The sequence below is a fragment of the Schistosoma haematobium genome, chromosome ZW, assembly GCF_000699445.3.
Source record: "Schistosoma haematobium chromosome ZW, whole genome shotgun sequence".
Taxonomy (NCBI): domain Eukaryota; kingdom Metazoa; phylum Platyhelminthes; class Trematoda; order Strigeidida; family Schistosomatidae; genus Schistosoma; species Schistosoma haematobium.
Window position 1 is genome coordinate 66645546 of NC_067195.1, and position 288358 is coordinate 66933903.

Below are 288358 nucleotides of genomic sequence, written 5' to 3' on the forward strand. Positions count from 1 at the left end.
CCTGGGTTCGAATCTCGCGAGGGGCGGGATCGTGGATGAGAACTTCTGAGGAGTCCCATACTAGGACGAAACGGCCGTCCAGTGCTTACATGTTTTCCATGGTGGTCTAGCTTCAATTGACTCATGATTTCAACCAGTGAAATCCTACATTTCTTTTACAAATCTTTAAGACTGACAGCAAACAGTCACCTCACTTTGTTTTTCATTTTTAACGTACTTTACGATTATTTATGACCATATAATGGATATCACTAAAATTTGTTATTGTGCCATTATTGGTTAGATAAGCATCTTTTGTTTATTTTAATTTATTTACAAACGCTACATAGTCTTACATAATATTTCTTTAACATTCACCTGTATGAATCAAGGATTTTAATTAGCAAACATTCAACAGCTAAGTCTGTAGTGATATTTACAAAAAAACAATTTTTAATTTAATGAACTACATTATCGTCAAGTTCTATTGTTCAATATATAACGCTTATCAGTAAAAAAAAGGATTCGATTAAACTATTCAGAATAAATTGTTTACATGATTTGAGATTTATCCATAGATTTGTTATGACAACAACACATTTATTAAAAATAAAATTTCATTATTAACGTACTTTAAGTTCACTAGTATTCTAAAACACCACAGAGTAAATTTTTCAATAAATACAACTTATATAAACTGTAAACAATTTTTTTTCCTTCTAGGCATTTAAATTCTTCCCCAGTTTTACTGTCCTACCTAACTTGTAATATAATGAGAGGGAGGAAGTAGGTGTAAAAATCATGCCTCATGGTGGATACATAACAAAATGATTTTTTATTGATCAATCGGATAAGATTACTATTACATACGTGAAATTTTCCTTTAAATGAATATAGTCTAGAACATTAGTCGTATCTGTTATTTATACCATATAACAGGAAATCACCAATAAAAAAAGTTTCATTTAATGTATTGCATAAATAGAAATCTACCATAACAACATCATTAATGAAATAAATTTAGTCTGATGTAATACTTTTTAGTAAAAATATTTATAGAATAAATGCGGATGTTTTTCTATAGAATCGAAAAAAAAAACATGAATAATGATGAGTTTATGAAAAACGTTTCTTTCAAATATGTAGTATCTTCGTTAGTAGATAGTCCATGGTCACATAATGATCTTATAATTAAAAGTCAATAATGATCTTATAAACAATAGTTAAAGAGAGCAAAAATGAAGACTGGTGTAGAATAATATGAATTCATTTTATTTCGTTAGGTTCTCATCAGCTACTTGCAACATATAATATTTAAAATCAAAGTTATTAAAGATATTCACATATTTATGAATACGAAGATGATTAGAGATGAATATGTGTATCACGATGCAGCGAAGATTCCAATAGAGTTAATAAGGTCACAAATCTTTTCTGTTTTGTTTCGAATAAATGGATAAAGTTTGAGAGGGAACATTCCAGAACATTGACATAATGATTAGAACCCGTGGAGTTAACAAACATTAGATAATTGTGCAATGAAGTAAGTGAAAACAAATTAATGGTAATAAAGCAAAATATGAACCAAAATCAGTCAGTTATGAATTAAAGAAAAATGAAAATAATGTAATCAAACTTCAGAAAGAGTTGAAATAATGAATGTTGCAATAAAAAGTGTGCAATGTTACGAGAGCAAAGAAAGGTTTATTACTGCTTCTTTTTGGACACAGGTTTGGTTTTAAACTTTTGATCTCTATCGCTTCGGGAAATTTCAGAAGATTGGGGTTCGACTGTCTATAATTCACCTTAAAAGATTCTTAATCCGCTTGACGTTAGACGTTTCGGAATATGTTCTTTGAATTGAACGTAGGTTCTCCTTTCTGTCCCACCAATGTAACTGCTTTGGCTGATATATGTGAATTTGTATACACAGTTGGTGGTAACATCAAAGGGATTCCTATCGATCTTTGATTGTGTTAAAGAACGTGTTTTGAACCTGACAATTAGTTAAGCGGGAGGATAAGTTCTAGTCAATGCAGTTTTTAGTCTCATGCTGATTGACCCTGTCACATTGCTGTGACGTGTGGTGTCCGAAATCTGATATTGATATACGGTGAGCTACGCGCTGACCCCCATATGACTACTTGAGCGAGAACACAAGGGTGAACGAAAAAGTGTATTGGACTACCGAATGAAATGCTCAAATGCTCATTCATATATATACCAGTCTATCATTAGAAAATTGACCCACTGACCCAAATGAAATGCACTTGACATTTAGTTCACTTGTGACTGCCATCGATTGGTCATTTGCTACTTCTGATTGGCCCTCCATATCACACATCATCACCTTTGACTTTTAGTTTAATAAAAACAGGTTTTTTGTCTATTGTAGTTTCTTCAGGTTTTTTAACTTCACGTTTTGCATATTTCTCAACAAATTTCAGTGGGTATCCGTTGCTTTTAAACTCTTTTTCACATTCATTAGTTCCAATTTTTGTGTAGCGGCTGTGTACATTTTTTCGGTTCTGTAAAATAGTGTTTTAACAACTGCCTTTTTATAATTGATTGGATAAAAGCTATTGAATTTGAGAGATAAATCCCATTCCATGTGTATTTTCTATAAACTGAACGTGAGACGTGCTATTCTTCCTTCGTTTTATTGTAATATCGAGAAAATGGAACTTGTTTTCATTTTCGTGTTCCCTAGTAAACTGGATATTTTATTGAACTTCGTTGAAAAGTTTCATAGATTTATTGTTGTTGATCATTACATACGATGAAGGTGTTGCCACAAACCTCGAATAATACACCATTTCACCAATCGCTCATTTGAGCTTGGTTCTTTCGAAATTAGCCATGAAAATATCTGCTAATACAGAACCTAATGGACTTCCTATTGCTACACCAGCAGTTTGTCGGTATATGACATTATTGAACTGGAAGTAAACATCGTTTTTGCACATGATTAACAGGCGTTTGAATACTGATGCTGGTAAAGGTAGGATATCAGAATGCTGGCAAATTATGTCTATGGTTTTAAGGAGTAGTTTTTTTGCAGATAGTGATGTCATAATCAAAGGAAACCATAAAATTACCAGCAATATTTATTTGGTTCATACTGTCGGAAAATGTATGTGTGGCCGATCGTTGACGGACTTGTTATAGGTTATCCGCTAGCCATAGTGTAACTTTGTGGCTTAAGTAAAAAACCTTGTTTATGTATCATTGGTAAATCATACACGTGGGGCAAAAGAGTCCTATGAGGTTGTGGCTGTAAATAAATCCCCAAAATAAATAGCTCTGTAAGTTTTCGACATTGGATGCTGACCACATGTTTTAATGGACTCACCTAGCTGAAGCCACTCGGTCATGCATCCGCACCAAATCACGTGTCCTCAACATCTACTGCAATCGCTAGCCAGACTAGATCAGAAAACTCCGATATATTGGCAATCGTCAAATACAACTTCTGATCTCTTCGATTCTGTCTTTTGATTTCTCTTGGGGGGTACGAGTTATATTAGATGTTACTGGTAAAAGCGTTGTCAAACACTGAATACTTGTGCCATCTTCAAGGTCGTAGGTTATTGTAAGTGAAGTTATCGATCATCATCTTTACTTATGGTTTCTCAAAATTATGTAGCATCATTTTCATTGTGATAAAATAAAAAAGATCTGTTATACACATGAACATTACTTTAACTGAAACTATCATTTGTAAGAAATTTATTGGTGAACTTTCATATCTTCCTAATCTTGAATGATTTGTGTATGTAAATATTTATTAGAAGCACCATCCATTCACACGTGAATTATTTGGTAAGCGTTTCTTAAGCAGGATAAGATATATCTTAAAAAGGCTTTATTTCTTAGGACAACAAGTTCTTTAATTAAACTTTTTGATTAGCTAAACTACAAATTTCATGAATCTTAGTACGGTTCATTTTTTGCTGAAATCAACAGTATTACGGCTAACTTTACTACACCTCAAATCACTGTCTATACATGAAGTAACAGCTTTCGAATATAACTGCATCGATAATATGATGCACTTAACCGGCAGTTACAAAAATATTACATCTTCAAAAGGATGAAACTACTTAAACGATACATCGACTGAGTTTTGCACAATATTTACTGATCTAATGATGTATGATCACGTGCAATATTTAAACTCATGTTATCAAAGATTAATCTAAAGATAGCAGTGACATTCAGGGTCTGCTAGTGCTTTGGTACACAACACCTTTATAATTGAAAGAAACCAACGCAGCCAGATCAAAAGTCAGAAATGAATGTAATCGAAGATATATTTTGAAAGTTGTCGATGTGTTGAGAAGCGTTTGATTTATACTGGCTAGTAGATGCGATGTATACATAACAAGGCACACCCCACGTGATCTGGTATGGATGCGAGACCGAGTGTTTTCATCTGGGATGTTTCCAGCAAAACTAGTGAGGTGAGCATCGATGCGAATGACTTAAAGAACATTTTATTTTTGGTTTAAAGCCAGTGAATTGTCACTGAGCCCTAGCCAAATTACCCGGCAGTTGAGTCACTGAATATCGAACAGATCATCGATCCCTATCAAGGTCAAGTACAATCAACGCGCATTAGTTAATCGTACGCCATGGACTGGCCCATGCGGTGGTGGTCTTACTTTCTCTTGTGTCTACTTCAACCAATATATTTCCGTAATAAGATCCTCTGTGTTGTACAGTCTTCAAAGCATCTATGGTACCTTGATACGTCAACGAGGTAGTCCACGTAAGGTGTTGAACACAAGGTGTGACTCGACGTCAGCTGGTTCGTTACACCATTCCCGTCTGACTCCAGTAGGCCTCCAATCGTTTCGACACAGATCATCTACGTTGGTGATCTACACTGTGGTGTTTTTACCTCTGATAATCGGTTTCGCAATTGCAAACAATGATAGCAAACTAATTTTCAACACTTGTCTGAAAAACGGGTATTTATTTTACATTATATCTCGAGACCATAGTGTGAAATTAATATCTATTCATTTCTGATAGTGGACGAAAACGACTTATGATCACTCCCACTAATTCAATGGATGGATGGTGTAATAATATCCAAAAACGGCTGCAATTAAACGCAACTCAATTTCGTAAATGTTCCTTTCAGCTTAGCAACCAATCAGAATGAGGTGGAGATTATTATATCCGCTATCTTTGTAAGCATTGGCGGTCGGCTTTCTTCGTTCTGTGCTTCTTTCAGCTATTTCTTTTGTGTAGCTATGTAATTTAATGTTTCGGTGTGCTAAAATGCCGCAGTTAGTGTAATGTTCTATATGTTAGTGTGAAATTTACTTCGAATGAGCGATTTTCTCTGGGTTTTTGCTGCTTCTACTCAAGTCAATGTATTTCTTCAGGCACTCTGGCTAGTCTTGTGTTATAAAATGTTAATGCGTTTTGTTCTGAGTTCCTTTTTCAGATATCGGAAGCCAAGGTTAGTTTCGTTAGCTTAAATAAGTGTTGCGGCTGTATGGAACTCGAAATGTCGGCATAATCGTTCCTAACTGGCAGGCAAGCTCTTTTTTTCTTATGTCATAAAATCTTAATCCGTTATATTTTGAGCATTGTTTTTTAGATATGGAGAACGGAAGTTAGTTTTCTTTAGCTAAAATAATTGTTGCTGCTGCATGTGACCGTAACTGGCCCCATATTCGTTCCTAACTGTTATTTATTGTTATCAGGCAGAATGAAAGATTTATTTTCTGCAGTATTATGGATCACGCTACTCCATCAACCAGTCAAATTAATACTGGGTGTCCAATGGCTGTGGATACCAGTGATGTCTTCGAAATGATTATGAGACCCATGCACCTGACAAGCTGGGACCAAGTCAGAGAACCTATCGATCTGTTGCAAAAGGTGTGTTACTGATAATAAACCATCTAAAAAGTAATAGATGACTTGGACTTATTATGTTGTACGTGAAAGCAGGCTGAACAAAGAAAAGCCGGAAATTCGCTATGAGTACGTAGTGTATGTATGTTCTTTTGGCCATAAAAAGAAACCGGAGGGCTACGGTCAGAGAGTAAAAGAGTAAATGATTATTATTATTGTTTTCAATTTTCATAGATCAAAGTTTGGTGGTTGCAATGCCATGTTTCGTTTACGGTATACTGTGAACCGGTTCGTCATATCGTCGTCGAGGATGATACATAACCATCCTTGTGATGAAAAGTGCTTAAAAATGATCCTTGGTTCAGAAGACTAAGTGGAGATCAGTTGAAGGTTGTTCTACCGATGGTTGAGACTGGAAGTAGTGCTGAATCTATTGTTAAGTATGCAGAAGAAGATTTCGAAAAGACAATAACAGTGCATTATGTCAATAATTTAAGATATAAATTTGTCGGACGTAAGCTTATCCCATATATCTACGGTTTCTTAGGTTGTGGAAGTTTAAACGATGTAATTGCAACCTTACGGAACAATGGAAAATTGTTCGTTTCTTATGGGGGGTGGCTAACCAGGTCACAAAGATAGCATTTAGCACATACGAGCAAATTGTAACGTACAAACGGTTCCCTGAAGTTGTGTGTTTAGATTCAAAATACAACACGAACAGGGGAAAGTAAGTAAAATTTTCCTGCGCACTAATTGTCTTTTGTTATAGACTCTTTCAGTTGGTTTGTACAGATAACTGCGGGCATGGAGTCCCAGTTATGTTTGCTTGAACCAAGGAAGAGAAGAGGGTTGATGTAATATGGATACCGGATCATTTTAAAAAGATCATGAATAGAACCAGTCAAACGGAAACAATTGTGATGGTTGTGCAAGACCCATCATATCCGCTGTTGAATCAACGCACCGTACTGCTCACATAGCTCTATGCTCTTTTCACATGTGTAGAGCTATGTGTGGACTTATGTACATCAAGAATAGCCAGTCACCCTTTGTGTTCTTCGTAGACGGCCATCAGTGTCCGGTAGTGGATGGACTTGGCAGGCTGTCCAAGATGTGGATGAAAATATACCAGCTATTCTGTCTCCAGATTATAATGAAACGAACAGACTTTATCGCACTCTACGCAGTAAAATCCACACACTCAGTACACTTTTCGGACAAACGACAGTGCAGGACACACTAAGTCAATTGATAGATCAATTTGATGAATTAATACACATGAGGCGTCTGGCTACAGTTTCCGAACATGGTAGGTCCACTGGTTCTTTGGAAACCAAAATCTAAGTATTAATAAATGCATCTATTAAGCTGATACTCGTACTCTCTATTTCAGATAATCAATGAACACAAATTTCGTCATGTGCATCTGCTGCGTTACCAGTTTTTGTTAATACCTTATTAAATAGAAGTCTTGTATTCACTAAATACAGAGTTTCTTGCTATATTTGGTATAAGGGGGTGAAAACATTGAATTGGCCTGTAGTTGTGTTTTGACGAGCGCGTACCCTCACGATACTAGTGACCCGTCAGTGTAGCTAAGGTATTGATTGGAAATCCGACGGGATCCCAATAAACAACTATGGCTTAAACGCGTACCCATCAACGTACTACTGCAACACATCATGGCGGCTGAAATAGGTTATAAGGAGGCCCGGACTTAGAGGTTTCCCGTTGCTTGTTTATCATATGGTATTTTAATCAGAAACTAAGATTACAGATAGGGACTGTTGGGATGTGTAACTGAGTCAACTGTCTTAACTTGAAATTACTACATATCAACTAGGTTCTGACAGGCTCGCGTTTCACCAGTTTCTTGCAACGATTAACTAGATAAAACGAAATAGCATCAAGTCTATGAATTTATTCACAAACTTTAATTAACAGTGGAATATGAAACAAATATTTATACCAGGTTCCAAATTACATTGTAGCATTGGTAAAGTGAAGCCGCGGTAATTGTTTCTTTTCAAACTACAGGGTATAAGAAGTAACTCCAAAACACTGGAAGTGGTTGTGAGACTAAAGTGAACGTCCGATATGCTTTTAATAATCTGCTGTCACTTGAGTCTCCTATAAAGTTTCATAGGGCCATAGTTAGGAAGCCGAATGACTTTGTAAGATCTGTGACGGCTCATTCTTGTTACATTCTAAATAAAAGATAGTAATGGATTTAGTCAAGAATGTTGAAAAGGTAAATAAACAAATTACATGTTTCTAAGGAAAGAATTTATGCAGCTGTGATTTACCTCGACTTCATAAATATCAAATCACGCCAGCTACTAAAACTTGTGTAACGTACAGCATCAGACAGCTTTTATTATTTTGCTCCCACTTAAGTATTCCCATGCATCTGCGTCTGGTTTTACAGGAAGATATACAAGTTGATTTAGTATCTGGTAAACTAAAAGTTCCAGTTGTCAAAAAGACTCTTAGCATTTGTCCACAGCCAATAGCATTTAATTAAGACAGAACACTCTTCATCTAAGACTGTATACTGCTGTTTTGCAGGCAAATAAAAGCTCAAACACTTAGCTATCCTGCTACCGATGTTATTGCCGGGGAAATCATTCAGTGACAGTGGTCTTGAAACATGAACAGTGTTAGACGTACTGTCTACAAATAAACACCAAACGTACTTAAAGCTACCTTATAATGTATGACAGCAACAGTACCAAAGGCATTTTTTCCTATTTTTAATCAGACTGATTTGAATCAGATTACTCATTAAAAACAGGCAGCTCTACTTACTAAACTGATCTGTTTCGTTACAGGCTTCAAGCACTATACTTAAGTATACTATAATTCTATAGACTAAACCAAATTATACGACAATCAGGAATACTAAACTAAGCAAGTATCATAATTATTGTTCCATTTGCACAGACATGTTGCTCAACGGAGTCAAATGAACATATTTCAGCCGATAGGCCAGTCAAACTTACCTAAGAGAAAAAGAAGGATACATATATACTGCTTTCACACTGAAGACAACAGGCAGTTGTTCATAAAAACATAGTTTACAGTACAAAAAAACTTTCTTCATTAAAATCATGCACTGACAGTCTATCTGGAAACAATCAGCTATGTGAATAAACTCACTATGACTTGAGATATCATCCCAGTGTGCAATGGACGTTCAGTGTAATGCAGTACGACGTGACGAATAAATATTAAAAACAGAGGAAAATTAACTACATAATCTAGTTATTTAATTAAATGACAAAATCTGTGGTTACTTGAACCCACAGATGACTCTGGGCGATACATTAAGTTTACATGGTTGCGTTGCGGATAAATTCAGCCCCAAAAACATATACATGTGCACTAGCTATAAGTAAATATTCTTACCACCAGTTTTTTTAAAATGAATTTGATGTCATAAGCTGTCAAGACCTACTTACCACCGAATGAACCGAAACTGTCGCAGCCAAAATTTCAAGAAAAGCGTCGTACTTTCAAAGGTACGCGAACTACGTTCACTATGCTCCACAAAAAGGATAAAACAGGTGTTAAAATGAAAATATTTGTGTCATGGAGTATTTTTAAATCTTTAAAAAGGAGTTGAGGTGACTTAAACTCCGCCGACTCCAGAGACCCCCAGATTGGTTTACATAAACGGCCTGGGAACCTCAATCTCACCGCAGTACTATGGGCTAGGTTAAGGTATTACTTAATCATAGCGTTGATGATACTGAAGAAAGCACTTTGATGCTGATTTTTATTTTATTTTCGTCCGACTACTCTATAACAAGTTAATGACACAAAAGGTTAGCATTATATAACAGTGACGATCCATATTACACTAAGACGCAGCCTTACCTGCAAAGTAAACAGCTTTTAAAACATTTTGTTAGAATACGTTTGCTTTCGTCTACTATCTGATCTTAAAATTGACTGATAGTTAAGCAAATGTTTATATCTTGAAGGTACTATAAAGTCTCATGGTTCCTCTACTTACAACAAAATTCCGGAACTACGATGCTCCAAGCGTATGCATTTTATTTATGAAGATATTTTTTAATAAAACTAAAATAAAAATCAGATTAGCAGACCTTGAAACGCGGCTGGAAAATAACCTTAAAAGGCGGCTAAATTACATTCGAAATTGTTTTACCCGTTTCAACTGACGCTCTGTAATTGAATCCTAGTTATACGATATGGGGGACTATGCTGAGGCAGAGGGTATCGCCCTGAAACGCTTAGCAGAGGAACGGAAAGCATGGCGAAAAGATCATCCCTTTGTATGTTAACTAACTAATTATATCATGTCTTAAGGGTTTTGTAGCCAAGCCCATGAAGAACCCTGATGGCTCGTTAGACCTGATGACTTGGAATTGTAGTATACCTGGAAAAAAAGGCGTAAGATTCATGTTATATTCTTTCTAAAACTATTTAGACATTGTGGGAGGGAGGATTGTTCAGTCTTAGAATGTATTTCAAGCCAGAATATCCAACAACACCACCCAAATGCAAGTTTGAGCCACCATTGTTCCATCCCAATGTATTTCCGTCTGGTACCGTATGTCTTTCCCTCTTGGATGAAGAAAAGCACTGGAGACCAGCAGTTACAATCAAACAGGTATCTAAAAACCTCCTTTTTAACATACTCTAAGATTCTCTTAGGTATTCAAGATTTATTAGATCATCCAAATCCTAAAGATCCTGCTCAAGCTGATGCTTATACGTTATATATACAAAACAGAAAGGAATACGATACACGAGTTAAAAAGCAGGCCGAGTCTTTTCGAAACCCCAACTTGTAACTTTCTATATTTCACTGCAAGATATAAGATAACCATATAAGTGTAAATACAAGACAAATCTTATGCTTCAACATAGTTGTTATTCTGTTTCATGCCCCGATGGGCTTTTCTTTACTATTTTCAACCTACTCATACTTTGAAATTGCAACTATCTACTAGGTAATTGCTTCTAGATGCGGTGAAATCCATAATAGAACTGGATCACAATCATTACCAACAGTTTTTGTCTGTTGTTAGACCTGTCATTTGTTCTATTCCTAAGTAACACTTATTAGTTAAGTTCTTTATAAGTATTTAAGTGCCGAACGTGGTGTGTTAAGAATAGAAACTATACCAAAAGATGGTGATGTAAACTGTTCGCCTGAATTTCATCAATCAGTTCCCTTGGCAGTTCTCTTTTCAAAAGCTGTCGGGTAATGTTGGCATGTCTGAAGATGCAAATGTTTCTTTGTTGATTTCTGTCCAAGTCAGTTCCCTAACTTCGTGAGATGTGGATGTCTAAAGTATTCAGTGACAAATATTCTTTTACGAGCTGATTGACAATCTAGTCTGCTAGGATACGGCATCTAACTGCTGTCTAAATGTTGGGATTCACATGACACTTATGATCACTAATCGCCTACAATTTCTAAGCATGAGTCTCTGCAAATTCGTCGGTATATGTTTTCAAGTCATGTCTTTCGTTTCATACATCATGATCAGGTACATAAATTCCTCGTTGGCAGTAATTGTATTTGGAGTCGAAGGGAATTAAGTAGGTTAACATAAAGTATGGCAACTGTTGTTAGTTCTTTACGTCGGACAAAACTTGTTTGGAGAAGTCAGCACCCTGTCCAGAGATGTTCGTTCCAAAATACCATCCATAGTGGTTTGAGTTAGTTCATTTCTCTTTGCCGTAGTTGCTAGGGTCCTCAGACAACCTATACCACTCACAATTCGAACTTCTTGATGGAGGTTGTAGCTGCTGCGGTTTATTTGGTCTTTTCATTTGATCACAATAAATAACTACTAGTGGTTCCTCCCTCCATTTCCTTGCGATTCAGAGGTTGGACTTTTAGTCAGTTTGCATTCGTCCTCTTTCCGTGATTTTCTGGACTTATCGGGATTGGATTCTACTGGGAAAGAAGTATCAGTACAGCCGTTTGTAGCGTAGCACATGAAACTAAATTGACTCTACTCTCCAAGTCTTCAGGTTCGTATCAAACCAGGATGGGTTGTTCTGCATCCATTCGGGAATTTAAAACATGACTCCCTGTCGCACCATAGTGCATTGAAATTCAGCTGGAGTATCGTCACCGTTGCATCATATGTTATAATCCCTAACTTTCGCTAGGCGAATATGAGTGTTGTCTGTTATATTATCTGGCATACACAAATAACTTAATATTACAAACTCAACTGACTATAACGCCTCGCTGCAAAGGACATATGCAGATATATGTTCCTCCAAAATTTGTAGAAATCTTCCGCTTGATAGTGTGCAAAAATACATGTTAGCCTTGTATGCATTTGAGTGATTTTTATGTAATCAAACAATAAGAATAATTGTTTATTCGAGGTTTAAAGGTTTCTCTTCATAATTTAGACCCACTCCCTCACGTTTCCTCGACAGAAGCTGAAACCTTGTGTTTAAAGGAATCTGCTTACAAACAATATGTCACAGGTTCCAGTCCCTCGCTACCCACTTCGTGTTGGGTATCTGGTTAATATTGTCAGTCCTCACGCAAACTATGCCCAAAGCCAAGTACATAGTTATGTACATGGCAAGTGGGTTATATCTTTACACCTTTACATCTACAAAATGCCATCGATGGAACCATTGAGAGGGGTAGTGACGTGACCAGTACATCCACGATTTGAAAGGAACCCGGCTAGTTGTTTACGAGTCAGTCATCCACGTGTTAAGCACAAATCCTTGTATAAAGATTGCTACTACCGGCTAGTCGCTTGTAACACTGTAGCCAACTTCTATTATAACGTGTACTTTTACAAATTGGCAGGGCACACATAACCGATGCAGATGCTTTTTCACTCTCTGAATGCCTACAAACCATCGTTTAATTTCTGCGAGAGCGAAACTGGTAATCTGTGATGTACTTTTATACACTAGTATTCCAAATGATAGATGTCTAGACATTATTGGTTGTCTGCTAGAGAATAACAATATTCTCCAGTAAATGTCTACTAAGCATCAGTTCAATCATGAAATATTTCAAGCTGCTTGAATTCGACGCTGTTCACCTCCAGAGGGACTTTATATGAACAACAACAGGTCTTAAGAACATACGAAATTAAACCTTTCTATAAAACAACCAACACTACGAAACGCCTTGGTTAGAACTAAAGGTCGCGTTTACATTTACGCAAAATCCCGTCTACGGATTAGTTTATGTCGATTGTGATACGTTTTACATTGAAGAATCTCGACTCGTGCCAAGGTACACAAAAAGTCCTAATAATCCTGTAGAATTGGAAAATCTACAACTAAAACCGGGAATAGCAGTACATGTTATTTTCAATAATCACCGATTTGATACTAAAAATCTCAAAATAATTCATAAAAACCTTTCCAACTATAAAAAGAGCGAGTAGCCGAAGGGTCTCACATAATGCTAAATCCCTCTGCCATCAACAGGTGAGAAGGCCTGAATATTCATTCAACTTTGACCGTTTCCCCAAACAGCCACATTTGACTCTATTCCCACAATCTATGCACACACTCACTACAAATTATGCATTTTTAACAACCACCATCATGGACACAGATGGAAACAGTGATGTCTCATACAGAATCACCTTGACGAAAAATAACACTACATTGTTATATTCAAACCTATTATGATTTTGATTGTACTAAAAATACTCTGCATTTAAATATGTTATTTATAACAATCTACCCAATGCTCAATTTACTCGAAATTATCAAATCAAGCCTTGATAATGATACCTACAATTCTGCTTTGTTTCCTTCGTACTATTTAAACACGTTAATTTTATTTCCATTATTTATTTGCTTACTCTGAAGAAGTGAGTGACATTGAGTCACGAGACGTCAGGAATGCAGATTTCTACTAGTCGAGATATCACAAGAATATTTATTGTCATCGTTTAAATAAGCCCGTTTCTCTTCAAATCGGTCCCTCCCATTTAAAACTAAAAACACCAATAGTCCTAACGTATTTTAGTTACTAAACACATCCTACTAACACAAAGAATAAGTAGAGTAGAATGTGAACGAGAAATATGCGAAGAGATATTTTTGAAAATATGGTTATTTTCTCAGTATTAAAAGTAATGAATACATTATTTCTAACAATTTTGGAAACTTGGATCTATATGTGACTTCATAGTATTGATAGAGTTTGAGATGTTTTGGGTGACCATACTTTGAATATTTAGTATACAAGAATATTCACTAAACTATTAGGATATCCCCTACTTGCCACTAGAAAGAGATTTCGATTCAGAACATTAAGATGTAACAAACCTCTGAAGTTAGTGCCACAACAGTCAATAGTCCACATTTAAACAGTTCCTATAAAAGACCCAGAATCACAGATAGCATGTAGTGTCCAGCACTGTATCATGCTTACGTTACTCTGGATTGTGGATAGAACAATTAATCCACCCTTTTTGAGTCGGTACCAACATTCATCTTGACCTTGTCAACCATTCCCCCATATCCTTATTTGTTTTTTGAGTTTTTGTATGTGCTTATCACTTACCCTATTCATCACATCTCTTTAGTTTATTTTCATGTCTGAACATAAATAGTGAGTCACGCCTTATGAAATTGAGTTTATACGACTACCGTTTCGGCTTCCTTTCACTTATCGTCTGTTTGTGGTGACGAGTGTATGAAATATACGTATCCAAAAGCCAATCTCGCATTCGATTTAATCTTTACTGTTAATCACTAACGTGAATGAAGTCGATAAATATATACGAGGGCAGGCGGGATATCTATTTTTTTACCATCATCATACGATCAAATTCGAGTCAGATAAAGGGACATGATAAGCGACAAAAACCACAATTATAAGCTTAAATGATAGAATATAGCACACGATTCTTCTTTAATTAAAGCTGCAGTGAGTGACACTGATTTTATTTAACGATGTAGAATTATAGCTTTTAACAACTAGTCGCCATAACTGTGAATATGAAAATAAAGGATTAAAAACTCATATTCGACGAAATCTGAGCAGGATGTGTTCAAGGTAGAATAAAATAACAAGAACTACTCAGTTGTTTAAAGTTAACACATTCAACTAAAGTTTTAGAACAACTTAAAAAATGTACGGAGTTCCGGAAAAATCAAAACTAATCTTGGAAAATATATTCTTAGTGAATTTCGATTTCTTGAAATGTACAGAAATTTTTCGCTTGTGACAAATGAATAATCAATGAGTTGTTAGAGCGATTCAAACGACAGTTACAGGGTAGCAACCAGAAATTAGTTAAATTACTAAGCCATTAAAAATTTACTTTTTTGCTACAAAATAACTAAAATATCTACATATTTGTGATTTGAATTTGTCTATTTGTTTAGTGGATATCCAGCATACTCATCTCCGTCATCTTGAGGTATTCTTTCTTCTTGTAAACATGTTTCATCAGTAGGAACTGCTAGATAATGAGGCTCACGCTGTAAATGTTCATGCTTTTCAAGTAATGATTTTGTGGCATTGAATTGGTAACAGACCGTCATAATAGGTAAACTAGGATTAGCTAAATGAATATAGGAACACTGAATGGATTTCTTCACACTAGATGTCTCACTGTGAGTCATAATATTACCGAAAACAGGGAGAGGGGACATAAAAACTCCACGTTCATATTGTGGACACTTTTGATAAGCTTTAAGACTGCAAATATCAAAAGCCACGCCTACTTGGCATATTCCGCAGTTGTTCATTACCGAGCTGACACATTGCTTTGGGAAATTCTGTCTGTACATTGAATGAAAGGCTAAAAGCCTCAAAAACTGACGAATCCAACCGCCATGACCTACCTAAAGAGAAAAATGCACACTCATAATTAAGAAAATTATAATAAATTACAATAAAACACAAGAACAAAGTAAAACTTTCTACACCCGTCTACGCGACACAATAATAAAAATAGACAGAACACAATAATATAAGTAGACTTAAAATTCTCTCTACACTAGACCGTTTGGTGTTAACAAAACGAGAAAACAGTGAAGTTTTGCTTCCGTACACTTTGTCCACTCGTGAGAAAAGAGGATTAGAAAGTGACTTGACTATCTTGTCTGTCCGTGTAATACAACTGCTATTTTAACGCTAAATAAGCTTGTATACATTTAGAGAAGAGGTGAGCCCAAACAAACCTTATTTATTTAATAAATTCAGAATTTTTACTTCAGCTATATTCGCAGTTTTATACTATGGTTACATCTATTGATGACTATCGTAACCAGTGGTTGGAGACTCTGGGTGACATGGATCAGGATCGATCACAATGGCGTAGGTATATACACTCTTTGTCTTCCCTTAAACCGTGAGATTAAAATCGCTTCATATTTTTCTTTCTACGAACTGATTCTTTCTTCCTGTACTATGTCCATGTATGTAATCTTTCTTTTATATATTACCACCATGGAATTAACTACTTCTATAAATTCAGTGTTCATCTTGTTGTGCTAATGAGGTATGGCAACTCGGACCGATGCACGTATGTCCCTGATCCTACGTTGTAGGTGACTGACATCTATTGACATTTATAAATAATAAATTTGGACTATCTGTATAAACTATTACGTCGTTCACATATTGTCAGTTAAATTCACATCACATCAGTCAATGTAGAGTCTGATACAGATGTGCGCTGCCCCAATTCGCCATACCATGTTAACACAATAAAATGAAATTAATAAAATGAATAGCAAAAGAAATTGATATAATATAGTCACAATGATAATGAAAAATACTGAGCAATAAGAATACAGTTTAAAAGATAGAGTGGAAAATTATGCATGACGGAATACTAAGTTCAAGATGGTATTAATTTAATGTCATTTCAATGAAAGAATTAACTGCACCAAATCACTTTCTTTCTGAATTATATGTCTGAAACTCTCCCACAAACCCTAAATGGCTTCAGATGATCGAGTTAGCCATCCCAGATGCAGTTTTCTTATCTCTGACTTACGAACAACACATTTGCGACTAAGTAAAAGTCAGTCAATCACACTACAGAGATCTGCATTTATGCACCTAGTGCCTAATAAAGATATGTCTATGTATGAATAAACTGGACAACAGTAAGTACTGAACCCATTAATAGACTGATTGATTCTGATGCCTACTACATGAATTTACATCAATTTGATATGCAGAAAACCCCGTATGAATTAAATCTATTGAATGAGATACAATAAAACATGCTAAAATCAACTAAAAGATAATCAAAAATCTACCTAAAACAAAAGATACATACAAGTTCAAACTGATTAATAATAATAAATTAAGTGAGATCATGAACAGATTAATATTGGACCACCATTGAAAACCTGAAAGCAGTGGAAGGTCGTTTCGTCGTAGAGCACCCACGATCCCGTACACAGGACTCGAATCCAGAACCCCCTGCCTCAAGCGCGAAAGATCAACCTCTAGACCACTGAGCCGGGCATCCAACCTTTGGTCTCAATTAAAACTCAACAATCTCCACAACCCTATACTGATAATTATCACATGTTCGCTAGTGACCAGCCTTGAGAGGTAATTCTTGGAGTTCTAGTGAGAAGCCGTGACCAGTGGAGTTCAGCCGTGTCGGGTGTGCGGTATTCACTCATCGAAGACAATGGAAGATGGCTACTCAATATCGTGGACTGGTTGTATTTCGACAAAAACAGCGTCGGATCCCGGCTGAGTGGTCTGGAAGTCAGGCGTTCGCGCGCCAGACCGGGTCCCGAGCTCGAGTCCCGCGCGCGGGATAGTGGATGCGCTTTGCTAAGGAGTCCCATACAAGGAAGAAGCGGCCAATGTTGGTCTAATATTGATCTGTTCATGATCTCAATTAAAACTCAACAATCTTCACAACCCTGTACCGATAAATTAAATGATAAATACTGCTAATATCCCTTAATTATGAGTGGATAAATGAAATCGTATGACTCGTGTACTATTCATAATTCCATTGTAAGAATCATATCCGATTTCAATTGTCCTATTATACGTTTTTCTTATGATCTTTCCTAGTTTCCGCATTTTTTGTTACTGTGCGAGGATTTTCTTTGTTTGACTTGTTATACAAAAAAGATGTTTTTAGCATAAGCAAGAATTAACTTTAGCGCTTTGTCAGTCGCTGTATATTTTTTATTACCTTATCTTGTTCCTAATTCTTTACCCTGGACTTTTGAGAAAAGGATGAGATGTTGTATGTGGATCAGTGAAAGCTTTTATTAGGGTCAGTATTTAAGCTTTCAACTGTTAGGAACACGGTTGTGGATAGACACTTAAAATCTTGCAAACAGACTAAATAAAAACCAATCACTTTCCTCTTATCTATTCTCTGGAAAATCGAGATGGGAATACGTTGAAATCAATCCATTTGAATCAACACACAAAAGCACTACAATCCTTTTTTAGGACATATATTAAGTGAGCAAAAGTGGCAGAGAACAGAAACTTTTGCGTTTGGAGACAAGTAGTTATTAATCACAGTTGTGAAGACATCCTGAAATATGTTCAGTATAAAATCAATTTAAGAACTTATAGGACTATTTTACTCTAAGAATTCTCTAACATACCAAATATATAATACTTAATAGAGCAATTATGAATAAGCAATTAACATTTAATTATTTTCTTCACTTTAATAAACAAGCGTTTTTCAAATACAAGCACTCGAAGATACTCTAGATACGACAAAATCGTACAACGCTTTTGTCAGGGAACTTCAAGTACTATATTCAGCAGTCAAATAGGAAACAGGACGATAAGAGTTGGAAGTTACGACATCACGATGATTGACCAAGCGCCTACATCTCAGTCCTCGTTAGAACTAACAGTATAAACACCAATGTACAATCTACAAAATTATTTATTTTTCCCGGTTATTTACTGATACGAACGAATTTAAGTAAATTACTAATAGACAACATTGTGAATAGACAGTGCGAAAACTACCGTTAGATAAGTTATTACATCAATTTGTATGCACTACTGTTCCTTGGTGATCATTCTTTGTTATTGTAGTTCCCGTTACCAAAATAAATAACACAGAAATCAATAAGATTCAACACGTAAAAATTTAACATAGTATCTTTTATAACCTTTTGAGCGAAGACTCCATTACAATATGGTATCGTAATATGTAAAAGAATTGATGATACATTGGACTTACAATAAGAACATGTCCTGCATAAGTGGATATAGGCGATTCTGCAGCTTTGGCATTTACATTTGGAAAGACATCAAAATTCTTACAAATTAGCTTCCCCATCGGTAGCAAATCACTAGACCCTATGATTGGAAAAGGATCTTGACAAGAAACGTTGGTATGCTTCACCCTTGTTTCTACAAGACGAGAACACAGATCCAGAAGGAAGTCATGTGTCCGACTTGCCATCTATAACCATTATAGGAAGTAAAATACAAATAATCACACTTGGTGGAGCCTATACAACCGAAAACAAGTTCAAACTAGTGAAATCATTCGATAATTAACAATTTGAAAATAAATAATAACATTTTTACTCCAACTAACTTTAAAATTATCACATCTATTCAGTGAAAAGAAGTTGCATTAGATTCGTTGATAATAAATCTCAGATAAACTAAAAGTTCGACTGTATGGAGAATACTATGATATAAAGACAATATGATGTATGACAAAGATCTTAAACGAAATAACAGTATCATTAGAGATTAGATAGTCACAACCTTTGGCATCTATTTCCATATAACTCAAACAAATGGATGACCAACCAAGAAACACTTGGTTTTAGAATAAAATATAAAGAATAATGATATGTTTAGAATGTTGCCAAATATCCCATTGTTGTATAAGTGGTTGCAACTGCAGGTCTAGCAATATGAATACCGTACAGTATTGATAATTTATTGAATTCTGAATAATTAATAACTAAATATAAGTTTATGTATGAGAACCCGATTTACATATATCGTGCGAAGGACCACCCAAATAAAAATAGACAGAGGTTCGATTCTGCAAACAAACATTAAGTTTAATCCAGCAACTAACTGCACTTCCGCATTGTGCAATCGGAAAGGGAATACAATACCGATTGCTACGAAGTTAGGCAAAAGATATTAGTTTAAGAGACATCCAAAATAATTAAAAGTAAAAACCTATTTCATATTTGGCCTCAGTTTACCAAGTAGTTGTTGCTCACTAACATTTGGTGATAATATTTCGAAGTTTTCACTCAGTCACCTAAAACGTAGGACCAGACACATATATGGATCGGTTCAAGTTGCCACACCTCATTAGCACAGCACGATGAACACCGAATTCATAAAGTAGTTACTTCAATAAAAGTAATTTGTAAAAGATTGTGTATAAGGATATAATCCAGGAAGAAAGAATCAGTTCATAGAAAGAAAAGTATAGAGCAATTTTAATCTCACAATCTAAGGGAAGACAAAGAGTGCATACATCTATGCCGTTGTGACCGATTCTGATCCATGTCACCTAGAGTCCCCAACAGTAGTCAGCATTGCGCGCCGTGGTAATCGGTGTTCAGACATACATAACGACGTGACCCAACCCACTCAGTCGATGAAGATTTACAACCTCACCAACTGATTTACCATCATTCAGGTTTTCACTAAGACATCCAAAAACCACTACATTGCGAAAATTGTAAATTTTTGACAATGGTGATTACAAATAAAAGTGTTACGCTTAGTTTATTGTATTTTTGCCGATCCTTGAAGTAATATAAGCAAATTTATGACGTACACCAAAGGTAGGATATAAGGTCTTCATTTAGAAAAATAAGTTGAAACAGATTACATTTCATTCAGTAAGCAAAAAGTACTGAAAATATAACTGTAATATCACCTCCACAGATAACAAAACACGTATAACTGTTTAAACAATATTTTAAAAAATCAATAACCTCATGAGTACATTCTCCACCAATGTTGCGCCAGCCATCACATTCAAATCCAGTCTTGAAATTTGTTTCTGTGAATTGCTGAACTTCAGATCTTGGGCGACCAGTAAGAGATCCAAAGTTCTGTCGTACTAATCAGTTAATAAATTGAATCTAAACATACTCTTTCACGTATTCGTGATTCCAGTTCAATAACAGACGGGTCGGTTATCTCATATGCCGTCTAAGAAAATACACACAAATTTAAATGCAAGTATCAATGAAATACTACAACACTACATAATATACACGTCGCCAGCACCACTACCAAATTTACTACAGAATTAACAGCAATCTTTGACTTCATCGTCCTATTGATTTAATTTCAACTGGATCGATCATAAAACTTCTACGTCCACAAGTATAACACATGTACATAATAAGTTATCAAATATTGGAAAAAACAAATAGGAAACCTACCATCAATGCACGGAACACTGTTTGAATTAAGAATGCATTAAAACTCTGACAACGATACTACTTTCAACTGTCAAGCTACACGCTTAGGACCTGATTTAACAACTTTGCCTTGAGAATTCAGGTAGCATTACTCTTTCTCACACTAAGGTTTCCGCAATTTAAAATCTTAAGGTAGCTGTTTTACTGAGTATTTACCTTTACAAGGTGTTTCTGTACCTATGATTCGATTTAAAGTCTACATACAAAATAATGGTTGGGTGAATTACATCATATAGATAGCCGACCAGTCATAACTGACACGCATTAGTCACCTTATTCTAAAAGCAGCTACTTCTCAGTACAGTTTTTTACAATAATCATATCGAAAAACTGGTCCAAGTAAATTATGATTTCCAAAGGCTGATTCCTAACCACAAAATGAAGATAATTGTTCTTATTGATTGGGTAAAATAAAGAAGCAAATCTTAATTATGCCTTATTTTGATTTTGCTATATAAAACAAGTTGAGCAAGAAGAAAATCCTTTCAGTCTTATTTTATTATTACACAGTGAGTATAAGAATCATTCATTGATAACACTAAACTGTAAGTATAAAAACTAAAATAACTGCCTCATCACGATTCCTGTTGACCAATAACAGACTTATGACTATTTACTGAGAACGTAAACAGGTATACTTCTCGCCTTGAAAAATATGTTTGTTCTGAAGAAAACTTTCATGACAAAAACCCAAAATCATAAAAATGTAAAATTTGCCCAAGTGGTTCAAATGGTATTGGATGAAATTGAAGCTCTCGCCTAACGGGTTTTCGTATCTAGTAGCAATGGATCAGTCTTCAGTAATAAGGATAGTAGGTTGGTGAACCTGCGTTAATCCTGACAGATTGCCTTTCAGTGAAGGTCCAGCTTCTCCTTGAACTTATTTACTGATGGGGCTGATACCACTTGTTCGGGTAAGGCGTTCCAGTCACTGACTACTCGATGAGAAAAACGGGACCCTACTTTAAGCTTATTAGATCGTGGTTTGTGAACCTTCTTGCTATGGCCTCGGAGATTATTAGTGCTGGAGGGAGCAAAAAGATAAGACATATTAACACCCAAATCATAACTACGAAATGCCAGTACAAGGTCACCTTGCGTTCTACGATACGACAAGGGGAAAAGGATTAGGCGTTCTAAACGCTCATCGTAAGGGAGTTTTGAAGGACCCTTCACTAATTTCGTTCCCACACGCTGGACACGCTCAAGTGAGTTAGTATCCTCTACCAGAAATGGGCTAGCTGCTTGGATACAGTAATCTAAATGTAGTCTTACATAGGTGGGATATAAAATTCGAAACATTACCGACGCCTTTAAGTAGTAGCTTAGATATATTTAACGATAGCTCCCAAATGCCCTAGTACGGCGGGGAGAGTCCGCTCTCCCTCTCGAAATGCTCTCACATGGCTACGCGTATATAGCTTCTGTCAGGGAAGTCCTACTCACTGCCTTCTCGTGGCGGGGATGTCGTTTACGAAATTGAGAGGACGAAAAGCGAATGTCCGGCGCTTTAACCGGATTCCAAACCAATGGTGCACATGAGCTCCAATATCCTGAGGGAACAAATGGCGTATGAACCAATCGTTGGTCACCGGCTACCATGGGACTATATCTCACGATGCCCCATTGTCTTGTGGGTCAGACCTATAGGTCAAAGGCTCGGGGTGTGGCCCCCTAAGATAACCACCTGCTTTGGTCTGGGCACCCTGGCAGTATCACAGCTCTCACACATATCAAATGAAATCTGTGTGGCGCATATGTATTTGGTGCCTTCTTGTACCAATACCTATGTGTTAAAATATGTATAAAAAATAAATGAGAAATATCAGTAAAGTATAGTGAAATACTGTTCTGCGTTCTTAAGAATATGTCAGGTTTCCTCTTGAAGTGATCCCGGGAAGTCGCTTGAACCACTTCAGCCCACAGAGCGTTCCAGAATCTGACTGCTTATAAGGAACAGGTATACCTAGTCCACTATGTTGTTGTGCCTCGAATTTCTGAGTGTCACTACAAAGATTTTTACTGAGACTGAGCTTAGGTAGGTGTTTTAGGGGGTGACCAGGAGTGATTATTATGCCAGAAGTCATTTGGAAGTCAGTGACCTCTTTATTTAGGCTTTCGTTCCCTTTATTTCCCCTTTTTCGCCTTTATTTCCCCTTTATTGGTTGCTTGGGACCTCTGAGACACTATACTAAGCATGTAGTAAGCAGCTGTGGGGTTTTTGGATGCTTCGTGAAACCAACATCTGCATTTGCCACACTGCATACCACAGGTGACAGCGAGACGGCATCCAGTAACCTTATAAGATCACTAAGTGATCGTGACGAAATACAAGTTGTTAAATAAATTTTAGTAAAAGTTAACAATCGTGAAAAAATCTCTATTAAGATAATCAAACTAGAGAAATTGTCTTGGCCATTTAAAGTAGTCAAAACGAAAATAACAAGTTCACCAAATCAGATTTTTCGCCGTCTCAGGAAAATCAGTAACTTACATATCTAGCTCTTTTTAGATCACTTGAAATAATAATATCTGGTTTGCTTTGGTTAATGAGGGTCCGAATATCCCTAGCTTGTTCCAGCCCAATTGCTGATAGATCGGTATCCAAGTGACCTAAAACGCCAAAATCTAAACCAAAAATAAAAGTAACCTTGAATCACTTGATTTTTATTTTCAGCTGTTTCTCCACTGCAAGATATTTCATTATTAGACTGATTCTTACTGTCTTAATAGCGTCAAGTAGAAATATAGGATTTCTCGTTTCATATTTTAGAAGGAAAGATAATTTGTAAACACAGTGAACCATAAATCGTAGGTTTGAAGGTTTGGTACTACAAATTATCTCACTACCAGTTTCTGACAAAATATCTACCGACATATAACACAAAAAAATTATTAGGAAAATTAAATAGGCATAGGGGACGTGTCATTAAAAGTTACGAAACAAAACAGTTATTTGTACATAAGCACAAATATATTTAAGCAAACATGTACATAGAAATTACCGTCATACTGACCGCGCCATTTGAAAATAGTTGTAACGGGGTTGAAATCATCATGTATGGTGTTATTAATCGGTTCTATTTTCTTTCTGTTGCAGGGCAAACAAGAATAAATGCTTCAGAAGAAGAGCAAGCTCTACATGCACTGGACCTACAGGATGACTCATAAGAGTGTTTTGTAAACTAGCTCTTCCTTCTGTACATAACCCGCGAATTTTCAATTTCAAATAAACGACTGGTGGCTTCATTCTGTGTTCTCTCTCGGTGTAAAGTGCTCGATTAGCATGGCGTGTTGTGGTTTCGGGACTTCCCCGCCTGTCAGTGACTCCTGATTACACGTATTACGACTGATAATGGAGTTGTCTACGAAAAAACGCGACGAAAATTTAGACGAACCCCCTGTGATCCCAATAAAGGCTGCACCTGGTCCAACCAATCGCCATCCAACACTGCTCGAGACTTCGTCAAATTACTCTGTTTGGAAATTTAAAGTCACAGCGTATCTACAGAGAGTTCCAATGGCCGAACATTTCAACTACCTGGTATCCTATTCGAGTTGTGCAGCAGTACGAAAGGCTACAGCCAATGGTTTCGCAGCAAGTAACACGCTTCCACAAAATTGGAGAACCTTGGATGACTGTTTCTCCGTACCCGTGGACACTCAACAGGTGACGATCCAGTTCTTATCACGTCACCAAAGCAAGCGAGAACACAATCGACTGCCTTAATTCCTTGCAGCAAATTGCGGTGCAGGCATTACCTCGTCTAGGTGTCATGGGACGAGAGGAATTAGTACGTTCACTTTTTGTCGAAGGGCTGGTGCCGGGTCCACTAAGAGAACATTTTCTTCGAAGTCCACAAATCGATACACCTGACTTAGAAAAAACACTCCACTTCTTGGCTGCAGACAAACTAGCGAATTTATCAGATGCACATCAACCATCAGTGATGACTGTGAAACGAACCACAGTATCAACTGGTGGTTACGGTAAGGCTCAGATATTCTCAAATTACTTCAACAATGTATATGCCGTAGAGACGCTCTTCCCCTCAGTTCATACAAGCCCCCCACACATACACTGGACACTGCGACCTTTAAATGACCTGATGTCTTAGATCTGTTAAATATGCCTGATATAGGCAAACCCACGGGACCTGATGAAATGCATCTTAGGTTACTAAAGGAACTAGCTAACTTCATTGAGAACCCCTTAAGTCTATGTTCTAATCTATCCGTAACCCAGGGTCGATTACCAAAAGACTAGAAGAACGTCATAGTAATTCCTATCTTCAAAACAGGCACGAAACATAAAAACCTGAGAACTACCGACCCAATAACCTAATCAGTGTGGTTGCTAGAAGTCTGAAAAATATTATTCGGAAGCTGTATAAGTATCTCGACGAAAACCGGATTCTTTCTGAAAAGCAGAATGGCTTTGGAACAGGTTATTACTGTCTCACTAACTTATTAGATGACCACCGGGATCCGCGACACTGATGTTAGTTCCGTCAGTTCAAAGCGTCAAGCGACAGAAGATAACACTATGGATCTCTTTCATACTTTACCTTCATACTCACACTTGTTTTCCCAATGTTCATCCTAATCGAAGACATTATAAAGCTCTCCAAAGAAGCACGTTACTAAGCTATTTGTTTCTAGATCACGAGAAACAGCAAACTCCGATTGGTTTTTGGTAAGACAGTAAGCATGGCGAGTCTTCTAGACATTGCAGGGAACCTCGCAGTTTCCCCAGTTCTAAGCCTGCCATCACGACAAACCTCTCGGGAAATCCCGTCGTCCGGCACTCTTTAGCAGCAACCGTAGCCAGTGAACGTAGCAGTCTGTTATGCATCACTGGTATGGTTGTGAAAATTCTCTATCTCTTTGACATTGACGCAGAAGTTATCGTCCTTCCCGCAACTACCAGTCACCGTCCATATGATCAGATATTCAACTGACGGGCGGTGATTGGAAACCCAACTCCCCTCTTTTCCTCACTGTTTTTTTACATGATCGGAGCATTCTAGATGACAGATTACGATTGATTTTCGAAAAATGCGTCCATATTTTGACAATATGATCAGTTACTGGTTGGCTATATGGCTGTTAATTGCTGTTTCAATAACTTTCTCTACAGTGAAGTTAGTCAAGCAACAGTTATTTACATGCAACCTGTAGACTTTACAAAGTACAGGACAATATATTTGGAAGCGCCCATCTGAGTTCACGTCAAATATTTCGATACTCAGAACGGGAGAATCTGAGCTACCACATTTAAAGAAATTAACAGGTATCCCAAAAATGTATAATATACCGTGAGCTCATGTGACTAGGAGGACACCTAAATCAATTACAAGACGGATAATTTGAAGTAATGTTGACACCTCGATTGATCCGTATCTTACTATAATATTTCCGTATACCCACTAGACTTGTGCCGAGCGCCCGAGGATTATCTTTCATTACCACGTGACTCGCTTATAAATATAAATATATCTTATCCTACACAGTAGCTTAACATCCATTGTTACTGTTTGCTACACATCCATAGCCTACCCCTGTTGATAGCATTTCGGAAATCATATCTGACCACAGACGCCCAGATGGACTCACAAGCACATGCCCCGCACAGTGGCTACTTGACCTTGAGGTTACCTGTAGTGATGTAGGTTTCAATTATTGACCTAAATACATGTCCCTCTCTTCAACTAAGTATGCACGGGCTGATCACCAAATACACAACAGGAACAAGTCTGTACTCGATTACGTCGACTACAACTATCCATGATTTATTACCAAACAAATATGTGGTCAGCGTCCCAGAGAGTTCTGATCTCAAACACTAAAAATGTAATTGAACATTAACATTTAAAAAAGCTTGAAAGACTTCAGTGTGTACAGAGTGTCATATTGTTTGGTATGCCTGACAGTGAAAACCTAAGGTCTGTTAAAAAATACTTCAATACAAGGTTGTGGCATATCGTATTATTAGGGTGCAACGCGAAGATTACGTAAAATCCAGACTAAAACCTACTGTTCAATTCACTCTCAGTTTTGTAGTACCACAGAAGCAAATTAATTCACAAATAATCAATCTTCATTTGAGAGTATTCTAACGTTCTGACACCGCTGATCACATTCCGTTTACTCAATACAGCAGCTTTGATGGTTACAGACAATCTTTTAACAACAGTGATAGAACCTTTTGGAATCCTCTTTAAACGTATGGTGTGCCTGGAAAGATCTACTCCATCACTTAGAACTCCTGCAAGTGACTAAATTTCAAAGTTTATGTATGGAGGACTGTCGTTAGGTTAACTCCAGATGAAGGCCAGTATCAGACGAGAATATCTACTTCCGTTTTTTCCTTTTATTCTGGTTGTTGACTAGATCATAAATATCCCCACATCTCAGGAGAATTACAGAATAAAGTGGATACACTGGACGGAAATGCATTATTTTAAATTTATGGAAGGCTAAGCAACGAACACAGACGAAGAAGGCTATTTTAGAAGTAGTCCTTACGACAGCAGGCCACAAGATGCACAACGGGAGAAGCAAAATACTGACATATAGCACCAAGAACACCGACTAAATCTCACTTAAGGAAGCTCTAGAAGAGATAGAAAAATTTCCATACTTGCGGAGTATCGCTGATAAATAAAAGGGATCTGGCGCATATATGAAGGCATGGATTATCAAAAGAAGTCTATATTTCTGCAGTTCGAGAGTGTCAGAAACTCAAAGCAAATGTCAGCGGACACCAAATCTAGAATTTTTGTGATATGTTAATACAATTCTATGATATGAAGCTACAATCCAAACTAACACAGCCACTAGAAAAATTGTACAGGCATTCGCGTGTGAATATATAAAATAAATTTCGAATCCATTGGCCAGAGACCGTCAGTAATAACCTTTCCTAGTAAAGGATAAACCAACTAGAGTCTCTTTCCATTGACGTATGCTGTGTCTCCGAAACACGCATACAGGATTCCAGTGTGGTCATTCACTTGACCTCACCTCGGCAAAACGGAGAGCCAACGAGATACACCCTCCGTGTATCTGGTGACCCGATGGCCAGTTCACGTGGACTGGCAGGTGTAGGCATAGCACTAAGCATGAGGGCGGAACAAGCACTGCTAGAGTGGATCCCCGTCAACAGTCGTCTATGTGCTGTTCGGCTAAACGGCTCCGTAAGAACTCGGAAGGATAGGGACACACGTCGTTGCCTTTTCGTCGTTTCTGCCTACGCTCCCACTGACTGCAGCTCAGATGATGTGAAAGATGAATTTTACAGAAAGCTTTCTGAACTTCTTCAGAAAGCTAAACGCTCAGACATAGTACTCGTAGGGGGTGACTTTAATGCTCAGATAGGTAGCTTAAACCAAACAGAAAGGCATTTAGGTGGATATTTTAGCATTCCGGCACAGCGAACAGATAATGGTGACCGTCTGCTGCAACTGTGCTCAGACAATCGTTTATTTTTAGCAAACACAAATTTTAAGCATAAGGAGAGACATCGTCTAACATGGCGACCGCCTGCACCAAACCAACGATGGACTCAAATAGACCATATTGCCATCAGTCATCGTTGGAGAGGGTCGATAGAAGATTGTCGCTCATTATGGTATACCTTCTTGGACTCCGACCACGCCCTAATACGGGCACGCATCTGCTTGCGCCTCACTGGACGCAAAAAAGCCACATTAAAAAGACCCATTAGAACTGAGTTGAGTAACGAGAAAACCAAAAATAGGTTCCAAGAACAACTGAGTTCACAATTAGGTAGTTCTGAAGACGAGGCTGACCCAGATGTTACTTGGAAAGGCATACAATCAGCTGTGGAATCAGCAGTGACATCTATTAGTGACTTAAACCACAGAGTTACAAAGAACCAGTGGATTTCTTCAAGGTCTATCACACTGATGGATTCTCGCAAACTCGTCCCATCAGGTTCCGAACATGATGAAGAGTGTAAACAAATAAGATCTAGGTTAAGAAAAAGTTGGCAATGAAAGCAAAAGAGATGGAAAAGGCGGCGACTATAGGGAACACAAGACAGCTTTACAGACTAATAAAAGAAACTGGAATTAATAAATCAAGTGTAAGTGAGATTATTTCGGAAAAAGACAATACTCTCATCTGCTCCCAGTCCAGACGTTTAGAACGATGGGGGGGGAACATTTCAGAGAGCAGTTCAACTGGCCTTCAGCTACTCTACAACTACCCTCCATTTCCAGACAGTGTGAATGGAACATTGAAGTAGGTCCCCCAACTCTAGCAGACGTTCAAAAGGCTATAGCTAATCTGAAACGAGGAAGGGCAGCTGGTCCAATTTTAGCGATTAGGTTGACTAATATTTTAGCTAAGATCTGGAAGTTAGACGTTATCCCATCTAACTGGTCACAATCACTTATCGTCTCAATATATAAGAAAGGGTCAAAATCATCCTGTGACAACTATAGAGGGGTTAGTTTAACTAATATAGTATATAAAATACTAGCCTCGATAATTATCAGACGCCTAACTAAGACTCGTGAACTGCAAACACGAGAGTATCAAGATGGCTTCAGGCCTGGTCGTGGCTGCATCGACCACATATTCACCATTCTTCAGATTCTAGAACACAGGCATACTTATCGGCGTCCGACAATGGTGGTCTTTCTTGACTTAAAAGCAGCATTTGACTCTGTAGACCGCGAGATTCTGTGGTAGTATCTGTCATTGAAAGGCGTACCCCAGAAATACATAAACCTTGTGAAGGCTCTTTACTCGAACACTACTAGTCGAGTCAGAGCTTATGGCGAACTGTCATCTGCTTTTGCAACCTCAAGTGGTGTCCGTCAAGGTTGTCCACTTTCTCCATTTCTGTTTAACTTGATCATAGATCTACTGATGGAAATAACTTTCTCGTCGACTGAGTTCTCGGGTATTGATCTCCTTCCAGGAGGTCCACTTATCGACTTAGAATACGCAGATGACATAGTCCTGTTTGGTGAAGACGCTGACAAAATGCAGAGTCTTCTGGTAGCACTGAGCAACAATGCCAGAATGTTTGAAATGCGCTTCTCTCCCTCTAAATGCAAGTTGTTGCTTCAGGACTGGTCTGCGTTAACACCTGAACTATGGATAGGGAGTGAAGTAGTCGAACGCGTCGACAACTTCACTTATCTTGGAAGTCTGATCAGCCCTAATGGGTTGGTATCGGACGAAATCTCAGCACGGATTCGAAAAGCTCGATTGGCTTTTGCCAACTTGCGTCACCTATGGCGAAGGCGAGATATCCGTCTATCAACAAAAGGACGAGTATACTGCGCGGCAGTCCGTTTCGTTTTAATTTACGGCAGCGAAACATGGCCATTAAGAGTAGAAGACACTCGTAAGCTACTAGTATTTGACCACAGATGCTTTAGAAATATTGCTGGCATCTGCTGGGATCACCGGGTAAATAATAGTGAGGTCAGACGCAGGGTATTAGGGAATGATGGTAAATCTGTTGATGAGGTTGTGAATCTTCATCGACTGAGATGGTTGGGCCACGTGTTACGTATGCCTGAATACCGATTACCACGACGTGTAATGCTAACCGGTGTTGGAGATGGTTTGAAGAAAGTTAGGGGCGGCCAAACCAAAACGTGGCATCAGTGCTTGAAGTCACTAACTTCTAGTCTGGGCCATGTTGGTAGATGCAGACTACTCGGTTGGGGTCCGCGTGACTTTCGTAACCAATGGTTGGAGACTCTTGATGACATGGCTCAGAATCGATCACAATGGCGTCGGTGTATACACTCCCTGTCTTCCCTTAAACTAAGAGATTAAGATCGCGTCGTATCTTTCTTTCTACGAACCAATTCTTTCTTCTTGTATTATATCTTTATATGCAATCTTTCTCTTATATATTACCACCTTTGACATAACCACTGCTATGAATCCGGTGTTCATCTTGTTGTGCTGATGCGGTATGGCAACCTGGACCGATGCACATATGTGCCTGGTCCTACGTTGTAGCTGACTGACTGAACAGGCTTAAGCAAGTAGTTTATATAATTTTCTTCCGTAGAAGAAGTATAAAAATAAAAATTTTGTGTTCATAATATTGTCTTACATATGGGCATGGTTGTCCCTACCTTTTGGCTTTCTAGGTATGCTCATTTGCTTTAATAGATGTGTAACCTTATTTGACAGGCACTCACTGTAGAATTTAAACTAAGGTTTGGACTGAAGAGTAACTGTCTATGTAGTTAAGATATGCGGCATTGTCCAGTCGAAACCAAAACAAGGTGATCGAGTAAATGACAGTTCTAGGTTTCATCATAAATATAAATGTACATCCTTAGCTAAACAAATATTACCCCTCAGTTATTCAGCTAATATGTGTTCATTTGATCAAATCTAAATTACAATAAATAAATAAGTTGATAAAGGATGTAAGAAAACTACAAATCGCCACAATTAAATGTTATTCTATCCTTTCTGAATAGATCACGTACAGATTCGTTCGAAAGATAATATTTAGTTGCTTTATAACAGTGTTTCCAATTCTGGAAGAGTGTCTCGATTCACAATAAAAAAAATGCACAATGTGAGTATCACAATCAAAGGAGGAACAAATCAATGTAGCTACCGCTAAGAATATGTATCAACTAAAACAACACGAATACAGTTCAGGAAGAAACATGGAAACTCAGTGAAAACGTGGGAAAAATAAAAACTATGATAATGTAGCGGTAAATAAATCCCCAAAATAAATAACTCTGTAAGTCTTCTCCATTGGATGCTGACAATGTGTCTTAGTGGACTCATCTAACTGAAGGCGCTCGGTCATGCATCCGCATCAGATCACATGTGGTAACGCTGTGCTCAAGATCTAGCGCAATCGCTAGCCAGATTAGATCAGAGAATTCCGATATATTGGATATCGCCAAATATACTCTTCCGATCTCCTCGACTCTATCTTTTGATTTTTCTCGGTGGGTACAAATTATATAAGGTGTTGCTGGTAAAAGCATTGTCAAACACTGAATACCTGTGCCATCATCAATAAAATACAAATATTATCATTTCAGATGGAATCAAAAAGACTAATAAAATGTTCAACTGAACGAATCAATAAGAACAAATCACAAGTGCATACGTGTAGGGCTTTTGTACACACAAAACCTTCAAAATGGATCTTATACCTACATTTCTCATCCTTTATTTTCCGGCTCGACTGAAACAGATCAATAAGGCAATATTGGAGGTCCCAGTTTTTCGATGTGCTACATAATTATTGTTCATCCTACTTGTATTTGACGTATGAAATCGCGGTCATAATCGTCCAAACTTATTAAGTCATAAGAAGTATATTTACCACCAAAGGACCGTTGGGTTTAAACTTCCGTCTATTCACGTTTTAGGTTTCTCGCGACCCTTTCAAGAGGAGAGTGAGCTGTAGCAAAAAGCGAATCCACAAGCCTGTGTCAGTCTTTCTGGTTAATGCTGATTTTCTTGGTTCTACTAGATACCATCTAAGGGTGCTTGATCAGGCTACCTGATCAAATCACGTTTACATACCTCGTAGAATACCTTCCATAGCTATAAGGCCTAGACACTATAAGCCACTATATCTCTGGCTAAAATTCATTTACATCCTCTTTTTCACCAACACCAACTTCTGGCTTTACTAGCCTTGAGATCATTTCATTAAGAGAAATCTTTACCGTAACACTGTCAAATCATATGTGTCCATTACCTCTTCATGCATCGCTCGCATCCCACAAATCCACAAACTTATACGACAAAAGCTGTATAAGTCTTTGTTGTCATGATCTCAGCAATCAAAAAACAAACGGAATAACCAAGAATCTCCTTGATATTACTTTGAGAAATAGCCAAGCCCTGTTTACCATGTGGAAAAATTTATGATAATATTTATCAGAAATCTTTAGGTTTTTAAAGACTGTTTAGTTCTGAAGACCTTTGGGAAAGGAACGAGTAATCGGTGACCTAAGTTGGGAATCGAACCTTGTTTTTATGCAGATATTGAAACCTATTCAGAAAAAGAGTAAAGAAAAAGCCGTCAAATCATAGTAGGAAGGTTCAAAAACCGCGATCCCATAAATTTAGAGTAGGGTTTCATTTCTTCTCACAAGACGTCCTCTCTAGGAGTTTCATTTGCAAATGCTCGTAGTCTAAGTAATAAATTCTATAAATTAGAAGCACTAGTGAGCAAATCAAAGCCACTAATCGTATCTGAGACTGAAACGTGCTTAGACTATGACTTAGATGCTACTCCAAGATCATCTGGTACCACTGTCTAAGAAGCGATGGAAATAGATGCAGGAATACATAGCCAACAATATAAATATCCAATAAGTTACAAAAAAACTATTCGAAACCCCTTACGTAAAACTCGCTCAAAGGAGTGTCTGCATGATGAATTCGCTCTCATTACACATTGCATACATGAGAACGCATACCGAGAAAAGTTAATTGAAAGGTATGTTAAAACCAACCTTCGGGCTAAATACGATACAGTTGAAGAGAAAACTGGCTTCTTGTAATTGCGCTTCAAAGAAGATTTTTAGCGGCTGGTGATGTAACTCTATTTTGATCGCTTCTGCTTGCTGTCGAAATATACATATCGCCCTTCCTGGCATATATATATATATATATATATCAATTTAACTGACATTAGTAAATAACAGAATTAAATATGTCAAATTGTGGAGAAGATTTGTAACTCAGGTAGATGATTTTGATGGAGTTTTGTCCTCTGAGCTGGATGGTTTGGGCTTAGAGCTTTCCCCGTTCTTCTGAACAACATAATCAGCACAAACTTCAAACAGAAGTGAAGTGTTCGAATTTCTCCATATGTGTTTCACAGCTTGTTCTGCACACCTCGACGTTGAATGGTTCTTATTGATCTTAAATTTATCATTGTTTACTTCTTTGTTTCGGTTGTGTCCCCCATTGGTTTGATTTTTTTCCTATATTTGTGCATAATTTTCCTGATTGGTTGATAAATTGGATCGATTTCAATATGTTTGTTGATTGCTGATTGACCTGAGTGCCAGGTTTCTAAAAGTTCTCTGGTGTTTTTGGAATTTCCTCTGTCCAAGATTTCCACATTTTTCCAATCGAATGAATGTCTGCAGTTGTCCACGTGCATTGATATAAGTGAGGAAGCATCATGGCATTTGAATGCTAATTGATGTTCATGTAGGCGAAGGTGAAGGGGGCGTCCGCTTTGTCCGATGTAGTGTTTTTCGCAGTTGACACAATTTATTTTGTAGATGTTTGATTTGTCTTCCTTTCTTGTTTCATCCTTTGGTTTGCATAGGATTGATTGTAGTGATTTTGTCGGTTTGTGTGCTACACCTATCACGAAGGTTTTCAGCAGTCTCGTTGCTGTTTCTGATATGCCTTTTATGTATAGTAGGGCGATCCTTTTGTTGATTTCTGTGCTTGACTTAGGTTCTGATGCTGCGTGCTGTTGGTATTTTTTGATGAAGTTGATTGGGTAGCCATTCTTTTGAAATACGTCCTTCAGGTATTTCTCTTCATTTTTTCGTGCTGCCAGTGTGTTCCAGTGTGTCTTCGCCCTTTTGAACAAAGTATGTGCGCGGTTGATTTTGCAAGCTCTTGGGTTATTGTTATTGTAGTTGAGAATTTAATCTGTATGGGTCGGCTTCCTATACACTTGGATTTCCAGTTTTCCTGTGTCAGTTCTAGTGACTAATATATTCAAGAACGATAGTTTGTTGTTTAACTCCTGTTCCATTGTGAACTTGATGTCATCGAAGACGTTGTTGATCAGCTTGTGAGTGATTTCCGGCTCATTCTTTTTGATGATGACAAATGTGTCGTCTACATAGCGAATCCAAATTTTTGGCTTGATCACTGGTAATATTGCGGCTTCTGGTCTTTGCATCACTGCTTCTGCGATCAGTCCTGATATTATTAATCCCATTAGTGTCCCTTTCGTTTGTTCGTAGATTTTGTCGTTGAATTGAAAATATGTTGTTAGGCATAAATCGATGAGTTCTAGCAGACTTTGAATTTGAAGCTTCGTGTACTTAGTGAGATTTGGGTCGTTGGTGAGGAGCAGGGATATAGTTTTTTTGCTAACCTTGGTTCAGTTGAGGTGAATAACGCCATTACATCAAAGGATATCATCAATTCGTCGTTGTTGATTTGAATGTCCTTAATTTGATCCAGGAATTATGAAGAGGATTTGATGGAGTGGTTGGATGAATCTACTAAATGTTTCAATATTCGTGAAGTTACTTTTGACAAATTGTATGTTGGTGTTCCGGGGAGTGTCACAACTGGACGTAGTGGAATATTTGGTTTGTGTATTTTTGGTCTGCCGTAGAATCGAGGGAGTACTGGTCCGTTGGATTCCATTCTCCATCGGTCTTGTTTTGTAATTTCTCTTGCTTTGACTAGTTTGTTTAAGGTCTTTGAAATTCGGTTGTCTAATTTTTTGACGGGATTTATGTTCATCAGTTTGCATGCGTTCTATTCTTCGAGTAGTTCCCTGGCTTTTTGACGTATTCTTCCTTGTCCATAATTACTGTGGTGCGTCCTTCGTCTGCTGAAACTATAACAATATCCTTTCTAGTTCTGAGTTCCTTCAAAGCTTTTGGTTCTTGTGGGGTCAGTTGGTTGTTTCCCTTCACCTGTTGAGTTAGCGGTACTATCGTTTGCTTTATTTCCTGTTGTGTTTCCTCACTTAATCCGGGAGTTTTTAGTGATGACTCCAGTGCTGCGAAGAATCCTCGTTTTGAGGCGTCGCTTGTGTTGTAGTTTAATCTCTTCCGGAGTAGGTGTTGTTCCGTATTTGTTAGTGGTTGTTTTGACAGATTGATCATGCAGTTGTTTGTTTTCCTTCATAAGTGGTTTTGAGATCTTGATCAGTTTTTTTCCTAAGGTGTTTCTTCTTTGTTCTCTGTGTCGTTTGCATGATATCTCGATGACTGTTGTCGAGATTTCTAGATGTTCTGACGTGAGTGTCCTTTTTAGCTTCATCTTTTAGTCCTCTGTGACGTGTTGGTATTTGCGGATCCTGTAGTGTACATCTGTTATCATAAGAAGTGCCATTGTTCGTCCACTTTGCTCAGCTATTTTCCATCCTAATGGGCAGTTATTTGGAGGCCTATATCTTACACTTGTTGGTAGAACATGCTGGCGAAGACACTCGTGGAGAAAAGATAGTTGCTCTTGAGTGGAAGCCTGCCTTTTTGTCGAAATTCTCCCATTTTCGAACAACGAGAAGCGTATTACACTCATATGATTTTGAGATGGTGGAGAAGATTTGTAGCTCAGGTGGATGATTTCGATGGAGTTTTGTTCCCTGAGCTGGATGATTTGATCGTGAATGAATTTCGAATACACATATTTCGTACAATCGTTGATCTAGACTAATGATCGGATAAGCGAATTTATCATATCTGTCTTTGAACTTTACTTAATTAGCGAATCATCAGCTCCTTATGTTGTTTTGGATTTTGACACCAAATGACCTTCATATAGAAGAGTTATGACGCCTCATAGTGAAAGCCGAGTTCCTTCAAAAGTCACGAGGGCGATGCCCCTTCTGACAACCAGAGCAACAATTTTTATAGGTACATGGAACGTCCGAACAATGTGAGAGACCGGGAAGACCAATCAAATAGCTACGGAAATGAGGAGATACAACTTGGCAGTACTGGGAATCAGCGAAACCCATTGGACCCAAGCTGGACAACAAAGGCTAAATACGGGAGAGATGCTACTATACTCTGGTTATGAAGAGGAAAATGCTCCGCACACTCAGGGAGTTGCTCTAATGCTGTCCAAAGTAGCACAAAATGCATTTGTAGGATGGGAATCTCACTAACCCAGAATCATCAAAGCATCATTCAAAACAAAGAAGGAGGGGAGCACAATGAATATTATTCAATGTTATGCACCCACCAATGACAGTAACAACGACATTAAAGATCAATTCTATGAGCGGCTGCAATCAATCATAGAGAAGTGCCCAAGAAACGACCTCACCATTCTGATGGGAGATCTAAATGCCAAGGTCGGAATAGACAACACCGGATATGAAGATATTATGGGACGACATGGACTGGGACAGAGAAACGAAAATGGAGAAAGATTTGCGAATCTGTGTGCATTCAACAAATTGGTCATAGGAGGCACAATATCTCCACACAAATGTTTACACAAAGCCACATGGATCTTGTAGAACTATGGTCTACTATGATATTAGTACTGCTCTAATAATTGACCTAATCCTACATTTGTAGATTTGTCATGATATAACTACCTAATCTATAAGATCTTACGTGGAAGTCACACCATCGACTACACCAACTCACTGTATCGTATCAATTACCAATACATGATGTAGAACAAGGTTAGGCTAGAGAAAGAACAATATATTTAATATGAATAGAAGATATAAGGTAACATTCAGCAGAGACCACGCCTGCATGGCCGAGCCATGCCACTCGATCAACCCCAGTCCATTCAATTCATTGTTCGCGCCTTCTCCATTGTTAGGTATTTCTCCGTGTTGAATATTGAATATCTGCTTTCTGAGTAGTCTTGTGTTCAGCTTTAAAGATTGTGTGGTTATGGTCTAATGCCACTACACTACTCTCCCACCAGAATCAACGTGGTGTTGGTTCGATACCAAATTGGATGGGATCGTCGCGCGCCGGAGGTTACCAAGGTTAATAAGAATCCTCCGGGTATTGGTGAGCTGAAAGATAAATCAAAAAGAAGGCGGCAGCATCTGGTCGGGAAATACATGTAATAATTTTAAAATATCTGCCTTTATGCTTAACATGCTTGAAATAAAAATTTGGGTGAAGATTATTTGAGCTATAAAAAATGGGATTACAATAATAATAATAAAACGATGCGTGTTAATAGCCGTTGGTTAATAACTTAACGTATAGGTAGTAAGTATTTTGTGTTTAGAAATATTAAAGTAATGAATATTGTAGAAATGTTAATATTGTTATTAGTTTTGGTTTAAATTATGAAATCAATCTACAATTATGCCGGTATGTTGTGCATATGAGTTGATTTCCAATTGCATTTGTATTAGTAGGCTAACTGAATGAACAAAAATATTACCGTGGAGAATTCCAACTAGTGTTCCAGTTAGTTTGATACGGTTTATTTAGTTACGGGGAGATTTTCTCAACCTCATTTTTACTTGACCGTGATAGAATTTAGTAATACTACTGACACACATGAATGGTTATTAAAACAAAATTTAAATACGTGAGTGATAATTATATGAATTTTGGACAGACAGCTAGGAACAAATCGTTAAACATGAGTGTATTCGTAAGAGGCATACTCTAGACTCAATGTTCTGATCTGTGTCAGACTATTTATTTATATTTATACTTGCCGGCTGATTGGGCATACAAGTTAGTTGCAAGTATGCAGTTTATCATAAGGCGGAATACGATTTAATTGAGATATAGTGGTTATAAGTTATTAAAATCAGTTAAGCCTATGTGTCATATTACGAAGTGATGTGGTGCTGCAAGATATATTTGGCTAAATAAGTTTTTACAAGATGATTAATAGTGAGTGATGCTCATGTGATTATCAGGGAGAACATAAGTTGTAACCAAGGGGAGTACACTCCCAACTCATGTCTATGATAATGGCTTGAACCTTAGTCAGTGTTGGGGTAAATTCGACATTAATGTTTTCAGTTTGCAGGAGATTTGCTCGACTGCTTATACTGATTATTTGCATGCATGATTGTGTCGCTAAACCATCAATTAGACTGACAAGGTTTTGAGATATTTACTGAATGAGCAACTGATAAAGAAACATACTGTAATCATCTGTAGTGAATGAAGACAAAAGAAAAACAACACTAGTGATAATTATAAGTCAATTTGCTGACCGATTTTGTTAATGGTTTCATTAATTTTATCAATCATATTACGTGATTGTCAAGTCATGACAATGCTTTATGACGATATCCTGAAACTATTATGTTTAACTAGTTATAATGTTGAATGAGGATTAGTCAGTGGAAAAATAGGTATTGTTGCTTTAGGTGATTCGAAATTATCAGAAATTTGTAACGTTAAAGAATCCGAGACGCCTAATTTAATTATAAACTTCAATTCAGAAAGATTCGTTTAGTGTTAATTCCACCGGATCACACTACAGAGAACCAGATAGATCATAATTGCATCAACAAAAAATTCCGAAAGACAATGAAAGATGTGAGAACCAGGAGAGGTGCTGACGTAGCTTCAGATCACCATCTAGTTGTGGCCAATTTAAAACTGAAGCTAACAAAGAACTGGGCAACTGGACAAACAGCAATACAAAGGTTCAATACGGCCTTCCTTCGAGATACTGACAGACTCAATGAATTCAAGATAGCTCTCAACAACAGGTTCCAAGCCTTACAGGATCTACTGAAAGAAGAAGAAACTACTATGGAGAACAACTGGAAAGGTATCAAAGAAGCACTGACTTCAACGTGTCAAGAGGTTCTGGGTCTAAAGAAGCACCATCATAAGGAATGGATCTCTATAGAAACTGGATAAGACCAAACAAAGGAAGAACAAGAAGAGAGCAATTAACAACATCCGAACACGAACAGAGAAAGTCCAAGCACAAGCTGAATACATAGAAGCAAATAAGCAAGTGAAGAAAAACATTAGAGCCAACAAGAAGAAATACGTGGAAGAACTAGCAACGACGACGGAAAAAGCTGCAAGGGAAGGAAACCTGAAACAGCTTTACGATACAACGAAGAAACTAGCAGGGAAATACAGTAAATCAGAGAGACCGGTCAAGGATAAAGAAGGCAGGCCAATCACTGAAATTCAACAACAGCGGAACAGATGGGTAGAATACTTCGAGGAACTCCTGAATAGGCCGGCTCCAATGAATCCACTGGAAATCGAAGCAACACATACAGATCTTCCTGTAGATGTCAACCCACCAACGACGGAAGAAATTAGAATGGCCATCAGACAAATGAAGAACGGGAAAGCAGCAGGACCCGACAACACACCAGCAGAAGCACTGAAATCAGACATCGAAGTAACTACAAACATGCTTCACCTTCTATTCGAAAAGATTTGGGAGGAGGAACATGTGCCAAAGGACTGGAAAGAAGGACACCTCGTCAAGATTCCAAAGAAAGGAGATCTGAGCAAATGTGAAAACTACAGAGGCATTACACTACTGTCAGTACCAGGAAAAGTCTTTAACAGAGTTTTGCTGAACCGGATGAAAGATGCAGTAGACGCCCAACTTCGAGATCAACAGGCTGGATTCCGTAAGGATCGATCGTGCACAGACCAAATCACGACGCTACGCATCATCGTTGAACAATCAATTGAATGGAACTCGCCATTGCATATCAACTACCTTGACTGTGAGGAAGCACTTGACAGTGTGGATAATAAGACTTTATGGAAACTTCCTCGACACTATGGTGTATCTGAGAAGATTGTCAATATCATATGGAATTCTTTCGACGGACTATACTGCAAAACGTTGAATGGAGGACAGCTGATAGATGCATTCCAAGTGAAGAACGCAGTCAAAAAAAAATTAATTACCTTCCCCCTTTTTCTTCTGGCGGTTGACTGGATTATGAAGACCTCGACATTTGAGGGAAAACACGATTTGAACTTTGCGGATGACCTAGCCCTCGCATACACATGAACAAATGAAGATAAAGACAGTCAGTGTAACAGCAGTCTCTGCATCAGTAGGCCTCAACATACACAAGGGGAAAACCAAGGTCCTCAAATACAACACAAGGAACACCAATCCAATCACACTCTGGAAGATGTAGAATCCTTCACATACCTGGGAAGCATCATCGACGACAAGGAGGTTGAGATGCAGACGTAAAGGCAAAGCAAGGGTCGCATTCCTACAATTGAAGAAAATATGGAATTCAAAACAACTTTCAACCAATATCAAAGTGAGAATCTTCAATACGAATGTCAAGGAAGTTCCACTGTACGTAGCTGAGAATTGGCGAACTACTGCAAACATCATCAAGAAAGTACAAGTATTTCTAAACAATTGTCTACTCAAGATACTCAGTGTCCGTTGTTCACCGGATACGATCAGCAACAGCGTTTTGTGGGAGAGAACAAACCAGCTTCCAGCTGAAGAGGAAATTAAGAAAAGACGATGGAAATGGACAGGACATACACTACCCAAATCGTCAAACTGCATCACGAGACGCCCTAACTTGGAATCCTGAAGCAAGGAGGAAAAGAGGAAGGCCAAAGAACACATTACGTCGGGAAATAAAAGCAGATATGAAAAGGATGAATAAAAACTGGAATGAGTTGGAAAGGACAGGGTTGGATGGCGAATGCTGGTGAGCGGCCTATGCTCCTTCATGAGGAGTGACAGGCGTAAGTTGGTAAGTAAGTAAATGTGTGGGGAGCAAACAAGTCAGTCATTCAGGAGTGCGCTGCAGAAACAGACTGGGCGGTAGATACGAGCTCGTTAGTTAAAAAAGCGTCTGGAAAAACTAAATAACCAGTCCGGTGTATAGGGCGGAGAGCAGTGACTCAGTTGGTTACTATTGACTCGTTCATCTGACCAGTGTTGTGGTCAAATTGATGGAAAAGACCGCTTAGATAGTTATTTTAAACTGCGTGGAGGAGCATAATCTTCTATTCAGGGAACAACATTGCAAAAGTTAAGGACTATCATGCTTGATAAATCTGCAAGGGAGGATTGGGCTGCAGCAAAAATAGAGATCTCTCCGTAAATACAATTTTCATAGACCTAAGTAAGGTCTTTGATAAGGTCTCTCATTCCGCTCTTAAATTAAAACTGGAAATTTTTGAAACCCATTATGAAATCATAGACCGGATAAGTGGCTTTCTAAGCGATAGATGATGGGTAAGGGTATATTGTGCTTCTTCAGAGTAAAAATCTTTAAGAAGTGGAGTTGCCTTAGAATACATGATCCGCCAACCGTAATAAAGTCATTCATCCTACTCTTCGTCGATAACCTAAAGATTTGGAGACCCATACACAGTATATCAGATAGAACAGTATCACAGGAGGACCTTGATTCACTAGTCGTATGGATGGGCAGGTGGCCAACAGAAATGAGTTCCAACAAGTATGTAGTGGTGCAATTAAATAACCATGACGGTTCATATAACCACACAACATGTATAGTTGTGTTACCCAAAGTGATAGACCATAAGGATCTAGGAGTTATAATGATCAAAACTACGAGTTACTATAGGACTGATGCTTGGAATGGCTTCAAAGTCTTGTTGTGTGGCGTCGAGTCGCGTTTGACTATGATCACCACTACAGGAAGACTACGTGCCAGTCTACCGATCAGATCCCCTGTAAGCCAAATATCAGAATGCAGTTGACGGATGTAGTCGAGATGTATTTGTTAGCGATCTCGTGGTATTGAAAGAATACCGAGATTGTGCCAAAGGAGTACATGTGTGATTATTGAGCGTAACCGAATTTGTGCGGAATCACAATCAACAGAAGAAAGAATGTCTTTGGTACAGTCAAACAAACAAGTACAGTAAAACAATCACTGGTACGATTGGTTATAATAACAATTGTTTCCATTACACGAATCGCATTGTCTTGATAAAAGTAGGTCCCTATATTCTTATGAGCTATTTGTATGTCTTTTCAAAACTTAGGCGAAAAAATGTTTAGGGTGTTATACCTGAGTTTCGTGAGGCCGCACTTGAAATGTGGGATTTAAGCGGATATACTAGAGCGAGTCCAGTGACGAGGGACCAAAATGGTAAAAGGTCTCTCTGACACTTCAAATTATCTTACCGCAGACAACAGGGTGATCTAATATTGACCTGTCGCATACTGAACAATGACATTGGTATTAATGTGTCTCATAATTTCCTTCCGCCTAAGACTTATCATTTGGGAGGACATTCTAAGGAAGTTTAAAATCCGAGATCAAATCATTTACGTCCGAAGTTTTGTTTCTCGTACCGAGTAGTGAATAACTGGAATTCTCTACCAGTATGCATAACATCAGCACTTTCTGTCGATTCACTGGAAAAGAGATTGGACCAACAAAGTGCTACAAATTGCGGGAGTTAATATAGGTTGATAGACCTCCTATCCCTACTACTGAGAACTGAAGACTGAATAGTCAAAGACTAGAACACGCAACCCGAATAACCGATATCAGCCTCATAACTAAGCATTTTCAAGGAGAAGGTGAAAATTTGCTGGAAAACAAGCTGCGAAGATTAACACAGGTCCACCACCATCTTGTGGTGGACCAGACAGATATGAATGCGAAAAGTATAAACAAAGTTACTAAGGATCAATAGTAATATTAACATATACAGTTAATTGTTACAAATACAATAAAAATTAGGGACGTTACTTAAATTGACCAAACGTTGCGTGTTCTGATTAGGTCCAGTAATGTAAATCCACAAATATAAATGCTTGATGATTCTGAGCAGGTTGGTGAACTCTCTAGTGATATAATCCCACGTAGAATGTGATATATTCCAATTACAGTCTATAAATAATGATAATATTTGATTTAGACTTCAGCTAACTCAATCACAAACGTAAATAGAACGAGGGATGCGTGAGTAGTAATGTATTTGCGAAAAACCAAAAGTGTGTCACGCTAAGTAAGAAGCACAACAGAAAGTGTGTTCAAGGTCATTTACTAAAACAACAGTTACAGTCATTTAATGTTAAATATACATACAGGGAAGGTTGACAAAATAAATACAAATAACATTGAAAACTATTTACAACATAAGGTTGTCAGGCCTATCTCCACAATCTATCCTCATTATTGAAGAACTGTGCAGTTATTCAGCGCAATTTCCAAATTCCTACTGGCGTGTTGTTGTGGTATGGCTTTGCGTACTCATTTTGAGGGTGTTAGTGATATTGGTGTGTTTTCCAAACTTACAAATAACTACTGCTTGGTTTCTGTTGGAAGTTCCGAAAACTCCAACAGGTAAAATTGTCCAGTTCTTGCAGATCATATTTTCAGTGTATTCAGAGATGAACTTCCAGAAAACTTTCCTGTTATTGATACAACGATCGCTGGTATTCGAGCTGTTGGGAGAATGACTGTAGGTATGTTCTGCGGGGCAATTTACTTGACGTTTGCCGTTTTTGTTCTTATATTACTAAACAAGGTCGATGTTTACAGAATACGACCTAGTATAGGTTTGCAGGGTCTAAGTTTTCACAAATCACCAGATAATCTTACTATAATTTGTTTGTCTGTATAATATTCCTAACCTTTTGTCTACCTTATCAATGGCTGGCAGTATGTATCATGTTTAATAGTCCGAAAAGTGTCAATTTTTGTTACGTCTCATTAGTTTCATTTTGTAAAGGACAAGAGGCTAGGTGGCCTGTGTCAGTCCTGGCGGTGGTGGTCTCGCAGTTCATCTAACTCTTGAGAGTGTCGACAGATGAAGTGGTGAATTTCATCCGTTGGTGATTCGTTGGGAAAGTTGATAGTCAGCTGACAAGTGATTCGTTCTGGGCTTGCAAACTTGTTGAAAAGTAAATTGCCTATTTTGGAAGACAAGAAAAGTTAGGGCATGTAAGATGCAAATCTGGCAATGAGCAATTTAAGAACTGGTCAAGTCGCTTCTGGTTCTATATGACAATGGAAATAGGTTTAAATGAGCCAGTCGAGCTTTGATATTCTAGTAATCAGCTTAGTTGCTGTTCTTTGGATTTTCCACAACAACCTACTGTCTCTTTTTAATTAGGAGGTCGAGTTTACTACTAATGGATAATGTACAAAGTCTAAAAGGTTTCAGCATCAACATGGCTAAAGACCCTACGTATTAACCATAGGGTTCTAAAACCTCCGGCGACTATTGCAAGGCAGCGTGCAGTAGTTATTAAGTCTTGGCTAACAACGATTTTTTGGTAATTGTGTCTGGATAACGGGTAGCTCGATTTTATTCACGTGTATGTATCTGTACCTTGGTGACCAGTATACATAATGGCGGCCAGACCAAAACATGGCACGAATCCATGGAGTCACTGACAAGTGAACTGAGCTATGTTGGTAGATTTAGGCTACCTGGTTGGGATCTGTGAGACGGTAGGAACCGATGGTTAGAGACCTTGAATGACGTGGCTCAAAATCGTTTGCAATGGCGCAGATGCATCCACTCTTTGTGTTCTCCCAAATTTTAATCTCCTTATTCCTCTTTGTCTCTTTTTTCTCTCCCCAAATTTATTTCACTGTATTATACTCTTTAAATAACATCTCCAAACCCTAATCTTTCCGATTACTGCTTATACTCTTATTATCTATACCACTACGGAATTTGAATCGACCACTGCATCTCTGTGCTAATGTGGTGTGGCAACTCGAACTAATGTACATACGTACGAAGTTCTACGTTGTTAATGACTGACTGATACATAATGCACTTGTGGAAACCTGTAGGCTACTGCCAAGTTTGAGACCAGTCAGATAATTTCTCCAGGTTATTTTGAAGATGTAGGCTACCACCTTTACTTTTTATTACTCTACATATCTTGACATCGTCAGCATTCAACAAGATCGATGATGATGGGAGACTAGGAAGGTCATTTACATACAAGATGAACGATACGCCACAAACCTGTACCCTGAGGTGCTCTGCTAAGCACAGTTTTCCAGCTATAAATCTGTGCTCTTTTTTTGGCGCCCAACTAAAAGGTCTTTTATCCACGTTAATAGATTGCCTCCAATACCGACATTACTTAACTTATATAACGGTCGGTTGTAAGGAACTTGGTCAAAAACTTTGCTAAAGTCATGGTAGGCTACGTCTATAAGTACATTTTGGTATTTAAGAGCGCACCAACTTTCACGAGCCACTAATAAGTTAGTGAGACAGTAATAACCTGTTCCAAAGCCATTCTGCTTTTCAGAAAGAATCCGGTTTTCGTCGAGATACTTATACAGCTTCCGAATAATATTTTTCAGACTTCTAGCAACCACACTGATTAGGTTATTGGGTCGGTAGTTCTCAGGTTTTTATGTTTCGTGCCTGTTTTGAAGATAGGAATTACTATGACGTTCTTCTAGTCTTTTGGTAATCGACCCTGGGTTACGGATAGATTAGAACATAGACTTAAGGGGTTCTCAATGAAGTTAGCTAGTTCCTTTAGTAACCTAAGATGCATTTCATCAGGTCCCGTGGGTTTGCCTATATCAGGCATATTTAACAGATCTAAGACATCAGGTCATTTAAAGGTCGCAGTGTCCAGTGTATGTGTGGGGGGCTTGTATGAACTGAGGGGAAGAGCGTCTCTACGGCATATACATTGTTGAAGTAATTTGAGAATATCTGAGCTTTACCGTAATCGTCTCCCACTAATGATGCTGTACTACTGTCTTTCCATAATGCTGGAATACTTCTCTTAGTCCTTTAGTTTATATATACGTTTAAGCGTTTAGGGTATTTTATAAATTCCTTAACAAATATTTCTTTGTACAATCGTGTAGACTCGCTGAAGGTCGAGGCACGAATATTTCGAGATTCCCGATATTGAGATTTTGTCTCGTCAGTACTCAGTAACCTAAATTTCTTCCACGTTCATCTCTTACGGTGAAGGGTACGAACACTTTTGCTGAGCCACTGTGTGTGTGTGGGGTTCTCGACCCCTTGATGTATTTCAAGGGATGTGCGGGCAGTGACTTTTAAGTATAAATTTCTAAATACATCCCTGGTCGTTTCGACGGCGGACTGGTTCTATCGTTCAATCTATTAAGGGTGCTGAGTGTATAATATCTTGTATATTTGCTTTCAGGCGTCAGGTCTGGGTTGGGCTGACACATCCGCGTTATTGACAACTATGGAAATTGAAGACTAGAACTGCATCGCCACTTTTACCTAGGAGTAGAATATAATTGAGGTTTGTGACGCTATTCTCATAACGGGTCAATGTGAGATCTAATAAGGATGATCTGGAGTGCGATTCGTGCCTAGTTACCTCTCTAACATGTTGCACTAGGGAACATGTGATAACCGCAACGACTGTTTTCTGTTCGGAAGAATTTTCTGGAAATTCAGTCCTCAGATTTTTTCAGTCTACCGTAGGTGCATTAAAGTCTCCTAAGATTAAACATCGACCACTTGATAATCAAGTGTTGAAACCGTCTAGCCAGATCTCATTCACCTCACAGTTTGGACTGCGATAGATCAAACCAACCATCAGCTCTTGTCCTTTGCATTTGAAGCGGCAACTAACTAGATCGTATGTGCCACTTTCATGGGGTATGTTATCGATAACGATAAGTGTCATAGTATTTCTAATGAATAGAGCTACTCCCTTTTCACACTTCTGGATTCTGCTGGCTCTTACGAGTGTGAAACCATCCAAATCAAGTTCCCTACTGCGTCAACCAAGTTTCTGTAACCGGTTACATCCGGCTTGGTAGAGTCTATCTGTACACCTAGCTCCAATCGTTTGTTAAGTTAGCTCCGGGCATTCGTGTAACAGATCTGGAGACCATTTAAGTGGTTTCGTGCTGCACCCAAATTGACTTCGGCATCATTCTCTGTCGAAGCCTCACCTTCCAGAAATTAACAGTTTTAAGGTCCTCGCCAGCATCTAACCTTAGTTTTAGTTCTTTCTCAGCGTCTCGTGTTTTTATACTTGTCGCTCGCGGACAGTATTACGGACAAAATCTCCTGAGTCAGTCAGTCAGTCAGTCAGTCAGTAACAACGTAGAACCTCGTACGTACGTACATCAGTTCGAGTTGCCACACCACATTAGCACAGAGATGCAGTGGTCGATTCAAATTCCGTAGTGGTATAGATAATAAGAGTATAAGCAGTAATCGGAAAGATTAGGGTTTGGAGATGTTATTTAAAGAGTATAATACAGTGAAATAAATTTGGGGAGAGAAAAAAGAGACAAAGAGGAATAAGGAGATCAAAATTTGGGAGAACACAAAGAGTGGATGCATCTGCGCCATTGCAAACGATTTTGAGCCATGTCACTCAAGGTCTCTAACCATCGGTTGCTATCATCTCGCGGTCCTCAACCAGGTAGTCTACACCTACCGACATGACTCAGACCACTTGTCAGTGACTTCATGGACTTGTGCCATGTTTTGGTCTGGCCGCCCCTAGCTTTCTTCCAACCTACTCCTATACCACTAAACATCGCACGTCCAGGCAGTCGGTCGTTGGGCATACGTAACACGTGTCCAAGCCATCTCAACTGATGAATTTTCACTACTTCATCAATTGATTTTCCATCCTTACCTAGTACCCGTTTCCTAACAACTGCATTACTTACTCGATGGTCCCACGATATACGAGCAATATTTCGAAGACACCTATGATCAAATACTAGTAACCTACGAATATCCTCTACTCTTACCGGCCATGTTTCACTGCCATAAAGTAGGACGGAACGAACTGCTGCGCAGTAAACACATCCTTTGGTTGATAGACGGATATCTCACCTACGCCATAAATGACGCAAGTTGGTAAAAGCTAGTCGAGCCTTCTGTATCCGTGCTGAGATTTCGTCACACACCAGACCACAAGGGCTGATGAGACTACCAAGATAAGTGAAGCGATCGACACGCTCAATTACTTCACTCCCTGTCATTAGTTCGGGTGTCAATGCAACCTAATCTTGAAGTAACATTTTGCATTTCGAGGGGGAGAATCGCATCTCGAACATGCTTGCATTGTTGCTTAGAGTGGTCAGAAGACTCTGCATTTTGTCAGCGTCTTCACCAAATAAAACTATATCATCAGCATATTCTAAGTCAACAAGTGAACCTCCCGGTAGAAGTTCAACCCCTGGAAATTTAGATGAGGAGAGTGTTATCTCTAAAAGCACGTCAACGACAAAGTTGAACAAGAATGGAGAGAGTGGACAGCCCAGACGAACACCACTAGAGGTAATCAATTCTGATGACAGTTCGCCATAAGCTCTCACTCGACCAGTTGTGTTCGAGTAGAGAGCCTGTATAAGGTTAATGTACTTCTTTGTTACTCCTTTCAGTGACAAACACTGTCATAGAACCTTACGATCGACAGAGTCAAATGCCGCCTTAAGGTCGAGAAATACTACGATTGTGGGGCGTCTGAACGTGTGTCTGTGTCCTAGAACCTGACGTAGTGTGAATATCTGATCTATACAACCACGTCCAGGTCGAAAACCAGCCTGATTTTCTCTAGTCTGCTCTTCACGAGCTCCTGAACCTTTTAGTTTATGTCCATTCCGTTGTATTAAGTCCCTTTCATGGGGAGATTTGAACACCACTTTTAGCAGTCTAGTTTGATCCTGTTTCAAACTTATTTGGCTACCTAGTCCATAAACCTTTAGCGAGGTGACTCCAAATATATCCTTAGACATAAGTTGATTCAGTAGCTATCTTATCAACCCAATGTCATGCTCAAAAGGGTTTTAGGTTCTGATCTCTCACTTTCCTTGACTCTGTCGAAGATAACTGACCTGTCACTGTGATCAAATGGTTGTGGATGAAATAGAAGAAGCTTTCGCTTTACGGGTTTCCGTGTCTAGTAGCATTGAATCACCAATACCTCCAGGCAGGAACCTAGGTGTATTAACGATAATGGTTCAGTCTTTAAGTTCCCGTCTATTTTTTGGGGTGTTGGATTTTCTTTAATAGCGTTATGTTATTTCTTGTTCTCGACATGTATCCATTCATCAACTTTCATTGGAGTATGAATCACAGTCGCGTTACGCACACTACGATTATCGACGACTTGGGTAGTCGGGTTTTTGCTTTTCCTGACAGAAACAGACAGCCTTGTGATTAGGTTTTCTAGGCATTTCGTGCTCGCTACCATCTGGAAGACGAGGGACAGAAGAAACTTCCTTTCTCAAGTTTTTATTTCTAACAGACTTCTTTATAGACCGTCTTTCCTTCGTTGGCCCATGTAAGTCAATTGACCCTGAGCTTATTTGAGGTAACTCCACATCAACTTTTGCATCGACCGAGCGAGTACTGTGTGACGTGTCTCGACCTCGTTTTATAATACACTTTTTAGGATCATTTGCCATTGAAATGGCCTCAGTTAGCAAGCTGTTTGCGTCCGAATAGCATTGCTGACACAACCACACGCAAGTATTTTTACTAAACCGTTTGAAAGCCACAGATGTTAGATTCGTTCAAATTTCGTGGTATCATCCTTCGCACTCATCGCACTGCACGGCGCTTTCAACAGGGTATCGACAGCTCTGACGTTGGCAATTGCTTTTCTCACACTGTCCAGCCATCAAACAGGTTTTCGAAAAGAAACTAGATACAATAATGACTAGAAACAAAAGAAACTGATGATCAGACAAAAGTGGAAAATTGTAAGCTGTTAGAACCAGAAGTGCTAACATATTCAGAGATAAAGTACTCAAAAGTACCGTCCATAAACTACTTGAGAAAGAAAAACGACACTCTTAGCTGATAATTTAAGTGAAATATATTCAATTAAAGTGTAAACAGTAGTTTTGGTATGAAATAAATGGTCAAAACAATAAAATTAACTCAGCGCGGAAAAACACCACTGTCTGTTTTCAAATAGCACGCGTATCAATAATGAAATATATGTCGTGTATCATACGTTCTTGATCTGTAATTTGTATATACTGAGGGATTACAATTTAGTCAACATTTTTGGGCTGTCTAAAGTGAGTGAACTCATTTGGAAGCAAATTGTCAGACCTTGGAAGTTCTGTCGACGCGTAATTATTCAAATTGATGTATGTATTGATGTGATTCTGCTTACTATTGAGCGTACCGTTTCTCCAGATTTTTTGGGGTCATTGGATATAATATCCTTAAACTATTGACCATATCACTTTAGATCAATAATGTTCTATCAGTAAGCTATTTGAATTTGTTAGTCTCGACAAAATAGCTATCTACTTAATTTGCTATATGGTTTTTTTAAAGTATATTTTTACTTATTGTTTAAGGCAATACTCATGGTCTCCTTGTTCCACACTCAACAACTGATCAAGAACTGATGCATTTGACAAATTCCGTGCCAGACAAAGTAAAGGTAGTACGCGTTGAAGAACGCCTATCAGCTCTTGGGAATATAATTGCTTGCAATGATTACGTAGCCCTCGTTCGTCCAGACCTAGATAAAGTAATAAAACCAAACTTCATAAATTTTTAATGTTTTGAAATTAGTGACCTAACATAACGTTTACTAAGGTTTATCAAGTTCAGTTTTGTTGCCATCGACGAACTTAAATGTTTCAATGCTCATGTTCGATCTCATTCCCAAAATCATTAGTACTAATTAAGAAATTCGAAACTTTATCTGTTTGTTTGTAGTTCATTTACAGTACTGCTTCCACATTTTACAGCTCAAAATACAGAAATAACATTGCTATAAAGGGCATTCATATGTACACTTAGTAGTCTGTATCTGACAATTTAATTTCGCATTATCAGTTACTAATAACATGTCTTATTTATTTATTTATTTGAACATATATATTGGTACAGGAGTGCGCCGAATATATATGCGCCACACAAAACAATGAGAATCTAAGAAGAAAAAAAAGTGAGGAACGTAAAAAAAATAATAATAAATAAAAAACAATAACAAAGAGATTGGTGTAAGGTAGTATAATAATAATAATAGCAATAGTAGGGGAACAGAAGGGTACAATCAGAAGAAATCTTTCAGTTAAGGAAGATACAACCACATTTTATGAAGAAAGTAAAAGAAGGTTACAGCAGGATCGCAACTGGCTTCTATTCTGAGCCATATCTGATAACGTTTCTAGCCACTGTGTAGCATCATCTCTCGGACCCCAACCAGGGAGTCGTAAAGGACCGACACAAGCCAGCCCTTTGCAGCTTTCTTTCATATCACGACACCATGTCATGCACTGACCACCTCCGCTTCTTCCAACCAGTCCCAGAGTCGGCAACTAATGCACGACGTGGAATTCTCTGGGACGACATTCGTAGAGCATGTCCAAGCCACCGAAGTCGATGTTTCAAGATGGTGACACTAATTGCATTATCGTCTCAGTGCCCGAACACACGATGCCGAACCTCTGCATTACTAACATGGTGTTACCACTGGATGTCAGCAATCCTTCGGAGACAACGATGATCAAACATAGAGAGTCGTCTAACGTCCTCAACTCGGAGAGGCTAGGTTTCACAAGCGTAGAGCAAAACTGCTCTCACCGACGCGTTGTAAATCCGACATTTTACAGCCAGACTAACATCACGAAGGCGCCAAAGATGGCCCAGATTGGCATAAGCCACTCTGGCTTTCATTATACGTGCACTGGTCTCATCACTCACGCCACCACCAGCACTTACGCAGCTACCCAGATACACGAACTTCTCGACTATTTCTATCTGCTCACTATTCAGGGTGAGTACAGGATTAGAATCCTGCCAGTCTTGTAGAAGTACTTTGCACTTCGAAGGTGCAAAGCACATACCATACCTACGGACACTGATTGCCAACTGATTAAGAGCGGATTGCATGGCTTGGGCATTATCGCACAGTAAGACAATATCGTCCGCATACTCAAGGTCGAGAAGTCCTTCTCCAGACAACAGATCCACACCACCATTACTTACATCCATCAGAGCTGTTTCCAGAATGTCATCGATGGCAAAGTTGAAGAGGAATGGTGAGATTGGGCAACCCTGTCTAACCCCACTGCTCGAATAGAACAATGGAGAGAGGTGGTTGTATGCCCTCACTCTACCTGTAGTGTTTGTATATAGGGCCTTTAGGATGTCAATAAACTTCTCAGGCACACCCTTCTTCAATAGACAATCCCAGAGAACAGTCCTATCCAACGAATCGAAGGCAGCCCTGATGTTAAGAAACACTACGATTGTTGGCCTTTGATAAGTATGGCGGTGTTCCAACATTTGGCGGAGGGTGATCAATACATCCTCGACCAGAACGAAAACCAGCCTGCTCTTCACGAGTCAGTCTTTCTCGGGTTTTAAACAACCTACGAAGTATGACGGAAGCCAATAGCTTGGACGCAATCGGAAGTAGACTTATCCCCCGATAGTGGTTACAGGAACGACGTGAACCCTTCTTAAAGATAGGGACAACTATCGACTCATTCCATGACGTTGGTACATTCTCTAGCTCCCACACCTTTGTAAACAACGTCGTCAGTTCCTTAGTCAGAAAGTCACCACCATCTTTAAAAAGAGCCGGAGGTAAGTCATCTGGGCCAGGTGATTTGTAGCGCTTCAAGAGTTGGAGTTCCTTGCGGACTTCCGCCTCATTTGGTGGATCAGTCGTCACCAGCCATAGAGAGCAGGACAGTCTGACCGATGTTGCCGGAGCAGCAGGCCAGTTGAACTGCCCTTCAAAAAATTCTGCCCATCGTCCAAGACGTCGATGGATGTTAGTGATTGGCATCCCGTCATCCTCACAGATTGTTTCGCTCACACCAGACTTCTTGCTGCCAGTGGCTCGGATGAGTTGGAAGAGCTTCCGGTAATTACCAGATGCAGCTGCTGCTTCCATCTAATTAGCACGCTCCGACCACCAGGCTTCTCGGTCCTTACGCAAGCTTTGCCCAATTTCCTTACGTAACATCCTTCGTTTATGGTCAAACTCACGGTCACCCGGAGTAGACCGACGGGCTTCAATGAGTTGTAAGGAACCAGAAGAAACCCAGTGCTTATAAGCGGGACGTTTCGCAAACCCACAACTAACTGTACCCGCATTTTCATGGCGTCATTCAATTGCAACCAATGCTCATCTATACTTTTCGGTGGAATGGTAGCTAGCCTAGAAATGAGCTCGGTTCGATACTTACTAGCAACAGAAGTTGCAACCAGCTTGCTAACATCAATCCGTTGTCCACTGAAAAGTAAGGTAAGATTGGCGCAGACCAAGGCATAGTCAAAGTCCAAATAGGTACTCCAAAAGGAGCGGCAGTCTTGTACACAACCACGCCAGCGGTAGCTGATCGCGATGTGATCATTCTGAGTCCAGGCTTGATATGCAGAGGGAGGACGCCAGGTGGCACATCGGCGATGACTGTGCCGAAAGTTAGTGCTAGCCAGAAACAGGTTGTGGTTTGTGCACAGTTGCAGTAGACGGTCCCCGTTATCTGTCCTGCGACCAACAAGTCCGCATCGGCCACCTAAACGACTCTTCTGTGCCTAGACGCCCGACCTGAGCATTCAAGTCTCCGGCTAGTACTACAATATCTGTCGAACGCACTTTCTGGAGAAGAACAGATAACTGGTGGTAAAACTCATCCTTGTTTGCATCCGGGCTGCAATCTGTCAGGGCATAGGTGGAGATGACGAAAGACATCGTTTCTCACACCGATTTCTTCTCACTTTGATGGAACTCTCTAATCTAACAGCACATAACCGACTGTTAATGGGGATTCAATCGATTAGTGCTGCCTCAGCTCTAGCGCTTAGTGTGACACAAACGCCAGCAAGACCAGACGAAGATGACACAGGGTCCCCGGATGAGCGCACGTGAAACAAGCTTTTTGAAGCGACAGATGGAGAGCGAATTTGCAGTACTTCAGCAGTCTTGAATACGGGTCTCGGATAAACAACAAACATCAATATTAAGACTTTCCAAAGACATAGCCAGCCCTATCTGTTGTCCGACCTGCATAAGTGTGCAAACGTTGAAGGCAGCCAGTTTGAATGGTGCACGTGGTTTCAGAAAAACTGCTTCAGTACTCTTATTCAGTGGTAACATACAATTTTCAACCGGACAGTGACTCGAGAACGTTTAGATACAGTCGAATTTCCACCATAGACGAGCTGCTGTATAAGTCGAAAAAATAAGTATAAACAGAGTGGGAATAAAGGAGGGTGAGAATTAGTTTCCATGATCATAGACAGTTCAGTTCATTAATTGTGTATGGGCTGTGATACTGCCCGGGTGCCCAAACCGAAGCAGGTGGTTATCTTAGGGGGCCACACCCCGAGCCTTTGACCTAGTGGTCTAACCCACAAGGCAGTGGAGCATCGTGAGGAGATGCAGTCCTATGGTAGCCGGTGACCAACGATTGGTTCATACGCCATTTGTTCCCGCAGGATACTGGAGCCCATGTGCACCATTGATTTGGAATCCGGTTAAAGCGCCGGACATTCGCTTTTCGTCCTCTCATTTTCGTAAACACCCCCGCTACGAGAAGGCAGTGAGTAGGACTTCCTTGGCAGAGGCTGTATACGCGTAGCCATGTGAGAGCATTTCGAGAGGGAGAGCGGACTCTCCCCGCTCTCGGCCATACCAGGGCATTTAGGGGCAATAACATGTCTTAGTGTAGCAGGTTTTAATTTAGAGTACCTCCATAGTTAAAACTACACCAAGCTCATGTGTGCGAACTGGCACAAAACAAGCCCAGTGTTTTCTATCGGTTCCCTCCAACACTTAACGTCAAATATACTCCATCTTTTTTGTCGATCCATTAGTGGTCATTTGCCATGTTTCAACTTAATCGATGGCCATTTGAGTCTATATAATGTGGCATCACGCGGGACTTGATGTTAAAATATTTCAGTAGATTAGTCACTACCTGAATAGCTCATTGATGATCTCTTTGGGTGCAAAACGATTGTAGGTTTAAATCTCATGGGAAGCATTAATTACATTAAGACTAGAGATGTCTTGGTAGTTGGTGTCAACTTAAACAAAACTTGCACTCTCCAACCAACTAATGGTGTTTTATCTAATCAGACGACCGTTTGAACTGTCAATTAGTTTATTCATAATAATTTTACTCGAAAATTTGGCTACATTAGTATACGGGTTGGGAATACATCTTCGTTAAGCGGGGTCCGAGCTGTCAAACTACCAGTTGATAGTTTAGTGATGAAACCAATAACCATTGCAACTATTTCCAATAAACGCGTCTCAATTATTTACTACTTTATGCAAAAATGATTTCAGGTTAACTTTTCTCAAAATACGGATCTTTGGGTAACTAGTGAGAGTCAGGGAGGTGTAAGCAGACTTTTTAGCAATATTTACCCACGAATCCATTACATTATCGAGACCAGCAGTGGATATGTTCCCCACAGGTCACTGCGTTCAAGTCTAGCTATTTACCTTCTCAGTTTCAACCCATTCGTCATATATGACTACTCACCCAGTTTCGTCGATGGATTACTATTTCCTCTAACCTTGTTAACTCAATAGGTCACAGTTTATTACTAAAATTTAGTGGTCGTAAAGTACCATGTTACTGCATAACCTAAATGCTCTGTTGTCGATATGATTTCAAATCATGAATAAGCACTACAGTAGTCAAAATGGCCATGGAGTTTCCAATGACTGTCTTTGTCTTCTTGACTAAATCCTTAAGCGAACTATCGTAGTTAACCTTCAAGTAAAGTTCAGTCTTCATGTGAATTGGTTATTTTTTGACAACTGATGCGAAATAACTGCTTTTTACTTGTTTGATGAATAGGAGTTTACCATATGAAGCAATATAAGATCTTAATTTTACGTCCAGCGGAATTTAGGGTCAGGAAAAGTAGTAAGCAATCTCGTAGTAAATGCTCAATAGAAACACCTAATTTTTCCAATGTCTTCTGTAACATATGGATATTGCGAAGCTAGATGATAAATCGGTTTTTATATTTTCAAGTACAGATATAGAAGCAATGGTTTGCTATTGCTTGATTTATTGAAAATCTATGTAAAACTTACCAAGTTAACAGCAATTAATATTTTAGTCAAGTCAATGGTTAGCAGATGGACGAACTATTATTAGCTGCCATTTTTTCTTTTAATCATCAATTTATTGTCTATAATATTCTGTACATGAACTAACATTAATTCCTATAATAATTAGGAGACTGTGGAATTGGTCAGCGACGTGTTGAATGTTGAGGTTTTTTGTGAAGTCATTGCAAATCATCTTCTCGTCGGAACATATTGCGTGCTAACAAACCAGGGTGGACTTGTTCATCCTAAAGTTACAGTTGACGAATTAGATCAGTTGAGTAGTCTTCTTCATCTTCCACTAACTGCTGGGACCGTAAACCAAGGAAGTGCACTTATTGCAGCTGGACTTGTGGTCAACGATTGGGCAGGATTTTGTGGTCAGAAAACGACAAGCACAGAAATTCAGGTATGTTTATCCATTTTAACTTCTAAAACTTTTTACGTTAACAATGCGATATTCATTGTGTTGCAGCTAACTTAAAAGCTACTTATTTGCAGTCAATGAATACTTGTGATTTATATTATTTTGTCAACACATATGAATTATGACTTACTCTTATTCTCTGTCCATGTTTTCACAGGTGATTGAGTCCATATTTAAATTAGATGGTGAAATGAACGTCCTTGTCGCGGATTCAATGCACGATGCCTTGGTCGAAAGGTGAATAACCTTTTACAAATTTTTTATCAATCACTATACGAAAGAGCTATTTGTTAGAAATGTAAAATTTCTGAAACAATATTGTTGAGAACTTTTACAGTCACAATTAAGTCTCTTGTGATGTTATAATTTAGCGGTCAAATGAGTATCACTGTGAAATATTTACTGGTCATGATGGTGAAATACATTGGGTATTTTATTACCCACCGATGTTGTGTATTGATCCTTTTGATTGTTTGAAAATCTACTTTTGTATGTCATTACCCCATATCTTGCAGTATCTCATCAGCTTGTTGGTTCTCAGTTTCGAGTTTTAGACATTTGCGCCTAAACACAGATTAACATTTTCTTTAGTGATCATAGTTGTCTTCTTTGTTTAATGAACATTAGAAGGTTACTGTTTGAATCATGCATATGCGTATAGCTAACATGGATATTGTGGACTATGATAACGTTTATTTAGTTTGAAATTCGGTTGTTTTGTGGGGTAAACTGTTTTCAAGTAAAGAAGAGTTTTCGGTATAATAGGGGAAGTCGAATACAGTACAAAGAATATCTATAGTTATATGACTTCTACTACTTTTCTGTCACAGTCTACATTAAGGTCAATAGTGTAAACGAAGCTTGTGTTTTATCTCGTTAAACTCAAATTTGGGACACGTCTTTTTTGACTGAAAATGGTATTATCATTAACCCCTACACGAATAGTTTACCTAAAAGTTAATTATTTAGACATACTTTTGGTAAGTGATATAGATTATTCCTAAAGTGTAACCAGTTAACACTAACATTGCTTTTTGTTTGAATTAGAAAAGGTGATTGCATCATAAAGCTTCTACGTTGTGTTTTCCCTATATTAATTCACTATTAATTAGGAAAGTAAATCTGTAAATTATGGTCAGTTTTTGATTAGCACCAGTTAATTTCTTACACTGTTTTTTTCGCGTCATATCATTTTGATGTATTGTATAGTCTTTATCAGTCTGGAGTGCAGTTCGTTCTGTTTTACTCTACGGCTGCAAAACGTGGCCATTAAGATTAGAAGATACTCGTCAGGTACTAGAATTTGACCACAGATTCCTTAGAAATATTGCTCGCATCTGCAGGGATCACTAGATAAGTAATAGTGAGGTTAGACCCAGGGTATTAGAAAATGATGGCAAATCAGTTGGTGAGGTTGTAAATCTTCATTGACTGAGATGGTTGGGCCACGTGTTGCATATGTCTGAACACCGATTATCACGACGCGCAATGCTGACTGGTGTTGGAGATCGTTGGAAGAAAGTTAGGTGCGGCCAAACCAAAACGTGGCATCAGTGCTTGAAGTCACTAACTTCTAGTCTTAGCCATGTTGATAGATGCAGACTACTTGGTTGTGGTCCATGTGACTGTCATAACCAATGGTTGGAGACTCTTTATCGAATAAATTAAACATGTAATTGAACAGGAAAAAAAAACTCAATGCGCTTATCCAGCTCCTGTATTGTAATTATGCACAGGCAGAAATAGTGGTCGATTTTACGTATTAGCATTTCGTTTATTTGTGTGCATTGGTGTATATTTATATTATTGTTTTTGTTAACGTTTGTTTCTTTTCAGCCTTAGCTGATGCGCCTGTTGGATTCTATACAGATGCCTCATTTATTGTGAAGAATATTATCCTGTTGCGTATCCCTACATTCGTGTACATTTATTTCTGAACTTCAAAAATTGGCAACTTTACATCCCAAAATCTGTAAAATGAGCATATACTCTTTGTATAATCAATTTTACACAATTAGATTGATATGATTTCACTTTATTTGCGCGTATTCTGTTATAATTTTCCGTCTTTTGAAAAAAGTGACTTTCAAAACAAATAGTTATCGTTCTTTTAATCAAATTAGAAAAGGTGATTTATCAAAGAACAATAGGGGAGTCAAGACTTACTTAGGATTAAAGGCAAGAAATATCTCTTGCAGTTAGTTCTTCATTGTGCCTATATATATTACGTAATATCCAGTAAGAGAACTGACAAATATTTGACAACTTCATACGTCAATTGAGAAAAGGGACCTCAAGTATACACAACCCATACGGCCAAATTAGTGGAATCTGTTGGATAATTGGGAAGGCGTTCAAGTCCACCTGATGTCTCGTATTCGATGGGTGGGCAAGTACAAAACTTCTAGTTAAGTTTAACTGTTCTTTACCCAGATGGTATAGTGTTAGAATATTCAGTGATGAGCCTGCCATGGAGTTCATTCTGTCCTACTTTATGGCAGTGAAACATGGCCGGTAAGAGTAGAGGATATTCGTAGGTTACTAGTATTTGATCATAGGTGTCTTCGAAATATTGCTCGTATATCGTGGGACCATCGAGTAAGTAATGCAGTTGTTAGGAAACGGGTACTAGGTAAGGATGGAAAATCAATTGATGAAGTAGTGAAAATTCATCAGTTGAGATGGCTTGGACACGTGTTACGTATGCCCAACGACCGACTGCCTGGACGTGCGATGTTTAGTGGTATAGGAGTAGGTTGGAAGAAAGCTAGGGGCGGCCAGACCAAAACATGGCACATGGACGTATATGTGGTGCTTCATAAATTCATCGTGCGTGAGATTTGATTCTATCGCAGGTATCCCTTATCCCTGTCTGCATACTGACTTACAGTACTGGTCCCAGGATTATTTAGTTAATCATCTGAACTAAAAGGTTATTAAACTACTGTGCTTTCATGAGAATGTCTTTCACTCAGTATTGTCTCTTTATGCTGAAAGTATTTATTGTGCTGTTTGAGCTAGGTTCATATGTACAATGTACTCTATCTAGAGGCTGTTCAGATCCCAATTTAATTTCGAGGAGAAAGTACTCATCTTGTAATTTTCCATATATCAAAATGGTACTCTTGTCTTAGACGACTCGTAAGTTTTGATCTAAATAAACCGTTTAATGACGAGTTTCGAAAGATAAGGAATTTACTGAGAATCGTGGATAAATGCTTGTTAGTTTATAACCGTACCCAGCAAAACACTTGTTAACATTAACATTCACTCTAGCTTCTAGGTTTAGCAAGTTTTCAGACTAGTAATAGAGAGAAATTTGTGTTTGACATGTGATAGAGATTAGTTTTGATTAGAGTATTTGGGAAATTTCGTCTAACAGTATTCTTACTACTTATCTAATGTAAATCGATTATCCTTACGGTTGTGGAATGAAGCTTGTTTGAATTTAAGCATAATTATATCTAGATTTTTCAAAACGAAAGGATCTGACCGACAAAATCTCATGTAACAATTAGGTTCTCATTCCTAACATTTGTTCATCTGCAAGCATACAGCAAATATTTCACTAGACAAACATTTAATCAGAATGGTGGTTATCATTGACAGCAGCATCTACTAAACACCTGTAGAGTTCTTTGATTAGAACAGCAAATAAATCGTGTTAAGTCAAATCTACACTGCGAGTAAGTGTACCTAGCAATCACTTCAGCTGAATTGTTCACCAGCTTTAACAGCATATCTTATTCAGTGTTTAATGAATGTTTATAGTTGGTATGATAGGAATGAATGTATTCATAAAATTTTGCGTTAAAAATGAGTACTCATTCAATGATATTTTATCAATCGAGAATTTCGCATATTCAAAAGCATGAGCAACTGATGTTCACTAACATTACACTACCGATTGAGTCGAAATATACCTGTCATTGCGTGACAGTAATCAATGTAGGAAATTATTGACAGACAAATAGAAAAAGACAATAAAACAAGTAATTTTCTCAATAATTTAGAACATTGATTTGCATATAGTAGAAAACTTTCTAACGATTATGAGATACCACAAGGAATTCGCTAAACTTTAAATAACTATGCTTGATTATATTTTTGTGCTAATTTTTCTAAAAAAAATTGTACTCTGTTTAAAGTTTATTGTAAATTGGTAAATATTTATATTTAGCGTATGCGCCATATGAAGAGCGTATACTTCAAATTTTGAATAACAATTTATAGTGTTAACAAACTGAGTAATACATTGAAACTATGAATAGCAGAAAAATGAACACAATAAAAAGGATAAAAACCATATTGTAATAAAACTAAATGAATTTACTTTACTGACAAAAGAGTACACTGATGTCACGTATGTGTGAATAAATGACAGAAGTAGTAGAAGGAAAATAAGATATGAGATTATGTATACACACATACATATATTCTTAATTATAAAGTTAAGGATAGCAATTTACTCAATTGTTAACTCTTCAAATATCCTACAGGTTTATATTAGTGAACTAAACAAGCGAACATATATATATATAGTACTAAATTCTATGCATATTGTAGTGTTACGAAATAATACAAACGTTCATTATGAAGAATATTATTACAGAAGACGACAAAATTCAAGTGATGTTAAGAGGATTGTAGTTTATGTTTAACTGATTGAAACTGTGCACGACTAAAATAGAAGAAATGTGAGGTAGAATTATCAATAATCATTGGTATTAGATGTGAAGAGTTCTGTCCCCACCATAGGTTGTAATTACGATACACGTTAATTGTTTTTTATTTGTTACAAGATAATACAATGAATCTACAGAAGACGTTGGATAATTTTTGTAACAAATTGACTAAATAGATCAAAAGAGGAAGAAAAGGCGCGATCGAGGAAAGATGAAAGATAAGCCATGAAAAATAAATTTAAGGAAACAGCTGCCACCTTTAATCTCTCAACATGTAATTTCTCTTGCAAAATAGCTATTAAACCAATTCCGTAACGATTAGTTGATGTTTTCAAGAGGGCGGGTATACAAAATGAAAGATGGGAACCGAACAGATTATTTGAAGAAAATGATAGAACACAAAAGAAACAGTTTGTTGTTTCAATTTCATCTATTGTAGAATCTAAGCAAAATGAAACGGTTCACAAAGATAAACAGGTCAAACGGAGAATTAGAAGTAACGTTGAATTAGTTGTTACTATTATTATTATTATTTAGGATGAAAGGTAACAAGGATTAATCTTTAAGTTTCCACTTTATTAGTATTACACTTGAATTATGAACAATAATAATTTTCAGCAGTATGAAAGTGTGATTAGATTCAGCATGAAAACGTAAACATCTCACGAGAATACAATTACAATATCTATTGAATACAGGAGAAGAATGATTAGAAAATTAAAAATGAATAATCATTTATGTAACTAAAATTAAATTGAGTAATAGAGCTAATCAAAATAAACATTGAACAATGTAACAAACTATGACAGATTTAAAGGAACAGCAGTTTATGAATTTTAAAGATAAAATTAGTGAGAATAAACAGAATGATTTAATTGTGAGCAAAACAAATACTTGACACGTTTTACAACGAGATTATGTTTTTTGTTTCATGAAAATGTACTTTATATCATTAACATGAGGATAATCAGCATACATACACACAGAAAATTCAGTATTATTATTATTATTTATTCAGAAAATGCAGTGATTACTTCACGTCCTGTTCCACGTACCAATAATATACGTGATAAGCCATCTGTCAATGTTTCAATATAATCCATATAATAATATTCACTCCCTAAAGTACGTGATGGTCCAGGCATATTCACAATGACTAAGTCTGATTCACTTGAGTGAGTGCGTAATAATTCATTTAAACGTACAGCACAATGTAAGCGACGTTGAGTTCTAGTTCTGGGATAAAGAAAGATCATAAAGAGTATAAAGTTAGGATAAATAGTTTACAATAAATTAGCGGAATTTATTTATTCAAACAAGGTCGAAGGAAAACGAATGTTGATGTATAAAATTTCACATTATTACAAATATATGATTGTAAAAATGTATTGATTTATGTGTAAGTTGGTAAAATTATAAGAAATCCGTTTGTGAAGAACAGGGGACCCAAAAATTTACTCAACAGTTCCAAATGGAAAACGGAACTGTACAAAATAGAAAAGGCGAATGACTTTAATAAAATAATTTTCCTATATGGGAAAAGATAGCGACGTTCAGTTGTAAGATTATCGTTTAAAGTCGTATTCCGCAGTTTTTAATAATCAACACTGGTTGTGAATAGACATTGGGTCCATATCCATTTCTACCAATTCAGTTAGTTGGTAAAGTCTTTTCAATGCTGAAATTCTAGAGAGTATGGGTGCTTCGATAATACTGTGTTCTTTGAAGTAGACAGTTCAATTGTAAAGGGTTCATTGTCATTTTTGGGTAATATCGGCAACATCTTCCTCATGTAAATTTTCAATTAAACTATTTAACCCAGTAAACATAATACTAATGATACTTCGAATGCAGTGAAAAATCCTGGTCAGTTTGTACATACACACTGATGCTGCGTTAATATATTGCTGAAATAATGGTAGTTAAATGTCGGTAATTTATGACAAACAGTAAATGGAAATATACAAATCATTTTACATTATGAACAACTCTAGAATTCTTGTTGTTCTTCCGTAACTATTTTTAACTATTCTGTGTATTACATAATCCGAAGCTTACAATCTTTTGTAATGTGTAGCAACAACTGCATATTTACGAAAACAGAGGGTTTTTTTAAATGTTATGCAGGTAGTTTTCTTACATATGTTTATAAATAAAACTAACAGAACTGAACCTTTTTCGTCAGTACTAACAATCATTACGATCAATAGTCCATATATTGATAATTTTAAGGATTTTAATGTTCGTTGATTTAGCGAAATCGTACTTTTTTTTGAAAAATTGAAATCTCTTTGAAATAGATGGGAATAACAATCTATCATATAATTTATACGGAATTGTCTCAATGAACTATGGATCATATGATATAAAACAATTGAATATTATTGTGAATTTTAGGTATCAATGCCAAGGTTGGACTTGATAATTTCAAATAAATTGAGCATTGAGCAGAAAGTTAATAATAAATAAATTCAGAGGAAATAAATGGAAAAAAAGGAGTGGCTTATATTAAGTCACGAAACGTCAAAAATATAATTTTTCTACTCATTTGGATATAACAAAAATCTATTTATTATTGTAAATTTTAGTTAATAAAAAAGAACTTTATCAAGATGTTTAATACAACATGATTTACATAGTGATATAAAAAACTTACATTTTTCCTGGATGCGCTTTATTCAATAAATGCTCTTCTTTAGAACCTGCTTCTTTTGCAGCTTTTTGAACTAACTTAGTCAATGGATTTGAAGGTGAAAAAGTAAATTCATTAATACCACGATTCAATTCTGAATTTGTATCATTTTCTTTGGGATTAGTAGATTTGTCAGATTCACTAACTGCAACATTTGAACCAGTTGCAAATGATACAGTACAATGATGTGAATGATTTGAAATAGATTTGTTATTCGATTCAGTATCTGGTTTCATATTTGATGGTTTCGTATCTTCTTTGGAAGCAGAATCGCTACTACTGGTGTTTGTTACATTCTAAAATACGTTAGTTGTGAAATAATTAATTGTAATAATAAGCATGATAACAAAAAACAACAACATTTATCACCTAATAATATACTATATACTAGAAAATTTGTCCAGAGAAACTCATATTCATCTTTTAAACACTGTAGAAGTGAGCGAATACCAAACATCTAAAGATAAGTTCATTGTAATCTGGTCTAGTTTTCGTGAATTTTCAAATTATTTTACTTCTTTTTTATCACTGATCTAACTAAAATCTTGTTTATTATTGTTGTCATTATTATTATTACTATTATTACTGTTATTATTATCACTACAGTTCCATTATACTAATGTGGTGCGTGCTACTTATATTGATATAAGTAGTATATGACGCGAGTCAGGAATGTAATGTCTGGCAGCAGAAAATGGGGGAAGATCAAGAAAGCAAAAGTGGGAATAGAATGCAATTTGTATGAAAATGCAAGGACAATGAAGTTTGAGGCATTTTGAGACAATCGGTGGACATTTTACAAATTAACGATTTGATATATGGTTCTCAGATTTTATTGAGATGCTCTATAATTTTGTGTTAAATACATTTGATTATCCCCACCCGTGTTCTTGTTCACAACATTCATACTAACCTAGTTTTCATCAGTATGACAAATATTCTATTCTATTTGAAGCATTAGTGGAATATGAGAAGAAACATTTATTTATTTAGTTAGATTTGATTTGGTTTCTCTAAATAATCCAATCTTTCAAGTACTGGATTTCTAAACAATAATTTCCTATTTATAAGTCTTCTGGTGAACTTTCGATGTTCAGAATACAATTTTCCATCAAACAGTACGGTTAACAAAATGTGCAGTTACCCGAATGTACGGGAGCTCAGAATGAATAATGTGAGTTTGTTGTTTCCTATGACCCGTTAAATACCACGCGAGAAAACCGCCAATAAGAACACTGAATAATATGACCTTATCTGTGTGCTAAGACGATGACGAGTCAATCAGCACAAGCAGCATAAATTCAATTCTGAATCCTTATTAATCCTCTGTATAGCAACTTCTCGCCTAGTCCAACCCCTTCAGTTCAGAACACAGTATCAGCCTCCATTGTGTGAATCGTATATTACAGACATACGCAGTTCATATATAATCAGAAAATTCCCATTTTGCCATTTGGTAAATTAAGAAGGAACGAATTGAGCGAAGAAATTTCTTTTCAATTAGTTTTTCATCATGGCTCTACACTAATATATATACGTTTTACAATAATCATATAATACTCATCGAGTGGATACGTTACGTAATAATTACATAATGACCTTTAAATTAACATTCAGTAATTGGAAGAGAGAGGATTATTAATATTCAAAGTAATCAAGAAGTTGCTATGTTGCGTAATATAAGAAACAAAGAAGGAATAGAATTTTACCGGATGGTCAATAGGATAGTAGTTACGTAAGAATCAAGAGATGAATGTTGAGAAGTTATAAGGCTCAAAAGCGATAGAAACAAAATTACAAAAAATTTTAAAATAAAAATAAAAATGGAAGAAGTATGAAAAATAGTTCTTCTGACGGAAATGTTATACTGAAGGCCAGGGTAGAGAAAGTGGTTGTACGAATTTCTTTTGGATGCAAAGGTCAGGTTTGTGAACATGGATTGCGATGGCTTCCGCAATATGCAAAAGGCGCACTCGTAAACCATGTGGTAGATTTGATGGAATATTGTAGATAACCTTAAAAGCTTTATTCACTTCGACTTGATGACCTGTGTCAACCAAGTGAGAGAGAATAGAACTTTTAATCACTTTCACCTGTCCTTTGCTTAGCCATGTTGGATGATGTTCTGTAATGCGCTGACGGACCTGTCGAATTGTACGCCCAATATAACTGGCTCCACAGGAGCAGTTGAAACGATAGATACACATAGATTTGGCGAATTCTGGCAGTCTGTCTTTAATGGATGTTCTTATTTTTGGGTGGTTGTAGAAGATGACATTTAATTTGGCAGCATTGAATGTTTTTGTACCGCTCTTCTTAGTTTCTGAGTCATGACTTCTTCAATGGTGTCATTTATGAATTGAAGTTTTATGAATAATACCTTCTTGGGGACAGTGGGTATTTTTATCTTTGTTTTCTTCTCCGTCATATGTTTTTCGATGAATTTCATTGGGTACCCATTCAGACTGAGTAGGTTCCGAATATTGTTCAATTCATCTTCAATAGTGTCTTCAGAACAGATCATTCTAGCACGATGTGTCAAGATCTTTATTAAGTTCCTTTTGTATCTAATTGGAACTGCACTGTGGAAATGAGGAACTTAATAAAGATCTTGACACATCGTGCTAGAATGATCTGTTCTGAAGACACTATTGAAGATGAATTGAACAATATTCGGAACCTACTCAGTCTGAATGGGTACCCAATGAAATTCATCGAAAAACATATGACGGAGAAGAAAACAAAGATAAAAATACCCACTGTCCCCAAGAAGGTATTATTCATAAAACTTCAATTCATAAATGACACCATTGAAGAAGTCATGACTCAGAAACTAAGAAGAGCGGTACAAAAACATTCAATGCTGCCAAATTAAATGTCATCTTCTACAACCACCCAAAAATAAGAACATCCATTAAAGACAGACTGCCAGAATTCGCCAAATCTATGTGTATCTATCGTTTCAACTGCTCCTGTGGAGCCAGTTATATTGGGCGTACAATTCGACAGGTCCGTCAGCGCATTACAGAACATCATCCAACATGGCTAAGCAAAGGACAGGTGAAAGTGATTAAAAGTTCTATTCTCTCTCACTTGGTTGACACAGGTCATCAAGTCGAAGTGAATAAAGCTTTTAGGGTTATCTACAATATTCCATCAAATCTACCACATGGTTTACGAGTGCGCCTTTTGCATATTGCGGAAGCCATCGCAATCCATGTTCACAAACCTGACCTTTGCATCCAAAAGAAATTCGTACAACCACTTTCTCTACCCTGGCCTTCAGTATAACATTTCCGTCAGAAGAACTATTTTTCATACTTCTTCCATTTTTATTTTTATTTTAAAATTTTTTGTAATTTTGTTTCTATCGCTTTTGAGCCTTATAACTTCTCAACATTCATCTCTTGATTCTTACGTAACTACTATCCTATTGACCATCCGGTAAAATTCTATTCCTTCTTTGTTTCTTATATTACGCAACATAGCAACTTCTTGATTACTTTGAATATTAATAATCCTCTCTCTTCCAATTACTGAATGTTAATTTAAAGGTCATTATGTAATTATTACGTAACGTATCCACTCGATGAGTATTATATGATTATTGTAAAACGTATATATATTAGTGTAGAGCCATGATGATAATCAGAAAAGACAGCATCACACCATAAAATGCAAAATAATAATTATACAAGATTAAGACAGAAGTTGATCTGGGTATGAGATATTGTAACTAATAAATTGGGAATAAGTTAATGTTATATCCCGATGAGAATAATGAACGGTAACTTTTGGGATCCCTTTATGGACCAATACTACACGTATATTTTTATTGTATAATTGCTAAATAACTAAACTATTCATATTTGTGTTCCTCCTATCATAAGCTTTGTTTTGACCTAAGAACTATTATTATGCGACTTACCATTCTTGAGTTATGCCCAGTTCATCAATTACTATCTCCCTTATTCACAGCCACATTTGGCTAAATCTTGTAAAAATGTTATTTTCTATTTTATGGTATGATGTGGTCTGTTTGGTTTTTATATAAACCCAGTATGTTTGAAATAAATGATTCATATCGCAGAGGCTGAGATTGGTGTTCTGGACTTAAGAGGCTGGGCTAGGCGGGAAGCAGGACCAATCAGGACTCTAGACTGCTCGTACTTGAGTTATGCATGATTGGTCCGGTCGATAATTCACTGTTCTCTAATTTGCGGTATCATTGCACTATACATTAATAGAACACAGGACACAAATTATAACAGTTAACAATGGTAAATAGTATAAAAGCAGCTTGTAGGTGCATACTTGTAGAATGATCTGTGCCCATAGAGAGCAGGATGTGATTAAATCGATAGTTCTATCCACTTGAATGTTTACATTAATGATATCAAAACTCAACCATTTAATAGATGTATAAAAAGTGACTGATATTTGCTAAAGCATATGCTGGCGTGAGCTGTATATGGGCTCAACATAGGTTTCAATATTGAGTGATAGAAACATACTACAGATAATACTGACCAATATTTTTAGAGCACCACCTTTATGCGCTTGAATCTTAAATAGATAGTTTAAAGTACTATTGTATAATTTTAGGTTAAGAGGATAACTAATTGTTACTACTACAAACGTAACTCATGCATAATTTTTATGGTATTTACCTCTAACAACTAATGTGAGTTTACATGAATGAGATATGTTGTTTAGTAGAAAAGTGCCTTCGAATGTCTCATGCTAGTTAGATTAACTTATATAGTCAATAGCTTTCTGAGTGCATCAGAATAAATAGAGGACACAAATCGGATGAAAGTGTACGAAACGATGAAAACTGAAGTTTAAATTGTCTACATCAATTCCCGGTTATATAATATAATCTGTTTCAAGTTACTTACTGGTTTTTCGGCTTGGCATCAACATTGTTTATCTTATATATAAAGTACTTTCTTTTTTAAATAAAAAATAACTTTTGTCAGTCAATTATTCTTTATGATAATATTACTGTATAAACTGGTAATTGATGAAGCTCACTAGAAATAAAATTTGAATTGAATTATAAATATAACCCACTCTCATATACATTTAGATTATCAGAAGATTAAACTATAGAGGTGTGTTCAAGGACATGATAAATAAATAATAGTAATAATAGAACAAGATTACTTACTGTTGCATGATCAGGTGACTGATCTGAACTTTCAGTTGATGTAGCTGATATAGCCGGTAAAAGTTTATGAGAATCAATGGAACAATTCGATTTGATGATATCTGCTGGATTAATATCAACTGAACTAGGTTTACGATGTTGGTCAACAATAAGTTGAGGATCACAACGTGCTTCAACATTGGATATTTTCATTTGCATGAGAAGTGCACGACGTTGTTCAATACTAGCTGTTCTTTGAGTAACATAAGCTGATATATCAGCAGTACTCTAAGAAATTAGAACAAATAAATTTTTTGTATAAACAAAACTGAAAACTATGATGTATTATGAGAAAAAAAAGCTGAAACTGAAAGAGTATACTATGTATCAATAAACATAACTCAGATAAAAAAGTCTTTATCATGGAAACTCTATGCAAATATATTTATTCATAACTAGTAAATATCTGAGGTACCTTTTATTTGGTTTGTGCAAAGACATTCACATACATTTATTACAAATGTTAAAGGGAATTGACAAAGTATATGATTTCATCTCCCATATTCCTATCCTATGTAATTTTCTTTCAAAACAAAATGGTGTTCATTTAGTAGCGGCTAGCGAATTTCGAGTTCCTTTACTATTTACTACCCTGAAAACTGTTTGACAGAAGCCATCATACTTTTTAAACTCATTTGTTAACTTGATTTGGTACTCTCTAAAATATCTTTAATCATTAATTGATAAAAAGCCATAGATAGTCCCACAAAAATTGTGTTAACGTTCTCATGTTACTTAGTAATTTGTTAGTAGTGTAAAATATTCCTACAAAGGTTCATATGTTCGGATGTGAAATTAGTTTTGTGATATTTGGTTTGTTAACATGTCACAAAGAAGTTCGATAGATAGTTATCTAACCAAGTTAATAATACCATTAAGATGCGGAGTAATTAAGCGCGGAATTTTTAAAGACACTTTCTGTTTTGGTGCTAGAAACATAAGGTGTTTACAACAGTATCAACTGGAGATTTAAATTAAAAAAATTAATCACTAGTGTATAGTTTACTTTGTTTTTGAGGAACTTTCTAACGTTTTAAAAATACATATCAGGTGATAAAAAACAAGTGCTCAAGGTGATTTAAATTTCTTATACGTATTGAATGAATTGGAATTCCAGAACTACATTCCAAGCTACAAAAAATCAGCATAATTCATTTATAACTATTATTACAAAATATCACATATAAGTTAACTTACCATTGCTACTACTTCCACAGAAGCATTAATTCTCAAATCGTACATGAACTTGGTCATATCCTTCTTCAGATTCACAATATCGTCATCTTCAGTAGCCACCACAAAAATGCGTAAATGGCATTTACGCCATACACGATTACGCATTAACAAATATGACGTTAACAGTAGCAGACCACCATCATGTACAATGCACCAAACATCAACATTTCCAATCATTTGGTTTCCTTTGCTCAAAGGAAACGAATCTATTCCCTTAGGCACTAGCATTGCTATATCACATGCTTGTGCAGCTCTCAAAGTCGCTGCAAAATTTAGAAAAGATGATGAAATAAGAATAATATTGAAGTAGACAATAGAGATAAACACAATTAAAGGAAATGACAAGTCTATCTCAAAATAGACCTTTTGTAAGTTCTTCAACATTTCAATAGCTTAAACATTTGGGGCTGAATTTCTGATGTGATTCTGATGTAGTGCAGCTTCTATCATAGTAATGTACTTTAAACTAAAACTGATCTTTCTTGTTTAGTATGGTTCCTTGTACTCGAGTTAGATAAACTCATTTTATTTTTCAGATATAATTCTCAACAATCTTGATATAATGTAATAAATATATAACTAAATTTTGAGCTAGGTCATATATAAATAGTATAAATGTACAATGATAATAGCATAGAGCAATGACTCGTCATCATATTCATAATTATTAGTATTAGTAAAATGTAGACATCAGATATAAAACGTTACACTACATTGTCAATTTGATAAAATAGACTAGACAATCATTTACAATGGATATGTATCAAAAAAGAATAAAAATGTTGTTTTTTAGTTTATCTCGACATTCAGAAAGAACAGTTAAAAAATAATGCACACATAATCAGTAATTGTTCGATTGGGTGGCTTGTAAAGAATTGATGAATTTGACTAGGAAATTTCCATCATAGATGGACAGAAGCTGAAGAAAAATCGAAAATTAGGGGTTATTTGATAGCTACATTGCGCTGATTTGAGAACTCTCAAGAGTGTACATCCAAGATCATGCAAGCGATGTCACTCAGATCATCCGGTGAGCAAGGTACAACCATTAATTCAATATTCCATGGTTTACAATGTCACCTCAATAACAAGTTTTTCATTTCTATCGAATAAGACACTATCATTCATAAATGTTGTTGCGCTTATGAGGTTTATGAGCATTTTATTCTCTGAATTATAACATAGAACTAGGTGTTAATAAATATGGAATAGATACATAGTCAAACTGCAAAACTTACATATAAATTTCGACAATTTACTTCCGCTACTTTTACAATCGACTCGCCAATCTTCAGGATATGACACCATAAGTGTATTGTGACGTAAATTCCCAAGACCAGCACATTGTGCCCTTTGAATGATTAGATTTTAAAAAATAATTCAAAAAGAGTATAAATTTTGATAGGTTATAGTTAAAGCAAACAGATAAAAATGATTTACTGACAGTGAGGAGCACCAACAAAATCTGATGAAAATTAAAATAAATGACATTGGTAGACAAACATATTACATATACATGATCGTTTGCACGGTTTTTATTATCTATTAGTAATTTAATGGTTGAACTTATGAGTTAATTGACACTAAACCGCCATGGAAAACCTGGAAACACTGGACGGCCATTTCGTCCTAGTATGGGACTCCTCAATTGACTCATGAATTCAACTATCAAACTATTAATAATTTATCAGTCAGATAAGAAAAATTCTTACTGGTTGTTTTGAAGTTACTCAGATAGATATTTCAAATGCAGATTAAATTAAGCAGAATTTCAGCTGTAATTGTCAGTGTTTCATTTTAAATAATTTAATGTAACTTTTATGTAACGATTTGAGTTTTTTATTGTTGATATCAGGAACTGTATTTAGTTAATTTTATTTTGGAGTGTGTGAATCCTGAGCGGACAGCCTCGATAGGACCTTTATCTGGAAGTCTCAGCGAAATTAGATTATGGCTAAAAGTGGGTTATCAAGTAGGACTTGTTAAATGAGTGTGGTAAGATCTCAGTGTATCTATGTGTGAATCGCAACACTAGGAAACAAATATATCCTACAAAGATCAAAACGTGAGTTTTGAGTTCCGCAGTTAATCACAAACCAATTTTGTCAATATAAGCTTGTCTCAAAAATCTGACATGAAGTTCAATTTCATTCTTAATTACTGGAATATGAAGTAGATAATTTGTTCCGCGTATCTCAATAAATCAACAACTATTAACTCTTCATTAGATCCACCAACGTTTATTTTATTTGTTAAAAAGACTGCGATCGTTAATGAAAAGAAAAGCGATATCAATACAAGATATTACAATGAAAACAATTCACATGTATTCTTAAAAAATATAGGGTATTAGAAGAGCATCAACAGATTTCTTTAACTAAAAATTTGTAAGGGTATCCCTAAAGACCGGAATCTAGTTAATGATTCGAGATTATTCATAGAGTATGTCCCCTTAAATTTGACTGAAGTTTTCAATGGAATCAATAACTAAGTAGTTCATTAAGTTGGTCGAACTCAGTAACCGTTGGCTTGAATGTTGAAATAATGTATAGAAATTAGAATTGATCTGATTGAAATGAATTAGATAAACGCACTTGATGGAAGCACCTCCAGGCTAAAATATATTACTAACTTTCCGTGTAATTGGTATTGTATTATTCAGTATAATAGACATTTTCATAAGTAGTCCATTAGAAGTGCAATACTTTCAAGTTCAAAAGTATTTTAAATCTATTGAACTAAATCCTTGATATTAACAGTGAAAGCAATAAATTGTGTCAAGTAGTTAAACATTTTCACTTATTAGTTTTTATATAAGACATAAAGAGATAACTGACAATATAAAGAATCAATTAGAATTAACTTAAAAAATTTTAAAATCAGTTGTATAAAATGAATATACAAATCAAAGTTCAAGAAGGTTTAACATAATACTATCATTTACTTATATATTTTGTGAAGACAATTGCATAATCTATCTGAAAATATGCCCTAGACATATATTAACACTAGATAAATAATTCTTTTTTAAAAAAAACACAGGAAATTTCGATCAGGTGTTTCAATTTGTTTAAGGACTATTCAATAGTACATAGTGACATGGAATTAAACCCGATAATGAAAGTTACCATGATGTTATATATTTTCAAAACAATCCATAATGTAACATTTTCATAAATTTGATCTAAATGAACTGTCTAAAAATGATACGAACTCTAAAATTGCATGCAACTTAAATATACAAAGAATTGATATTCAATTTTATTTTCAATTTTTCCATTTTGTGGACATATTTCTTATTCAAATAATAACATTTCAGAAAACAACTTATTTTTCATGTCAATCAACTTGCGTTCTATGCATTTTCTGATATCATGATTCTGGTAATAATTTTAATCAGGAAATATAGTTATCTGATTTTAATTACAAAAAGATGGATTGTGAAGTGTACGGGGAAAAATAAGTCAGATAAAAAGAGATTGAACAACTATTTTTCTTCTTGTTGCTTATGATTTAAAAATAATAATAATAATAAAACCTATTCATTCTATAAAGATATGTGGATATCTGATTAGAACTTTATTTGTACTTGATAAAAATGTAAAGAATAACAATAAAATTTGAAGCGAATGTTACGAAGAAAAATGAGTCAATTAAAAAAAGAAGAAAAGAATTAACATTTTGTTTTTCCTAAAATTTATGTAATTTATGTTTAAAAAGTCAATGGTTTATAAATTAACAGGTTGTTGGCTAACTGGAACTAGTATCACAATGGATAATATGTTGACATTTAAAGAGAATTGTGTTAGGTTAGAGGGTCAATAAGAATATCAACACCAAAATGTAAGTATATACAACTGACTAAACGAATATATTAGATTCAACTCCTGGCCACAATCCATCTATTCTATAAAAATTAGAATGATGAAATAATTCGCCGATTGCATTGTATATTGAACAGCTGCTTACACTAATTTGGAGGAAAATAATGATTTCTAGTAATTTGTAACTAGTTTGATACACAACAACATTGAGTAAACAAATTAAACAAATAGTGTATATCATCACTATTATTGATTTACACACTTTGATTTCTACTGGTAATTACTTTGCAGTATTACTAGTGAGATGATAAATTTAGAAAACTATCACACAAAATGACTGTGAGACTGAAATTTATGGTATACAGCACTTGCAAGGCTAATGATTAGCAACTGTTTACATATAGAATGGCTTTAAATAGACATATTTCTTCTAACATAACACGTATATAATACATAGGCTTAGTTAATAAAATGGTAGGACATTTTTTATTTATTTAGTATTTTAATATTTGAGTTTACCAATGGGCGTTACCCAGTATTCATCACTTGGTTACCTAAAACCAGTACGTTTAATTGAAAAGCAATTCCCAACCGTCATTTACCCGTTATAAAATTAAGTAAAAGGCTGGAAATGTTTGATATTAGAAATGTCTTACTTTTATTAGGTTGGATGGATGCAATTCACAGTTAATAACTAAACAGTCCAGGATAAGCAAAATTAAAGAAGTTCGAAGAGTGGCAATGATTGATATTCATTCTTATATACCATCGGAACCATGTTTTATTTACTCCCGAAATGGATAGCAGTTAAAACTATTCACGTTAATCGACAGTATTAATTAGGCAGATTTAGTTGAATCCATCATTATTATAAGTAATCATTTTATTAAAGTAGAGCTGATAAGATATGCATCTGCGTTAGAAAGTTATCTAATTCATTTATTTTCAAACACACGTCGCTTATTGACATTTGTCTTACGACTAATTTTCGTGATTTTTTCAATTACATAAATGAGATATCACATTGTAGTTACAACTGGTTCCCATAAAGATACTTTATTGTTGTGTTTAAAACAGTTGTTCAAGTTTCAGAAAAAAAGAATATAAAAGTATTAGTAGTATGATAATGTTAACTTTAAATATTTTAGGGAATAAAAAAATAGTTTGAAAAAATGAGACAAATGAATAAATTAGTGAAAAAGAAAGCGTAATAGTATAATAATTGGTGTTATTTATAAATCTAACTTTCTTCTATTATATATTGTGTTATTGAATGAATTTTATAAAATACTAACTAATACATGAGCTGTTCAAACTTTTATTCATTTCATTATAATAGTTTATTTCCCACTATTATATTATTGTTTATATGAACAAGAGTATAATATCTAGGCTTTGTATTAATCCATTTTTTTTATTATGTCATAATCATCATATTTTCGCTAATCTTATTTGATATTCATTTTATATATCAAATATTCTTTATTACTAAATGTCTGTTTTGTTTTGATTATTTATTTAATTCATCTAAATATGTTTCTGGCTATAATCATTTGTTGTCTAATTATTGTTATATACATAAATATTTATGTCACTTCATGGGTACAAATATTATAATCATTGTATATATGTGACAAAAATTATAAACCATTTTTGTCTTCATAATAACAATAATAATGATGTTGTTGTTTTTTTTTATTATCTCAGCATCATTCTGTTAATTTATTCATCATATACAAAAGTTCACTTATATAATTATTAAGTGTTAAACTATATTCGTTCCCTTTATTCTTTCACTTCATTTATATCCTTAATATGATATCATTTTCATTGTTATGGTATTGTTCTCGAAATATTATAATAATCAAATTGAATAAATAAATAAATAAATAAATAAATAAATGTAATAGATGTTATTTATCTTCATTATGAACAAATCATTATTGGTTTAGCATAAAAAGTAATTACAGAATATAATAATTATGAATAATAATTATCATAATGAATAGAATAGTTGAATGATTTAACTATAAGTGGTTTAGAAAATTCTAATAAGTGTAAAACACTTAAATAATACAAAGAATAATAAGAATCATTTTGTCTATAACTGATATTTGAAAGCAAAAAAACAAACAAACAAACAAAAACAAAACAAGTTTTGTGTTAGATTATCAGAAATTCTGTTCATTTGGAATTTAGTCAACAAAAAAGTCAACTGAATCAGGTTAAGCAATCTTTCTTTTTTTTCCCTCTCTCTTTCTCTTAAAAGTTCATTTCATATATTATTTTATAAAATTTAAAGTTGATTCAACTACCTAATAATTAGTTATAAAGATTCATTTTTATGTAGTGTTATTACTGATTGAAATATTCAATGTAATCATTTCTGTTTACAAAATTAATCAATTAAATTTATATATACAAATTATTTAGTTTTAAATATATTAATCCCTAGTTACATTTAAAAACTTATTTAATCATGAATTCAGTATCTGAGAGGTAAATTCTAAGTAAATTATTATTGTTATTTAAAACAGGAAAAAAATTAACTAACACCAAAACTATTCATTAAATTTAAAAAAAAATTGTGCAAAAAAAGATTTCTCCTTGGTTTTTACATATTTTTAAAGTTAGTTTTTTTTTTAAAAAGTTTTAAAGTTTGAGTATTTCACTTAAAATTAATGGTTAAATCTTCTGAATTCACTCTGTCAAAGTTGAGTTTCCTTATTTAATAAACTATCAACAAACAATAACCATACCTTTAATAGTAAAATTGCTTTTCTTTAAAAAAAAAGATTGAAATGATTAGAGAAAAATGGCTTTGGTCACTTGCAAAGATTTTTGTGATAATCCAATGAACTAGATAACCAACATTGGTTTATAAGTTAATGTTTATTTAAAGAATATTATCAGTTTATACGTACCTAAAATTTCTAATTATAAGAGATAAAAATGGCAATTTAGCCAATATTAGTATGATTAAATAATGTAGAAACATTTATCTTAATAATATACTTGTAAAAATCTACACAAGTTGTACAATTAATACTGAAAATAATGTATAACCTTCAAACATGTACTTATAAATTTTATCGGGACAAAAAGCACGGTCAGTTAGTTATCAGCAAGCAAAGAACCTGACAGATGTACATCGGTCTAAGCTAGTATGGTGATTCATCACACTAGATTTGAATTATGAAAATTAACATTCGACAGATTGAAGTGGTAGTGGTATTAGTGGTTAGGCATATATATATATATATATATATATATATATATATATATACATATACATATATATATATATATATATATATATATATATATATAATCCTACAAAAATATAATTGCGGAATAAAATGTATAAATTAAATTCGGAATTGAGGATCTAGGGTTAGAAAAAAAGTAAGTACATCTACGTCATTACTAATGATTCTTAGCCATGTCATCCAAAATCTTCAAATACTGATCACGGTAATCGAGCTGGTTTCAATCGGATAATGTATTTCTACATAGTCGGTTTAGAATAAAAGTCAATGACTTCATGAACAAATACTGCGGTTTGGTTATATAGTAAATAAGTAGGATTTTGTAATTAATCTTTAATCTAAACACCATTAATTTGCTTTAAGTAACGAAATACTTAGTTATAAGCAATGAATAACACTTAATAAATATGCATATTTACAATTATTACAATAGGTAATTTTGAAATAACTCTCACTATGAACTACTGTCAATCAAATAATTATATAAAGCAATTAGTCCTTTTGATAGATATGGACAGTGTAATAAAAAGACGATTATGAGAATTACATGACATATTAGCAAATATATCACATAATATATCATACGGTTCTGATAATCATCTTCCTATTATACTAAAGAATTATAACTTAACAGTAATGATACTGAGTATAGCATGAAATTTAAAAGCAGTACATTTATCAAATTGGATATTAATACACACATCTGTCAACAATAATGAAAAGTAATCTTTCGTCAATGAAAAGTTAATTGAAGTTACATTCAAGTAAGTGAATCTATTTGTGATCTGATAATCAACAATCCGTGGAAGTTTAAAGTGCATAAAAAGGACAGTTGACAGTTAAATTTATTAAGAACTAAATAATTTTAATTAGATCACCATTATTATATGCACAACATAACTTTGAAAAATGCAACAATAACTAGCACAATAATTTATATGAAGTAAAACTTACATATTTTTCATGCCTTCATCAATAGTAGAAGCGACAAGTACTTCAGCTAAACCTTTAATACGATGCTGTTGAATAAGATCACTTAAATGAGATTTAACAGCAATCATATCATTACGTCTATCAATAATATCACCTTCTAAAATCGATGCCACCAATGTTAAACCTGTAAAAGTCACAACAACAGCAACAAAAACAGAATCTTTACTTCTAAGCTTAGAAAATAAGCATAATGACCATCATTAACATGACTACAATTTCCACAGATTTATAAGGAACATACACGTTTTGCTGATTTATTAATTCTATTATTATTATTCTTATTCTTATTATAGTTATCTTTTATTAAAAATATGTAAATTTAATCATTTGTATCATACTTTATTAAGTTTTCATCTTTGTAGGATGAAATATTTTGTTTGATTCTTAATGAATGTAGAGTAGGATACTTACGTGATACAATTAAGGAAATAATAATATGAATTTTCAATGAACAAACATGTTTACACAAGATAAACATAGGGGTAGACGCGTAGAACCACAAAAGATAGACAATCTAAACAGAAAAACTAATACACGTATATACGCACAAAACAAGAAGAGAAAAACTAAGAGATAGAAATTTGAGTTGTGACACTATTGTTCTTTCTATCTGATTGAGATCATGAATCGATCAATTTTAGACTACCATTGAAAACATGGAAGCAGTGGACGGCCGCTTCTATCCAGTATGGGACTCCTCAGCGGTGTGCATCCACGATCCCACACACAGGATTCTAACGTAGACCCTTTGGCCTTGTGCGCAAACGCTTAACCTCTAGACCAATCAGCCGACATCCAACAATGCCAATGCCTAACTTGAGAAGGAAGAGACCAGAAGATTAATTTTACAATTTTATGATTTTGGTGAAAAAGAATGAACTCGCATGGTAATGATCAACAACAAGTAGTATATTTATAGAAGTTTTTACAATCAAGAAAGTTATGTCAAATTTTATCTGTATAACAATTTTAGTGAGTGGATAAAAATTGTTACTAATTTCATTTAATTAATATTAAATTATGTGGGAAAGTTGCCGAAATGTAATAGATGAACAACATCATTCAACAGATTTTATTCTTGTAAAATAATACTCAATTTTCAGAATATGCATCAAACTAACGACCACCAAGTGATAACTTTTCCATAGATTTAGCATTATTGCTTCATAATTTAACAACTTAAAATAGTGATAACCGAGTATTTTAATTTATAACAAAATAACTAGGATAGTTTGTCAATTAAATCTTGAATTAATAAGACAAAGGTAAATGATAGATACATGAAACTAGGAGTAAATATTAGTGCGCGTTATACAAGATTTATAAGCTTTCTGTTTAAGGTAGTGTACTTAAAAGATGATGAAATTTTACAAAATAAATTTATTTAACATTTCAATATGATTTAAATCTCAGATAACTACATACATTAACTACTTACTAACTGGTACTTGTTGATTAAATTATACATAAAGAGTAATTTTTTAATATGCTTACCACGTTAACTAACTTGAATTAGCACTAGTAAATAAAGAACATGATATAGAGATTAGTTCGCTTAATTCAATACTAATAAAGCATAGTTACAGTCTGAATAGTTCTATTGTAAAGTTTTCAACCGTTTTGCACTGAGTGATATATGTTTGAATAATCCAAAAGATAAGGGTTTTTAAATGATTCAGATACATTTAATTAATGAGTATTAACAAGAGTGAAATATAAATTCAAGATATGTGGTTGATTTCCTTTAACAATTCAGTGGATTATGTAAGTATTTATCATGTTTCTTTTATTTCCTACGGATATATTTCTCTTGGTTTTTATTCTATTTATTTAGTAGTATATGAATAAAGTAATTTGGTGTAAATATTGTACGAAGTTGTGAAATTAGCATTTCAGTAAATGTTATGAAACCTATAAGATATTACTGTACACTGAAAGTAGATGGTCGAGACAAGTAACCTGACAAAACTATTTGTTTTTGATGAAGCTTATAGAATACTAACGATAGTCAGGTGAATAGAAACAACAAAAGCGCACCTTTGATGATTCAACTGTTATTATTTAAATCAATGGATTGCAGAAGTGAAATCGATCTCAATTCTTTTTACAATAGCCAAACAACATCATTACGCTATATAAAAAATGGGAAAACTACACGTTGAGTATAGAAACATACACCTAGCTACTTGGATAAATTCAAAGCCAACAAGAACTATAACATCAGTTAAATATAATTCGCGTGCCAAGTTCATGAGGATTGTATTAATATGCATCTGTAGATAGCTACCATACCAATAAGAGCACTTCTAAGTATAAAGTAATTTTGCACTTTTTCATGACATGAGTGAGACTTTATGTTTATAAGAATTTTTAATTTATTAACTCGTCAGTTTAATTTGCTTTGTAATGGAAAACTTTCTTTAAATAGAATCTCACTGATCTATTTCTATCGCAATACTATTTGTTATGAAAATCACTTTAATTAAATAAAATTAGTAAATTGGATTTATGTTAGGTGGTTAAAGGTAATCGACAAAAGACTCTGTACTGAAGTTTCATGCAATTTGTCACTTGTCAGCAAAACATTCTTGTAATCTTGAGGAAACTGAAGTTCCGTGGTGTTCATACCAGTGTCACCCAGCTTAACAGTCAGAGATATTACCACTGAGTTGTTCAGGTTGTAACTGGCTTCAGGTATGACTTGCATATTTACAAATGATTGATCACTGAGTAGTGACTAATGTAATGTTTCCCGCTAGAGCTTGATCACAACGAAGGGATTGCTTAAACATAATATTGACCACTAATCGGTCAGCAATCAATCGTAAATGAGGTTATGTATTGTAAATGAAACTTCAAAATTATTATAGCATTTCTATATGAATAATAGTCCATGGACAACAAATAGATCTTACAAATAATGAATAAGAAACGTTTTAGAGACCCATTAATTTTTGCGATTTCATGCCGAATATATGCTTATACTATTGAGAGTATTGACTGATCAGAAATACCTATTCACACATTTATAGTTTCACAAAAATATTTCAAAAGTATCATCCATTTCATTAAATTGTTTTTCTCCTAAACGAACATGATAAATTTATAATCCTACAAATAACAAGAAAAAGATTATGATGAAGTGACAAACGTGAAATTAGTAAAGATAATTTCAATGTTCATTAGTGTTATTTAAAGTTCGTCAGTAGATCAATAATTTCATAAAGGAGAAAACAAACTAAATTTAATGTTAATTTTCTTTTAATTTTGTAGGCTTTTTCTTTAAATACAAACACTTTTTTTCACCTAAGTCTTAGATAAAACTGAAGTTGACAAACAAATGTATAGTGAATAGAATGTATAAAAATGGTCCAATATAGAAGTTTCATTAGTATCGGTTCAATTAAGTAATCAAAACATATATGTGTGATTTAATTTGGATCAGTAAGATGATCTATCAAATGAAAAGTATATAACGGAACTTTTATTCAAATGATTTTCCAGAAAGATTTTAAGTATCAGTCTAGATTACATAAATTCAGCTTTAGTAGTATTAATAAAACAATGTTCATTTTCTTTTTCTATCCGCTTAAATAATGAATAAAATAAATTGGTTCAAATTTTAACTGGTTGCAAACAATAGATTGTTTTAAAAAATAGAATTCGGTATTACTGTGTTGTAATTCTAATGAAAGAATTACACATCTGAAAATAATATTCATGTATTCAATAAAAATAGCAGAATGTTCAATGAATAAGTTAAGATTTAGATGAAAAAAGAAAAGGAAATGAGTACATCTACATTATCTAGCTATTTAGGAGATACGCATTTCAGTGTAGACTTTAAACAATCAGTAAACGGAGTTCATGAGTATACATTTAATGTATAATAATGAATAATAACACAGAATATAATCAATGGGTATTACAGAAAGGCAATCTATTCTTGATAGCAAAAATATAGTGAGAGACTTAAAATTAGTAATTCATTATTATTACTATTATTGAGTAAAACTAATGGAATTTACTTTTCTTTTCAAATAAAAAAAATTTCCAACAATCAAACAATTTTAATCAACATTACTAAACTCTTACCATGTCCAGCTTTTAATTGATAAACTAAATCCAATAGACGATCATGACGTGCTTGAAAATTTTCATCCAATGGTAAATAAACTAAAATTTGTGGTCGCCAATTTTTTGTATGAATTGGTTTATTACCAAGTTTTAAAATAGCTTGTTTTGCTGTGGACATTTGTAAACCTCTTGTAGCATCACCCCATTCTTTAGAAGCACTAAAATAATAAAAAGAAGAACAATAGTAACAAAGTTATAAATTTATCCTCATTTCCTATTTAAAAAAGAGATAAATTTAGTAAAAATAATGATAATGAAAATGGAGCTCAATGAGAGTATAACTATTGTTATTATTATAATGATTCATGAGTAGAATAAATGTAAAAAAGTCAGAAAGTGTGTATTTGTCATTTTATGTAAGCAAAACAATAATTAATTTAGATGATGATAATAATATGTAAAAATTTAATGTCTTTTTTTGTATAATGAATAGAGGTTACTGTTTTCTTTTCCCAGAAATATTTATTCAAAGGGTAATAATGATAATTTACTGTACAATATGAATAATAGAACAAAGTGAAAGTATGATATAGAGATGAGCTTAAAATAAATATGAAAATTAAAAAAGACTAATTTTTGGTCAATCGGAAAGCAGGTTTTGTAAATGGATAGTTTCCGTCTGAGAAAACGTTTATGTTATAAAGTGTGAACAGGTTTAACAGAATTTGTAAATCTATTAACGTTTTCTACAAGTCTTTCTGCCTGTAAATCTAAAAACATAACAAAATATAAAGATATCCTTATGGAAATAAACTATCCATCATCTACAAACGTTATAAGGACTCAAAAACACTTTTAAAAGGCCCCACATTTTATATAGTTAGGGTATGGAGTTGGAGTTTTTTTTAGCGAATAGATATCAGCTGCAATGTAAAAGTGATCTATAGCTATATAGATAAATTAACTTCTCAGAAAAGTAGTGTTATGTGGTTAGTATAACCGTAAAATATGGGGCTAACAAGTTGGAGTTCATTTTGAGACTAAGGGTTTAGCATGAGTTTAGAGATATTATCAGCCTGCCGGTTATGTACAATGTAAAGTAACATAATTGAGCATTTGATACACTTAACACTATCATTTCTACTCTATGATGGCAAAAAGCGATGTTTCGCTATCATTTTTAATATTTGAAGCAGTAATACAAAGATTTTTCTACTACCCGTCATACGTGATATTTGAATTCCATGAACATCTAAAAGTCATGTTCTCGGTTCTGACTGGTTCACACTTATGCCTAGAAGCATATGGCTTGATTAAAAGGTTATTTTATTTGGTTAAAAACGTTCATTGAATATTATGAATTTTTATTTTATCCTACTCTTATTAAATAATATGAACAATTAGGTTAAGCATGAGATTGATGCTTCATCTTGAGACAGTATGATAAGTAATGGTAATCTGCAAAATGATAACTTAGTGAAGTACATATTTTGAGTATAGGAAGAATTTTCATAGTTTAAACCAAAAGTCGGTCTTAGTTAAACAACCGCTGCAGACCTTAAAACTCTGGACGGCTGTTTCGTTTCATTATAAGACTTCGTAGCAGTGCTCATTCACGACGTCACACAACTCAGTGATGCATAGGTTAAGAGACTTTGTGCGTGACCTATTATTCTGGGTTAAATCTATCTATCTATGGGCCCCAGAATGATATAAAACGACCGTTCAAAGCCTTCAGGTTTTAAATGGTGATGTAACTGGAACGGATCGTGATTTAAGCTTTGAAAACATCAAGTTATTAAAACTATTCATTTTATTTTAAAGTTGTTTATTAACTTAGAAGTGAGTTAGAGCGTTCTGTACAAACTTTCATTCGGTTGCTGAACTGTAAATAGACGATTTATTGAAATTAAGGCATGTAATAATTACTGTAGCGTGACTTTAGCCATGTTTTTGAGAACTCATTTTGTCACCCGCTAACTTATGAGCCTGATAATATGAAATTGCGGTGGCGTATATTTCGTAATATGCGTTTAAAATCAATATTTTTTTACATAGCTTAGTGTAAAAATTGCTTTTATGTTAGGATGATACAAATCGAGTACACAAATTAAGATGATGTGTACTTTCCTAAATAAGAAAATATAACAAACATTCCCAGTGCAGGGTGTTATCAAAAAAACGTTTCACCGTAAAGTTAAGAGTATGAAGATACAAAAACGTTATTTTATAGATTTGAATATTTCATTGCATTCAAAATATAAGTGTTATGTTCGGTACTTGAATAATGCAGAATACGGTATACAACTACTGCACTCGAACGTATAGAACCCCACAGTCGTAAAATTAGAAGACAAAAGAAAGTTGGAGAAGTGTTTGTTGGGTAAGAATCAAAATGTACAAAAAATCATGGGTATTTATAGATATTAGCATTTGTTATAACATCATTATAATTCAGTCAATCCACAAAAATGCAAGTTATGCTACTGTCCAATAGTAGCATGCCACGATATTCTGATTGGATGGAAACTCTTCGGCTCCTTTAGATCCTCTGAAGGATACGTCGTAGTTTTCGGCAGCCGTCCCAACAATAAGAAGGTTTAGAAACTTTAAAAGTAACAACTTCAGTAGCTGGGTAAAATAATAAAGAGTTATCACTGATGATAATGATGATAACGAAAAACCATTATGGAGCGTGTAATGATAGTGGTAAAATAATTCACCCTAGTTATTGCCTTTGTGGATGTAGGTGGGTTGATTTAGTTATGTGACTGTAAAACATGAAATATTTGGTGAAATTAAGTCATATTAAGTATTTTTGTCGAAGGTTTAAGGTTTCGGTTTTTTTATCCTTGAAAAATTCACAACTGGTACCAAAATGCCTAAAACAAGATGTTATGTGCTTTTTTTTCACTATTTACTAGAAAATAAAGAGTTATGGAGTTTCAATTGAAATATCCTTATAATTACAAGCCTACGTTTTTACACCTCCACTTCAAGAAAATTACTTGTACTGGAAAACTAACCTACAATAGACGATTTTTGGTTTGATAACGCTCAAAAGAATAAGATTTCCTAAGTGGTATATCCCATGTTGATAGTTCAATCTAGACTATCGTGTCAACCTAGAATTATAGGCCATCAAGAATAAAAAATTTGTACCGGAATTAGCAAAGAAGTTCTAATAATTTGAATTAGGGTATAATAGTGTGGACAATTCGTAAGAATTCATGTGTGATTTAATTTTTCCGATCTAAGTGATAAATTATCAATAATTCTAGCTACCAATTTAATGTACATATTCAGTTGGATGATTAAAAATCTATCATCAAAATCCAGATATAAGAAGAAAATCTCCATATGTATGGATTAGTCAAAAGTAGTTAACTGAAACTATCCTTCAATACAATTATGGATTTTCGAAAGTTTCCTAACAATGAGGTTATCAGTTCAAGTATCATATGAATGTATTGAAATAACTGATTGATAAAATTTGGCTAACCTCATTATTATTAAGGGCTGGATTAATATATGTATACATTCATTTTATCTTTCGAAAGAGCACTTTTGCATTTTTCTTCTAGTCGAAGTTATTCATACACCAGACGATAATATATATATATATATATATATATATATAGCATAATTTCACATAATGGTCAGTAGAAAAATACATACTTTAGAGAAATCAATAAAAAATCTGTACTAAAGATGAATGATAATATAGTTAATCCATCAGAATCATTAAAGTTCAAATAAATACCACATAACAAAATTGTACATAATTTTGACTTGACAAGTAATGAAAATTCTGCAAAACCAATTCACAAGATGAAGTTCAGAAATAGCTACAAAGTCAACAGATTATCTATTACCAAATGAATAATCTTTAAGACTTACAATGACTAGAAATATAAATTGGTGATATGTTTTTGTAAAAACCAAAACAAAATAATTATCTATTTAACAAATTATCTGAAAACAAATAAGTAGATACTTGTTGTAAAGTATTCATCAACACTTTTTTGACACGATGGCTTGCTTGAATACCTAGGTTACCTGTTTCTGCCATCTAGATGTTTCAACAAGTTATCTGGGTTTTTTTTGTTTTAACATATCACTACATCGATTAATCGCATAACCTATTCAGGTGCGTCTATGAAAAGTTTACAACATTTCACTGTGCTAGTTACAAAAACGTACAGTTAAAGACATCGTGGTTGCTGGCAATATACATTGAAAACAATGAGTATTATTCAGATATCGACTTCTGAAATGCTAACATTTAACTCGTGATCACTTAATATTTATTGTCAATATCGATCAAGAAATAAGAAACAGAAACTTGCTGAAACAATTTGTGCTGAGAATTCGACATTGTACCAAAAATTTAATGTTGAATAAAGCAAATAATAATAATAATAATGTGAAACAAAATAATATTTTGATTTGTATGGAAAAGAAAGAATTAAATAAACTATAGTTCATTTCAAAGAAACAATCTCTAAAGGGATTAGAATAGCAAATATGAAATAATTTCAAGCATAAGTAAGACCAGTCTAGCTGTGAGTAAATTCAGTTAAGTTTATGATCAAATGATTGATTTATCTATAAACTATTCGAAATGATCAAATATTAAGAGATTTCTGCTGATGTACCTGATCAATCTTCAACTACTGATTTCATTCAGTAGTCGAATTCAATTTCGTTAATTTTACAAAAATTTAACTAAATTATTCAGTGGATCCTAATGGTGCTGGTCTTCCTTCCAGAAAGGTTAGTCTTACACATCTTGTGTGTGTTCACATTAATTTTACATATTTCAGTTCAATTTCAGTCTATCATTTTTAAAACCATATTGCTTTCTTAGATTATAATCATTTTCAGTTCATGAATACTAATCAAATGGTAGATTCAGGGTTCAGTGGAGACATACATTTTCATTGGTATACAGCTATATCCAATGATATTATGAATTTAACAAACGGTATATCTCTGACTCAATCATTAACAAATATATTTAAACTACTTAACAAGTTCAACTTAGAGAAATTAAAATTGAAGTCAAACAATTACATTTATCGTAAAATCTACAAATAACAATTACCAAATCGATCCCTAAACAAAACAAAATAAAGTTCGTATGCAAATAGATGAAATAAACGTTATCTGTAATTACTTTCTGCTTTGTAGTTTATTATTTGAAGAGATATATTAACCAAGTAATAATAATAATAGTGGCAGTGTCGATACCATTTATAAGATTATACTGAGACTGAGAAATAAATGCTTAAAACGAGGAGAAAAATGAAAGAATAGATTGACAAAGAATCAGTAAATAAGCAAGCAGATATCAACAGTGATTAATGGGATGATAGTAATATTAGTGAGTAATAATTATAATCAAAGATGAATGGTGGCTAGCAGTGGATTTCAGGACGCGCGTTTGATCCCATCTGGGACTCGTCAGTTAGGTTTACCTGCATCCCAGAATTGATGTTCACTCTCAGACTCAAACCTAGTACCAGTCACTTCAAATGCTATCGCGTTATCCACTTAGCTACTGAGTCCTGGTAGCCGACTGATTGTGCAATGGAGTGAAGTTTAAGTCCAGCCGACGAGTGTTAAATAGAACGAAAAGGGCGTCCTGGATTCCACTGCTAGCCACCATCCATCCTTAACTATAAAGCTTGTGACTCAAGGCAATATCGAGGCAGTCCGCACATATGCCAGTAAGAGACTGATCAATTGCAGTCCTTACCAACAATGGGAAGATACAAGCAAGCGATACCGAGTGAATTTAAAAATTATAATGATTTAAAATTCATTTTTAAACGTTGCTTTAATGTTCTCATTGGTTATGTCGACTATCAGCCACCATCTAACTCTGATTATCGACAACTAGATTATTGATAGTGCAGTTGGAATATTTAGTTTACCATTTATCACACAGTTTTTCATATTGACTTGAATGGGTAATGCATATAATACTCAGTGATGAACAGATAAAGATAATAAATTCCTGTGCCAATCAGTGAGGTATATATTTTTTTATAAGTAATTCTAAAAATTATAAATCTATATCAAAGTTAGCAAAATAATTATATGACCTTGACACAACTCAAAAGTTCGTCGCATCAATGTAAAAATGAAATGTCTGCAGATATGAAACAGATAAGTTACAGTGATTACTATTAGTCATGGTGATGGTAGTATTACTAGTAGTAAATTAATTTGAAATTATGCGTTTGAACACAAAACAATAATGAGATTGATTGATTCATACATACATATAGTACTCTTGGTCAATTGACTTCTAAATAAGTGAGAAAAGCTAGTTTGTGTTCAGAAATTTCGAACTAAATGAACAACCGTAAATGACCTTAAGATTTCGCAAAGTTTAGAATACATAATAAAACAAGTTTGTTCAATTAGGTTGGGGAAGAATGTGTTAGTCAGAATTAAAAACTTAAAATCTTTTTAAGATACTGACTGTCTACAACGCATGACTTGAACATATTTTAGTTTTCATTAGGATTTGGAAGATCTTGTTAAAATTCAGCTGAATACATTGCATTTTGTTAAAGTATACATTCTGAAAGTGTATAAAAGTGAACTGTTTGGAAGTTTTAATTTTTTTTTTAAAAAAACATCGAATAATAATGATGTGTTATGAATACAATAATATCAGGCAAAAACCTCAGGTCTGAGACTATAATTAATTCCAAGTAAGAACGGGAGGGAAGTAAATATTCAGAATAAATGAATAATTCATTCAACAACAGTATTTAATCAGTCCTTTTATTGTACTTCGGGTGTAAAAAATGTTTATTGAAATTTCAAAGGTTAAATTCAATTTTATTAAGAAAACTGATCTTATAGTATTGGAGAAAATTTGCATTGTCAAAACATTACATGACTGTTTATAGTTCCGATGGAGTGTTCATCAGTAGTAATTTTCCGCTGGTAATATTGCCGTAAATAAAATCTTCATTGTTACAATATACCATTAACCAGAGCTCAAGTAAAACATAGACTATTAAAAATATCTTGTTTATACTATTTAATAAAAATAATCAGACCTAGTTTATTTTTATTCTAAGGACAAATAACTAGGAGCAGATATCGATTTCTAATTAACTTACAGTTGATTATTGATATAACAAAAAAGAATATGGTTTGTATCTTGCGCAGTTTTATATTCAAAGATCGATCTGAGCTGTGTAAATTCTTCTCCTGGAAGTCAAAGTATTTCTAACCTGTAGTAGCGCTTAACGGATATGTGGATAAATATTGCATAATAGTATGCTTTTTCCCTGTGACGTTTCTAATCGTTAACGTTCTTGACGTAATATCTGTCCAGGGAAGCAGTTGTGCAACATATATTCATTCAGTATTCCTATTGAGGGATATTTACTACCAATGATATAATTTCGATTAAAAAAAACACACGATCATCAGATAATTTCAGTGAACGCAAGCGTATCTGTAATCGTTCTGATCAACAAACATTAACTCTGTAGGTACTCAATTAATGTCAAAGTATGACCACTAAAGGTAAACGACATAATATTGAACTTTCATATTCATTATGACAATTAAAAATATCCTTTAAATTTTTTCCACAGAACATATAATTCATACTTTTGAAAGGATTCACATGAACAGAAATTAATGTGTTCTCTTCAACACTAAACGTATTAGGTAACTTTGAAGATAATCATCAGAAACACGTTTAATATCAAGTTAGTTTGAACTTGTAATTCAAATTTTATAAAATTTTCTAGACATTTAACGAATAATGGTTACGGAATTCAATTTCTACATGTCACCAAACTCGACTACTAATTGAGATCGGTATTCCAGGGAAGAAAACCAATTCCGAATTGGTGGCAAAAAGTCTAAACTGAATAAACACAACTTATCTAGGTTTATCTAGGCATACGAACCAATACAGAAAGCTACAAACACACAAAGGCACAAGAGTACAGAGCATATAAATAGGAAATTACAAAGAAATCAAAATGTAATAAATAAAATTCCCTCTTAAAACACAAGGATTGATCGATAGATAGATAAATTACAACTTACAATAGTGGAATAAAGACGAAAATAAATGAAAAATATACATTCATGCATGTATGCATGATATAGTATAAGAACTAAGAGAAGAAACAAAAACCATTGCGGTATTTAATCAAGTGGAAATAAGTCATACTGATGACGAAATACTTTAAATAATAGGTTTTCATAAAAAATAGAAGTAAAGCTTTAAATACAACCAAAAAAGATCTTTCAGTGTTATGACATGTAATAGCCTACAGGTTAAAGTGATATTCATAGATAATTGATAACACAGTAACAAAGACAAGTATTTTTGATGATTGTTAAAAATAGAATTTTAATGTAAATATGAAACATGTTGTAAACTTGCTGGATTCAGAAGTAAGCAATGACTAGTTACTAGTTACGTATTAGACTTCGAACTATAGAAATAAATTTTCATAACTGGAAGATTGAAAAATTAAATAATATTAGCATTGTAACTGAAATAAATACTAGGAGCGACTGTCACCCATTGAAGACGTATTTAAAACACATAATATAAAGGTGAGCATACCATAAGGTTGTGTGTACATGGTTTCTATGGTATAGTAATGATGATCATTATTACATCCAGAGCTGTGAAAAATTATAATAAGAAATTCAACGTTGTGTAGTGAGTAGTTTGTAGACTGGTTATTAAAATTTTACGTTTTTCTATCGAGTAATTTACATATTAGACAGATTTATCTATGGATTTAACTTCATCATACAAAATGAAATTTTTAAAGAATAATAGTAAATTACATAAATACTGATGCAAACATGAAAAACTATTTTATTTATATTAGTTTACCTTAATAAAAGTAATACAGTTCATTCACATGTAATTTACCCGTAGATACAAGCACTTAGAATAACTAAGAAAACAGCAAAGACAACGAGTACAGATGTTACATAAACTCAATGTTTTCACCTATAGTCATTGAATAACCGAATGTTCAAACTTTATAGGCAAAACTCTTAACTAGTGAAAACTGAATTGATTGGAAATAATTTAATCAATGAATCACAATGAAAATAAAAGTGTTAAAACGACTATAGTATATTGGAAATGATTAGAATAATTTTATTTCAATAAAGGAAATAAACTTACCCTCTAAATTCAATATATTTGTAAATAGCAAACGCTAACGCCCAAGCGACAATAGTGTAATACCAACTAGATATAAACATTAACGCAATACATAGACATAATCCGACAAATGAGAGGAACCTTGAAAAGAATATGCAAAAAAACAGTATATATTAGGTTGGATAATAATGCAGATGTATCAGAATTTAGTTGAATAAATAAAAATCGATCGATAGTTCTAGTAGGATTGAATAAAATAAAGTAAGTGAATTGAAGTATTATGGTAGAATTAATTGGCTTCCTAACTCGAACAGAAGAACATCATGAATAAACTGAAAGGTTTATACCTCCGTCTAAGGATGTTTTGTGTTTCAACATTATAGATCAAAAAAGCAAATGAAACTGGAAATAAAAAAATCAAATTGTAGGATTACTTTATCGTTCTTTATTTACTCAATTATAACGTCTATTTTTAACCTCAATGAACTTGTTAGTGTATACAAAGATAGGAAGCAGATTTGATGTAGAAACTGCTTTCAGTATAGTGTCATCTACTCATAGAACGTTTTTCATTCAATATAATCGATTAGTTACTGTTTTACTCTTGCTAACAGTTCTTTGCCTAAACATAGAATACGTTTTAAACTTATGGAGAGTAACTACTCAGTCGGGGTATTTGAAATTTATTTAATTTAATGATTTCTGTTATAAATCGTTCCAAGTAAATACCTATATCCTTCATTATATTAGAGGAAACTAACCAATTATAATTTAACTATAAACTTCAGTCACATGTCCACATGTACTGGAAAATCATTTTTGTAATGCAACCATAAAATACCTTAAGTTTTATTGATTGAATATTTGGAAGACTTAATAAATGACGGAATATATGTACGTATATAAATATACATGGAGAGAATTCTGACAATGCAGAAATATAAGGAAAGAAATGTAAAGTGAACACAATCAAATAAAGTGGAAATAAACCAACACAGAGAATTATTAAAAAAACGGTTGATTAATTAACTTCGACGAAATGATAAGTGCATTCATCTGTGTAAACATTATAAATGATGGATTTTAAGGGATGTAGCTCAGTGACCGCAACTATTAACTTCCGTTATCCTCATGACACGTTTAACCAGTCAAATTGGGTTAGTGACAAATAATAACTAACATGTTTCCTGAATTCTTCTGATCTTCAAATATATGACATATTTCCTGTTTTTTTTTTTCATTTTCGTCAAGATAACTATGAACATGATTTATATTATAGCGCATAAAAAAAGTAAAATAGATATGCATAACCGATTATGACATTTGTATATTCATATAGTCAAAAATAAATTTTAAACCAACAATTCCAACCTAAATACGGATATATGCCATAACCATAAAGTCTATGCCGAAAATGGCTAACATACGCACACACATACACCAATATATTACCTGTTAAAAGTTGATGATAACGTGTAAAGTAAAAGAAAGAAAAAAAAACACAAAATAATAGAATCAATAGTAATAATTTATCTGAATACTTAAACATATTTACTTCAAAAAATGAAATATATATAACAGGCTAAAAAATTTTGAAAGGTTATATGTACAAATATCATATTTTAATCCTGAAATCGATGATACAATTATGTACTTTCTGAATAATACAAAAAATATAAGTGAAAAATGAATTAAATTAAAATATCACACTGTTTATGGTGGGTTTTTGAATATCCACGTTGTTGATGTTGAGGAGGGTAATTAATCAGGCTCTTTCGGTATTTAGCATCCTATGAGGGTTCTCTCGATGATGTTATCAAGTCACAAGCAATTTAAGAAAAGATGTATGCTGTCTAGCTGCTAGGGTTAAAGCTATCACGAGTTCACTTAATCTGTGAACGAGAAACAAGACTCGGTGACCAAAGACCAGTAAACTAGCTATTGATGCGTCTTAGCTCCGCTAACTAGAGGAAGAAGTCCAAGCTTGGAACGAGGAAGTATATTGGCAAACAGCCAGAAACGAGCGATAACAATAAACACAATTCAAAACGTATATATACAGTACAAAACCGTCCTTAGAGAGAGTTACCAAATAGCATACTGAAAGACGCAACGGACCAATAGCATTTACGATATTTCCCAGTGAGAAATACGACATGAAGGTGACAAGAGCGCCTTTGGCGCGAAAACAAAGAAATTCAAACTTTCTAAATAAAATTACAAAATCAGGTCCTTTTCCAAGTGAGTTCTGAGGATCTAACGTCCCCAACACTAGCATTGCAATACAGAACGCACATATCTTCTTGTTTTGGACTCGTTAATCGAATATATCTGGATCCTAGAATTGATTTTCACTCCTGGACTCGAACCGAGCATCATTCGCTTCATACGCTCAACGCTTTATCCACATAGCTACTGGGTTCAAGCTCTATAGTAGATGTCAACTTTGGGATACAAGCACTTCCGGTTGATGAATCCTAAATAGGGATAAACGCGTGTCTTTAGTTCCACTGCTATAGTCATCATCCAACCCTGTTTAAAATGTTACGTGATTTAGAAAACTTCATTTTGTAGTGATAGATAAACTATCGAGTGACAATATGTAAAATAATTAGATTGTTAAGTATTTAATTAAAGAATAGTCAATACTCCGAGAATATGTTCAGTTATTCACAACAAAAAGTTTGGATTAAATTACGAAAGTCTTCAACACTGGAAATCAAGTTCAGTTTAGCAAAACACTCTGTGACTATTCAATCAAGAGAATTAGTAAAATTATGATGGATATCTTCGTGTTATCAAAGATCAACTAGGTTGACAAGGAAGCAAAATGCGTGCTGACAACATTGAATCAAAGTATTCTTATGGTTTGAATAATCAAACTTAGCAAAGCATGCCTAACATGTTTTCTCTATTTTTCTCAATATACCAACCGATTACACCATAGAATTATCACTTTAAAACGCTCCATACTGCTCAAATATTAGGTATAAGGTTCCGATGTATCTAAGTTGTTAACAGAGTATTTATCCGGGGGAAAACACATCATACTATTATACAGTTATAGGCCAGGTATATAGAGATCACTGATTACTAATCATATTGAATACAATGAAAGGCAATGTGAATGAACAATACAGTACGACTTAATATTCACGTGGTCTACTAAGGTATATTATCCCCATAACTACTGATTCAACAACTTAACTGTTGTGGGTCAATACATACACATACGTGAACCATGAATGTTTGTGTTTTTCATGTGTCAGAAACATAGAATTCGAATTTAGTATTATAATTTAGAGATTAATCTACCAGGTGTACAATTTAGATTCCATTCTAAACTAAATAATTACTGTATAACTAATAAATTCCATGAAAATAGAATAGTTTCTAATAACCGTTCTCAATTATGAACAATCTGTGTAAAATGAACCCCTTTAACTTAATGAAATAATTTCAAAAGACGTTTAATATAAAAATAACATAATGTTATGATCAACACGTAGTACACATCGTATAAATTTAAGTCCCTTGAATTATTAAATTAACCCTTTATAATTTGTGAGTGATTCAGCTTCACATATAGAATAGTACTTTTAAATTACTTTCTTTTCATAAATTTTCTACATTTAGTTTTGCATATACGTAACAAAAACAAACGTATATATATGACAAAACGGAATAATTATATACATTTATAGAAGACTAATTGAATAGTAATTAGATTTTATTTTATGCACGCATATATTTGCATGTAGACATATATAAAGCTAATTAAGACAAACGATAAAAAAACGTAAACATATTCTTTATAAAAATATGAATAATAAAAAGGCCAAGGTAAAATAGTTGTCACAGCGTACTTACCAGGAAAAAACAACCTACTATGATTTTCTTTGTATAATGTCTTAATAGTAAGATAATCATCAATTTAGATGGCATATTGTTAATGGAGTAATTCTAAATAAGTCCAAGTGGAAAGGAGTGCGCACAAGAGATGGATAACTTAGCTACACTAGCTTCATATTTTATAAAATAGAAATAGTTAACTATTTGTAACTTCTGACCACCGATTATTGCCATAATTATATTTTGATTCAACCATAACTTTCGATGTCTCATCCATGACGTTAAATTTGAAACAGCGAAATCACAATATATCGACAAACAGATCGGATTTAAGATAGCGAGTTTTAAATTTTGGCGTGAAATGTATTCATTCATATGATTAAATAGTATTTCGGTATCATAGCTGATGTCAGTTTGTGATGAAAACTCTTACTTTGATTCCTAACCCTAAATCCTATCTGTTCATCCTAATCCTACTTACACTAATTTATAATCTATTTTTGACTCTAAAAGTTAGGAGAATCTTCTCAAGGTCTCTTTGGCGTCGTTCTAAGGTCGTTTGTAAATTATAATCTCACCTTCAAAACATATTTTGCCTTGTATTTAGTGCCCTATACTGGATATAATAAGCAAGATACACTAAGCGATGAATAGTAGTTTTGTTTGCATTGACGAGAATATGGATCTAAGCACAAAAGTATATAGTTTAAAAATTTAGATATCTGTTTCAGAATAATCAATGATTATCTGTAATGTATCAAAGTCACATGGTAAATTTTACTAGATAAGAGATGTCCTAAGTACTTCAGAGGTATCCATTAGAAGTAACATCTTGTAGTATAATAATGTTTTATACGAGTTTCCAACAAGTGTTTTATCAGTCCTTTTCACTTTAGTGATACGTATCAGGAAATTAATCACAAGAAACATAACACTGGAAATCCTACGTTTACTAATTTGCACTAATATTCCCGTAATTAACTGAAACTGTATTGTGAAATGGCATGGGGTTAGCGTCCCCATCCCGTAGAAAACTAACTCGCTAAAAAAACGCTTACCAGAAAAAATTATTCAAACCATTTAAACTCTGCCCTGAAAGTTAGAAGGTCTTCATTTAGAAGAATTATGACGCTTCATGGTGAAAGCCGACTTCCTTCGGAAGCCACGAGGCCGATGCTCCTTCTAACAACCAGAGCAAAAATTTTTATAGGTACATGGAACGTCCGAACAATGTGAGAGACCGGGAAGACCAATCAAATAGCTACGGAAATGAGGAGATACAACCTGGCAGTACTGGGAATCAGCGAAACCCATTGGACCCAAGCTGGACAACAAAGGCCAAATACGGGAAAGATGCTACTATACTCTGGTTATGAAGAGGAAAATGCTCCGCACACTCAGGGAGTTGCTCTAACGCTGTCCAAAGTAGCACAAAATGCATTTGTAGGATGGGAATCTCACTAACCCAGAATCATCAAAGCATCATTCAAAACAAAGAAGGAGGGGAGCACAATGAATATTATTCAATGTTATGCACCCACCAATGATAGCAACGACGACATTAAAGATCAATTCTATGAGCGGCCGCAGTCAATCATAGAGAAGTGCCCAAGAAAGGACCTCACCATTCTGATGGGAGATCTAAATGCCAAAGTCGGAATAGACAACACCGAATATGAAGATATTATGGTACGACATGGACTGGGACAGAGAAACGAAAATGGAGAAAGATTTGCGAATCTGTGTGCATTCAACAAATTGGTCATAGGAGGCACAATATCTCCACACAAACGTATACACAAAGCTACATGGATCTCACCGGACCACACTACAGAGAACCAAATAGATCATATTCGCAACAATAAAAAATCTCCGAAGGACAATGGAAGATGTGAAAACTAGAAGAGGAGCTGACATAGCTTCAGATCACCACCTAGTTGTGGCCAATTTAAAACTGAAGCTAAAGAAGAACTGGACAACTGTACAAACAGCACTAAAAAGGTATAATACAGCCTTCCTTCGAGATACTAACAAAATCAACGGATTCGAGATAGCTCTCAACAACAGGTTCCAAAGCCTTACAGGATCTACTGAAGGAAGAAGAAACTACTATGGAGGACAACTGGAAAAGTATCAAAGAGGCACTAACTTCGACGTGTCAAGAGGTTCTGGGCCTAAAGAAACACCATCATAAGGAATGGATCTCTATAGAAACACTGGACAAGATCAAAGAAAGGAAGAACAAGGAGACAGCAATTAACAACAGCCGAACACAAGCAGAGAAAGTCCAAGCACAAGCTGAATACATAGAAGCAAACAAGCAAGTGAAGAGGAGCATTAGAGCCGACAAGAAGAAATACGTTGAAGAACTAGCAACGACGGCAGAAAAAGCTACAGGGGAAGGAAATCTGAAACAGCTTTACGATACAACGAAGAAACTAGCAGGGAAATACAGTAAACCAGAGAGACCGGTCAAGGATAAAGAAGGCAGGCCAATCACTGAAATTCAACAACAGCGGAACAGATGGGTAGAGTACTTCGAGGAACTCCTGAATAGGCCGGCTCCAATGAATCCACTGGAAATCGAAGCAGCACATACAGATCTTCCTATAGATGTCAACCCACCAACGATCAAAGAAATCAGGACGGCCATCAGACAAATCAAGAGCGGGAAAGCGGCAAGACCCGACAACATACCAGCAGAAGCACTGAAATCAGACATCGAAGTAACTACAAACATGCTTCACCTTCTATTCAAAAAGATTTGGGAGGAGGAACAAGTGCCAATGGACTGGAAAAAAGGACACCTCATCAAGATTCCAAAGAAAGGAGATCTGAGCAAATGTGAAAACTACAGAGGCATCACACTACTGTCAATACCAGGGAAAGTCTTCGACAGAGTGTTGCTGAACCGGATGAAAGATTTAGACGCCCAGTTTCAAGATCAACAGGCTGGATTCCGTAAGGATCGATCCTTCACAGACCAAATTACAATACTACGGATCATCAGTGAACAATCAATTGAGCGGAACTCGTCACTGTACATCAACTTCATTGATTATGAAAAGGCATTTGACAGTGTAGATAGGAGAACGTTATGGAAACTTCTTCGACACTATGGAGTTCCTGAGAAGATTGTCAATATTATCCGGAAGTCATATGACGCACTACAGTGCAAAGTAGTGCATGGAGGACAGCTGACAGATGCATTCAAAGTGAGGACCGGAGTCAGACAAGGCTGTCTACTCTTTCCCTCCCTCTTTCTCCTGGTGGTCGACTGGATTATGAAGACCTCGACATCTGAGGGAAAACGCGGAATACAATGGACAACTCAGAATCAATTAGACGATTTGGACTTCGCAGATGACCTAGCCCTCCTATCACGTACACACGAACAGATGTAGATGAAGACAGCCAGTGTAGCAGCAGACTCTGTATCAGTAGGCCTCAGCATACACAAAGGGAAAACCAAGGTCCTCCAACACAACACGGAGAACAGCAATCCAATCACTCTTGATGGCGAAACTCTGGAAGATGTAGAGTCCTTCACATACCTTGGAAGCATCATCGATGAACAAGGAGGTTGAGATGCAGACGTAAAGGCGAGGATCGGCAAAGCAAGGGTCGCATTCCTACAATTGAACAACATATGGAACTCAAAACAAGTTTCCACCAATAACGAAGTGAGAATCTTCAATACGAATGTCAAGGCAGTTCTACTGTACGGAGCTGAAACTTGGAGAACTACTACAACCATCATCAAGAAGGTGCAAGTATTTATAAACAGTTGTCTAGGCAAGATACTCAACATCCATTGGCTGGATACTATCAGCAACAGCCTTTTGTGGGAGAGAACAAACCAACTTCCAGCTGAAGAGGAAATTAGGAAAAGACGATGGAAATGGATAGAACATACACTACCCAAATCGTCAAACTGCATCACGAGGTAAGCCCTAACTAGGAATCCTGATGGGAAGAGGAAAAGAGGAAGTTCAAGGAACACATTACGTCGGGAAATAAAAGCAGATATGAAAAGGATGAATAACAACTGGAAGGAGCTCGAAAGGATTGCCCAGGACAGGGTTGGATGGCGAATGTTGGTGAGCGGCCTATGTTCCTTCATGAGGAGTAACAGGCGTAAGTAACTAAGTAAGTAAGTATTGTGGAAGGAATATTGTTCCAACGATATTTTAAAGCAAAAGTGTTTGAAGTATATATATATATATATATATATATATATATATATATATATATATCTCGTAAGTCACGTATTTTAAGGTTAAAATAATTGGACTAAAGAAGATTTAAGAACCGAAAGAAACAGCTTTTACAATTTGTTAACCTATTTGTTCGAAAGCTTAATAGTATCTTCTAGAAAAAAAGAATTACTTTTAATTAGCTTACATGAAACTTTAGTAATTAATGACTATTTTCATTGAACGAAAACAACTCATTTCAACACGAAGTTCTCACTCGTTAATCAACACACGAATATTTGCCTAACATAAAGTGCACTTTGGCATGAAATTTTTAACGTAGAACTTCTTTCAACAACAGGTCAAGAAAAGAACAATGATTGGGAGATCCGGAAAATATTAGTTATATTGTAAAACCTGGACTGTCCAGAGATACTAAGCTCATTTTGTGGCTTCCAGTAACTTCGTTTTCAAAGAACTACCATATTCATATGGTAAGCTAAGTTTATGGTATGTAAATAAAATAGTGAAGTATATGAGTGTTATGATTGCTGAAAAAATGAAACATTATCCTGCTTGTTTCCCTTTTCAAGTGTGCTGAATTATGCTCTTCATGACTATATAATTAGCAAAGATAAATAAATCATCGCATGCAAATTTCTTGTTACGTAAGCATTACTGATTAACAGTAAATCACATTTAGTACATAAACAAATGATTCGTGACTTTCAATAAATAATATAATTAATCAACTAGAAACCTCTTTTTTGTTGAGCTGCATCTCAAAATTTAAAATTCGATCATTTGTTAAATATGTCATTGATTTATGCCTTCAGTTACAATCTGTCCGAACGTGGACATAATCGTACGGCTAGAATGAGCCATTACAAAATATGGTTGCTATCAGCACTTAATTACAAATTCTTGTTTATTTCATCATCAGAAAGAAAAAGAGGGAATATTTATGAAAAAATGAGAAAATAAGCGATAAAATTGCCGAGAAAAAAAACAGGTGAAGTTGGTGTAAACTAACTAGTTTCTGTAGTTTAAATACGAGTTTTCTTCCTAAGCAGATATTTCGCAATACAACTTTGAATAACCAATGATGACTTCATTTTTGAGTGTTCTTTATACAAGAATAAAAAAACAGTTAAAATACTAAGTACCAACACATCTAATGATGAATTGTTGACTGTTAAGTGATTGAAGATAATAAACATGAAGCATTGAAATTAATGCGCAAAATACATTTAAAGCTTCTAAGAAGCTGATGTTCCGTATAGGATTCACACCAATGTCACTAGTTTTAGCCGTAAACGATACCACGTAGAATAAAAAGAAGTGATTAGATTGGATTAGTTGTTATATTCCAACCAAATAAACAGAATCTAACAGGGACTGAAATGTAGATATATAAGTGGTTGGTCACAACTTCAAGATCAATTGGTATAGGTTGTTGACTAAAGCGACGAAACTGTTTTATTTGAGACCAGATGAATAGAGGGAGGATCAAAGTTTAGTGACAGGGTAATGAAACCTCACTAAGACATTTTTGTTTATCATTTGATTTCATTCACATAATAATATAAAGGTTCCGTAGATCAATAAAGAGCGGTCTAAAAATGTACCAGTAACAGAATAGTCAATGTATCTATAACTAAGGAAAAAAATAATTATTTAAACACCAATTATTTGGCTTATTTAATGTGTTAAGTAAACGCTCTTCACACTTGACTTTATATTTCCCATACGATAGGTGAATATATATTGCTACATAATGAGTTATTTATTAAGATTGACTAATACAGAGTTAATTTAGATTGTTTTTCGACCGAAAATTTGGAACAAGTAACTGGATCGGTTATCTTGAAGAGTGAATTGACCTTGCATCAATCAGAATATAAAATACAAAAGCATCTGAATCTATTATTTCTCACCAAGACTACATGACACACTCAACATTCCACCGTGTTCATGATATTGCTCATTTTACATTTCATCAGGTTTGTTAGTTATTCTTCATTTATCGTTTGTGAATGATGAATAGTTACTTTCTGATCGATGTTCCCTAGTGTGAGAATTCAATCTTTTATTTTCAAACGAAGTTTTATATTTTTTCTTCAACGTCATCATAGAAATAAGAAATAGACTTAACCGATGATTCGAAGTGCAGCAAAACAAATGTGTGCTAGTGTGGTGTGTGTTACTGATGTCGACAGATATAAGTAGCATATATCATCAATCGAAAGTAAAATGCCTGGAGGCAGAAGGTTAAGAAGATCAAAGAAAAGAGAACAAGAACAAGGAATGATTGATGTGGAAACAAAAAAAAGGAGTCTGAGACGATTGACTGATATTTGCAAAAGGAACAGTCAAATTTGAGACAATTGATTGACATTTTGCAAATTAAGTATTTACTGTATAGTTCTCAGATTTTACTAAAACATTCTGTAATTTTTGTTCAAACCACTCGATTGTCCCCGCTTGTATTCCCGTTCACCACACTTGATATAGCCTATTCATACTGAACAACTGTAAAAAGAAATCAAACCTAACCAAAACCAATGCGAAATGTCAAAAATGTGTGATAAGAGGTGAAAATGTTAAATAGTTTCATAAAATCGAAAAGTTACAAATGTTTAAGTTATCGCTATGTTTATAACTTTTAATTACTTTGTGTGAGGGCTTCGTTAAAGGCTAAAGACGGTTTTGTTTGAAGGTGGTACAAATGTATTATATCCCATCAAGTCTTGAAAACATCTTTCTATATTTTTCACTAAATTAATTTATACGGTTTGTAGTACGATAATTCAGGTTTTTATCCCCCTTTGTTGTATACGAACAGATTACTTAACAGAAATGATAACTTGAATGATCAGTTTGAATCTTAGAGTGGAAACATATACACAAATATAAGACATTTCATCTGGAATAATAACTAGTATTTTTTTAGAATCGTAAACTGTTATCTATAGTCGGATTACTAACGAGACAACAACTAAGTACATTTATTTGATAAGTTACATATGTTACGACCAATACTAAAAAAAGTTAACAATTTTGTCTATAAACCAATACTGCCTTTTGAAAATACTATCTATTTTCTATAATTTCAGATATTCGCTTAAACGAACCGTATTTTGTTGAACTATATTACTATTCAGTAACTTACGTGACATGTCATTCCTTGTATGTATGAGCAATGTATAAGGATGATCATTTATCATTATTTAGGAATTGAATGATCGTTGATCAGTGTATCCACCTTTTTTTAACTATATATCATGTTTATTCATTATATCTTTAAAATTACGTATCATATTTAGAGTCAGTTACTGAATAAATTGTGAAAGAAAATTCATAACAGGATACGATATTTAGAAATACTTTGTGATGCAAGTTACCATGAAAACACCTAAACAATGTGAGCATGTAATTACTAGACTATTGCTCGATTTATCACTTTCAAAACACGGGAAGAAAGAAATGAAAGAATGGTGTATGATCCAGTATTACTTATAAATTAAGATTTTAAATAGAAGAGTATCAAAAGCCATCTAAAACTAAGAAAGGCGATAGAGTTGTTGGAGGTTAATTTAACATTCGTAAGTAATGTGGACACTTACTGGGTGCCTAAACTTTGTTATTGCATCTATCAATTAATAAAGTACCAAGTTAGAATCTGAACAGTTTACTTTCTTTCCCAGTTTAAATGATCTTGTTATTCTGTCATCCTGTAGATACTCATGTTAATAATGAGTTATTAGTTAAGTCAGCTAATTAGATCTACGTTAAAAGTATTTCACAGAAAAAAATTATCAATAAGAATTAGACCATTAAGTAATTTGTTGATCTGTAAGAGCTGTTTATTTAAATTTACTTTGCACACACGGATAAATAGTACTCATAATCTTATCATTTCAATAAATTAGAACTCCTTATTAAGATGTAAGAACAAGATTAATAGAAAAAGTACTTCCTTTCAGTTAGTTTTCTATTTTGGTTTTGTGGATTTATATTAACAATAATGATTAAGTCGATAACAATGAAGTGGGAATATGTTAGATAACTATAATACATGTCGAACTTATGAAAATAATAGCGAATGATTAACAAAGTAATTAAAACATGAATGTGAATGTTGTAATTTTAATCGTCAAAAATATTAATAAACGAATGAATTAGAACACTTAGTTACATAATAATGCAGAGATAGAATTGATGATAGTTTAGTGAAATATCCAAAAAACGAATTGAAATTGAGTATTTGTTTGCTTTGTTCATCCTTTCGTTTTAGATGGTTATTCAATTTTTTTTCTAGAAATGTCCATAAAAAAGAACTTAAATATTTTCCTACAAGAATAAGCTTGCTTAAACTATCACTTTTAATAAAAATTATTTGTAATTAATGTGAGTGAATGAATGCAAAGATGTAATTGCAGTTGACATATAGTATATCAGTAAATAAGAAAACAAATTAATCATACAGAATTTCATTATATATATATATTCTTTTGTTTTAAAGTAATACATTGTATGCTTGTATATTTTCTCTATTTTTGTATATCAAGAAAAATAGGATATTGGACAGGTTTTATCAATAGATTAGGAAAATTTTATTAACTTGAATCATTGATTTGTGAACTAAACCTTAATATACTAAGAATAAGATGTTTTCCAGATATCTCAGAATTACCAATCAGATCAGGACACTATAAAAATTCTTTCTCAAGGATTTTATATATATAACTTAGCAGTAATGAGTGCTAACAAGTAGAATATCCTAATGAAAACCCTTCAGTCCATCTTCATTTCTTTGTTTTTAAATTGTAAATGATTTTAAGTGAAGGGTTTAACTGATTTATACTGAAAAATAATCTTCTGAAGACATTTTTAGGGTTAGTTTAATGAATATCTGTAACGTATATGATAGAAACGATAAGTAAATGGACGAAACAAAGACAAAATTTTGAATGGAAACATCTAAGAAAAGTTAATATTCTAGAAATATAGACCTAAAGGTGGAAACAGAAGTGAGATGTGAAAATGCTCGTGAAGAGTTCAGTAAAGAACACTTATCGAAACTAAATTGTACACTTAACCTTTTAATTATCGAACTCTATCTGATAGAGGTGGAGACAGACCATTGATACGTATGTAGATCTGCTAAAGTGGGTGAAAAAGTTTTCAGCACAATCCTTTATGGATGGGTAGATAAAATGAAGGGATAATGAAGGAGTCTATAATAGACAATTGAGATTGAGTTTACCCAAATAAGACGTACAAAATGACTTATTGTACGGTGATTTACATATACGTCTACAGCATACAAAGGTCATCATATAAATCTCGCTTAACGAATCGAATATTTTCATTCAGAGTATTTTCATTTTCTTCGTCACTGATGTAACTCAACCCTCCGTTTAACATTTTATCTAAAAAGCCAATGTGATTTGTAATTGATCTTATCTTGCCAATATGAATTTTCTATTTATTTGCACAAAAGTCTTTTCTTAATCAAAATCTACTTGTTATGTAACTACTATTAGTATTCATCTATTTAAACAAATGGCTTAATAAGCAATTTATTACGAAACAAACGGTTTCTAAATTACTTCAAGGAACAAAACCTTCAAATTGTTACTAGAACAGATACATCGAATTTCATAAAATCAACTATAAATTGAATAACTAATAACATATAAAGGTAATTTATTACACTGACATTTGTAAAGTAATATAGTGGTAATACTAGAGTGGAAAGTTTAATACTAAAAAAAAACTGTTTCATACATACCAATGGTAGAATCGAAATCTTGGACGCCAACTGGGCTCTTTCAAGAATCCATTAAGCATTGAAGCCAAATTTACAAAACCATAACACATCAAGAAGAACCTGAAGAAAAGAAAAGTAGACGTAAAACAACGGATTGTCAAGATCACAATAATAATAATTTCTGTTGACTATTAAATTAATCGCAAAAACAAAAAAAGATTCAGATAGATAAATTTTATTAGTTGACTGAGAAATTTGAAAAATGTTCGGTCAAATTTATGTACAATCTTGAGCGGTCATTAATTATATGTTTATGTAAACAAATTATTGAATATTGGATAACAAAAAGCAGCTATATGTATATATAATCAGGGAAATAAAGAGTATTACGCGGGAGAAAAGGAAGTTAATGGTAAATCTATTCGAAACAGTTAGTCACTTTGATAAATTTAGACAATTAAATGAAACGACGAAGTTTATCGAAACTATGTGACGTATTAGCACAATATTCTTTGAACAATTAGATCACAGATTTACTTATAACAGGATTTATATATGATATGATAAATGTCAATTAGACAAATTCAAGAATAAGGAAAGCGGATATTAAAAGAAAAAAGAACAATACAATCTTGGATACTAAATTGATAATATATGGATGGGTTTAGATCAAATACGAATAGCTTTTGGATAGAAAAACGAAGGATTTTAACTTTCGTTTGGTTACGACTTCAACAAACCAAAATATTGTGTGAAAAGCCACAAAGTCTAATTTAGGGTTAATTTTATGAAGTTCACATACTTGAGCCCCGTTTGTGTCTTCAAAAACAATTTGTACTTATAGTAAACCTAACTTGGTAGTATTGATTTGCTGTACAAAGTGATACGATTCGTATTGTTTGTTGACTATTATCATCATTTTTCTTATATTCCAATATGTCTACGTTGACATCAATTTTTCATAATTGACTTTCATAATAAGTAAAAGGGTAGTTAAGTTGTTTGAAACGTACTATACTATATATAACATGGTCTTCAAAAACTTCGAATTCTGCTTGCGTTAATCTACATTAGTTTGAAGTTGGGAGTTAACCGAGTGAAAACATGCATTGGAAAAACTGAAGATTGTGACCATAACATGAGAATACACTTTTTATGTGTACAGTTTTTAACTGTAGATAACCATTGTCTACGTGTTCATAAAGATGAGAGTACAAAATGTGCGGCTGCTAGGAAACGATTGTTCAATTCAAAGTTTACCATCCGTAATGATTTACTTGAATATGAACAGTGGTAACATGTTCAATAGGTCTATTTTGTATAAATATACGGATAAATCTTGGAAGTGCTATTGGTGAGTGTCCTATAGACCTTTTGAGTATCCAACGAAAAAACAATAAATTGTGAGACCAAATATAACAAATAAAAACTGGAGGTTAAGTCAAAAATAAAGTTTACTTTACAAGTGATTAAGTTAATTATGACTCAAACAACTGAATGTTCTAGAAAACCGTTATTTGAATTACTAAAGGCATTATTGTTTGCACTAATTAAGTATAAATGAAACGTTATTCACTGAAGATTGCTTTATCCTTTTATGAGAATGAAAGGTATAGAATTATTTGTAGCTTATCACAGCTATCTGGCACACACAAATAACTTATACATTGTATCTTGTTGGATCATTCAGTATAGGAGTTAACCTTTGACATCTAACTTTAAAGTATTTTCATATTTAAAGTAAATAAATAGATAACATAAGTAATTTAATAATGCCTAACGGTAATAATACCAAGAGACTGGTAAAGACGTAATGCATTTAAAACTTAATAATGTCGATGAAAAGAGCTTGAGAGTGATATATAAAAATTACACTGTGACACGATAGACGTAATTGTAGGTATGGGCTTTGTACATCACTAATCTCATTAAATATAACACGAACACAACCAAGCACTAGAAAACTGTAAAGTCAACGAACATGCAAGAAAACCACTTCATGAAGATATATTTAATTTGGAATGAATATAAACTAGAGAACTGTCGAAAACCAAGTGCAAATAGACATTTATTTCATTCTGAGTCAGGAATATTTTGCAACGCACAACTGCATCTATGAATAAGATAATCTGAACATGATAGTAAGTTTCAACCAAGTGAAAAAAACAGCCAAAAATGATTATAAACACACGCGAACACATACACATGCCATTATCAAATTATTGAAGATATTTATCAGCTAAAGAGATTTGTTTACTCAGTGAACTACATTGTTAGAAAAATGAACGTAATTTGATTTGACAGTAATGTTTAAAATAATAATAAAAGACGTTTAAAATACATGATCAATGTTATTATAGCAAATTAATTTGATGATTGTTTTTTTTTATTAAAAAACTGGTTAATGGATGAAAAAGAAGAATCATAACAACAGATTAGTTTTATTTCAAATGGTAAGCACAAGGTGTATTAAATCGGTTTAGATAAGTAAGAAATTCAATATTATTTTTAAGGAAAATGGAAAGTCTAATTGTTGAAATCGCTGATCGTTAGGGAATATAAAAAATGATCCTCAAATGTAGACAAGAAAAACAAAATCATCAATAATGTACGCTTTTTGAGACGGTTTTATCAATAAAGAGGTTATTGGAGATTATTGAGTGTTATTGATATCACTAACCGGGCTGAGTTGGGCATCCAACTCTGAAGAATAGAATACATGTACGAAACAACGATCCAATGTTTTATAGTTTTCAATGGATGTCTAACTCAAGTCAGTTTTTAAAACCAGTCACATTCCGTATTACAATTAGAGTCTTATGTAACAGGAAGTGATAAACTAGTTTGAAGAAATGTTACACATTATGCAAACTAGATAGTAATAAAGACAAATTTTATGATGTCAACGTAAGTAGCATGATTTTAAAAAAAAATGAAGTATTTCATACACAATCTACTGATAATAAGCTACACAAATTATGACAACGATTAGTACAAACCAATATTAACGATAAAGACTGAGCAAATGAACTGCACATCCCGTGACGAGAATGGTATCTCAAGGAAACCAAAACGAATGGTTAGAAAGTGTTTGAAAAATTGTAAACTTACTGTTAGAAAACAGTTTTAAGTGATAATTTATTTTATGAAGTGTTAACCACATGAAAGTAAATTTAGTATTACGAAAAAACAGAAAAAAATGGGTTCAGTATTTTGTTATGTAGTCATCTCTCTTCAAATCAAACGAACGGCTGTTATACAGTAGATCTAAAGACTGACATCACATTTCAGTATCAGTTTGTCAACATCAGGTGTTTGTAAATGAATAGTCTTATAATAATCGGAAACATGAAATTTCCTAGAAAATATCGTTATAACTGGAACCTATGAATCGTTCATCAGATCGGTCAACATGTGATTTTCTGAAAACATTGTTATAATTACATATTATGAATTGTTTATCAAAAACTATATTATTTAAAAGCCTTAAACAACAAATAGACTAATTAATTCAATGCTTTAACTTTTTTCATTGCCTATATGCAAATAAGCTTATTTGTTATTGTCTAACAAGTCTTCTATCTGTCTGCCTGTTTCATCTCTTTGTTGATCTTGTTTATTTATATATACGTATGATGTAAACAATTCGATTTTCAGAATTTCACATTTAGACAATCAGAAAAATATGATTAAAATGGAGAATCTGTTTTCTTCTGAACATGTTTTTCGTCACAGGACTTTATTATGCGATTAAAAATAATAACAAAATCGATGCCAATCAAGTGATAGGGTCGTATCTGGCAGAAACAAAACCCAGTGAGTATTTCTCAAAAATTCGGTTGTTACTGCATAAAGATTAGATGAAATTGAACTTTCAAAACCAGAATGTGATTTGTAAAATAATTAGTCAAAGCTACTCAAATCTACGAAAACGATGAATATACCAAATTAAAACAACAGCTGGATACTAACAAAAATATCTACGTAAAAAAAGTATATATCCTTATTTCATAATTTTATTGGGATTTCTAAACTGAATTATGCCTTGAATCTAGTTTAATTTTAATGTAAAGCATATTCATAGTATTTTAACTTAGAAATTAAATTTGTTCTTGAAAGTAGGCAAGTATGGACTTAACCTTAGGATTTTGTATTTTTTATAGTTGACAATTCACAGACAATATGTGTCAATAAGTTCCAATACTATTTTTAAATGGCAGAAAATTTAGTTGCATAATCGATAACTAGAATATTATTTTTCCCAATCTAAAAATTATACAGTATAGAATTAGTATTTGCCTGACACCATGAGATTATAAACCGGGTATATATATATATATTTTACACATGTGTTCATACATCACAAAAATAAGTAGTTTGTAATCGACAATAGTTATACAGAAGACAGGAGTGAAGAGAGAACAAGAACAAATGTATGTGAATAAAATCACTTTCTTCAGTGATTATTGGTTAAGAAGTAAGACAATAAAATTGATAGAACTAATGTCAGAATGTAAGTTGCATATAAATTATATATATTTAAAATACAAATATTATGTGTTAAATTGATGCTTGGAATATACTTAGCTTAGCCAAGCAAACCGACTAGAACTTTTTGAGGGAAATAATCAAAATTAGTATTATAATATCAATATAATCAAGAACAAGACAATACTTCTAAGCTTTTGTTGAAAAATAAAACAGAAGAATAGTAAATAAGTTTTATTGGTTGACAAATGAATATACGTACTGCAAAGGGATTCCGAAAATGTATGGGAATTCGAAAAAAGTAAAAGGAGCATAAGTTTAATTATTTGTGGTACGAAATCCATCTTAGTTTAGCTAGCAAGCCTGTCTCATTCGCTGACTATATATATATTCGAAAACAGATGTTGACTTATATCATGATCCCGATCGTATGTAAGAACCTACTTTAAGTCATGTCGAAGCTGTGCACCAGTAACCACATGTTTTGTCTTTAGTACCGTTACAATTTGGTTTATTTCCATATTTGGATCTAGCAAACACATAAATTAGGGACAAATAATTGTCAGCACTATGAAACTCTGTCTCCGTAGCGCATAATAAAAGAAAACAGCATCTATGTCATCCAAGCAAGTAACTTGTTTTTAGTTTACTATGTTTGATAAATAGGGTTGTTCGATGTAAATTTTTTTGTGTTTATCGTTCATTAGCGTGATATGTCTGCAGTCTTTAATAAGCAGCTACTTTCACTTAAATTGATACTTGAGGCATGCAGTTCCGATTCTACAGCCATAAATAATAAGTCAATAAGGACATGTTTGACCTTACATAGAATTAGTATAATCAGTTTCTTAGAAATTTTATATATAACTTATTAACAAAAATGGAATCACGACCCCTTGCAAATATTTTTAAATTATTTAACAATAAACATGTTAATTAAATGACCGTGTTCCAATAGCCTGATAGATTAAACCAGATAAAATGACTTTATTTTCTGTTCAATGACCGAGAAAATAAAAATTTACTAAACTATAAATAATATTTCTAATGAACATTAATTACAATAGTTATTTTTAAGTATTCTGTACTCAGAATAGATTTTTCTGTATACACTAAAGAGTTTTATTACACTTACTGAAACATCATGAAAATTTATATTGGAGTGAATGAAAAATCGAATGAGAAAGTAATCAAGCTACTTGCTTGTTGAGAAGAGATACAGCTCATATAACAAAAAGACATTTATAATTCTAGAGATTCAAGCTTTGAAAATATATAGAAATTGCTATAGTTGTAAATTGTGATTATTAATAGCTTCAAGATTTACCTAGTTACTTTTACTGATTTTACTGTAAAACTTACTGATTGTAAATTAGAATATAACGTTTAATCAACTATCGACTACGTTTCCGATAAAGATAATGAACTAAGTGATTATATACGTAGTTGGGTTCATTTCAGCTTCAGTTTATTTATTCCATGTAGTTAGTAAACAAGAGCCCAAGAAAATTATGTAAAGTATTAATAAAATTTCGCCACAAAACAAGTGATATATATATATATACTGTAGAACTAATATGTTTTCCGAAAAGCTATTCAAAAACGGGCCTTTATAAAAACGAAAATGTATGCGGACTTTTCTAGTGCAAAAAATATCATAAGAGTCCAGTCAAATTCATAAAACCTATAAAACGACTTGACATCTAGATTACTGAGTCAGCTTCTAACGGTGTTAATGTCCAACCAATCCGCGATATTGCGCAACCAATTTCCATTGTTTTTGGTGAGCAACTGTCTCACACCCGACACGGTTGATGATCGTGGATTGCTTGAAGTGAGACATTAACATCGTTGGATGCTGACTCAGTGATCTAGAGATTTAGTGTTCACGCGTGAGACCACAGGTTCTGAGTTAGAGTCTCGTATAAGCGATCGTGGATGTGTACTGCTGAGGAGTCCCATGATAGGGCAAAACGTCCATCCAGTGCTTCCAATTTTTTAATGATGGTCTAACATTGATTGATTTTCGATCTCGTAACCGAATAATCTCCATAATCTTATACTGAAAACGAATTAAGTATAAGATTTATAGTAGTGCACACTATTAATGCTTTACTATATCACATGGAATCTAAAAGGATCAACAATATTTTCATTCAAAAAGAAAAGTACTTTCGAAAGGTAGTGGAAATAAATGAATCTGTTACAACAAACACGTAAATCATATAATCATTGATGAGCCGTTAGATTAAGAAATAGACAGGATAATGTAACCCAAAGTACATTGAAAGTGCACCATATAGCTATAAATACAATTATATTTATAATAAATGGCAAAGTGGGGAATAAACGTGTAGATCAACATTCAACAGAATGTTGCAAAATTATTGTAATGCACTAAAATAGTAAAGAATAAGATGTTCATATGCTCATGCTCTCATACCAATAACTTTGTAGAAGAGATGAATAGTAAGATTAGAATCATACTCAACTAATTTTTACCAAGTCAATCCATTAATAATCGAATTGTTTATCGTGAAAGTAATATTGATTACTGAATTTCAGCTTACGATATCACTAGATCTGCAAACAGACTTTAAAACGTTATTCATTACTGAAGAAGTCGCCTAGTGCTTGTTAGATCTGCACATAAGCGCAGTCTCCAATATGTATATTTTAAAATCTACTAAAATCTATAAATCGACTTAAAGAAATATTAATCTGCGTAAAAGGGCTAACACAACTGATTACTCTATGTAGCAATCCTTTAGTTTACAAATAATATTATGCAATCATGAGCTTTGTACTCAATTGTTTGTAAAGAAAGGTAATTGTTGGATGGAATAAAAATGATACGTATTCTACGGTATTTTACAATAGCTCGAGCATGTGACTGACAAACAATTAGTATTTACTATCAGAATGGTTTTTGTGGAGATTTTTGGAAATTTCACTGGCGGAAACCATGAGTCAGTTGAAGCTAGACCACCATGGAAAACCAGGAAGCACTGGACGGCCGTTTCGTCCTAGTATGGGACTCCTCAGCAGGGCGAATCCACGATTCCGCACCCCGCGAGATTCGAACCCAGGACCTACCAGTTTCACGCCAGGCGCTTAACCAACTAGACCACTGAGCCAACATCCGACGGTGTTAATGTCTAACTTCAACCAATCCACGAAGTTGCGCTACCGTACACCATTGTCTTCAGTGAGTTGATATCTCACAACAGACCTGGCTGAACTCCACTGGTATTTACATCATTTATCCTTCTTGTAGTGTCGGTTATTCTGTTAAGCCCATATATATTATTCTGGATTTCGAATAGGCCAATCTACTCATTCTACTTGAGTCATATTTTGACCTTGTTAATTATTTGCTTATCAATCTTGACTGTTTTTATATGAGCGCATATATGTGTGTACATTTCTTATCCTATTCATCACATGTCTGTAACTGATTTTTGTGTGACTATAAATATTGATTAACACTTGACTTCATATACGAAATATGTGTATTCAAAAGTTTATTCTCGTTATTTAACTTATTTAACTCCGTTATTGACTAACGCGATTTAAGTTGATGATTATATACGAGAATAGGCGACATATATATATTTCAATAACAATCATTCATGCGATCTACTTCTAGTCAGATCCCGGGCCACTAAAGTGGAGAAACCGTCAACAAACATCGTCCGATCTAAATGACGAAAAAATAACGGGCCCCACTAAATACTTATATTATCTATGTTAATATACACGAAACAACAATTAGATATTTATCAGGTATATTATTCGAAATATTGACAATGAAATGTGTTGTTATCAAAAGGTGATCAGTTTGGAGCTGTTTTTTAACGGACTTGTTTGTATCTAAGTACGTCCGTCCAAATTTGATCGAAAAGTTTCGCAGTATTTGGACGTCGAGTTGATGTGAGACAATAAGAAGAAAGAATATATATGTAAAATCTCAGCAAATGAATTTGAAGTAAATCCAACGTTTCACACCACATGTCTCACACAAACTAAAGCAAATACCTACTTTAAACATTGTTAAAGTGATCAGATGTCTTGTTTAGTATACAGTTAATCGGAGAACCATGTGCGTATTTATATTCGATAATTTTGATTTTGATTATATTTCCATGAAAAAGCCTGGGTCAGATTGCCAGGCGAAACGCTGAATGTACTTCAAATTCATCCTCTGAGATCTTACAAATACATTCTTTCTCCTTAAGAAATGTTGTAAAAGTGATCACCAAATAGTAGTACTAGACAGTAGTTACAATTATTCTGAAAATAATGTTATTCAAAAGTCCCGTAACTATAAAACTTCGACTACTATTCATTTTCAATTTAAACTAAAGAAGATACTAGTGATGATACAAAACAATGTTTTTTCTATGGAAAAAAAAATTAATTACGCATGAAAGTTTTAATAAAATGAAATGATAAGACAAAACACTATTTATTGTAGTAAAATCAATGAACAATGACAAGAGAAAGTGTAGACGGCACCCAAATTAGGTGTAGCAGTGAATTGAAAATATCATAAGTAAATAAGAGGGATTTCTCATCACATGTAACTATTCTTAAGCATACTATGTTTCTACTTGATTACTTTCTGTAAAAATATAACAGTACGATGCAAAAGAAATTTTCTATGTGATAAAGTGTGAAAAAATTATTTAAAGTCTATTTTCTGAATGAACAATTTATTGGTTTGGTATGATTATTATTATCACCATTGAATTTCTGTTTATCACCAAACAATAATTTATTCTTCCATTAATATACAAACAACATGATAGCTATTAAAAAAATGACGAAGTTTCAAGTAGAAAACAAAATATTGTTGCAGTTCATTATTTACAAGCAAATCTAAGATATTGTTTATTTTTTCACTCAGGCGTTTAGCGAAAAAAAGAATAAAATTTGTCGAAAACTCGATTAATGGACAAAACAATTTTGGAAAGTTATTTTGTATACGTGTTGGGAAAATCAACTAGATTATTTCATATATAACCACTTTGTAATAAATACAAGAGGGAAGTGTAGTATATTTGGTTTTAACCGGTGAACAAATGACAAGCGATAGCAAAAGGTTTTGATATCAGCTAAACTACACAAATATAAGAAAATGAAATCTGAAAAGGAATATGACATTTTTTAGCGAATTAAAACTATTATTACAAATTACTTGGAATGTATTCTGTTAAGATTATTGATTCCAATGAAAGATAGTATACACCTAAGTAGAAATCTAAACTATACGTCTTTATATAGTCATACCGATGAACTTTTGAAACAACAAGTAAGTTTTTGTAACATTAAATAGTAAACATAAATTCTTAGTCAGATAGCAATGAATCCTACATACAGGCCGCCAACAGTGATATAATTCAATAAGAACAAGAATGAATTTCGAACTGGTTTTCCTCGTGATATTACAGAACACGAAGGCAATAAGTTCAATATATTGTTAAGACAACAGTATGATGTAACACAAATATGGGACTTAAAACAATTTTTATGACGTAACTATTAGCATGAATTATGTATATACAAAATTATCCATCTGTCAAATTCAGTGTGGCATATATGGAAAACTTCTAAATAAATAATTAGGCAATAGTTAATTCTTAACTATGTAGGTAACGATGGTAACTGTGAAAATAAACTAATATTGTTCTCAAGTAGTTTTTGAAAGAAATCAACGGAAGTATGTACAATATAATGAAAAATTCGGAGCTATCATTATTTATACACGAATCATAAAGTTCTAAACGGATGGTATGGAAAAACTAAATCACCATGAAATTATAAAATGTAAGGTCTGGTGGAAATAAACTGTTAGATAATATGTGAATCAATTTTTTTCGTCGAATATATATGAACATTCAATACATCTGTTTTTCAACTTTTCTGAAGATTACGACGTAATGAAGCGTCATTAAGATTTACAATAAATAAAGCAAATTACATTTATTATCAAAAAATGAATAATCTTTGACTGGTGTTTAACCACAGGTTATGTTTTTAATCGATCACTTTACAATATTCTGATTCTAAACAATTCGATAACTGATAAACTCCAAATTAGTATGGTGAAATTGAAATCAGTGACCCATCGAAAGATTATTAATTTAGAAATATCGGGAATATAAGGATACCTTTTACTTTGGGGTGTGTAGCGACGAAGTAACTTAGTTTTTACATAATTTTTACAAGTCATCATTTCATGTTGATCTTCTGGTTAGAATTTGTCGATTTAATTGAAGTTTGCGAATTATGCACATGAATTGGACCATATGGTTGTAGTTAATTTTGAAGAATTTCCAATCAGCTGTTTCCATAGGATGTACGGTGTTTGGAAAGACGAGAAACATGAAGTATACTGCCACTGAAACTGAAGAGGCTCATACGCTGATCTATACATAAAATTTAGAAAATCCTGATTTTATTTAATCATCCGTATAGATTGTTAGATACCAGTCAGTTAAACATCCTACGAACTAACTACAGTCATTTATATATCTGTAAACATTTCCTCAATACATTGTTAGTTTGATATTTAAGATAAATATCTGACAATAGTGTTTTCACTGTTAAAATTTCTTGGTGAAACAAAGAAAATAAATCTGGTCAATTTTAAAAGGGTTTCCATTGAATTTCAAATATTATTGTATCATATGAATACAAACTGGACTTATTATGGACTATGTATTTGAACAATGTAGTTGATTTCGAGCTAAACTAAATGAAATGGTTTTAATTAATAAATAAAAAAAGATGATATCATTTTATCAATTTAATTCATGGGACCAGTCATTTGTGCGATCTTATCCTTAATTTAGTATTCGATAATTTTGTTGTGAGTTAGAATTATAAGCATTTATTGCGTTCACTAAGATATGAAACTGATTATTTTTTATTCCATAATCTTTGGAAATCACCGGTGCGAAAAATGAAAATGTGTACTATGAATAACTACTAATTTTAACGTCTTTGTAATATCACTGTTTGCATCACTGAATACTGTTAGTTAAGTAAGCATTGAAAATCAGGAAACACTGGTCGGTTGTTTCGTCCTAGTATGTGATTTTTTAGCAGGACAAACCCGTGACCATATAGGCGATCGAGCTCACGATATACAGGCATCGTGGCGATCACATAACTCATGAGTCCAAAGGCCGAGATCAAAAGGACTATACGTTTAACATCAATCAGTTGAAGATATTGAGCACCCATCATCTATCATCATTCATAATATTTGTTTCCCGCTCGACAAGACTGAACTCCAGTTATCACGGCTTTTTTTACTAACAGCGCTTGTTGGATCTTTCTATTTCATTAATTAGACTAATAAACTTAGTGTTATCATGTCAGTGGCCAACTTCTTGGAACACTGTAACTAGTTAAATGTTTAATGATTTAAAAAGCTAAATCCAGATTGCACGGTTTAATGATTTCTGCCTAAAATATATGACATATGTTTTTCTACAAAAGTAATATATACAGAAATTAATCTGGTCTAAGTTTTAGCCTGTTATTTTCTTGTCATGTACATATATTTATATAACTTGGTGTCTGGATCTTTTTTCTAGTAAAAAGGAACCAAGAACTATAAACATGTGAACTACAGAAATAAAACACATAGTATGTACTTTATTCTTACATAAATAAATATAAAATACCTATTGATTCTTCATTATAAGGCAAACTTTTGAAAGGATAAATAGCTGTAAATATGGATGTTCAGAGTAAAACCATTTTAAAATGTTTGTGATTTGCAAAATTTGAGATCATTTGTTAATGGGCAGTTGGATACTTTGGGTTGTTTTTAAAATGCTTAATAACTAAGTCATAGTTGTTTAATAACACATAATATATTTTCAGAATGAGTTTTGTGGAGATTCTTAGGAAATTTCACAGGTTGAAATCATGAGTCAATTGAAGCTAGACCACCATGGATAACCTGGAAGCACTGGATGGCCGTTTCGTCCTAGTATGGGACTCCTCGGCAGTGCGCATCCACGAACCCGCCCCCACGGGATTCGAACCCAGGACCTACTGGCTTCGCGCACGAGCACTTAACCATTAGACCACTGAGCCGACACCCAACGGTGTTAATGTCCAGTGCTTCCAGGTTTTCCATGGTGGTCTAGGTTCAATTGACTCATGATTTCAACCTGTGAAATAATATATTTGTGTAAAAAATATGAAAGATTAAAACAGTACTGATTTGAAGATTGAATCTAATACCTGAAATGTTCTTGATGAAAAAAAGGATGAAAGAAACAAACAACATGAATGACTCACAAAATAAATGTAACAGCATTTTCTCTTGTTTTATTTGATAACAATTCTGGTCAGTTTTAGTGTGATGATTGTATAATTGATTAGGTTGTCTTCAATAATAAAACAGATTGTTGTGTGAACACAGTCCTTTCACTTATGACTTTTCAAAGTTTATTAAGGAATTCTATGTGTAATATCAACATAAACTTTAAATTAAGATATTTTATTACAAACAGAAAAATAACAACATGTGTTGGACATTTCAAATAGGTAGAATCAAATCTAAATTAAAATAGTTTTTTGTTAATTCGCTACTATAATTATTTATATGTAATAAGTGAAAAGTTTTCAAACTAATTCACAAAGACTTCTAATAATGTATATATAGATTGGATTGTTATGTAGAAGCAAAAAAAAAAAAATTGTATTGAAAAACCATAGAAAAATTCCAAATAAATTGTAGAACAACCGTATGATCTGTTACATATAATTATTGGACACAACGATCACAATTATTACAACTAATTAAGGGTTTGTACGAAAACAGCAAATAATTTGTTATGTTAATTCATTTCTGATTCTTTATAGTTGATTTAACACTTCTTAATAAAACAACTGTAATAGATTTATTAGATAGAAACTAACTAAAATAACAAAAACAGAAATAAAGACCATGTTTACTCGGTAATGTATTTTTTACGCGTAATCAGTGATCAATACGTTACTGTTCAATGTATTGATTCATTTGAACAATAAATTTTAGACTACGGTCAATAAAGGAGATCGATTCACGAGAAAATAAATTAAACACCCAATTATTATTTCGGCTTACTAATACTAAATATTTCATCTGACGAGCACGATCTAGTATTTGATGTTAAGTGGTTGGGAATAGATAGTAGGAAACCCTTTATCTAGATGCAATGCTAGTTATTAATCGTCAGCGAGACCTATCTATAGCCTTCAGAGAACTGATACTTCAAGTGTCATCTAGTTTTATATTTTTAGATTTTGTTGTTGCCATTTTATGACATCAACTAACCTTCTTAAGGATTGAAATATTTTCAAGTACTGACAACTAACTAACATATGTAGTAAAGCCGGGTTTCTGCGAATTGATATAAGTTCTCTTGCAATTTGCATATGGTCGAAGATCAATAACTGCATTTATATGTGTCTGACTATCAATTAAGCTTTGCTTATTCCATTACATTATGAGCACGATGTTAATTTTCAAACTTATTGGTTTATAAGTAGAATACATATTGTTATACTCCTTTTCTTGTAACGATTATTAAAAATACAAAATAAATACAAACCAGAGATAAGTTTTAAACAAAAAACACAATGAAACGTACATGGTTATCAGAGGAGTTAGATGATCTATTGAAGCAATTAGTATACCCAGTTGTGCAATACCATAACAGAGTAGTTGTGCACGTAATGGTTCACCACGTTTTGTAATCACTTTGAATACATCCAAGAATGGCATAACATTGTCTTGAGCAATGGCCTGTAGAAGTCTTGGTGCTCCTAGACGGAGTGTTTAAGAAAAGAATATAGAAAATGAAATATTATTACACTTTACCCAATGCTGGAATCTCCTATAAACAATTAAATAAAATGTTTTAGAACAAAATTAACTAAATAATTAGGCAATTATCGGAATGGCATATTGAATAACATTGAATGTTTTGAAGGAAATTGGTTAACACTTATGCATATGTTAGATTTAGTGATATTAACTAATGCAGTTAAATTTGATATATTCTCATACAATATCGTTTACAGTTAAAGAAGATTAGTTATATGTTACGAAGTCACTGAATACAAAAGATGATAAAACTTACATAAAAAAGAATTATTGAAAGCTTTTTCTGCAGAAAATAAATTCATTGTCTGATAAACTTACTTCCATAGTATACTTTTAATAGAAACTAACAGGCCATACTTCCAATGGTATTTGTATAACCGACATATTACTTATTGCAGTAACCAACGTTAAAATGTGGCCTTTTTTATATTGCTCTCTTTATTCCATTTCTTTTTTCATGAATAAACATATTTTTTACTGTTTATTTTCTTTCTTACCTTCATACGTCACATAATAAACTACAATTGTCTCTCCGTCTTATCATTGTTCAATTCTACTGTTATTATCAATTAAATACGAAATTTTAGAAAAATAGAACATTGTAGAAAAGGACCCCGCAATTAATATAGTATTTTTTTACATTAGATCTGATCAACAAACATAAGGTTTCATGATTTCACTGAGAAAGTAACGTTAAACATTCGATCAACTTTTTGCATGCAAGAAAAATATCACTACCGACTGAATATATGTAAAGTTATTGTACAGAAAAAAATTTATTTCAATAAGCAACATAATTTAATGGGTCATATTTCTAGTTGAATATCTAATGAATTTGTGTATGTTGTTTTGTTGTTAAATAGAGAAAGAAAAATACAATACAGTAATTATATATTGATAAAATGAGATTATTATTTTGTTTTGTTTGATTAGTTCTTGTAAAACTCATTTGTTAAATAAACATTTTCTAGTGAATATATGTAATTAATAGCAAATAAAACTTTTAAACGGTTCATTGGTATTACATTTATACGGATTATGATAATATGAATAATAATAATAATAATAATACAATCAAGGGAAGTGGACTATTCAATATTTAAAGGATGAAAAAGAATAACTAAACGGATTGAGTCACGAATTAGAAAAGAGTGAAATTGGAGCAGAAAATTTAGGAAAAAAAGAGAAACTAATGTATATGAGGAGCAATATCATGTACAAGCAAATAGATTAATGAAAATTTTAGATGGCAATAAGTATGAGTTTAATAAACTCAAAAAAAAACAACTACAGTATTCCGATGTAATATATATTTCCCAGAATAATAATCGATATATTTTATATAAAAATACATAGGATAGATGGAAAAGCTTATCAAGTACTATTTATCGAAGTATATTTTCTACTCTCAAATAATAAACTGATAGAAATCTTAGTATTGGAATATATACATATCAAAATGATAAGAAACCAAAGCGTAAAACCATTTCAATAAGAATGGACACGAAACGATAGCATAGAAATCGGTTTACATAATATACTGATACAAATGCTAGATATAATAGTCTTTTGTAACACTATATTTTTCTACTAAAGAATATTACTTATGTATGTAAACGCAATTTGTTGATGAGAAATTTTAACTAGAAAATCGAAATGAAAGTAAAAATCAAAAGAGCAGATATTTTTTCCTTTTAATTTACTAAATCTGATTCAATGTACGTTATTGAAGCATGATTTTAATGTTAATAGTTCAGACCAGTTTAATGGTATACTATCAGAAACGTGTAGCTCACAATCAACAAACTATTTATCGAAAAATACACTGCATTATAGATATTATTCAACATGAAGCATCAAGTATCCACCAATCATCAGAATAAATACAACAGAATGTTTTGTGTAGCTTTGAGAAAATTGCAACTTTGGAACGTGTTCAAAATTACACCTGTGTGTCTAACGAAGATCATTCAGTCGGTCATATCATATGACCTGGTGTGTATGTACATCGATTCAATTTGTTCAACCCAATTGGCGCAGAAATATAAAATAAATTAGTAAAATAAAAACAAGCCTTATGAGAAGTTTATAATCTCAGGATTTTGGGGACGAAAAGGAATAGATGCACCTGCTCTATTGAGAACGATTTTGATCCATTTTATTGAATGTCTCTAACCATTGGTTATGATAGTCACACAGAACCCAACAAGGTGGTCTACCCTTATTCATGTGACTCAAGCCAATTGTTAATTACTTCATGGACTGATGCCATGTTTAGTGTGGCCGCCCTCTAGCTTTATTGAGACTGTTTTCGCACCAGAAAAAGTTGCCCATGGAGGTAAGCGGTGGTTTGGTATACGAAACAGTTGATGGAAATTTACTACCTTATTAATCGATTTACCATTCTTAACTCAGGGCATTAATTAGTACGTGGTCCCAAAATACTCGAGTAATGCTTTGTAGATACCTATGATCGAATACCAGTAACCTAGGAATATCCTCTACTCTTAATGGCCATGTTTTACAAGACGCCTTTATCACAAGTGACGCAAATGGGCAGAAGCTAATTGGACTTTCTGAATCCGCGCCGGGGTTTAGTCAGATACTAGGCCATCAGTACTGACGAGACTTCCATGATAAGTGAAGCGGTCGATTCACTTAACTAATTCACTATTTATAGTTAGTCCAGGTGCTGAAACAAAACGTTTTATTTCGAGGAAGAAAGCCACATTCCAGACGTGCATGTGTTGATGATTAAGGTGATCAGAAGACTGTGCACTTTGTCAACGTCTTCGCCATGGTGTTGACTTCGGCTTCATTTTAACTTTCATGAGTATACATAAATTTTAAACATCTTTTATGGATATCAAGCAATCAATCTTACATAATTTTCAGTACGGTTATACCATTCCGCGTTTCTTATTCTCAAATGAATCACCAGGTATCCGAGAATTTTAGCCTAGCTGGTGTTTCATATTATAGAAAAAATATTTGCGAATGAAAGCCTGTAGAGATTGATTAATTCCCAACTTCGTCTGGCTTAGAAAATGGAATTAGTAAGAAAAAAGTTTACAAACCAAGAAACGATTGAAAAACGTTTTATTCTACTTTGTAACTTAACAGCAATATATGCAGGAAACTTAACATGAAATCGAAATTAGATGTATGCCCGATAATAATCATGATGTCTAGTGAATAATAGAGTTAAAATCAAATCGTCTACCATTTCGAAAACATACATTTTGATCAATATTGACTTAAACTCAATTTTCTGATAGCGACCATATAAAAATACACAACCTCATCATATGGACTTGGATTCCCCAAAGTGTATTCACCTTTAGTAGTAATCAAGCAACATGAGATGAAATAAAAAAAAATTGTGAATTTTACCGCATCAAGAAGAGAAAAGAAAATGTAAAACATCACATTGTTTATCGTCAATAAATATACGTATATCTATTTGAAAAAAATCTTAAAAATTGACTAACATTCAAACTGCTTCTGGTAAAATTAAACGTGAACATACAAACAACTTAACCATTATAAAATTAAGGGAAATACTATTTAAAAGATAGAATTTACAAAATGCGGAATTTAAAAATAGCCGAAGAAAAAATCAACTAAATAGAATGAAGTATAACGTCTTTGATGTTTACGTGTAAGAAAATAAGAAACAAAGAAAGAGGAACACAGTTTGGAAGATTGCTAATTTTTACTACAAAAACAAAAGACTCAGGATTAGTTAAAATCCAAATGTAATGAAAAATGTAAATTAAGTTCACTTAATAAAAACACTTTTAAATAATAAATAATAAAGGGTAAAATGGAGAGAAAACTTAATAAACAATAAAATGATACAAATTAAGGATTAAAGGAAAAATCACACAATAATAATTAATTTAAAAATTACATTTACTAATGCTTTATAAGAATAAATAGTTTTAACTATTTAAAATAACTTTTACTTAATGTAGTTTATTACAGATTCCACAATGAAAGTGAATACATAATAATTCTTCTGATTTGGAGTCACAAAGTTTCCAAAGTCACGAAAAACCATTTCTGCCTACACAAAACTCAGATTAGAATAGATGTAACAAACAGCAATAATATGAAGAAAAGGAAATTGAAAACTGTTTTTAACTACTGTTACATTGGTAAAGTAATATGTGAAAAATGTTATGGCAACAACTCTATACAGTTATCGATACTGAAAGTTAAATTCACACTAATGTTGAGTATCAAATTACTTATCTGAGTGTTTACGCTGTATTCTACAGGGAACAGAAGTAAATCACATAAAAGCACAAAGTTAAGTTAATATCATCGACTTAGACATGTGTTCGTTTATTCAGCTTCCTACACAGATTAATATGACCTCAAGTGCTTAACTAATAAAACCAATAAATGTGATACAGATTTAATGAATTCATTGATGCTAAATCAGCTCGCTAGACGATGAAATGCATACATCATCGTTATCTCAATAAAATGGAATTTAATATTTCGTTGTGCCATTTCGATTGGAAATTTATCTGATTATATCAAGAAATGTATACATAAAAATATTCTTTACCAACACTTTTAAAGAGATATCTTAACACGAAGCATAGACAGGTTGAAAAAAAGACATTACTATATAGTTAAGAGGCTTAAGTAAAAGATAAGAATAGTAATTTAACGAACAAAATATTTGGAAATTACATACATCAAAGTGTTGAGTAGTGATGAAAAATCTGGATAAAAATAACAGAACAAAACCAAATGTATGGAAGATATCTGTCCACTTGTTGAGCAAGAAAAAAAGGTAAAGTCATTCGAGTGCACTTATGCACAGTGCAAAATGACAATAAAATATTGATCTAATGGTTCTTGATTTTCAACGGTTTAATAGTTGACTGAACTGATTAAAACAATGTTCAAGATTTTTGTTACTTAAATAAAAGAGTATGATTAAAAACGGTGTTTTGTATCAATTATATTCAGTGTACAAAATTAATTGTTTTAATTACAATCCTATAAATTTCATATTGAACATAACGTATCAAAATGTATCATAATCCGAAACAAAACAATAAACCAAAATCATTTCTATTGGCAGAAGAACAATTCATGAATACTTTTGCTTTTTTTTTCTTGTTTGACACTATTATTCAATGAAAGAGTCTGACAAAAAATATCAGTGTATACACAAAAGCGTTTCCATATAACCTGATTTATGGAAGTATAGGGTTATATTATATATATTCATGTTTAGAACAAATCCTTAAAGTAGATTATATACGTCGACCAATTCGTCAATAAAATAATACCGCAATATGAACTCATTAAAAATATAAACAAAAAAAAGATATCAGACGGTTAATACTACAGTGTGACTCTTGAAAAGTAGTTTAATTAACCAAACATGAAGTTTCCATATTATGAAATTTGATATAAACTATGTAAAGACATTGTTTAGTTTGTAAGTGTATAAAACGTTATCACTTTGAACCATTTGTCGAAATCTATTTCTCAGCAAAAGAGGTAGTTTAAAAAAATTTAAATGATAGGATTATTTCGACGGTAGAAAGTTAGGACTGTCATATTATTATCGAACAGATGTGCATAGGATGTCTTTTTAGTGAAACATGTGATTGCATCAGGTGACAAAGCAATTACTATAGTAATCTGGAGAAAAAAACTGAAAACTTTAATCAGTCACCGAATGAATAGACTAAAACAATACTGTAACAGCCCGTAAACCCAAAAGAGTAACGAACAATCTGAAATTCAATCATTTCTGAACTTATAAGTGCATATCTATATAGTAAAACAGTGAAACTAATTTACTGTTTGAAAACCGAAACGCAAACATACCGAATGGGATGAATAAAATTAGAAAAAAAAGGGCGTAAAGACAACAAATTTCAAATTAATGGCTGCTATTTTTATCCTATATATTCACGCAAATAGGTTAAAGCATATATATATATATATATATATATATATATATATATATATATATATATATATATATATATACAAATAATGAGATTAGATGGTGGCTGTAGGTAGTCGACAAGAAACCCTGGACCCAGGTTTCGTGTTACTTGGCACTCGTCAGCAAGGTGTACTTGTAACCTTGAGGGAAATGGTGCTCCCTGGCGGATTGCATACCGTGTCACCCAACTTTACAGTCAGAGACGTTACCACTGAGCTATCCGGGCCGTACACAAATTATCCAACTAATCTATACCATGAAATCATTGCCGTGTGTTATAAGCTAAACATAATTGAACAGTTACAATAAAGAAATTCATAGTTTTAACAATATGCAAGACGATTTTTCCTGAAAGCTGCCCTTATGTTCTTTCATTTCTTATGCAGTGCAACTTTATTATTATTACTATTTACGTAAGCTACAATTCATAACACTTGCAAATTAATTAATTTGTAGTAAGTAAAAAGTTGAACTAACAAATACAATGTAGTTTGAACGGTGTAAAAGAGGAAATTGTAATTTTTTGGCTTAACAATACGTATGCGACTGTTAGTTGGGAAAAATATAACAATTATATACAATAAACAAGCGAATGTTATTTAATAAACATGATTATTTGATATTTCACAATAAGTAACCAAGATCATTAAACAAAAAAGTGTATAAAATGAATATCTGGGATTATGAAAGTTCTTTATTGTATTGTAATTTGTCGAAAACGTGTTAATTTAGATTCGATTAGATCAATTTTGAAATACATTTCACTTGAAATTTGAAGATTATCTACGTCTGATTTTTAACTATAACAGTTATCTTAATGATTTCAAGTAAAGTCTATCAGAAATCATGTAAAGTTCCGTAAAATATGAATACAACATAAGAAAAATTAAAATTAAATTAAAAACAGGTTATAAAACAAAATCTAAACAAAAAACTGTGATTTCTTTATTTTACTATGGAATAAATTGCTGAAAACAACTCAATAGGTAATTTTTTTGAGCGAAGTTCTCATATCAGATTATAACATTAGCATTAGTATATTAGTATATTTTGATAGTGACTAGCAGCGGAATCAAAGATGAACATTTCATCCTTGTTAAGAGTCCCTAGCTAGATATATATCCATTCTAACTCAAATATACACATTATGACTTGGTTTTGCTGCCTATCACGACCAATCCGACTAGGTTATAAGCTACTGAAACTAGGTAGCCACTTACGCGTTTAACTGGTATGATGTTAATTTGTAAAAGTTGGGATTGCTTAGTTGTTGATATTAAGGCGTTAATTGTGATCAGTTCCTATTACGATAAATGTATTGGAAATAAAACTTGTAACAAGACGACTAAATTGAGGCATCAACTTATAAGGATTGTGTACATTATCGAAAACTGATCAGGATTAGATTATCAATAATAGCAACAGATAACGTGCACACTAACGAAAAAATAAATATCAAAAGTTGTTTGTATGTCTTTACAAATCTTCAGATATAATAATTACAAGGCTTTTATTCTTCCAACTATTCAAACATTATACACTACTCTCTTGACATCTAAATTGAAAGTGTACTAATATTTCCATAGTTTTAATCACATAAAGGTCAAGCTAGACCATCACTGGAAGCCACAAAGCAATCTTCAGAAGTGTGAGTCCTTGAATCTACCACGAGAAACCAAAACTGTGGGCTTTTTCTTACGAAGAAACATTGAGACCACTAAGCCAGAATATAATGATATGAATGGTTAATGTCAACTGATTCACACATGAGACAGATGTAGTAATGAACGCCAATGGAAAGATTCAAATAACTTATAAAAAATGAATAAAAGTTCATATCACTGAACAAGCCAGTGGCTATCTAGACTCAGTATTTTAGTGGATAAAACAATGACACATAAAGCGAAAATTAAGGTTTCTAATCCTGATGTGAATATCAAATCTAGGATGCACACGCACGAGTCCCAAGTATAATGAATCGCGTCTGCTGAATTACACTGCTAGCCAAAATCAAATTCCGATAATTATGAGACATTTTTATTAGAATTTATGTTCTCTGATTCCGTTGTACTAGATAAAACAATTTTATAATCAATTTAGATGGAAAATCAAAATAAAGCGTTTTATAGCATTAATTAAGAAATCAAGCTCATGAATTGTAAAGCAAAGACATATTAGATAACTTGTCATAATTTTAATAAGATTGAGTTACGACATTCTACCGTTTGTGTAATTTCAACAAACATGTTACAAGAAATTTAAATCTAAAAAAGACTGCATTTCATTGATACATATACTTGCTGATTACCAATATATATCATGGTGAAAACCACCGATAATGCTTGAATAATAATCTATTCACAGTATCCCTTCAGTTTTAGCGAATCAAATGTTATTGATGATAATGCATCAATATAAAATCGACTCCACCTGATAATTCTTTAGGTAAAGATATGTAGTACTTCAATGCAAAGTCATTTCGGACATTTGTAAACGTGTCAACTTCACACCATGAAAATACAGTTGTTGTGTTAAATGACAGATTATTTTTATGAAACCTATAGAATCATGTAGTAATAATATGCTGAAAAATTACATGATTACGGTAAACATATAAAAGATGGAATAATCAAAACTCCTTTATGAATTTTATTTGTGCAAGTTTGCATTTTCCCGTTGTTGATGACTCCGATGGAATAGTCCTTATTGGCATATATTCACTCTAAACGGATTATCTCGATAATACTGTCTAATCACAAGTTTCTATTAAAGTTGAACAGCAGCTAGAATTGAAACACAGAAAACACTTTTGAGTCTCAGTGTAAACATCAAAACTGAGATGTAAATACATCCAGTTAACAAGTCCAACCTTTCATAAAATATATCATGAATGTAATATAAACACCAAATTTGCACCAGTTAAGTAAATTTATAACCTTATTCATGATAATTGAATGTGCTTATCAAATTTCATCATACATAGAATCAGTTGATAGAATAAAATAAAATTTTTCAACTAAATATATCAACCAAGTTACTCTATTGATATTACTGTAGTGAACGAGGACCAATTTATTGTTTATTGCTAAATCAAACAGTAGCTTTGCAACACATGAGAATCATATATTAGACACACCGTTTGCACATCTCCCTTCATTTGTTTATTACATAATTCATTTTTCCGACCATGCTTTGATTCTGATTGTTCCTTTCTGTATCTCATTCTACTGCTGGTAGACATTCCATGTACAATTCGTGCTTCATACTACTTCTGTCTGTCTACATAATTAGCGCACACCACAATATTATGAGTCAGAAAGTGTGACTCTGGAAATTTAACGAAGTCCAAAACCATGTAAGAGTAATTAACTCTTATATTTGAACAAATAATTAAAAAAAAGAACATTTGAAATTAAATAAATCAATTTGCAAGGCTGTCTACAGTTTTGTAGTATTAATTTAACACATTTAAACAATACTATAAGAAAAATAACAAGATGTATCTAGGTAACAGAAGTAAAATATAATGAGTATTATCTAAAAAGTATGTTACCTGGAATCTGCATTGAGACAAAATTTTATATTAGGGATCAATAAAACCTATTGCTGATACAAATTTATTGACATCAAGAAAACGAAAACCGTGTTGAAATGCGAATTTAAAACGCATACGAATTTCAGAATGATTAACAACTCTGATAAGTAAATATATAAGCCTTTATCATCATTAAATAATAGAGTTTGGAAGAAAATTTTCCGAAATGATAAAGAAATTAAATAAATTGAAGTACAAATTTAAAAATTAACTCTTCTTTTACTATAGAATATACTTCAGAAAATGGTAATAAAATCACTTTAAAAAATACTTTACTTAAATGTCCATATAGACAGTTATGAAAAGGTGCTGTGAGAGATTTACTGAAAATACTTGAAATAACATTTTTAGTGAATTTAGTAAAATTTATATATCCATAAAAATATTATCATATTGTTATTGTCCTTAAATATCAGTAGTGATGTGAAGATTGAGAGGATCGAATCGAGGAGAGGGGAGACAGAGAGTAATTGTTACGGCAATGGACGAACGATGAAGTTCGAGACAATTGATGGAGAATTTTCAAATGGAGTACTGAAGGTATAGTTTTCGTATTTGATGAAAGTACTCTGTAATTTTGTATTAAAACAATTGGTTGTCTCTTCTTTGTATCTTAATCTCATATACATTTTATTTACTACGATGAGGTGAATGCTTTTTAGTGTAACACAAGATCACAGTTATATAAAATTAATAATTGTTGCCGAACATATTTCGTTTCATTTTATTTTATCCCGATGACCAAATAAATAATTTTTCACTATTAAAAGCACATTTAAATGAATCACCTTATTTATCAGGTAGTGTTCATCACTTTTCTATTCACTTCAGATGACCTATTAAAAAAGTTAATTTACTATTATTTAAGTCCAATTTATTATATATCAGGGACACACATACACATATGCTTATATACAATCATGATCCAGGTGCATCCAGCTGACGAGTCCTAAATAGGATAAAATGCGCGTCCTGGATTACACTACTAGCCCCCATCTATCATTGCCTATAATCATGATTAACTTAATAACTAAACTTCCAATACATTAATCTTTTGACCTATATAAATAATTTTGCTTGTCATTTAGTATTACAACATTTTATTATCTTTAAAAATCTAGATTTTTTTGCAATTTATCTTTTGCATCATTATAAAATCCCATTTCATTCGTATACAGTCGTTATATACTCTGTTTTTCACTGTTATTATTTACTTAACCAATGAACTGAATTTTTAATGAATTATAATTTAAATAAATTTCCAATTAGAATAGGATATGTATATAGATGATGTGATGTAGAGAGTGGGGCAAATTGGTTGATAGTTTTTTTTAGAAAAAAAAATATCTAAAGAAAATAAACGAAATCCGTATAATTATTCTGGTTTACAATATTGTTTAATTATTCTTTCTCTGAGTTTATTTCTAAAAACAATAATAATCACTAAACTAGGACAAATAGCGTTCCAATTTATTCACTTAGTAAAAACGTCCTGAACTGTTTGTAGTCGTTTGAAGCAAAAGACATGAAACAGATATAAATATAAACATGTAAAGTGATAACTGGTTCAAGTCTAAAATTGATTATGTTGCAAAGCTACTGTTTGATTTAGCAATAAACAATAAATTGGTCTACTGCACCCAAGTCCTCGTTCACTACAGTAATATCAATAGAGTAACTTGGTTGATATATTTAGTTGAAAAATTTTATTTTATTCTATCAACTGATTCTATGTATGATGAAATTTGATAAGCACATTCAATTATCATGAATAAGGTTATAAATTTACTTAACTGGTGCAAATTTGGTGTTTATATTACATTCATGATATATTTTATGAAAGGTTGGACTTGTTAACTGGATGTATTTACATCTCAGTTTTGATGTTTACACTGAGACTCAAAAGTGTTTTCTGTGTTTCAATTCTAGCTGCTGTTCAACTTTAATAGAAACTTGTGATTAGACAGTATTATCGAGATAATCCGTTTAGAGTGAATATATGCCAATAAGGACTATTCCATCGGAGTCATCAACAACGGGAAAATGCAAACTTGCACAAATAAAATTCATAAAGGAGTTTTGATTATTCCATCTTTTATATGTTTACCGTAATCATGTAATTTTTCAGCATATTATTACTACATGATTCTATAGGTTTCATAAAAATAATCTGTCATTTAACACAACAACTGTATTTTCATGGTGTGAAGTTGACACGTTTACAAATGTCCGAAATGACTTTGCATTGAAGTACTACATATCTTTACCTAAAGAATTATCAGGTGGAATCTATTTTTAATTGATTGTTATACATATCTTTTCTACAAGTTGTTGTCCAATGTCAAAATTCTTGTTAGCATTATGCAAGAAGCTAGAAATAAATAAATGAACTTTTATGTTTGTTATGTCCACTAAAATCATTTTACTCCAATAATATTAAATTGGTAAATTCTCACAGACAGAAATACGTCAATATTTAAACATTTATCACCTAACTGTACTTTTGCTACCTTCAATTGTTTCCCAGTCAGTAAAATCTCTTTGTACAGAACTTAGTTTCACTTTACGAAAACATAGTCACATACGAATAATTTTCATAAATGCTAAAGTCATTAGATGCAAACTTCAACCATCCGTGACGAAAATGCTGAAAGTTGCTGAGATAAATAATCCATCAGAATGAAGAAAGAACAAAAAACAATATTCTCACTATGCCATCTAAATAGAGTGTGTGTCTATAGTTTTAAATTCGTTATGATGAAAAACTGATGAGGATATAATTATATCTGTTTCTCAGTATCTACATTTTTCATACACTAATTATTAAACATAACTCTGTGCTTATTAATCACATGAATATTAAGGTTAATTTTAATCACGTACTGATGTATGCTTAAATACTGTCACCTTAGATGATGGATTTTGTTTGGATTCAGTGTTCCTCATCATTAACACCTCATATGGCAAATTCTCAGTGAGAATAGTTTCCGAATAACGTTGTCCCAAATAATAAATCTTCTTGTCTTTAATGTATCTATCTGTTTATATCTATCACTTGGCGTACACTCATTAATTTCAATATGTATATAATTGGACAAAACAAATGAACTTGGGTAGTCATAATTCATCTAAATTGAATTCTTTTATAAATAAGCGTCAAAAAAGGAAACAGAATTACATAAAACAAATAATTTAAGAGAAAATTTATCTTAATATTGTATAAACTATAATGAATAAAAGAAAATTAGATTAACTAAACAGACTGAAGTTGAATAAATTTTGAATTCCATTTCACCTTGGCAATTAAGATGTAAAATGGGTTTTCATAAACTTTTCATGACTAAAAAATGTTTGAAACTCGGTTAATTAATTGCCTAAAGACAAGAAAATATAAGTGAATTATGTAAAAATATTTTTTATCATTTACAGATGTAATGAATAGCTTAACGTAAAAAAAATACTGAAAAATATAGACTCATGTAGTACAGAAAGGGACTACATAAAAGAACAACTGTTTACAATAACCAATGTGTCAGTGAGAAATGAGAATGATTACGGGATTTGAATGTGAACTGAGATTATAATCTATGAACGACCTTTGAGCGACGCTACATTGAACTCGATTATGTCCATTTACTTACTGGGTTATAAATTAGTTTGAGGAATCGGGATTTGGACTTACAGTTGTTTGTTAGGGTTAGGAGTTAGATTTAGGGTTTTGTCACGAACTGACATCAGTCTTGATGCCAAAGTGCTATTTGGCCAAATGGATGGATGAATTTCGCGCCTAAAGCCAAGACCTGCTTCATTTAAATATGATTGGTCTGTCCATAAACTGTAAATAATGTGAAAGTTTGAATCTCAAACAACCAACTAGGATTTAGGCAGCTAAGTAAGTAGGATTATTGTGCATACTACGGGTGATCATTATAACAGTGAAGTTGATGAAAAAGATGAACATAAAGTAGAACAAAATCATATCATAAGAGGTTTTTTTAATAGCTACTACATGTATAATGAGCGTAATTCATCACGACTTAGTAAAAATTGTCAAGCATGCGTTCGAAGAAAAACAATCACAGCAAATTTATCAACACTTATCGGAATAATTATGCGTAAAATCTTTATTCTACTAAAAATAACCGTTAGTGAATAACTCGAAAAAGTTTAACAGGCACACTGAGACAGTAAGACGAAAAAAATGTAAAAGAAAAAACTAATAGAAAATAAAGGAGAAAAGAGTTTAACGTATACAAACTTCCTACCTACTTCTCATGATTCCTTATTACTGCGTAAATTAAAACGTTACCTTTATCAAATCACATGATCCTTTGACTAGTAATGAGTAGTATTTCTATAGGAATAAATGAAGCTTTAATTATTTGGTTCAGTAATTTTCACTACATAAAATTAAATGAAGTTTTCCTTTATGCTAAAGTCATAGCGTACAGTTTAGAAATAAAATTGGATAATAATTTTCAATATTGATTTATCTGAATATTAAAATAGTAACACTTGTTCTTTTCCTTGAAAAAAATATCAAACAGTAATTTTCATACATAAATCGAAACATGTAGAGAGTCCTTTCGAATTAACTAGAGTTTAAATAAAGCCATTAAAATACCTAATAAAGTGCACATTCAGTCTATCAAATTGTAAAGAACTTAGATTAATCAAATAAATGATAGCGTTACTATTGTTCACTATAATAAAACTAATATTTTGACGTTCAATATATTATATCAGCGTATATTATGTATTCTTATGCTATATAACTGGTAAAAATTAACTACACACAGAAATAAAACATAACAATGTCAAATTCATTTCCAACATTTTAAGATTAGTAATTAATGAATTAAAACAAATAATGTTGAATAAGTGAATATTGTCAAAATCTTGTTATGAAAATATATTAACAATATGAGTAAATAAAGATCATTTTTAGGGACTTTCAAAAATGAACACAAGAAAATAGTTCATTTATCTATTTATATATGATTAGTTAACATGTTTTTAAAAAATGCTTCTGTAAATCTTTTAGCCCAAAATTTAGAACAATGCAGGAAATGAATGGTTTATTTAATGTCCATGGTACTATTTAAGCTTAAATTAATTCTCTCACTTATATACTTATTTATTCTTTAAAGAATCCAATTACGTTAAACTGCGAAACATGAGCGATTTGATATATTAAAATATATCACTAATACTTTCTAATTTTCTGGAATAATAATTGGTAATTCACAATTGAAATAATATTTGCATTCGGTGTTTTACCTTCAATAACTCCATTTGATGTAATAGCCAATTCACTAGTTGTAAGACAAAAATTTCACACAAAAGCAACAAAATGAAAGACTAATTCACTTCAAGAATCGTTTATAGGTGTATTAAGGAAACAAGTGAATCTATTGAGATGGTGGAGAAGATTTGTAGCTCAGGTGGATGATTTTGGTGGAGTTTTGTTCTCTGAGCTGGATGGTTTGGTCGTACTCCAGCTCAGAGAACAAAACTCCATCAAAAAGTGAATTTATTGTTTGTGAATTATAATTTGAACAATTTTTTTTTAACTAAACAAAATCCATTGTATAATTTAAAATGAAATAAAGAAAATTAAGTGAATGAAATCTTCTTCTTGACAATTGTATTGAGTCAAGCTTCACAATCGCACTTATGACTAATTAGTATACGGAGGTCTACAATAAAATAGATGTATCCTGAATCAATAAGGAAAGTGATTGGAAGTCTATCCAAGTATTAAACCGAATTGTGTAACAAACCGAAGTAAAAAATATATTACAGACAAAAGAGTGATGTCAACTTGGAGAATATTGAGAAACTATGAATAAATTATTTGCAAATAACAAATATAAAGGATTTATGTGATGGCCTAACGAATAAAGACAAATTATTAAGCTAAGGATATGTTAGGGAAGAAACACAACTGTTCATTTGATGAATGGGAAGGGGAAAACTAAATTTAATAATGCCTATTCAGTAAAGGTAAATGTATAATAACTATAGATTAATGAGTACGGAAGATAGAGTGGGATTAAGACCACGATAAAACAAGAGATTGGACATATAGCTTTGTACACAGAAATTAGGCTGAAATTATGGGGTTGCTTATTTCTCATTTACTCAATGAAAAAAAAAGATTCCACTGATTTTTTTTACTATCCGAAAAGTCGTTCATTTAGCGAAATTTCCATTCGGTAATCCAAGAATTAATACTTTTAAACTCAAAATGATTGGATCTTTTTCTGCTTTAAGAGTAATTATCTTCTTAATAAATTTATTCATAAAAACAAGGTCGTTATTGACAAAAATTTGCCGAAACTTGAACGGAAAACCTATCAAATAATAATTTATTTATCCAATCTTTTATATTAAATGAGGTGAAACAAACTAGCTGATTGTTCTACTGAATTTTGTTTACAAACTTATTCTCTGGATTAAGATATAAAATATATAATAACAATAAATATACGGACAAACAGTCATACACCACTTTCATCCAAACGTAGATCCAAAGTGTGTTATGATGCAAAATAGTATCAGTTAAATTATGAATAACGAATAACAACACAGTGAAACACTCGAAAATCAGGTCAGTATATTTACAATGTTGCCTCATGGAACTGATCATATTTAAGGTCAAATTATCAAATCACTCTCATTGTATGAATATATATATACATGCACATACATAGATAATGAAAATTGGCGGACACTTATTTATAGACATTTTAACACATCAAAAACAATATGAGAAAGAGAAAGGCGTAGCATAAGGATAAGATAGAAAGACGACAGATCAACATTTAGTTCATATTGGAATAAAAACATCTGAAAAGTGTAGTGCGTATGTGACTTTAGAGAATGCAACAAATGTCAAATACATTTATTAATGAAATCTAATGCATCGATCTATACAACAGGTTAGTAGGAAAGAAACAAATTTTAAAAGGAAAAATACGAAGACCAATTTTTTGTACAGTATTAATCATAATAAGATAGAGTGATCTACGTCATCTAAATCGAACAAGTTATTTACGTGACAAATGAAAATTAATCACATTTGTTTCATGATAAATTCTTCAAAAATAAAGGGTGTAGCAACGAGTTTTCTTTTAGGAAGATTTATCCTTCACACTGTACATTCGTAGATGTATAATGTTTCTTCCAAGAATTATAAAGATATGTTCCTTAATAGTGACAGGTATTTACTGATCATACCAACAGAGGGACAAAATAAAAAGCATGCAAAATTGTTTTCTTAAGTAATAAACTGAAAATGTAGTTTTTAAGAACTTAAATATGCACCAATAAGATGGATGGGCAAAAAGAATTGAGAAAAATGAGAAGATATGATGTTGAGGCTAAAATGAAATTTAATTAGAAAGGACATGGAAACAGAAATACACCACTTCTAAGTAGATAACCAGTAGAAAAAGACAGGGGAAAAGGTAATGGCTTTAGAAGACCATAATAGGAAAAGAGGTTGAATAAGTTCCTATAGTTTATGCAATCGTAACGTCTTTAAATGTGTTACATAAATGTATTGTTTTTTATATAAAACGACCCTTATTTTCTTTTTTGGTAATTGCCTTACAATATACGTTAATTGATATATAAATACCGATTCTTTGGATTTGTGAACAATTGTTACTAAACCAAATCGTAGCAAGTTGGAAAATCGACCATGCATACGATTATTAACCTGTTGTATTAAGCTGGTAAAGTCACGATAGTTATTTTATGCTAAGAGAATCATACAGTAGGAGACCATTCTCTATTATTTTATTCTACGGAATTTGACATATGATGAAATGAATTTGTATAAATATTTAGAACAACACATTGGTTTGCTTAAAACTTTACACTCCTAAACTTACAGAGTACACGATAACACTTTCAAATATTTGCCACTCAGGAAAATGGCTTTAACACAGCAGCCTGATCAGTTTAATCATTAAGTTTTCAATATCCTTGTGGGAAACGTAATCACAACAAACTTCCGATAAGTCAATTTTATGTAAAGTTTGAACTAATGACAACTACGAAGGCCATAAAAGAATCACAATTAAACTGATTAGTTCTGAGAATGCAGCCCCATCAAGAAATGCCCCCACTCTTTTGTTTTTACTATTACCTACATATTGTTTATCTAGACAACAACATAATTTTGATCTGACCTGAAGTTGCAAACATGAAAAAGAGATTTCCTTTAAACAATTATTTTGCAAAGTATGACGTCAGTTAGCTATTGTTATATTGCTTTGTAAAACATTGAACGAGATCGTAAAATTTGTCATTAAAAACTTTATGATTTGAAATCTGGAAGAAATAACACATTCAGTAGAGAGAAGCAGCCTAATACATAATATTAAAGACGAGTAATACACTTATTCAATCAACTTGGTATGGCTAAAAGTCAACGATAAAAAAAGATCCAATAAATGGCTACTGTGTTCTTTTCATAATAAAACATTTAGGTCAATAACATCATTTGTGTCATAAATATATTAAAAATCATGCTTCAAAATAAAATTATTTTGTTAAAAAAAATTTATTAGTATGAAAATAAGTGTCAGTTAAAAAAATTGAGGTTGATGAAAAAGAGGTTAAATTAGCGTGAGTTAAAAACCTTATAAAAGCTTGTAAGAACGATCATCAGAATTTTTCTCGGACTTGAGAGAAATGCAAGTAATTGTGGCTATTTCCTGGTTTAAGGCAGTAGAATGTAAGTTATTAGATTTAAACTCTATTTTTGTGAAACAAAACTGTTAATTAGTAGTTACAATGTCACGTAAGTTTTTAAGTGGTCTTACGTATGGATGAAAAAAGGAACTCCATTGATATTTTCATCACATTAATTATATAATAATGTTGTGAAATACTTCAGTTCAAATAAAAATAGAGTGGTTGGTTAACATTTTATTTGGACCACTAAAGAAAGCCTGTAGTAATAGGGTGGACTACTGATAAAAGAAAATCACGTTTGCAAGTGAACTGCCTAAACAAAACAATTGTTAAATGATTTTCATTAGTATGAAACAAATAAGATGAAAAACAACTTTAGTAATTAAGATGATTAAATTTGAACAGTTCTTTGAAGTAGCTAATTTTATCCACTTTCTAATATTTTCATTTTGATAACAGTGTAAAACATTTACTCTAAACTGGATCCATATATAATACGCCCAATGAATAAATGGAGATCATAAGAAGATAACTCAATAAATCGTTCCCATCCTCAATGAGCTACACATGGTTTTTGAAAAAAAGATGACAATTCTCTGTTTCCAATGTTTAAAACATATCTGAAGTTTTACATGTCTCTGGTTATATAGGCACCTTGTTATTACAAGTATATCTCAACTCCAAATGTTTTGTTACGATCATTTTCACAGATGATTTTCCCTAAATTAGCCCATCCTAAACCAAAGCGATTAAAGAAGGACTGTACACGTCTTATATTTTCGTAAAAATGGTAAATTGGCAGTAGTTTTGACCCTTCATCAGACTTAAAATCATCATGCAATTCACTACTACACGATATTTACATCGAAACAGCTTTTTACCTTTAATTAATTATATCCGCGAATACCTTAAAACATTTTATGAGTTTTTTTCTAGTTTCATCACGAGCGTCACTAGTTCAGTTAGCGTATTTAATTGGCTAGTTCATGTAAATATAGTGAATCTAGTAATCAAACGCCCTGTTTCATGTCCAATGTGGCCACTATGTGATATCAATAGTAAAGTTCTGTATATAAAATACAGAAGATTTTAAATTTGATATTGGATACTTAATAACTAATTAGTTTTAAGATTTCTTCAATGAGTTGTTTTTACCGTTCCATTGAAATGTATACAGCTCTTTTATACGTAGAAAAATGAAGCAATACATGCATAAAATATTCATTACATATGTGACAACTATGCAAACAAAGCGGTTATCCTACAATGACTTCACCAAAAGCTGAAAACCCAACTTTACTTGAGTTGATTTGGACAAACAGGTAGTACCACTAACCTGTACACAAAACATATTAATATATGTGGTGGTATAAGTATTTAGTATTTGTGCACGTATTGCAAAGATTAGACAAATTATCAAGTCATTAATTTACTGAAAACAAGAGACATATATGTCTTCCAGTTATATTGAGTCACTGTAGATACATTTTTACTGCATTACTGATTTATCAGAAACGAATACAGAGCGTTTTGTATCCAATAACTGTAAATTGACTGATATAAGTTATATTCTACACAAATACAACACAACTCACTGACAAAGAAACCCGAAGAAAAATGAATAACAGATAGGTTACTTACAAACTACACTTAGAAAACTATTCATAAAATGTAATTCTTATCTAAATATGATAGTTACATTGTAACGAAAATATATGTTAATTCATAGAATAAACACAAAACAGAGTAAACGTTTATTTTCACCATTTTATTTAACATTCACAATGTAAAAATATTAGACTGCAGAATGAAATAATTAACTGAGAAGTTATTGAAAATTATCTGCACTAAACACAGTTTTTTTATATATAACAATATTAGTAGTATAAACTCACCAGTTAATGATTGTAAACCAGCTCCAATTGTTGATAAACATGATCCAATCAAAATAACCCAAAAATGTGGCCATGCAAATGCAGCGACCAACAATATACCACCATAACTTTCACCGAATCTGTTAAAGTTTTGTTTTTTTAAAATAAATATTACGATGTGATTAAAAGGATGAAAACTTTTTTTAAAAAAGAAATAAATAAACCCTAGTAAACTTGGATCAGAATTTAAAGAACAATTTATGCTCATAAATACAAGAAAAGTTTAGAAAAAAAATCACGTATGATAACTTTCAATTCAAGTCATAAATTTATTAATTCATATTGTTTTACAATATTTAAAACAATTAACCCCTTTGATAAATTTGAATAGTGTAGATGGAAATTGCCAGAAATACATGCAATACATTTCGAACAATCAAATCATACATATACTAACAAAGATCATTTATATATGAGAAATAAAAGCTTGACGAAACAAACTGAAAGTTAAGAAGAAACAAAGATAATAAAAAAGGCGTGAAACACCACCCTGGATAATAAATTCATATCATCAAGTTAGATTTAAGGTTAGAGCGTAAATGTTTGGATTTTCGCATGCCCAAGGTTTGAATAAACCTTAGCATATGCCCTATAAAAATTTCTACACAACTACAGAGGCTGAGTTAAGATTGGCCTTATGAACTCCTTTTTAATATGTCTTGAGAAATAGAGAAAAGTAAACGCTTGTCTTCCACTCTCATTGGGTTGTTCGATCATGTTTACTTCTGTATCCATTTTGGTACATGTCTGGATAAACTAACTTGCAAATCACGTTTACTTTTGCTTACGTGTGGGCCCAAAATCCAAAAGACCTAGACGCCATGTCGACGTTTGCGTTATATCCTACTGTATCATTTGTTTAATATATAACCATTCGTCAATATTTGAGCAAATAGTTTGATAGAAATTGAGCGCCCTGGTATATAGATATAAGGTGTAAGACCTATCTTTGAAACAATCTCAAGGAATGAAATTTAAATAATTCCAACGTTTCGCCCGGTAATCCTGTTTGTACTTTAAAGAATTTACATATGATCCTTACTAAATAACTCTACACTGAAGGCCTGTTCAGTCACATTCGTATGCTCAGTCAGTAAAATGTGAATAATTTGAGAAAATTACAACGTGAAATTAAATGTGTGTCTGTATGTATATCTTTGTGTTATTAATAGCTACAATCAAGTGAACTTATGGTCCGTTTACTATCAAACACTTATTAATCATTTTATTTATCAAAAACAGGATTACGATTGAAAAGTTTTTTTCAAAAACCATTGATATATATGTAAAACATGAGACGTCAACTACAGAGTTGTGATGTTAAAACATTAGAATTAATTTTTTATGTTGGAATAAAGCTACGTGTCATATAAATAGTGTTTTACCTCTAAATGGTTTATTTTTGTTTCTATGATGCTCCTAATTGCATATCATCTCAATTTCAACATTTTATCTTATCATACTGAGCGTTTCCTTCCTAATTATAATTTCCCTATCTATCTTCATGACGAATATTCAAGCCTTTAACAATAAAATGATTATTAGTTTAATGTCAGAAGGAGTTTTTTAGATATTATAGTAATTTAATAGTTGGGATCGTGTGTCATTTGAAGCTAGACCACCATGGAAAACCTGTAAGCACTGAACGGCTGTTTTCTCCTACTGTGAGACTCCTCAGCAGTGCGCAACCAAGATCCCACCTCCCGTCCAGTGCTTCCAGGTTTTCCATAGTGGTCTAGCTTCAATTGACTCATGATCCCAACTATTAAATTACTATAATATCCACAAAACCCCTTCTGATACTAATCGGAACATGCTCACAAGTGACTGGCTTCAAGAGGTATTTCCTGGAGTTCTAGTGAGAAGCAGTGACCAATGGAGTTCAACTGGGTTGGTTGTGAGATAGTAACTCACTGAAGACAATGGTGAATGTGTCGCTTAATTTCGTGGATCAGTTGAAGTTAGACATTAACAATAATGGATGCCGGCTCAGTGGTCTAGTGGGACTGATAGGTGCTGCGTTCGAAACTTGCGAAGCGGGATCTTGGACACGCACTGCTGAAGAGTTCCATACAGAGGTGGAATGACCGTCCAATGCTTCCAGGTTTTCCACAGTGGTCTAGCTTCAATTGACTCACGATCTTAACTATTAAATTACTATTAGTTTCCCTGGTAAAAATAACGTTTTAATATCTTTTTTACTCTACCACACTGTTATTATGTTTGGCAAAATATTACTATCGCTGTTATTGTATTATCATCTTGAAAAATAAGCATATAATTACGACTGTGCAGCTTTGAAAATGAGTCCTCCAAAAAAAGAGAAGTCTTCGCCAAACCAATCTTTGTTATAAACATGGTTGACAGAGATAGGGTACAAATCATTATTTAATAAGCAGCTTCCTAAGGGTAACTTGTTGTATTCCAAGTTCTCTGTTAAGGCTTTTTTGATTATCAAATACAAACAGTGCGTTTAATGTTAGTCTTTTTATACACCATTTATTTTGTTTATTGGTAAACAGTAGTCAATTGAGGAAACAAAGAATGCAGAAATCCTTATTATTGTATTGACAGTCAGACGCAAACATGTCCATGATGCAATGACAAATAGAAAAACACAAACATTACATTCGTTTTTTTCCTATTTTTGGTTTATTGTTTATAAATAGCATTGGAATGTATATTCAAACAACAGTTGTTAGCTTATCGATTACCTTCGTAGGTTTAACTTAAGTGAAAACAATTAGTTACAGGTAAACTCGTCACCTGATACGCTGTATTTCAAAAATGTAACCAAACACTAAACTGTGTATACGTTACTCGTCAAATAGAAGTTTCCATTCTTAAAAGAACTAAAGAAGGTAAATAGTTTTCACGAAAAACTATTGTAAGTATACACAGTATTAGGCATTGAATACCATTTGAAAGCTTTCATTTTACATTTCAAGTGTCAGAATAAAGATTATTTTTAAATCACTGCTTTTCAGTGCTAATTGTTGTCGATTCCATAAGATGTCAGTAGTAGTCTTGGAATCATGTCTTATTTTGCTGTTTAAGCTCTCAGGTTTTTATCCAAATGTTTTTCTTTATAATATTTCAGCAGCAACGTATCTTCAACTAGATGCCAACCTAAAAAGAATGAACCCTGATGGAGAATGAATTTGAATAGAGTTATTTGTTGACATTTGTTTCTACGATGACCTGAAACAAGTGTTTAGCAAAAATAGTCGGTTAATATGATACTAAACTTTATGATAATTGTCTAAAATTGTGGTGTATGCTATTTATGTCGACAGTCATAAGTAGTATGTAACACCAAACGGAAGTGGAAACTTCGACAGCAGAAACCTAAGAAAATCAAGTTTAAGAGAATAGAAACGGAAATAGAAAGATAACGAGAATAGGAAGAATGATACAAAATATGAAAGACAAGTGATGGAACTTTGTAAATGAAGTACTTAGTGCATAGTTCTCATATTTTATCAAGACATTCTGTAATTTTGAGTTCTCGTTAATTACAAAATGACAGGAATCGAAGAGTTATCATTACCACATCTTTTACTGAAGCAGATATTGAAGATTATTGAATTACCTTTATCACCAAAATTAGTATACATCCATAATTGACAGACCACTACAAAATTCATAAGATTTCTGAAAGACAATTGACTTTAAAGTTTGTGCCTTCACGTACTTTTTATCGACTGACCGGTAGTAAAGATACAGATATGAATCGGATTTTTTAATATTTTTTAAGTTACATTAGATTTTACCCGGATCAGATAAATACTTCTTGAATACTTAGAAAATTTAACCATATCATGTGGTTGATAGGAATATTGTTTGCTAATGAGATTATTGGTGTAAATAGAATTAAACTTAATTCAACAAAAATACTCAATCAATATTACATAAAAAGCTGTTTGATCATAAACCAAAAATTTGTGAAAAAAGACACTCACTTATCTCTCATAACAGAGCCATCACAGATTGCAGCAAACAATAAAGGTGATGATAAATCTTGTCAGTTGAAATTTTGTGATAAAGAGGTGTACAACAATTAGACATCATTGTTATTTAAGTAAAAATAACAGTTTAATAAAATGTGGAAAAGTTAAGGAGTTATTTATTGGATGAATTTTATATAATTAAAATGGTAAAACAATGAAAATTATCTTATTGACACTCGAATATTTATTATATCTATGAATAACTTAAATTTACTCATATTTCTAATTGTTTCACCATAAAAATCGCATAAAACAAGATAAAACAAATAATAGAACTATAGCAACACGTCAATTTGTGCGCATTTAATACATATGATATCGATATATGTAGAAAAATTATAGAATAAAAGAATGGCAGATGAATGCACTCCGTCGCCTACGGCAAAATGTTCTCCAAAGAACATGTATTCACATCCACATATATATATGTGGTTAAATCTACTGTCCTTGGAAATAATATAATCAATAAAGTTGGTAAATATATACTTATGTTTGAAATTGTTTATAACACGAGAAGTTTGTTATTTCTAAAAACTAATTCTTGATTTCTACGTTTGACAGAAAAGAATGAAAGTTAATAAGAAAACATTTAAATCAACAGAAAATAACCTAGAATTGATTTTACACTACCCTACTTTTTGACAGCAATCAATTCCATTTACCTCGATTAAACTCAATTAAAAGCTATAGTTATTCCCATATTAGTATGATACATAAAATCAAACTTATTGAAAGTAAAGTTTAAATACACTTAAGGGAAAAAAACCCATTAATAATAATGTGATAATTGATAGACTTCAGTCGGGATTAAAAACGTAGACAAAGTGTACTGATGAATATTCAATGATCTTTTTTTTTACAAGTAATCCATATTTGACGCTCAAAAAAGTAAGCAGTAATGTCAGTTGTCATAGTTTTGATTAATTCAAATATAAACAAAGAATCCTTTAGATTCAGAATTGACTTGTAGATAAACAAAAAGAAAACATTCAAAATAAAGATATTTTAACATTTAATTGGAAATAAGTTGTGGGTGTATTTAACATATTGATTACTTCATGTGATGAACAAAGAATGGTGATAGAAAACTAAACAAAATTAATTAAAAAACAATAAAGTAGCGAATCGAAATAAAGTTATCAATACAAAGCTCATATTTTCTAGGTTGATTAATCTGAAATACTGTCGTTCCTACTATAAAAAAACCGAAAATTACTAGTGATTTAAAATCTAGTCAAAAATAAAAAAACATCTTCCCACTTATTCAGAATTATATGATTAAACAAACAAAAAAAAGACTTAATGAAACTGTGTAACGTGATTAAAAAAATATTTGGTTAGCAATTAGAGTGATAACAAGAAAAGTGGAAATGACTAATTGATTTATTGTAATTTACAGATTTCTTCCTTAGTATCTAAAAGGATACATACAAGCGACGTCATTGTTATAGCCAATATAGTTCCCAATGGAATAGATTTCTGAGGATTTGTCAAATCACCCGATCGATTAGAACCAGCCATGATGCCTAGATGGGGAGAAGATTTACAGGAGTTTATAAAAAAAAAAGATGAAAAAGTAGTATTTTGAAAATGGCAATTGACTTTTAAGTAAAATAACAAATAATTATAATACAAATAATTAGTAAACCTATTGCTCTGGGCAATCGCCTAAGCAAGAACACTTTTAGAAGCAAACAACTATTTAATTTTTATAATGAGAAATGGTTCTTGCTGAAATCCCTAATGTAAAACTGAACTATATTACTACTTCATATATATATATATATTCGTATTCCTTTCATCTGACCTATTGGCTATTGCGATACAACTTACCATCAGCTAGTTTTAGCTGGTCGAACCAATCTAAACCAAGTAAATTTAGATCAGCTGGCGTTATATAACATATCCCAGTAAACGAGGAATCTCGAAAAATAACTTTAAATTTCAATTGTTCTAACAAGAGAAGGTAATTAGCACATACAGTACGGGGTTTTTGTGTTGTTTCAAGGGATTCGTTTTAGTCGTAGGTTTTTAAGCGATGGTGGAAGTTGTTTTAGTCTGTTGGACTGAGCTGGAGTGGGATGGACTGGGAGTAACAGGGGCACATTTATTCTGATTAGTTGTCTGTTGCACTACTCGTATTTCAGATCGATTAGACCCACAACTCTGAATCATAGTCGTGTCTCATTGCAGATTAATGAGGCGTTGGTAATCATTGGCCATGTCACTAAGGGTGAGTTAAGGACCTTGATCCAATCGACACAGTAGCCACTGAACTTTTGGGACTGGAGGCTGCAAATGAGGATGAGGGCTTTAAACTGGTCTTCAGACAAAGACTTCAACCGGAAGCGATCGCATTCACGGTCGACGATGCCCACATGCGTAAGAAAATCATCGTCTTCGTTCATAATTAGCTTCAAACATCGATAATGAATGTTAAACAATGATGATTTGTCGCCGAAATGTTGGCCTAATATCTAACTGTGTCTGAGAATGAGTGATCAAGTGGGTTCAAAGGCAGGATCAAATTACAGTAAATGTCCAGCTCACTTGCACCCAACTTTTGAAGTAGCAGCCGAACCTTCCAACCATCATCTTGATTAGCGAAATTAAATTGAAATAGGTTTTAATAACGCCGAAATCACATGTCAAAAGTAACTTTAGCATCAGGATCATAATGAAACACAGCAATGCTATTTGCGATGCCATCTACTGATGGTGCTGTGGTTACATTAGATGTGATAGGCTGTGTGGGAGGCGAAATCGTGATATCTGGCAATATTTGCTTTAGTTTCAGCATCTGCTCAAGTCATAATTCAAGTTCAGAAGGATCCATATTTCCAAAACCAATGTCGCCAAATGATATGCTTGAATGCTATTAGAGTTCACCTTACTCGGCAAACGGAACAAAGGTCAAAGATACAGTGACACGATAGGCTATTCTAATCCGTTGTCCCCGGCCCTGGTAACTATATCAAGAAGTCTTGATGAGGCGTAGAGAATGTATTCTATAAGCACCCAGAAAATATGAGGTCATTAAGCACATAAATCAAGCCTATTTATACAATGATAGAATTGCCCTTGGGAGAGCCACAAAATAACGTACTAGAAAATCCATCAACCAAAGACAGTCAAGGATTTCCGAGTGGGAAATGTAAGTTATAGGTCAACTAAGCATCTCTTGACGCAAAAACATAAAATTCTAATTTTCATAATAAAATTACAAAATTAGGACTTTTTCCAAATGAGTTCTGGGGATCTAGAGACCTCAACAGTTCTGAACTCAAGATGACTGGTTAGGCGATAAGAACCAACAAGTACTCTGAGTAGACCCTAGGCTACTCGTGCTGGTTATAAGTGATTGATTTGGCACAAGATCAACGTTGTGTGAGTTGGTGTTCTGATTGGAGATCTTATCATGTGATAATTTGACAGGCCATAAGAACATAACATATACTTAATTCTGTTTAATTATTTATCATTATATTATATCAGGCAGATATTGTTAGTAACGTTACTGCATTCGGAATTCCTAATTGACGACTATACTTATATGTCTGTACTGGAGAATAGACGAAATAAATATGTTGGATCTGAAATACGTTTTTTAACTTTTTAACTCTAATTTTTGCAGTATACACAACTCAATCAGAGTTAGTAACCAAAGGTTTTCGAATTGTCAATTAAAGCAAATTTCCAATTGACGGAGACGTGAGTTTTAGTCTAGAGTTTAATGCAATATTAACATTTGTAAATAAAAAAGTAGGATTAGTTCTTTCACTAGTTATAATTCTTAAATTATAACTCGCTATATTGAAGTATAAGATCAACGTTGATGATGAGAATAATTTAACTGGTCAGTAACTTTCAGGACGAAGAGCATAACAACAATTATTCTTGGTTGAGCAAAACATATAATCATTAAAAGATTTCTGTGGTTGATTTAAAATAGACTCTAAATCATTTCTATGATGAATACAATTGATACACAAGTATACAAAGAGACAACTAAAGGTAATTGATAATTTAGTAAATAATTGTTCATTCGAACATACTTCACATTTTCTATTAACAGAAAATGACATGCTTCACCAAATTTGCAAATTCCAACTTTGTTGAAACGGTCTAGATTAGGGAATGTAAACGTTATTTTCAGACGTAAATATTTATTGCTTCATAAAAGAGAGGACTGAAATAATTTCAGGATGCTACATGACGTTTATTTGAACTTACTGACTCCTGTTGCTGAAGAATTGGTGGATAGATAAACTATGGATAAGAATTACCTTATACGATGTACGACGGTAAAGTAAGAAATTTATTATTGGCCTCAACCTGATAACGAGTTCCTTCGTAGAAACATCATTTACCATCGGTTTATTTGATTATTAAGTTATAACATTGCAACTATTACGGGCGAAATCTTTTGAAAAGTCGAGAGGACAAGCCGTGAGTCATGTACAGAGAAATTTGGACACTTCACATCTACCTGAAGTCTGTGCTGATGACGTTGTTCAGAACAACAATGAAAGCTTCACCACCAAACTTTTCAGCACAGAAAAAAAAAACTCCACCTAAGCTACAAATCCCCTCCATTTCAACATAATGAAAGCATTGGAACGATGAATTTGTCTTTCTCAACATGCTTCAAAAATATAATAATTTTGTAACCAGAATTAATTATAAAAATCATCGAATCACAGCCCAGTAAGAAATTAACTCGCTTTAAGATAAAACAGTGCTACCAAATAGGATAAGTCACATTTTTAATTTTACTCATTTATGCATGAAGATTATTATTGATTTCAACAAATGGTCAACTTACCAGTGACAGAGGGAAAGTAAATACCCAAGAGAAGCATAAAACTTGATGTAACATCTGCTATATTTGGACCTTGACCATATTTACGATCAGCCGGAAAATCAATACTATCATATGCCTCCCCCTTTTCACGGTAATGTGATTCAAAAAAGTTTTCTAAAAAGGATTTTAGATTAAAAAACAATATTTTTCAACTAAGATAAGAACAATAAAATTATCTACTTATAAAATAACTACATAAAGAGATATAAAAATACTGCTTCACAATGTTGATTACCATAAAATAAATTGAGAAGTTAATTTTTAAACATAAAATATTTACAAATATAAATCTATGATGGAGTAGAATTCCAATTCAAATATATTAAGAGTGATACAGTTTTGTTCACTCCAAAGCACTTTGGATTTGCATTGTTAAATAAATGTATTCATAAACGCACTGTAAAATACAATTTTTATAATCTGAATACTTTTCCTTTCTTTGGTATTTTCTAGTTAATTGAAGCATAAATGGAAATTTTCTGTTGTATGAATTATATTACTTTATTACAAGGAAACAGTGATTATGTGGTACCACGTGATATCCAATAAGCAAGTGGAAATTTTAAAATGCTTATTAACTTACAGTCTAGCTATTATTCTGATTTCAGTTAGAGCATCTTAACATTTAAAATGTGAATATACAACTAAGGATTCAAGTAACAACACTACAATCAAACTTTATTATTGATGACATGAAATATCCAAGTATTCTAAAAGATTTTTCTTTGTTCTTTATGAATATCTATGATCTATCAAATAAGAACCTTGCGCTAACTATTTTTTTCGATAATGCAATGAGAAGACGAAGTTTATTAGAATTATGTGATATATTTACGCACTACATTTCTAACAATCTGAACACACATCTAGTTTTTAAGACATTTTTTAACTCGTACGGAATAATTTGTGTTACATATTTACCTAATTTGTGTCTAACATAGGTTTAAGAAAATGATAAGATGAAGAAGATGAAAAGAAACTTTTAATAATTTATTTTATATAGCATGGAATGAAACTGCATTTTCTGTCTTTATATATTATGCTCTTAAAAAATGTTATCAAAGTCTTATGTTTACTTCCCTCATTTTCGTTTGAATTTTATAAAGACACAAAATCGTCCATTTATCCCCAGACTATGCAACAGTTAAAATATAATAATTCACACCGCCTCCATGTGTATCTTGTTACTGAGATATATACGGTACAATCATGACAAACCGTTCAATATTTTGCCAATATTGTAGAAAAATTCATTAATAGATATTACAAGACATAATTTTCTTATCGATAAGATCAAAGTGGATCAGTAAACTAAAGGATGAGACTTAGAAACAATAATAGTAACCATAAAAGTGTATTTCATTATCATTTATTGCGGAACACGCAATATATATATATACACTCTTATTCTAACGCTTTAGAACTAAAATATATTTACTTGTCATTCTTAAGATAATTATAAACTGAAATACAGTAAGGTAAAACTCATGGAAAATTGGAAACTCTTGAAGATCCTTGAAAATTTACATTTTCCTAAACAGTTATCTTTTCAAAATGCGAATCCATGAAGGTTGTCTAATGCTAATATAATCACAAACCAGAAAAAATAGATAATCGTTGAAAACGAAGAAAAACTGAGTAGCCGCTTACTTCCATAAAAAAGATTAATTTTCTAACAGATATTGCAATTTTCTAGAAACATACTTTAACAATCACATTGATTTTACATAGACGTAGATTCATATCAAACACCGAGTATTTTAATAAATATAATGTTTGTAGATAACAATGACAGCTTATCTTCAATGTTACGTTGCTAAAAGTTCAACTTATTTTTTAGTGAAACTCTATAAATCAGTGCAGATTAGTTTACTTGTCCTTAAGTTGAATCATTTATGCAAGAACTGATGACACTACTCAGCTGTCAAATGCGAAATCTGAAAATCGGGGCTCAAAAACAGGGAACTGATAGTTGAAAGCCACACGAATTACAATATTCTATACAAATCTTTTATTTACTTCTCACAAAAAAGGACCGATAGCTTCCTTTAAATAATTGTAATTACTGCAAGATACACAGGCAAAAGGTTCTGACAAACTCATTCACTAACTATGGTATAAATAATGACATTCCTTTTTCAATGTCTAGCAAATCATAAATTTGTAATGCTACTTCAGTAATGTCTGTTATTCAATTATTGCTATGTCTCCGTTAAATTTCAGATCACAAAAATGAAAAATGACCAATAACATTACTGTACAGTAGTTCATGGTACATGAAGAAAAACAGTCTATCTACATTTTTAAATTACATAATTCTAATCAAATCTGATAAAATATATTAATAAATACAATACGTATCTATTAAAATCTGTTATTGCTAAATTTATCACTATTCTTACAGATTTAAAGCTACAATCTTCCGGTCACAGAACAAGTAAAATTTTGAAGGATTATAAAAAAAGTGAAGCAGTGAAACTTAGTTGAAAAAAAGGAATTACAATTTTATGACCAACATCAAATGAATAAAAGCTTAAAGACATGATTGTTTTTTTTTACAGACAAGATAATAAAGTGACAACACCCAGTGAGTAGAAGTGTCCTTTTTTATTAATCAATAATTTTGTTTAACGAAGCAGTATGATGAAACTTATAATAATAATAATAATAATAATAATAATAATAATAATAATAATAATAATAATTAAAAAAAATGTAGGTCACAGAAAGGAATAGCGCAAAATTAAATTTCAAAGATTGAAGATATTTCGACGATATATTGACAAAATTGATAATTTATTATTATTGTTATTATTGTAATTGAACAGATTAAGATTATTAGGTCATTTAAGGTGATGTGCTAGAAATATGATTATAGTAGTGATAAGGAAAACAATATACTCCATCAGTTGTTTATAATTGAATAAATTGTAAAACTACTGGATTAAAAACATGAGTTTCCTTTAAACAAAAACAAATTTGGGGATTTATTTACACTTGAAATTGAGCACTATTAGAAAGAAACAATTGTGCGTCAATTATTTGTTGAAAGCAAAATTAACGATCATAACCGTGAACACCTTATTGACATGAAGTGATTGTTAGCAAAAAGAAAAAAGACGGAATGAACAACTTCGTGAAACAAGCATATTTAATTTGTCTATAAGTCTCGTTAGTATTTTTGATGAATGCATCAACACCTGTCTGAACTGATATAATAAAAACTGTAGTGGCTAGTAATATGTCAAGCCAACATGGGACAGACCAAATCATGCATTCTTCTCAAGTCACAATTTAACCTTGTCACTTATTTGCTTATTAATCCTGACTGTTTTCATATGAACGTATGTGTGTGCCCCATTTATCACGTGTTTGTAACTTATTTTTGTCTCAGTATAAATATTGAGTTACGCTTGATTAAATCAAGTTGACTCATTCACCTTCTCCACTGCGCGTCATTTCGTTTGTTTTGCTTCGTTCCCCTGACTGTCTGTTCAGATCAACGATTAGATGAAATATGTATACTCAAAATTCATTCTCGTATTTGGTTTATTTTATTCCGCTATTCTCTAACGCGACTTAAATCGATAAATATATATGAAGATAGGTGGTATCTATATTTGGATAACAATCACCACACAATTTAACTGGAGTCAGACACAAGGCCACTAAAACACCCCTTAAGTACTTAAAATACACTCATGATTAATTAATTTCAATATGTTAATATCCATTTCAATTGAATTCATGATACGCTACTCGTTCGAATATAACTGACTAATAAGAATATCATTTTGTAGACTTTGTACTGATATGATTCAACTCTATGTATGCTTAATTTTCATAAATCAATTCTTTTAATAAAATAATCTGAAATAAGAAAAATAAATCTAATATAGAAGTTTCATCAAATCAACACAATAATTGTAACATAAGAAAACGTCACACATTTGATCGGTTACATCAAAACATTCAGACATATGAGCATAAAGAAGCGAAGCCAAAAGTGAATTTCCCAACTTGTAGTTATAAAGATAGATAATTGCTTAGATAATTTAATGCCTTGGTGCATATGTAGTAGCAAAGTACAAGTATAGGTGTGTACAATCACATATTTAATAATTTTCTATTCAGTAACAAGTCAGTAAAAATTATACGAATATTAATGTGAATACATATTTCCAGCAATGCGTTAATGACACATCGCTGGTAAATATTTTCACGGATATAATTGATAAAAAGTTCAGATTTAGTAAATAAATTGATTAAAAATATAAGGAAAGTAAGGATTTCAACTAATTTTATAACCGTTAAATAATTTAAAGAAATTAATATAGATTTTTCTATCCGATTATCATTTATCGATACGTGATGAAGAATATCCTACTTCGGTCAAGGACCAGATCTGTATTTTCTACACCCCTATATTTTCGACATGACATTATTGAGCCATTTTTCCTTTAAACAGTATCAAATCAGTTCAAGTCAAATCATTCGAACTTCAGTTTATTCTGAGACTTAAAGATATCAGTCAACAATGTCATTTTAAAAAAGTCATATTGAAGGATTTTCAAACGCAATTGCTTTCAGTAATATCTCAAGAATGAACAAAATTGTAAGTTTGTTCTTGATGAATAGACAGACTGCATTAAGATATTGGTGGAAAAAGGATATCATTTGTTTATTTTTGTAGAAATGAAACAACAAGAGTTAATAAACTAGTATAAACACTTGGTATAGTAATAAAACTTATTTTACTTCTTACTACGATTTTTACTGTGTTTCTCGTTGTAATCCTTATACGTTTTCTTTTTTACACATTTTTTCTCTTAAAACAATTCTCACATTGTGAGATTCTTTGTTTATTTCTATTACTGTAATTAACTAACAGACATAAATAATGAATTCTATGCTAGAAGACTACATTTTTGAGGAGAAAACGCAAAAATACCATTTAGTCATTTTCATATGCTTTTTATACATACATAAGTTTGTAGGTACTGTGATATTAAGTTGTTCGGAAAACATTTACCGTTTTGATTTCATACTTTGAGTGTGATCAGGATAAATCATTGAATTCATCATGAATTAGCAACTATTGATATATAACATACAATAGTACGTTAAATATGCAAGTTGTCAAGAAATGTATCAATTATATCCCGTCACACATAAATACCTATATAAAATTACATGATTAATCAAGGCAGACGTTTTACTTGAGAGCATAAGTAAATTCAAATCATTGGTTTCTATACAACTGATTCAATATAATACAGGCTGATTACCAATACCTTCATGATTTTAAATAAACAACAGTAATTTGAAAGATTGTTCAGTGAATGTGAGAGATCCACCTGTTTCCTTATTAACACATATTTCGCGAATATAGCAAGATGTGGTAGGAATATGCATTAGCTCAGGTTGCCACACTTCATAGCAAAATTGATAATACCAATCAGAAAATCGAATGGGACGAAAATATAAATATGAATGGTCGTGAAAAGATAATCACAAATAATAGAATTTAGAAAGAATTAATCAAAACCATGAAATAAAAGCATATAGTTACACTGAAATGCAAGGTGTGCATAGAAAGTGAACACTTTTAAGCCATATCCATTAAGATCTCCAAATATTGGTTATGATGAATTAGAAAGGAAAATTAAGGGAAAAAATCTTTAACTATTAAAACAATAACTTATAGGACATAAACATGAAACAACTGGAGTAAAACAAACTGGAATGAAAAAAAGTAAAATAAATAGCTCCAAAATAAATCGTTAGCTATCCAAAGAGATAGTGGATAAAATACTAAAGTGAATACTAATTAATAGAAGTTTAATCAGAATCAATGGGCATAGAAAACAGTAGTCTGAGATATTCTGATGAAAAAAATGTATCCAGAATAATTAAAGGGAACTAATACCATTGAGGTGAGAGACGATGTAAAGATTAGCATCCAAACTTGGTTTCACAATAGTTCAAATATGTTTCCAGGAATAGATTACATTATGTGAAGAGAATATCAGAACGAATTTTTCAGTTCTGTTCGCAAAGAGAAAGGAAGCGTGAATTAAATTATTTTTAAATAATCGTTAGTCGTTTGAAATATATTATTGAAGTATCGTCATAAAGAATACGTTTAATATTTGTCTGCATACGTATTCAAGTAGTTGGACTACTGAAGGCTACAACTAGCATCAGAGAAAAATAAACTGTCGCTTTAAAAAAATACAACTATCGTCTAAGTTTCGCAAAATCAACTACAATATTCTAGTTATTTAATTTTTTCGATACAACACGACAAATCTTATCGATTATCTGTGAGTTATTTATAATAATTTTTAATAAACTAGAAAAGATCGGACACAAGACTAGAAGTTCTACATAAGTCTTCAAACTCCTACATCCCAAGTACACTATTTTCCCTGAATTTTAAAATGTAAACTGAGTAAATGTTAACGATACTTTTAAGTATATATGTAATAAACGGTTACCCTTTGTAAAAGTATATAAGTGAGGTATAAACTAAATCTGCAGATCCTTGACTAATAGTAGTTTAAAAGTTAGGAAAGTGTTCCTATTATCAATGTGATCATTGATTGAAAGTGTCTGTCTCCAATGGTATTCCAGATACAAACATAAATACACATGCACACATATATATGTTATAAATCAAATTATTTAATGTATCGGAGACACGTAGTTTATACTTTACAACATGAAAGTAACCAAAAAGGTAACCATTACAACATACACAACATGGAAGACAGAATGTCACTGGAAGTATTAGTGTAGTTATTAAAAAGTAATTAAAGCAGAATATACAAACTAATTAAAATCAATGAGTAATTCAAAAAATACGCTGAACAAGAAAGGAGACAACATATACAGCTGAAAGAAATAATATATAGTACTTAGACAAATAAATAGAGGAAATAAAAATAATAACTATCATAAGTCGTAAAAATTCATGAAAATTTAAATTTTCATACACCCGTTGCACATCACATCAATCTCTATATCGTTTGAAAAAAATGTCACAAAATCGAAATCACTCAGTAATTCATAGTCGTGAAATAAAAGGTATTTAACAGTGGTTGACAGGGAGATAATCAAAGATAAGACATTAAGTAGATCGATCTTCATTATGATTAAAATCTCAATCAGAGTATTTAAAAAGTGTCTATCAATAGCCCAAGCCACTATAAGTACACAATGATTCATTGTAACTGATAAATATAAAGTAACTGAAGTTAGTAACAAACAAAATGACGAAATTGATTCAGCCAATCAAAGGAAAATTAGGAAAAAATTCTCAAAATTTATGAAGAGGTAAAAAAATAAATGACTTCCAAGTACTGAAACCTACTTTAAAAGATGCCTCAAAACATTAATTTCAAAAGTTTAATGAATCCAAAACAAAATTCGCAATCGTTCCCGAGCAATAAATGCAAACACAAAAACATATTGATTAGATATCAGGCTACTAACATTCTAGAATCATACTCCAGCTAGCTCAAAGTAATGAGATAAATGAAGGATAAATAACTAAAACAGAAGTCTAGTCAGTAACCAATATGCAACACAGAACCTGCAACATTCCTACATAGGCTCGGTTCACAATGCCACGTTAGCAAAGTGAAATACCAAAGAAGTAAAAGTAATAGGCTAAGTAGTAAAATAAAGATTCAAGTACGGAAAATATGGGTCGAGAAAAAGTGTAAGTTTATTTATCAAACAAACTTCATAAGATAACTTGGGAACTTAAGCTCGAAGAGAAATAAAACGTTTATGGAGCTGGGGCCTTGCGCACAATGCTAAACGATGTCACATAAAATCTCAAACCATTGGTTGCGGTGATCACGTAGTTTTCAACCAGTTAGTTCAAGCCTACCTGTAGTGTCAGTTGATATGTTAAGCCCATATAACTTATTCTAGCTTTCGGACAGACCAGTTTATTCATTCTTTTTGAATCACTTTTTGATCTTGTTAATTATTCACTTATCAACCCTGACTGATTTTATATGAGCATATGTGTGTACACTTCTTATCCTATTCATCACATGTCTGCAGCTTATTTTTGTGTGACTATAAATATTGAATAACGTTTGACTAAATGGAGTTGGCTCCACTGCGCATCATTTCGCTTCGCTCTCCTCTCTTCGCTTCATTCCCCAATTGCCTGTTCAAATCACGGATTGTATGAAATATACATATTCAAAATCCATTCTCGTATTTGGCTTACTCAATTTCGTTTTTCACTCGACGCGGATTAAGTAGATAACTGTACAGGAGGATTGGCAACATGTATATCACAATAGCGACCAGAAACGATCTCACTGAAGTCAAATCCTAGGTAACTAGATACCTACACGGAACACTCCAACAGTCAGTAGCTTTATGAACTGATACTACGTCTTGTTTAAGGAGTCACTGGCCTTCTTCCAACTTACTCCTATACCAGCCTTTGAATGACGATATATGCAGTGGATATTCATACGTAATGCATGTCATGATCATCTCGATTGATCCATATTTACCCAGTGCAGTACCCTGCGTTGAAACTCCGCGTAAAGCCCCTCCGGGGCTATGCCGATTCCCAAGCCCGTATAAAGGATGAGGGTTGATCATGTGGTTAGGGGCCCCGTCCCGTAGAAAACTAACTCGTTAAAAAGCGCTAGCCAGAAAGAAATTATTCAAACCATTTAAACTCTGTCCTGAGAGTCAGGTCTTCATTTGGAAAGGTTATGACGCCTCATGGTGAAAGCCGAGTTCCTTCGGAAGTCACGAGGCCGATACCCTTTCTGACAACCAGAGCAACCATTTATTTAGGTACATGGAATGCCCGTACAATGCTTGAGACCGGGAGAGTTTTCCAAATTGCTGAAGAAATGAGGAGATACAACCTAGACGTGCTTGGGATCAGCGAAACACATTGGACGAAAGTTGGACAACAACAAATAGCTTCAGAAGAGCTTCTGTTATACTCCGGCCATGAGGAAGAAAATGCCCCACATACACAAGGAGTTGCGTTGATGCTGTCCAAACAAGCACAAAATGCACTTATCGGACGGGAATCTCATGGACCAAGGAACATCAAATCCCCCTTCAAAACGAAGAAAAAACGCAATACAATGAACGTCATCCAATGCTATCCGCCTACCAACGACTACAATGAAGACGTTAAAAACCGATTCTATGATAAGCTGCATTCAATCGTCGAGAAGTTCCCAACAAAGTACTTGACCATTCTGATGGAAGATTTCAATGCCAAGATTGGCATGGACAATACCGGATATGAAGACATCATGGGATGACATAGACTTTCCCTTTAATAAAGTGGATTTAGGCGGCACTATATTCCCACACAAACGCATTCACAAAACCACATGGACTTCACCGGATCACACTATACAGAACCAAATCAGCCATATCTGCATCAACAAAACCTTCAAGAGGACGATGGAGGATGTGAGAACCAAGTTAGGAGGTGATATAGCATCAGATCATCACTTGCTGGTCGCCAAGATTAATTTGAAACTTAAGAAGCTGTAAGCAACGGGGCGGAAAACATCACAAAAGTTTAATACGGCTTTTCTTCGGGATATTGACAAGCGTAACAAATCCAGGATAACCCTCAGCAATAGATTCCAGACCTTTCATGATCTACTCAATGGAGAAGGAACTACTATGGAGAGCAAATGGAAAGGGATAAAAAAAGCAATCAATTCAACATGTCATTAGGCTCAGGGTCACAAGAAGCACAACCAAAAGGAAATGATCACTGTTGATACACTGAACATGATTCAAGAAAGGAAGAACATGAAGGCAGCAATCAATACCAGCCGAACAAGAGCAGAGAAAGCCAAGGCACAAACAAGTGAAGAGGAGCGTCAGAAACGACAAACGTAAATGTGTGGAAGATTTTGTAATAACGGCGGAAAAGGCTGCAAGAGAAGGAAACATGAAACAACTGTATAACACAACAAAGAAACTCTCTGGAAATTACCGTAAACCAGAACGACTTGTGAAAAGCAGGAAGTGCAAAGTAATCACCAACATCGAAGAACAACGAAACAGGTGGATAGAACACTTCAAAGAACTCTTGAACCGACCAGCCCCACTGAACCCACCCAACATCGAAGCAACACCTACGGACCTCCCAATCGATGTTGGCCCACCAACAATTGAAGAAATCAGCATGACCATCAGACAAATCAAGAGTGGCAAAGCAGCAGGACCAGACAACATCCCAGCAGAGGCACTAAAAGCAGACGTAGCGGCAACTGCAAGGATACTCCACATTCTCTTCAATAGGATTTGGGATGAGGAACAAGTACCAACAGACTGGAAAGAAGGACTTCTGGTCAAAATACCACGAAAAGGCGATCTCAGCAACTGTGATAACTACAGGGACACCACTCTTCTCTCAGTACCAGGAAAAGTCTTCAACAGGGTATTGTTAAACGGAATGAAGGACTCCATAGACGCCCAACTTCGAGACCAACAGGCAGGATCCCGCAAGGAAAGATCGTGTACAGACCAAATCGCAACTCTACGGATCATTGTGGAACAATCAATTGAATGGAATTCATCACTCTACATCAACTTAATTGACTACGAGAAAACATTTGATAGCGTGGACAGGACAACACTGTGAAAACTTCTTTGACACTACGGCGTGCCTCAGAAAGTCAATATCATACAGAATTCATATGATGGATTAAACTGCAAAATCATGCATGGACGACAATTGACAGACTCGTGCGAGGTAAAGACCTGTGTCAGGCAAGGTTGCTTACTCTCACCCTTCCTCTTTCTCCTGGTGATCGACTGGATAACGAACACATCAACATCTGAGGGGAAGCATGGGATACAGTGGACATCTAGGATGCGGCTGGATGACCCAGACTTCGCAAATGATCTGGCTCTTCAACAAATGAAGAAGACGACCAGTGTAGCAGCACCTTCAGTAGCAGTAGGTCTCAACATACACAAAAGCAAAAGCAAGATTCTCCGATACAACACAGCATGCAACAATCAAATCACACTTGACGGAGAAGATTTGGAAAATGTAAAATACTTTACATATTTGGGCAACATCATTGATGAACACGGTGGACTTGATGCAGATGTGAAAGCGCGCATCGGAAAAGCAAGAGTAGCATATCTACAACTGAAGAACATCTGGAACTCAAAACAATTGTCAACCAACACTAAGGTCAGAATTTTCAATACAAATGTCAAGACAGTTCTACTGTCTACTGGGGCGGAAACTTGGAGAACTGCGAAAGCCATCATCCAGAAGATACAGGTGTTTATTAAGTTTTCTACGTAAAATACTTCGGATCCGTTGGCCAGTCACTATCAGCAACAACCTACTGTGGGAGAAAACAAACCAGATCCCAGTAGAGGAAGAAATCGGGAAGAAGCAGTGGAAGTGGATAGGACACACATTGAGGAAAGCACCCAACTATGTCATAAGGCAAGCCCTCACATGGAATCCTCAGGGCCAAAGGAAAAGAGGAAGATCAAAGAACACATTGCGTCGAGAAATGGAGACAGACATGAGAAGAATGAACAATAATCGGATAGAACTAGGAAGGAAGGCTTAGGACAGTGTGTGCTGGAGAACGCTGGTCGGCGGCCTATGTTCCATTGGGAATAACAGGATTAAGTAAGTAAGTAAGTAACCCTGCCTTGAATCTCAGCATTGCCAAATCGATAGTTAAAATATATGCGACCAACAATTCGAAGACATCTATACTCGAATACTAGTAGCCTGTAAATACCTCTTATTTTTAAGAGCCACGTCTCATAGTCATAAAGTAGAATGGGACAAACTGTCATACAATATACTAGCACGATAGTTGGAAGATGGATATCTCGCCTACGCCACCAGTGACACGAGTTGAAATAAGCTAACCTATCATTCTGGATACATGTCAAGATTTCGTCAGGTACAAGCCCACCTTGGTTGGTGAGACTCTCAAGATAAGGGGACAATATCATCTGAGTATTCTAAGTAAAAAAGTAAATCCCATTGTAGGAAAACGACTAATGAAAAGCCAGACGATGGGAACATTATTTCTAAAGTAATGTCCATAAAATAGTTAATTAAAAATAGAAAAGAGGCTGACCCTGACAAGCTTCATTTGAAATGATCTATTTCAATGTTAGTTCACTATAAGCTTTGTTAGGACTGGTATTATTCGAGTACAGATCCTGTACAAATGAGTTGTACTTGTTAAGTAAGCTCTTCAATATCTCTAGATTTTTAATAGCAGTGAAATCTAGGACGAGCGTGTCGTCCAAACTGAGGCTCGTCAACTGGGTGTGCCTTCATGCTAGTGTCGATGTTCACATCGCAATTCTAACCTAGCATTTCTCGCTACGAACGCCACAATTATTCACTGATATAGTGAACCCAGATGGCTGCGATAAGTATGATACTCATCTCGTTATTAGAAAAAGTTTGAACTATCCCGTCGTTGATACTTTTGAGTAAATTTTTATCGGTGGATAAGGTGATGGGCGATTGAAGCTAAAGGTACTGGATCCAAATCCCATTGCTAACATGAACACGAATTCGGACACCCCTAACTAACGAGCAGAAATAATATTATTATGTCTTGGTAAAATAGTAAGTAAAAATGAATTATGAATTCCCATCATAAAAAGTAAAATAATAATTCAGATATTACCTACTCTAGACAATACACAACCCTCTTTAAAATAACTGTAGTTTAGTGATCGCGTATATCAGACGGTAGTTGATCTATCTATTAAGCTTACCGCAAAATCTTTTGAAAGACGAGTTTACGAAGGTGAACAAAGTTGTTTCATAAGAGTTAGTAAATAGACCATATAAGAAAAAGTAAACTTTATGTCCGTCGTTTATGGTCTTGAACTGATATAGTGACAGTGTAGCTACTGATGGATAATTTTAAAGTTTGGTTTGTTATTTCAGAAAGCCGTCTTGCTTATTAAGCGATCACGACACAATACTTTCATAAGTTCCATATTACGTCAACAAAATACAGAATCCTATTCATAATTACCAGAAAGCAGTTTATCTTAATCACTATACATTATAAACAAGTAATTTTCACTAATCCATTCATAGTAACCGTTTTAGCACCCGCCAAACTTGACTTTCTAATATTCAATAAAACGGGAATAAAACAGAACAAAATCTGTTTATCTTTTAGATGAACAAAACAGATTAAGGCAACTTAAATTCTCTCGATAACTAATCGTCTACATATTATCTCTAATCACATGTATTTTTTTATTATGCCATTAAGACCCAAACGACAGTTGTGAACTTCATCGGTAATCGATTATTAGCTATCAATATCAGATCATAACTTTGGAATGACACTAAAACAGGTGTAGTTTAAGTTTATCATTCGCACACACACCCAGCATTATTGAATACTTTTTGACATATAATCAGATATTATTGCTTCCAGACAGATATAAAACGTAATAACTTGTGTAGTGAATCCTTTTTAACAAAAGTGAACTCTAGTAATTAGGCTATCAGTATCTCAGATTCAATTTCAAACGTGGTAGCAAACAGAAAATTCGTTTCGCAGTATGCCGTAGTATTATATGATTGAACAAATACTTTGAGAACAATTTAATTACCACTATTTTGTAAATTATGGTCATACCATCAAATTTCATTTTAATACTAATGAAAAACCCACAGTCGTTATGATGCAAGCTATAGATTCGTCCCATAGCACCTCTCCTATACTTAAGTTTATTTACGTCTAATTTTGTCAAGCCTATCAATTACCTTGTATAACAGATAGTATTATTCGAAAAGCAATGATTTGTATATATTATTATTATTATTATTATTATTATTATTATTATTATTATTATTATTATTATTATTGTGTCTGTATGAAAACGTACGCTTAATCACATGTTACCGCCTACGCACATATCCTTCTTTCTAGCTTAAATGTTAATATTGCCTAAATCACTCGATGAACCATTCGCCTTCCCATATATATATATATATATATATATATATATATATATATATACTCGCTCGCTCGCTCGGGTGCATTAGGTTTTTGTACAAATTCGTTTGATGTGCTTATGGCTTAGTGATCTGTACTATTCAATAACCAACTGTAGTCGGCGCTTCATGTCGCCTTCTGAAATCCATATACCATTGGGGTTTATTTAATAACAGTTATTAGGCTGATTGATATATGAAGCTTTAAGAATTATCTCGAAGATAATATATTACAGAAACGGTAGACCAAACATGCGAGCAAAACGTAACTCTACGGTACGATCTGAATTAGAAAATCAGGATACTTCGGCTGGACTCGGATTATGATTGTGGATTATAATTATCGTTGTCGTTTACTATTATTGTTATTTTCATCACATGTAAAAGATGATCGTGCACCAGAGACGAATCGTTCTCCAGGAGACATCTACCTTCATCATTATGTTGGTATCATCAAACGTATGGCGACAGAGCTAGGGGGTGTAAACCACCTTTCAGACTAAACACAACAAGGAAACGATCCCGTTGGCTGCCTGTAACGACTGTGTTAGCTGGTGTAACTCGTACAAAAAGTCGTTGGTTTTACATACAGGACCAAACGACGGGCGCACAATTCTTAGTAGATACAGAAGCAGAAATTAGCGTCATGCTCTTTGTAAGTGACGAAAGATAAGACATCAATACTTAACTAATGCTAAAAGCAACAATTAAGTACAAAATTAAAGCGTATAAGAAGCAGGAAATGACTCGAGGTACTTCATTTTGATGGGAACTTGTTATAGCATATGTATCCGTTATTATAGGTATTGATTACCTAGAAAACTTCGATGTATTAGTTGACTCTAGATGACAGCAACTAATAAACGGTGACCGTAACCTTACAATAAGAGGATTAATTGTCGGTTCTGTTTCTATGAATTTCGTGGCATCTAAAAACCAGTGTGATCCACATAAATCCCTTTTAACAGAGTTTGCTGAGCTGGCGAAGATAATGTACTATAACTCAGAGCTCAAGCATACTGTTCAGCATCATATAGTGACGAAAGGGTCACCAGCAAATACAATGCCACGAAGGTTGGACCTACAAAACTTAAAAGTAGCAAAACAAGAACTCGATAAATTTATGAAGCTCGGCATTATAAGTCGCTCGAGTAGCCCTTGGAGTTGCCGTTGCATATGATTCTGAGAAAAAATGAAGAAATCAGTCTTTGTGGAGATTATCGAGCTCTTACTAAGCAGACAATAGCTGATAGATATCCGATACCAATCATCCACGAATTTACTGATGACATGAAAGATACCACTTTCTTAAAGATTGAGTTTTCGGAGCTTACCATCACGTTCTCGTCCTGCAAGAAGGCATACGTAGAACAGCAGTGACGAACTGTTACGGATGCGGAATAATGTGCCAATCATTATCATGTTAAGTCTAATGATGTACTTGGACGTTAAATGGACATTCCCTATTGGCCATTATTTATTTCACTCGTTAAATATTGTACAGATGTTGTGTTTCTATTTTTATGGTACGATGTGGTCTGGTTAGTATATAAATAGAGTATGTCTGAAATATAACGATTCATAGCTCAGAGGCTGTGACTTGCGTTCTGAACTCAACTGGCTGGGCTAGACAGGGAAGCGGGACCAATCGGGACTCTAGGTCGTCCTTACGTGTTTTACGTGTCACTGTAATCGATCGATATAAACGCTGCTTATCAAAACCGTGCAATCCACACGTTACAACACGAACCCATTCGGGTGATACGAGTTTTTACCCATTCCCTTTCTATTAATAGATGCAGCACAAAATCTTCAGTGACTTATTGATCAGATTATCAGAAGTTTGGGAAGGGAAATATGCGTATGTCGATGACCTGCTAGTAGCTAGCGCTACGGCGAAAGATTATCTAAAGCAATTAAGACAATTATTCATGAGACTTCAAGAACATAGCATCTATATCAACGTTGAAACGTTTGAATTTGGAAAGAAATCTCTGCAATTCTTAAGTCATATGATAACTTCCCAAGGTTCCGGAAGAAGTTGCTGCTATCAATGACTATTTGTTACCCAAATCATAAAAAAAATTGCGATGATTTTCGAGGCTAATAAATTATTATAGACGACTTGTCCCGAACTGTGCGAAAATATTGCAACCACTGACGGACGCCTTGCGAGGACATGCCCGGACATCCCATCCGCCAGCCGAGGCTGTACAAGAATCAGAGAATGCCAAGCGAACACTAAACGAAAATACGTTGCTGCTATTCAGACAAAAGAGTGAAATGCTATCAGCCATCATTATTGGATACATAGAATGTGACAGTAGGAGCCGCAAGGCAGTAGTTATAAGTAGCACATGGGAACCTCTTTCATTTTTATCAAAGAGATTGAATCCTACTCGGACGCAGTATAATAGGTTAGGAAGAGGATTGCTAGCAATTTACTTGTCAATAAAGCACCTTCAACACTGGTAGGAGATACAATTTTCACTGTGTACACGGATCATTAACCTCTTACGAAAACATTGAGAGTCAAAGGAGATAATTATTTTGTGAGGGAAATTCAACGATTAGAACTTATTTCCCAATTTACGTCTGGTATAAGATATATTAAAAACATTAAAAACGAAGTAGTGGATGCACCATCTAAAACAGCAATAAACGCTTTCATTCAAGCTGTAGACAATCATCATAATATGGTGGCTTTGCGAAAGGCGGATGTTGAATTAAGCAGGCTCAAATCCGACAACACAATTCTGCTGGCGTTCGAAGTCCAATTAGGTGGTGTAAAAGGATTATGTGACATGTCAATAGGTCAACTGTGACTGTTTATCCTGAAGCCATTACGATGAAAGGTATTATATATTATGCATAATATATTCCATCCTGGAATAAAAGCCACGTTCAAACTAGTCAGCGAACGTTTCGTAAGACTAAACATGAGTCCGTGTATTCGTAGTTGGATAAAAGCATCCATGAAGTATCTAAACGTCAAAGCATATAGTCGTACTAGTTCCGCAGTAGATTTTTTCCCTTATCCCAACACTAGATTCAAACACATACAAATCGATATAGTGGGACTACTCCCAACTATATTTTTACATGCATCGATAAATTCACACGATGGCTGGTAGCGGAGCTATTGAAGGACTCCTCAACTGAAATTGAAGCCGAAACCCTAGTGAAGAGCTGGATATCTTACCATGGAGGGATTATCTGAAAAATAATCCACTACTGTTCTTCAACAATACTTTTCTTTGTTCCAAGGAAAATTTTGCTAAAAAAGTGGACATAAAAACAAAGACTCACCGAAAAATTTCTTTGAAGTTAAACCAGGCATAGCAGGAAAATAACTGATATTGTTAGCGTTAAAAAATTCACATGATTCCTCTGTTGCTATTTCACGATTATTACAATATGCTTCATAAATAGGACCTGTGGTATTTTTATGACATTGTGCAGTACCGTTGACAGTGATAAAATCTTGACTTAATAATCGTCCACCCAATGCACAAACACTAAATCAATATCAAAAGGAGAAATATGCCTTAAAAACAAGAATAATTTTGACCAACAATAATCGTCGTTAAACATATAAAAGACCTTTTGGATTTAAAAAATTATCAGAAAAATACTTTTATTGGGTTTGCACCATCAATCTCTTATTTAACAATCCTATTAGGATGAATTATAGTCAAATCAGTTATCTAATTTATAAGTTGAACATTCAGTAGATATACAAAGCAATAGTGTATATGATTTAACTTTCTGATAAATAAAGGCGAAACTTCTAAGATAACTTTTAACACACAAGTAGAGCGAAAAACTATTTCATTCCACTTACTTTTTCATTATAACTCCACACTGGTTTATATTATAGATAAAGACATGGACAAATCCTAGTTAGACAACTGTTTGAAACCAGGAAATACCAGACAACTATTTCATTCTAGTATGCAACTACTAAGGAGAGTGCGTTCATGATATCGCTGAATGTAATGTGTGGTGGTCTTACAATATTGCCAACTAATGAACGTTGGAAATGTTAACCACTAAACATTAACTCAGTAGTTTAGATCCTAGGTGCTTGCAATAAGAATCGAGTTCCCTGGGTTTGACCTGATTTAAAATCGTTGATACACACTGCAAAGGAGACTAGAATAAAACATTCGTCCAATACTTCCTAATTTCAATGGTTGTCAGGTCAGTCTGTTATTTGGACATGTAAAATATTAAGAAAATCAATATCAATCAAGTAGTGGTATAATGGATAGTTGTATAACAAATTCAAAAGCGTTTGTGCAAATATTGAAGAATGATCAGTAAAATAAATTCAAGATGGGGTAAATAAATCAGTTAAGATTCAACGGTAATAATTAATACATATATGAATTGGAACAAATGCCAGATTTTACGTTGTGTTTAATTGACTGACTGGAATAAATAAATATCAAATTGATAAATTACATTATAAGATATAAAAAAATTGACAAAGTTTTAATAGGAATTGGAATATTGAATAACAGTTATATAATCATGTAGAGACTTTTACAGTCATGCAACAATTAACAATAAGCATTATTAACAAGGAAAGCCATAATAATAAAAAGAACTACATAAAAAGAAATTTTTTGGCTTTGTTCATCTTTTTTTTTTTGAATATCTAAATAGGAATTTCTACATTTAATTTATTTCCTCATTACAAATATCAATAGCATGAACGAAAATATTTTAGTGGCCCGTGGATCTGACTCCTATTTAGATCGTATGAATGGTTGTATTCGCCTATTCTCGTATATAATCGTCGACTTAAATCGCCTTAGTCAATAACGGAATTAAATAAGTCGAATAACGAGAATTGACTTGAGAATACATATATTTCGTATATGAAGCGAATGAAACAGAGCCAAGCAAAATGACACGCAGGGAAGATGGCTGGGAAACCAACTCCATTTTAGTCAAGCGTTACTCAATATTTATAATCAGACAACATAAAGCTACAGACATGTGATTAATAGGATAAGAAGGGCACACACATATACGCTCATATAAAAACAGTCAAGACTGACAAGCAAATAATTGACAAGGTCAAAATATGACTCAAGTAGAATGAATAGAATGGAATGTCCGAAAGCTAGAATAGAATATATGGACTTAAAATAATGACTGACACTACAATATTATGTTGATTCAATAACATAATGAAATCTATGATAAACTATCAACAGTCCACTGATTGATATTTTTCATTTTAAAATAATAAAAAAGAGGTTATAGATTGTAAAATTTCTATTACAAAATAATATAAATATCATTGAAATGAGTATATCAACCAGCTTAAACTTTAAAAATATAAAAAGAAGCACTTAAAGTTAACATTGAATGATGCTTGAAGCATTACATTTTTTTTCCCACCCAATTACCCTTTCCCATTCAACTATGAAATGTATATTGGATACACGCCTATTCTTTTAACATGAGGTTGAATGATGAAATTTCAGTAATAAATAAATTGATCAAATATTTTGTTAAAAAATTATGTTTTATTCAGTAAATATTATGAGTATTTATTAACAAAATGACGTAAATTTAAATTTTTTTCAAAAAAAAAACAGTTCTGTTGAAGAAGAAGAAAGAAAGCGAAAGAAAAACCTCGAATTACTTGTTGTGATGAAAATGACAGTGATAAAAAATTAATCTGATATTTAGAAAAATCAAAGTAGATTACGTCAATCAATCAGTATAAACTAGATTTTCTTTCTCCCCTTCCCACCGTAAATTTATATCTAACAACAAAAGTTTAATGACCAGAAAAAAATTTGTAACACCATACTTAAAATTATCTGTAACAGAGTTTAATTATTATAAGGAAAAAAAAATACTGGATTGTATGTTTGAAATTAGCTTTTAATTTTGAAAGATTAGTAAATCTGAACTTTTTAAATAACGAAAGAAGCCTGTTGTATTCAGTTGAAGAGGGATTCGAATACGGGTTCACTAGGAGAAAATTTTTACTACTATTTCATTGTATGCACTGTGATTTAAGAAACAAAATAGAAAATGTTTAGAAATTTCATGTCGAAGAAGGATTGCGTAAGAATAGGGAAGTAAACAATTATCTTCTACAAATTTGATTACATTTTAAAAATTCGAGTTATACAACCCCTTTATGATGTATGAAATTTTCAAACACTTAATCATATGACACCTCTATTTTCCAACAGACTACTTTATTTGTTAAACTACTATGATGATTATGAACATAAAGCAAGGGTGAAGGATATCATCAAGAAGAACGTTTTTTTCCACTGAACTACATCTGATTGTAACCTAATAAATTAAATTTATTATGAGATGGACAGAACTCGTTCATTTGATGGTAATAAATTATCTATCTGTTAAAAGTTCATTCTATACTTGACATCCATATTTCATTCCTTTGTCTCTTGTAACTAATACAAGCTATATGACTATAAAATATAATAACAAATATTATATTATTTGTTATCAAACCATAAAGAAACGTTTACTGAAGCACTTTTAGGGTTATTGTCGTTCCCAAACCTAGTTAAAGGTGAAAGATTGGGCATGGGGCCACTAACCCCATTCCATAGAAAACCTTGATGAAAAAAACGTTAACCAGATAAACAAATTAAACCATTGAAACTCTGCCCTCCTAGTTGAAAGATCTTTATTCAGAAGAATCAAGACGACTCATGGTGAAACCTGAAATTCTTCGAAGTCACATGGCTGATACTTCTTTTAACGACTAGATCCTACATTAACATAGGTACATAAAATGTTTGGACACTGTGGGAGACTGGGAGGACCAGTCGAAAATGTGCAGAAATGAGGACATACAACGTGATAGTGCACAAAATCAGTGAAACGCATTAGACCCAAGCTGGATAGAAAAGATTAGATTCAAAAGAGATGCTATTGTACTCTGGTCATGAAGAAGAGAATGCTCCGCACATTCAGAGAGTTGCGCTGATTCTAACCAAACATAGCCGATGGTAATCTCATGGATCCAAGATAATCACAGTATTTCTCAAAACAAAGAGGAAATGGATCAAAATGAATGTTATCCAATATTATGCACCCACCAATCATAGCAACGACTATAATAAAGATCCGTTTTATGAGAAACTGCAATCGATCGTAGCGAAGTGTCCAAGAAAAGACCTGACCATCCTTATATGAGATCTAGATGCCAAAGTTGGAATGGACAACACAAGATATGAAGATATCATAGGACGACATGGACTGATTGAGAGGAAGAAATGAGAATGCTGACAGATCCGCAGATTTACGTGCATTCAACCCAACAAACGCATACGCAAAACTACGTGGGTCTCACTGGTTCACACCACACAGAACCAGATCTGTCATATTTGCATCACTAAAAAATTCAGAAGGTCATTTGAAGACGTGAGAACCAGAGGAGGAACTGACATAACTTCAGATAACTACCTGGTGGTTGTCAAGATGAAACTGAAGACAAAGAAGCAATCGGCAAATAGGGAGACAGCATTACGAATGATCAATACAGTCTCCCTTCGACATACTGACAAACTCAACGAATTCAAGACACCTCCCGACAACAAATCATAAGCCTTACATGATCTACTCAAAAGAAACTATTATGAAGGACAATTGTAAAGAGACAAAAAAGCACTATCTTTAACATGTCAGGAGGTTGTGGGACGCAAGAAGCATCATCATAAGTAATGAGCTTCTATCGAAACTCTAGATAAGATTGAGCAAAGGAAGAGCAAGAAGACAGCGATTAACAGCAGTTGAACAAGAGCAGAGAAAGTTAAGGCACAGGCTGAATACACAGAAGCAAACAATCAAGTGAAGAGAAGCATTAGAGCAGACAAGCAGAAACACGTAGAAGACTTAGCAATGACAGCAGGAAAAGCTGCAGCAGAAGGATATATCAAACATCTATATGACACAACGAAGAAACTAGCATGGAAATATAGTAAGGCAAAGCAACCAGTCAACGACAAGGAACAAGTGCCAACAGACTGGAAAGAATATCTAATCAAATGACTAAAAAAAAGGAGATCTGAGCAAATGTGAGAACTACAGAGGCATCACACTATAATCGGTACTAGGAAATGTTTTCAGCAGTGTCGCTGGACCGGATGAAATATTCTGTAGACGCTCAGCCTCGAAATCAACAGGCTAGATTCCAGAACTATAGGTCCTGCACAAACTAAATTGTAGCAAAACGGGTGATAATTGAATAATCAATGTAATAGAACTCGTCACTATACACCAACGTACTTGACTATGAGAAAGAATTTAACAGTGTGGATAAAGAAAGCATATGGAAACTTCTTCGACACTACAGAAATAGTAGCTGAGAAGATTGTCATACAATGGATCACACTGCAAACACGTGCATGGAGGATTGCTGACAAACCCATTCCAAGTGAAGACCAGAGTCATACAAGGTTGCTAATTGTCTTTCTTTCTTTTTCTTCTGGTAGTTACCTCAACATCTGAGGGAAAGCATGGAATGCAATGGACAAATTTGATGAAATTTAGAGATGACTTGACCCTTTAATTCCATACTTACCAACAAATACAGGTCAAGAAAACCGGTGTAGCAGAAGCTCCTACAGTAGTAGGCGTCAACATATACAAGAGAAAGTGTAACATCCTCAAATACATCACAAAAACCACCAACACAAACAAAAGTGATGGAAACACTCTGGAACAACTGCAAAGTTTCACCTACTTCCACAGCATCATCCATAAACAAGAAGGATCTGATGGAAATTTAAAGGCAACGATTGGCAAAGTATTAACACCATTCCTACACTTGAACAACATATGCAACTCAAAACAACTGTCAAAAATATCAAAGTCACAATCCTCAATACCAACGTCAAGACAATTATAATGTGAGCAGCTGAAACGAGGACGACAAATACTACAAACATCTTCAAAAAACTATAAGTATTTGTAAACAATTGTTTATGCAAAACACTCGATGTCCCTTGACAGAATACCGTCATCAATTGCCTACTATGTGAACGAGAACAAACCAGTTCCCATATGAAGAGGACATCGGGAAAAGACGTTGCAGGTGCATGGGACACAGATTGTGGAAATCATCAGATTGCATCACGAGGCAAGTGATAACTTGGATTCACGAGGGAAAACGGAAGATAGGAAGACCAAGGGATACATTGCGTCGGCAATCGAAAGCAGACATCAGAAGAATGAGCAACAACTGGAAAAGATTTCTCAGGATAGAGTTCGATGGGGAATCCTGGTGGGCAGCTTATTCTCCTTCACGAGGAGTAGCAGGTGTTAGCTAGTACGTAAAAGTACCTATAAAAAGTAGGAGCATTGTACAGTTACTTGATCACACCTTGGAAAGCATCAAAATTATATACACATGACGCTGAATACGATCGAAAACGGTGTTTTCAAGACTAGTGTCGAGTATGTAACCATCAAATCAATGAACTATTATTATCCAATGGCTCACCTTTTTTCTTCGTAAAATTTTCACCTTAGTTACGCACTACGCATCGACTGAATCTACGAGAAATATAGATATTTTAGGGGATATATAATCGAAAACGTTGAGAGTGAAGGTGTCATTTGTGAATAGAAACATATCGTAGTGTTTAGTACAATGTCAAGTCTACATCGATTATTCCAGCTTCAGGATATACACAACTATTTTTTAATCTTGAGTTACATTTCGACCTTGTCAATCATCCCCTTATGACCTTGACTGTTTTTTATGTGAACGTATGCGTGTATCACTTACCCTATTTCATCAAATCTCTTTGGCTTATTTTCGTTTGGCTATAATTATTGAGTCACGCTTGATCAAATCGAGTTGGCGCGCTTGTGTTCTCCGGCCTGCTCCCCTTCATTTCTACAACGGTCTATCTGGATGAACCAGTGTATGAAATAGACGTATCAAAAGTTTATTATCGTACTCGAATTATTCTATTTCATTATTCACTAAAGTGAATTAAGTCGATACTTATATACATGGATTGGCGGCACGTATATTTCGTTAGCACCACTAGACGATCAAACTGGAGTCAGATCAATAGGTCAAAAAGGTGTTATTTGAGCAAGAATGTATATCAGTTGAAAATTAAATCAATCCTAACTAATACAATCAAATAGAAATTATATTTAGAGGTAAATGTCTGCATAAAAATACTTCAAAGATCATAAATACGTACTTGAAGTGGTATATATTTAAGAAAAACTAAACTTACTACGGACTTCTGGATGGATTCACTGTAAAAACTCCTAAATACACGCATAAAATTGATATCAAAACAGCAGCCAAACTGACAGCAGCAAACCGGCTAACAAAACGAATGCCCATGAACACACAACACATAACAGTAAACAAAAGTATTGTACCATAAACACGTGTATTGTTGAATAGCGCAGCATCTGATGTAATGTCTCCAAATAACGATGCCTGAGGAAATATATATTTCTAAAAGATATAAAAATATATATATTCTTCAAAAAACTAGATAGATATGTTAAGGTCTACACCTTGACATGCTTAAAATCTACTGTACGTTTGTTATCTTCACAAAAACCAAACTAATAAAAATATAAACATTAATTAGGAGGCAAAACAGCGACTTAGTAGACTAGGAATAATGAATAAGTATCACAGCGCTAACAAATATAGTTACAAAACTGTATTAATCAAACAGATTATTAAACAAAACAAAGGAGGTTGATAGAAATTCTTTTCACTAATGTCATTTACCTGAGCTGTACAATCGTGTTTATAGTTTATTTTGCATATAGTAGTCTGCAGTGAGATGGGAGCGTGTCGCACCATCTGACAAAGTAACCAAATACTATCAAGAGGAGAAGGATCTAACCCATTCTGCATTCCCTTTAACTAGACGAATGTGGACAGACAACATTATCGATGACGAATTGAACACAATCTGGAGAGTACAAGCGGAAAATAGTTCACAACTCACAGGTTTCTTGACGGTGACTTGAAACCAAAATATCGAGTCGAAAGTATCCTCAAAGTTCTGAAGAGAATTGCATTCATATACAATGAATTTAAAGAGTATTTTGTGGCCTTATATCTGAGTTCAGTTAAATTGTATGCTGATTGTTATCGAAACATACATACCACCAATCCTTGTATATTTTTATCGACTGAAATCGCATTAGTGGAATAACAGAGTACATCAAATACACTCATTGATCCGGACAGACAATCATAGAAAAGAATTGAAGATAGTGTAGCAAAACAAAACGAAGTTAAGCGCAATTGAAAAGGCGAGTTAGATAATTCTATTTCGATCATGCGTCATTCAAATAAAAATATGTTGCAAACACATAATAAGTAGGGTGAGTAATTAACACACATACGATCATATGAAAAAAGTCAGGATCAATAAGCAAATGAATGACAACGTCAAAGTGTGGCTTGAGAAAAATGAAAAAGTTGGTCTGTCCAGAAGCTAGAACAACCTACATTGGCTTGACATAGTACCAGCCACCACAAGAACATAGCGGCAATATTTTGGGAGCATACTCCAAAAAAATATAAGAGAGAACTTTTATGCGGCGAGGCTCCGAATGCGTTTTTCAGTTGGTATCAAACTCCGACAGTGTCGAAGACATATTGACACTGTGAGCCACCTCAATGTGCATTTATCAGTTCACCTGAGTTTATAAAATAGATTATAATGGCCACGTAATGACTCAACACATCAAAATACTAGTCCCCAACGCTACTTAAGCTTGGAATGTGAGTCAACGCCTCAATCCTTGAAAACACAGTCAACGCACTTCTAGGTAGATCATTGAACAGGGTTGGCTGAAAAATCAAAAGAACTCTCTCAAAGACGTTTCAGAACAAAAATCCATGTACGTTTAAGGCTAAAGTTATTCATCGATTCGAAATCGATCTAAAGATCCCTTTTTTATTTTACAAATCGTTAGTGTAAATTACTTTCTTATCCTTCGCTTTCGCAAAGTAGAAAATCATTTATATCTCTTTTATAAATAAAAATTCCTCATTATTTAAGAATATAGCATAACTTATAGTAAATACTAGAAAACTAATGACTATTTTATGTAATAATGCAAGACCTTGTTTTATTGTAGACTACTATTTTTATTACTTGAAAACCCTTTGACAATTGTTAACTGCTTTTTCAAATGACGCAAAGCAATTCATTGTATTATAGACTACCATATGTAAGATAACTATAAATATGATTGTACAGCTCACGTAAATAATATTACCAAAAAAACATGTTCTTCACTGAAACGTCTTCAGTATGTCTAGTTACTCCAAAACAGACTATCCTTCTATAGATTCATGAAAATAGCTATTTATACAAATGATACAATTTCGATATTTATTATATTCTGATGGTGCATTTTGGTAAACTAGAAGAAACTTGAGAAAATATAGAGATCTTCAGTTGTTTTATTTGCATCCCAAGAAATCAAACTATTTCTTAACAAATTAATTGTAGGAAGAGAAGGAGAGTATGAGCCCAACGAAAAACAATAAGTTTAATACACAACATAAAAACTGAGAAGTCAATCACTTTGTAATTAAAACCACTATATATTTTACAAACCAATTGTAATACATTTGTTGTTGGTCAAACATGTTAATGAGTTTCGTGAAGAATAACAACTGATGTATTGTTATGAAATACAAAAAGTACAAAGCAAATTACGAAGTATTCGCACCTTTAACAACTTTTATTAACACAACAGTCTTGGTATGGAACAATACAAACCTTACACTCATGGAAAAAGCACTTTTATGGGTAGCTAAAACGATGAGAGCAGTGAATACAAACATTGCTTCATCCATTACGTTAATAACAGAGATTACGTGATATAATGGAATGACTTCAGTAGCCTTGTTTACACTTCAACCATAATAAAAATGATTTTTATTAATAGATAAGAATCAACGACTTCTAAATGCAACATTATTATATTAAAAACTGAACTGAGAACACTAACACCAGGTTACAAACATAAAGTACTAAATAATACTTACAAGAAACACTTCCACAGCTCCTACTAGATACATAGCAGACGCTATTGTAGTACCAAGATAAAAAAGTATTCCAACTGCTCCACCAAAAGCAGGGCCAATCGAACGTGATATCATGAAATACGATCCACCGGCGGGAACTTTCCCATTTGTTGCAATTGCTGACATACTCAAAGCAGTGAGCATAGTCTACAAAATGAAAATAAAAAATCTACACATATATGACAATTTCATTTTAACATTAAAACACAAACAGTTTAAATGTTAGTATAAATATTGTAAACTACTAACTGTTTTATTTGCAAAAATATCCAAATAATTTTCTATGAGATATAAACTAAATTAAAATAACAAATAATCTAGTTACTCTCATATAATTTTTTTCCGTCTTCATTTAAACAAAACTCGGTTAATTTTAGAATAAACAATATGAAATATCAATCAGACAACAGTTTAAATAAAGAAAGGTTCATTTCAACTGGTGGATAAAATGTATGTAATAGAGATCGATGAACAAAGGTATCGTTATAGATTGATGCATATAGATTTAGTCAGTCAGTCAGCTACAACATAGGACCAGGCACATATATGCATCGGTCCAAGTTGCCATACCACATTAACACAACAAGATGGACACCGGATTCATAGGAGTGGTTAGGTCAAAGGTGGTAATATATAGGAGAAAGATTTCAATAAGGATATAGTACAGGAAGAAAGAATTAGTTCGTAGAAATTATCAGACTAAAAAAAATTAAACAATTGTCTAATACAATACAAATTTTAATGATTCTCTTTGATTTAAACTAGTTCATCATATAAACAAACTTAATTTTATCAAGTTATTTTGAAAATTTAGGAAGATGATGATAGATTTAAGTAACACTGTATTATAACTACATTGTAGAATAAAACATAATAAAAAATATTTTAAACAGGTTGTTAGAAATGATAAATCATATTGACTTTATAATTAACCTTATCAACGTAAAATTAAACTTCACTACATAATCTGTGATTTATTTTATAAGAGAACTTGAAACAAAATAAATCACTTCCAATTTTATGTATATCAATATATATCTCCAGTTATATATCGTATATATATATATATATATATATATATATATATATATATATATATATCGTGTATATAGTTCTTACTAAAAAGTTGAATAAATAGCTAATGAAAAGTTTCATAAATCTATAGTAATATGATTTGTAACAAAATGATTCTCAGAATCAGTATTGAATTCATAATTTAACAAGATTTAACGATAATATATATAATACAAAGTGAATTCAGTATGATATGAATAGTTTGATATTAGATGATCAATGATTAAATGATCGAATGAAAGGTATTTATGGTTATTATAAACGGTTTGAACACGGTTAAAATCGCTGTTGATACTAAGTGATTTATATTTGTTAGATATTTCAAATAACTATGTATTAATCCATTATCTTCTTTATAAGTGTGTTAAAGAATTAAAGGTATATGATGAAGCATTCAAATAATCATACACATTGTATTGAATTGTCTAACAATCATTTGCCTAAGTGTCGAATAGTCACTTCAGCAGTAGGCGTCAACATATACAAGAGAAAGTGTAACATCCTCAAATACATCACAAAAACCACCAACACAAACAAAAGTGATGGAAACACTCTGGAACAACTGCAAAGTTTCACCTACTTCCACAGCATCATCCATAAACAAGAAGGATCTGATGGAAATTTAAAGGCAACGATTGGCAAAGTATTAACACCATTCCTACACTTGAACAACATATGCAACTCAAAACAACTGTCAAAAATATCAAAGTCACAATCCTCAATACCAACGTCAAGACAATTATAATGTGAGCAGCTGAAACGAGGACGACAAATACTACAAACATCTTCAAAAAACTATAAGTATTTGTAAACAATTGTTTATGCAAAACACTCGATGTCCCTTGACAGAATACCGTCATCAATTGCCTACTATGTGAACGAGAACAAACCAGTTCCCATATGAAGAGGACATCGGGAAAAGACGTTGCAGGTGCATGGGACACAGATTGTGGAAATCATCAGATTGCATCACGAGGCAAGTGATAACTTGGATTCACGAGGGAAAACGGAAGATAGGAAGACCAAGGGATACATTGCGTCGGCAATCGAAAGCAGACATCAGAAGAATGAGCAACAACTGGAAAAGATTTCTCAGGATAGAGTTCGATGGGGAATCCTGGTGGGCAGCTTATTCTCCTTCATGAGGAGTAACGGGCGTAAGTAAGCATACATATATAACCATTAGAAAATAAATATCAATCAGCAATAGGAAAAGATACTATTAAAATGCCGAAATGCATCGTGCTTATCGACAAAAAAAGAACAACTTAGTAAGACATAGTGAACTGACTTTCTCAAAACACTTTAAATTTGAAAATTGCCAATAGTGTTGTCATTTACTCTTATGTGTTTACATCCATTTCGTGATGTGCTCGATTTAAAGAACGAAAACTATAAAATATTAAGTTTACTTGACGTAAGATATATGCATAAGCAAATACACTTTTGGACTAGCAATCGACATCCAATCAGATTAAATTACAAACATTTCACTGATTTATGTAAGGATTGAAGTTGAAGACGTGAATTGTTGGGCTTCAACCCAGTATTGTTTGAAACGAAACCAAATGTGTCCAATTCGGTTTCATATGAAGTCATAACTTTGTGCCGCTATACGGTCTTGAAACAACATGAAACAATCATTAAATACTCTCTGGTTATTGGTGGTTCTCCTCCTAATTTCGACCAGTCACAGAAACTTTCTTTTACTTACCATCATTACTCAATTGTTTTGAGTGACTTAAACAATGATACCTGAAGGAATAAAAGTGCCTTTTAAACATTTCGATTCACACTTCTATGTAGATATTTTTAAACCATTCATTGTATTAGTTGATAAGCGTGTCAGTTGTTTTATAAACAATCTTCGAATTAACGATCAAATAATCAATAAACTTAGAATAATTATTATTTAGGTAAACAGACGTTAAAGCAATAAATGTAGCTAGAGATTTGGATTAATCATAAATCTAAACCATTGGTTTCTCTGACTTTTTATTCTCTGTCAACTATGCATTCGACGAATATTTAGTTTATAAGTCAATAACAGACATTTGTACGATATGGATTAAGCACTTAATTAATAAGACAACACAATGATCAATTTAATAAACATTTTAGTTCAATAATAGTAATATTGGAAAAAACTCAATACTAAAAACCCCAATACAGATAGATAGGTCAACTGGAAGGCCGCTCTATAGAAAACATGTACGTAGGTTTTAGAATACTTTTAAAATTATCTTAATGGAACAAATATAACATATGCGTAGCATTATTATATCGTATTAAAAACGACTTACTTACTTACTTACTTACGCCTGTTACTCCTCGTGAAGGAGCATAGGGCGCTCACTAGCATTCTCCATCCAACCCTGTCCTGGGCAATCCTTTCTAGCTCCGTCCAGTTGTAATTCATCGTTTTCATATCTGCTTCTATTATCCGACGCAATGTGTTCTTCGGCCTTCCTCTTTTTCGCTTCCCTTCAGGATTCCAAGTTAGGGCTTGCCTCGTGATGCAGTTTGACGATTTGCGTAATGTATGTCCTATCCATTTCCATCGTCCTTTCCTAATTTCTTCTTCAGCTGGAAGTTGGTTTGTTCTCTCCCACAGAAGGCTATTGCTGATGGTATCCGGCCAATGGATGTTGAGTATCTTGCGTAGACAGCTATTTATAAATACTTGTACTTTCCTGATTGTGGTTGTTGTAGTTCTCCAAGTTTCAGCTCCGTACAGTAGAACTGCCTTGACATTCGTATTGAAGATTCTCACTTCGTTACTGGTGGAAACTTGTTTTGAGTTCCATATGTTGTTCAATTGTAGGAATGCGACCCTTGCTTTGCCGATCCTCGCCTTTACGTCTGCATCTCAACCTCCTTGTTCATCGATGATGCTTCCAAGGTATGTGAAGGACTCTACATCTTCCAGAGTTTCGCCATCAAGAGTGATTGGATTGCTGTTCTCCGTGTTGTGTTGGAGGACCTTGGTTTTCCCTTTGTGTATGCTGAGGCCTACTGATACAGAGTCTGCTGCTACACTGGCTGTCTTCATCTACATCTGTTCGTGTGTACGTGATAGGAGGGCTAGGTCATCTGCGAAGTCCAAATCGTCTAATTGATTCTGAGTTGTCCATTGTATTCCGTGTTTTCCTTCAGATTTCGAGGTCTTCATAATCCAGTCGACCACCAGAAGAAAGAGGAAGGGAGAGAGTAAACAGCCTTGTCTGACTCCGGTCCTTACTTGGAATGCATCTGTCAGCTGTCCTCCATGCACTACTTTGCACTGTAGTGCGTCATATGAGTTCCGGATAATATTGACAATCTTCTCAGGAACTCCGTAGTGTCGAAGAAGTTTCCATAATGTCCTCCTATCTACACTGTCAAATGCCTTGTCATAATCAATGAAGTTGATGTATAGTGATGAGTTCCGCTCAACTGATTGTTCTACGATGATCCGTAGTGTTGCAATTTGGTCTGTGCACGACCGATCCTTACGGAATCCAGCTAGCTGATCTCGAAGTTGGGCGTCTACTGCATCCTTCATCCGGTTCAGCAACACTCTGTCGAAGACTTTCCCTGGTATTGACAGTAGTGTGATGCCTCTGTAGTTTTCACATTTGCTCAGATCTCCTTTCTTTGGAATCTTGACGAGGTGTCCTTCTTTCCAGTCCATCGGCACTTGTTCCTCCTCCCAAATCTTTTTGAATAGAAGGTAAAGCATACTTGTGGTTGCTTCGATGTCTGATTTCAGTGCTTCTGCTGGTGTGTTGTCGGGTCCTGCTGCTTTCCTGTTCTTGATTTGTCTGACGGCCATGCTAATTTCTTCCGTCGTTGGTGGGTTGACATCTACAGGAAGATCTGTATGTGCTGCTTCGATTTCCAGTGGATTCATTGGAGCCGGCCTATTCAGGAGTTCCTCGAAGTATTCTACCCATCTGTTCCGCTGTTGTTGAATTTCGGTGATTGGCTTGCCTTCTTTGTCTTTGACCGGCCTCTCTGGTTTACTGTATTTCCCTGCTAGTTTCTTCGTTGTATCGTGAAGCTGTTTCAGATTTCCTTCTCTAGCAGCTTTTTCTGCCGTCGTTGCATTAAAAACGACAGTCAAAACTAATTACTATGATAACTTTACAAAAATCTTATACATTACCAAGTATACTACTGTATTATATTAGTAGTACAAAACCATTTATGTCAATCATAGACTTAAATGATTTCATCTGCGTGACTCCATAATTTTGAGATCTTTCTTTCGTCAAGAGATGGGTATTCAGAATAAAATTAAATGTATATCCTCGGCCATAGAAAAATGAAGTCTTTCATATATGAGTTGTGTAAAAACAATATATGCACCAATCAGTAATCACAAGCTTCTTTCATCATAAGAATGAAGAACTAAGAAGTATTTTAACAATGAGATGCAACCAACCATTAGTATATGGTGACTTTTTCTAGGAAGTGAATCACAATTTACTATGTTGATTTCAATTAGAATGAACTTGAATTACCTTGTTGAAGTAGAATTTGGAAGTCCATGCAGAGAAAAAGTCATATTCACTTCCCTGTTTTCTTGAAATTTAAAGTTAATTAATCTAAGGGTTTGTTGTGTCTACTGTAATATACAATATCATTTCATTCGTGTTTCCTTTTAGTTTTAAATTTTCTAGTTTGAAAACGATACTTCTGAATAAAAAGAATAATAATATTCGAATCTTACAAACAACTCAATATAATCTGCACTTTACCTATTATATCAATATGTATGAGAATTTGTTGATTTTTCTAAAAAAAAAGAAATGATAAATTACCCGTTGAATCTACACAAAGTAAAAAAGTGACTCTTCACAATGATAATCCCGTGACATCATTATTTAAATTGTTTGTGATTCTGTCAGTCTTTCCTAATATTCACTCTTCAACTCTGGATTTTTATCAGGAAAAAATATGAAAAGATATGTGTATGTTGAAGAGAGGGGCAAACAAGTAAAAACTTCATTTTTTGAAATATTCTATGGACATTATATAAACTATAAAAAATCAGTATGAAGATCATATGACTGGAAAAAACAACTAATAATATTATGAAATAAGTAATGAGTTAATGTGAATAATTTATCCAGTTCAATTTTTTTTAAAAAAACAAATTCAATAATTATCTCAATAAGAGAAAAATATTGTCAAGATCAAAACATTGCCCTGGGAACAATAATGCAATTAAGTAAATTTATGTGATTTATTTAGATTATGATAATTACTCGAAAAGATCATCAAAGCAAATCTACAAACCTAGAATATACCAAAGTCAAATATTTCATTATTTAAAAGGATTATTTTCAGTGGTTTACAATAATCTCCAAAACACCATGTTGTGCTTGTTAATCAGAAAAAAACATTTCAAGTTCTACCTACACATTTATAAAGTACTAAACGAATTTAAAAATATTCTGTAATGTCTAAGACAATTAATTCCTCCGATTACTTTCATTATCAGTAATATTATTTGAGTTATTACATAACCCAAGTTTCGGTTACGTAATATAGTTCAAATAATTAGGGACCTTAATAGGTGAAAGCAAATTATATACATATGGAGAAATCACGACACTTGGTCAAGTGGTGTATTTCGTTGTAAGTAGTATTTCAACTCACTTTAATTGATTATAATTGTATGATGGATTTTCAGTAGACAAGGTTATTAATAATAAAGCTTATAAAACCGTTTGACAACGACCACTAAACATATTCTGAGTGGTTTGCCCACAGTAAAAGAATACTATGTGGTAAACATTTAAAAAATGGCTTATTATTCAATTTCGATACACTTGTTTCAGTAAGATGACCTTATAACATACATAAAAAACAAAGGATATTTGTGATAATTTATTTGATTATTTTAGTTCCAATTTGTTACTTAGTTTTTGACTTCCCCAAAACAAAACAAACTTGATATTATTCATCAAAGTTAAAATGGTTATTTTTTAGTGTAACAGAACTCTAAGAGATGATAATTTGAATGCACACATCAAAAGTTATCACACTATTCCAACAATGTCGAGATTACAGTGGAAAACAGAGTAATTTTGTGAATCGATCTAGTGATTATTTTTGTGATCTGTATTGGATTGAATTAAAGTTGAGTTCCAAACCAAGTTACACATTTAATAGGACTAATTGACTTACTAGTAAAAGTGAATATATTCACGGGAATAATAATGCATATTATACTGATTAAAATTTATTCACTGACTTAGCGATGAATAAAAAAATCCTCCTCAAATAAGAAGCACTTTTTAAACATCTAATTGCTTATTATACGTTACATTGAAATAGACTAAAAATTCTTTATTCGCTGAAAAAAATAATGATTTATGGAATGAAGATTTGATAAAAAAAAACAAATAAAAAGGACAGATTTAATAGATATGTTAAAGAGATATGAAAACTAAAACATCCAGAGCCGAATTAAAACTAATGACTTAGCTACTTTTGGGAATTGATATATAGATATAAAAAGAAATGTGGAGTAAAATTTTGTTTTTACCATACGATTTTTTCTATTATTACGTTTGAAAACTATACAAACACTGTTTTAATATCAATATTAAAAATGATTATTAAGTCCATTAGTTTGAATTGTATAGATTGATATGTTTGCATGTTCCCTACTCTAGGTGTAAAATCAGTAAAAAAAAAAACTGAAATAAAGTGATGAAATTTTTTCAGTATTAAAATTTCTGCACACTTGACCTATTTTTGGATTAGATCTACTATATATATATATCTTATAATTGGCACAATATGACTGAGTTGAAGTTTACAAACACATAGAAATGTAATAACATAATTACTAAAATTATTAAAGAAAATTCCAGTTTTTGTTGACATATAGTAAAATTTTATTCTATAAGAAGATTGATATCGATAAATTTGTACGAGACTAATACAATGATGTTTAACATAATACACAGTTATGAATATTTAAAGTTAGACGAATAGAAATTTCATTTAACTAACCTCAGTAAATATTTTATGCAACCTTGTTGTAATTATTGTCGATACTAAACTTGAATATACAGACTGTTTCGTAGTTAATTAAGTCAAAGTATAATAAAAATCAATCGATATATCCTATGACAGAAATCCTACTTAGTTATTTAACACAACTGTTGTCCGCTTTTAATATAAGTTAATGATTTGAAATATAACCGCAGACGGGATGTTAATAGGTTTTTCACTGTTTATTTCGTTTACCTAAGGTGAAATAGAATAAAAACATGGTAATACTGTAGAGATTATCCGTAAGCGAAAGCAGAATAATGATGAATAAGATCCCTAAAGGACATTAGTATCTTGAAGGAGAATATAAACTATGGTGTTCAGGGGTTGACTGAATATTATATTCTGATTTGTAGCAAATCAATTTTTATCAGGTCGCTATAACTTGTGTTCCTACAATAGCTATCTTCGGCTACAAAATATGGCAAGAAAATACACTGTCATTTTTTTCCATTCTTCTTAAAAAATATTTGTGTCTTTAAATTCAAAATATAAGCGCAACTTTGGATTGTTATTTATAATCATAATTCTGACTCAAGGCGATACATGACTGACTTTGCAACAGAATTGTTTTCAAAAAATATTCAAAAGTAAAATGTTAGATTATTGTTTATTGATAATAATTTGTTATCCAATTCAGTTTTATTCCAGTTAGAGGAAAGGATTGTGTTTGTTTAAAAATGTTCATTTTTCTAATCGCTCAATTGTTTACCAAAGAAATCATTTTCAGTAACGCTACTGTGAACAGATTTCTGTATACAAAAAAGTTAGCTCTGCAAAAGTCGACAGTAATTAATGATAATAGCTAGTTAATGAATAGTTGTTTTGTGGTGTCTCGATACACTATCCACACGAATAATTCAAAAAGAAACCTTTTAAAAAAATGATGTTTCCTGTCTGAATTTATTCCTTAAGAATTAGCTAATTTTGCCGTCGTATTCATCGCATGAATACATTAACGCGTAAACGAAGTAACGCACTCGCCAAATATAACGTACAATCAATATTTGGAATGGAATTAAAATCTATGATATGTTAATCGATACGAACAACGATTTTCTGTAAAACCATATCGATTTTGTCGGTAACTTCAACCTGTTTATAAATAAGTTCAAACTGACGGTATTTTTTGAGTTTCTCTCATTATGACCAGAGTGTATCTTGTTATCACAGTAATACATTTACTAACAGATATAGATCTATTCTCGTGTGATTGAATACGGTTTAAAAAATCAACAAATTATACAATAAATATTCTTACTCATCTAACTTGATTTTTCTACCTACACATTTTGATTCAAGCATCTCCACAACTTCAAAAGTAATCTTTTGAAAAATATGCATTCAGTATATATTTCATGAGTATTTAGTTGCCCTGTATCTGACTCCAATTGGATTGTATGCTGATTGTCATCGAAATACACATGTCAGCTATTCTCGTATATTTCATCGACTTAAGTCACATTGGTGAAGAACAGAATCTAATAATTCGAATACGAGAAAGGATTTTTGAATACATGTATTTCGTATACTCACAGATGTGGACAGGCAATCAGAGGGACGAAGCGAAATGACGCGCGGTGGAGAAGGCGTGTAAGCCAGCTCCATTTAAACAAGCATTATTCGATATTTATAGTCACACAGAAATAAGCTACAGATATGTGATGTGTAGGATGAGAAGTGTGCACACATATGCTCATATAAAAACAGTCAAGGTTGATAAGTGAATAATTAACAAGATTAAAACGTGAATCAAGAAGAATAGATAAACTGGCCTGTCCAGAAGCTAGAATAAGTTATATGAGCTAAACATAGCAATCGACACTACAAGTACGCACGTAATCAAGCTCTCTTGAAGTGCATCTGATTGAACAGTACGTTAAGTCTCATGAAAAGTTGTTTTTTCCTTTATGGAAAGCAATGTAATTTTTTTCTAAAAAATTCAGGTTTATTCTAAAATAGGTGTTGAAAGCCTACTCACAGAACATATACAATAGAGAAAAAAAGTGAACCAAAGTCACAGCGATTGTCGAAGTTTGTTTAAATAAAGACGCTTAACATAGGTAAGGGTAATCAGAAGATAGATCAAAAATCAATGAAAGGAGAACTAGTGCTTTACGCTACTTATTAGCTATTAAATACTTGGCGAGACTTCACCGTTAAATATGGAAATCAGTATTCATTCCATAATGTTATTGAATAAACCACTTATAGTTTCCTATGTTAGGAATCTAGGTAAAACAATCATATTTTTATGCATACGAGAGAAGTATTAAACCAATCAAGGGAACTTGTGAGTCACTGATAACAATGACATACAGTACACAACTAATCATAACAAATATATGAAGCACATTGACTTACAAGTTGTCGTGATTGGTCCTAATATTTTCCACACATACATAAAAATATTATTGTATACTAGGGTAGGGAATGACTAAGACCTAATTATAAACAATACTGTTAACTCACATTACTTATTCAAATTTATACCTTGAGAAGTTTTAACATTCTAAGTATCTTAAAACTATCATACCATCAGTCTTTGAAAAATCCTTATAAAATTACTTGGTTCAATTTAAAGATATTGGTGGATTAGCTTTCATATTATCTAACTGATCGTTACTAGTATATGTGGCTCAATAGTATAAACACTTCGATATAACAATAAGAGTGAGTATAAACACTATAACACCAGCGACATTCCATTTAATATGGTTTTGAGAGTGTAACAGTATGACAAAATAATTATATTCAAAGACCGGTACCATTGAAAATGATGTTTGTTGACAAATAAACAACCCAACGACCCATATATATCATGATAAATGCACAAGCTGGGAATATATTATGTCATAATATACACTATAAACAAATTGTCGTTTAAATCATGCACTAATTAGGTATATTTTTGATTTATAATAGATGATGACATTGAACCACCAAACACCTGGTAACTTTTCTACATTCAATATTTCATACTAAAAACCCGTATAATGCCACTTCATCAGTAGAATAGTACGATACTTATATGCATTAGTTTTATTAATGAAAAGTAGACTGTATAGAACAAGAAGTTTTAGTATAGGAATTATGAAGTTTAAGACGGAAATAACAAACTTTAGTAGTTTTTTTATTAATCATATTTCGTGTCACCATTTACGATTCTAGTCTCATAGTTTTTATTTTTATTTTTTAGATATCATTTGATAATACCTGAAAAACAAAAGGCTTCATTTCACTAATTCGTATTTTATTTTCAGGTTGTATCTTCAATGTCTAATCTCTATTATTACTACTATTAATACTACTACCTCTACCACTCTGGGATCTGCCCTGAAAATTTCATTTCACTGTGTTAATAGGGTAAGCTAACTCGAACAGATGTACTACTGTACCAAGTTCTACGTATATATATATATATATATATATATATATATATATATATATATATATAGCTATTTTTAACCAAATACTTTCTCTCTTAATTAATGGATAAGGAAAAAATATGGTGTCGTTTGATTGATAATTATCCTAGTGATCAATGTTGTCTTGTTTAAACAGACATCAGTATTGCAATGAATATTGATTAAATTAAAACTTTCGCTCGCTTCATTTCATGCATAAAACTCAAACGAAAAAGGTTAGGCTGATCAAATAAATAAGAAAACGTTATCATGAAATTTTAGCAACAAAAAAAATAGAACAAAGACTAATCAACAAAAACGGTTTATAATACTTGAATTTAAATTAAATAAAAACGCATGTGCTACTATTTTCTAGAAAAAAGAGATCTGAAAAGGGTTAAGGCAGAAAGGAGAAGAAACAAATGAAAAATTGACCATTGAGAATAAAAAAAGGATCTTATGAAAACTTAGAGAAGGAGTAAGGAATTATGTGAAAATAACACAAAATATCTTAAACTTAATTCATAAGGACATATATAACTTGTATATATGATTGTATCCCTATTTATCTACACATTTCTTAAAGTAAGCTGTTGGTATCGACTTTGAGGATAATCCCTAATGAAAACTTCAAAAAGACTTTTCAAAGGAGAACAAAACATAAAGATTTTGAATTACAGGACTTTGAGAGTCATTAATTAAGTATCAGTGTAATCTTTATATAACTTAAGTGTAATTTTTGTGCATTCTCGTTTTTGTTTTTGTAAAAGTTGAACAGCCTCATTTGTATTTGTTTCTCCTACAGAATTTTATACAAATAAAAAATTTACAATAAAAAAAGTCATGACATACATTTAAAGAGAAAGCACTTAAATAAAGTGATGGTATAAAAGAATTCTTTCTTCAAAAAGAAGGATTACTGAACAGGAACATAAGGAGTAACTACGCACGAATTTCTGTAAATTTCAACTTAGAGAGCTACATTTTTCCCTCGATAACGAAAAATAAACAGAAATTGTAGGGTGATATAAAAAAAGGTATTGAGATGAAGTAAGTGATTATTTTAACTATAATAGAGAAATATTTTGGAGAGGAATAGCTTGGTAGCGAAAAATAAACTGTTCATCGATGCTTTAAGAATAAATAGTTAAAGTTGGATTTCATACACTATAGTATATCTTAGCAAAGAAGGTTTAATTTATTTAACCATGGATAGATTTTGTCACATATTAATGAACAGTAATATCATAGAATAGTGTGTAGCTAAACAAAACTTTATGAAATACATAGTAGTAATTAATTATAAAAATCTAACTTGGGCACTATCATATAGTATAATGCCATGTTCCATTGTTACTATGATGGACTGTTATTTGCAAAAACAAAATCGTGACAAAATATCAAAAAGGATATGATAATAAACATACAGTTATAAACACCTAGACCGGTTTTCCCTATAAATTGGTATCCATCAATATTCACTGAAGATAGTTTTTTCAACGTGTTATACGTCCCAATTCACTTACTTATGACCACTTATATTCAGGCAACCTAGCGCTTCTAATAAACATGAAGTCGACATAAAGATGAATTCTAATCAACAAAAACTGCAAGGATGAGAATTTATAAAAGATACTAACAGGCATTAAATAGCACCTATCTATTGTGCAAACTTCTGGCAGGGATATACCGACTATTTCAAAATAATGTATTTACTGAAACATAGTGCAAGAAGTTTGAAATGAATCTACTCATACCATCCGGTAATACATGTGTGAGATAAACATACTACGTCCCTCAAGTATATTTATCAATTGACTAGGTTCAACTAAATTGTGACACCGTCTAAACTGCATCAGAAAATTGAACTTACGCAGCTACAACACAGAAACACTATTAGGAACGTTTGAAACGCGCCTGCTACGCCTGTAATCCACCCAACTCGAACAAATAATAGGATGCCAAATATATTTTGACAGCATGGTAGAAACACACCCAATATAGTCCCCAAACGTTTGTTCTTTAAGAAACAAATCAAAAGATATATACAAAAAATAAATAAGGTGACAAAAATATTCTGTACTTCATTAATGTTATACGGAAAATGTTATGCATTGAGCCAAATGAAACAGGTCTATCAACCAAAGACAAATTCATTAAAGTATTAAATTAGTTTGAGATGAAAGCGAAAAAGCAGAGTAATTATTTCAAACGCTATTTAAAGAAATATCATGAATAGCTGAGATTTTTCATGAAATGTTGATAAGAGTAAACAGAAATCCCTGAGCCTTGTTTTCATACTTGTAGACATAGCTTACTAAGGTCAATCCATAAATTAAAGAAACTTTGTCATGGAGATGAAAACATTCATTACTTAATGACTCTGTCACAAATGAATGCCTACATGATGACGCCTAAAATCAAACGTTTGCAAATATAGACAATAGACTTGTTGCTTTCTGTTGGTAAGTAATGTTGCTTTATTGGTTCAAGGAGCTCACAGCGTAACAGATACTCAATGATTCAGTCCAGAGTGTAAATAATTGAGATTACATGACGTTGCAGCCAGTAAAACAGTAAATGGCTAAAATAAATTGAATTCCATAAGTTAATGTTAAGTATGTATGCTTTTGGCCTACAACTGAATTTTACAAATCGTTAGCAATGTAATTGAGAACCTAATTTCGTACTACAGGCTTGTACAAAAACTTCACTACAAATACAAATCTCTGAGGCTTTTACTTTTACATATGTACAAAAAAGCTGTTGGGACGGAAAAACAAAGGAAGACAGTGATTTAACGGTTTTATGATGAGTTACTTATCAAAGTAAAGTAAAAAGAACATAATCAAAGTGACGATAAGTATTTCGGAAGCAGTAATAAGTGATAAATAAAATCAGAGAAAGTACATGTGAGTTGCGAAAAAGAATAATGTGTCAGTTATTTACAATCAGATAAATATTAGATATGCTTGTACGTAATCCATTATCTATTAATGTTATAAGGTTCTACTGTTCCCTAGCCTGAATACTTCTACGCAACTGTTAAATCCTCAATATATGAATTAACTACCTGGAGCAATGCATAGTTATAAAACTTCGATTTATCGCAGTTATATAACGCTTCACATATTAATTGAATTACAGTTTCAGTTATCAGTCTCATTTATTACGGTACACACCCCGACACTCAAATATCCCTGACTATAGTTCTTGTGACTCACATATAGAAACAGAAACGTTTTTTTGTGGGGTCCAAGAAACCATTTTCCTCTGCAAAAGAATGTATTCAACTACCAATTACAGACTGGCCGCTGAATGGGGGGGGCGCTAATGTGTAACTAAAGTGGAAAACATCGATAAAGAAGCCATTAAACTTCATATTTACTGTTAACTGGTAAATAAATCTTTAGCGACCTGATTTTATAACTTTGCCAAGCAGAAGTACGGAAATTAAAAATATGGATTCATACTCATCATAAAACACCCAAAAAATCAACTTACATCACATGACTTCGTTTGTTTCTCTTTCAGTTGTTTAGTTTCGCCTACAGTTGGCTCTATTCCACCAGTGTAAGCCGCGAGCTTACCAAACCAGTTGCTCATCGGAGGTAATGTCTTATCATCTTCCTACAGTAGATACAAACCAAATTATTTAAGAATAAGAAACAATAATACACTTAGACAATTTTCCCTGCAAAGTATTTTAGTTCATAATAACATTGATTGCACGTTCCTTCCTAGACCATACAAGAAATAGTCATATGTCAGAAAATACAGAAATAATTGGTCACCAAAATATATTTAAGGTAGTCAAAATTGTATTAAGATGACTGCCAAAAGAAACATAAAACACATAGAATGCTTATAGATACTAAGCATGTATTTCGCAAACTAAATTAGGGGCAGAAATGTTCGAAAAATAGATATGTTTACAACACTTAAAATAAGTTTTCAATCATATTGGTAAATTTTTAAAACAACAGATCATTACTAATTTCAGTGACTTTTTCATATCCTAATCTAATAACCTTAAAGTAATCAAAAAATGAAATTTGAAGAGCTATAGGCAACAAATTAGTGTTGAAAGAAACATGATATAGCTATCATGATAAACCGAATCTTGTAAATCATAGAAATACACCGTATTACCTCGAAAAGATTGAGTTGTGTATTGTCTTCATCTTCAGCTTCGATATCTTCATCAACAACTTCCGTCGGAATCCCAGCTAAATTTGAAGAAATATGATATTTGTTAGAAAATGAGGTAGAAAATTCAAGTAGTATAAACTGTACGACGTCGCAGTTAGCTAGACAAAATTACACAGATTTACTTTAATCCGATTTTTATAATCCTATTTTCAAATGTAACTGTAAATTTATTTTGATTAGGAGTTATTCGGACAAATTTACCCCGATGATGATATGACTACGATCGAGTTCACTCAGTTTAATACAAAACTAAGCTTTAGTTTTTGATACGTATTATGGCGGTGTTCAAATGGCCCTAAAAGCTAATTCGGGATTTTAAGACAAAGAACATAGAACAATAGTTAAAAACGATTTAGGAAATGATATCAGATTTCAGAATGTCACTCAGGGATAAATGCGAAATTCGCTAACAGAGGACAACTATGAAACTCGATATAAACATCTAGGACAATAAAACACCTAAAAATCCTTTTAACACATATTGGTCACTATTTAACATGAGTCTTTACGTTTACAAACGAATTAAATTTATTGTCGAAATATGACTATACGTATTGAAATCCCATAAACACTTGATCTTGTATTCTTCGAGTGCAAAATAAATTATTGATAGGGAATTTGAAACATTCGCTGGTAAACCAGACTGTGTGACGAGACTACAATATGTGGACGAACCAATCTCGTATAAGATAACAGGTCTCGGATCTCGGCGCGAAATTCATTTATTCATTTGACTAAATAGGATTTTGGCATTATAGCTGATGTCAGTCCGTGGTCAAAATCCTAAATCTAATTCCTAACCTTAACCATCAACTGTAAATCAAAGTCTAATTCCTCTTATTGGTTTATAAACTTCATTCGGTCCTAGTTATTAGGTGGACACTCTCGAGGTCACTCTGGCGCCTCTTAAAGGTTGTCCGTAAATAATAGTCTCGCCGATCGTGTTATAATTAACCAACAAAATCAAGAACACCACACAGGAATATTTTATGTGATTCTAGTTTCAGGCTATTTTTCGTTACCTTTTAAACCATCTAATCAGCCTTTCTTATTGATCGCAAGTCATACAGAATTCCACATGTTAAAGTTTAGTTTGGTAATTAACATATACAACATCTTTTCCTGTTATTTTTCTGCTCCAGGAAATTTTTTTCGGAAATAAAAGTCCCAAAGTTGAAAAAAATATATTATTTAAAGGAAAGAATTGAACCATCTAAAAAATGTGTCCATGAGCAACAATCTACAGAAACTATTCAACACTTCTTTAGCAATAAAGTCACGCTCAAGAGCAACTCATTTATAATTATTCCTTCAATGTTAGTAATAAAAATGTGCCAAGTCTAAGACTTAGAAGTGACGAGTGGCGTTTTACATCGGAAAGACTTGATTTTTAACAGATGATACAAATGAATGGCCAGAAAATGTTGTTTGTAGGATAAGCTAGTAAGCATTTGAACATAAAGTTCGATCAGGAAAAACTTTTTTATGTGTCGGTGCAACTTAAAAGTTACAAGTTTAGAATAATAAAAAATCCCGCTCTAAATCAAGAAGCTAATAGGTATTTTCCACCCTCTTCAAGCCTCGATTTTTCTAGAGAATAAACGAATGATAAGTAACCTGTGGTACTCGAATGCATGACGCAAAAAGCGTCTATTTAGACACAGCAGCAACCAAATCTATTTCAAAAGGAAATTCAATGTGATTTACTACTAACTGGTGTAAAATCGTTTTTTCACGCTTCATATTGCCAAGAAAACAAATCTTGCGATAGCTTCGCACAAGGTTAGAAAGATAAAAAAACACAAATGATATAAAATAAGATTAAAACTAATTTTCGTTTTTGGTCTGTTCTATAAGACCCAAGTCAACAAATAAGATACATCGTGTTACTCTTATATCAATCCGTGTGCAAATTATATTCCCGAGCTATTATAACAACTTTATATTATAAGGATTTCGCTACACAAAGACTGACGAAAATTTCAATAAATAAATTATTTTTACATCTTCAAGTAAGACTAGTTATTTAAGCCGACGGTGAACTATTGAAGTCAAAACTTACCATATGCCTCAGTAGACTCTCCTAAGAGTGACAACTTTGCACCTTTCAGTTCTGAGGCCTCCACAGACTGAACACTGAACTTTTTACTTATCCGGCGAACACTCATTCCAAATTGAGCGACCCAAGATGAAATAAGTTAAATGTTGGTCCGAATGTAGATGTGAAATTGAAGGTCAAATTGAAACGTTTAAACAAACATAAAGTACAAAGTACTTTTATTTTTGGCTATAGAGAAAAATCAAGCCAAGTAACTCGGCCACAGAGTGTATATAAAAAATGTCCATCTTCTTTCAAAAAGATGTATCAGACCTTAAAATAAATATTTTTTTAATAGCAATTTTATTCAACAGAGGACATTTTAAAACTGAATGAATACTTATAACACAAGGGTCGCTTGGAATTTGTTAGTGCTCTCGCACTCAATAGTTCGAAAATAAAGCCGTAATTATAGCAGGGAATAAGTAAGAAATCAGTTCATCCTCCAAGATACCCAATTATGATTGAAGTGATGTTAATGTACAACCTGTAAATACGTGTAATAGATTTATTATAAGTCAACTGATATGACGGCATATCGAGAGAAAGGAGCTGATACATCAAACCTGCTGAGTGTAAATGGAAATTCACGTTCGACATAGGTAAAATCTTTTGGTCAATAACAGTGGTTTTACAGAAACAAATAAGAATTAGAAAATGTAAATAATGGCAAAGGCATATTCTTTAAAATAGTCTATAGTAACCGTATTTCTATAGCTTTTCCCTACAGTGTCAAGTCGTGGCTCACGTATACACATAAATAGATGTATCATGATTTATTTATCTTTTATAAGAGCTATGATACTTCCGGTGAGTTGGTAAATATAATAAAACATATACTTGGATAATTTGTATAGCGGAAGCGGAGCAACCATATTAAAATACGTGTTGCAATTCGCGTGTCATACGTTGAAAACTTTCATGGTGCGCTCGTGGTTTTGATCGTCAAGTCAAATTCTTTATCAGGCTTTTAAATCAGCGATCATGTCCTCAAGTTCGATACCTTTCGTCGTATCAAAGTTTTTATCCTATAACTGATAGAGCACATTCAAAGATATGACGGTTTTTTATACACTTGATGCTGGCCGTTGATCGTAAATTATTGTTCATTTGTCTAACCACACCGAGTACTTGTCGGTCAAACTACAACAAGTTACATTTTTATGGTTGTTAGGAATAGTAGATAAGCGACCTTTTAACAGAGGCGTGTTTGGCAACCCATATATACTTAATAATCTGGACCGCCTATCGACCCGAACCTTGGGTTTCACATGTTCTGACTAAACTCTTGGAGGTCAATAAATACCGAACGACCACCTCTCACTCACGATCCAGTAGTGTGATAGAAAAATTACACTAACGTTTTTTTAACCAGTATTGGTTAAGAACGTATCACAACAGACTGGCATATTTCCACTTATCTCACTTGAAATATGAAAGCCGATTCTAGTTGGCTTGTGGTCCAAACTTTCAGCGGTCTAGAGACGATGAATTCCTTCTTGACCAAAATCTGTATTCGACTAAATCATGCTATAGTACACACGCCGCTGTATGGCGTAATTCATTTTATTGTCCTCTTGACCTTCATTAAATAATGAACACCAGCAAACGTAACCAGCTTCTAATAGCCAGACACAGTCAGCACGTTCTCTCAGTACTATTAGAATTTCAGATCATTAGAAAGATTGATCTGTGTAAGACAGTTTTGTCCCGCTTCTCTTTCAATAGCTGTTCATGTTTTATAGCATAATTACTATTCATTCTAATTTCCTGCAAATAACACACAAAAGTCAAACTTTCATGATGTTTATATACATCTTTAAGTCTATAAGGCATATCTCTTTTATGCAATTAATTTTTTGCTTGCTAATCGGTTAGCCCAAGTTTCTAAAGACCAACACATTCGAGTATAATCATATTCCATTCGCAAAATACCTCCGATTTTCATCTACATTCCAAGCCCCAATGAAAACGATGTAAGTAAAGAAAATTTATATTTATATCGTGTTGCAAGACTGCAGAATCAAGATAGACCATTAGATGCTGCAAAAGTAGAGTGCCACAATAAGATATTTACTAACCACAAGTCATATTACGACTGCATGTTGTTATAATTTTCGTCTAGTTGTAAAAACAAAGCGTCTAAACGGTAAAATTCAGATATGCCATCAAATACAGTCGCAGATTTCGAGGTGAATAATCAAAGCCAGACGTGACGATAAACTCATGTATCTAAACTTTCCATCTTCGCATACATAGACCAAGTTCATAAAAGCTATATCTCAGTTCAGTTGGAGTGGTTAGCTGATGTATAGTTCTGTGAGATATACCTCCTCCTCATCCTTTGTTTTTCTGACTTCCGGTTTGTTTGTGAATCTTGTCTCAATCCTTTCTACTTACTATCACTGGATATACTATAAGTACCAAAAGCTTCTGGACTCATTCTGGTGCGTTTTTGACTAAGTCTATGTAGTGAGATTCTCATTGCAATACAGTTCTGGAGTATTACATTCCAATATAACTGATGGCCATTCTAGTGTCAGTGTCATTACTTTAACAATTAAACTTCAAATATTTGGTATGAATTCAGAAGACGATCGAACAAACCGAGGTTTATCCGATTTTATACGACTACGCTCTTTTGTATAGTTCGTGAATCTTCTTTAATTCACTCGTATTCAACAATTATATCAAAGCGCAATCATCAAAAGTAATTCATGATGTCTAATTGCTAAGTCAAATTTTCTTTAAAAAATGCAAACACCTCAACATTACACCACAAATTATCCAGCTACTGGATTCTCTATTACAAAATATCGTACAATATATCACGAAACGGTTGATGATTATGATTGTTACGTATACTGAGCTAATGAGACGTCACTGAACCGTAGTGAAATCATCCATCAGGCTGAACCAGTTCTACATTAAACATTCAATTATTGATCGTTGAACAGTCTTTTGAAGATCGTCAGGGTAAAGATGAACTTATGCGAAATAATGAATGGAACGCCCCGGTCGTGCTCAAGGAGCACTTATTGTAGTATATACTTACCCGGTCTCGAAAATACGCTTTTAAACTGATCTCATGTTTATCGTATGCAGTCGTCAAATTAACCACAGTACATCGATACTATGAAAGGGTAATCCACATTAGATACTAACCGCGAAGTGTGACGTAGGTTATGAAGTTACATCATTTTTTTAATCAAGTGGGCCGTGACCATCGATACAGACAATGTACGTTGTTGGTCTACAGGCCAATGAATATAATTAAGAATATTCGCAACTTAATGAAGTTAAAATTCCATCTGCATGAACCCAAAAGAGTGAAGATCATTTCCAACAGAAAGTTGAATTACAATTCTGATAAACTGCCCAATGTCATTATCTTGAGTTCAATCAAGTGTTGCCTTGTTTTTGGTGGTCCAGAATCTTGCAGTAACGAAATGAAATGGTGAAGAGAAAACATAATCAATGTCAAATAACAGATATATAGTCAGAAAAGATTAAGAATTACAAAACCATATGTATTTGGTTTCCAGTTGAGCGTTTACATACTAAACATGGGTAAAAATAGATAACAATACTATCAAGTAAAATACTTTGAAAGAATTTTCACAGCATCCACTAAATAACATTTACCAATCCGAAATGGTTACAAAGAGGCATTGTTCTGATATTGATTAACTAACATATAGCCTCCGTCTAGCTAACAAATTTGTCATAATACATGCTAATTCTGTTTATCATTGTCATCTGGTGAGCAGTTCTTTTCCACAGAATGAAGTCGCTTATACTCTGATTGGCAAACTATACTTTATACTATAGTCAATTAAAGCACTGCTTCGATGCCTTACCCACAGTCCATAACTTGTAACTGCCTGATAAACTTGTAAAGTGGTACTTATAGAAATAGTGTTTTCCAACAGGTTGTGAAACAGAGAATTGTGTGAGGAATGACGTATATACAAAAATAAGCCTAAATGAGCCTAACATCACAAAAGGAGGGAGGGTGGAGTTACTGACCAGCAAGCATTGATGGTGAGGGCGATAACTTCAATCCACCCGTTTTTGTGGGGACAGAACATTTTGTATGTATCAGGCTCCTCATGATTGAGAATAAGTCGATCAATCTGTGATATAGATTGTCTTCCTACGCTCACCACTCAGACTCATGTTTCCAATATTATGCTGGATTAGCTATTCTACTAAGACTACCTATAACATGCTAACTCGGACTTTTACACCAGGATTGTGTAGCTGGCATCGGATAGACAAAAAAAGGGAAAAAATTAGATAACAAAATATATAGTCATTAGTATTCTTAACACTTCACCCTCTATATACACACCCTCCTAATAAACCGCTTCCCTTGTACCAACCTTGACTTCCCTTCCTTCATGTGACCTTACTCCAACTTGTTAAACATCACAACTCATTGTTCCTTAGAACTACATTCTCTTATATGGAGCCTCTGACTTCATTTCACTCTAACAAGAGATAATATGAAGTTATTCCAATCTATTATACCTCTCTCTGTTCTACTACAAAATGTTAGGCAAAGTTTGGTGTTCATATCCAAGTGCCTTGCTGCTCTTTTGCTTCTCTTTCTTTTTTCCTCAGAATCTTGATCTGAGGGCACAGCTATGGAACTTCTGACGTCTGGAACAAACTTGACGTACGCGTCCCCTCAATGTCATAGTTTACAGCAAGCGCTCTACGAGTCTACTTTATAACAACTATAAACTTAATAAGTTGGGAAGCAAGCTGTGTGCCAACAAATGTTGTAATTTATAGATCATGCCTGTAAAAACGGCTTGTACCTGCTCATGCAGAAACACATATTATTAATATTTTTTAAGGGACTGAAGGGATGTCACCGACACCAGAACTCGCATTTGGTTTAAAGTTTTTAATGGCGGCAGCATCACTGATGAACATGGTTTTTCAGATGCAGATCTGAAAGCGAGGATCAGTAAAGCAAAAGCAGCATATCTACAACTGAAGAACATCTGGAACTCGAAACAATTGTCAACCAACACCAAGGTCAGAGTTTTCAATACAAATGCCAAAACATTCTACTGTATGGGGCGGAATCCTGGAGAACAAAGAAAGCCATCATCCAGAAAATAAAGGTGTTTATTAGCAGTTGTCTACGCAAAATACTTCGGATCTGTTGGCCGGACACTATTAGCAGCAACCTACTGTGGGAGAGAACAAACCAGATCCCAGCGGAGGAAGAAATCAGGAAGAAGCGCTGGAAGTGGATAGGACACACATTGAGGAAAGCACCGAACTGCGTCACAAGACAAGCCCTCACATGGAATCCTCAAGGCAAAAGGAAAAGAGGAAGACCAAAGAACACATTTCTCCAGGAAATGGAGATACATATGAGAAAAATGAACAAGAACTGGATGGAACTAGAAAAGAGGGCTCAGGACAGAGTGGGTTGGGGAATTCTGGTCGGTAGCCTATGCTCCATTGGGAGTAACAGACGTAAGTAAAAGTAATGACTAAGTACGTATACTCCTAATGTCGAAGTCCATGGTACTAAGAAAATTTTTGCTGATGCACTTGGCGTTGATTTCTGGAGCATGAGATGTATTCTCATTGTGGGAAAACCGTTCACTTAATAGTTCACACATGTCGGTTTGGTCATAACATGTCACTCCATCGTGCAGTAAGGAGTGAATGTTGTGATCTGCGTTCTTTCTTATGCGTTTCGTGAGGAGACGACTTAAGGTTTGGGCTTTATATGCAACAGTGAGCGCAGTATGTTCCTCTGCCTGTTTATGTTTGTTGTGTTGAATTTGTACTTCGTCAAGTTCAGAGTATATCTGATGCAGGGCAGTAAAGTCTTTTGATATATAGTACGTCCTTTTCAGTTTTCGCAGCTTAGACCTAGTCTATTGGTTTATATAGGGAGTAATTGTGCTTTCAGAGCACAATGGATCAGAATGTGTCTTCCGCTTGATGGTGGGAAGGTTGGAATCACCATATAAAATTTTTTAAGTGAAGTCAAGCGAGGCAGCCTTATCAAATGACTCAATTATAATGGTGTCGATTGAACTATGAGTATTAGGAGCTCGATAAACTTATCCGATTAGTATTTTGCATTCATGACTGTGTATAGTAAGCCATATAATAATAATAATATATTTCTGCATGTGCAGGTACACACCGTTTTTACAGGCATGGTCTATAAATTACAACATTTGTCGGTTCACAAAATGTTTCCCAACTTATTAAGTTTATAGTTGTTATAAAGTAGACTCGTAGAGCGCTTGCTGTAAACTATGACATTGAGGGGACGCGTACGTCAAGTTTGTTCCAAATGTCAGAAGCTTCATAGCTGTGCTCTCAGAGCAAGATTCTGGAGAAGAAAAAAAGAGAAACAGAAGAGCAGCAAGGCACTTGGATATGAACGCCAAACGTTGCTTAACATTGTGTGGTAGAACGGACAGAGGTATAATAAATTAGAATAAGTTCATATTATGTCTTGTTAGAGTGAAGTGAAGTCAGAGGCCCCATATTAGAGAATGTACTAATAAAGAACAATGAGTTGTGATGTTTAACAAGTTGGAGTAAGGTCACATGAAGGAAGGGAAGTCAAGGTTGGTACAAGGGAAGCGGTTTATTAGGAGGGTGTGTATATAGAGGGTGAAGTGTTAAGAATACTAATGACTATATATTTTGTTATCTAATTTTTTCCCTTTTTTTGTCTATCCGATGCCAGCTACACAATCCTGGTGTAAAAGTCCGAGTTAGCATGTTATAGGTAGTCTTAGTAGAATAGCTAATCCAGCATAATATTGGAAACATGAGTCTGAGTGGTGAGCGTAGGAAGACAATCTATATCACAGATTGATCGACTTATTCTCAATCATGAGGAGCCTGATACATACAAAATGTTCTGTCCCCACAAAAACGGGTGGATTGAAGTTATCGCCCTCACCATCAATGCTTGCTGGTCAGTAACTCCACCCTCCCTCCTTTTGTGATGTTAGGCTCATTTAGGCTTATTTTTGTATATACGTCATTCCTCACACAATTCTCTGTTTCACAACCTGTTGGAAAACACTATTTCTATAAGTACCACTTTACAAGTTTATCAGGCAGTTACAAGTTATGGACTGTGGGTAAGGCATCGAAGCAGTGCTTTAATTGACTATAGTATAAAGTATAGTTTGCCAATCAGAGTATAAGCGTTAAGAAGGGTATATTGTAGGATAGTTGTTTATTTAAGCAGGCGGAAAAAGTATAGAAGTATATGAGTTGTGGATAAGGGAACGTGTAGAGAAATAATATTAATTGCTAGTCAATATAGTGTACAGAAGAGTAAACGGTTAATACAGGATAAACAGGAAGGAACCCACAGTAACTTGGTGCTGATGTTATTTTCTGTTGTCCTAACCAGTTGGTTGGTAACAGGCTTCATAGATACAAGACCACTGGTAGTAGGCAGCCGATTGTGCGGTCCTCTTGACTTTTTAGGGTGGTAGTGAGTGTTCCTTATCGAACGAGTTTAGTTTAACATTAATGATAGGTCCAGTGAGTTGCCTGTCTACTTCAAGTGAAGAAATAGGGTGGAGAACGTAATTAATACAACTGCAAAGTAGGAAAAATAAGGCAAACTGAACTTGAAGTCTATTTTGGTCTAGACATGGAGAGAGCCTATGATGTCTGAGTGGGGCGCAGATGTGTTCGTACGTGCAAGATCAGTGCAAGTGAGGGCGTGATCAAGCAGTTTTACAAACGTATGTAATTCATCTGCCATGTGAGTTTCGGAGGGAAGACTGTTCCATATTATTGCATACTTGGTGAGGAAGAAGTTTTCCCGAGTTTTTGATCTGTATTTCTCAACTTTGACCGAAGATACTTTGTTTCGAAGTCCGTATTCATGTGAATCTCGGGCAAGAATTATCTTAAGTGTTGAATAAGTAAGGTTTTTGAGTAGTTTGAAGTAGAGAATCAAATTAAACCTAAGCCTTCTCTCCCAAACGGGTGCTATTCCTAAGATTTGGCATCGGGAACTGTAGTCAATGACCGAGTCAGTCTTAAGTACTTTGTGGGTGAAGTCTCGTTGTATTCCTTCCAGCTTTAGTATATCAGATAAGCGTAGGTTGGAAAATAAGAACGAGCAGTATTCAACGATAGGTCTTACACAAACTTTGTAATAATAATTTTTATATTCTGAAAAATAATAATAATTACAGAATTCACGCCAGTTTACAGGCATGATCAATTTGATATAAATAGTAACGTTAGACGTGCAGAAGAAACATGTGATAAAAGAAAGTTTTAAGTATACTAGTTCAGTAGTTGTTTAAGTAGTAAATATATTACAGCGATCCAATGCATCAGCCGGGAATTTTTAATATTTCTTAAATGGACAGCCTGTTGATTTATGAACGGTGTAATTAAGGTCAATTCGTGTGCCAGATCGAAATAATGATAATTATCTACAACTAGAGAAATTAAAACGAAAACGCAGAGCACGGAACAACAAAAAAGTAATTACCAAAATATATCAATCCGGTCTACCTAAATGCGTGTGTTATGTGACACAGTGATATACTGGTTATGTTAATTAAATTAGTTAAAATTGCTAGGGGCGGTGTTAACATATTGACAGCAAGTGGGTGGTTTTACTAAGGGAATTCACTAATAAAGATGGCTAAACATTTAAGGTTCCTAAAATATCACTTGTGGAATGAGATACACTTAAAGGCGCTAGACCATTCAATGCATTTTCAGAGGAGCAGTATGCATCGATGCAGCGAACAAATAATGGGAGTGATTTTATCGTGCGGATAGATTGTGGTAGGTTATTCCAGAGTCTAGAAAATTTACAGGTGAAGTAATTCATATAAAGAGATGATTTAGAATAAGTTTGTTTCACTAGTGCCAAGGAATTACGGATGTAATAATGGGAGGTTTCTGCATATTGAATCGCATGATCGGATGTAAACGATAGTTTATGAAGTAGTTTGAAGAAAAAGATAAGATTTAGTTTGAGTCTCCTCCTCCATAAAGGGTCTAGCCCAAGTTTATTGCATCTAGAATTATAAGTTAAGGTACAATCAGCTCCAAGAATACGAAGTGTAAATCGTCTCTGTACTGATTCCAGCCTTAATTTATCCTTTATGAGCGCACTGCTAAGAATAAACGTGCAGTATTCCAGGAGAGGTCGAGCACAAACTTTGCACATTAGAATACGTGACTCAGTGTTACAAAGGTTTCGAGTTATGTAACCTATTAGACGTTGAGACTTAGAGGTCTGTTTCAATATCTGTTCTGTAAACGACAAGTCTTGGGAGTATCTAAGTCCTAAGTCTACTACTGTATGTAACCTAGATAACACTTCTCCATTTATGATAATGTCTAGGTTGAGTGATGTATCGCCGAAGCATATCCATCCACATTTAACCGTATTAAGCTCCAGTTGCCATTTTAAGCACCACTGTGCTACCTTGTTAAGCTCCATGCTGATGCAATTTTGCATATTTTTCAGCTCATGTGGAGAAAATGAATATACTACTTTAAGATCATCTGCGTATAGAAGGGGCTTACGGACACAAAAACTTTCACAAATATCATTGATAAACACTAAAAAGGGCAAAGGGCCTAAGACAATACCTTGTATTACACCACTTCTAACAGGGGCAGCGTTAGACAATGAAGAGTTAATTTTAACTATTTGGTATCGATTGCTGATAAAAGAAATCAAGCCAAGCAAGCAAAGGATTTCGAACCCCATAAGATGCGAGCTTACCTATAAGAAGTTGGTTGCTAACCATGCCAAAGGCTTTAGAAATGTCCAGATATAGTACTAAGACTAGATATCCTTGGCTACGTAGAGAATAGACTAAATTAAAGTCAAAATGACATGTCGTACAAGAACGATTTTTAAGAAATCCATGTTGAGTATCATTGATAAATTTTCCAGCAAGTAAAAAGTTGGAAAGTTCATCACTTATAATTTTTTCCATAATCCTAGAAATAACTGGAGTAATATTTATTGGCCGGTAATTGTTCATGTCAGTCTTATCTCCAGATTTGTAACGTGGTATGATGTACGCGGTTTTCCAACAGTAAGGGTAAGAACCGGTTTCCATAGAGAGAGTAAACAGCTTTAGAAGAAGAAGTGGAATATCTGGACCACCATATTTGTAGAGAAATGATGAAATCCCGTCTACTCCGTGACCTTTCGAAAGCTTAAGGGTATTTATAGCCTTATTAATTTTCATGCATGTGAAGGAGATAGGTTTTATTGAGTTGCTAGTCACGCACATAACTCTTGAAGCATAGCCACTTATGTTTTCTACACCATCCGCGAATATACTACTGAAAAGGTCGGCCATGGTTTTAGAGTCGTATATAAAAGTGCTATTATGCTGGATGCACGGTATATCAACATTTCGAGTCGCTTTAGTGCGTTTATTGAAAAGAAGAGTTAAGTTTTGTACTTTCGATTTAGTATTAAGGGCTAACAGCTCCTCATTAATGGCTTTTAACCTGTGTTCCTCTTTAATTTGATTAAAAATTGTTATTTGTGCAACTGCTGTGAAGTCGTCTGACTTAAAATAACAGTTCTGTAGGCGTTTTAATTTATTACGATATTTAGCTGGTATATGTATTTCGTAAGGTTTACTAAACCTGTACGTTTTAAGAGGTACACTGGAATCTAAACAATAGTTAATGATCAGATAGAATTCGTCGATAGCATCCATGAGACTATTACATGAAAAAAAGTTGTCCCAGTCTGAAAGTTTATTCAATGAATGCAGGAGATCCCAGTCAGCATGCTTATAGTCTCTATATTGACAGGTTTTTTGAATGGGTGGGTTATAAGAGAGATAGATAGGGAGAGCGCAAACTACTATCTTATGGTCACTGCTTTCAAATTCATCATATACTTTTACAGATAGTGGGATAACATCTCTACTAAATATTAGATCGAGTATACTATCGCCTCTAGTTGGGTTAAGAACCCACTGTGACCAGCACTGCATGTTAATGGTTGCCGATAACTCATCATTACATGACTGACAACTACCGGTACTCCAGTTGATCCCAGGATAATTGAAATCCCCAGTGATAACCTTAGCATTAAAGTTTAGAGAGGATACATGTATGAATGCATTGATAATAACATCATAATAACGTCATCGGCATAGAGGTAGGTCTTACCTGTGTTAAAACACTTGCATATATTGTTGATGTAGATTATAAAGAGCAATGAACCCAAGACACTACGCTGCAGAACACCACTGGTTATTGGTCGAGGTGTAGATGTATTAGAGTTAATCTTGGTTATTTGATATCTATTCGTAAGAAAAGACTTGATCCATTGCAAAAGGGGATTTATAATTCCAACTGACTTAAGTCTGTTGATTAGAAGATTATGAGGTACTTTATCAAAGGCTTTCTTAATATCGAAGTATAGTATAATAACTAGTTTCTTCTGGTCACGTATACGAGTAACCTCGTTAAAGAAGTCTGTCAGGCATGTACTGCACGACCTTGTTCTAATGAAGCCGTGTTGTGACGGGTCTATTAGATCTTCCTTGAGTAGGTTATCAGATAGTTGGTTTTCTATCACTTTTTCCATTATGCGTGATATGACCGGAGTGATATTTATAGGTCTGTAGTTTTCAACCAGGTTTCTCGGTCTGGATTTGTGTTTGAGAAGAACATACGTTACCTTCTGGGTTTCCGGATATGTACCTGTCTCTAAAGATAATGTGTATATTTTGAGTAGTAGTGTCTGTATGTCCGGTCCTGACATTTTATAAACGATTGAAGGGATGTCATCGGCACCAGAACTCGAATTTGGCTTAAGGGTTTTAATGGCGGTATGTATATTCCTAATGTCGAAGTCCATGGTACTAAGATAGTTTTTGCCGGTGCACTTTATGTCGATGTCTGGAGCATCAGATGTATTCCCATTGTGAGAAAACCATTCACTTAATAGTTCACACATGTCGGTTTGGTCATAACATGTCACTCCATCGTGCAGTAAGGAGTGAATGTTGTGGTCTGTGTTCTTTCTTATGCGTTTCGTGAGGAGACGACATAGGGCTTGGGCTTTATATGCAGCAGCGAGCGCAGTACGTTCCTCTACCTGTTTATGCTTGTTGTGTTGACTTTGTACTCCGTCAAGTACAGAGTATATTTGGTGCAGGGCACTGAAGTCTTTTGATATATAGTACGTCCTTTTCAGTTTTCGCAGCTTAGACCTAGTCTATTGGTTTATATAGGGAGTAATTGTTTTAAAACCAATTTTAGAGGGTATAGTAGTGTCTAGTGCAGATTTGGTGGTGATATTGAATATTTCTAATGTTTCTAATCAGGAAGTTTGCTGAGGACATAGTCGCTATAGATTTCCGCTCCAAATTTTTTTGATACATAAACAAGACGACCACTACCCTTCCTGGTAACTCGATCACAGCAGAAGAGCTTATAGGTGTCTATTTGTAGATATGAGTCCGTGTTATCGGAGGACAGCCAACTTTCCGTTATCAAAACACGTGAGAGGTTGTTTAAAAGTAATGGGGTGCATAGGTGAGTCATCCTACATTGTACAGATCGAGCGTTGATTAACATGAGTGTCAGGTACGGTGACTGTTTGTCTAGTAGAAGGGTATGATATAAACCCAGTAAATCATCTGTTTTGCCATGAGAAAAGGAAGAATTGTAAGTGTTCACTCTATATTAAAGAACCTTGAGTCTATTACCAATAAGGTTAATGCGAGAAAGGCAGTCGGAATTTGGGTTAGTGAAATAAGTGTGTAAAGTGATTCACATTTATCACGAGAACACGACTGGTTTAATAAAAACAATTATTATTATAACCAACTGTACCAGTGTTTGTTTTAATGTGCTTTGTTTGACTGTGCTAATGACAGCTATATTGTGCTTCCATTCTTATTCTCACACTTTGATTGTGACTTCGCGCGAATTCGGTTACGTTCTGTAACCAAGCTTGTATTCTGGCACGATCTCGGTATCCTTTCGATGCCACGAGATCGCCAGCGAATATATCTTGATTTGGTCCATTAATTGCATTCTGATATTTGGCTTCTCGGGGACTTTATGGATTTATTTGGTTACGTTCAACCTTCGCCTTCTGATTTACTTGGAACGTGTTTCTTGGTAGCGGTGTTCATAGTTAATCCCGACTCGACACCACGCTACAATTGGTGACCCAAGTTCTGGAACACGCCTCAACCTCTGGTCAAATCTTCCAAAGAAGCCAATTCGGTGAGTCTATGATTTATCTATCCACGTCTGTCGTACATTTTCATATTTTTCAATATATAATATACGCGACATGACGGATAACGATAAGAATGGTATTAATATAATAGACTCACATGTATGTGTACCGAATCCTTGTTACTTTTCATTCGCGTGACGATGAATTCCACGCTTTATTCAAGAAATTTTCCCCTATTAACTATTCTCCTGCGGAATGCATTCGCATGCGCATTAACGTCTACCTCCCAGCATCAAATGGTTAAGTTGAACGGTTTCATTGCCAACTTAAAAGGGCTCTGCGAGCACACGAGAACGACAACTGGTACGAAACCTTATCGCTCGTCCTCTTGGGTATTCGAACGAGCTTGAAGGCAGATATACAATGTTCCGCCGCTGAACTGGTATACGGCACGACATTGCGTCTGCCCGGAGAATTCTTCACACCACGGAGCAGACCTAATTTCGGTAAATCAGACTACGTCCATCGACTGTCTGCATTTATGCGAACGCTGTCTCCGGTGTCAACTCGAATACAACATCGACAGGTCGCTCTCCCTCGAGAGTTATCTACCTGTTCACATGTTTTCATACGAGTAGATTCGGTACACAAACCTTTGCAACAGCCTTACGAAGGCCCTTTTCACGTGATCGCTCGTCACGAAAAGACCTTCAAGGTTGATCGACATGGCCGCGTCGAGATCGTTAGTGTTGATCGTCTCAAACCAGCACACGTCAATGACAGTGCCCTATCTGGTAACCTGAGATTCAATGCTAGACCTATCAAACCTAGCGGGATCCTTAAATCTTCTTCAGGTCCCACGCTAGATAGATATGAGACCTCATTCTCACGTCCCGGTCAACATTTGCGTCATCTGCACCGTCTACGGACGAGACGACAGTCTCACGTCCAGATCAGCAGACCACGCCGCCTCTGACCTCGGATGAGATTGCAGGCTCACGAGATACGAACGAGACTACCGTCTCACGTTCCGGTCGCCGAGTACGGTTGCCCGTACGCTTCCGCGACTAGTCGCACAGTCAACAACCGATACGGTGTAGGGTTATTCCTATACTACACGCATGCTACACTCTTCTCTTTTTTGCTTTTCTTTTTGTTTCCTGAACCCACGCCTTCGACCATCTCCGTTTGGTTCCGTCGACTTCAGTCAACTTTGGCGAAAGCTGGCCTGATCACCCACGCTCTTGTCAACGTACTCAGTCGATATATTGGTTTCGAATACTTGGCATACGCTTGGTCTCGAACTTGGTCGTTATGGTAGCTTCTGGTTCATCGGCTCAACTCGGTTTCGTCCTGCGTCTGCAGCGTTTCTGGTCCGGACCCCTACGAACGCATCTTCAGATTCTGGATACAAACCACTCTGGTGTGGCATGCCTACTCAAGCAACAAATACAGCACATCGCTCCTGGTACCGTTCTCCGAAAACGACCTTCGTTGGCAACTCGACGATCAACGATCGCTTTCCTGTTCGCCAATTCTTCCGTCCTACAATCGCTCGTCGGCCGGTCAGTCCCACGATTTAAACCGCTATTTATCGAAAGTGTAAACCCTTTCTAGCGGGGGGCTCCTGTAGTGATTCACATTTATCACGAGAACACGACTGGTTTAATAAAAACAATTATTATTATAACCAACTGTACCAGTGTTTGTTTTAATGTGCTTTGTTTGACTGTGCTAATGACAGCTATATTGTGCTTCCATTCTTATTCTCACACTTTGATTGTGACTTCGCGCGAATTCGGTTACGTTCTGTAACCAAGCTTGTATTCTGGCACGATCTCGGTATCCTTTCGATGTCACGAGATCGCCTTCTGATTTACTTGGAACGTGTTTCTTGGTAGCGGTGTTCATAGTTAATCCCGACTCGACACCACGCTACATGTGTTTAGGAATGAAAGGCAGAGTTGAATGGTTTGGTATTGTATTTAGGGAGTGATCGGAAGGTTTTGTCAATGAGCTTTTATGGCTAGAGACAGTTATTGATGTTGAGAAAGATGTGCCACTCCCCATTAGGTTGAAATATAAAGATACTCTCAGAATAGTGGGATTGTCGCTCTCAACATTTGGAGACCCCATAGCAGCACTGTTGAAAAGGAGAGAGATAAAAAAGAGTGAGATGGTGTATATGTCGAATTAGGGGGATTAAAGAGTTGTATAGGGTGGCTTGACTTAGATAGTATCTAGAATTAGTAGGTGGGTTCCCAAATAGGCCAACGTTATGGCTTCTTCGTATGCGGTGGGCAACTTTAGTCCTATTATGGGTAGTTGGGGAGGTTGTATGTTTTTGGTAAGGAATGAAAGATTGCCTGATATTGTTGCCAAGAAAGGTGTTTTTGCTGTGTGTAGTTGTGTGCTGGTTCACGGAGCTTTCATGGTCCACACTATATGACTTACGGGTACCACGTGTAGGAGTGGTTCTTGGCGAGTGTAGTTTTGTAGAATAATTGTCTACTATAGCATTAGTGCTGCTCTAATAATAGACCTAATCCTAAATTTGTAGATTTGTCATGATATAACTACCTAATCTATAAGATTTTGCGTGGAAGTCACACCATCGACTACGCCAACTCACTGTATCGTAACAATTACCAATACATGATGGAGAACAAGCTTAGGCTAGAGAAAGAACAATATATTTAATATGAATAGAAGATATAAGGTAACACTCAGCAGAGACCACGCCTGCATGGCTGAGCCATGCCATTCGATCAACTCTAGTCCATTCAATTCATTGTTCGCGCCTTCTCCATCGTTAGGTATTTCTCCACGTTAAATATTCAATGTCTATTTTCCGAGTAGTCTTGTGTTCAGCTTTGAAGATTGTGTGGTTATGGTCTAATGCCACTACAGTTTCACGTTAGGACGAGAGGGTACTGCCAGTTGACTATGTTTGTTGTAGGGCATTCTACTGCTATGAAAAGGTAAGTGTTTTAGGTCAAGGTGCTGGAGTACTGGTGGGTTTTTCAGAGGGTTTAGTATTATTTCGTACAGCTGTGTCTGAGCGTCTATAGCTGTTAAGGCTATCCCTGGGAGGATTATTTTGAGTCCTTTTATCGGGGCAATACTGGGGCACTATTGAGGCATAAGCGGATTGGCATTTCGGGGTAGCTGAGTGTTTGGGCTGAGGATGAGTGGTCCCAGCTACTTTATGTGCAGTCTTGTTCTTAGGATCAATAGCAGCATCCTAAGTGCCTCCGTTTTTGGAAGGGGTGGTGTACGGTGTTCCAGGATTTGTGTAGTGGCAAACGCTGTAACTGCCGCGGCCACGTAGACTGGGTTGATTAGTTCGTATTCCATTGAAGATTCGACGCAGGATAGCAATCCTGTCATGGATGATTCTTATCTTTTTAAATGTTGGAATACGCTTCAGTAATGACTGACTAGGGAGGTGATTAGCTTCAGTGATACTGCCAAACTGAAATAGGATGAGGCAGGAGGCTTTAGTGTGTGGTTTACGTAATCTTCTTGTTGCACACCAAGATTGCGACAATCCACATTCTTGTAGTAGAGTATTTTTCAGTTATCTTTATGTTCGCACTATCAGGTATATTATACACAATGACATTCTGCATACACTGAAGTCTTTTCAACACTTCCGATGATATATAGTCAGTTACTTTCTCATTGTTTTTTACAATTTCGAGATCGAGATTTTCTGGAACACTGATTAAATATTTGTTCGGTGATAAGCCTTGAATAGTTTGGGTGAGGCTAAGTACTGTTTAACTGCTTTTAGATCTACCGGTATTGAGATTATTGGAATTTATATCAAAGTTTTTGAGGTCATTATGGATACATACAAACCTATTGCAAGTGTCTACCGGGTGGTCACCTTGTGCATACTCAGTTGGGGGATGGAGTATATGTCTGGGTGAGTAGTCAAGATCTACATCATCGGGCTGGCTATTGTAGGCAGGCTTACATGTACTCCGTGAGCCGCTACTCAGGATGGCCGATTGTAAAATTGTTGGGTGTTTGGGGTCAGTCGCACTGTCTAAATACTGCTTACAACATGTGATACTTTTGTTTGGACTGAAAATGATGTCGACTCTAATGGTATGTGACTGCTCTTATTTATATATACAAGCGAGATACAAGGTAGTGATATGTCTTGTCCAAGTAAACGGTGCACGTTTAGTGTAGCTGAAGGAAGATCAGAGTAGGATGCAGATTGATCAGTATGTTTATAAGGCTTCACATTATTCGCTTTAGTGACTGATTTAGATCTTTTGCAGGTGCTATAGTCATCAGGAGAGACTATATGCTTTTTAGATGGCCTGGACATTATCGGAAGTAATGTAAATATAAACTTTAATTAAGTGAACAACGACAGTTAAAACTTGGCTTACTAGAGCTGTAAAGTTTTATGATACGATCAGTTCCAGTATTTTTTAAGAGCAAATATAATAACGTTAATGAGCGAAAAGAGGTAACCAACGTGAAAACTATCGAAATTAATGTGTGACGTTGAAATCCAAAAATGAGGTGTCAAGTTGATAGAACCCTACCAGTGACGAATTATTTATCGCTAATAAATGTTAAATTAGAGGGAAAAACTAATAGGAAAATCAAATAATACCACGTGAAAAAAAGGTGCAACAATATACATCCCCTACACCTACTAACCAGCCTTGATTATTCACTACTTGATATATCGATAGCCTATCAAATATATCTTGGAACGTCTACTTTTCTGACTTCTGATTTCACTGGGTTGACACATTTTGATTATAAAAGTTGTTACGTGCAATAGTGTTGTCAAACTCCGAATACTTGCAGACGATAACGGACTTACCTTTAACACTTCAAAGTGTAAAGTAGTCCATCTGCGACATGTCGCAGACTACAGTTATAACTTAGGTAACCCCTCTCTCGTAGTATCCCAAGTCGAAAAAGATTTAGGAGTCTTGGTGCCCTACGATTTAAAGTCTTACGCTAACTGTGACAAAACTGCCTTCCGAGCAAACCTTGCAATGGTATCATTGGAGCGCATTTTGGCCAGTTTGACGGAAGAACTTTCTATATAATCTTCAATAATTTTATCCGTCCCCATTCAGAGTACGGAAATATAATATTTCCCGCCTCACTCCAAAAGGATAAGGACACCCTGGAGCGTGTTCAACGGCGAGCCACAAAATCAGTTCCGGGACTCAAATTTAAACCTTATGAAGAGCGCCTCCATTCACTTAACCCTTACCCATTAGAGTATAGATGTCTTAGAGGTGACCTTCTGATGGCTTATAGTATCCTTAACATTTCCGGACATCCTCTCAAACACCTACTTAAGCTTAGTTCCAACACTAACCTAAGGGGTAACATCCAAAAACTGGAGACACAACATAGCAGAACGGAATGTAGACACAACTTCTACTTCTTAAGAGTTGTCGAATGCTGGAATTCGCTGCCTGCCGAGCTAGTCCAGGCGAATTCTCAGGAGTTTTTTAAGAGGCAACTTGATCTATTCTTAAGGCATAAAGATAGTATCACACTATGATTTACTAATTTCTTTTCCTCTTTTATTGTTAACTTACTTAGATTCCTGTCTGGAAGATTTGGTGATCTCCTGCTACTAGACACGGAAGCCTGTTAAGCGAAAGCTTCTTCTATTCCGTCCGCAACCATTTGAACCATTTGAATCCTAACCAGTATTCAACGTTAAGCTTACACTATGTGTATTGTAGAATATAACAAACAACACAGAGAAATTGACTGCAAAGTTGCTAAAAGCTGCTTTGTATGTTTATTTTGGACCTTGTTCGGAAGAGCATATGTACCATGACCCTTATCATATGATGGATATTATTCTCGATCAACTACCTACTTCTCCAAGAAGTTCTAAATTTTCAGTCTCAGGAATGCGAGAGAATCAGATCAGTTATAATCTTAAAATAGAACATCGTCCATAATCTCCATCATTCTGCTAAATCAACATGACACTGTAGTGTTAAATTATAGTCAAGAGGATATATATATGTGTAGTGTCAGTTACTATGTTAAGCCCATATAACTTATTCTAACTTCTGGATGGGCCACTTTATCTTCTTGACTCACGTTTTGACCTTGTTAATTGTTCACATATCAACCTTGACTGTTTTTATATGAGCATATGTGTGTACACTTCTCATCCTACACATCACATATCTGTAGCTTATTTCTGTGTGACTATAAATATCGAAAAATGACTGCTTCGATGGAGTTGACTAACACGCCTTTCCACCGCGCGTCGTTTAGCTTTGCTCTCTTTTTTCGCTTCGTCCCTCTGATTGACTGTCCACATCAGTGAGTTTTTAAAAAATATATATTCGAAATCCATTCTCGTATTCGAATTATTTAATTCTGTTAATCTCCAGCATGAATTAAGTCGATAATAATATACGACAGTAGTCAGGACTTATATTTCTACAGCAATCATCCATACGATTCAGTTGTGGTCGGAACGGAAAACGAACGACAAAATTGAGTGAACACTCGTTCGTAGTTATAAAAACAGGGTTATGGTTCACTTTATCAGAAGCTGAGATGACGGGATCCTTAAAGAAGTTCTTTAGGAGAACGTTCGACATTTATTTCAAATATGTATCTACTGAGAATGATTATTTCAAGTGTTACCCCACTATCCTTACTGCTATTAATAACTACCTTAATTTCAGTTTAGTTCCAAATGTCTAGTAGCAACACTCATATCTCGCAACAATCAAGAACATTTTTCAACCATTTGTGTGTAGATGTCTGAAAACTAACTAGTTCGTTAATTCTGTCACGAAATGTTACATTTTCATACGACCTCATTTATACTTTTGTCCATTAAGCACTGGTAAACTTGTTGTGAGTGTTGATTTTTGATTAATTATCTAACCATAAGTTAATATTCCTGCTTTTCAGAATAAGAACGGGTAAAAAGACTATAAACCCGAGATATGGATACTCATGTCCAATGCACAGAATCATCTTTTACCGATATAAAATCAAAAAGAAACTATTTTTGGTCAACAGATTTTAAAAATTTGGAATAAGAATCATCTATATGATGTATTACATACTTGGACGTTTGATCTGTTTACATGTTTCGAAGGTATATTGCGGTTACTCGCGCGGCGGTTTTGGATGTGTGGGACATTTGATGTTTTCTTTGGACGGCTTTTTCTCCGAACTTTCTCGGTGTACTAGTTCGGTAACCAGTTGTTTGTTTCATATAAAGTAACTTAGCTTCAATCCATAGTCCCAAGCGTTTGTGATGTTGGACGGCTTGAGAGTACTCCTAATTTTACTTCCGAATATCTGGAGTCGGAAGAAGTTTACGCAGGACTACCTACTGTTTTCAACTCTAAATGCATCAAAAAACAGCTTGAAAGCTGTCTGAAGGCATTGGAAGATACTCCAAAACATCCTGACCAGTCGGTCCGTCAACTGTTAACGCGAGTCGAACTACTTGGAATTCTTGCTTCCTGTCAGAATCTTGTAAGTATTCTAGTTAATTCTGTATTGTCTACCTATCTATTTAAACACACCGATTATTTTTGCGAATTAGGTGGACGTAAAGTTTATTGTTATGTACCTTGCATCGATTGTTGAAATAGGTTTGTGTACAAACCTATTTAAAATGAGTTTTGTATTAATTACAATAATACATTCTTTGGTCCTCGTAAACTCCTGCAAAACTATTAAAACCAAAACTGAGTGTAAGCATATCTGTTGAATCGACATGACGGTTACTTTTAATACAACTTTTTGGTGTCTTACATACTTATGATCAGTATGTACTCGACCTAAAATTCGGATTAAAATCTGCTGCCATATGACAGCCAGCTTTTCATATATATATATATATATATATATATATATATATATCGTAGGTGGCTGTAGAAAATTAGCTCGAAGGTCACTCATTTTCCAGTCAATACCTGACTGTTAGGTTTGGTCTTTGGGCATTGTATGACTATTGATAGTAATGGAGATGCAAGATTCATGTAGTTGTCAGTTATGCATTTAGAACACCCAATTTTCGTCATATTCATGTAAATCAGTATGAATTTTTCCTTACAAACTGTATAAGCTTTAAAATTAAGATTAGATTATGACTAGACTATATTATTACAGCTATCTCTTCAAGATATCTAGTTTGAGAATAAATTGGAGTTAAAGTAAAATATGTTTTATGTAGTCCGGCTTTTTACCCATTTTAATCCACGTTAGACATGTAGAACTAGGAAGTTTAATGTTTGGATGATTTTCGTTAAAAATTAAGTCGTGAAATCCTACTTGGCGATTTTATGGGACGTCTTTAATATTTGTATTGAACTTCCCAAATATAAAAACATCTGTTAGCATTTGAATGTAACGGGTGTTATGTCTGAGGCACGTCTCGTTTCCAGTTCCATTTATGTTGTTTCATTATTTTTCAATTACCAGCTTCCACTACGTACTGGCTGATGTAATGATTTTTTTAAAATAAAATGGTTTACGTACTTTTAATGTGCTCACACTTATCCCCAAAACATTTGTTAGTTCGAATTGGAATCGTCAGTATGGAAAGTAATGTTTACAATCAGCGACAACTCAGGAAGGTTTTTGGATGCTTCTTATGCTTTGACAAACTACTGTCTTTCAAAAATTTTTGCATATGAACAAAATACTTCGGTTTATGATACCCTGAATTCAATTCGTACCGAGGTTCTTACAGTTCTTAACAACAGTAATGAAATTTTTGAGTCCACACATGAAGCTTGTTTGACAGGCCGACTCCCTACTCCACATGCACATTTCCAGTCGATGGTTGTATCCCTTGGAAGAGCCTATATCGAACACTATTTCAACGTAAGTTAAATATTCCGTCTATAATACGCGTTGTTTTATAATTTTGCCTGGGACTAAGGCTTCCATCAAATACTGTATTTCTATGTGTTGTGTTACCGAATGAAGTATAGAAACTTTTATTTTTATATGAAAGTTATCATCACACCTTTGTAGTTTTTGTCGTAGAGAAGCGAAATAATACGAAGACAACCAACATATCCAAAGTCATATTTAAAGTTGTTAAGTAGCCAAAATGCACACCTCTATTCATGTTATTATGACTTACCAATAATATTCAAAATGTCTCCATTTCCGTATCCATAACAATTAGTTATTTGCTCCTAGAGACAATATATTTGCCGATTTCGAAGTATCAGAACGCGACACGTTGAAGGTTGACAACTGTATTAGTAGTTTCCGTTTCATGGTTATCGTACCAGGTTTTATTAGTATATTCTCTCATCCCCTTAGTTTCCACGATTGGCTCTTTGTGGTTTGGGAAAAATCAATCGTTGGTTGAAATTACAAAATACAAAATCGGAATTATTTACAGACTTGAACTTTATAAAACCCTCATCCACTGTATATTGTTGGAAAGAAGATATCTTGTCAATTCTATTTTTCTGCGATCCATACAAATTTGGTAACACATGTTGTATCGTAAACTACCATTAACAATCGACTGACGGATACCAAGTCTTTCAGCTGCAATGTTGAGGGTAGTCGCATAGACACATTTACGCTGCTATAATGCGATAATCGGATACTACTACAATCCATATTGTTCCTCACTTACATTTTCTGTTATTCTTGAACTGAAGTTCAAAATTTTATCAAGCCACTGTTACTGGTGGCTTCAAAATACTTTTAAGATGATAAAAAGAATCGGGAATGTCTCTCAAATGTATGTTACTAAAGCTAGTTTTATATCCATGCATTGAGGTTACTTCTGATTGTAATTCGGTAAATTTTTAATCACATATCAACAAGGTTTACTTCACGGTCAGAATCAGCAGTTACCGTCCCCAAATGTATGTACCTTGATCTCTGGTGTCCCGTATTTTTACTGTTCATTTGTAAACTTTTGAGTTGATAATAAACAAATCGAAATAGGGATGAACCTGCATACTTCTCAACAGCTGATGAAGATTTACTGTCACGTTTTGAATTTCTGCCCTCGAAATATCAGCAAACCCTGTTATCAATTTTCTGTTTAATTCTAAACGGTCCAATGGATCTTAATTCCTTTATTCGATATAGATGGGTCGTGTCTAAATCCATATGGGCGAGTCTACAATTTATGGACGACCTTTCAGCGACGCCTAAGTGGCCTTGAGAATGTTAACCTACTGACTAGGGTTAAATGAGGGCTTTAAACCTGTGTGAAGGATAAGGATTGTGACTTACAGTTTATGGTCGTAGCTGCTACCTTGACGTGGTGATCGGGCTTGCCTATCGTGTTGACCCAACCGAGCTATATTGGCTGGAACATATGTTCCTCTAGGTTCTTCCATGCCAGGCAGGTCGATCGGAGAACGGTAAGACTAAAAGCAGCGGCACAAGGTCTGAGGGCGAAGTCGTACTGCTGACTGTAGAGGAGTGTGACAGCAGTAAGGTGTTTCCTTCGGACAACCAGCATCTGTAGCGATGCTGCCTTCTCAAAAGGAAGGAAGGGGTTAGAAAAGGTCGACCATAAAATTATCACACCTCACAGATTTCCGTTTCCGGCGATAGGGCCCTTCGAACAACGGAGCTAACACGCTAAAAATCTCCCACAAAAAGGCCGTGTGCGACCGGCCACAAGCAGTTGTCCCTTGGGCTCTGCGGTCACGCTCCCAGGTCGTTAAGACCAACATTAACCTAACTTCCTTTCCAGGTTCCTCGGAAAACATCCTTCCACAGTGTGGGCAGCCGGCAAGTGATATCAGCCCTCATACACGTAACAACACACGAGACCAAGTTGGTCACATTCAAATCCTTCCAAGTGGACTGAGCCATGTTGGTAGGTGCAGACTACGTAATTGGGATCCGCGAGATGGTAGCAACCGATGCTTAGAGACCTTGAATGACATGGCTCAAAATCGTTTGCAATGGCGCAGTTGCATTCACTCTTTGCGTTCTCCCAAATTCTAATCTTCTGAATTCATCATGTCCCTTATTTTCTCTTTCCAAATTTATTTCACTGGATTATACTCCTTGAATAACATCTTCAAACCCTAATCTTTCCGATTACTGCTTATACTCTTACTACCTCTACCACTACGGGATTTGAATTGACAATTGTATCTCTGTGCTAATGTGGTATGGTAACTTGAACTGATGTACGAATGTACGAAGTTCTACGTTGTTACTGACTAGTTAGGTGTAGAGATTAGATTTATTGTTTTCATCACGAACTGATATAAGCTAAAATGCCAGGACTCTATTTAGCCAAATGGATAGTGAATTTCGCACCGAAATCCAAGACCTGTCATCGTAAATCTGATTGTTTCGTCCATAAATTGTAGTCTCGCCTCATGCGCTGTACTCTGAAAGCTAATAGTCAGTATAAGATTTATATGCATCGATTTCATCCATTTTACTATCATCTTTAAACATGGAAATAAATGTCCAAAAGTAACTTCCAGATTGCATATCCAATTAGTCATACGCAACGTAGAACTCGGCACATATGTGTATCGACTCGATTCCTCACACCACTAGCACATTGAGATCAAATTTTCAAGGTGTATTTCAGAGTTGTAGATGTAGTAACAGTATTAGGACTCAATAGCGAAGTTTATTATTTTTTTATTTTATTTGAACACATAATTATTGCAGATTGAAATCATGAGTCAGTTGAAGCTAGACCACCATTGAAAACCTGGAAGCACTGGACGGCCGTTTCGTCCTAGTACGGGACTCCTCAGCAGTGCGCATCCACGATCCCGCACCCCGCGGGATTCGAACCCAGGACCTACTGGCTTCGCGCGCGAGCACTTAACCATTAGACCACTGAGCCGGCATCCAAGAGGGAACCAAATATATATGCGCCACACAAAATAATCAGAATTCCAAGAGAAAAAAACAATAACGAACAGATTACTGTAAGGTAGTGTAATAATAATAAAAGTAATAATGGGGGAAACGGAAAGGTACAACCAGAAGAAATCTTTCAGTTAAGGAAGATACAACCACATTTTATGAAGAAAGTAAAAGAAGGTTACAGCAGGATCGCCACTGGCTTCTATTCTGAGCCATATCTGATAACGTCTCTAGCCATTGTGTCGTACCATCTCTCTGACCCGAGCCAGAGAGTCGTAAAGGACCAACACAAGCCAGCCCTTTGCAGCTTTCTTTCATACCACGACACCATGTCATACACTGACCACCTCTCCGCTCTTTACAACCAGCCCCAGAGTCAGCAAATAATGCACGACGAGGAATTCTCTGGGACGACATTCGTAGAACATGTCCAAGCCACCGAAGTCGATGTTTCAAGATGGTGACACCAATTGGATTATCGTCTCAGTGCCCGAACACACGATGCCGGACCTCTGCATTACTACTGACATGATGTTGCCACTGGATGTCAGCAATCATTCGGAGACAACGATGATCGAACACAGAGAGTCGTCTAACGTCCTCAACTCGGAGAGGCCAGGTTTTACAGGCTTAGAGCAAAACCGCTCTCACCAACGCGTTGTAGATCCGACCTTTTACAGCCAGACTAACATCACGAAGACGCCAAAGGTGGCCCAGATTGGCATAAGTCACTCTGGCTTTCACTATACGTGTATTGATTTCATCACTCACGCCATCATCAGCACTCATGCAGCTACCTAGATACACGAACTTCCCGACTACTTCTATCTGCTCACCATCCAGGGTGAGTACAGGATTAGAATCCTGCCAGTCTTGTAGAAGTACTTTGCACTTCGAAGGTGCGGGATCGTGGATGCGCACCGCTAAGGAGTCTTATACTAGGACAAAACGGCCGTCCAGTGCTTCCAGGTTTTCCATAGTGGTCTAGCTTCAATCTGTGAAATTTCTAAAATCTTCACAAACCCCTTCTGACAATAATTATGTGTCCAAATAAAATAAAAAAATAATGATGTAATTCAAGAAGAAAACATGTTTTAGTTTTTTAAACTAAGCTTATAAGATAATTGGGGATTCAAGGTGGAAGAGAAATAAAAAGGTGAATGAACTTAGGGCCTTGCGAATGATGCTAAACAATGTCACTCAAAATCTCTAACCATTGGTTGTGGTGATCACGTAGTCTTGAACTGGTTAGTTTTGGTCGACCTACACGCATCACTCCAACAGTCAGTTGCTTTATAAACTGATGCTACGTCTTGTTTAAAGATCCACTAGCGCTCTTCCAACTTACTTGTATGACGATGTATACGGTGGATAGTCATATTTATTTATTTATTTATTTGAACACATAAACATTGGTACAATGGAGCACCAAATAGATATGCGCCACACAATAACAATGAAACCAGTAGCAGTTATCATTGATTTGTGTGAGGGTTGTGATACTGTCCGGGTGCACAAACCGAAGCAAGTGTTTTTCTTAGTGGACGACACCAGGAGCCTTAAACCTAAGGGTCTAATGCACAAGACAGTGGAGCAACGTTAGAAGATGCAGTCCCATGGTAGCCGGTGACCAACAGCAGTTTCATCATGTCATTTGTTCCTTCAGGATCCTTGAGCTCATTTCTTTCATTGTTTGGAATCAGAGTTTTCCAATTCCCCTAGATGAGTCCTCCATATCTACCGAACCGGTTAATGTGCCGGACATTCGCTTTCCGTCCTCTCAATTTCGTAAACAACATCCTCGCCACGAGAAGGCAGTGAGTAGAACTTCCCTGGTAGTGGTTGTATACGTGTGGCCATGTGAGAGCAATCCGAGAAAGCGGATTCTCCTCCCCCTCGGCCGTATCAGAGAATTCGGGAGCCAGGATAGTCATACGCAATGCATGTCACGATCACCTCGGTTGATGAAGATGCACTACCTTACGAATTTTTTCCATAATTACCTAGTACCCTGCATCGAATCTCAGCATTACTAACTCGATAGCTCCGATATGTACGAGCAATAATTCGAAGACATCTATCGCCGAATACTAGTAACCTATTAATATCCCCTATTTTTAAGAGCCACGTCTCATAGTCATGAAGTAAAATGGGACGAACCATCATACAATATACTGGGACGTTAGTTGGAAGATGGATATCTCGCCTACGCCACCAGTAACACGAGTTAGCAAAAGCCAAACTCTTTCTGGATCCATGCTAAAATTTGGTCACATGTAAACCCACGAGGGTTGGCTAGTTAAGGGGGATGGCTGACACACTGAACTACTTCACTCCATATCTTTAGTTCTGGAGTTGAGGCAGACATTAACGCAGACTCAATCTCAAAAACTACTCTTATAGTTTTGAGTCGGTAGGTGCATCTGTGTTCTAGGACCTAATGAAGAGCTAATACTTGATAGACACATCTAGGTGTGAAATCAGCCTGGTTTTCTCGTGTTTGGTGTTCACGAACCCTAGTAAAGCGTTCGATTATTATCAAGGTCAGTACTTTAGACCCTATATTAGGTAGACGTATTCTTCTGTGGTAATCACGAAACGATTTTTACTGGAACGACCTGCTATCGTGACCACACAGATGAAATTGTATCCAGTCTCAAGTCTAACTTATATCTCAGACAATCTAACACTTGAAACAACTAACATCCTTAAAGACCTGGAGTTTAGTCAGTCAGAGCATGCTGTTCTCTGTTGCTTTAAATTGGCCTTAGCCATGGACTTTTTAACTTCACTGACATAGCGTTGCCTGGTATTAGTAAACGATTAGATGGTAGCTAGATTGAAGTTGAACTGTTATTTACATTTTTCTGCCCACCGTTCCAGTCTCAGGCTGTGATTACATTATCGTCCTGTCTTTTTGCAAAATAAATCAACTAACAGCTGAATTTTTAATTCTTACTTCCTTAAGGAGTCTGAAAAGTGTTCTACTGTTGCCTGACGCGACGTCTTTTTCCATCGCTTATGCTTTCGCTAGGAATGATCACTTTGTGGACGTTTTATTAGTCTAATTCTAAGTTTTTTGTGCTTCCCATCATGTATCGAACCTAATAAAATGTCTTTTCAGGCATCTATCAACTTGGTAAGCGCTACCGGAATCGACTGATTTTCCTAGCTTTTTGGTTATGGTTACTGGTAGATATCACCGCTCGTTTTACAACTATCTGGATATCATTCCTACCTACATCGAAGTGAAAATCACTTTGGGGATCGATTAACTTTACATCTAATTCATCCCCAAATATGCATATGGTTGTGTAGTAGTCAGTTTTAAATTATTGTAAATTATCGCGACTTAGTAACCAAGTGTGTAACAGAATTTTTTGTCACATTGTGTTGGAATCAAGAGTAGCAACTAGTTATGATTGTAACGTAAAGCATAGGGTGATTCCTTTAATATATTTTTGGGACTTATAATCAGTTCCTCCTAACATACTTATTTTGTACGTTTGGTGTACGGAATAATCTACTGCTGTTCAACATTTTTCCTTTCCCTGGAATCATAGTTTAAAGTGCCATTTAGATCATCATATACATTAATTAAAACCATTTCACTTCCTAATGTATATCTGATACGCCTTCAGTTGGTACATTTGTAAACCAGCCCATTAATTTTCAGATACAAATTCAATATGACGAAGGAGACTACTTTCGTTTTGTTTTCTATCTACTAACTAGAGTGAAGATTCCAAATTGTATAGAAGTCGTTACTCTTTATAGAGACTCCATTCGAACTAGTTTTTATTGTTATAAAATAGGCCCCCAAATGCCCTGGTACGGCCGAGAGTAGGTAGAGTCCGCTCTCCCTCTCGAAATGCTCTCACATGGCCACGCGTATATAGCCTCTGTCAGGGAAGTCCTACTCACTGCCTTCTCGTGGCGGGGGTGTTGTTTACGAAAATGGGAGAACGAAAAGCGAATGTCCGGCTCTTTAACCGGATTTCAAACCAATGATGCACATGGGCTCCAGTATCCTGCGGGAACAATTGGCGTATGATCCAGTTATTGATCACCGGCTTCTATGGGAATGGATCTCCTTGCGATGCTCCACTGCCTTGTGGATCAGACCTTCAGGTAGAAGGCTCGGGGAGTGGCCCCCTAAGGAAACCACCTGGTTTGGTTTGGGCGCCCGGGCAGTATCACAGCCCCCATACATATCGAATGAGATTTTTGTGGCACATATGTATTTGGTGCCTCCTTGTACCAATATCTATGTGTTAAAATAAATAAATAACTGTTATAAAATAGCATCCTTATGTGCGAAATATTGACACAAAATACCCATGATAAAATTTCATAAGCAATTGGTAGAAATTTACTCGTATTCGCTCACTGTGCTATCAAGTGAGACCTGATTGTTCAGCCTATTATTCAGACATTGCATTAATTTTACTCTATATACCTAATTTAATTTATGTCACCTTATCGGCAACTGAATTAATATCCATCCTAACGTTTAAATATGTGGTGGTATTAACGGTTAAAATATCGTTCTTGTCTTTGTCAGTGGCCTGCTTTTTCTGCAAACCTGGATCTTATTCGACTGCAGTATAAAGAGTTCTTTGAGGGAAAGTCATGGGCTGTTGTCTGTGCTCGTGGTTACTTCTACTGGCTGCATCTTCATGCTCGCTGCATATTTGGTGCTAACTTTGAGTTGGTCAATACACCTCTTCAGTCAGGCACTCACGATACGTTCCCTCCACCGCCCGTATCTCCTCTGCATGCTGCAGTTATTGTTCGTATGCATGGTCAAACACTAGTGAAATTTATGCGTTTGTGTTGTGAGCAGAAATTACAAAATCGTTCCTGTACAAAACAGCAAGTTAAGGTCGGGATCGGGAAAGAAAATAAAGATCCGTCTGTTGGTCCCAAAAATTTGAAAAAGTTTGTTGAACCAAAGCCAGTACCTTCAGAACTCAAAGTATCTACCGCTGCTTGGTCTTCTGTTTCATTAACAGGTATAAGCAGTTGTTTTCTCAGCTTGTAAGCCTTTCTTATCACCTTACTTGTATAATTTATTCTTAATAATTTTATGGTACTTCATAAAATCTTATATTTTACCTTTAATAAAATGTCACAGGTCTGTTGAAGTTAAACATTTGCACCATTGGATTTCGGGCTAGTGGTCTAGAGGTTAAGTGCCTCGTGCGAGGCCGATGACCCTGGGTTCGGTCCTCCAGTTTTTTCGCAGATGTCCACTGCTAAAGAGCCCTGTACTAGGACGATAAAGCTGTCCAGTATTCCCAGGTTTCCATTGGTTGTCCAACTTAGGTTAGTTTATGATCTCTAAAAATTTACGTAGTTCTCAATCGGCGTTTGTTAGTATGCACAGTGTTTACCTCTAGCTTGTCGGATCTACTTATAGTTATTCGTTGATATTCTGGTTCGCACTTCTAAAGACGGTATTATTAATGTTTAGGAACCTTTCATTACCATTATGTCAAGTCCCCTTATTCGGTTTAGTATTTTTCTACCGCTTAGTATTCTTGAAAATTTCACAGTGCTCCATTGGTTCCCGAATCAATGCGCAACTTGAAAAGAACGTAAATATATTCCAAGCAAAACATTAATGTAATGAATATGTCAGTGAATATATAAACTTTTCACAGGAATGTTTAAGAGTCCTCTTAGTTCACCCAGTGTTAACGGGACATCGATTGGATTAAAGCATGTTTCGCGCCCGATTGTGTTAGTGCATGCTGATTGGCTATTTCTTATCCAATCCGCGCTAGTCGATACTTGAAGAAGATTCTAGAATTTTCTCATGTAAAAATTACAAATATACTGACTTTTCTCTTACTGTGCTTCCTACTTCCATCTACTCTTATTATTTGGAGTATGATTTCGTTCCTGTCCAAACGTGTTCTGATTTGGGAACTTGTCGATTGAATCGGTGTCCAAGAATGCCATGCATCAGGAATAGCTAGGTCATAATAGGAGAAATTACAACATGCGGTAGCCCTGATCGATTGTAAGTGGAGCAATCAGCATAAATACTTACTTATGCCTGTTACCCCTCGTCAAGGAAGGAGCATACGTCGACCCCCGGCATTGTCCATCGAACTCTGTCCTGGGCAATCCTTTTCACTTATTTCCAGTTGTTCATCCTTTTGATGTCTGCTTACAATTCTAGACTCAGTGTGTTCTTTGGCCTTCCTCTTTCCCGTTTCCCTTCGGAATTACAAGTTAGCGATTGTCTCTTCATGAATTTTGGTGATTTCCACAATCTATGTCCTATCTACTTCCCATGCATTTTCTTAATTTCCTCTTCAGCTGAAAGCTGGTTTGTTCTCTCCCACAGTAGGCTGTTGCTGATGGTATCCGGCCAATGAGTGTTAAGTATCATGCGTAGACAACTATTTATAAATACTTGTACCTTCTTGATGATGGTTGTAGTGGTTCTCCACGTTTCAGCTCCGTACAGTAGGACTGTCTTCACGTTCGTATTGAATATTCTGACTTGATGATGTGTCCTCCTGAATAGAACGTGGAGCGTCTTTTCAGTCATTTCAATGTCCGACTTTATTGCTTCAACTGGTATGTTGTCTGGTCTTTCAGTCTTCCCACTCTAGATTTGTCTAATGACCATCCTGATTTCTTCAACTATTGGTGGAGTGTTCAGAGCTATACTAAACTCCTTGACTTTGTCAGTGTCTTGAAGGATTTCTGTATTAAACCTTTGTAATGTTGTTTCTCCGATTGTCCAGTGCTTGCTTCGCTTCAGTTTCATCTTGGCAATCACCAGGTAAATAGCGATCTGAATCTATGCCAGTTCCTATCCTGCTTCTCACGTCTTCCATTGGCCTTCTGAATATTTTAGTGATGCAGATACAATCAATCTGGTTCTGCGTAGTGTGATGCGGTGGAAGGCTTGTAGCTTTGTGTGTGTTTATGAGGAAGTATAGTACCATCAATAATCATTTTGTTGAATGCATATAAATATCTGGTGTTGTCCATTCCGACTTGGGCGTTTAAGTCTCCCATTTGAATGGTCAGGCCCTTTCTTGAGCACGCCTTAACAATCGTTTGCAGCCTCGCATGAGACTGATCTTCATCGTCGTCGATGCTTTAATTGGTGGGTGCATAATATTGGATAACATTAATTGTGATTTCCTTCTTTGTGTTTGAAGGATGCTTTGATGATTCTGGATGCATGATATTTCCATCCCACAAGTGCTTTTTGTGCTTCTTTGAACTGTATCAGTATAACTCCTTGTGTGTGCAGAACATTTTGTTGCCCGTGACTAGAGTACTGCAGCATCTCTCCTGAATATAATCTCTTCTTTCCAGCTTGGGTCTAGTGTGTTTCACTGATTCCGAGCACCGACAATTTGTATCGCCTTATTTCCGTAGCTATTTGACTGGTTCTAACCGGTCTTTCACATTGTCCGGATATTCCGTGTACTTATATTAATTGTTGCTGTGATTGTTAGAAGGGACATCATCCTCGTGATTTCTTGAGAATCTCGGCATTCACCATGAGGTGTCATGATTCTTCTGAATGAAGGTCGCTGAACTCGGAGTTTAAATTGTTTGTTGTGGTTAGTGTATTTTATTAGGGTTGTTTTCTACGGGATGGGGTTGGTGACCTCATACCTAACCCTCCTCCTTTATCTGGGTTCGGGAACGACAGTAATCCTAGAACAACTACAGGTGGAGTTAGTAATATTCATACTGCAACATAATCTTATCTGTGACTCGCTTTTCTCAATTCGCTGTCCTGCTAACAAAAGGTATATTAACTGTATTTGTTATTTAGGCACTATTGATTAATCTCACCTCATCGATTATTAAGTATACTTTTTATCTCCTAAATAACATGACCGACACAGAAACTAATTACTGAATAAGTGCTGCTTCCAGAGAAGATGGAAAATTTGATGGATTGGTTTGGAAATCAATCTAAATGTCTTGTTTGACATAATTTAACTTTGACCATAACTTTTTAATAAAACAGGATAAAATCTCGACTGCACTGAAAATATTTATTTTCGAACTCTAGGGTTTTTTATAACTGGCAGTCTATCATTAGCGTTCAACATGATTTAAAACTATACTTATACTCCTACGCTATTATTTTCAGAAAATGTTTGCAACTCATCTGGTGACCATGATTGATAAACATTTTTCTGATTGTCATATATCGTCGCATTGTAATTGAGAACTATGATGTTGTTGATTATTTCTAGATAATGAATTACTTAATCTATGGTTGGGAACGCGACTACTTTTATACGGTTGCCATCAAACGGCTGAGTTATATACGCTTCTAGGTACTGTAAGAGAAGCACGTGTGTATCAAAATGAGTTATTATGCGTTGGTCAACGTTTTCACTTATGCAGTTAGTAAGTTAATGTATAAAAGTTAATACCCTCATTGTACTATTCAGATTTTACAGATTAATTAAATACAGTTGAGATTTTCGGGAATCACATACACAGAGTTCATTTGTACCAACCTTTTTATGTTTGCCTTACTTTGTTTTAGTACACAAATTGCTCTGAACTTAATGGCACATCTAGATATGTTTGCTCAGCGTCAATGGGCTTTTGAATTACGTCTGCGACAGCTAAATCACATTGCAACATGTCAAGTGTCTCTTGAGGAACTAGTCACTAAAAGAACTAAGCAAAATTCAAAAGTAAATATGAATTCAAAAGCTACCACGGAAATTGATGAGTCTGCTTTTATTCATTCTAAAACATTTCCCAATCAATCCCTCTACAATGGTCTTGGTGACAATCAGTTGGTGAGAGATACGACGGTCGTAAATTCTTTGTCAAACGATTCATTTTCCGACGGTTCTAATCCTCTTTTGTCCAGCTACAACAGACCATTCAGTTCAATTTTTTCTAGTAGTCCAACACGACGTACATATTTTAATAACAAAAGTGAAGCGGTTGATACCTATCCAAGTGCTACCCAAATTGCTTCCGCAATTGCTGGACAACGACTTACCTCAGAATGGAATGAGTGGTACAGTAAAGGATTCTATATACCTCACACTGTCGATTTTGCCTTTGAGTCTGTAAGCAAGTCCTTCCTGAGTGTTGGTGGATTACCTCTAGGAACCTGTGTTTGTTTAATCCTTAATGGGGTTTCCTGGCCTTGGTTGTTTAACTTGACTCAGGTAGTTCGGAATGAACTGTTACCATCCCCTCATTTCTTACCTGCTTTGTACACTGTTCCATCGGTGCATGTCAAAGCAGCTGTAAAAACTCGTAATCATGTAAGTAAACTTTCGATACTGTTTTCCTCATTTATTTATTTAACTGAAAATTTCTTTTAAATTATAATGATAAACCCAGTCAATCGTTCACTTCTTTTTATAGATTACAATTACTTAGTTTACTAACTTCACATTGGTTCTCACGAACCTAAGGATATTATAAAAGTTTCGGAAACATTCTGAACTTTATACCCAAAAGTAAGGAAATGATAGAAATCAGGATCATTAGTTAACTACGTTGCACTTATGATAGAGATTTCTCGCTAACGTATATATGCAACGGTCATCATTCAAACTTATGTAACTGATAAATTTGCCGCATCTCTAATTTACACAAATAGTGGGTGAAATGAAAAGTATGGAATCAAATAACTGTTAGGATGTCTATGTTATGATAATACATCTGGAAATGAATCTCTATTGCTGTTTTCAGGAAAAAGTTATATTAATGACTACATATTTCTATGATGAGCCAAGTCCAGTTTTATTACTTTCCGACATGAATTACTGTCAAGGGTTCAATACCCCCATTCTAATAAGTTTTTTGTTGATTATACTTCCCGTCTAAGTGAACTCTATGTTTATAACCACCTACCAATAATCACACCGTTGTATATTTTACTGTTGGGTAGCATGTACATGATGACTTGTAATATTTTTGATAGTACTCCAACAGAAAATGAGATCCCTATAATGTAACTGGATTTGAGGTTATAATTGTGGGTTAAATGTTCTAAATAATTCAATATTTGAAACGGTAACATCACATCTGTATCGCTGTTGTTTATTATGTCCCTCTAAATAAGGTTTATCGAATAAAACAAACATCATTCTTTTGTCGTATTCATGTTAAGATTAAAATCTTTTTTGTAGCTCATATTCGGACATAATCTTAATATTAGTCAACTATAATCCCTCTAAATTCATGTTTTCCGTATTTTTTTGTGACTTTCCAATCCCTCGGTGATTTTGTAGGGAGAGCCTAATAAAAATAAAGATCTCATAGAAGCTTTTTCATTGCTCAGTATCACTCCTACAGAAAATTCATCAGAAACGTGGAATAATAAGATTGAAAAATCATCGTCACCTCAACTTCAGTCAAAGAAAGATTTTCATACTGGCAAACAGTTACCACCTCCTGTACCTAAACCAAATGCTCCCCGTCGTCCAGCAGATAACCGAAACAAAACTATTTTAAATATTTCACCACACAACAGAAGTCGCTGTCAATCATCCCGTGAGTCATATCATTTAATTTTCAAAGTCTAGTCCTGTTTGTATTATCTAAACAAGATACTATGTGGAGCGTTGGATTCCCAAATCCATCATTCCTACTATTCATCTCTTATAGTTTGAAATCCCGTTTAATTATCTACCAATACAACCTAACCAAGTAAATATTGCAGTGTAAAACCCATTTTAATAGTACTCTGGTTCAAGTTACTACGCCGCGCAACAAAAGTAAATTTATAAAGATGAAAACTACTGACATAAATGAATATTTTAAGTATTTATTCAGTATCTTAAGTACATTTGAATGAAGAGTAATGACATGCTTGATAAGTAGACGAAGACAATAAGTAAGTACATTCGGACCATATTACTTATTAGCCTGTCTAGTTGACCTTTTATTTTTATATATAAATGCTCTTAACATGTATATGTGTGACCAGATTGTTCGAAATGTATTGCGCTAATATATCACATAGTTCTGATAATCTTCGTCTTCTAATATCATTATCGAAATTTATTTTATTTCGTATATATATATATATATATATATATATATATATATATATATATATATATATATATATATATATGTAATTTATACTACTCTAAAGCTTGTCAATTGATTGTTTGCTGAATTTTTATCCTCGTTCATACCAATTATTTTTCTCTATAGATTATCAACAGGTCGGTAAAGCCACTGAAATTAATGAGGTAACTATAGAATCCACAATACAAACTAGACGCTGTGATAATCCGTTAACGAATAAAGATATTGTTTTAGATGATCATGAAGCAGATAATGAAATATTGATACCATTGCTTGGTTATACCTTTCGAAAACCAGCTAATTCTCAACCTCTGGAAATATATTGTGACCACTTATCCAAAAATAAAGTGAGTTGACATTGGTTAAAACACTTAATTTCTTCTTTTAAAGCTAGTATGTATTTCTAGTTTTTTGATTACCTCTACTTTGAATTGTTTAAACAGTATGTCAGTTATACTTAAACGTTCCGACTTTTATCCACTTTAGAACTGTAATGGGTGTTTTGTTCTGGTTTTTTGCATTATTTTAACTGAAACTACTCATTTTGTTCTAACTCCCATACCGAAGGTCCTGTATTCGATTTCCGGATGTGACATCGAGGATGCACACTGCTGTGGTGTCCCATACTAGAACAAACTAGTCGTCCAACACTTCCAGGTTTTCGACTATGGTCTAGCTAAGATCAGTTCGTAGTTTAAACCTATAAAAATTCTGCAATCTACACAAATATTCGTATTGTGATGTATTTTTATAGTCTTTCAATCTTATCCATTATTTGCCGATATATTACAGTAAAATAGAAATAAACCACGTCAGTTTTTAAGACATTTTTAACCAATGATTGACTTCTCACCATAATTCACACATTTTTGTATCAGTACTTAGAAAGTACTTTTTATATTTCATCCTTGTTGTTATTTAGTACTCGTAATTTCGATTACTGTCCGAGTTGAGCTTTTGTCTTCGATTTTTATAATAGTATTCTGAATGAAAAAGTTCATGTTCTTACCTTTTACATAAAATCCCAGTAACCATTTTTTATCATACTAACAATATCAGTATTTCTGTACTGTGTTATCTGTCTGCGAATAGCACAGCACAAAATGAGTTGATGATATATGCTATTTCCTGTTTTATTGGATAGACCGAGTCTAAATAATTTTCCGTTTTAATGAACATTGAAATCATTTAGTTCTAACACTCAAACTGTTTATATTTGAATGAATTAGTTAATTCTTAGTAGTTGGAAAAATCATTTCAACTCCTTTGCTATTCTTCTTGTCACTTTCATCTCGTTTAACTGATGTTTTCTGTCAATCGGACTAACATACATTGAGTATGACTGACCTGTGTACCTCCACTTTATTGGTGTTTCTAAAGATTTCTAAGTTGATTGTTTATAATTGCCACTTTTCCCTCCACACGTTTCTTCCGAAATTGTTATTCCCTGTATTTTTTAAATATACGTACAGATTTAATCAGTGTGAAGTTTTAATTTAGTTGAATTAGTCCATTTGGTGAACCGTAGTATTTTCCTTTTTCTCTTTGATACACCATTATCGCTGCTACAATCAAATAGACGTTTCTGAAAATTCGCATAATATGTACACTTATGTTTAGGTTAAATTGTTCAGTGACAACTAGCTTCTTAGCGAAACATTATATGTGTTTTAAACTTAGGTTTGTTTAGATACAGAGGTAACTTAGTAATGGCTTCATGAATCTTGTTACCTATTACTATCTAGGAGACACTGCGATTCTTCTTCGTTATAATGATAATGAGGATAGGAGAACGACGACAAAAAAGATTAGACTATCTGGGACCCAAACTTAAACCTCATTTTATTAGTTATCTACTTGGCATGTTATGTGATTTTCTGGCTATGTGGTGAGTGAGCGTTGGACAACTGGATTTCGAACCATTAGGCTTTAGGTAGTACTCTTCGCTGTTTTCTCACTGTCATCGTATGATTGGTGTTATGTAGACAATCCTGGTGAAATAGTAATTGGAATAGATCGTATAGCTGCTCTCCTGTAATTACAGTTCTCTCACACGGGCCCCAATATAGTCTAAACATCTGTTTTTTTCGTTATTTCGTGGTCGTATTTTAACTGCAATTAACCGGTCCATAAACTTAACTTTCTGGATTTTTACTACTCAGTGAATATGCATTTCGAATTTTCATTATATTTGTAGTAATGGTTTAGACTTAATCATATTTAATTTTTGAACACCATAAGCTGTTAAGGAAATTAGTTTTTAAGTATTTGTACTTTGTATTTGTTATATCATGTATTCACCATTAAACTTTTCATTCAACAAATACAGAATGTTTCGAGGAAAAAAGAAAACAAAAATATAGGCTCGGGCAAAGGCCATACCATAGTTCTAGACCCAGTGGAATCATGTTCTTCTTTAATTGATGCGCCTTTGCGTCCACGTAGCGTCAGGTTAGCGTCCAAGTGGGCTGCTAATCAAATCAAGACAAAATTGGTCAATACATTATGTGAAGAAAATCCTCTGTTATCGGAGAATACAGATCAGATGAGTCAGGTTTCTAATAATATGGCTACACGTTTGTATGGTGCTTATCAGCAACTATCTAGCTTTCCAGTCCCAAATCTATTACGTCCTATATGCCAATGGCTGGGTATTTATTGGTTAGGAAAAGGTGATCAACTACAAGCGGGAAGATTTTTATCTCAAGCTATCGGTATTGGACCCACAACCTTGTATTTATCTATCCTAAGCTCTCGGATAATGTAAGTTTTTTTTACAAGAATTTTACCACTTGATCTCATGAAGATACACATGTTATAAGGAAAACCATATTGTTGATTGATACATTTCGAATTTTTTTAAACCAAGATTATCTTAGATTTCACATCGTAGTTAATCAAATGCTAACTTAGTATGGGTTCGTATTCTTAGCTTAAAGCTATAAATCTTGAATGAGATTTATTAATAATACGTGGTTACATAAGTCAATGTATGTTGAAAGAAATTCGGTTCTGTGACCTAGTCAAGATTGTTGTATATCTACGTGCCTGGCGTGGTAGATTTATTTAGTTGTCCATTTTGCCTCTGGTTTATATTTGGTCTGTCCACGGATAATATATAATTAATTTGTGTACTCAGAATTCCATTCACTGCTTCAATTTCTTCTGAGTTCTTTTCAGATTACTTTTGCCTTATATATATATTATAATGCAATCAATATATACCCTAAATGTGTTTTCGTATATTATTTGTTTGTCACTAATTAGATTCTTATGTTATGGTCACTTAATCATTTATATTTTTTTATACCAGTCATTTGAAGTCATCTGATTCTCAAGATTCTGTTTCTGATCGCAACAAAAAATGTAACTGGTTCCCTATTTTGAATCGAGTGATGACTATTTGTGCTCCTAATAATTTTCTAATGGAAAATGTAATTCAGATGCCTACTTGTGACGATAATAGTTCACTTACAGTTCGGGTTATTCAACTCTGTCTTGTTGATGAACTCAGTTGCAAGTCTAATTTAATTGATAAAAGTGATGATATCTACCATCACACTATTTCTCCATATGGACTCGGTGCTCGTTCCGGAGGTTACTTACTAGTATCGCGTTATATAGGTATTTCTGGTCAATCTTTAAGAACATTTGAAGTGGAGACACGTGTTATGCATGGATTCACTCATTCTGTAAGTTCATAAAAAAGAAAATTTAAATTGTACAATGTTGCTCCTTTCTATACCACACGTGTGACTAGCATGACAGCTGTTATTAAAATTGTTACCACCTCAATGAGAATAGCATAATATTTTAACTTGTTAACTTAGTTCTAGTGAAATTGAAATCGTCCAATGATAATAACTAGTTTACCAATTTTTTGTCTTCATTGACTGAAGATTCGACTACACCAATATATAGAAATCTTTTTTGTAACTTAGTAGTGTTTAAAACATAATTACAACTAACGTTTGTAATAATCCATATAGACTTTCTACAGAATAATTGTAACATATATTGCGAGAAGTTACGAAGTATTTACATAATATATATACGTAGCGTTCAACCGTCCATTTGTCTCCTTCCGAGTGTTCCGCCAACTCCGTGATTTCGCCGCACTGAAACCTTTCACTCTGTCTGACAACTTCAAGGCCACGTTTCGCAACATACTGCTGACAAACAATCTTGTGAGTAGCGTGCACTAAAATAATTCAGTGAATCAGTGCTTTCGTTTGTTGTGATGGAGTAATTTAGGAAAATTGTCACGTAGTTAGTCATTAATTGTGTTTTCATGCATTCCATGTTTATGTAGGTCTTCCAGTCTACAGATGTTAGACATCTGGATTTAAGTTTTCTACGCTCTTCAATACAATATTAAACATTTTAAAGCTCGTTTAATATGATTTATCACGTCTTTCCTTCATGATGGTATCTACGTATTTTACCAGTTGTCTAAGCTGACTGTATGCTAAATCAATTAAGATTATTATTATTTGCTGCCGAAGTTTTTTGTGATATATATACATCACTGCTATAATTTATAATTCATTTTAGAATTTGCATTAACTCTATTGGTTGTAAGCATTATCATTTTTCATCTGTGTATCTGATTTTGCCGTATGATTATGTGGATTAATAAGTACCAATTTTTTTAACTCGCTGTAGATAAACTCCGTTTGCTAGCACAAAGGTTACTTTGTTTTTAGAACAACACAATATTCTACAGTAACTAATGTCATCATCCTAACTTGTTGGGATATTATATTAAACTAATTCAATGAATGTAATGTTATTTTATACAGCGTTATTCCTAAAGCTGGACAATCATATTTTTAGTTATTTAGCTTAAATATACGTATGATAAAACAAGTGGATACTCCATTGTTTAAAAGTTGGTGGAAAGTGTTTATATGTATCAAGATTAAATAATGTGAACTAATGAGAAATAAAAAGGTAAAAAGTTACTTAAATGGAAGATAATTGTTCACCCAAAGAACATTTTTAAAAATTGAATATGAAGACGTATTTTCGTTACCTTTCTTCACGTGGGACATTGTTTTTTTCAAATAACACTATCTTATCTGCAATTTAAATAAAACTTATTCTAAATCGATCTTTTCATGTTTATCTTTTCCAAAGGGTTTTAAATATATGGATAGTTTTGATGAAATTCAAACGGAGAGTCTTGATTCGATGGCTATTGAAGATCGTGCTAATTACTGGCGTATACGTTATAACTTGGATGAACGACTAGAAGTATGGCATGTTTTTCATTGTGTTTATTGCGTGTGCTTTCCCTTATTTTATGTGCGAAAACAAAAGCTTTTTTAAACCTTATTCATTTAGCTTTTTCATTGACATTTTCGTCGTTGAAGAAAATTCGTTATCTCTTTTTCATTGTTTTTCATTTTAGTTTTGATCTCATTACCATAATATATATAAGTACAATTATTCGTTTCTATTAAATTAACTAATGTAGCTCATTTCCAAATACTGATTCGTGCACTCAACGCTGAGCCACATTGTTTGTATGAAGGTTAGTGATACTACCCGTCACCCCACCACACAGAAACACATGAGACCGAGGTTCTATGTTTCCACTTACTAATTAGAAGTTTATAGCTTTTGCCACTCAGTCACCTCTTCACTTTATTATGTTTAAGGTTTACTACATTGATTGCAGTTTGCTTTATCTAAAATGTGCCTTTCTTATAAACTAACACATTGGCAATATGTTTCCTATGCAGAAAAGCAATATACTAGTATCCGACTAGTTTTCGTGTTTCCTATTCTATTAATGTAAAAACAATTTTCGGAGTGTGCAAACGAAATAGTTCTCGATATTACAATTAATGTTACCACAAACATAGGTGATTAATCATCGGTCGTTTTTATGACCTTGAATTTCATCTGTGATTATTCATTTATTAACTTACTGGTTAATTATAGTCATGCTATTTAAATCAAATGTTTTTTATATCAATAATATGGTTATTATCTCAGCATACTTCCAATTACCCACTCTATTGACCAGTGGTTCTGATTTCGATCCGATTCGAATAGGGGTACGTAATAGTTTGACCATTTCTATCATTACTCATAATTTTATAATTCAGCTGAACTGTTATCATAAATGCAAGCACTTTTCATATTCATTTAAAATCGTAATTTATCTAATGTATATAAGCACATTTTAATTTGGCCACTCTATTTACTGACACTGGTCAAAATAGCAGAACATCCAAGGCCAGTATACTACCAAAACTCTACAAATTCAATACAATAAATGATTTTAACCTTGCTGAAATAGCTAACATGTTTACTTTCAAAATATCATTTCTCTCATTAGTTATATTTTACCACAACTTAGCTACCTATGTAAATCCTTTCAACCTATGTTCCAAGGATTGTTAGCTTAATATATGGTAGAACACAATTTGTCTTTTGAATACTTCGAAATTTTTGTGTTTTTCAGATAAGTTTCCACTTATGTACTTCGGTATCTATAATTTAAAATTAGTGTCTAAATAGATCAACAGGTTGCTAAAACCAAAAGATTTATGTGGTCAATTCACTTTTCAAGCGTTATATTTTCGAATAATGCTTTTTAATATGCTTCATCATATATCTTTACGTGTATTACTTGTATGGTGATATATGATTTAATTCACCTATATAATTCTTAATTTTCAAAATCCGACAAATTAGTTTCTTCATAAACAAATTTCAGTTTTATCCCAGCATTCATTTTTAGTCCTTTGAAATAATTTTGTAGAATTTACTTACTGAAATACGTCGTGAATGGTTTACTAAAGATGATCTAGATTGGTTATTCAGTCGAGAGAAATATTGTAATAATGAACCCAAAAATGATTATAACCCTCCTTCTGTAGTCATTATTCCGGATCGAGTAAGTTTAACACTAGCTTTTCTAGCACACTCAACTATGTATTGATTTTTTGGAATATTTTTTGTGTAGTTAAATAAAATAGCATTAATATTTACTTAGTGTTCTGTTTAGGGTCTACTTATCTAACGTACACAAGCGAAGACGCACGTAGCATTTTTAGCTTTGTACTTCTATTTGCTTTATTCTTTGGGAATTAAATTAGCTTTTCGGTTGTTATAAATAAATAACTGTTTGCAAGTCTTTTATGTTATATTTGAATGTGCAGATTTTTTAAACTATTCTCTAGTCCTCACCTGTTTGTTTCAATTTTCGTAAGTGTGAAAAAATTCTTCGACGAGACGCATTTATCTTGCGTAAAAATCTAAAGACTTTCCAAGCAATTGGTGAAAGTAATCTTGTTGAATAACTTTGTGACTGCACTTGATTCACATTTCTGATGTTCGCAGGATTAATGAGACAAGTAATAAGGAAATTCCTGCAACCGTAATCCCAATAACCAACTAGGATGTACGATGTTTACCTTTTATTACTATTCTTACAATAACAAGACTAGGATGATTATCCATTGTAAAATCAAACCTCTGTAAAGTCGATCTCAGCTGTACATCATGTTTGCTAAATAGGCGTCAGTTATCATTTACACTTGAATTTAACATGTTTGTTTCCGAAAACTAACGTACGTCCATGACTGATATCAGAGGTTTGGTTAAATATTTACTATCCAACTGAACAGTGTCAGAACATCAAGTTACAAAAGTCAGCTGGGATTACATTTTCAAAAGACCAAGAACATTAACTCGTGGGGTTATAGTGTTATCAATTATCCCGTTTTTATATTGGGATTTAGAATATACCCACACAAAATCCAAAAATGAAAGCTTTTGACGACAAGGATGATATTTATGCTATTTGGTGATTTGTTGACAAACAGCGTTTTTTAGCTGCTCTTACAATAAGAGTTGTGGCAACGTATAGCATAGTCAATTATTACTTCATAAAGTCAAAAAACATATTGACTTTAATATTCGCTCAGAAGAGGGACATTTCATGTATTTTTATTCACTCTGTAGTAAGAATATACCAATAAATTTCAATTACGACCTAACTTGTAAAAGTTACTACACTTATCAATCAATACAATATGTATCCTATCATATATGTTGATTAAAGTCCATCAAGCACCTAATACTTCATGAACTGATGTTTGAAACCGCGTAGTGGAGAGAGATTTCATTTCAGTTGGGTTTTGGGTATCAAGGTGAATCCAGAGATTCAATTTCCTGTTTGAGAGATTGAATCGCACTAGCCCCTTTGACCAGTTTAGATTACTTCTGTCACTTTTTTAGTTTTGAGATGATGCTTTCCTAGTTTATTACAAATAACTTATAAAACGTTTGTTTTTTGATGACCAGATGTTATCCTTCTCATTTTTTATATCTTGTCTTTTCACTCTCTAGCGACTAGTTTATTTACCTTGGGAATGGATACTATGGGATCGTAATCCAACTTCATGTACTCCAACAATGACTCGTAGCTTCAGCTTACCTTTAGTTGTTGGTCACTTGGCAACTCAGTATATGCCTTGTCAGAATATTGAGGCTAACATTTCTCCCAATGCTGAACATATGAAATTATGTTCTTTTAATCCTGAGCGTGCATTTTATATCCTTAACCCAGAATCCAACCTACCCTCTACTCAACAAACCTTTGAACCGATATTCCACAACCTATCCAGTTGGACAGGTGTCATTGGAAGAATTCCAACTTTAGAGGAGGTGAACAATGGTTTCACAAATCATGATCTTCTAATGTACGTTTGAAAGTGCTTTCATTAAACTTATTTTCTTTCCATGAAAAAGATGTATATTTTAATTATTCTCGTTAAACAAGTAAAACTTTTGTTTTCGTAGGCTTGTCGACACTTAAATATTCTGCTTATCGTTTTGTTATTATTAGTCAATAATCTGTTTTGTTATCTTTTATCAATATATTTCTCAGCAGCTGTCTAATTACTTACGTGCATTCGTTTTACTTACAGATTTTTGGGTCATGGGAATGGTTCGCAATTTCTACTACACACTTTCAATCAAGGTCTCAATGCACGCTCCGTTACCTTGATTCTTGGCTGTAGTTCCGGTAAACCTCGTAGTGCTGGACGACATGAACCTTATACTTCACTATTTAATCATCTTATTGCTGGATGGTATGTGAATCGTATTTTGTATTATACATGTAATTAGTTAGACTAGCTTGCCATTTTATTCTATGTAAACTATTTCATCTACCATTGAATGAGTGAGTAGTACTCAAGTGTAACCTTTGTACTGCTTTTGTGGGTAGAATAGTAGATCACTTTTCTCCAGCTCAATATATTCAGCCTTATGAGTTTGTTTTATTTCTAAAAAGTTTTTTATTACCATAACGGTATATTCACCATATTTTAATGATATCATCTTTATAACAAGTAAATCTACGTTTTTTATTTCTCTTATAGTCCCTTTGTTTGCGGATTGTTATGGGATGTTACTGATCGGGACGTTGATAGATTTACTTTACAATTCCTGACTAATTGGCTGGGAAAAGATGGTTCTGATGACGGACGTGATGCAAAACCACATGGAACTTTAGGACAGTCTATTTTTAACGCAACTTCGGCTTGTAAACTGAAGCATCTTGTTGGAAAATCAGTCATTGTTTATGGGATCCCCTCTGAACCTGAAAGAAGATCACTTCTGAAATTTCCATCCTCACTTGTTAAAAAATGAATTGGACTTCTTACAATTTGACGTATTATCTTCAATTATTGTACATTACCTGAATTGTGTAGATTAATTCTAATGGACGTTCTGCTCCGTTTATATATAGTCCTCAAATTTTGAACCTTTTTTACTTGCTTCGGTCGGCCGTTTGTAAATGTGCTTAAGTTGTTTTCTAACCAATTTTATCTACATCATAGATCTTTCTTTTTTTATTATCAGAGAATATTTTAGTGCGTTGCTGTGATTTCTCTACCAACCGGGTTAGTTTAATTACAATTAATGAAACGTAAACCGTATCTACTCCCGAACTTAATATTTGGTTATTAAATTCGGTCACCCTTACACTCCGCGAACGGCTTATTCTCTAAGTTGGTTGGACTGACAGTAGGTGCTTCTACTGCTACCAAGGGCGATGGGACAGTGCATGACGCCGTTGTTGTGTGCTGGGTTCAAAGAGACATGCTATATGCATGCAGTTTGCCCCATTATTTCTCCTCGGAACCCAAATGCATTCACGTGTTCTTCAGTATAAATTCACTGCTGGAGAATTCCCACTCGCTGCCTTTATGTGGCGGGTGTGTTAACTTAATTTAGAGGACAAATAGCGAATGTTCTGCGTTTTAATCGGGTTGGTGGACACAGAGGGTCCACCTATGGGAGTTGAAAACTCGGATTCAAGACCAATGCCTCACATGGGCTGCATGACCCTATTGGAGTCTATTGTTTGTCACTCGCTAACGTGGAGTTGCGTCTCTCAACGTTGACCCACTGTTTTGTGGATTAGACCTTTAGGTTATATGCTCGGGATGTGGCCCAAGAAAACAACCCACTTCGGTCTGGGTTATATCGCAGCTCTCATAAACGAAATCATAGTAGTTGAGAAGTCATTCTTGCTTCAAGTCTCAGTCAGATAATCACTTGGTAAAGTTCGTTTTCATTTCTTCTATGCTGTATCACTTATGTACTTCCCTTTATTCTCACTTTGCACATTTTATTTTTCAACCTATACAACAGCTCACCTATGGTGGAAACCCTATTTTGTCTAAAAGATTTCAAGTCACTGACTGATCGAAAGTTGAGTGCTACCATCGAACACGAATTCTGAAACCATGTAATCCATACGGACTGGTTATTTATTTATTTGAACACATATATTGGTACAGGAGCGCACCGAATATATATGCGCCACACAAAACAATGAGAATCTAAGGAGAAAAAAGAGTGAGGAACGTAAAAAAGAAGTAATAATAATTAAAAAAAACAATAACAAAGAGATTGGTGTAAGGTAGTGTAATAATAATAGTAATATTAGGGGAACAGAAGGGTACAATCAGAAGAAATCTTTCAGTTAAGGAAGATACAACCACATTTTATGAAGAAAGTAAAAGAAGGTTACAGCAGGATCGCCACTGGCTTCTATTCTGAGCCATATCTGATAACGTCTCTAGCCAATGTGTAGCATCATCTCTCGGACCCCAACCAGGGAGTCGTGAAGGACCAACACAAGCCAGCCCTTTGCAGCTTTCTTTCATACCACGACACCATGTCATACACTGACCACCTCTCCGCTTTTTACAACCAGCCCCAGAGTCAGCAAATAATGCACGACGAGGAATTCTCTGGGACGACATTCGTAGAACATGTCCAAGCCACCGAAGTCGATGTTTCAAGATGGTGACACCAATTGGATTATCGTCTCAGTGCCCGAACACACGATGCCGGACCTCTGCATTACTACTGACATGATGTTGCCACTGGATGTCAGCAATCATTCGGAGACAACGATGATCGAACACAGAGAGTCGTCTAACATCCTCAACTCGGAGAGGCCAGGTTTCACAAGCATAGAGCAAAACTGCTCTCACCGACACGTTGTAGATCCGACCTTTTACAGCCAGACTAACATCACGAAGACGCCAAAGATGGCCCAGATTGGTGTAAGCCGCTCTGGCTCTCACTATACGTGCATTGATTTCATCACTCACATCCCCACCAGCACTTATGCAGCTACCTAGATACACGAACTTCTCGACTACTTCTATCTGCTCACCATCCAGGGTGAGTACAGAATTAGAATCCTGCCAGTCTTGTAGAAGAACTTTGCACTTCGAAGGTGCAAAGCACATACCATACCTACGGACATTGATTGGCAACTGATTAAGTGCAGATTGCATGCCTTTGACATTATCGCACAGTAAGACAATATCATCCGCATACTCAAGGTCGAGAAGTCTTTCTCCAGGCAACAGATCCACACCGCCATTGCTTACATCCATCAGGGCTGTTTCCAGAATGTCATCGATGGCAAAGTTAAAGAGGAATGGTGAGATTGGGCAACCCTGCCTAACCCCACTGGTTGTATGCCCTCACTCTGCCTGTGTTTTAATATACGGCTTTTAGGATGTCAATAAACTTCTCAGGCATACCCTTCTTCAATAGACAATCCCAGAGAACAGTCCTATCCAACGAATCGAAGGCAGCCCTGATGTCAAGAAACACTACGATTGTTGGCCTTTGATAAGTATGGCAGTGTTCCAACATTTGGCGGAGGGTGATCAATACATCCTCGACCAGAACTAAAACCAGCCTGTTCCTCGCGAGTCAATCTTTCCCGGGTTTTAAACAACCTACGAAGTATGACAGAAGCCAATAGCTTGGACGCAATCGGAAGTAGACTTATCCCCCGATAGTGGTTACAGGAACGACGTGAACCCTTCTTAAAGATAGGGACAACTATCGACTCATTCCATGACGTTGGTACATTCTCTAGCTCCCACACCTTTGTAAACAACGTCGTCAGTTCCTTAGTCAGAAAGTCACCACCATCTTTAAAAAGAGCCGGAGGCAAGTCATCTGGGCCAGATGACTTGTAGCGCCTCAAGAGTCGCAGTTCCTTGAGGACTTCCGCCTCATTTGGTGGATCAGTCGTCACCGGCCATGGAGGGAAGGACAGTCTGACCGATGTTGCCGGAGCAGCAGGCCAGTTGAACTGCCCTTCAAAAATTCTGCCCATCGTCCAAGACGTCGATGGATGTTAGTGATTGGCATCCCGTCATCCTCACAGATTGTTTCGCTCACACCAGACTTCTTGCTGCCAGTGGCTCGGATGAGTTGGAAGAGCTTCCGGTAATTACCAGATGCAGCTGCTACTTCCAGCTCATTAGCACGCTCCGACCACCAGGCTTCTCGGTCCTTACGCAAGCTTTGCCCAATTTCCTTACGTAACATCCTTCGTTTATGGTCAAACTCACGGTCACCCGGAGTAGACCGACGGGCTTCAATGAGTTGTAAGGAACCAGAAGAAACTCAGTGCTTATAAGCGGGACGTTTCGCAAACCCACAACTGACTGTACCCGCATTTTCATGGCGTCATTCAATTGCAACCAATGCTCATCTATACTTTTCGGTGAAATGGTAGCTAGCCTAGAAGCTAGCTCGGTTCGATACTTACTTGCAACAGAAGTTGCAACCAACTTGCTAAAATCAATCCGTTGGTGGCGGTCACTTCGTTGACCACTGAAAAGTAAGGCAAGATTGGCGCAGACCAGGGCATGATCAGAGTCCAGATAGGTACTCCAAAAGGAGCGGCAGTCTTGTACACAACCACGCCAGCGGTAGCTGATCGCGATGTGATCATTCTGAGTCCAGGCTTGAGATGCAGAGGGAGGACGCCAGGTGGCACATCGGCGATGACTGTGCCGAAAGTTAGTGCTAGCCAGAAACAGGTTGTGGTTTGTGCACAGTTGCAGTAGACGGTCCCCGTTATCTGTCCTGCGACCAACAAGTCCGCATCGGCCACCTAAACGACTCTCTTCTGTGCCTAGACGCCCGACCTGAGCATTCAAGTCTCCGGCTAGTACTACAATATCTGTCGAACGCACTTTCTGGAGAAGAACAGATAACTGGTGGTAAAACTCATCCTTGATTGCATCCGGGCTGCAATCTGTCGGGGCATAGGTGGAGATGACGAAAGGCATCGTTTCTCACACCGATTTCTTCTCACTTTGATGGAACTCTCTAATCTAACAGCATATAACCGACTGTTAATGGGGATCCAATCGATTAGTGCTGCCTCAGCTCTGGCGCTTAGTGCGACACCAACGCCAGCAAGACCAGACGAAGATGACACAGGGTCCCCGGATAAGCGCACGTGAAACAATCTTTCCGAAGCGACAGATGGAGATCGAATTCGCAGTACTTCACCAGAGTCTTGAATACGGGTCTCGGATAGACAACAAACATCAATATTAAGACTTTCCAAAGACATAGCCAGCCCTATCTGTTGCCCGACCTGCATAAATGTGCGAACGTTGAAGGCAGCCAGTTTGAATGGTGCACGTGGTTTCAGAAAAACTGCTTCAGTCCTCGTATTCGGTGGTAACATACAATTTTCAACTGGACAGTGACTCGAGAACGTTTAGATACAGTCGAATTTCCACCATAGACGAGCTGCTGTATAAGTTGAAAAAAATAAGTATAGACAGAGTAGGAATAAAAGAGGGTGAATAATGACGTAGTAAATAATAATAATAATAATTAAATCATTTGAATGTTCGTTGAAGCAAGAGAATTAGTTTCCATGATCATAGACAGTTCAGTTCATTAATTGTGTGTGGGCTGTGATACTGCCCGTGTGCCCAGACCGAAGCAGGTGGTTTACTTAGGGGGCCACACCCCGAGCCTTGTCTTTACAAAGTCTTAGTATCAACGTCTGCTGTCTATCCTAGACCTATATTCAAGATCCGTGAAGTATTACAAAATCGCTCTCCATCTGTCGTTTAGGAAAGCTTGTTTTACGTGCGTTTATTGGAGGACCCTGTCATATCTTCGTCTGGTTTTGTTGGTGTTGCACCAAGTTCTAGATCTGGGACATCACTGATCGTTCGGATCCTCAGTGTCAGTCGGTTACGTGCAGTTAGAATCGAGAGCTCCACCAAAGTTCTAAGAAATCGGTGCGAGAAACGATGTCTTTTCGTCATCTCCAACAGATCGCAGCCCGGATGCGATCAGGGATGAGTTTGGCCACCAGTCAACAGTTCTACAGAAAGTGCGAACGACAGTTATTGTAGTATTAGCCGGAGACCTGAATACATATGTCGGTCATTTAGGCGACTGATGGGAACTTGTTGGTCTCATTTTATATAACGGTGACTGTCTACTGCAATTCTGAGCAAACTGTAATCTATTCCTGGCTAGCATTAACTGCCAGCACAGTCATCGCCGGTCTACCACCTGGCATCCTCTTCATCTCAGGCCTGGACTCAGATCGATCACATGGCGATCAGCTAACTCTGATGTGATTGTGCGCAAGACTGGTGCTTTCTTTAGTACTTATCTGGAATCTGATTATGTTATTGTTTGAGCTACTCTCACCTTACGTTCCAGTGGCCAACAAATTCATAGTCCTAAACGGATAGATGTCAGCAAATTGGTTTCAGCTTCTGTTGAAAATAAATATGAAACTGAGCTAGGTTCAGGACCGGCTGCTATTCTACCGAAAATTGTAGATGAGCATTGGTTGCAATTGAATGACGGCATGAACGTGGAGAGTAAAGTCGCTTATGGCCTTGTGAAATGTCCCGCTTATAAGCGTTGGGTTTCTCCAGGCTCCTTACATTTCGTTGTATCACGTCGGTCTACTCTGCGTGACCACAACTTTGACTATTAACGGGGATTGCCACCCAGTGTAATTGTGCAGAGCTCGCATAAGCACCGAGAAACCTGTTGGTCGGAGCGTACCAACAAGTTAGATGCAGTAACTGCTTCCGGTAACCGCTGGAAGCTCTATAAACCCATCCGAGTCACTGGCAGCAAGAAGCCTGATGTAAGCAAAACAATCTGTGATGATGTGATGCCAATCACTAACATCAATCGTCTTTGATGGTATGTAGAGTTTTTGAGGAGCGACTTAACTAATCTGCTGCCGCAGTAACATCTAACAGATAGTTGTACCCTTCTTGGCTCGTGAAGACTGGTCCATCTAACTAGGTGAAAGTCCGTAAGGGACTCCAACTCTTGAAACTCCACAAATCACCAGGCCCAGATAGTCTACCTTCGACCTTTGAAGACAGTGGTGACTTTCTGGTTATGGAACTGACCGAGTTATTTACAAAAATCTGGCAATTAGTGTTGAACACAATGGAATAAGTCGATAGTATTTCCTATCCTTGAAACGCGTTCAAGTTGTATCTACTACTACCTTTCATCATACTGGTCAGCAATCGTAGTGTTTTTTGACATTAGGATGGCCTTCTGTCCGTTGGACAGAACTGTTCTCTCGGATTGTCTATTGGAGAAGAGTGTATTTGGGAATTTAATTAACAACTTTAAAGTCGTATATCCTAGCGCTTTGAGCGGAGTGAGGGCATACAATCACCTTTATTCATTGTTCTATTCAAGCAGTGGGGTCGGATAGGATTGAGAAATCTCATCATTCCTCCTCAGCCTTGCCATCGATGAGGTTCTGAAAACAGCTCTGATGGATGTAGGTAGTGGTGGTGTGGATCTTTTGCCTGGAGAAAGACTTTTCAACCTTGAGTACGCGGATGATATCGTCTAACTGTGCAATTATAACCAAGTCATGTAATCCTCACTTAATCAGTGTCCTTTGGTACAGAATGTGCCTTGCACCTTTGAAGTTGAAAGTACCTTAACAAGAATTGCAGGACACTGATCCTGTACTCACCACGGTTAGTGAGCAGACAGTATTAGTCGAGAAGTCCGCGTATCTAAGTATCTCGTTAAAGATTTGAGATCAATTCATGTATAGAAAAAGCCGGGGCTGTTTATGCCAGTCTGTGTCGTTCTTGGCAATTTTCCCAGTTATTTCGGCTGTAAAAGGTCATATCTACAACGTTTCTGTGCAAAGTACTGAAGACGTCGAGTTGATGTTGTTTATTCACGATTTGACAATTCCCACCTGTAGGTATTCCACATGGTAAAGCCTCCTTACCTGATACCATCTATTTGATCCTTAGTTTGAGGGTTGTGGAAAATAACTTGCGCTGATTATCAGTGTCTTCTTTTCGAAGGTGAGCGATTTTGAGAGAGTCGACTCCCTGGAAAAAATTCAGAGATGTTAAACTCAACAAAGCTTATGTCATCATATTGTTTTCCCCAGAAATGTGTTGTATATCTGAAGTAAACTGCGTAGAAGTAGTAGTGGTTGTCGAGACTATCAATGTAGGTACTCGTCTGAAGACGAGCCCACTAATAATGTAGGATGTTTTTGATCGGTAAACAGAGTAAATTCTCGGCCTTCAATAGTGTGTTGAAAGTGCAGTATAGCACAATACATGGTTAGTAGTTCCCAACCGAAAGTGCCATACCTCGATGCAGTGTTTTAAACTACTTAGAGAAGAGTGAAAAGGTTGCCAGGTGTTGCTAACACATTGCTGTAAGTCTCCTCCGACTGCCGAGTCAAATGATGTTGGAGAGGTTAGATCCCCAGATCTTACTTGAAAAAGGATCTAATTTTGTAATTTTATTTAGAAAATTTGTATTTCTTTGTTTTGGCGCCGAAAGTGCTCTTTTCACCTTCATGTCGTATTTTGCACTTGCAAGAATCTTAAATGCTATTAGTCCGTTCTGTCTTTTAGTATGCTATTTTGTAACTCTCCCCAAGGATGGTTTTGTGTTGTATATATACGTTTTGAATTATGTTTGTTGTTATCGCTCGTTTCTGGCTGTTTGCAGAATATACTTTCCCATTCCGAGCTTGGACTTCTTCCTCTAGTTAGCGGGGCTGGGACGCATTAATAGCTAGCTTGTTGGTCTTTGGTCACTGAGTCTTTGTTCCTTTCGCAGATTAAGTGAATTCGTAACCTCTTCAAACCTAGCAGATGCGTCTACTCTAATACTAATGGATGCTTTGACTTCCTAGTGAGCGACCATAGTTGACCTGTCAAGTGTCTCATGAGAGACTCGCAGTTGTTAGAAAACGTTAATAAAAACTTTTCAGGCTGTCAAAAGTCCACAAATGCTTGTCTGTGTTAGTTCTGTGCAGGTGTTCACGAAAAAGCGAACTTTCAACACATTAGAGAAGTATAACAGACAGCTATATCCACCAACTACGTTACCGTCAACGCGTGTCGTCGCGAAAATTTCCCGAAAGCATTTCGTGTCGGATGGTTTTAATGATTGAGAAACCGTATGGTTTTATGCTATTTCTTAGAGGCTTGACATACTTGTTGACGTACCAGAAAAAATACGGGTTATCTGCATTTTAATTTATACAGACAGACTTGTTTCGTGACAGTACCGTTTCTGAATCTTTTGGCGTCTGCGGTTACGGCCAATATTAAGATAACGTGTAGGAGAACTACAAAGATATGCATTGTCATTTTGTATCGTTTGAAGCTTTTCTATGACCGAATAAACCCCTGTGTTTAGGGTTCTAGTGATCTCCAGATCCCGGTTGTTAGATACAGCCTGTTCTTCTTGAGCGTTATTTTGAAATTAGGTGAGATTCGCTTAAACCTTTTGAGTAAATTAGATAATGAGGGATTTTTCAAGAGGTTTTTGTCAAAAGTTGTCATGAGTGCAGCTTTAAATATTAATGAAACCATCAACATGGATTCCCGTAACGTAGTGGATTATCAATACTTAAACGTAGACATGGTTATAGAGAAGACAAAATTGTACGCTAAGAAGAAACAAACTAAAGAGAGCTCTAACATTTGAGTTGACAGTTCCAGCTTCAGATCCTTGTATGAAAACAAAACCGACTATTCAGGAACTAAGCTGGAACGATGTAGAACATTTGTTCAAGAAACCAAAACAGGTCGACGACTGGTTTTCAGTATCATCATAAAATTAAACGGAAAAAGAAAGACTTAGAGTACTTTTGCCAAGCAGGACTGCAAAAACGGAAAGAGTTCGGGGAACAAAACCTCATATCTTGTCGATACGGATCTCACTTTTTATAAGTTATACGAGCCTTCCAAAAGGAACTATAGGCTACGTATGGACACGATCTAAACTTCATTAGATCCTTAATAGGCAGGATACTTTCAGATACAATATCAGCGATGAGCATACAAAGGCTTTAAAGAATAAGAAACAAATTGAGTCAGAATGTATTCAGGCATGCCGTCACCTCAATGGTACATTTGTTTCTGCTGAAAATGTATATTACTCTATCACTAGTCTAAGTGTGTTCTTCAAAAGGGCTAAATATCATATTGCCGATTGTCACTATACGACGAGTCAGAATAGACAATCATGTGACTTCCACATAAGATCTTATAGATCACGTGGTCACGTCATGACTAATCTACAATTTCGGGATTTAGTCTACTGTAATCGTAACAAAGATAGGTGTACTATTACCAAACTAGACCATAATTCTACATATCTACTCGATGAAGAGGAAACTACTATAAAGAACAAATGGAAAGGGATCAAAGAACCACTAATTTCAACATGTCAGGACGGTCTGGGTCGCAAGGAGCAACATCTCGAGGAATGGATCTTCATTGAAACGCTGGGTAGGATTCAAGAAAGGAAGAACAAAACGACAATTAACAACAGTCGAACAAGAGCAGTGAAAGTCAAGGCACACATTGAATACAAAGAGATAAACGAGAGAGAAGAGGAGCATTAGAGCCGACAAGCAGAAATGCGTAGAAGACCTGGCAGTGGCAGCGCAAAAAGCGGCAAGAGGAGGAAATATCAAACAACTATATGATATAACGAAGAAACTAACAGGAGACTATAGTAAACCAGAGAGATCAGTCAAAGACAAGGAAGGTAAGTCAATCATTGAGATTCAATAACAGCGGAACAGCTGAATAGAGCACTTTGAAGAACTCTTTAGTAGACCAGCTCCACTGAATTCACCTGACATCTCGGCAGCAAACAGAGACCTTCCCGTAGATGTCACTCCAACAACGTTCGAAGAAATCAGGATGGTCATTAGACAAATCTAGAGTGGGAAGACTGAAAGACCAGACAACATACCAGTTGAAGCACTAAAGTCGGACATTGAAATGACTGAAAAGACGCTCCACGTTCTATGCAGGAGGACACATCATCAAGTCAGAATATTCAATACGAACGTGAAGACAGTCCTACTGTACGGAGCTGAAACGTGGAGAACCACTACAACCATCATCAAGAAGGTACAAGTATTTATAAATAGTTGTCTACGCAAGATACTTAACACCCATTGGCCGGATACCATCAGCAACAGCCTACTGTGGGAGAGAACAAACCAGCTTTCAGCTGAAGAGGAAATTAAGAAAATGCATGGGAAGTTGATAGGACATATATGACGAGTTATCGGCCAAAGAACCTTCCATGATGGCCTATTCAAACAACATTTCTTATCCAAACTTCCTCAGCAGGTGCAAGACGTACTTTTATCGTTTCAGAACAACGCCCTAGACGATCTGGCTGCATCAGCCGACCGCAACTTAGAAATCACAAAATCTGATGCCGAGGAGTTTCAGTCAACGAAACGTCTCGAACGACCCAGAATAACATTACAGAGTTATAGTAGATAGTACAACGTTATCTTATATTTCGTAACGACCGAGAATGGTCACGCAGTCTGAGAAGAAGCACTTCGCGTAGACGCTCTTTCTCTAGACCACGATAGACGGATAACCCCGACGGGTGCTGGTATCATAACCAGTATGGAAAATCTAGAAATTGCAGAAAACCCTGCAATTTTCCCAACTCAAAATCGACCGACACGAATAACAATTGGGGAAACTTCCAAGCCAGCACGCGTTAACGGCAACCGTAGTCGGCAAACACAGCCATCTGTTATACGCCATCGATGCGATAACGAAAGTTCGCTATCTCGTTGATACTGGCGAAGAAGTTAGCGTTCTCCCTGCAAATTCTAACGACCGGCTTCACGATCCGGTTTTAAATCTACAGGTGGCAAACGGAAAGCCTATCGCCACATACGGTAAAAGGTACGTTTACCTTAACGTCGGTTTACGCAAACCCATACACTGGATCTTCGTTGTTGTAGATGTTTCCATGCCAATCAGTAGTATAGACCTCCCAGAACACCACAATCTACTCATCGATACGCGTAAACGGAGGCTAGTAGATGGAAACACTGATTTGTATGTTTGCGTAACTTCTTTTTCTGGCTGCAGATTATCTCCAGTCACAATTAGGCACACGATAGATCCATTCTATCAACCACTACTCGGTAAGTATTCTGGGATATATCAGTCGCAACCGAAATTGTCGTGTGTAACCAGCAACGTTACACATCACATCACGATTACAGGACCACCTGTATTCTCTAAAGCACGCCGATTAGCTCCCGAAAAGCTAAGGTTGGCCAAAAACGAATTTGACCACATGATAGACTTAGATATCATAAGACCGCCAAACAGCCCATGGGCATCTCTCTTGTACATGGTCCCTAAAAAGGACAGCAACGACTGGCGTTCAACTGGTGACTATCAACGATTGAATGCGAAAACCATTCCCGGTTGTTACCCGTTGCTTCACATTTACGATTTGACAGCTACTTTGAAAGGTACAACAGTCTTTTCAAAAATCGACTTGGTTATAGCGTATAACCAAATCCCTATGGCTACTGACGATATTCTAAAAACAGCTATCATAACTCCTTTCGGTCTCCACGAATTTTTCGAATACCTTTCGGCTTAAGAAATGCTGTTCAGACCTTCCAAAGGTTCATAGATGACGTTTTTCGAGGTCTCAACTTCGAACACGCATATGCTGATGACTGCTTGACAGCAAGTCCGGACAGAGACTCTCATCTCCAGCATCTGGACCCTGTTTTCGAACGACTACAAAGACATGGCATTACTGTAAGCATTCATAAATGCCAAATCGGAACTGACTCTGTATTTCCTCGGACATACTGCTGATGCTCAAGGTATTCGATCTCTAAGAAGTAAAGTGGTGGGCATTCTGGATTACCCAGAACCGACCACCGTCAAGCAATTACTCACGTTTAACAGCCTTGTAAGTTTCTATATACGATTCATACCGAAATGCGCGTTACTCATGAAACCTCTTACCGAACAACTTCGTAGAAATGTGAAATACATCAATTTGGACGATACCGCGCGAAAAGCATTCTCCACAGTTAAGGAACTTATCGCAAAAGTAACCATGCTTGCACACCAGGACACCCAAGCACCAATTAGTATCGCAGTAGACGCATCAGACTCAGCAATCGGAGGAGTCCTACAACAATGGCTTAACCACTCCCGGCAGCCTCTGACATTTTTCTCTAGTCAGTTGCTAGACACTGAATCGAGGTACAGCACATTCGGTAGGGAACTCCTAGCTATGTATTGTGCTGTGCGGTATTTTCAACACTATATCGAAGGCCGTGAAATTACCCTTTTCACCGACCATAAACCGCTTACCCTCTCTTTAAGCTCTTGTTCAGCCAGGCACTCACCTCGTGAGTCTCGACAACGGGACTACATTTCGCAGTTTACTTTGGACATACAACACATTTCTGTGGCAAACAATGTAGTTGCAGACGCTTTGTCTCGAAAGCTTCTTCTATTCCGTCCACAACCATTTGAACCATTTGAATAACTTCCTTGAACAGTTTCCAAGGGATCGACCTTCTGAAACTCGCTCAGCTTCAAAAGAAAACGGGTAGGGATCGCCCAATCGTGCCGAAACGTTATCGACGAAACTCCTCCAATATTTCGCACAAACTTTCTCATTCAGATGTTCGTGCAACCATCAAGCTCATGGCAGAACGGTTTTGCTGGCCTGGCATGAATAAAGACGTGAGAGAGTGGGTACGCTTCTGTGTAAGATGCCATAAATCTAAGATTATCAGACACAACAAATGTCCCTTAGGCTTTTTCAAAACTCCGGACGCTCGTTTCGACCATGTTCATCTAAATTTATTAGGACCTTTACCAGATTCAAATGGATACTTTTATCTCTTAACCTGCATAGACCGTTTCATTCGATGGCCAGAAGCAATACCTATCAAGGATATCACTGCTAAAACAGTGGCTCGCACCTTCGTCGAACGATGAGTAGCAAACTCCGGCTGCCCTCCAACCATCACTACAGATCATGGACGACAGTTCGGATCTGGACTTTTCCGTTGTCTGACCACACTATTAAAAATCACTCGTTTCAGAACGACCGCCTACCGCCCACAAGTAAACGGGTTGGTAAAAAGATTTCACCGACAACTAAAAGCTTCGCTATCGGCTGCAAACCTTTCACAGTGGACCAACTAGGTATTTCCAATGCAGTGAAAGCTGACATTGGATACACTGCGTCTCAACTCGTTTATGGAACGACACTTTGACTTCCAGGAGGATTCGTGGATCCTTCATTCTCTTCAATGAACATGGATCTAACCTCCTACACGAACAGGCTTACAAACGCAATGCATTAAGTTTAACGTGTTCCCGCAGAATTGAGGTTTGATCTGTCACAGAAAAGTCTCAAACAACATGAAATGCTAATATGGATTTCTGTCATACTCACACTAGTTATTTTATTACTCTTCATAATCACGAACGCTCCTGTAACGAAAAATAAATCCCCAAAGTAAATAGTTCTGTAAGTCTTCAACATTGGGTAATATAAGATACTGATAAGGTCAAAGAGTTGAGTATAGCTCTGAACACTCCACCAATAGTCGAAGAAATCAGGATGGTCATTAGACAAATCTAGAGTGGGAAGACTGAAAGACCAGACAACATACCAGTTAAAGCATTAAAGTCGGACATTGAGATGACTGAAAAGACGCTCCACGTCTTAGGGTCACCACTTCCTCACCAGGGGGGAGTGATCTGTAGCGTTAAGCATATCAGACGATACTCGATATATTAATAGCTTATCAAATATATCTTCCAATCTTCTTGCTTCTGTCTTTTGATTTCACTTGGGGGGTACGATTAATATTAGGTGTTACTGGTTAAAGCATTGTTAAACTCCGAATACCTGTGGCATCTGCTGAAATTTTCGCAACCCACTAATTAAATTGGCGAACTTCCATTACGTGGTAGAAGTATGCGGTGTTCGTATGAACCAATGATTATTTTTTACCCGATATCCGCCTGATTTGGAATTCCAAATCCAATACGTTCGTTTGTGCTCGTCTAAATCCCTTTTTTCTACACAGCGCTATTTTTGTGACTTTAAGTTCATGTAATAATTCAGAAACTCACAATTATCATAACACATTAAACTCTGATGTCATTGCAACTTGAGAAACATGGTTAAAGTCAGTAGTGCATGGTATTTAAGTTCAGTTGCTTAGGTCAATACGTAAGCCTTAGAGAAAAAGGGTCAGTTACGTCGATATCTGGCACACAAAGGCCTTGTATAACTTGTGCCTAACTTGTGTATGGTTATCACAATTCATTTTGCCCATAAGTGTTTGAACTTGTCAACTTGTAATTTTAAGGTCTTGCACGATAGACTTCCCGAAAAGGGCATATTTGAGTGGTGTTGACAGTTATTGTGTACTTTTTAATGCAACAAAAGATTACTTAAATGTGGAAAAACTTAATATTCATGCAACCGACCAAGCCCACGTCAATGGAAATACGAAATGACCGCCTCTTGTTAGACCGTTCAAGGTCGCCAAACGAAACGGCGGTTCGCTTCGAACGGCTCTGACGTTTTTTCCTGTTCCTCCTTCGTCATGTCTTTCAACTTTTCGGGGATTAAGAAAGCACTGTTTGGAGATGATACGCCTCGACCAAAACTTGGGTCTCTCGATATAGAGGGTACATTTAACTGTTCTAGCATATTCTGTTAGGTGTGACGCAATTAATCCAGGATGGTCAAGTCAACAAAATAATAACTATGGTTGGTGCTGGCGTGTCAACAGGTAATATTTTCTTCTCTGGTGTTTCCTGGATTAAGAGTTGCGTCACTGTGGTATCCGTGGGTCATGTTTGCGTATGCTACTGTAAAGGACCTTGATAAGTTTATCAGACAAGTAAAACTACTGAGTGATTAGTGTCGGAATGAGGTTTAAGGTTCTAGCTATTAATTCGAATTCTAACGATAATAGAGTATATAAAAATGCAAACATTCTCAGCTCAAGGTGCATTTACAGGTATCTCAACCACAGATTACTGGTCGTTTGGATATACACCCATTCCCACTATTTCCGGAAAATTTTGTCCGTTTTAGGGAAACTGTTATAGAAAACTTTGGGGAACTGGCACAAACCTCCCAAAATCTCCCCAGATCTTGGGAAAATCTCCAAAATTTTTTTCCCCAAACTACGGGGAAAGCTAGCAAACTTATCACGACTTTAGACAAAACCACAGAACTTACCCAAAGTCCTCCCAAATAGAGAGATTGAGCACCTTTCTTAATTTAAGCTCTCCGCTTGATATCATTCCCAATTCTTTCAACGGTTAATTGTTTTGCCATAGAAATTTTGTGAGCATTATTTCACAACCCATGTATTTTTTATTTCGAAAAAATAAAGCTGCTGGAATACCTGATTTTCGAAGCCCATCTTCTGGCATATACGACAACTTAGAAGATTTTAACTTGCCCACTCCGAACGCAATATTCTCGATTGATTACTTCCGAGTAGGTGTGTTTCTAGTGTCAGTAAGCTTGGTTTTTTTTTCCAGAACGATCCTAGACCTTTCTTTGAGATTGCAAGGCGTTTGTATCGACCAGAAGCAAAGGCACGTGTTACGCATTACATAATATCAAAATTTAGCCTACGTTGGCTCATTGTTTTATCAGGCTACTTCATGACAAAGGCTTGCTTCTTAGGCATTATACACAGGTAATGTAAAGCATTATCATCCAGTTTTTATTCTCATAGAACTGTGATAGTTTGGAACGCTTATCTGGTTTACCAGAGGAGAAATTGGTTGAAGCCCATGGGACATTTCACACAGGACACTGTATTAAGTGCAAGAAACTGCATGATTTCGAGTTTATGCTAAGTATTTACTACTTAAAGTAAATGACATTTCTTTCTGTTTGTAGATGAAATTTTAGCCAAAAGAGTGCCTAAGTGTCTTGAATGCAAACACGTTGTCAAACCTGGTAACTGCTTAATTCCAGTTAATTTATTTACAGATGTTGTACTTTTTGGTGAGAGTATGCCGAAGAAATTTTTCAAGAACCTTTCTTCGGTGAGTCCTAGACATTTATATGATTTAATGGTTGAATTCATGAGCCAATTGAAGCTAGACCATGACAAATCTGGAAGCACTGGACAGCCGTTTCGTCCTAGTATGGGACTCTAGCAGTGCGCATCCACGATCCCGCCTCGCGGGACTCGAACCCTGGACCTATCAGTTGCGCGCAAACGCTTAACCTCTAAACCACTGAGTCGGCATCTAACGTTGTTAATGTGTTACTTTGAAATCAGTTATTGTAGAATATGGCATATGATTAATAATCATCTTCCCACATTATCAAACATGGGTCACATTATTGAGTTCAAATCAACTTTTATCGTGTTGTGTAAACATGATTTGGGACAAATACTAAGGTTTATTCTGACCTTAGCTGTACAAAGATTCAAACTCTTTTTTGTTTCAGAGATATTTCGTTTTTACTTAGAGCCTACCCTTTTGATATCACCCTTAAACTTAGCATCCAGATTGGTGTGATGTATTTTTTTCTTATTATCTGTGTTGTCTTCATTTCCACATTGGTTCAGTTTTCTAATGTATAACGTAGATGTTTAGTGTGAAATCAGGTTGTTCAGAAGGTATTTACTTAAACACAAACATTGGTATAAAGGGGTACCAGATGCATATGCGTCACACAAGTCACTTAGTTTGTGTGTGGGCTGTGATACTGCCTGGGTGCCCAAACCGAAGCAGGTGATTTCCTTAAGGGGCCACACCCGGAACCTTTGACCTAAAGTCCTGATCCACAAGGCAACGTCAGGAGACGCAGTTTCATGGTAACCGATGACAAACGTTTGGTTCATACGCCATTTATTCCTTCAGGATACTGGAGCTCATGTGCACCATTGATTTGGAATCAGAGTTTTCCAACTCCCCTAGATAGATCCTCCATACCCACCAACCCGGTTAAAGTGCCGGACATTCGCTTCCTGTCCTCTCAATTTCGTAAAAAACACCCCCGCCACGAGAAGGCAGTGAGTAGGACTCCCCTGGTAGTGGCGGTATACTTGTGGCCATGTGATAGCATTTCGAGAGGGGAGCTGCCTTTTCCCACTCTCGACCGTACCCGGGCATTTGGGGGCGTTCAAAAGGTATGGCACTAATATTCCACTTAGTTCTACTAAACATCGTCTCCTCGTCGCATCATTTAAGTTTATCCAACAAACCTATTGTTTTAAATCAATAGTTTTTATTGTAATGGGAAACATATTTTAGGCATTTCAAGGTAGCAATTGCTTAGTTCTCATTAAATTGTTAGTCTTATTTATCCTCCTATGTCATGTTCGGAGTCTTAGTAATATTAAGTTATCTTCCACTGAGGTAAAGTAATGGTTGGTCCTAAAAGTATTGTACTCGTAGACATACTTCTGTTCATCCTTCAGCACTATAGCTTTGATTTTTACCCGACTGGAGCATCTTACATGTTCGAAAAGTTTGTTCAGTCGACCTCATTTCCTAATAACGGGAGTGTTATTTACCTGCAGTTACGAGATTTTATATAGAAAAACAATTTTCAAGTAACGCATGTTTCAATTCACCGAAGCATCTTACTTTCGTATGGGAGCTAAATTTTCAATGAAACATGATTTGGGACTCTTAAATTGTTCGACTGTTATCAAACACATTTCAATTTTCTCCCACCTTTTATTGATTAAAAACCTACATAACTAAACCGACTGTGCTCGACAAATTTTTCAAACAAAGGTCAGTCAGTCAGCTACAACGTAGGACCAGGCACATATATGCATCGGTCCAAGTTGCCATACCTCATTAGCACAACAGGATGATAGCCAAATTCATAGAAATAGTTACTTCAATGGTAGTAATATATAAAAGAAAGATTGTGTATAAGGATATAATATAGAAAAATAGAATCATTTTGTAGAACGAAAGATAAAAAGCAATTTTAATCTCATTGTTTAACGCAAGACAAAGAGTATATACATCTACGCTAGTGTAGTCGATTCTGAGCCATGTCACCAAGAGTCTCCAACCATTGGTTACGATAGTCACGTGGACCCCAACCGAGTAGTCTTCGTCTACCAACATGGCTAAGACTAGAAGTTAGTGACTTCAAGCACTGATGCCACGTTTTGGTTTGGCCGCCCCTAACTTTCTTCCAACCATCTCCAATACCGGATAGCGTTGCACGTCGTGGTAATCGGTATTCAGGCATACGTAACACGTGGCCCAACCATCTCAGTCGATGAAGATTCACAACCTCATCAACTGATTTACCATCGTTCCCTAATACCCTGGGTCTAACCTCACTATTATTTACCCGGTGATCCCAGCAGATGCTGGCAATATTTCTAAGACATCTGTGGTCAAATACTAGTAGCTTACGAGTGTCTTCTACTCTTAATGGCCATGTTTCGCTGCCGTAAATTAAAACAGAACGGACTGCCGCGCAGTATACTCGTCCTTTTGTTGATAGACGGATATCTCGCCTTCGCCATAGGTGACGTAAGTTGGCAAAAGTCAGACGAGCTTTTTCAACCCGTGCAGAGATTTCGTCAGACACCAACCCATTAGGTCTGATCAGACTTCCAAGATAAGTGAAGGTGTCGACGTGTTCGACTACTTCACTCCCTATTCTTAGTTCAGGTGTTGACGCAGACCAGTCCTGAAGCAACAACTTGCATTTAGAGGGAGAGAAGCGCATTTCAAACATTCTGGCATTGTTGCTTAGTGCTACCAAAAGACTCTGCATTTTATCAGCGTCCTCACCAAACAGGACTATGCCATTTGCGTATTCTAAGTCGATAAGTGGACCTCCTGGAAGGAGATCAATACCCGAGAATTCAGTCGACGAGAATGTTATTTCCATCAATAGGTCTATGATGAAGTTAAACAAAAATGGGGAAAGTGGACAACCTTGACGGACACCACTTGAGGTTGCAAAAGCAGATGATAGTTCGCCATAAGCTCTGACTCGACTAGTAGTGTTCGAGTAAAGAGCCTTCACAAGGTTTATGTACTTCTGAGGTACGCCTTTCAATGACAGACACTGCCACAGAATCTCGCGGTCTACGGAGTCAAGTGCTGCTTCTAAGTCGAGAAAGACCACCATTGTCGGACGCCGATAAGTATGCCTGTGTTCTAGAACCTGACGAATGGTGAATATGTGGTCGATGCAGCCACGACCAGGTCTGAAGCCATCTTGATACTCTCGTGTTTGCAGTTCACGAGTCTTAGGCGTCTGATAATTATCGAGGCTAGTATTTTATATACTATATTAGTTAAACTAATCCTTCTATGGTTGTCACAGGATGATTATAACCCTCTCTTGTATATTGAGACGATAAGTGATTGTGACCAGTTAGATGGGATAACGTCTAACTCCCAGATCTTAGCTAAAATATTAGTCAACCTAATCGCTAAAATTGGACCAGCTGCCCTTCCTCGTTTCAGATTAGCTATAGCCTTTTGAACGTCTGCTAGAGTTGGGGGACCTACTTCAATGTTCCATTCACACTGTCTGGAAATGGAGGGTATTTGTAGAGTAGCTGAAGGCCAGCTGAACTGTTCTCTGAAATGTTCCGCCTATCGTTCTAAACGTCTGGACTGGGAGCAGATGAGGGTGTCGTCTTTTTCCGAAATAGTCTGAATTACACTTGATTTATTAATTCCAGTTTCTTTTATTAGTCTGTAAAGCTGTCTTGTGTTCCCTATAGCCGCCGCCTTTTCCATCTCTTTTGCTTTCGTTGACAACACTGCTCACGGTCGTTCCTTAGACTTTTGATTAACCTAGATCTGATTTGTTGTCGCTCTTCATCGTGTTCAGAGCCTGATGGGATGAGTTTAAGAGAGTCCGTCAGTGCAATAGACCTTGAGGAAATCCATTGGTTCTTTGTAACCCTGTGGTTTAAATCACTAATAGGTGTCACTGCTGTCTCCACAGCTGTTTGTATATCTTTCCAAGCAACATCTGGGTCAGCCTCGTTTTCAGAACTACCTAATTGTGACCTCAGTTGTTCCTGGAACCTACTTTTGGTTTTCTCGCTACTCAGTTCAGTTCTAACAGGTCTTTTTACTGAGGCTTTTTTGCGTCCAGTGAGGCGCAAGCAGATGCGTGCCCGTATTAGGTAGCAAAAATTATGCAGATAAGACTGAAGATCTGGAAGTTGTGTTACTTTTCGTGCTGTAGTGGGAAAAGGACATCATTGTTTTTTCTGGGTATAATCCAATTCGACTGTGTTTTTTTTGTGTTCATCTATTCTCAGTTTTCAACAGTTTTCGAACCTTTAAGGAGTCGTCAGTTAACCAAACCAAATATATACAAAACTTATTCAGGGACATTTGTCATCTGATTAAGTAAGCTAGATTTCAATTACTAAAGTTTATCGGTATCTCCTAAATAATTGAGTCAAACATCGAACAATAGTGTACAGCTGTCAACGTCTCTCAGCTATCGTTCGACCCTAAACTTATTGACCCAGAGCATCAACTATCCATCAAATTATTTTATAACCTTTTGTATTGTTTTTACCTCTTTTTATGTCAAATTTGGTGACAGTTAAGCTCGAAGCATCTTGTGTTTATAAATTATGCTTATGTACAATAGATTGCATAATATATTTAAAATTGGCCTCAGTTAATGTGAATTGTAGTTTTTTCTCAGCATCTAACTTCGTAATTCAATTTTTATTAAACTTAGGATCTCAATAATTGTGATTTACTCATCATAATGGGTACTTCGTTAACTGTGTTACCATTCTGTGCTATGATTCATCGTGTTGGTAATGATGTCCCACGACTCTACATTAATCGAGAATATAACGATGGATCTACAGAGCCTGTAAGTTTGCTGCAGTCTGTGAATGACTATCATTCATTTGTTGTTCATATTTTTATCCAATTATTTAATACCGTTCGAAAACTGATCATAGTAAATAACTCGATAACACCTAGGTCTAAATTAATGTTGATCGATGTTACCATTTTTAAAGTGTCCGAGTTGAAACACAGTCAATCAGTTTGGTAGTTACCTGTTGCATTCAAAGTTTACTATACTGATTTATTCGTACACAATTTTCCGACATCATGGCTGCATGAGAGGTATTTTGTTCATAATATGGCTCCGTAAAATGAAAAATAGTTGTATTGTACTGGGTTCCACAGATTTGTCAGTATGTCATCGGCGGAGTCCCTAACATAATTCGACTCATCGTCTAAAGGCATTTTCGAATATAGGTTAGAAGAGATGACGGAGCAAGTATTTCTCATATTTATTATCTGAACACATAAATATTGGTACAAAGGGGTACCAGATGCATATGCGTCACACAAGTCACTTAGTTTGTGTGTGGGCTGTGATACTGCCTGGGTGCCCAAACCGAAGCAGGTGATTTCCTTAAGGGGCCACACCCGGAACCTTTGACCTAAAGTCCTGATCCACAAGGCAACGTCAGGAGACGCAGTTTCATGGTAACCGATGACAAACGTTTGGTTCATACGCCATTTATTCCTTCAGGATACTGGAGCTCATGTGCACCATTGATTTGGAATCAGAGTTTTCCAACTCCCCTAGATAGATCCTCCATACCCACCAACCCGGTTAAAGTGCCGGACATTCGCTTCCTGTCCTCTCAATTTCGTAAAAACACCCCCGCCACGAGAAGGCAGTGAGTAGGACTCCCTGGTAGTGGCGGTATACTTGTGGCCATGTGAGGACATTTCTCAACCAATGATTGCTATACCCAAAATTGTTTATTATGGTAAATAGGCGTCTACAAAATTATTGTCTTTCGAAGGTTTACATTCACACATTCTGTAAAAATTTCAGTTTCTAGTTTCAATCAAGCTACTACGTAGCTATTTGTTGAGCATGTTGTAGGTTGCTATAGGAGTTAATGAATAGTAACTGACAAATTATTGCGATATGTACAGTCAACCTTCAGTAATGTCTCTGTCTTTGTTATTAGTTTTTATGTGATAACTTGCAAGTAATGACACTCTCTTTTAATATTATTAACCCTAACACAATGTTCCATGAGATATTTACCACATTTGATTGCTTCGCACCAGGCTACCAAAAATTCAAAAACGTGATATACTTATAATACCCATAGTGGACTTCACAAACACCACATATGATTGATCCTAATGTCTAAGTCGTATACTAAAGCCACTTCAACCTAACCTAAATAACGTCTTAAAGGATTCATATAAATTTAGGTCAAAGTTTTCGGAATTACCCATCAATGAGAACAAAACTATAGTAAGCTTTTTTGTACCTTTATTCTCTAGTATTTCAAATCATAGTTGTCTGGATTTTACTCATGGTTTACTACGAGCCATGTGACTGGTCTGATGGTACTGGCAAAATAAGCGACTCGATATGGGACATAAATAAATTAGCAACAATAGATATGGGTGATTCGACAACTTCTCCATTCGTTTTTTGATATAAAGTACCTATGAAGGTGAACAGCGTTGAAATGAAGTATAGTTTGAGAGATTTTATGATTGATCTAATGCTTAAAGGACATCTACGTAGTATTATCATCTATTTATTTTCTGCACTAATTCATATTACAAATTATACATTTTTCACAATCACCATCATAGATACAAGTGAAAATACTGAATCAAACAGAACATGACATTGTCATATTCCAACCTATTATGACTTTTATTGCGCTAAAAATATTCTGCTTTGTTTCCTTTATACTATTCAAACTTATTAATTAATTTCCGTTACTAACTTATTTACTCTGAAAAAGTGACTTACACTAATTCGCGAAATGTTAGAAACACAGATTTCTACTAATTTGGACATCATAAAAATATAATTACTACTTAATCAGCTGTGTTTAATTTATCTCTCAGTACGTCGTTTTACGTTATTTTTATTGAGGGTTTATCTTCATTCATTATGCGGTTTATGGTGGCTGGTTTTAAACAGAATTATATGAAATGGGGCAGGTCTGATAATGAACGTGATATATTTTGGTCGGGTAATGCTGATGATGGTGTAGTCAAAATATCAGAACTTCTTGGCTGGAAGGTAAGCGCAATATTCCATTTTGTGTATTAGGTATTTATTTATGTTCCATTGTTATGTGAGACATTGGTGTGAATTGAAGGTTCTTTTATGTTTAGTGTAATTTGTGTCCTTGTAAATAATATATGAATTTAAATTTTTCATAAATGACGTTTATTGGAATAGACTTTCATAGGGTTTTAATTGTTTCCATTCCACTTTAAACTGCTCTAGATGTTTCAAGTTTTTCTATTTATTATGTATCATACTAATCCTTTTCATCTTAATTTAAGTTGATTGTGATTCAAATCTCTCAAAGTCATATCACTTAGTCACCACACAACTCATAACAGCATAAAACGTTGATAAATTGTGGAAATGAATTCACAAGATATAATGTGGATTATATTGGCTGTCATACTTTTTGTTCTTAATAAAAAGGGGTGTATTAAAATTCAATTAAATGACCAACGAAGAATTTATACACACGAATTCTAGTCGACCTTGTACAAAAATGATATTTTCCAATGCTGTCTGTTTTGTAATCAGTTTTTATGTTAATTGCATTTTAGTGTTCTGTAGCCCTATATCTGACTCCAGTTAAATCGTATGCTGATTGTTATCAAACTATACTTGCCACCAACCGTCGTATATTTTTATCGATTTAGTTCGCATTAGAAGACAAAGGAATGAAACAAGCCAAATACGAGCATACATCTTGAATCCGTATATTTTTTACACTCACTGATCCAGCCAAGTAATCAGGGGACGAAGTGAAGAATGGGAAGCAAGACGAAACGAAATGAAGTGACGCTCAACGAAGGAGAGTGGGCCAACTTGATTTTAATCGAGCGTGACTCACTATTTATATTCAGACAAAAATAAGTTAGACATGTCATGAATAGGTTGAGCAATTAGCACACAGACGATATAAAAACAGTCAGGGTTAGTAAGCGAATGAATGACAGGGTCAAAATGTGGCTTGAGAAGAATGAATAAATTGGTTTGTCCAAAAGCTAGAGTAACCTATATGGGCTGACCATACTACCAGCAACTACAAGTGTACCAAACAGTCCTGAATTTTGTGTTCATTTAACCACAAGAATAATATACATGTGTAGATCCTATTTGTTTGAGCAGTCATAAGAAGCATAATTCAAATACAAACAACATTTGAAAGTTCAATTAATGATACAAAAGTTTCCAGGGAAAGTAATGGTTAAAATACATATGTTTTAATATCACTTGATAATGTAAATATCTTATGAAACAAACTAATAACCAGTTAGGGTCCTTTTGGAAACGTTCTTAAGGAACTATATAAATAAGCTTCGAAAATCTTCGTCATCTTTTAGAAATCTGTTTATTCACAATATCATATATTTAAAAGGTCAAAAGTGTAATTATGTGAAACTGTCAGTGAATGAATCCAATAGCAAAAATTATGCCACTATTATTTAATGTGCATTCAATCAGAGATAGCTATATATTAAATGTAATGTAAGAGGAGTATGTATGGTAGTGGAGTCGCTAGTTTTTAAAGCCACTAAATCTCATGTTCAAACTGTTGAGGATGCCAAATATCCAGAATACACTTAATAAACGTCTTATTTTTGTCATTTTAGTTTGGAAGTTTGAATTTCTTGTTTTCGCACCGTAAGCGCACATTTTCACCTTCAGATTATATTTCCCACTTGGAAGGACCCTAAATATCATTGGTCCGTTGTCTCTTAATGTTTTTGTGACGTTTCTCAAGGGCATTGTTGTGCTATATATATATGCTTGCTTTGTGTTTGTTGTTGTTGTTCGGACTTCTCCCTCTGGTTAGCGGGGCTGGGACACATTGGAATAATTTAGCTGTCTTGTTATTGTGTCGTTGAGTCTTCGTTCCGTTCGCCGATTCAGGCGATCTCGTAATCTCTTCAAACATAGCAATTTGGCGACGAGGTTGGTGCTAATATGGATCCCTCGAAAGTGGAACTATTGTTGAAACAGCAACTAAAACTCATCATATAGTAAGATTTCACGTGAATTCTCATTCAGACGTGTTATCGTTTCACAATATAAAATGGGTTTGTTCATCTTTAATTCTTGTCAACCACGTAAAACCACATAATATAATACTACTTTACTTTTTAAATTACAACTAAATTAACCAACACCACTAATATATATAAATTGTTTTTTTCCTCACTACTCATTAGTTTGATGGTTCCAAGTTTTTCATCTTATGGCACTTTATTATTTAGTCTGCTTAACGACAGTTACATGTTAACTCTACCATTAACATCTGTCAAATTCTTTCGTTTTGTTTTAGGATGATCTTTTGAGATTAAAAGAAGGGACGGACTCTCGCTTAAATGAAGAGTTTATAGCAAAGAAATCCCATGACAAAATCCTGACAAAATCAGTGGGCAATGATTAAATCGTTCTATTCATTCTGTCATTCTGATAGACAGAACTGATTATCAACGTGGAATGTGATTTTACTGATCTTCCTGTTTTTTATATCTCCTGAATTTATTTTAAATAGAGTATCTATGGGATTTCTCGGAGCTTTTATCTTGAAATATTTTAGATTATGAATGAGTTTGACTCAAACAAAATCCATGTTTAATTTTATCAAGAATGTTTGCAATGTTTTTCTTCCGAATATATAAGACTTGTAGGTCATATAAATAAGCTTTATAAATTACAATCATTCAGTTGATAGTGAGAGAGTTGACTGAAGTTCTGTGTTCGAAAATGATGTGAGGCTCCGCGTACGAAAGTTGATACTGGTACGCAAGCTTACACACGAGTCGACTCAACATTCCTGTGTGGCAGTGTGATAATTTTTCTTATTACGACCCAACTATTCCTATTGCTTAGTATTGTTGGGCACCAACTCACTCGACAAGTCCCCAAATCAGAACACGATTGTAGAGGAACGAAATTATACTCCAAATAAAAGTAGATGGAAGTAAGAAGCACAATAAGAAAAACGTTAGTATATTTATAGTTTTTACATGCGAAGGCCCTAGAGTATTCTCCAAGCGTGCACTAACACAATCCTGCAGATAACGCATTTTAATCCAATTTGTGCCCCACTACCAGGCAGGATGAATTTATCTGCTCAGCCCCCTAGTTCTTTAACTTTTGTAGGAAGTATGGAATTGGTTAAGGCAATCTAATATCCGATACTAGGAACTGGCTACAAACCATTTCGAGTGCGCCCATCAATTTACAAAGTAAGCATTACAACCCATTTACTCTTTCAACTTCACTTTATTTTCGAAATAACTGAAATCGGTCGTTTGAATATATAATTAAGAATGGCTTTGCTTGGCCCATTTATATACTATTCTGTAGTTACAGGTTTTGACACAACTGTCATTTTAGTTTGTTCATGGGGGTTGTGATCAATTAAATAGCCAACATTAATCGTCGATACAAAACTCCCGGATATTTCTAATGGCAGTCGTTATCAAGTTTTGACAATCAGAGGACAAGCGGGGACAATCGAGTGCATTTTATTTTCCACTGATGATACATACTACTTATATCTGTCGACACCAATAGCGCACACCACAAGTGTTGTTGATTCTTTACCTCTTAATCATATATTGCCATATGAAATTTCACGCGAAGGTAGTACACATTTGCCTAATCATAAATAAAAAATCTGAATATTTTAAGCACCCCAGTACATAAATCACAACAAATTCTTGATATTTAGATGGGAAACATGATGTAATGGATAGTAATAGCCTATTTTTGTACCACTCAATGATATCAGGTGAATATAATTAGTCTTGGGTGTCATATTAAATTTCCAGTTAACAGTCCTAATAAACCACCGTTCAATAAAGAGTATATTAGCTCTCGTCATATGATTTCTAAATCATCGCATACACTCAACAGTGCGTTTGTTTGAAACTCATACTAAGTAAATACTAGATGATTAATCTAGAAGTTACCTTATACGTGATGCATTTTACCACTTCGTCTAGGTAGAATTTACGATAATTGAAAGTAGTTTAACTGATATTCTGACTAATAATTTGCAGTGGTCCAATTTAAGGCAGATAAACGCAAGTGAACTGTGTTTGGAATGTGCGAAAATAATGGGATCATGAATGAGTAACTTATCATTATGTGCAAATATCACAGAATCATTTCTTGAATAACGTCAAACTTTTCTTCATTCACATAAATCCAAATTGCATTGTCCAGACGGAAGTAGCTAACGATATGTTATTTTTCAGGTAGTCCTTACAATTTTGATAAATGAACTCTCCTTTCAGGCAACCTGATCAATCTAAGCAGTCCTCTCAAGTGTTGATGCCAAATTTGTGAAATTCCTCACAGATAATCTGTAGTTTTGTGAAATGGTATTAATGTCTGTTCCGTCAAAAAGTGATGACACGTAGTGGTTAGGATTGCTTATGGCTGTACACTGTATAGTGTTTTAAAGTTTGTATTTACTCAGATAAAGGGTTTTCTTGTTCATCAATGTTTATTAGGGTGGTAAAGCATATGTAAGAGATCTCTAGACCCCATTTTCGTTTTAAAAACCTTACAATACTCCATCTCTGAATAAACAATGCAATTTATTTGCTTGGGTTTGGATTGATAAATTAAATTTGAACAAAAACTAAGTCAAACTACAACTTACTGGGATAAAGGGTAGATGATAAACACAAATATTACGAAAGCTTGTGTGAGATGGCAAGAATTCTGTCCACAAATGAGGAATAAAGTCACTCGCTATCGCGTAACACGTGCGAGGGGACCCATACTTTTACTTATTTTTCTTGCCCTTTATGTCATGTTTACCTGTGTACTGATTGTTTGATAAAAGTCTAAACACCAAGTACTCCAGACCAAGTGTTCGTTTCAGTTCAGTTCGCTTTTAGAACAGATGAGTTTGTAGCATGGCGTCGAGTCTCAATTGGTTGTGAACACCGCTACAGAGAAACACGTGCCAAATGACTCCAAAAAATCCCCCGGAAGCCAAATATCAGGAGGCAGTTAATGGACCAAATCGAGATATATTCGCTGGCGATCTCGTGGTATCGAAAGGATACCGAGATCGTGCCAGGATACAAGCTTGGTTACAGAACGTAACCGAATTCGCGCGAAGTCACAATCAAAGTGTAAGAATAGTGGATGCTTCTTAGCACAGTTAAACAAAAGCACATTAAAACAGTCACTGGTACAATTGGTTATAATAATAATTGTTTTCAATAAACCAATCGTGTTCTCGTGATAAAAGTGAGTCACTACAAGTTCATCACGTACACAGTCTTACTTGGACCTTTGATTTGAATGCGTTTATGGTGTCTTAATAGTGCTTTCGGTTCAATAAGAAATTATTTGTGACCAAGGTATTTATGTAGTCACTTCAATTTTGTGGGAATCAAGGGTTCTTTCTTCACAGTGCATACGATTAGATCCTTGTATGTGAAGAAGAATCCACAGTTATCACAAAAAGTTACTCAACCACCTTTTAAGAGTTAGTTTCTCACAAATACTGGAAAGAAACAATTGTCCACTCGAGTTTGCGTATGTTTAATTTCGATTATGCAGTCGACATGTATCTGCAGGCACCGAAATCCGTCCAAATAATGAAGGTAACTTTCGCACAGGCTTACAACAGAACTAAGCGGATAACTACCATTTCTCTCGGAGCACTTGGGATTCACTAAGTCCTTATATTCAGGACATATTTCATCACCTGCACAATACTTAGATACCGAACAAAACATTGAGGTCCCATGTGGTAGCTTCATAACTCCTCCTCTAGATCTTCTAAGTGGAGATGACACTAGTATATGGAGATTGACAACACTTTAACCGTTAAGAACTATAACTGAAACGTGCCAACCCAGTGACTTCAGAAGAGAAGTTCGAAGAAATATTTGATATGTTGTCAATAGATGGTGAAGTAACAGAAATAATCTGGCTAGAGATGTGGAGCCCAGGGTACCCATACATACACACAAATTTACATACATATCACTTATGAATCTCCTTGACCGAAATGACATGACATTAACTTGTTCAGACCTGTTTTTGATCACATATTATTCTTATTGTTCCGTTGTACTATTTAAACTTGGATTAATTTTAATTTAGTTATTTATTCTCTGAAGAAGTGACTTACACTAAGCCACGAAACGTCAGAAAACCTAATTTTCTATGTAGTTCCATCTGGGTGCGATGCAACCCTGTTATCAGTCAGCTGACAATTATATTAGGTATCATTACCAAGGTTTGATTTGAGAATTTCGAATAAATTGAGCACTGGGTAGATTGTTATAAATAAATAATATATTTGTAATATCCCAATGAGTAGAAAATTAGGTTTTCTGACGTTTCGTGGCTTAGTGTAAGTCACTTCTTCAGAGAATAAATAACTAAATTAAAATTAATCCAAGTTTAAATAGTACAACGGAACAATAAGAATAATATGTGATCAAAAACAGGTCTGAACAAGTTAATGTCATGTCATTTCGGTCAAGGAGATTCATAAGTGATATGTATGTAAATTTGTGTGTATGTATGGGTACCCTGGGCTCCACATCTCTAGCCAGATTATTTCTGTTACTTCACCATCTATTGACAACATATCAAATATTTCTTCGAACTTCTTCTGAAGTCACTGGGTTGGCACGTTTCAGTTATAGTTCTTAACGGTTAAAGTGTTGTCAATCTCCATATACTAGTGTCATCTCCACTTAGAAGATCTAGAGGAGGAGTTATGAAGCTACCACATGGGACCTCAATGTTTTGTTCGGTATCTAAGTATTGTGCAGGTGATGAAATATGTCCTGAATATAAGGACTTAGTGAATCCCAAGTGCTCCGAGAGAAATGGTAGTTATCCGCTTAGTTCTGTTGTAAGCCTGTGCGAAAGTTACCTTCATTATTTGGACGGATTTCGGTGCCTGCAGATACATGTCGACTGCATAATCGAAATTAAACATACGCAAACTCGAGTGGACAATTGTTTCTTTCCAGTATTTGTGAGAAACTAACTCTTAAAAGGTGGTTGAGTAACTTTTTGTGATAACTGTGGATTCTTCTTCACATACAAGGATCTAATCGTATGCACTGTGAAGAAAGAACCCTTGATTCCCACAAAATTGAAGTGACTACATAAATACCTTGGTCACAAATAATTTCTTATTGAACCGAAAGCACTATTAAGACACCATAAACGCATTCAAATCAAAGGTCCAAGTAAGACTGTGTACGTGATGAACTTGTAGTGACTCACTTTTATCACGAGAACACGATTGGTTTATTGAAAACAATTATTATTATAACCAATTGTACCAGTGACTGTTTTAATGTGCTTTTGTTTAACTGTGCTAAGAAGCATCCACTATTCTTACACTTTGATTGTGACTTCGCGCGAATTCGGTTACGTTCTGTAACCAAGCTTGTATCCTGGCACGATCTCGGTATCCTTTCGATACCACGAGATCGCCAGCGAATATATCTCGATTTGGTCCATTAACTGCCTCCTGATATTTGGCTTCCGGGGATTTTTTGGAGTCATTTGGCACGTGTTTCTCTGTAGTGGTGTTCACAACCAATTGAGACTCGACGCCATGCTACAAACTCATCTGTTCTAAAAGCGAACTGAACTGAAACGAACACTTGGTCTGGAGTACTTGGTGTTTAGACTTTTATCAAACAATCAGTACACAGGTAAACATGACATAAAGGGCAAGAAAAATAAGTAAAAGTATGGGTCCCCTCGCACGTGTTACGCGATAGCGAGTGACTTTATTCCTCATTTGTGGACAGAATTCTTGCCATCTCACACAAGCTTTCGTAATATTTGTGTTTATCATCTACCCTTTATCCCAGTAAGTTGTAGTTTGACTTAGTTTTTGTTCAAATTTAATTTATCAATCCAAACCCAAGCAAATAAATTGCATTGTTTATTCAGAGATGGAGTATTGTAAGGTTTTTTAAAACGAAAATGGGGTCTAGAGATCTCTTACATATGCTTTACCACCCTAATAAACATTGATGAACAAGAAAACCCTTTATCTGAGTAAATACAAACTTTAAAACACTATACAGTGTACAGCCATAAGCAATCCTAACCACTACGTGTCATCACTTTTTGACGGAACAGACATTAATACCATTTCACAAAACTACAGATTATCTGTGAGGAATTTCACAAATTTGGCATCAACACTTGAGAGGACTGCTTAGATTGATCAGGTTGCCTGAAAGGAGAGTTCATTTATCAAAATTGTAAGGACTACCTGAAAAATAACATATCGTTAGCTACTTCCGTCTGGACAATGCAATTTGGATTTATGTGAATGAAGAAAAAGTTTGACGTTATTCAAGAAATGATTCTGTGATATTTGCACATAATGATAAGTTACTCATTCATGATCCCATTATTTTCGCACATTCCAAACACAGTTCACTTGCGTTTATCTGCCTTAAATTGGACCACTGCAAATTATTAGTCAGAATATCAGTTAAACTACTTTCAATTATCGTAAATTCTACCTAGACGAAGTGATAAAATGCATCACGTATAAGGTAACTTCTAGATTAATCATCTAGTATTTACTTAGTATGAGTTTCAAACAAACGCACTGTTGAGTGTATGCGATGATTTAGAAATCATATGACGAGAGCTAATATACTCTTTATTGAACGGTGGTTTATTAGGACTGTTAACTGGAAATTTAATATGACACCCAAGACTAATTATATTCACCTGATATCATTGAGTGGTACAAAAATAGGCTATTACTATCCATTACATCATGTTTCCCATCTAAATATCAAGAATTTGTTGTGATTTATGTACTGGGGTGCTTAAAATATTCAGATTTTTATTTATGATTAGGCAAATGTGTACTACCTTCGCGTGAAATTTCATATGGCAATATATGATTAAGAGGTAAAGAATCAACAACACTTGTGGTGTGCGCTATTGGTGTCGACAGATATAAGTAGTATGTATCATCAGTGGAAAATAAAATGCACTCGATTGTCCCCGCTTGTCCTCTGATTGTCAAAACTTGATAACGACTGCCATTAGAAATATCCGGGAGTTTTGTATCGACGATTAATGTTGGCTATTTAATTGATCACAACCCCCATGAACAAACTAAAATGACAGTTGTGTCAAAACCTGTAACTACAGAATAGTATATAAATGGGCCAAGCAAAGCCATTCTTAATTATATATTCAAACGACCGATTTCAGTTATTTCGAAAATAAAGTGAAGTTGAAAGAGTAAATGGGTTGTAATGCTTACTTTGTAAATTGATGGGCGCACTCGAAATGGTTTGTAGCCAGTTCCTAGTATCGGATATTAGATTGCCTTAACCAATTCCATACTTCCTACAAAAGTTAAAGAACTAGGGGGCTGAGCAGATAAATTCATCCTGCCTGGTAGTGGGGCACAAATTGGATTAAAATGCGTTATCTGCAGGATTGTGTTAGTGCACGCTTGGAGAATACTCTAGGGCCTTCGCATGTAAAAACTATAAATATACTAACGTTTTTCTTATTGTGCTTCTTACTTCCATCTACTTTTATTTGGAGTATAATTTCGTTCCTCTACAATCGTGTTCTGATTTGGGGACTTGTCGAGTGAGTTGGTGCCCAACAATACTAAGCAATAGGAATAGTTGGGTCGTAATAAGAAAAATTATCACACTGCCACACAGGAATGTTGAGTCGACTCGTGTGTAAGCTTGCGTACCAGTATCAACTTTCGTACGCGGAGCCTCACATCATTTTCGAACACAGAACTTCAGTCAACTCTCTCACTATCAACTGAATGATTGTAATTTATAAAGCTTATTTATATGACCTACAAGTCTTATATATTCGGAAGAAAAACATTGCAAACATTCTTGATAAAATTAAACATGGATTTTGTTTGAGTCAAACTCATTCATAATCTAAAATATTTCAAGATAAAAGCTCCGAGAAATCCCATAGATACTCTATTTAAAATAAATTCAGGAGATATAAAAAACAGGAAGATCAGTAAAATCACATTCCACGTTGATAATCAGTTCCGTCTATCAGAATGACCTCAAAAAAGCTGGCTAGACACATGATGAACTTACGGAGATGCACAATCGATTACATGAGTTTGGATTTTCATTTAAGTTGTGGTAGTTGTATTTGTACGAACTAATAATACCTTTGTACTTGAATGTGCATTTATTAAGAATTCTACAGTACCAAGCACTTGTTTATTGATCATTTCTTTTGCTGTTCAATGTGCCACTTTGTGTGAGAAGAACCTATGGCCGTGTAGCACAGGCTGTACCATTTGATGTATTTAACTCTTTTGATATAATTTTTTTCTTCGTTAAATCAGAACCGTTCAAGTCGAGCACACCATTAGCGTTTTGATATAATATAATACGAGTAACCAAAAAAGGCTTTTACACTGTACAGAATTAGGCAATTTGGTCTAATCGGATGGCATCCCGATCAACCAACAAAGGGGAGATAAAGGGGAAAATACATCGGTCACATCCATACGAACTAAATATTTAGTTAGTGTAGACCAAATGTTGGAATTTTGTATGTTACACTGTGAATAGTTAGTGGCACTAACAAATGAAAACATAGTTCCTTTATTGTAGGGGTGTTATTTTAGCACAAATATTAGTGTAAAATGTAGAAGTTCACAAAACAACATTTTTGTTCCAGGCCACGATGACTCATTTTTTTATTTATATCATTGTTTGGATGAAACAAGATAAATCATTATGTTGGGATATAAAATAAGCCTCAAAGGTAGAGTCTACCAAATTTCAGCGCCGTGAGATACAGATTATAAACTTATTCTTTGGTGTTGTAATTTGCTGATTAAAGATGATAATTCTTCAACCTTAAAATGTGAATTCCTCATCACGGATTGTGAACAACCTATCCTGAGTCTAGAGAATTTAAAAATGCTTTAGGAACAGCTTTCCTTATTGACCACTAAAGATAGCCCTAGTGAAGTGCTTGATAACTTACTGACTACGGAATCAAATTTCGAAAAATAACGCACAACTCCTAAGCCATATTATTCTCATGTGCAGGCGCGAATTATCAATACCCTGGTAAAAACGTCAATTCTAGTACTGGTGCAGAATTCAAAGATCTGGAAACGAGAGCAGATGCAGTCCTTCAGTGCAGAATCGTTAAACCGTATGCAAAAGAAACAGTGATGAAATTGTTTGCCACAAAAACCTTCGTACAAGAACTCCTTTTCCACAATCTACAAATTGTCTGCTAAAACAGGTCAGCAAAACTTTGGTTCATATGTAAACCAGTCATAACAACCTAAGAAGTTAAAAGACCAAGACGAGCTCGTTCCGACCATCGTTGTTAATTCTAATACTGACGAGAAAGTTCTAAATCGTACAGAGTCTATACATAAAAAAAGCTGGCCAGACACATGATGAACTTACGGAGATGCACAATCGATTACATGAGTTTGGATTTTCATTTAAGCTGTGGTAGTTGTATTTGTACGAACTAATGATACCTTTGTACTTGAATGTGCATTTATTAAGAATTCCAAATACAGTAATATGGTATTCTAATTGTCGTATGAATTAGGAATTCCAGGATTAACGCAATTGAATTAAGAAGACACAGGCACCAACGAATGTATTGTATTTAGAATTCGAAATCAAGCATTCAACCAGTACAAAGGTATCATTAGTCCATTCAAACACCACATCCGCCACAGCTTAAATAGAAGTATAAGTGTTTGTAATCGGTTGTACGTCTTCTTGTTAAGTTCATCCTGAGTCTGTCCGACATTGTATAATATAAAAACTTTGTAGTATCTAGAAAGTGCTCATTAGTATTGGAATTAACAAACGAAATCGGAACAGACTCACCTGGAATTGTATACAACCAGCATGTTGGTTTTGTAATGAAATCATTAATATCTAGAATTCGAACCATAGATTTTTCAACACTATCCTCCCCCACGAAATAATGTTGGATCTTTATATCCCCAAGTTATGAATAATGTGGCTTCATTTAAAACATATTTCTCACATTGTTTAGAGTAAACATTAGAACTGTTTTTGTGATAAGGGTAAACAGCAGTTGATATGAAATCATCCGAAATGTAATCAAACTCGAGGTCACTTAGTACTCGTGCTTCGCATTGAGCAGGTTTTTCACAAGGATCAAATGCATTATGAGGAGAGGTAATATATGATATGACATCAGGATTTGATTTTTCTGAAATATTCTCATGAAATTCATTAGGACTGTCATTGTAGAGCGTAGGATCGTTAGAAAAATCAGCATCTATCCAAACCACATCAGGTTTCCGATCATGATTAGGTTCATTTAACATATTTTCCTCAATATTGCAAGTAATTTCATTAGAAATATGTGAATCATTAGAAAAAGTCATACCTGGTACAATAGCATGAGAATTCTGATAAATCGATTGATTAGGAACTGTTGTCTCACAGGGATTCTGGATTTCATCTAACTGTGAACTGCCATATGACTCTGCACTGTCTCTTGAAATCGTTGATAAAGATAAATGATCATTAGAAACATCCGAATTATTTAAATTTAAATTACAAGATTTAGTACAGCTTGAAGCAAAATGGACAGTAGCATTGCATACTGATTGAATGTGTCCTACCTTACCACATTTAAAACATTTAGCATTACGAAATGCACATGGATTGCGAGTATGAAACTTTCCACATGATAAACATTTACCAAACTTCATCTCAACTTTGTGATTTGCTTTGTAATTCCTCGTTGAAACACCTTTCATATTTACACGAGAATAGGAATCACTGTTAAATGAACGCAAATTTGATTGACCCTGAGATTGTAGTTCATCACGACGACTAAGCAAAGTAACAGAAATCTTCATCGACTGGATATCAAGTTCATTCACTGCTTCGAAGTTAATACACGCAGTTCTAGCATCTTGAAAGGAACAGTTTGGCATTTTTAACAGCTCTCTTTCCAAACTCGGTATGTTAATTCCTGCAATTAATCGATCTCTCAGTTTCACATGAAGTTGATCACCGAAATTACACTTAGCAGCTTGTTTCTGTAATTCAAGGTTCACTAAAGCTGTTCTGGGGTATTCCGATAACAAAGACTATCACCAAAGCTGTCAACAACTCAACTTAGAGCCTCTTTGGATCAGACGTATCAAATTAAATCTTGTCTTTATCTACCGGCTTATTAACGGTATTTCCTACTCTTCGGCATCCACCCCTTCATACCTTATGATATCATCCCACAATCTACGCAATAAGGAGAATATTCTAGCGATTCCAAGAACCCACACAAACTTACGTCAGAATTTTTCCTTATTCGCTACTCAACCATGTGGAACAGACTGCCAGTGAACCTCCGTTGCAGTGAAACTACAACCCGGTTCAAAAGTCTCCTTGACGATTTTCTTTCCGAAAGTGGATTATGTCACCTATTGAATATCAATGTATTCAATAAGGATTTATACAAACAAGGTCCGTCATCCATTTAATTGCTTGAAAATCAAAATAAAACCTTTAAATCTTTTCACATCTATTTTATTTTATTTCTATTTATCTTAATATATGAAATCTGATTATGTTCGTGTTTATCATTATTTCCGTCATTAATATCATTATTAGTTCCCTGACACATTAGATATTCTTTTTGTATCTTCTTATCCTTCTAAACATATTTGACTCCAGATTGTCCTTTAAAATCAATTTTGACTTTCATAGAATCACTCTTAATTATTATTGCACAAATATTTATACTAATATCCGGTTTCACTCTGTATACTATTACACAAATCTAAATGTATTCATCCGAGTGCTTTAACGGATTTTTATTTTATTTTTGCAATTGCTGGTTTCCTTCTGAGGTTGATATTTATTACACAATTATTATTCTTATCATGGATCAAAACTTTTCACTAGGTGTTCACTTCTTTTCACTCCATTCTTTCCCTCTAAATAAATATTCTTAAGATTACGAAGTTTGTAATTAAAACAGTAACTTGTGTTACACTTAAATTAAATTCTCAGACCCGTTTTATCTTCACTATGCATATATGACCCATACATATTTATATTTCGTTATCCTTTTCACTTAATTGAGACTTTCATAGCATCACTCCAAACTATGTGACTGCACAAACATTTATTCTAGCGTCATATCTTACTGCAATTATAAGTTATTTTTTCTTAATTATTTTTTGTTACTAATTTAACGATACACATAGTCGTTTATTCTTGTTCTGTGTTCGTAAACATGCCTATTAGACTGTTTGAGCATTTCACGTCTCCTTTATTTTTATTCCCTTATTTTCTGCATTTCCTTCTTTAGACTCAATTCAATATTCTTCTCAATTGCACAGACCCGATTTATTATTATTAATATTCTACTATTATTGCTCAAAAATTTTTTTTAATGGCCAGTAGAATGCTGACATTATTGAAAATTGTGTGTTATCGCATTTTTTTTTGAAGAAACCCGAAGTGGTTTCTTCACAACACCTATGTACCCATAAGATGTTTGTGAATAATAATAATAATAATAATAATAATAGCGTGTCAATCGTCTCACTCATGAGAATAAGTGGATGTAGACTGAAGATGATGTATTCTCTTGGTGTGTGTATCGTTGCACTGATGTGTCAAAACAAAATCCAACCTAAACTATATTAACTGAGCTGTGAATTATTAGTAAAACTAGCTATGATTAGAAATATTCGGATTAATGTACTAAGGATTCCCGAAATAGAACATTGTATGGTAGGCAGAAGTAGATGAACACGATCGAACGTACTTGTGGTGTTTGAATGGACTAATGATACCTTTGTACTGGTTGAATGCTTGATTTCGAATTCTAAATACAATACATTCGTTGGTGCCTGTGTCTTCTTAATTCAATTGCGTTAATCCTGGAATTCCTAATTCATACGACAATTAGAATACCATATTGGCGTCGCGATGGAGCCTGCAATGGAAAAGTTAGATATTCACTCAACTCCTGAAGCTTTTGAGGATTATTTGGAAAGGTTCGAAATCTGGAGCATGACCAAGGAAGATGATGAGGATGTTAATATTGTGGCACACTTCCCCACATTCATTGGGAGAGAAGCGTACAGCTTATTAAAACTTTGGCATATCCAGAAAAACCTATCTCACTCCCTTATGCAACGTTTAAAGAGCTATTATTAAGTCATGTAAAATGCACCAGTTTTGAATGCCGTGAAAGGGCGAAGTTTCATAAGATGGTTCGTCAAAATGACCAAAAGGCTCGGGAATTCATCCTTGAATTACAGAAACAAGCTGCTAAGTGTAATTTCGGTGATCAACTTCATGTGAAACTGAGAGATCGATTAATTGCAGGAATTAACATACCGAGTTTGGAAAGAGAGCTGTTAAAAATGCCAAACTGTTCCTTTCAAGATGCTAGAACTGCGTGTATTAACTTCGAAGCAGTGAATGAACTTGATATCCAGTCGATGAAGATTTCTGTTACTTTGCTTAGTCGTCGTGATGAACTACAATCTCAGGGTCAATCAAATTTGCGTTCATTTAACAGTGATTCCTATTCTCGTGTAAATATGAAAGGTGTTTCAACGAGGAATTACAAAGCAAATCACAAAGTTGAGATGAAGTTTGGTAAATGTTTATCATGTGGAAAGTTTCATACTCGCAATCCATGTGCATTTCGTAATGCTAAATGTTTTAAATGTGGTAAGGTAGGACACATTCAATCAGTATGCAATGCTACTGTCCATTTTGCTTCAAGCTGTACTAAATCTTGTAATTTAAATTTAAATAATTCGGATGTTTCTAATGATCATTTATCTTTATCAACGATTTCAAGAGACAGTGCAGAGTCATATGGCAGTTCACAGTTAGATGAAATCCAGAATTTTCATACACATAGTTCCCTTTATTATTTTAAAGAGAGTAAGAACAAAGGTTGGTGCAGAATAATATGAATTCATTTTATTTCGTTAGGTTCTCATCAGCTGCTTACAACCTAAAATATTTGAAATTTAACGTTATTATAGATATTGACATACTTATACAACAGAGGGCGATGAAGGATGAATATATGTAACATAATGTGGTAAAGATTTCGTTAGAGTTAATGAGGTCATCAAATTTTTTGTTTCGAATATATAGAGTTTGGGAGGGAAGGTTCCAGAAAATTGAAATAGTGATTAGAAATCATGGAATTAAAACACATTAGACGATTATGTAATGAAGTAACTGAAAATAGATTAATGTTAATAAAGAGAGATATGAATTGAAATTGGTCAGTTATGAGTGATGTAATTATAAAATTCAGAAAGAGTTGAAATGACGTAATAAAAATAAAATAAACGGGGTTGGGGTGAATGTTACCAGGGCAAGGAAAGATTTATTACTGTTTCTTTTTGTATACAAAGATCTGGTTTTAAACGTTTGATTGCTATTGCTTCGGCGAATTTCAAAAGGTTTGAATTTGATTGTTTGTTGATTACCCTGAAGGACTTCAGTATATCGACTTCGTGTCCTGTGTCAATGAGATGTCTTGCGACAGCGCTGCTGAATGCTTTTAGTCCGTTTGATCTCAAACTCTTCGGAATATGTTCTTTGAATCGGACGTAGGCTCTCCTTTCTGTTCTACCAATGTAACTGCTTTGGCAGATACATGTAAATTTGTATATACAGTTGGTGGTAACATGAAAGGGATACCTGTCGACCTTTGATTGTGTCAAAGAACATGTCGTTTTGGACAGGACAATCAGTTTAGCTGCAGGATATGTTTTTGTTAGTGCAGTTTTTAGTCTCATATTGATCGATCCTGTGACATTATCGCCTTTGAATTGAAGTTGAATAAAAACAGGTTTTTTATTTACTGTAGTTTCTTTGGGTGTTTTATCTTCACGTTTTCCATATTTCTCAATGAATTTCAATGGGTATCCGTTATTTCTTAAACACTTTTTAACATTCATAATTTCCTCTTCTATTGTATCTGCAGTGCATATTCTTTCTGTCCTATGAAACAGTGTTTTAACAAGCGCCTTTTATAATTGATTGGACAAAAACTGTTGAAATTGAGATAATTACCATTCCATGTGTCTTTCTTATAAACTGAGCGTTGAACTGTGCCATCCTTTCTTCGTTTTATCGCTATATCGAGGAAATGGAACATGTTTTCTTTTCATGTTCCATAGTGAAATGAATATTTGGATGAGCTTCATTGAAAAACTTTAACAGATTTGTTGCATGTTGTTGATTATTACATAAGATGAATGTATCATCAACATACCTCGAATAATACATCATTTCATCAATCGCTCCTTTGAGCTTGGTTCTTTCGAGGTTAGCCATGAAAATGTCTGCTAGGACGGGGCCTAACGGACTTCCCATTGCTACACCATCGGTTTGTCGGTATATAGTATTGTTGAACTGGAACTGAACATCTTTTGTACACAAGAGTAATAGACGTTTGAATTCTATTGCTGGTAGAGGTAGGATATCGGGATGTTGACAAATTATGTCTATGGTTTCAAGAAGTGGTATTTTTGTAAACAATGATGTCACATCAAACGAAACCATAAACTTACCAGCAATATTCATGTGATTCATGCTATCAGCAAATACAAATGAATCCTTCAGTGTATAAGCAGCTAATCGTTGACGAAGTGGTTCTAATTTATCTGCCAGCCATCTTGCAACTTTGTGGTATGGTGAATTGATCATTGACATAATAGGTCCAAGAGGATTATCTTGTTTATGTATTTTCGGTAGACCATACATGTGGGGCAAACGAGACCCACGAGGTCGTAGGTTATTGTAAGTAGAATTGTCGATCATCTTCTTTTTCAGTAGGTCTCTGAGTACTTTCGTGATTCTTTTCTCGGTGGAGTCAGTTAAGTCTTTGTTACTTTTTTCCAACTTGAATCTCGTGTGGTCACTCAAAATGGAGTTCATCTTAGAGACATAATCTGTTGTGTTCATTAGGACAACACTTGAACCTTTATCTGACCGTAATATCATTATATCATCATTTCTTTTAATATTTCGTAGTGCTGTTAGGTGTTCTTTGGATAACAGCTTAGATTGCGTTGTGGGTGAGACGAGGTATTGGTTTGCGATATCGACTAGTTTAGATTTAAACCAGCCTTTCTTTTCTTCGCTAACTGGGTGCAACTCTTTAATTTGATCAAATAAATTCTCAAATTGAGTTTCTGTGTCGATTCTTTCGGCATGTGTTTTGGGGATATGAAATTTAAATCCAAGAGACAAGGCTTCTGTTTCTATCTGATTTAACTTCACTGTTGACAGATTGTAGAGGGAATTTTCAGGGTTTTCTGGGAAGCCGAAACAAAGTTGTTCCTTTGATAGAGACTTGGACAAAGTTACGAGGAAGTTCTTGCTTATTTTGTTTTGCAATGCTTGGATAAAATTGATAAATTTTATGCGACATACGATACTCATACCGTTAACTAATTCATCAAAGGCATTAGTTTCTGTTCTCAAACGTTCAACCAGTAACTTTGTAGATTCTATGTGAGATTTTGTGATGCGTCGAAGGTTTTTAAGAGAAGGTGGAAGTTTACATGAGCGCAAACATTTTAAGAATTGACGTGGGAAACGGCATGACTTGAGACATTCATCAAAAAACTTAAGTCGGGTAATTTCTCTCGATATTCTGCAGCGTATTGTCACTAGGCGATTCAGTGACTTGAATGACTGTGCAGGGAGACGCATTTTAAGAAATTTCATACACATAGTTCCCTTTATTATTTTAAAGAGAGTAAGAACAAAGGTTGGTGCAGAATAATATGAATTCATTTTATTTCGTTAGGTTCTCATCAGCTGCTTACAACCTAAAATATTTGAAATTTAACGTTATTATAGATATTGACATACTTATACAACAGAGGGCGATGAAGGATGAATATATGTAACATAATGTGGTAAAGATTTCGTTAGAGTTAATGAGGTCATAAAATGTTGTTTCGAATATATAGAGTTTGGGAGGGAAGGTTCCAGAAAATTGAAATAGTGATTAGAAATCATGGAATTAAAACACATTAGACGATTATGTAATGAAGTAACTGAAAATAGATTAATGTTAATAAAGAGAGATATGAATTGAAATTGGTCAGTTATGAGTGATGTAATTATAAAATTCAGAAAGAGTTGAAATGACGTAATAAAAATAAAATAAACGGGGTTGGGGTGAATGTTACCAGGGCAAGGAAAGATTTATTACTGTTTCTTTTTGTATACAAAGATCTGGTTTTAAACCTCTACCAGCAATAGAATTCAAACGTCTATTACTCTTGTGTACAAAAGATGTTCAGTTCCAGTTCAACAATACTATATACCGACAAACCGATGGTGTAGCAATGGGAAGTCCGTTAGGCCCCGTCCTAGCAGACATTTTCATGGCTAACCTCGAAAGAACCAAGCTCAAAGGAGCGATTGATGAAATGATGTATTATTCGAGGTATGTTGATGATACATTCATCTTATGTAATAATCAACAACATGCAACAAATCTGTTAAAGTTTTTCAATGAAGCTCATCCAAATATTCATTTCACTATGGAACATGAAAAAGAAAACATGTTCCATTTCCTCGATATAGCGATAAAACGAAGAAAGGATGGCACAGTTCAACGCTCAGTTTATAAGAAAGACACATGGAATGGTAATTATCTCAATTTCAACAGTTTTTGTCCAATCAATTATAAAAAGGCGCTTGTTAAAACACTGTTTCATAGGACAGAAAGAATATGCACTGCAGATACAATAGAAGAGGAAATTATGAATGTTAAAAAGTGTTTAAGAAATAACGGATACCCATTGAAATTCATTGAGAAATATGGAAAACGTGAAGATAAAACACCCAAAGAAACTACAGTAAATAAAAAACCTGTTTTTATTCAACTTCAATTCAAAGGCGATAATGTCACAGGATCGATCAATATGAGACTAAAAACTGCACTAACAAAAACATATCCTGCAGCTAAACTGATTGTCCTGTCCAAAACGACATGTTCTTTGACACAATCAAAGGTCGACAGGTATCCCTTTCATGTTACCACCAACTGTATATACAAATTTACATGTATCTGCCAAAGCAGTTACATTGGTAGAACAGAAAGGAGAGCCTACGTCCGATTCAAAGAACATATTCCGAAGAGTTTGAGATCAAACGGACTAAAAGCATTCAGCAGCGCTGTCGCAAGACATCTCATTGACACAGGACACGAAGTCGATATACTGAAGTCCTTCAGGGTAATCAACAAACAATCAAATTCAAACCTTTTGAAATTCGCCGAAGCAATAGCAATCAAACGTTTAAAACCAGATCTTTGTATACAAAAAGAAACAGTAATAAATCTTTCCTTGCCCTGGTAACATTCACCCCAACCCCGTTTATTTTATTTTTATTACGTCATTTCAACTCTTTCTGAATTTTATAATTACATCACTCATAACTGACCAATTTCAATTCATATCTCTCTTTATTAACATTAATCTATTTTCAGTTACTTCATTACATAATCGTCTAATGTGTTTTAATTCCATGATTTCTAATCACTATTTCAATTTTCTGGAACCTTCCCTCCCAAACTCTATATATTCGAAACAAAAAATTTGATGACCTCATTAACTCTAACGAAATCTTTACCACATTATGTTACATATATTCATCCTTCATCGCCCTCTGTTGTATAAGTATGTCAATATCTATAATAACGTTAAATTTCAAATATTTTAGGTTGTAAGCAGCTGATGAGAACCTAACGAAATAAAATGAATTCATATTATTCTGCACCAACCTTTGTTCTTACTCTCTTTGAAATCCAGAATCCCTGTGAGACAACAGTTCCTAATCAATCGATTTATCAGAATTCTCATGCTATTGTACCAGGTATGACTTTTTCTAATGATTCACATATTTCTAATGAAATTACTTGCAATATTGAGGAAAATATGTTAAATGAACCTAATCATGATCGGAAACCTGATGTGGTTTGGATAGATGCTGATTTTTCTAACGATCCTACGCTCTACAATGACAGTCCTAATGAATTTCATGAGAATATTTCAGAAAAATCAAATCCTGATGTCATATCATATATTACCTCTCCTCATAATGCATTTGATCCTTGTGAAAAACCTGCTCAATGCGAAGCACGAGTACTAAGTGACCTCGAGTTTGATTACATTTCGGATGATTTCATATCAACTGCTGTTTACCCTTATCACAAAAACAGTTCTAATGTTTACTCTAAACAATGTGAGAAATATGTTTTAAATGAAGCCACATTATTCATAACTTGGGGATATAAAGATCCAACATTATTTCGTGGGGGAGGATAGTGTTGAAAAATCTATGGTTCGAATTCTAGATATTATTGATTTCATTACAAAACCAACATGCTGGTTGTATACAATTCCAGGTGAGTCTGTTCCGATTTCGTTTGTTAATTCCAATACTAATGAGCACTTTCTAGATACTACAAAGTTTTTATATTATACAATGTCGGACAGACTCAGGATGAACTTAACAAGAAGACGTACAACCGATTACAAACACTTATACTTCTATTTAAGCTGTGGCGGATGTGGTGTTTGAATGGACTAATGATACCTTTGTACTGGTTGAATGCTTGATTTCGAATTCTAAATACAATACATTCGTTGGTGCCTGTGTCTTCTTAATTCAATTGCGTTAATCCTGGAATTCCTAATTCATACGACAATTAGAATACCATATTACTGTATTTGGAATTCTTAATAAATGCACATTCAAGTACAAAGGTATCATTAGTTCGTACAAATACAACTACCACAGCTTAAATGAAAATCCAAACTCATGTAATCGATTGTGCATCTCCGTAAGTTCATCATGTGTCTGGCCAGCTTTTTTATGTATAGACTCTGTACGATTTAGAACTTTCTCGTCAGTATTAGAATTAACAACGATGGTCGGAACGAGCTCGTCTTGGTCTTTTAACTTCTTAGGTTGTTATGACTGGTTTACATATGAACCAAAGTTTTGCTGACCTGTTTTAGCAGACAATTTGTAGATTGTGGAAAAGGAGTTCTTGTACGAAGGTTTTTGTGGCAAACAATTTCATCACTGTTTCTTTTGCATACGGTTTAACGATTCTGCACTGAAGGACTGCATCTGCTCTCGTTTCCAGATCTTTGAATTCTGCACCAGTACTAGAATTGACGTTTTTACCAGGGTATTGATAATTCGCGCCTGCACATGAGAATAATATGGCTTAGGAGTTGTGCGTTATTTTTCGAAATTTGATTCCGTAGTCAGTAAGTTATCAAGCACTTCACTAGGGCTATCTTTAGTGGTCAATAAGGAAAGCTGTTCCTAAAGCATTTTTAAATTCTCTAGACTCAGGATAGGTTGTTCACAATCCGTGATGAGGAATTCACATTTTAAGGTTGAAGAATTATCATCTTTAATCAGCAAATTACAACACCAAAGAATAAGTTTATAATCTGTATCTCACGGCGCTGAAATTTGGTAGACTCTACCTTTGAGGCTTATTTTATATCCCAACATAATGATTTATCTTGTTTCATCCAAACAATGATATAAATAAAAAAATGAGTCATCGTGGCCTGGAACAAAAATGTTGTTTTGTGAACTTCTACATTTTACACTAATATTTGTGCTAAAATAACACCCCTACAATAAAGGAACTATGTTTTCATTTGTTAGTGCCACTAACTATTCACAGTGTAACATACAAAATTCCAACATTTGGTCTACACTAACTAAATATTTAGTTCGTATGGATGTGACCGATGTATTTTCCCCTTTATCTCCCCTTTGTTGGTTGATCGGGATGCCATCCGATTAGACCAAATTGCCTAATTCTGTACAGTGTAAAAGCCTTTTTTGGTTACTCGTATTATATTATATCAAAACGCTAATGGTGTGCTCGACTTGAACGGTTCTGATTTAACGAAGAAAAAAATTATATCAAAAGCGTTAAATACATCAAATGGTACAGCCTGTGCTACACGGCCATAGGTTCTTCTCACACAAAGTGGCACATTGAACAGCAAAAGAAATGATCAATAAACAAGTGCTTGGTACTATAGAAAGAATAAGAGTGTTCCAAACAAGTTGCGACAAAATATCAGTTTACAAGGATTTGAGCAACCATATCAGGTAAGCAATTGAAGGTCAACAAAGACCAACCGAACCAAGCCGTAACCTTGGGTTTTGTCAAGAACGACCTCTTTGTTAATTACTTGGTAACGTGAATAAGGTAAACGTTGGCTGAAGTCAAAGTACAAAGGCTCAGACATGGAAGACTGTGGAACATAAAACAAGAGACCCAAGTAAACGTTGTGGAGATAGACCTGACAAGCTTATTTTGTAAATAGTTTTTAATATTATTTGTGTTTATTTTGTCAATCTTTCACTGTATGTATATTTATTACTAAATGGCTGTACCTATTGTTTTAGTGAATGACCTTGAAAACACTTTCCGTTGTGTTACTGACATAGCGTGACATACTGTTGCTTGCTAACAAATACATTGCTATACACACATACCTTGTTCTAACTTCGCTGGTGATTGAGCTAACTGCATTCTAATCCAAATATTATCTGCGTTTATAGACTGTGAGTTGGAATATATCATACCTAACATTGGTTTACATTACTGGAGAGTCCAACAACCTGAGTGGAACTATCGAACATTTATAATTGTGGATTTTCAGTACCAGACCAAATCCGAACACGCATCAACTTGGTGGACTTAAGTAAAGTCTCAATTTTTCTGTTGTATTTGTAACAATAAACATTATTATTTACTCTTAATAACTTGGTTAATACTTTTTCACGTTCATATTTGTCTGGTCCACCACAAAGTTAACATACAAGACGAGTCAATCATTCTGTGATATTTACGTTGTTCTCCTATGCTCACCATTCAGACTCATATTTCCAATTTTATGCTGGATTAGCTATTCTACTAAGACAACGTATAACATGCTAATTCGGACTTCTACATTAAGACTGTGTGACAGGCATCGGATGAAAAAAATCAGACAATAAAAGACAGTTATTAGTTTTCTTAACACTTAACTCTCTACATTCACTTTCTATTCTAATAAAAAGCCTCCCTTATTCCAACCCTGACTTCCCTTCCTTCGTTTGAACTTACTCAACCTTGGTAAACAACACAACTGATTGTGCTTTATTACCGCATTCTCTCATCTGGAGCCTCTGATCACATTTCACTCTAGCTACAAGAGCTAGTATGATAAATTAATCTATTAATTTATCATACCTCTGTCTGTTCCACTACAAAATGTCAAGTATTGTGTATCGTTCATATCCATGTGCCTTGCTGCTCCTCGGTTTCTTTATTTTTCAGAATCTCGCTCTGAGGGCACAGCTACAGAACTTCTGACATTTGGAACAAACTAGACGTGCGTGTTCTCCTATGGTCATAGTTCACACCAAGCGCTATATAACTCTACCTT

At 34.7% G+C, this 288358-nt stretch overlaps 6 protein-coding genes across 9 annotated transcripts; 4 read left to right on the forward strand and 2 right to left on the reverse strand.

Moving 5' to 3' along the window:
* Nucleotides 1-10013: 10013 nt before the first annotated feature.
* On the forward strand, nt 10014-11066 carry UBE2I_1 (SUMO-conjugating enzyme UBC9; the record flags this gene model as incomplete). Of its 2 annotated transcripts, XM_012942194.3 has the most annotated exons (4): nt 10074-10157; nt 10192-10275; nt 10313-10495; nt 10530-11066. In XM_012942194.3, the coding sequence occupies 4 exons, from the start codon at nt 10074-10076 to the stop codon at nt 10677-10679; spliced, it is 501 nt and encodes a 166-aa protein (XP_012797648.2). In that variant the 3' UTR covers nt 10680-11066. The 2 variants fall into 2 exon arrangements, with proteins under 2 accessions (XP_051072231.1, XP_012797648.2); XM_051212096.1 differs by having other exon boundaries at nt 10014-10275.
* Nucleotides 11067-13925: 2859 nt separating this feature from the next.
* On the reverse strand, nt 13926-24771 carry MS3_00004202 (uncharacterized protein). Of its 2 annotated transcripts, XM_051212098.1 has the most exons (8): nt 24303-24771; nt 24008-24153; nt 23936-23973; nt 23780-23898; nt 20951-21010; nt 20791-20910; nt 19050-19274; nt 13926-15693 (listed from the first exon to the last, which is right to left on the reverse strand). In XM_051212098.1, exons 2-8 carry the CDS (start codon nt 24049-24051, stop codon nt 15220-15222), a joined length of 1080 nt encoding a protein of 359 aa, XP_051072233.1. In that variant the 5' UTR covers nt 24052-24153; nt 24303-24771; the 3' UTR covers nt 13926-15219. The 2 variants fall into 2 exon arrangements, with proteins under 2 accessions (XP_051072233.1, XP_051072232.1); XM_051212097.1 differs by lacking the exon at nt 24303-24771 and having other exon boundaries at nt 20951-23898.
* Nucleotides 24772-43718: 18947 nt separating this feature from the next.
* On the forward strand, nt 43719-59523 carry EIF6_1 (eukaryotic translation initiation factor 6). 2 transcript variants are annotated; one of them, XM_051212099.1, is made up of 6 exons: nt 43719-44293; nt 44330-44415; nt 51263-51438; nt 57131-57409; nt 57585-57664; nt 59264-59523. In XM_051212099.1, exons 1-6 carry the CDS (start codon nt 44187-44189, stop codon nt 59271-59273), a joined length of 738 nt encoding a protein of 245 aa, XP_051072234.1. In that variant the 5' UTR covers nt 43719-44186; the 3' UTR covers nt 59274-59523. The 2 variants fall into 2 exon arrangements, with proteins under 2 accessions (XP_051072234.1, XP_051072235.1); XM_051212100.1 differs by having other exon boundaries at nt 44148-44293; nt 44339-44415.
* A 3599-nt stretch (nt 59524-63122) lies between these two features.
* Nucleotides 63123-195023, reverse strand: MS3_00004204 (uncharacterized protein; the record flags this gene model as incomplete). The annotated part of the gene is made up of 21 exons (XM_012942191.3): nt 194856-195023; nt 192734-192810; nt 192086-192211; nt 190455-190601; nt 177009-177194; nt 174208-174437; nt 167252-167460; nt 149860-150012; nt 146462-146560; nt 144987-145044; nt 140986-141104; nt 120565-120739; nt 106439-106537; nt 92615-92734; nt 83434-83633; nt 79300-79462; nt 72491-72603; nt 71214-71515; nt 69978-70244; nt 64769-65100; nt 63123-63348 (listed from the first exon to the last, which is right to left on the reverse strand). The coding sequence occupies exons 1-21, from the start codon at nt 194959-194961 to the stop codon at nt 63123-63125; spliced, it is 3507 nt and encodes a 1168-aa protein (XP_012797645.1). The 5' UTR covers nt 194962-195023.
* A 20273-nt stretch (nt 195024-215296) lies between these two features.
* ESPL1 (Separin) lies at nt 215297-241582 on the forward strand (the record flags this gene model as incomplete). The annotated part of the gene is made up of 15 exons (XM_012942190.3): nt 215297-215347; nt 215383-215634; nt 216682-216990; nt 224558-225008; nt 228240-228396; nt 228539-229280; nt 230256-230517; nt 231187-231407; nt 233390-233823; nt 234374-234752; nt 236200-236316; nt 237836-237970; nt 239428-239780; nt 240009-240173; nt 240465-241582. The coding sequence occupies 15 exons, from the start codon at nt 215297-215299 to the stop codon at nt 240733-240735; spliced, it is 4299 nt and encodes a 1432-aa protein (XP_012797644.2). The 3' UTR covers nt 240736-241582.
* A 13782-nt stretch (nt 241583-255364) lies between these two features.
* On the forward strand, nt 255365-266251 carry SIRT2 (NAD-dependent protein deacetylase sirtuin-2; the record flags this gene model as incomplete). Its single annotated transcript, XM_051218828.1, has 11 exons — nt 255365-255449; nt 255482-255553; nt 256166-256272; nt 256317-256373; nt 256409-256477; nt 256517-256640; nt 256684-256743; nt 256777-256832; nt 261499-261639; nt 263701-263850; nt 266144-266251. The coding sequence occupies 11 exons, from the start codon at nt 255365-255367 to the stop codon at nt 266249-266251; spliced, it is 1029 nt and encodes a 342-aa protein (XP_051072236.1).
* Nucleotides 266252-288358: the final 22107 nt, after the last annotated feature.

What these genes read in the sequence shown, in the direction of transcription:
- MS3_00004202 (XM_051212098.1), bottom strand. Translation starts at nt 24,051, where the DNA reads ATGAAACGAGAAATCCTATATTTCTACTTGACGCTATTAAGACA. An exon ending in GTGGAGAATGTACTCATGAG is followed by an intron (nt 19,275 to 20,790) that starts GTTATTGATTTT and finishes TAATGGTTATAG; the next exon opens with ATGGCAAGTCGGACACATGA. An exon ending in ATGCAGGACATGTTCTTATT is followed by an intron (nt 15,694 to 19,049) that starts GTAAGTCCAATG and finishes TTTTCTCTTTAG; the next exon opens with GTAGGTCATGGCGGTTGGAT.
- EIF6_1 (XM_051212099.1), top strand. Translation starts at nt 44,187, where the DNA reads ATGGCTTTGCGTACTCATTTTGAGGGTGTTAGTGATATTGGTGTGTTT. An exon ending in TTCGTCCAGACCTAGATAAA is followed by an intron (nt 51,439 to 57,130) that starts GTAATAAAACCA and finishes TATAATAATTAG; the next exon opens with GAGACTGTGGAATTGGTCAG. An exon ending in CGACAAGCACAGAAATTCAG is followed by an intron (nt 57,410 to 57,584) that starts GTATGTTTATCC and finishes ATGTTTTCACAG; the next exon opens with GTGATTGAGTCCATATTTAA.